This window comes from Pyrgilauda ruficollis, unplaced genomic scaffold, assembly GCF_017590135.1.
Source record: "Pyrgilauda ruficollis isolate IOZ18807 unplaced genomic scaffold, ASM1759013v1 scaffold6, whole genome shotgun sequence".
Taxonomy (NCBI): Eukaryota; Metazoa; Chordata; class Aves; order Passeriformes; family Passeridae; genus Pyrgilauda; species Pyrgilauda ruficollis.
Window position 1 is genome coordinate 15,458,422 of NW_024527710.1, and position 288,358 is coordinate 15,746,779.

A 288,358-nucleotide genomic window follows, 5' to 3' on the forward strand; every position below is an offset into this window, starting at 1 on the left:
TTGTGTGCTCAAAGCCAAGTGTTTGCTGTCAGTCAGAGCAGTTCTGGGTTCGGCGGCAGGTCCAGCACGGGCTGTGGTCCTCTGCTGGCCCTGGGGTGCACCTTTCCACATCCCTGCACAGCCAGCCCCAGTGCCTGAGTGAGCTCCGTGCTGCACGGAGAAGTTCAGCTGGGGATGAAAAGCAGATGTAATGAGGAGCAGAAGCGGTGCACAGAGGAGAAGCGTGGTGGCTGTGGCATTCACATTCTCTGGAAAAATTCCTTCGCCCAGGATTTTTCTCCTGGGAAGCTGAGAGGCCTCAGAGAAAAAGGAAAGCAATTCTTATCTCATTTGCTTCTCCTGTGTTTTGCTCATGTGGAATGTGTTTGGAGATTGTTTACCCGCGGGTGATTGTTTCATTGGGTTCTGCTGTGAGTTGTTTTCACTCTTGGGCCAATCAGGGCCAAATTGTGTCAGGACTCTGGAGAGAGTCACGAGTTTCATTATTATCTTTTTAACATTCTGTAAGTATCTTTTCTGTATTCTTTAGCATAGTATAGTATTCTTTAATATAATATAGTATCATAAAATGATAAATTAGCCTTCTGAGAACATGGAGTCAGATTCTTCATTCCTTCCTCCATCGGGGCACCCCGCAAACACAACAGTGGTGAGAGGGGGACAGCAGCGTTTGCTGTCCCCTCCCTGCCACCAGTGATGGGTCAGGCACAGCCTGCAGCAGCCTCTTCCTGCTCTCATGCAGCCTTCCAAACTGCAGGAACATCATCACAGCATCTGCTCTGCAGGATGAACTAGACCAGACGTCTTGTCCTTCCTCATGCTTTTACTCAGGTGTCTCCTACTTTTGCTCTACAGTGTAAAGCCATCTCTGAATCTGAATCCTTCTCTTGACGGCATCTGTGCTGGGATTCTGATTTGTGAAGTTCAGAGATGAAGACCTCTCTAGCCAGCTTGGCTTCCTTGGCAAAACAGGAGCTCTTTCACCAAGCTGCTGTGCAGAGAACGAGAGGATGAGCTGAGAGAAGCCCATGTGTGCTGCAAAAGCACGTGTGAAACAGCAAACTTTCCAGGGGCAGAGCTCCAACTGCAAGGCACAGCTTCTTGATCTTGCCACGGCTCTAAATAACCTCTGCACCTTGCAACCATCTCTATATTGCTCAAAAAAAAATCCCCACCACCCCCGAATAAAAGGCTGTCTGCTCTGCCCTTTTCCCTGGTGAGCCACCAGAGAGCAAACAGCACGTGGCAGTGTCAGTCACATCAACCTTTGTGGGCAGGATGGCACGAATAGAATAAAAAAAGAACAGGCCTCTCCCTGCCTTTAGATGTTCATGGTCTTCAAGCAGGAACAAAATTCAGATTTAAAGCATTGTGTGAATAATATACGACAAAAAATTTAAATAGAATATTGGAATAAAAAAAAAAGGATGAATTTTTAAACATAACTGTATCCCCTGCAGCAAAACCTCTGTGAATATACTGAAAATAAAAATCCAGATATGAAGAAGGAACAAATGCAAATTGCTGGATGACAATAACATTATGTTATACCCATTACAACTTCACCCTGGGGCTAGGCTTGTGCAGCCAGCCACATTACCCACAGGCTGCTCAGGTGATACCTGAAAGATCAATGAACTCTTCAGGCAGAAATTAATTCCCTTTGTTGGGCCAAACACACTTGAAGGGGAGACATTTTTGAAGTGGAACAAAATCCTGTGTTGCTATCAGGGAGTTTGTTTACACTGAGTTAATCTGCCCTGATTTTAGATATGATTTTGGAGTTGCGAGTGAGGAATTGTGTTTTAATTAAAGGGTTCTTCAGTGTCAGGGAAAGAGCTCTGTGGTGGGAGCAGCCACAAAGTGAGGATGTGAGCTCAGTGCCCATCCCAGCCTGCTCACAGCCCTTTTCCCATGCTCCTGAAGACCTCATGGCTCATCCTGCTGAAGGTGACTCCATCACCATGGACAGCACAGCCAGCACAGCAAGCCAGAGGTCCAGAGGCTTAATTCAGGTTTGGAGTGAAGGATCCAGCACAAACATTTCAGTCACGTTCAATACAAAACATTCTAAATAGAACCACTGCTTTTATATGTACATACATACACATATATATATAAAACTTTTGGAACATATCACCTCTGAGAAAGGTTCTTTAATTTCACCTCTAACATGGAGTGCCTTGCTGGCTGCTTAAATCTCTCCCCTAGACGACCTCACCTACCAGGGAGAAATTGGTGTTGTGCCTGATTGCACAAACCAGCCCAGCCCTTTACCTGGCAGATGTGCCACAAATAACTTCCATTATATATAGGGGGTGTTCCTGATGCTGCTATCAGAAAAAAAAAAAAAAAAAAAAAAAAAAGGAAGATATAATGCTTCGACAGCCTTGCTTAGATGCTGAGGAGGCACTTGGCTGTGCAAAACACCCATTTGTATCACAGGGCGGCCCAGGTTTGGATGGAAAACAGTGGGGTGCATCCCCACCAGATCTATAAGCACATCCAGAACCTTTTTATGTCCTTCTGTCTTACCAGCCACCTGCAGAGAGGCTGTGATGTGCAACGGGGAGGTGATGAGGGGGATCGCCTCAGGCCAGTTACATTTCCCTACTTCTTCTCCCAGGCGAAAGCAATTTAGGTTTAATAGTATATTAAAAAAATATTAAACCCCTTATTGGAGTTCTTGTTGCACAGGCAAAGAGAGGAGAAGGACTTTCTGAGCCCATCTGCAGTGCATTAGTAGGTAAAGGATTGCATTAAAGTACTCCCCAAGGTCACAGAAGGGCACTGCTCATTTCATTTCAATGCAGAGTTTACCCCTGAGCCCACATTTCTTAGTGTTTAGCAAAGACAAGCCCCAGGGTCACTCTGAACTTTAATTACATGAAAATAACTTGCTAAGAGGCCCTTTCATTTTGATAATTTACAACACCAGCCATTGAAATGAGCTTTGCAATTGATTTGGGAAATACACAAAATGACACTTCCAGCCCAGCCTTTTGTGGACACAGGACAATTCACTGTCTGTTTAACAGCTATAATAGCCCAAGACCAGACTTTCCTACAATAATTACACTTTCTCTTGAATTTATTGAGGTTCAAACTTCCAGCTGTCTGCTGGGAACACTTCATTTATACACAAAGCATCTCAGGCTGCTTATGCAGAAGAAAAAGCAGGGAGAAACAGGCACTTGTTTGAACACACAAGTACTCATGGATCTCTTACTCTTTTTTTAACTGATACCTAATGAAGATACAGATTCCTTGTGCATTTTTGTGCCTACCCAGGGCCCTTAGGGGCATTTTGGAGGCTGTGAAAGCTTTAAGAAACAGCTATAAGGCAACTTGAGCTGTGACCAAGTGTCTTTCCCATGGCCATTTTTATTTACTTCTAACACAACGGAACTAAATATTGTCATCTTGTGACCATTATCTTAAAAATAAATAGCCTGTGGTGTTCTGGCTTTCTGTGCTATTGCTTTCCTACTCTTGTGCACATCCACTAAGATTCCACCCAGCTAAAAGCATTAGAGCCACCACGAGCAGATGTGTTTGCACAAGGGACGGCCACAACAATTTCAGATGTAGGGGATGTCTTCCTCCCCCCAAATCACTTTAGAAAGAGAGGAATTTGATTTTCACGTTGCAGTGGCTGTGTAGGGCCATCCAACAGCCAGGTGATAACTCACATCAGCTTTAGAGGTGGGAAACTGCCTCGTGGGGCTGGCAAGGGGAGGAAGCTGAACTGACATTTCCTTCGTGTATCTGGGAGGTACACGCTCCCCATAACACAATTTTGTGCTAATCTTCAATTTGCTGCACTGGGAAGCTTTTCCCTGGTCAGCAACCAGACACATCAAAATTACAGGGAAGTCACTGTGGGAAATAACACGAGTTTCCCCCTCCTTCAAATTAAAAGGAGGGCACAGGTTGGGTGAGAAACACACTGCTGCAATAGGATTGATTGACTTTAATGTGGAAACAGTTGCACAGTTTAATATATTTCCTTGCCAGAAAACTGGGAATTTGTTTCCAAAAGGGCAAAGGCCTCTGGGATGTGTCCTGATTCTTTGTGATTGGATCTGTGCTGCTGTCAATGATTTACTGCAGCATTTCGGAGCCTGGTGGGCTCCATGCTCCTTCCAGCACTCCTGAAAACTTAAAAGCTTTGGTTTGCAGCTGATCTATAGCAAACATTTACATATGGCAGAGCAATGTGGTGGGGCCTGGCTCAGCTCTGTCCCTTGATCCTGTCTGTGTGCTCCCTGGCTTTGACACCAATCCAGGCGTGCAGAGAGCTCCAGGCATTGCCTTCCCACAGGTAAGTCTGTTCCCTTCCCCACTTTTCCATACAGGAATTACCAGCACATCAGTCAGCCCATCAGTTTTGTCCTGACTTGAGGCATGTGCACAAAGCTACTAGGAAAAAAAAAAAAAAAAAAAAAAAAAATTGGCAGCTGTCCAAAGCCCGAGCCAGGCATCATAATTCCTTCTTAAAGGAACTGTTTGCACAATGATTTTCCTTTTACAGATGACTATTAAGCCTTCTTAAACTTCCTTACCGAAATTAGCAGGCTGGGTTTGGGTACTTGAAATGAATTCTCTATACAGGATGATTTATGAGTTAATATTTTTCATATTCTTTTGCATTCTAATTATTTTACACTCGACAACACGAAGCTAACAAGTGCATGTGAATAACCCAGTTTTCAGTCCAAGCCAGATCCTCATTCCTCAGGTTTTTTTTTTCCCATGAACAATATTACTAACCTATCCAAGTGTCACTTGGGCTTTGAAGGAAAGGAATAAACAAGTTACATTTTTTTCTAAAGCTATAGTGTCATGATAGGGAAATGGGTGGAGGATTTTTTTCTACAGCTATTAATTTCAAGCTTGTTGTAAAGGCAAATATGATTTAGGAGGATCAAAAAAAGGTATCAGTGATAATTGGAACATGGAGACAAGGAGAAGGCAGAAAGGAAAAAAAAACTGTGGCAGTGATACACTTAATTATGGAGGCTTATTCCGATAATCCTTTTTGAAAATGAACAAAGACAAGATTTTTGATGTTTGATGAACTTATCAAACAAGGCAGAATAATGAAGAGGTAAATGTAAAATCCAATCGAAGGTGAGCCAATTAAGTACTTTGCCAAGTGCTGAAGGATGCAGCCCACAAATCCTCCTGTCAGAGCAGAAAGGCACCAATACCTGCATGTCCTCCAGCTCTGGGTTCACCTGCAGGCTCCTGGGTTTTCACCTTACACATGGATCTGCACCCACGGGCTCCCTTACTGAGCTGCTGTGGCTCTCCTTTAGTCAATCTCTCTTGCCCAGCCTCAGATGAATCCCCCATCAGCTACATACCTCTGCTAATTATCAATATTTCTCTTTGGACTGCAGTCTTGTAAGTAAAACAGACTGCTCATTAGTTAATCACCAAAATAATAATAAAAATAATAAGTGCTCTGATTCGGAATAAACCCTCGAAATGCTTCAAAGGCAAACGCAAGGTTGTATTTGCATGGCAGAGGTTGCTCCTCAAGACAAGGAAATGGCTCATACAAATGAAGGTTTTAGGAGTAGAGACAAAACTATAAATTGTAATGACTGGGCTGGGAGGCAGGAGAAGTATTTTCTGGCTGTTGTGTAGTGAAATTCAGAGTATGTGCAGAGAGTCCAACCCAAGAGCCACTACAATGCCATACCTTTGCCCTTTTCCCCTTTCATAATATTCCTTTAGTTACTTTCTTCTCCTCACAATTTGTGTATTTTCCTTTAGAAATACTCAACCAACAAATTCTTAGGAAGATCCTCTGTACCTTGCTCTCTCAGCACTGTTGGTGCAACCATTCCCACCCCTCCACAAAGCCCATGGAAACCAGGATGGTATTTCACATTGGCCAGGAAAGATCCTGACCATGAGTCCACAAGGGTGTAAAGAAAGTGACATCAAAACAGTCTCAGTGGTGATAAACATCCCTGCTCCTGGAGATTGTGATGTGCTTCTGAAAAGAAAGGCAAAAAATTAGCTTTTCTCTAAACCCTGCCTCTTCATGACATTGCTTCTGTTTACTCAGGATGGTTGGTCACATAAATATATCTATATAATTTTTTTTGTTTTAAATTGCAATCTACCTATTGGAAAGGGCAAAGATGTCTTGGGAGAGCAGGAATCCCAAGACAAAATCTCCAGGTGCTGCACCTGCAGGCCCTGCTCAATTCAGATGGTGAATACTTGGATGGGACATCCAACTATTCACCATCTGAATCTGAAATGCTTCCCATTTCCTACAAACCAGCTTCCTGGTGGAAAAAAACACAGGCACAGAGATAATTTTCCCCCTTCCAGCCTTCAGCCCCTCTCAAAACACAGCTTCAAAGACCTTAGACCACTCTTTCTTCCCCTCCCTAGAAGAAGCAGCAGAGATGTTAATTCTCCAGCTCCTGTTGACTGTCAGCTGAGCCAGTGGTCAGGATGGACTGATTGCTTCCCTTGCCAAGAGAAAAAAGTAAGGATCCACTGTAATGTATTCATTTATCTTCAGATGTGTCTGTGATGAGGATGTACACACATTAATTATATATATTATACATATTCATCATTCTGAAGCATCCAGTAAACTCATCCAAATATGATGGAAATGCTCCTCTGCTAGAGAGGCTCTTATTTACCCTGGTGTAAACTGGGGAATAAATTCATTGGAGACAGCAGAACAGGAAAAGCAAAATCAAGGCAAATGGTGGAAGAATCAGGCCAGAATACTTGCCCAAGACTTTCTTCCTTTTCTGTCTCAGATTTAATTAAGTATCCCCTGATTCTTAATGCAAATAGTCCAGTGAAAAGAAATTTGAAGCAGCCTTCATGCATCAGCTCGTGTTCTCATATTTTTATATCATTTCACATATGTCTTCATAGTTTGAGAATTTATTTTCACATACCTGACATAATTCTGCTTTCCACTGAGTTTATCTTATCCCTGCCTTTTTTGTTCCTGTGCTTATAGACAGTATATTATCAGTAAATAATATGGCTTTTCTCCCTTTCTTTTTTTCCCCCTTCCAAGTTTGAAGAGCAGCAATTCTCATTAATAATCCATCAGAAATGTTGCAGGATCAGTGCTGTAATTAGTGTCTGTGTCCATCTGAGCCTGGTGCATTGCAGGACAAAGCATATGCAGCTAGAAAAATGCCATATTTTTCCAAGGCATAAAACAGAGACAATTTTTAAACAGCCATTCCAGCCCCCTCTAAGTTCACATGTACGAGCTCCAGGCAAATCTGAGCTCCCAGCTCTGCTGACTCTCCTGCATTTATCACACACAAAATCTTCGAGCCCCCCACACACATAAAAATCGGGATAGCTATTAAAATGGTAGTTTTGCTTGCTGCCTGGCCTGTGGAGGGGATGTCTGTGGGGGACACACGTGGCTGTGTCTCTGTGCAGCACCGGTACCGGCGGCTGCTGCAGCCAGCACAGTTCGGAGGGCGACGCTGCGCCGGGCACCTCTGGGATGAGCAAGCCTGTGGAGCTGAGACAACCTGCTCGGGACCACCAGGGTGTGGGCAGGACTTCCAGTGCGAGGAAACAGGTGAGTGACCCAGGCACAAACCCCTGCCAAAAATGTTTTGGTCCTGGGGGTATCAGTCCCCTGCCCCGGGCAGCAGGAGGGTGAAGCGGTACAAGAGAAAGCAGGGAATTTCTCCTCTTCAGTGTTTCCCCCCTGCTTTTACAGAAATCCATCCATGCTGCAGTCAGATTTGGGTAGAAAAGAAGGGTGTGTGACATGGAGAATGTGAATTTTTCAGTGGAACAAAGAGAGTAGGAATATTCTGCTCTAACTGCTGCTCCCACAACACGCCACGTTCTCCCCTGCTAGAGACAGAGTTCAATCATCAATCCAACCAGCAATCATCAGTTCAACCAGCAATCTGTTGGGGTGATTTAGTTATTTTTAGCCACCTCCAGCTCTGAGGATTAGGATATAAAACGGCTGTTCTCTGAAACTTTGACTAGCCTTGACAGGTTTTTGTTTCTACACAAATGGCTCAAACTTCCTTCCTGAGCATTTAACGAAAATTCTATCAAAATTTGGAGCCACAGGCCAGCTCTGTGACCAGCTCATCAGCTGGAGCAGGTTTTCAACACTCCACTGGGGTAAACTAAACAGTGCCAGTTTCCTCCTCAAGGCTTTCTCCACGCTCCCAGAAGCAAAAGCCCTTCCACACTGCCTTTTCTGCAAATATCCATTCTTGCGATTAATTATTGCAATCAACTCCCCAAATGCCTCCTGCGATGGCAAGAGGAAACCTTGCACTTTAATGAGATGGAGTTGACTTCCTTAAGCCAAGGGGTGAAGCTATTCCTACAGCAACTTTCCAAGGGTGTGATTTTAGAAAATAAAGTCAGGGCAGCGAGGTGACCTCTCCTTGATTCCCACCTGACAGAAGCCCATGGGAGTGGCCAGCTTGGACTCTGTGCTGTGTTTAGGTCCCAGAAGCTTGGAAAAGCCAATTCCCCGTGGAATAATGCTGTGCTTAACACCCAGCATGACTTCTGGTGGCCTTGAGATGTGGGTGAAAAACAGCACAATCAATGCAAGCTGCCAGCCAGGATTCCTGGAGGGTGGATAAGCCACCGCCTGCATCTGTGCACTTTAGGGCGCTGCATTCAACGGCATCTCGTGTGCAACGGAGACAGAGACTGCAGAGATGGGTCTGATGAGGATAATTGTGAGGATGAAGACATTGAAAGCCCTTGTGAACATCTGTTCCCAATCCCAGGGGTGGAAAAAGTAGTCCAAGGGTGAGTAATTAATCAATAGCTGCTCCTCTTGCAATCAAAACAGGATTGTTTCTTGTATTGCTCTTCCTTAGTAATAGCAGTGGTCCATGAATTGATAGGGGGCTGTACAAAACCCAAAGGGGAGGTGCTGTCCCATGTGACCACGGGTAGCAATGAGGGATCATTCCACCTTTTATTTCAAATTCTGTCCTGGATCTATTACCTGACCACCACAGCACTTGTGATGCCCTTTTTATACTCCTGAAAAAACAGATCCCAGTTATCTCATGGCTTTCTCCAGTTGTTAAAGGTAAGAGACTAAAGCAAACAGCAGACTTTGGAGATGCAGCACTCTGCTGGCATTCATCCTTAAAGGGGATTTAACTCCAGGATTTAGGACTTCAGAGCACAGATTCAAGGCAGAGAGCCTGAGCTCCACACGAGTATATGTAAATACTCCTATCCATGGAAAGTGTCTCCCTGTTCAGTTTCAATCTTTGATTAGGTAATACAGACAAAAGAGAAATCTAGAATAAAATGAAACTGAAAGGCAAATTGTGACTGTGACACTCTCGTTGAAAACCTTGTATTTTAACCAAGCTCAGTTTCCCTTGGAGAACATGGCCCTGTCTGTGGCAGAGGGATTGGAATGAGATGATCTTTAAAGTCCCTCCCAGCCCAAACCACTCTAAGATTTTATGAACATGAGCTACAGGAGGAGAATGGAGCCAGCCATTGTGTAACTTTCCCATCAGCTCAATCCAACTCCCTCTGGGGTCCATGAGATAAATGTTTCCCTGGCCCAGGGACTGGGAGGGTCCATCAAAAGTTTTACAAGGCATGCATTAATTTCCACTGAGAACCCTGTTTAATTCTGCTTTCTGAAGTGCTTCTCCTGCAGAACACACAAAAGTAGTGGCATTTGCTATCTTAGTCCTAAAGATGGTTCCCTGTTGAGAAGAGCAGTGCTGCTGTCTAGTTTGAATAAAGCTTTCACTTTGGGCCATTGAATTACATGGAATACTAAGTAATAGGAGGGATTTCAGAGGGCAGCAGCTGTGAGGGCTGGAGAGCAGGAAGAAGGAGGAATAAGGAAATAATAAGTGACAGACTTGGCAAAGCACAGGCTTCATGTCTAGGGAGGGTGTTAACTACCCTGAGAAACGGGACCATTATTAAAAAGAAAGAGATTAAATTAAGACAGAAAATAATTGCAGAGAATGCCAGGAAGCACTTTGTGACAATGAGATGCATTAGGCTCAAGAGGAACCTGGAGGAATTCCAGGACTTTGGGACTTTCATAGCTGTGCTTGCTGGGAGGGGCTGGGCAACTTCACTGATTTCTTCCATTTCTCCCATGCGAGCCCAAACTAATGCCTTGGAAATAAAATGGCTGTTTGTCTCCTGGTAGCTTTGGGAAGGAGACAGCAACGAGACAACAAACCCAGCCCAGCCTTAAGCTCTATTCCAGTTCCTCAGGAGGCCTGAGCACAGACAACCTGGTGGTGGGGGTATCATCGTCAGGATAACCTGTGACAGAGAGAGGCAATAAAACCAGAGTGATGGATAAACTCCTGAACGCTACCTCTTTCCAAGGTACAACATCCTGACACAGGAAGGGAGGCAGAACATCTACGACCCGGGGTTTTTTGGAGGGCTCTGTGAGTACGTGTACAACGGGGAGTGGCGGGAGCTGCGCTACGACGCCGCCTGCGAGCGCCTGCACTACGGGGACGACGAGAAGTATTTCCGCAAGCCTTACAACCTCCACCTCTACCAGTTCCTGGTGAGTGCTGCAGGAGGCCAAATTCAGCAGCAATTCCCCAGCAAAAAAAGCCAAACTCCCCGCTAAGATATCGGGTACATTCTGTCTGTAGTGGTCTTTAAGGTACCTCAGCAGGCACTCGATGGTGTAAATGCTGTTTATGGTGCATCAAGGAACGCACGTGCTGCATCATCCAGGCATCCCCCATTCCTTCCTCTGGCCCAGGCAGAGCCAAGAGAAAGCTGTTTTCTCTAAATTCTGCTCTTAATGGGCTGTAGAGCTTGTGGAAGCCTTTTGCCTCTCTAGGGATGGAGCTGGCCATGTGTAAAATGGTAACAGTGCTGCTGGTTCAATCTTTGAAAGCATTTTAAGTCTATGGCATGGCCACAAGGAGCATAAATCTGAATTCTGAGTGAGACAGGGATCCTGCAACCCATCACCAGGGATCACAACACCTATAGTCCATAAGGTCATGTCTGATATGTTGGACACTGATCCAAGCAGAGCAAGGATTCAGTTTGGGTCTCCCACATCCTAAGTGGGTGCCTTGGCCACACTCTTAAACATTTATCATGTTTTTTGATACGAATGAATGAAAACACATGATTCCTGGGAAATATTACGCAATGCAAGCGGCTTTCATACCCTCCCAGCAGGCAGAGTCCCTTAGTCCCCAGTTTGAACACTGGGGCTGGCTTTTTACAGAGCTGGCAAACGACACAGCTCAGGCTCAGCTCGATTCCACGTGCCAGCAAAGTAGAGCTGTCAAGGAAAAGGTCACTTCTCTAAAACACAGGCAAAACAATGTTTGTTTTCTAGCCTTGCCATTGTAAATAGATGTTGAATTTCTCTTTTCCTAAATAAATTCATCCAGAAGCAGGCTGGAGAGAAAAAAAAATTCAGTCCAAATCATTAGGATTTGGCAGAGCTGTAAGGAACTGGAAGGAGGGTTTTATAATGGGAACTGTCAGGCTGTCTTAATAGGTACCATTACCAGCTTGGGCTTTGAGTGGCTAAACACAAAACCTTTCCCCTGCTTGGAGATGGAAGAAGCAAAATGCTTGGCTTCATCCACATTTCTCACATATTTCCAAATGAAATGGCACAGGACTTAGTTCCTTATTCCACATTCACTGAAGTCAGTGCTGGTGCTGTCAGGAGCATCATGGGCTTCAACAGTGGTATTCAAGAAATAGAGATTAAAAAGAAAGGGAAGCACCTGAAAAATTAATGTCTGCTCCTTTCATTTTAGGCTCATGCTGATTCTGGATTTTCTTTTGAGTTTTACGACGATTCAAAGGACCTGCTTGACGCCCTTAAAAGTGATAAATCCAAAACAATGGGCATCACCATTGGAATTGGGCCTGGAGGTGCAGATCCCATATTAAACCTGGGCCTCACGTTATCAGGTGGCAAAGGAACCCTGAAGAATTTCACACAATATGATGCAAAGGTAAAAAAAGAAAAAAGACCCAGCCCAATACGATGCAAAGGTAAAAAAAAAAAAAAAAAACAAAAAAGACCCAGCGAAATCAGTGATGCATCTGCTCCAGTGGCATCATCTGTGCCTCGCATGGTCTGGCTGTAACTTATGTCAGTTTATTCTCTCAACTGCATTTTTAAACACAGGGTAATTGTACCTTAATTTGTTCATGTAATTGCAAATGTATGATCGTTAGGGATCCTGTTTGCTGTTCTTGGTATGTTTCAGCAAACAGGGAGTGGGAATAAAATTGAATTACGGAGTGCCACGGCACATGTCATCTCAGCCCATCCTGTTTCATGGCTACATTAAGCACATAAATAAAAAAAATGCTTGAAAGTGACGATGAGGGAGGAGGGAATATCAAGATGCTGATCAAAACAATTATCCTCAAGGAATGATCTCTAGTAGCAAATACATCTTGCTCAAATTAATACGAGCTGCCTCGTGATGGAGAAATGGGCTACTTTTTACAGGAGGTTAAAATACCACGCTGAAAAAATAGCACCTGATAATAGGGTGTACTTCTCACAGAGGGCTTGCATCATGGACTGGCAGTGATGACCTCTTTCCAATCTAATAACATGAGTGCTGGTATTTCCCACATTTACCGTGCCCCATCTCCACTTCTCTCCGGGCTGCTGACAGAAAACAATAAAGAAGAATTACTTTGATGGTGTTCCGAGTTAAAATGCCCTTAAAAGCTGTTTGAAATGAGTACCATTATAGTATTTACTGTGCCCTTGTCCAGACTCACATGATGTTTGCAGCTAAATGATGATCAGTTATTGGAGGAATCATTTAAAGGGCTGCTCGTGTTGTAGGGGAGACTTGTGCAAAGCAATGGCAAATACAGAGGTGGAGCCTTGGAGCTGGCAGTATATCCAGGAAATTCCTCCTCAATCAGCATCTTTCTGGCCAAGGAATCTCCCCCTCTGCTGGGCTGGGCTCGACCCTTGTGCTTTGCTACTCACTGAGTTTGTGAAAAAAGCAAAAAGGGAATAAACAGTATGGAAAGGAAACCAAAAAAAGGAATTGGAGAAACGAGAGGAGAATGGAGGGGAAGCATGGGGAGACCAGCTCTGATCCTATTCACACATCAATAAAACCCCTGCAGTATCCAATCCCCCCAAGGCCCTCCACCTCCACAGCAAATCAGAAAGAGACTTTAAAAAAAGAATTACCATTATTTCTTTTAAAATCAGGCTTGCTCTCATACGCACACTGACAGTCAGAGACTCAGCCTTTCCCCTACAAGCCTAAAGAGTAGAAATTAATTTGTTTAAATGAATGTTGACTGCAGCTCCCCTTTCCTTTACCTGCAGGATGTTGGATTCATTAGAGCTGTGACCAAGGTGCAGACAGCCCGCTTCAAGATGAGAAGGGACAACATTGTTTTGGATGAGGATGTGCTGCTCTCTCTGCAGGACCTCCCAGACACCTACAACTATGGCATGTATGCCAAATTCATCAACGACTACGGCACCCACTTCATGACATCTGGCACCATGGGGGGTGTCTTTGAGTACATCCTTGTCATCAATAAGGAGGAAATGCGAAGAAAAGGTCAGAAAATCAAAATATATCCTCTGTTCTCAGCTTTCTGCTTTAAACCTGGTATTTCCAGCCTGGTGGCACTACTGGCCACGTGGCTTGGGATTAGCTTGAGTGTCACCAAATGTGGTTCCTGCTCTGATTTCAGAAGTGCCTGGGTGAGGGTTTGGTCATTAAGGAAGGAACCTGAGCATCATTTTCTCCATTTCTTCAATGTCACTTGCTAATCTTCTCCCATTTCTTGTCATCTTTGTACACCATGAATGCTTGAGGGCTGCAAAGCCACTCAGAGCTCAGCAAATCAGCCCTCTCACGTTCCAGCCTGCTCGCAGCGAGGGCCACAATTTTCTGTAAATGGAAATACTGCACTGCACTCAGCAATACCTCTGCCACTTCACTCTGCTTAGTGCCACATCTGGAGACTAACAGGCCCCTGTTAGCTCCAGTTCTCAACAAATTGGAGTGTATGAGGCTGGAGGGCCCTACCTCTAAATCTCAGTTAGACAAAACACCCACTGCAGACGCCAAGAGCCTGAGAATTGCCATTGCTAGCAATTTCTCCTAATCAAAAACATGGGATACAGAACAATAATATGGGATTTTAGCTCAATAAGCAGGTTGTCAACTCTTGTAAAGGCGTCAACAATGCAATAGATCCCATTTCCTCTAAGGGCCATCACTCTGCTGTGCTGAGGGTACCACTGCCTTGGTAACTCCAGGCCAGACACTGATGAAGAAGGAAATTGTGATCTTGGACAACAGGTGCAAATTGCTGTAATTTAAGTAATTTCAATAATTTTCATGGTTCTGCCCCAGATTCTGCCTCTGGTCTGAAATGGCTGGGTCCCATCAGCATTTGGATAACTATGCACTTCACAGTGCACATTAACCATGCCAATTTTTCCTCAAGAAATTACTGATTGAGAGAATTTTCATCAAGTTCCCGAAACTCTAGTGTTTGGAAACATGATGCCTCTTCAAATTACTCCTTCACTTTGAAGGGTGAGTGATATAGAAGTGAACAAGGTCTTGGCAAGCAAGTCTTTAGGAAGCAGACTGCCAATTTCAGAGGAAGAATTAATCAAGAGCATGTGGAGGGAGGCTATTATTTTGCTTTATCTTGTGCTTGCTGTGTATGTAAGGAGATTTTCTGCTACGAGATGCTTTATCTTAGGAAAGAAGGATGCTGAAGTCCAGCAAAGACAAAAATGTGCCCCAATAGAGATGTAATTTTCATCCTAATGCAGCACCATTCTGTAATTTTCATCTAATCCAGGCTCTGCCAGAAAGTCCACCCTTACAAAGCCAGCAGTGCTCCGTGTCACACAGTGCTGACCCAGAAGGACCCACCTGCAGTGTCTGATATGCCACTGTCTCAAAGCATTTAGATAAAAAAAAACCCTGATTTCTCTTAATGTTGATCACAGCCATGCTTGGAGGCTGTGTTTGCAAGAGGATTATCCTCCTTCCCTGAGGAATGATTAGGATCAGGATGTAAGTGCTCAAGTCTTAAAATTAGAGCTTCCTAAGATGAGTCTGAAGCTCTGCAGATGCATCACTGAGTCCCCACGGTGCTGCTTTAGGTCAACCCCTGCACCCACCCAGCCCATGAGGCTGTAAATTCTCTGGAACAGAGAATATTCATTTTTTTATAGACTAGTGACTAAAGCACAAACTCAGGAAAAAGATCCCTTGGCTGAGTCCTCCCTAAACGAGACACAGCTCAGGTGGTCACTGAGCATCTGGCTTGGACTTGGAGCATTTAGGAAACCTGAATTTTGAAAATGAATTCATCTCCTCTCTTTAGGTATCCACAGCTCACTGCAGAGCTTAGGGCTGCAGTTTTGCTGCCAGACCCATTCCCAGCTCTCAGGCTGCAAGGGCTTATATGGATGTGGTCACGAGTGAAATAAATACATATGTCAGAGCGAGGTCCCTCGTTGCTCTGCCATCAATATTTTTCATTACTTGTTTTTAAAATAGATTGTTATGGTTCTATTATTTAGCAGAAAACAGTATAATGTGTTCACACATTACAAGAACATTTATGGGAGGAACATTATGCGTGGAGTAAATTAGAAAGAGTCTTCATATATTCTGATTAATTCAAAATGCAGCAGTAAATCTTATCACTAGAGCACATTTAACTATCTCAAATTATATCATATAAAACAAAAAAAACCCGCCAACCCTATCAGGGCTCTCCCCCCAAGCACTGATATTTACTGAGGCCACCCTTTTGCAGTGATAACCACTTTTCATTTATCAAGACCCGATCTTGCCACGACCAATAGCGAATGGTATCGACAGCCCCTCACTGAACATAATTACTCAACGGGAACCATGGCAAATCAATTAATCAGGGTGTTCCTCAAGTTTAATTTTATGGCACTCCAGCACCAAGATAAGCAATCTCTCATGTTGCTTTGGGTGAGTGAACTTTACCCACTGTGTTTACAACTGTTGAACAGTTTAGTGCAGGTAATTGAGTGCCACGCGTTTAATCTTTCTCAAGGGCCCAGTTTTGCAGTGGGATGCAGTTCCCAGCTCAAGTCTGGAGCATGTTTCAGCTCTCACCACTTTGAAGCCAGGAGCTGCAGCCCCTTTCTCAGGATGCTGAGTACCTAAAGCAGGGTTTGGATCCACCAGGCTGAGGAGAAGATCTGTGCCCCAGCTGGCTCCTGGAGGGTGGGCAGAAGGGAACAAGTTTGCAGGTGACACCCCAGAGGGACCTGGACAAGCTCTGGGCCCTTGGGAGCCTCATGAGGTCCAGCAAGGCCACGTGCAGGTGATGGAAGGGGTTCTGCAGTGCTGCATCCAGCTCCAGGGTGCCCAGCACAGGAAAGACGTGGAACTGGTGGGGCAAGTCCAGAGGAGGCCACAAAGCTTAGACTAAAGCAGTAGAGAACCTCTCCTCTGAGAAAAGGCTGAGGGAATTCAGGTTATCCAGCCTGGACAAGAAAAGTCTCCAGTGAAACCTCGTTGCAGCCTTCCAGTTCTTAAAAGACATTATAAAGACAGGTTTTAATCAGGGCCTGTTGTGTTGGGACAAGGGGTGATGGATTTCAACCAAAAGAGGGCCAATGCAGATTAAAGAAGACATGTTTTACAATGGGGTTGGTGAAACGCTGTTGCCTGGAGAGGTGGTGGATGTCCCGTCCCTGGACACATTCAAGGCCAGGCTGGAGGGGGCTCTGAACAAACTCGTGTAGCTGAAGATGTCCCTGCCCATGAGGGAGAGAGGCAGGCCCTTAAAGGTCCCTTTTAACCCAAACCATTCCATAATCCCACAAAACCAGAGCCACGAGTGTCTGAGCAGTATTTTAAACACAAGCAAGGCAAGGCCCTGCTCCCCAGCGCTGAGGTGAGGCTCTTCAGCACTCCAGGGTGGGACTTGGACAGAGGTTTAAACTTCAGACCATTAAACACACAAACCCCACTGACCTCTGTGCCGCCTTTCAAAACCACGCTATGGATCACCAGGCTTCTTTGGAAAACACTTTAAGGTCCTCTTGACAAAAAAAGAGCAATATGAAAGTTACCCGTTCCTTACAATACCTGCATTTACTGAAATCAATGGACTTTTTAACTACTAAAGAGGACGGCCTTATATTTGCAGTACACTGAAGTGCTCACATAAAACCAGGCTGTATGAAATATGCACATTGCTTACCTTGGTGAAACCAGCTCATTAGTTCCCTTCTCCCCTCTGCAGAGGCTTCATGGCTCTCCAGTTACATATTTTCATGATGTATGTGGTGGTGCTGGCAGCAGCAGGCAGGAAAGCTCTGGCAGCTCTCAGCACACACACACACCTTTTCTAAGGTACTCCTCAAGGTGCTGCTTAAGCCATTAATGGGTGGGTCAGATCCTGAATTTAGGAAAATTAGTGAGGATCTATTGATTTCAGCTGCTGTTCTGGCTTTAGTTATGAGTTAGTGTGTGAAAAAACCAAAGCTTGTTGTTAAATATATAGATCAAACAGGGACATTTGTGCCTGAAGCCTTAAGATTTTTACTTTCTTCTAATATTTTCTAAGGAAACAATTTTTTACACCTATTATATGATAGGCCCAATAAACCCCAATAAAATATTGGGGTTTTCCACTGTCCTCTGCCCAGAATAGCTTTTGACTTCAACATACAAGCCACGAAAGTAACTGAATCTTTTCCTCAGTGACAGAAAAAAGAAGTAAGAAAATTAACACCACGAGTCACTGAATTTACCTGTCTACTTTCTGCTTTGCAGCCATCAGCACGGAGGAGATAAGTGCCTGTGTTGGCCTGTCCCTTGGCATTACAGCCAGCAAGGAGAACCTGCACCTGGGAGCAGCCCTGACACACTCTGACTGCAAACAGAAAGGACTCCTGAATACTGGTACAGCAGCAGGGCAGGGGTCTCCCGAGGCTCCTGGGGTCACCTGGGCACAGAGATGCTTGTAGGGTCACACAAAGTGTGAGGAAGGGAGCTCTGGTGCTCACCAGACGAGGTGGGACCACAGAAACTTTGGGTCCACGTCTCCAGGAGGACTGATGCCTCTTAAAAGAGCAGGAATTAATGTAGCAATATCTGGATTAGAAATAGAGGCTGTGGGGTGGCTAGGAGGCTGCAGCCCACAGCAGTGACAGACTGGGCGTGCATGGCAACTAAAAAAAAGTCAAAATTGACTTTAAAAGGTACTCAAAGAGTGTAGGAACCCCCAGATTTGTACATTTCATAATGAGCTACAGACAGTGTGACCTATTGCCCATGTCCTACCCAGAAACCAAGGCTGGAGGAGTGCAGGCTCTTCAGGTCTTACCAGCTTAGAGGATTTGGGATGCTCAAGTTGTCACCTTGTGATGAGGTGGCAGGGCTCACCCCAGAGGCAGGGAGCACTGAGCTCACATCGATCCTGGGAGGCAGCCCCCTGACAGCACCACTGATCTCACCTCCATTTAGCACTTTCTGGAGCCTGTGTGGAAACAGCAGCTGAATAATACCTGTGCAATTCAACCTTGCAGATGCTGAGAGCCACGGTGCCGTTGTGGAAGATATTATTCCCCGGATTAGAGGGGGAGATACCAGTTACAGTGGAGGGCTCCTGGAGAGTTGGGACGGCAAAATGTATCGTCACTGGGGCAGGTCATTAAAATATAATCCTGCTGTTATTGATTTCCAGGTAAGGCTTTTCTGCAGTTGAAGAAACTCTGCTGCTCTAAGGAATGAAAGTGTAGCCGAGCAGATCATTTCGTATTTTTATTGTGATCCCATCACAGAACAAGATTAAATGTAATGGGCCACTGATCTGGTAACCTCTTATTCATTTCACAATGGGGAGTACATCTCCCACAGACTGCATCCACAGGGAGACAGACAAGGAGCTTAATGCTGGATTAGTGCCAGGTTAAGTTTCTGATGTGCTCCCCAACAGCTTCACAATGAATTGCAGTTGTATTCATCCCTAATATTCTCCCTGATGCTGTCCATCCTCCTGCATAAGCAGGGGACTCACAGGGGGCTGGGGAAGGTGTTTTGTTACCCAGCAAAAGCTCTGCAAAGACAGCCCCCCTCCAGGGGTTCTCTGAGCAGGGAGCTCCTGGCTACTTTGTCAGGTGGGTCCTGTCTTTCTCCGCACTCCAAAAAGGTCTGTGGCCACGAAAATCAGAGAGGCTCTAGACTCCCTTTTGCTTCACTGGATACCCCATAAAATGGGAAGATCACTGAAGCATCTCACAGGGCTTCTGAGGGGGGAGGAGACTGATGCAAGCAGAGGGGAAAGGGACAGAGAAGGGCAATCCTACAAACAAATAATCCAGGGTTGAGCTGGCAGAGGCACGAGGGGGTGGCCACAATTCCTCAGCTGTGGTCAGCAGGACCACAAGCACCCCAAGATTACCAGTCTGCTCCAGGAGAAGCTGTAGAGTGTGGGGGAAGGATCTCTGTCGTGGCAGGGACATGCTGCCATTTCTATCCCTCTTGTCTTCATTTGAAAGCAGGTCTGAAAGCTCTGACAGAGAGTGGGAGAAGGGAAAATGGATTTGGGAATTACCTGTCTTATTGGCAGGGCAAGAAGGACTGTGCAAGCCTTCCTGGGCAGCAGCTGGTGGCAGAAAGATCTGATAACACAGAAGTACTTTCGGTTCCAGCTGCAGGTTATTCACCTTTTTGCACAAGTTCCCATTAATTCTGGCCAAGATTTCTTGCAGTTTTCCAGTAAACCATGCACTGACCTCTCTATTTTCCAGTAAACCATGCACTGACCTCTCTGCTCCAGAGCTGAGCAGTCACCCTGCAACCAGAGGGGCCACATAGCAGCTCTTATCTGCAGCCCCCTCAGTTTGTCAAACAGGCTTGTGCAAATTTGCCTAAGAGCTCTTCCCAAAACCCAGCTGATCCTGATCCTCCCCATGAATCACCCTCCCAGTGCCTTGCAGAGTGAGCTGACACCCAGCTCTTCCCTGGAACAAATTTCTGGCCTAGACAGGGAGCGTCTGCACAGGTGCATCGATGGACAAATGTAAATAAGTGTCCTCACACAGTCCCAAGTTTTTAGCTTTAATACTCATTGAATATTAATATTCCATTGGGCAAGTTATAATTGCTGCCCAGACTGGACTATTTTTGCTGACTGGTATAGAGGAACTGGATTTTGCTGCTGGAAAATATGATGAGCGAATTACACTCCTAAAGCTGTAGATGACAGTATTATTTCACTACATCAAAGGGCAAAAGATATATAGGCAAAATTCCTCATTCTCAGCATTTACTGGATATTTCACAATCTGGCCACTGCAAGGAACAGGATGGCAATACATTTTGATGATACCCTCTGTCCAAAGCTCTTACCAAAACATTTTCTTCAAAAAGGCAAAAAGCATGCAAGAATCACAAGGACTGTGACAGCACTAAGAAATCAGTCAAAAAAACGGGCTTACTGGGGTGTTTTAATTTATCATTCGAATCCCTACTAAAACTCCAAAGCATGTCCAGAAAAGCCAATCCCACACAAACCCCCAAGATGAGGAAGGTTTTGGAACGGTGGCTCCTCACTGGGGCAGCAACACATTTGCATGATGTACATGCAGCTGTCGAGGAAGACAAATGAGCTTTTCCCCGAGTCCTGAATTTCTCCAGCAATGTCACAGCATCCCAGTCCATGCCCGGCTGAAATTATTCCCATGCCATCCATCTCCATCCCCTGCAGCTGCAGCCCATCCACGAAATCCTCCGCAGGAGCAGCCTGGGCCGCGTGGAGAGCAAAAGGCAGCACCTGAGGAGGGCTCTGGGCGAGTTCCTGCTGGAATTCAGCCCCTGCCGCTGCGGGCCGTGCCACAACAACGGGGAGCCCGTGATGGTGGGGGACACCTGCTCCTGCCACTGCCGCCCTGGGTACAGAGGAGCTGCCTGCCAGCACGCCCAGCGCCCAGGTGAGAGCCCAGCCTGCAGCAAAGGGCAGGGATTTCCCTCTCCACGTGGCTAAACCAACATCTCCTGGCATCCACACACGTGGTAGTTCCTGGGGTCCCCAGGACGGAGCAGGAAGGAATGAATCTGAGTCCATGTTCTTAGAAGGCTAATTTATTGATATGATATGATATGATATGATATGATATGATATAACACTATACTAAAACTATACTAAACTATAGAGAAAGGATGCATCAGAAGGTTTAGCAAGAATGATAACGAAAACTCGTGACTGACTCCCCAGAGTCAGACACAGCTGGCGGCGATTGGCCATTAAATTAAAACAAGTCACATGTTGGATAAACAACCTCCAAAAGCACGTTCCCAAGCAGCAAAACACAGGAGAAGCTGAGGATCCTCAGCTTCCCAGGAGAAAATCCTGGGCAAGGGGATTTTTCCAGAAAATATGACAGTGCCACACACATCAATCCCTTCTGTGTTTTGTTGCTGGGTTGTGCTGAGCAGCCCTGCAAGAGACTGAGATGTGCAGCTCAGGAGATGGGGGAATGGGTTTAAATTGAAAAAGAGCAGGGTTGGGTTAGATATCAAGAAGAAAATCTTCCCTGTGTGGGTGGTGAGGCCCTGGCAGGTTTTCCCATCCCAGGCAGTGTCCAAGCTCAGGCTGGACAGGGTTTGGAGCAGCCTGGGATAGTGGAAGGTGCTGGAATGAACCCATGGCAAGAGGGGTTGGAATGAAATGTTCCCTTCCAACCCAAACCATTCTATAATTTATTATTACTATAAATAGAATACTGGAAATGAGGGTGTGTTTAATTGCTGGATTAAATCCAGGAAATCCTCTGGAGGGCTTGTGGAATCCCACTAAGGATGGCTGCTCCAAGGGGGAGAGCACAAACCTCAGCAGGCAGGGAGAGGAGGGAAGAGAAACGGCTCAGGTGAAGCAACTACTCATACAACTTGCCACCAAAAAAGCTGCTTTAGTAAAAAATTGCTACATTGCCAGATTTCCCACCCCCTCCTGGGATGCATTTTGACTAGAGTGTCTATTTTGGGGTAAAAAAAATATGTTTTTCCTAAGTGACAGGCTTGTATTTATGTTTTCTTTGTCACTTTCTATACTATCCTAAAAATGTTAAGTGGGTAGCAAAAAAAGCCAGGGTCGCAACAGGCTTTTTCATTTCCAAAAAAAGTTGCAGCTCTCTCTGGCTATTTTTGTCCTGATTCATGATGACAAAAAAACAAAAATCTAAATCTCAGCACATGAAGCTGGCAGAAAAATCCATCTTCAGAGCAGTTCCACCAGGCAGAGCTCCAGGCCTTCAACCATGGGCTCATCACTGGGGTCTCACCAGTGGGAAATCAAAGCTGTGATGAGACAAGGAGTTGGAGCAGAGCTGGGGAGATGGTTTGTGAGCCTCAATGCCAATGTTTTGCTTCAGTGAATGCAAAGTGGGTTTCTTTAAAAAGCTCAGGTTCTTTAAGTTGTCTCCAAATCTCAGGAATTTGCTTGGGAAGCCCAGGACCTGCCACCAAAGCAGAGCACTGGACCAGCCAGCCCTGTGCTCCTTGATTTTAGCAACAGTGGGGACAGGCACACTTCTAAACTCATGGGCAATTTTTAATTTAAATTTTTAGAAGCAAAACTAATTTAAGACCAAACTAAATTTTTTTTTTTTTTTAAAGCACAATGTTCCAGCAGATGGAAAATGCAGTTTCCCAGCCAGCACTAAGTGAGAGCGCACACATCCATTTGCACTGTCTGGATTAATAAAGTGCCCAAGCCAGGCATGAAGGCCAGATGAGTAAATAAAAAACGACAGTAAATGACAGCCATCAAGCATTCCCATCATTCAGGAGCACTGCCATAATCCATAGTATCGACCACTCCTGACAACTCAGTCTGTACTGTAATGAAAAAGCTTTGAAATGACCCATCCCCAAAAGGACTTTCCACAACATCCCCACAGCATCAGGGCACTTCTGTCTCTCTGTCTTGGTCAGAGGCAAGGAAGCTGCTGCAGAGAGAGCTGTGAGCTGCACTTTGGGAAGGGAAAACTGAGGCAGAGAGTTTCAGATGAGAGGGACAAGAAATTGCTGTTGGTGTTTGGGGTGATGCTGTTTCATCTCCCCTGGCTTCAAAGTGCCTTGATCTCAACAGCCTGGGCCTGGCTGGCATAGAGCAGGGAGTCCATATCCAGAGAAGTTTCAGCCAGACCTGAAATCCCTTTTTTTGTTTGTTTTTTTCCCTTTCTCTTCTGCGTGTCCCCAGGCGGTGAGACGGACGGGCGCTGGAGCTGCTGGTCGGGCTGGTCGCCGTGCCAGGCGGGGACGGCGCGGCGCAGCCGGAGCTGCTCCAACCCTGCCCCGCAGCACGGCGGGCAGCCCTGTGCTGGCAGAGACCTCCAGAGCAGAGCCTGCTGAAGGCACAAGGTGCCTGGGACCGGGTGCTTTGGAACCCGGGCTGGGCTATGAATACTCCGGGCGTGTGATGGAATGAACCCCTGGGAGGAATAATTGACCGGAGATGCGTTTCTGCGTGTGCTGGATTCACTGTGTGAAACCTGACCCAGTGCTCCAGTGGTTTTGCCCCACCAGATGAGATGGGAGCCCCACCAGATGAGATGGGAAACTGCTGCAGCACAGGAGATGGCACAGAACCCACCCAAAGGAGGTGGAGCTGCTGGGTGACCACGGGGCTACAGCGTGTCACGGAATAAAGTCACTGTGAGTGTTTGCACCACTGAGCTTGACTCCCAGGGAGTTTATATATTTTCCTTTGGGAAGCAGAGGAAGAGCTCACGATCCGTGCAGTTGGCATTGACATATGTGCCACGAAACTTTTGTAAGTTGGCACTGTCAGATCCGTAAGTCCAGCATATTGGCCAGGGCTGCCTTTGCAGCAAAGCCATATGCTGCTCTGCATGGAGAAGGCTTCAGCCTGAAGATGCTGAAGTATCCTTGCAGAATGCAAAGCCCAAGCTGATGAGGAATTTTAAATAAATAAATAAAGCGATAAATAGAGAGGCTCGAACGCAACCGTTGGGCAGAGGATGTTCCCACACAAGCAAAGGCTTTTCCTCTGTAAGATCAGTGATGAATTGACTATTAGCACGCAGGCATTTTATCTCCCAGGCACACAGAGCCTGAGAAGATGCTAACAGGCTGCTTGATTTAAGGGGCTTTTTTGAATGTGAGACGTAAATCTCAGCACAAGAATGCACACAGTATTGAACTGTGTCCAGAGACCACGGCGAGAGCCTGCAGCTCCCTGTTCTTAATGAACTGCCACAAAAACCTGGGATGGACGGGAGGCGAATGGCACTTCATTTTACTGAGCTTTTCATTGCAGGGGGAGAAGCGGGGGGGAAAAGCCCTGAGAAGGAATCAGGCATTATGAACAACAACAGCACCAAAACCTCAAAGCACAAAGCAGCCCTTCTGTAGGCATTTGAATGGAGAGGGGGAGCAGAAAGGAATGGTGGTTTAATGAAAGAAATTGCTCAGGTGCTTGGAAATGCTTGTTTTTCAACTGTGTGTCAGTGGGGATTTACAGGCTGACACCCAGCTGATGTAAATCAGTGTTGCCCCTTCACTGCAGCTGATTTATGGCACCTGAAGATCTGGCCCCATATTTTCTTTTGTGGGCATGTTTGCCAAAGGCCAATTTTTCCACCACTTTTTTTTTTTTTTTGCTTGTAAATGAAACCACAGGCTGGAAACAACAAACCATGTTGTCTCAACCCCTGAGATGGATTGTTCTGTGAAAAATCCCTTTGCTGGGGGGCAAAGCTGTGGCCCTTTGGGCCAACCTTGCTATTCCAGGTAAAGGAGCTGTTCCCCCAGAGAGGAATTTGCTCCCAGGGGATTGAATTTGGTGTCTTCTGTGTTAGGAAATGCAGCAGCATGAAGCACCCATGGACCAGTGTGACTTAGACACCCAAAGGCATGTGAAATGTAGGATCCCAACAGGTGATTCAATGAATTTTCTTTGGCATTGGGCTGCCTGGTTATGTGGAAACATGAGTCAGGGCTCTTACACCAAGGACTTACACCAAGTTTGGATCACAAGCAATTCTTACCTTTACTTCGACTTCTTAGGACTCAGGAAAATGCCTGCAAGTAAATGAGTACAAAGCCACCTCAGTCAGAAAACCAAGTACGCTTCTTTTCTGACCAGAGGGGAGAAATTAATGAACAGAAAGATCTGATGCCTTGGAGGCTGGAAAAAGATGGGGCCTGCAGGAAAACAACCTGCATCCTCAGCTTTTAGAGCTGTTTCTAAAAGGATAAATCAAAATAGAACCACTAAAAAAAAAAAAAATAAAAAAATTCCAAGTGATTAAAGAAACTGCATGAAAAATCCCACCATGAAACATATAAATAAAAGCAGAAAAGCTATGTTTTACCTGAAATTGCTCATTCTCATCACTCACCTCCCAGCCCAAGGCTTCCTCACAAACCCAAGGCTTCCTCCAAACACCAAAGGCAGGTGGGGAGTGCCCTTCTCCTCCCCCTCCACCCCAGGGCTCAAACATCCACATGCTGAAACCCAGGAGCAGCAAAGCTGAATTCAGAAGAAAGGAAGAAGCGCCTGTAAGGTCTAGGGAAAAAAAAAAAAAAAGATTATGAGCAATTACACATTTACAATGGCAGTGGAAGAAGCTAATATATCTCATGCTGAAGTGGGCAGCAGGAGAGTTGTGCAAGATGAGATAAGCAGCAAAAATGTACGTTTCTTAGTTAAACTAAAAGCTTAGAGGGTACAATAAAACACTGCAGTTCCACCCGGGTTTTAATGAATGGATTTTCCCCTCTCGCACACTGACATACATTTGATATAGTTATTTATCCTATACATTTCTGGAGGCATATTTCCCAGGAGACCTTGTTTATCTCGCTCATAAGCACATGATGGATGTGTGGCGCTTTGGATAAATGGTATCACAATCAGATATTTTTATGGATATAGGCAAACCGGGTTATTAACAAAGGAAGGGCAGAGAGGAACCAGCACGCAGAAGAAAATAGGGAATGATTGATGACAATACACCTGAGGTTGCAAGGTGTAGGCTCCAGATAACCAGCTAACAGAAGAGGAGATAAGGGCAGTGCTTGAGACAGAGCTGTTTTCCACCTCAGGGTCAATGTCACATCAGCTGCCCCAACGCCTGCGTCCCTCTGAGCCTGGCAGTTCAGAGCAGGCAAAAATTCCCTGGCAGGAACAGCTCAAAAATTGTTGCCTTGGCTTTTTATAAAGTGGAATGCACAGGAACAGGCAGATACAAAACACTTAATCCCACCAGAAAAACCTGAAATAAAAGAAATGTCCATGTTTTGGTGAGTTTGGGGAGGGACTGGTGCTGGTGGGGCTGCCCCGTTGTCCACCACAGTGGGACCTGTGGTGCTGTACTACAAATAAGTAAAAATATTGGTTTAAAATGGTAATAATTACTGTATTCAACGCTAGCTTTTTGATTTACAGAAACAGGAGGTATTAAAATGGGATCTAAAAGGAAGATAAATCTGCAGGCATGATTTGACCTAAAATCTGGCAGCTGTGCTGGGTGCTCACTGGGCTCTTCAGCCACCAGGGTAAAACCAGGAGTTTGAAGTCTGGGAACTGCTCTGCATGGCCTCTCTGGGTTGCTTTCAACAGAGCAGCTCCATGTGGGAGAGAACCTGGGCAGGAGCAACTACATCCATCTGGAAGTGGGAGGAACAGCAGCATGGCAAAGCCATTTAGCAATAGTGAGTTTGCAAATCCCCAGCTGCAGCCTGGACGATGTTCCAGCATTACAGGTGAAGGGTCTGTGTGATATGACACCACAGGGAGCACAAGAGTCCAGGCTGGAAAGCAGTCCAGCTTCCCACTGCTGATGGAGATGTTAGAGTGGCAAGATTCCAGCTGGTTTTGTCCTGGGAAAGCTGGATGAGGCAATCACAACTCACCTGGAATACCGTCCTGGGAGTTCCCACAGCCAATGTCTTCAAGCAGGGAGGTGCAAATAAACAACAGCCTCTCCATGTTTATCCTCTTCTTTTCCTCGTGAAAACTTGTGAAAACACAACATGGAATGCAGGAGAGGAGTATCTTAACCAGGGGAACAGGCTGGAGCAGCAGAAGCAGTGCTGAACACGAGCACAGCCTTCCCCAGCCCTCACACCAGGGTTATTAATCTGAACTTACACAGGGAGGGACAGTTAGGAACACCACTAAAAGACGGTACCAAAATTTAATGCCAACCAAAATGAAACAATAAAAGCTTCAGCATAGTATGTTTTATTACCCTCCAGGTTATAATAAATCATTAGTTAGGTGAATCAAAGCACAAAATCACAAGGACAAGATAAAGTTATGTCCTTTATGAGAGGTTTCTAAGCCTACAGGCTGAATATTCAGCCAGTGTTGCTCATACTTCAGTCAGACTATCCTGATGATCTTGATGACTGTCAATCCTCTCCTTTCTTCCATCAAAAAAAAACCCCAAAAAACCAAATATACAAACTCAGGTACTGTCACCACTTTAAAAATTCTGTTTTTCTGGTTTGGGAACAACAGCCCCAAGTCAGGTTACTGCACTTGGCTGTCCTTGCCACAGCAGTGGAGAGAGGCACCACTGCTGTGTGTTTAACCAGCTTGATGATCAGGAAAGGTGGTTAAATTTACAAAAGCCACTTGACTCATCTGAGAAATGCCCTTGATCAGATTACACCGGTGATTCTCAAGAAGGGCAGGCAATGACACTGCAGTTTGTGTCCTCAGAGGTGAGCCATGCTCAGGGTCCTCCCCTCCAGAGCTTCTACAGAGCCCCTAAAAAAAAACCTGGAGGAATACCCTCCTTCACACAAGCAGTGACCTCTTTGACCATGACCCAAAAAGGAAATCTCTTGGCAAGTTTCCACCACACAAAAGATATTGCAGCTACACAGTGGAAAAGGGAAATGTTTTGGGTTGGCAGCTAAATGATGAAGGCCATAATGAGCACAGAGCCCTCTTGTTTTACATTTGCAATGTGCTCTGCCTTTCTTAAAGCTGTCACAGGAGCCCTGTGGATGAGTGTGGAGGCGGCATGAGGGCTACAACTAAATGCATGTTCCATTGTTGAGATGTCAGGGAGCCTGAGCTGCTCTCACAGGAATTGCATTCAGACAACGTCAGTCTGAAAGGGAAGGAAGGGACGATACCAGCCCACCATCACCAGCCCTGCTAAAAATCCCTCAGAAGAAGAGTTTGACCTTGCAGATGCTAGAAGACTCACAGCACTCATGCACAACTTTGCACTGGTGGAGTTGCCTTTTGGAGCAAAGCTGTGGCTGGTTATTTCACTGCAGGTCCAACCAAATGCATTTGCAAAAATCATTTCCCAACAAAGCTGCAGGAAGCAAGCCCTGGAAGGATCCAGGCTCATCACACGGTGCATTGTTGTAAAACTCCTCTGCTGTTAGACCTGGACTGTGATGCACAGCCCCAGGGATGGTAATAAAAGGCAAATCAATTTGTCTCTTTTCATAGTGAACTCTCTCCAAGTCAGATGTCCCACCCTGGGTGGACCCAGCAGCAGCTGGAATACTGGATTTCATGGGATCAGACTTGTTAACCACAGCTTGTCTGGGGCAAACGCAGCTACTAAGGGCAGAAGACCTCAGGGGATGTGCAGACAGCTTTTTAAAAATGTTCCATTTGTCCCACAGAAGCCGTGGCTGCCCCTGGATCCCTGGAAGTGTCCAGGGCCAGGCTGGATAGAGCTGGGAGCAACTTGGGATAGTGGAAAGTGTCCCTGCCCATGGCAGGGGTGGGAACAGTAGAATAACTTGGGAAAGCAGGGCAGTGAGGCACAGTGGCTCTAAGTGTCACGTTAGATACTGCAGTGCTCATTGAGATTTAGGCTTTAATGTGCTGGATTTTGCTCCACACGACACAGCTGCCTTCACAGGAGCTGGGCATCAGTGCACATCCTGCTGCACGTGAGATCAAAGTGTCTCTTCTTATCTCAAAGGAACCTTCACCAACAAGACAGTACAATTTGAAATCATGCAGCTACCAAATGCAGACGGAGATAAAGCTTGTCTCATTTAGCCCACTGCAATAAAGACAGGGAAAAGGCAAAATATGGAGGTCAGTAAGCACATTCAATCCCACGGGATAACTGCACATCCAAAGGTGTGGTTCCTAACACCCTCCCAGCTCCCAGTGCCTCCTGAAATGTTTCTGATTGGGATGAGACCCATGAGCAGAGAGAGGCCAGCTCGGAAAGCCAGTGAGGTGATGTCTTCCCAAGCAGTCTGGCCATCAGGTTTGTGTGAGTCCCTGCTGACTCCTGCTAGCAAGGAACTGTCTCAGAGTCTGGCCCTGAGCACGAGGAGCCACCATTCTGTGGGGCAGGGTTGTTGCACTGTCGCCTTCTCGTCCTCTGACCTCCTGAACACGGGGACCAGCTGGCCCAGCACCCCCAGTTTCCATTGACAGCAGCATCTGGAAAAGAAACAACAACAAGGCTGGAAAGGAGCACCAGGAACAAGCAGCTCTTTCCATGGGAAGGGCTGTCAGCTCCCATGAATTGTGTTTGAATAGAAACAGCTCTGCCTCTGTCCACATCACTAACAATACACCGGAGTCATTAACAATGAGGGATTGTTTCAGAGGTGTTAATTCTCTGTTCAGCATTTCTGGTGTTTGTTCAAACTACACTTCAGGTAGACATGAAGGGAGGGGGGGGAAAAGGCAATTAGCTTTATATTTACTTGAAGGATGTTTCTCTCTTTGTCTTAGTCCAAGCCTAGATAGGAGACAGACCAACTAAACTTGTCTCAGCCACATTTCAAGGTAATAGGGGCAGTGTTAGCACTTCAGTGAACAACAGCTTGACTATTCAGCTTTCCCTCCATTGCTTTTCCTATTACACTGATTCTTCTGAACCTTGAGCATGTGAGTGACATAAATTCAAAATACTGAGAATCATGGAGGCAACACATAAAAGGAGGAAATGGGAGCAAGAAATGAAGTTACAGTGTTGACAAATGGATGGATGTGAGCTTTGGGAAGGCTGGATGTGACTATGAGTGTGAAAAACAGACTGAAGTAAGGTGTCAGTGACTCCACCATTCAAGGCTCCATGGACTGCCTTAGAAATACCCAAAAATTGCCCCCCTGTTCAGTGAAATTTTGGCTGAAAGTGCATTTCAGCCTGGCTCAGTTTGGACACAGCCATGCAGAATGAGTACTGGGTAAGGCTGTAAACAAAGCCAGTGATAAATGCAGTGCATCAAATTGTGGGTTGGTGCCAGAGCTCTGGGTGCCTGGAATCTGGTATTATTTAGCATCTAAATTAATGAGCTGGAAGAAGTAAACAAAATGATTAAATTCATAGATGATCCTAAACTAGAAGGAGTTAAGAACATCAGTCAGCAGACAGCAGAGACATAAAGTGACCAAGAAGCATTAATAAATGCTTCAAAACAGCATAATAAGATTTTAAGATTAAAATGTATGATAGCATATCTGGGGGAGAACAGTCTGCAACATGCTGGCTTTATCAAAGGGAAAAACTTAGAGAACAGAGCTGCTTCCTAAGGAGGAGACTGAGGCTTTCCAGGGATTGTGAACCAGGCAGGAATTCCTATTTTGATCCAATTGCAAGGCACATACATGCAAAAATAAACCCACTTCCTCAGGAGGGCACAGAAATACAGAAGAGGGCAGGGCAAATACATCTGTCCCCTTTGCAGGGGCCCAGCTGGGCAAACTGGGGACAGCCAGGGCTGGCATCAGCCCCCATCCATCAGCTGCCACCCCTGGACACCCCTAACACAGCTGGGATTGTCTCCTGGGTGCCTCTCACCTCTGCTCCTGCTGATCTCACAGGCGGTGCCGCTGTGGCCGAGGGGACACAAGCACTCACACTCTGCTCCTGAAAGCAAGCACAGCACAGATGGGGGGAATTACACACCTGGAGCCACATTTCCCAGCAGGCATGCACTTCTCCCCTGCACTTCATCTTCTGGGAGCAAGGGACAGTGGGTGAAATGTCATCATTTTTCTCCAGTGCTGAAGGGATCAATAGCAATAAACAGGGGAGCTGTGACTGCCCTGCACCCCCTCTCACCTCCCCAGACATTTGTTTCTGCCCTGCAGCTCAACCTCAGACTCACTGCTGCAATTCCACAAGCCAGGGGACCACAGAGTCCTCCTGCTCTTCTGCAAAAGAGATCACAGACTCCTGGAATGGTTTGGGTTGGGAGGGACCCTAAAGCTCATCTCATCCCGTCCCCTGCCCTGGGCAGGGACACCTTCCACTGTCCCAGGTGCTCCAAGCCCTGTCCAGCCTGGCCTTGGACACTTCCAGGGTTTCAGGGGCAGCCACAGCTTCTCTGGGCATCCTGTGCCAGGGCCTGCCCACCCTCACAGCCAGGAATTCCTCCCCAACATCTCATCTGACCCTGCCTTCCCTGTGGCCTCCTCTGGACTCACTCCAGCAGCTCCTTTTAGCATTTGGGGTTTCAGACCTGGACACAGCACTGCAGGTGCAGAGAGATCTTGGTAAAGCTGATAAAGAACAAACTGCAGCATCAAGAAAGAGCAACCAGGACAGGAATTTCCTAACTTGGCTTTGTGGCAGAGGAAAAGCCCAATATCCCTGCTCTGGCTGCCCAGGGATGTGCATTCCAAGTCAGGAAGCTGGAGAAGAGTTCCCACTTAGGAAAATACATGGTCATTTAAAACCTTTTGCTGAGGAGATCCTAAATGAAATACTAACCTGGACTCAGCTCCTGCAAAGTTATTTAAACAAAGGTCACCATAAGACAAATGCTTGAAGTGCTACAATCAGCTGCTGGTACCTGAAGTGATCGTTTCTGCATTAGATACAATTTGATGATAATTCTCATCAGGACTTTTGCAGATGCAGATTGGAATTAGGCACTTGACAAAATGGTCCCTTTGTTAGAAGCTCTCATCACATCATATATCTCTTGTTTAGGCAGAGCAGTTTTCATTCAATTCGTTTTTCCCCTTCATTTTTTAAATCACAGCCTGCTTACAGAGGAGGACAGCTTCTATCAGAAACAGGGGGAGGTGGTGATCACTGTGCTTGGCACTTATATGGGGCTTTTCATCTTCAAAACCCTTTTACAAATACTAATTAATGCTCAGACAGTAGTCACTTCTCCAGGAGGATGGAAGCAATCTTAAAAGGAGGAGACTTAAAGATGTCAAGGATTTTTTTTTTTTTAATGAATAACTGAAAAGTAATAAATTCTTCTGTAAAACTGATACAGATAATGGTCACTCCCATGACAAAGACACATCCCTTGACTTTACTGTCTTTACTTACCAGTAAGGACTCTACAAACACAGCAACTTTAAAAACACAGTAAATTCCCTGATAAAGAAATGACAGGAAAAACTGAAGAGCAACTTGCTTGCCACATGTTCTCCACAAATTCCCAACTAATTTCCTTATCACTCTCTGCAACATCTTAAAAGGTGGCTGTGCTCAGCTGGGGTTGGGCTCTTTCACCAGGCAGCACTGAAATAACCAGAGTCAAGAACAGTCTCAAGCTGTGCCAAGGGAAATTTAGGTTGCAATAAATTCTGAGATAAAGTTCTGGAATGGCTGCCCGGGGAGGTGGTGCAGTCACCATCCCTGGGTGTGTTTAACAAAGCCTGGATGTGGCACTGGGGGCCAGGGTTTAGTTGGGGTGCTGGGGCTGGGTTGGACTCAATGATCTTGAAGATCTCTTCCAGCCTTGTGAGCCTGTGAATTCAATCAAGAGGGGAGGAGGGAGGAGCAGGACCCCTGTACCTCTCAGGAAGGGGATGCCATTCCCGTGGCACGGAGCACAGCGACAGGAGCTGCTCTCCAGCTGGAACTCATCCAGAGCCCGGCGCAGATTCTCCTTTATTTTCATGGAATCAGCCACGTCAGAAGGAGCCACCAGCTCATACAGTGGCTCTGCCTAAAGGGAGGGGAGAAACTGCATTAATTCCCAGTTAATTCCCATGCATTAGTTCCCATGAATCCCAAGGCTCGGTGGTGGCGCAGCTGGAGGGGGAAATGGAGGCTGTGTGGCACAAACTCCAGGTTTCCCATTGCTATTTGCTAAAACCTTGTGAACAACGAGGCCACGACGTCAGGAATACTCCCAAGTATTCCTCCCCTTGGTTTCCAACACCAGAGGAGTAACAAAATATTTTGTGTAACAAAACAGAGCAGCCAACCTGTTGGATAAGAAACAGCCTAAGTTGCACAGGAGTTTCATTAAACCCTTTCTCATCCATTTTTCTGGTACAGACATTTTTAGATCAGATTTGCACAAACTTGTATTTTCTGAGTGAGCACTTACTCAGAAAGTAAAAAGGATGTTTAAAAACATCCCCTGAAACAACATCCACAAAAATCTCCTCCTCCAGCCCCCCAGCACGGCCAGAGGCACCAGTCACAGGGATTCCCATCAGCACTTCCACCTTCACCACTCCTGCACTTCAAGGCAGGTGTTTATCCTTATGGAGCCCAGATAAGGGTTTCATTGCCTTCCAGGAGGGAGAGGATTTGATCTCCACCTGCAGATGGGCTCAGGGAGAGAAGACAAGGGTGTGCACAGCACAGTGAACGTGCAGGACCAAGGAGACTTGGGCTCACTCATTTATTTTCCTCCTGAGAACAAGGGAAAGTTAAAGTGGGGTGTCAGTACTTCCAGTCACCCATTACTGCCTGTGGGATGATAATTCCACGTGCCATCAGAGGATCCATCCCAAATTCCCATCCTCACTGCAGGGATGCTGCCATGCAGCCCACACACAGGAAGCATCAAAGATCACCCTCCTGCCAACACAGGCTCAAACTACAACACCTAAAGAATGTTCCAATAAAAAAAAAAAAAATTAAAAATCCTCATTTCCTGCTGCCGTACATCCACTCTTCATCAATTATCTGTGATCCATACTTTGCTTTTTGGAATTCAGACCATACAAATGAGGAAATACACTAAGAGTGACCTGCCAAGTCCCTCCAGCAGATGATTTATGAACTGATTTGCTTTAGTTTTCCCTAACTAAGCATTCTTGGGCTGACATTTAGTCACACTCCGCTGGTACTTTTGATCTTCCAGCCCCACAGGGATATTGGTATGGAAATGAAGATACCAAATCCAAATTACATCCGCCTGAGGTTTTTCACTGGGCAGCCTGGTCAGTGATGCCAGGCAAGACAAAGAACACCTCAGTTCCTCATGGGAGGTTTTTCTGTGTGGGGGATTTGGTGCAGAGGGCTGCATTTCCCTTGTCTCCTGCCTTGAGACCTCCCAGTGAATTTCTGAGGGTCAATCCACAGCACAGCAGGGGCTGCAGCAAGTGCCAGATGGGCACTGGCTGTATTTCCAAATTACTCATTTTTGCTTGCTTCACTTTTTTAGAACCTACCTCTTTCTTGAGAAACAACCCCCTCTTACAAATGTAAAGATTTTTGTCTAAAATGAAATTTTACAATTAAAAATAACTATAAATCAACTTCCATCTCTACCAGTCCAAACCCCTGTTTAAAAGGATCTTCTGCACCTTTGTACTATTCACTCATTTTGACATTAAAGATGATGAGGCAGAACTGCTGCACACTTCTGCTTGCTTTTTTGCATTTCTTAAACTCTCCAGGGATCAAAAATCCTTGACTCTTCGAAGCCTAACTCCTGTTTTTAAGGTTCAGCTAAGCTACACAAACATCCAGGCATGCACAATGAACCACCTGAAAGAATGGTCACTGCTGCTCACAGAAATTGATAAACATCAAGGAAAATAGAAGTCTTGATAAAATACATGCTGCCAGATGCAATTTTTGGTAAGTTATCATCTGAATTGCCTGGCACACAGCAAGAAATGACATCTGCACAGCCAAGTTAAAGGGTTAAAGCAGTTTACTTTGTGTCTTTCCAACCACAGTCCCTTTAAAGCATCCCACCTTTGCATTTCTGAATACTCACTTAGAGGAGCTGCACAATAAAGTCTGTTATTCCTGTTTTGTTTTGGTTGTTTGATTTTTTTTTTTCCTCTAAATCCTGTTTATTTAAACACAGAGTTCTCCAAGGAGCTGGAGGAAGTGGAGGGTGCAGTACCTTCAGCTTTATGATCTCAGGGTTGTACTGCACAGCATCTCCCCACTGCTGCATGAGCTGGGCCGTGGGCAGGTCCTTGTGGGCCAGCGTGGTGACGTCTTCACTCGCTCCTCCACGGACCAGCACCAGGAAATCCTCCACAAACTGCTTCCTGGCAGTGCTGTCTGCAGAAATGCACTCAGGAAAGTGCCCAGCTCTGCCCACTGGGCTGCACTTACCAGCTGACACCAAAACCCCCCCATGCAGGACCCAGCCCACCCAGAGGGCAAAGGAAAAAGGCCACAAGTGCTGCTCACCTGGTTTCCTGCAAAGTGTGTCCATGTCCCTCCTGCTCCCCTGCAGGAATTCCCCATCCTGCAACCTGCATCCCTCCCCTAAATTCTGGTTTTAAGCTCACCAGTCCCTCCACAGCCCCATGCTCCTCACCACCAGGAATATTCCCTGTTCTCCCCCATGGATTTCCAGGTGCACCTTCCTCCCGTGCACACGGGAGCTCCCCAGGTCCCCAGAGGCTCCCACAACACCATCACCTCCCTGTTTTCCCCATCAGGATGCTGGGTGTCCCTGCTGAGAGGTGGGGGTTGATATTTAACACAGAGGGGGTGATGGCTGATCATCTCCTTGGGATGCTGAGCAGATATTTACTCTATACACAGAAAATCCTGGAAAAACCCAAGCTCTGAGGTATTTCCCCCTCCGTTAAGCCTGGCTGGGGCTAGCCCCCAGACTCAAAAGTGGCTGTGAGGGAGTGGGGAAATATTTCAGGCAGGCAGGATGACAAAACCTTCGTTTCACCATGACAAAGAAATGAAATGGCAGAAATGTTTCATGCTTACCTCCAATCTCTTTCAAAAGGGCTTTACAGCCAGCTGAATCTACTCCAAGCCCCACAGAGAATTTAACAAGATTCACAGCAATGTTAAAGCCCTTCTGTGCACATTTCTGGACATCACTCAGAGAATAACCTTAAATACACAAAAATTTTAAGGTTTTAATACAACTGTTTCATGGTTTATGTCCACGTACACAGAAAATGAGAGTTGATAAGTATTTTTGCTTTAGGAAAAGAAAAGAAAGATATGATGAAGAAGGTTATTTTTTGGATTTTTTTTTTTTTGATACTTAACAGAGCTATATGAAACGAAATCTCTACATTTTACAGAACTCAGAAGCTAAGTGGAAATGAGAGGTAAATGCTGGAAGAGGAGGATTTTAGTCACCCACCCAGCTGCACTGGGTTAAGCAGAGCTGCAGTGGGTGGGAACACAGGATGTCTAAGCACAGACCACCCACCACCCCTCCCCATCCCCAGAATTCCTTTAAGAGGAATAGATGAAACAGCTTTTCCTCCTTTTACCAGCTCACATCTCCAATCCTCTGCTGCCGGAAGAGCCTTAAGTGCTACACGGAAATTTAGACTGGATATCAGGTAACATTTATTCACCAAAAGGGTTATCAAGCCCTGGAAGAGGTTCCCCAGGGCAAGGTGGAGTCACCAACCCCAGAGGGCTTCATGGGACATGTGGATGTGGCACCTGGGGACATGGTTTGGTGGTGGCCTTGGCAGTGCTGGGGGAACAGTTGGACTCCCTGATCTCAGAGAGCTTTTCCAGCCTGAAGGATTCCCTGATTCTAAGATGTGGCAGACTGGATTCTGTGTGAGAGCAGAACAAGTACCAACCATGTCACACAGGGTGGAACACCAGATCTGCAAAAGAAAATTTCAGTTCCAGCACAGACAGTGCAAATATAATGGGGGATTTGAAGGGGAAAACCTGAATTCTCAGACTGGACCTACAAAACCCTGCTGAGAACTTACAGCCCAGTTCAGCACTTGTGTGAAAATGTTGTTCTTGCTGCAAGATCCTGACCTGGGTCAGCAGACACTGAGCATTTTGATGCAAACAATAATACACTTTAGTTCAAACAAACATGGCTTGTGATGGGCCCACAGCAACAGCTGAGAAATTGGGAAAGTCTGTTAGAATTTGAATACCTGAAATGTGAATCTAAATTCTGTCCCTCTCTCTGACTCCAGGGTAAGGAACTTCCCACACAGCAGAAGAACAAACAAGCAGAGTATTACACAAAGCAGAGCCCAGTAAATGCCTCTGCAAACAGACAGCAGAGCAGTTCCTCACTCCCCTGCCAATGAATAAATAATTGAGAGTGCAGCTATTGATTAATGTCACACTGCTCGCTCTGTCCTACACAACAATCATCATTTCTCACAACAAAGGGAGCCAGAGCCAAAGAGCAGGAGCAATGTCAGGCACAAGAGTCACCCAGCAAATTATTTACTGTTTCCTACATGCTGGAAAAGCTCTCGAGGCTAAAGGTGTTCCGAGACTGCCATTTGAAAGGCAGTAGAAAAAGAACTTGGGTGAAGCTTTTCAAAGCTAACAGAAGTGTTACAATCCACGATTCTCATTCATCTCAACATCTTGTCAGCCTCTAAAACGTGTTGTCTAAAATGCTTGCCACAGGGCTTTGTGAAGTAAATCCAGCCCATGACGCTGAGCACGCTCTGAAAACCTCTTTATTCACTGCCAAGGCGCACCTCTACTCCCACATTTCCTGCAGGATTTCTCTGAGGTGCTGTTGACCCCTTCTCCCGTCATCTCCCTCTCAGACCTGAGCCATCCCTGTGTGCCTCACAGAGGTTTTCCCACCCAAAACCTGACCCAAAGCTCCTTCCCCAAATCACCTGCACGTACCCGCCCTGCGGAGCTCGTCGCTGTTCATGACCAAGGTGTACTCGTAGATGCCTCCAACAGTGGCCTCCTGGATGAAGTGTGTCCCAAAATCCCTGAGGAGCTCGCGGTACTCCCCGTAGCTGTACTCCGCGGGGAGCCGCCGCAGCCGCCGCAGGAACTCGTGGTGCAGCATCAGGGCCCGGGGCTTCAGCTTGTAAACACCAACAGCCAGCTCAGAACGGGCGTGGAGGAACTTGCTGGACTGCAGGAAAGGCGGGAGAAGCCAGGAGGAGGGAGGGATGTCATTCTCATGGCAATGGGAATTTGTTGTTTGCAGTTAAACCATCAGTGCTGGGTGGGATTTATGGATTTCACAGTTTCCAACAAGAAATCTTATAACTGGAAATCTCCTAACTGTTTTTCATCTCCTAAAAAACCTCCAATTTTTTGCAAAAGCAAAACCTTCAGTAGTAAAAGTTCCTGAGAGTCAGGCCATGATTGGGACGCAGGAAAAGGCAGGGTCCAGGTTCTGCTGTGGCACATCCAGAATGCAAGGACACCTCAGCAATCCTGCAGGACTGTTTTATCCCTAATGAAACTTCATCTCTCACAAGCTCCCTCCTGAACAATTCTGACATCTGAAATCAGGATTTGTATGGGAAATGGTCACTCTGGCTAAGCCAGATTCATATTTCACAGACTATGCCCTTATCAAAATGGAAAGGAAAGAAAACATAAACACTTTCTCTCTCTCTCTCTCTCACACAAACACACACACATATTTATATGGCTCTGCATATTTCACAGACTATGCCCTTATCAAAATGGAAAGGAAAGAAAACATAAACACTTTCTCTCTCTCTCTCTCTCTCACACACACACACACATATTTATATGGCTCTATGTAGATATGTAAACATGGATAATTTTTTTTTCTCCCCTTTCTGGTATCAAAGTTGGGAACAGAAAATGTCTTCCATCGTGTTCAAAGGATTTAGTGTTCAGTTGTCTGGGCCAGCAGGGCAAGCACATCAGGCAGGGATCAGTATAGAACACTGCAGCTCAAATAATAAATTCAGGACTTAATATTTGGTTTCTTTATGGATATCTGTTGCAAATACTTCTCATCAACCTCTGATCCTGTTGTGAGAAATTCCACTTTGCAGGAAGCAAATGCAAGGAATACTTTGCCATTCCTGAGTACACTTTATACTGAAAGGAGACAGATTGGGACAGTATTACACCACTGATATGAGCTACCTTTGTTTATGGCAATAACAGATGAAAAAAAATAATTATGGCAGTAGTAGGAGTTACAGATTCAAGTTGAACAGGCTTTTCAGTTTCAATTTTTCACCACAAGCATTCAAAGGTGGATGCCCAGCAGGGCAGTGGACAGACCACACTGAGAATCAGAGAAAATCCACAGCTGGAAGGGACCCTCAAGCATCGCTGAGTCCTCTCAACAAGTTGTGACTGATTTCAAAGGCCAAGCAGCCCAGATCCTGGCTGAGAGCTGAATGGAAAAGCTCCTGGATGCTGCAAACACAAAGGAAGGCATTGTGGGGGTAGCAAAGACTTGAACAAATGGCAGAATCCAGTTGGGGAAAGGATTTGATTTATCCCAGTCCTGGCTGCTGACCTCAGGAGGAGCCTCCAACCAACACACACACACACACACACTTACAGGGAATTAAGTGGAGCAGTGCTTACACTTGAAGAAAATCTTTTAATCCTCTGCATGAACTTCTTGAACCTCATGTCATTTGAATTGTAACCAAGTTCAAACACTTTTGGTATTTTTATCCCCACGCTGAAGCTTGACTGCGTAGCTTTTGCCTTCAGGACACTGCTTTCATAATTTGAGTAGGAGTCATATTCAGTCATTGTAAATTCATATTTGCCTTTGGTCTAAACAGAAAGGAAAAACAACACGTCTCATTTCCTGCACAGTGATTGTACACCTGAAGCGTGGGGAAGGAATGCAGACACAAATATACTTGTGAATTAATGCTTGCACTTTGAAGATGAAAAGCCTTGTATAATTGCAAAGCACTATTATTATTAACACAGGTACTTCAAGAATACTTGATTTACAGCAGCAGGAAAGCTCCTATCTCCTCCATACTGCAAGATCCTCAGGCTTTCACTTAATATGTCAATCTTATGCAAAGAAGGTGAAATCTTAAACACAGGCATCAATTAAAGTACAAATTCTAGAAAGAAAAGGTTTCCTAGTGGGCAGCACTCAAAACCATCATACCATCAGAAGCACTAAGGTCAAATATATGATTTTTGAAATATAGCTTTGATGCATGACAGGAACAAATTTTCACACAAAGCCTGTGGTGTGTTCAACATTGAGGAGCGTGTGGGGAATGAGGATGTTCTAGAATAGGGTAAAAATCAGCCTGATCCTACTGGGTGTCAAGAATTTTGTTATTTCTTTTTTTACAAAATGACCCAGCAATGAAGCTTTGGACACTAAATCCAGTGGAATATGTGTGTGTGAGTTTCTTTGCAGGCACATCTGGCACGCACCTCTGGTGTGTAGCTTTCCACGTTGTAGGGCTTCCTGAACCTGGTGTCTGTGATGTAATGGGGAGAACATCCCCCAGCATAGTACCTGTGGTCAAGGACCAACCCCTCCAAGCTGTTTGTGAAGATATTCAACCTGGAGGTGAAGCAGAACAGCAATATTTTATGGTACCATCAATTCAGAGCTAAACACTGAGTGTCTTGGCTGAGAAAAGCAAAAGATGATTGTTTTATTTGGCCACAGGCTCTTTGTTTCACACTTCTTTATTCTGAAACCCCAAAAGAAAGCTTGGCCTCTTTCACTGTCCAACCAACCCAGGTGCTGCAGAAGGACCTGACTAATGAGAAAGCAAAAGACAGAGTTGAATTTTGACACTTGATGAATACAGATGGCAATTTTCATCCCCCAGCTGTGAATGACACCAGTGTTACTGCCACCAGCACTGGCAGAAAAAAACCCTGTGGCTTTTACTGGAACTCTCCAGGAAGAGCAGAACAAACTGGATCAGCCAAACCCTGAGCACCCCCAAATATCCACAGCACCCATCAGAACCTTCAAAGCCAGGTTTGCCAATCCATGCCATCAATCCAGACTGATCTTTAATTCCTTCTTCATTCTGGTTTATCAGCCAAAATCCTTGCCAGGTTGGCCCAGGGGCAACCAGAGGTCAGTAGATCACAGTAAAAATTGTTGGGGAACAAGAAAAGAGGTACTCAAGCAACAGCTCAAGTAATCCTTGAAAGCACAGGGAGTTTTCCTTGGATTTCAGTGGATGATGGACAGAAACCTTAACCTCTCTGCTCTAAGAAAGGATGCAGCACTGCAGTTTGTGAGATGAGGAGATTAAACCCCATCACTGGCTTTTCCCATTGCTGCTGGTGGGGTGAAACTTCATTTTAAAAACCCACAAAAAGCTATCAGTGCTCCAGGCCTCTGTTGGATCTGTCTCTCCTGATTTTGGGGAGAGAGGCTGGCATGATAATGACACTGAAGCTGTAAAAAAATTAAGTCTAATTTTAGAACAATCTGGAAAAAAAGAAAGTCCACTAAAAGCAAATTACTGAGCAATTGTAGCTTCAAAGAGATGAGAAGCATGTTCCTGTAATTGTCCAACATTATTTTTAATTTTGATTAAACTCAGAAGTACAAAGCATTAGCAATGACATGTGCAGAAGCCATATCTCCAGAGAATAATGAGAAAATTGTATTTTTTCTTGCAATATGATTTTCCTTTTTCTTTTTTTTTTAATGTAAAAAGCAATTTTTTCCCTGCAGAGTAAGAAAAAAAACCCCCTCTTTTCACACAGTCTGATCTTACAGAAAGTTGTCACAATCTTAGCCTGCAAAAGCAGAATCAATTCAGACTTAGATTTTAATCCCCACAGAGTTGCTAGTGTGCAGGTTTACCCTACCCCACTCATACAAAGCACAAAACTTCCACCACCTCTCAATGTCATGGAAGAAATCAAAAGAATCTGAAAACCTTTTGGTCCCCACCAAACCAATACAGGGTGTAAGAATACAAACCCAAGGATTAATGATTTGGGTTAGGAGGGACCTTTAAAGGTCCCACCCCCTGCCATGGCAGGGACACCTTACACCATCCCAAGTTGCTCCAAGCCCTGTCCAACCTGGCCTTGGACACTTCCAGGGATCCAGGGGCAGCCACAGCTGCTCTGGGCACCCTGTGCCAGGGCCTGCCCACCCTCACAGGAGTGAATTTATTCCCAATACCTAATCTAACCCTGTCCTCTGGCAATGGGAAGCCTTCCCCCCTTGTTCTGTCCCTCCAGGCCCTTGTAAATCACCTCTCTCCAACTTTTCTTGTTCACTCCTTCAGGTGAAAGGCTGCAGTGAGGTCACCCCAGAGCCTTCTCTTCTCCAGGCTGAACAACCCCAATTCCCTCAGCCTTTCCTCTTAGCAGAACTGCTCCACCTCTCTGACAAACTTAGTGAGCTCTGGACTTGCTCCAACAGGTCAATGTCCCCCAGGATTGGGGGACAATTGGATCAGATTCCTGGATCCCAGCTCACTCCTGGATACAGCAGCTGCTCCAGCTTTTCTCTGTTCAGTGTTTGTCTGAAGACACATCAGATCATGCTCAGCCTTAAGTAAGAGAGCATCTCACCAAAGTCATAGCCTTACCCTTTTGCCAGGTTCTCTATTCCCCAGTACTCTTCCATCTTCTGGTCACATTTCCTGAACACTTTTTTGCAGTTTTTCTCATCTGACTGGTCCCCACAGTCGTCATCCCCATTGCAGAGCAGCCTCCGTGCAATGCATCTCCCTAGGATGGAAGGGCAAAGTCACCCACAAAACAACCTGTGATCACACTCCCTGACATGGAGTCTAGGAGCAAAACAGAACATTCCTGGAATGAATGATTCAAATCTAGCTGGAAAGAAAATTTCTTCTCTATCTGCATGGATCCCCAAAGTTCATCTGCTCAGTTTCACTCAAAAGCTTCATAACCTTGCTCATCTTAGGAAAAACCCACAATAATTAAAAGTGTAAGAAAAGTATAGAAAGTTTTTGGTTTTTTTGAGAGAACAAACACGCTGTTTCAGCAGGTCTTGTATTACTTTCTTTCTCTCTCCCCATGTCCACAATTACTGAGTGTTTTCAGTCTCATGAAAACACTGGAAGGTGCAGAGCAGAGGCTTTTCCTTTGCCCCATCTCAGGTGCTGAGCCCCTGTTGCAGTCCCTTGTGCTACAGATTTTGCTGATATAACCAGGTTATAATTTCCTCTTTGGAGGTTCTAAAGGTGGCTAACAGACTCACTGACACAAACACAAGCACGGAAGGAGCCAGGTCAATTCCTGGCATCCCTCTGGCCGAGCAAACTCCTGCAGAAGCACAAAGTTCAGCACAGTGGCCTCAGAAGTGACACCTGACTACCTGAGCAGCACCAGTCCCAAAATCCTTACCTGTGACTGCACACACAAAGCCATCACAGCGAGCTCTGCTCCTGCAAGGACTGTTTGTGACACACTCCTCAGCTTCCCTGTCAGAGCCATCACAGGAATCTCCACCGAACTGAGAGGGCTGTTCCAGGCGGGCAAATCTGTACTGTGATGAAATAAAAAATATTGACTCAAGTGCACAGAAAATGGTGAATTTTACGCTTCTCTGGTTGAAAAACAAACTTTGTGTCGCCGAGATCTGATCTAAGCGCGCTCTGTCATATTAAAAGAGAAAAGTGTCAGCACAGAAGTGTGAAGTTGGTAATTTGCCTCGTTTCAAAGGTTTCTGATCTGCGACAGTTTTAATTTTACCGAGGAAGGGTTGAGGATTGGGAGGGATGAAGGAAAGTTTGCTTTTCTTTGACAGTTTGTTTAAATGAGCCTGACAGTGCAGTGCGGGACTTTGCAAGAGTAAGGAAGGATCCAGTTCCATTTCCTCTCTTTCAATTAGTGCTGGTAACGACATCCCTTGTTATTTTCTGTCAGTGTATTTACTTGCCCCTCTGTATCATTAGGGATTTTTTTCCGCCCACAACACTGCTGTGAAGCAGTCAATTACTCCATCCAATATGTTAGCCCTCCTTTTTTCCCCAGCTTCTGAGATTAACTCTTTGATATGAAGCTTCACTCTCCCCCAGATCTCATCACTGGTTATTTCTGCTTAAGCCTGGGAACAGCTTCTCCAACTTGTTAGCAGAGGTCTCTCTAGCAATGGGGATTTTGCTCTTCACGCTGTTGGGATCATTACTTTCATTTGATGGGGCTTCTCGGGTGGAAAATGCTGGCTGGCAGACAAGAAAAAGCATCTTAATCCTGAGAGGCACCGAGTGTCTCCAGGTCCCAGAGGGGACCATTAGCGGGGAAGGTGCCTTGCAGTGATGCTGGAAGGACAGGACTGTGTTAGAAAGTCCCTGCAAAGCCTGGCCTTACACCTTCTCAGTGAGGCACCCTGAAAAGCACTGGAATTACTGGGGGTGGTGAGCTGAAGAGCTAAAAGCCACCTGAGAGCAAAACCCACGGTCTCACCTGTAGAGAGCTTTCCTCAGCAGCCCCGCTCGCTTTGCCCAACCCCACAGACAAAAAGGACACGGCTCGAGGGAGGTCCCACCTCCTGGTTTCTCAGTGGTCCCCAGAGCACAGACACTCACCCTTTTCTTCTGGCAGGGGTCACACTTGCTCCAGGAGGACCAGGAGGAGAGGATGCAGTCGCGGGGCTGTGGTGGGGCACTCACGGAGCGGGCGTGCCTGCCCCTGGCCACGCTGCCACTGGGGCTTGGGGACTCCTGGCCACTGTGTCCAACAACACGAGAGCTTCAGGCTGTGGAGCTGTGAGCTCTGAGGACCTGCCCACTCAGCCTATGCCCGTGTGAAACCTCACACCAAGGAGAACTAACACTCATCATGCTTTGTATGTAACCTCTGGATTTCAGTCCTCATCCTGATGGCATTCATTCCACTGGTCCTGATTCTGTAAAAACCTGATCCACTCTCCAGTACCAACATGGGAAACTAAACCCATGGTCCACCAATCTGGGCTTCACCTCAAGCTGTGCAAGCAGTAAAACCTTCACCACCAGCTGCTGCCCTTGCTCCGTGGCTCCAAGGTCATATACCTCCATGGACTGGCATGCACCCAGCATTTCTTAAAACCAGGCTTAAGTGTCTCTCTTTGCCCAGCAGCCCATCTTCCCCCAAGCTGGCCAAAGGCACTGGGTTTAGAGTCTACTTTCAGTTCATGAGTCATTAACCCATTAATCCCCTCCAACCCAGTAACAAACCTGAACCCCAAGTGTGAGCCTTTACTGCCCACCCCAGCCACTCTCACTCCTTCATGTGACAGCTGTCTCCAAGGTTTCCACAATGCCACAGTTAAAATGCTGCCTCCTCTTTTGGTGGATTCAGGATTTCTGATTAAATCCTTGTCCCAGACAAATGCTCCCTTGTTGCACCTCTTTCAAGTGGGGAGCTTTAGTAAAATGTTGACAATTATTTTCTTTTCATACCCAGTCTGATAAGGAAACTAGCACAGCGATGTTCCCAATTCTTCCACCCCGACAAAGAACAGCATCAGCTGAAGCTTTAAGTATGATTTAGTGCCTGGCATGGGGCTTCCATTATAGCATATTAAAAATCAACGGAATAAAGGAATTACAAAACCTCATCAGCTTGCTGAGGCATGAAATCAAAGCTCAAAGTTCAGAGAACAGTGCGAAAATATAGTTAGATTGGAAAGATTACAAGATGTAGTTCTCTGAAACAGCAAAATCTATTACACCAGCAGAAAAAGGAACAGCTCTCAGCCACAATCTCAAAGAAACAACCCCCTGTGTGCCCAGCCCTCTGTGGGGCAGCCAGCATGGAAGGGGGCTGCATGTTCAACCAATTCCACGTTACAACACGAGCGTGGCAATTTGTCAGCTCCAATTTATCACCAGGATTGCTCCTCCGAAGGCGGAAACGCTGCTGCCCTACGCTCGCTTCCAAACGACGCCTTTTGCCATTCATTAGAGACGCAGAAATCACTCACGACAGCAATTACAGCCCCTACAGCACCAAAGCCTGTGCTGATGCTGATGGCTTCTCCTGTCATCCCCTGCATGTGGCTGCAGAAACTCTCACTCACCCAAAGCCACGAGCAGTGTGGGCGCCCAGCACAGCGCAGAGCAGCAGCAGCAGTTGGACGCTCATCGCTCCGAGGCGCTGCTGGCGGTCCCACACCACCAACACCCCCAGCCTGTCTGCTGTGGGGGCTTGAACAGGGCTCAAGCACAAAAACAGGAACTGCAGAGCTGCTCTGCCACCCTGTAAACAGCAGATGACCCAGCACCTGGCAGGCTCACAAGGTAAACGCTGCGGTGGTTAGCACACGGCTTCCCCAGGCCAGCAAAGCTCTGCCTAGGAGCAATTTGCACCTTCCTTTGTAATGCTCCTTTCAAGGGACTGGGAAAATGAATATTTCAACAAACGAAACATATTTGAGTCTTGGCAAGAAGGAAGTGATAAGTAAACTCAAGTCTGCTTTCTAGGAAGAGAGTGCAGAATCATTTATTTATTGCTGCTTTTCATGTCTGTCTTCCAGAGGAAGGTCAGACACGAGGCACAAGCACTTATTCCCATGCCTCAGGGAAAGCCTTTTCCCTCAGAGTGCCCTTCCCTGTCTGTCCTGCTGCTGGGGAGGACAAGAGCCCCAGCCCTGGCTGGGCCATGCCACAGAGATTCTCTGCTCCACATCCCCAAAGCAGGACCTGTCAGGTATCAAATGTAATGTCTTGGTGTTTTCTTGCTGCTACACGGAGTCATTCTCTCTCTTAAATGGTCCTGACTGGGCTCAGAACTTACCATGGGCTGGTGGCCATCAGTCCGTTCAGCTGGGCTTTCAAAGGCAGATCAGGCAGCACCTGGAAGAGTTTTTCTTTGGTTGCCTGTTGAGCTGTCACATCCTGCTGCTTCTCCCTCCAGGGACAGCTTTTTGATTCCTGAGACACGAGAGTCTTTCCTTTCATTTTCCTATTAGTCTTAGCCTACAGCAAGCATCTTAGCGAGAGTAAAGTTCTCTGAATCTGTGTTTCCCTGCACAAAATGAGGAATATCATTGTGTTTCCCCATCCTTCTCCTTGCTGGACAAGGTCTTTGAGAAGACTGAGCCTGACTTGTGCAACTCTGGCTTTTAGCAGCACAGTCTCTCACCCTGGGACACATCTCTGAGTGCTCTGGTGATACAAAGAGTAAATACATTTTAATTTGCTCATTATGGCAATGATGGGTGCCATACATAAAATTATTCATAGTCACTAATAACAAACAAATCCAACAACCTCAGTGCCATTACCTGGCCGAGTGATACGCCTTAATGTGTCACAGTTACCTTACAAATGAAATTATTCTGCCTGTGGAGCCACATCCCTGCAAAATAAGCAACTGGCTGAGACATCTTTCTGGTTTGGCAGCCTGATGATAACAATTTAACACAGAGAGGCACATTAACTGAATCCTTGTAGGAGTCTGCTCCAAATAAAAGATTGTATTTCAGGCAATCCTTTTTTAACCCAGAGCTACTGAGCATGGTGATAAACTGCCCTCTAGACATTGAGGACAAACTGTTAGGGGGGATGATTCAGGCTGTGCTAAGCTTTCCATTTGCCTTTTTTGCCTGATTTTTTTTCTTCCAAATGACTTTGCCCCAGCCTGAACCCAAGATGTGCCTGTGTGATACAGCTTGCTCAACCTCTGGCACAATTGATTCAGTTGTTAATCATTTGTCCATGACAAAAAAGAAAACAACAAAAAAAAACCCCACTTACAGAAAGACCTCTCCACCATGACAAAAAAGAAAACCAACAACAACAAAAAAAAAACAACCCAGTTACAGGAAGACCTCTCCGTACACAGGACCTTTGCTGGCTGGGAAATACAGCACACATCCAATATTTCAACATCAGTAAAAGATAAACCAAGATTATAAACACAGAGCACCCTCTAGATAGAACTTCAAACCATGACAGTGATCCCAGCATGTGGAATTTTCAAGCTTCTCTCTGCTGCTTGTCTTTGTTTTGCTGCCTCTCACCACGCACATCTCACTGGTGAATAAACAGAAGGAGTGGAGAATTACCAGAAGTGATTAAAAACAGGAGCAGGGACTCCGGAGACAGAACTTCCTACAGCTCAACACATTTTTCAGAGAGAACTGAAAAGCACCATCAGGCTTTACACATAATTTACAACCTGATTTAATTAGAGGTAGGTCTACCACATGAAATTTATGACAGCAGGCACAGGTGATTTTCTGCTTCCTTGGGTCCATGGATCAGGGGGAATGCTGCCTTGTTTCCAATGTTGTCTTCTTTACCATTGCTGCTCCTTCTCCATTGGTGACTGTGGCTTTCTGATGAGCTGAAGTCCCAAACCAACTCTCTACATTGCTGAATTAGGACTTCTCACACTTGAAAATCAAATGCTCACCATGAAAATGGAGCCTGCAAGTGCAACACATCCTTTGCAGAGTTCATAGCCCAAGTTTGGGAGCCTTTGCTCCCTCTAAATAATACATTTTCACCAAACATGACGGTTCTTTAAATGGCAGTTTCCTGCTAAAAGAAAAACTGAAACCCATCAGAGCTGGAAGGAAGATCAGACTGGAGCCAGCAAGCAGCTGTTTACAGCATTATCAGTGCACTTTTCAAAAAGTTGCTTTTTCTCCTCTGAGAAAACTCTTTTATTCCTTGCTTTAGAACTCAGAATGCATTTCCTTCTGTGGAAAAAACTCATTCAAAGGTAAAAGGAAGCTTCCCACCAGTTTTAATTGTGAAGAGCAAAAGGTGGCAAATTATGGTAAAATTTGCAACCAAAGAATACTTCCAGATTTTTACAACAAACCCAACTGCATCATCATTTTTGTTACTAACACTGTTATTTTCTGGTGTGAGGCTCGTCTCTGGAAGGCCCTGGTCATAAAAAATTCACCTTGCTGAACATAATTCTCCTCTTCTGGCTTTTGATCAACTAAAAATAGTATCTCATTGTGACTGAGGCCAAATCTGGCACAGGTTTACCTACTTTGAAAGCTCTAAAGTCCTGTGAAGAGGGTAAGACAAACAAAGAAAACCCCTCCACGTCCCATCCCTTGTCTCCATCTCCTCTCCATCAGACCTCAAGACAACACACACAAACTTGTTTTCAAACTAGAAACAGCATTTTTTAAAGAAAAAAAAATATATTCATCATCTGTGTGTCAAATGAACAGTACAAAATTTACAAAAAATGCAACATCTCACAGCAATGTGACTTCTGCTTATTTCAAATACAGACCACACCTGACATTAGAGCTGTTCTTACACCTCTAGTAACTGTTAGGGAAGACAAAGATGCCACAAAAGGGTTTTTTTGGGTTTTATTTTTTTAATTTTTTTTCCCCAGCTAGTACTTGGCAGTAATTCTTCCTAATCCTTTATTTTCACAAATGTCTGAGGCTGAATGGGCAGAGATTGCTGCCTGTTAACCTGATTTTCCTTTAATCTATTGTGATTTCCTTTCTTTGCTGGTGAGGAGTATTTATAGAAGTGGTGCTACAGGAGCTATGAAACAGGGTTGAAAAGCCAGCAAATAATATAAGATCTTAAAAGACCTTTTTTAAAAAAAACCCAAAAAACTCTGTATCTAAAAGCCCCTTGAATGGGCAACATCTGAGGCTATTCTTCTCAGTTGAGATTTTTTTCAGGTGCTGATAAAACATTTTAGGGTGATAGATGAGCCACAGGGCAAACACATCCATTGAGATAAGATTATTTAAAGCTGTAAAAACTAATAGCTGGAGAGCTGTTTCACTAATAGACCTGATATTTCCTGCCTCCAGTAGGATAATTTCAGAAATAGACAGGCCATGTTACAGCTACTCAGGAAATCCTATCAGGATATCTCCCCATATTCCTCACTGTCATGAGCTGAAATGTGTAATTCAGTTTCAGAGAGAAAGTAAAACGAGAAAAAAAAACACAAAATCCACCTCCCCATGCCAGTCTTACCTGGGGTATTTAAAAACAACATAATAAAGGTTTTTAATGGGGCTGATCCTAAAAAGCAAATCAGTGTGAGAGGAATTCATGGAAGACCCCAGCACAAGAGAGGAATACTCTTACAAATCATGGCTTTTGCAGCAGCAACATCAACCCAGAGCCAGGGGCAGGAGGCTGAGTCCCAGGATGGCACAGACAGGAGCAGAAGGAGAAGGCAGGAGCTGTGCCTGGCTCAGATGGACTTCCACTGTGCTCCTTCAGCACTGTGTGCATCCCACGTTGGCTCAGGGAGGGAATTGGAGAGAACAGATTCAAACCTCTGTGGAAAACTGCCAACAGATATCCCCTTTCATTTCTTTGACATGATATTCTTCCGACTGAGAACAGCATTTGCCAGAAAAGCAATAAATATGAACCTGACAGGACAAGGAGCTCTTCAAAAAGCAAAGAAATTAAAAAGGAAACAGTGCATGAAAATGTATTTCACAACCTCAAAAACAGCCAGAAAGAGGTTACCTTCTCTGTTGCAGCAACTGTCACTGGGTAGAGATTAAAGCAGAGAAAACACTGCCTTTAATCCAGTGTGAGGGAGTGAAAATTGCATATTCCCAGTCTATACAAGCAGCTCCTTTCCCAGAAGCCACTGACATGGAAAGGAGAGATCTGTCAGCATTCTCACTGCTGTAAAACCACAGGCTGATTCTGCAAACCAGAATTTGCTAATGAAATCCTCATTACTGCAGGAGACCATGGCCTTAATTAGCATTGGTTAAATTGGGACCATTTATTGAAGTGGGCATGTCTGAGCTGGGCACTCTCTTATACAATACAGAGACTCTACAGCAGTATTAATGTGATTTAGCACATAAACACAGCACAGTAAGAATACATTCTTATCCCTCCTGAACACACAGAACAGGTCCTTCCCTCCCTCCTTGGGATTCCTCTTCCTCACCATTGCCAGATTACACCTCAAACCTGCTCATTCTGAATTTTTAAACTGAGTTTACACAACAGCTGTACAACATGAACCAGTTTTTCTGATTTTTCCTCAACCAACCTCACCGTGAGAGTACCAGAAGAGGATCAACAAGACCAGATTTAGCCTTCATTGTAATGCATTTTAATTTAAATCCACTCTTAGCTGTGGCTTATTTAAGTTGGTGTTTTGTAGCTGGTTGAAAACCAGAGATCACATTCTTCCTTCCAAGGACACCTGGGTACAGTTACCTCCAAACAAATCAAAATGCCATTAACTCTGGAGAGCTTTCACCACAGCAGAATAACCTTTATTCTCATGTGGGATCCAAGTATTTCAGCAATGTTCATTGACAAAGGCAAGAAATGTTTCACCATGACCTACTGGGCATTTCAAGGAAGGCATGAGACATCTAAAAGTAGAAGAACAATAAAACATATGTGCACACATCCACACCTCTCACTTTCCCTGTACATAAAACATGTATTTCTTACACTTAAATTTTACTGCATTACTCTCTTGGCAGAGAATGGCAAAATTCCTTCTCAGCTGACCTTTATTATCTTATTATCAGTTCTGTGCACATTACTGGAAATTTTGGGGGGGGGGGGATTCTGCTTTCAAAACTGTCATGTTTAAATGCACATCTTTAATTTCAAATCCCACTTGAATGAAAAAAGTGAGCAAAATTAATCTCAGCTTTTCATGCCACAAGGATAATCCAGCTTTGGGAGCATCACAGCATGGGCTGTCCCAGGAATGTGGGATTTTGCAGGAGGTGATACAAATACCTGCTGGTTTGGGATGCTCATCCTAAAACACCCAAAAAGAGGCCAAAAAAGTGGAGGCAGCAATTAAAATCAGCAAGTTACACATTTGCAAGATAAGCAACACTTGGTGTTAAAGATTAGTTATTTCCCCAAACTGAGGATTTTTTTTCCCAGGTATTTCCACTGTTAAAAAATAAAGGCCATGGCAGACACAAACACTACACTTTTAAGTCTGGCAGAATTATCCCAGAGGAGCACAAGCTATGAAACAAACTTACTGAAATGACACCTTTTTTTAATGTTTTTATTCATAACAGTATTACATGGTGTGTTACAGAAATTAATGGAAAATCTCTAAAAATTGGTTGGTTTCTGTTGTTGTTGCTGAATGCATTACACATAAAGTTAAAAATAATGTGTCCGTATATGTTAACAAATGGTTGTTATCTGAGGTAAAGTTAAAGTAGGTTTAGAAATGTACTGCAACAGTCATTTTATCTTTCTCATCTTTATTAAAAAAATAAGTGTCAGAATGCAGAAATAAAAATGAATGAAAACCACGGAGTAAACATTTTTGCAAAGAAGGTGCCCAGTACGTTATTGAGATGAAAGGTTTCATCAGACACTTGGATGACTACGATCTATCAAAATATCTTTTCATGACAGGTAAAGATCAAGAACCTACGTGGTGGGGATGGTAACAGGATGGCTGGTGGGGTTCCCTGGTTTGTAAATTTAAAGTGACGAATTTAGTGCTAGTGAAGGATGAGGGATTAAACAATTGCACAAGCTGGATATTTGAGTTATCTACAATACTGGTACAGTGCAGAGGCCCTGCAGCCCTCTCAGCTCAGCATCCCAGCCACGACAAGGACGATCACAGGACGAGACAATCCAGAATCTGTTTTTATTCATGAGCAAAAGTAAGACAAAGGTCCGTGGTGGTGGCCCAGAGACACCAGAATTCCAGCCTCGTTCCCTCAGCACCCATTTGTGAGTGATCTGCTTGCTACAAATGTGATCCTCTGAGACATCAAGCTCTTCTCTCCTCTGTGTTTCACCCCGTAACTAGAAATGCACTGATGACACTAAACCTCCAATGTCTGTGATGAACCAAAACTGGGTTTGTGGTTCCATGTGCAGGACAAAACCCAAAAAAAAAAGCCGCTGAGGAAGAAAGTAGCACCACTGTGCAAATCAGGAAAATACTCTGATAGAAGTGTCCTCCAGAAACGCTTTTACCTCTGCTTTTAATCCTGAAACACTCGATCCACCAAGTTTTAAACTATCTCCTCTAGTTAGAAAACTTGATCTTCCAATGGGGAAACAAGATTTGCTACAAAGCTGCTTGCACATGACTAAGGAACAAGCATCAAATGACCATGGATGGGGGTAAAATTCTCCTCTCTGCAGGTTCATTAGGTCTATTCACAGCTAATTTCTCATTCACATACATTCTGCAACGCACATTTCTCTAATTTCTCTAATTCAAAATGAAAGAATGGATCATGTTGTGAGATTTGGATACCAACAATCACCACCCCAGTTATTCTGCCTTCTAAACCATTTTTAGCTTATAACAGAGATGAAAGAAAGTAAAACATTTATAACTCCAGGCCTATTTTAATCATGACAAAAATGTAAATCCTAATGTGTCAATTTAAAAACAAAATCCGCACAATAACCCTAAAAACTGATTAATCCTCTGATTTCTTTTACCTTTTTTTCTTTTTTTTTCTTCTTTTTTTTTTTCTTTTTAGTGTTAAACCACTAAATTCAATATACTGTAACTGCATAGGAACATCAGGAAAACACATTTGACCTGTATAACAATTCTCTGTAGGGCAAAAATATATAGATTCTTTATGAAAATCATGTGCTAAACATATGAACCCAAACACTGCACTTTTTGCTTCATAAATGTAAAAAAAGGAAGTTTTAAATTCTTTTTGTTCTGCGTGTAAACAGTTGGATGACTTCTATGCAGAGGTTCAAAGGAATGTCAATGGAAAGTGATCTGTTGTAAGTGGAATTATGTCCGTGTGATAATGCTGGACCATAAAATCATGTGTTCCCATTAATTTCACTAGTTGCTGACAAGCTGACTGCTTTTGGCAAATGCACTTGAGCTTCAGCCCATTATTGTTAAGCATGTGAAAAAACATATGTGATGTGAGAACCACAAACTGGGTTTGCCACACCTCCCAAGCACTGCAACTTGCTACCTTCCCTACTGTGTAATGGCATTAGTAAAAGAATTTTCATAACATTTATATTTACAAAAAAAAAATGGCAATTTTCATTCGAACTCCTTAAAGCCATTTCCCCTTAAACATTTAAAGAGTTTAACAGTAAGATTTTTTTTTCAAGTTATAAAATAAAAATCCCATTTGATTTTTTTCTGATGTACAAAAAGTGATAAAGATGAACAATTTTGATCACAGAGTCAGTTTGTTATTCCAAAATCCATGCCGTCCTTGTCCCATTTGTCAAGTCCGCTTCATCCAAACTCCTAAACCAGAAGCATACCAGTATTATTTGGCAAATGATTTTTTTTTTCATCAAGAATGGCACACAGAGAAGAAAACACTTGTCTGCATAGCATTACAGCAGCAAGATATTGAAGAAATAAAAATATTCCTTTTCTGCACTTTGTTTAGAGTTTCCTAGGAAATACTGACTCTTTTGTCTTTCCTCAGTGGGACTCAATGTCCTTTCTCTACCCACAACATGAGTATCCCAACAGAAAGCAGCATTTCTTCCTCATGATGTGCTAGAACTTAAAGGTCCATTTGGCAACATTTTCAGTCAAGGATGGATAAACAGCCGAGTTCCGTTCTGTGGTTTCAAGTTGGGAATCATTTCCACAGGAGGCGTTTTGCTGTTAGATCTGTCACTCATACAAAACTACAGAGTAAGAAATACATTAAAAAAAAAAAAAAAAGAAAAAGAAAAAAAAAAAAAAGACACCACCAGTATTTTGTTGTTGTTTAAATATGTCTACATAGGGAAAAAAAAAGGGTCAGGATCAGCCTGATGTAAATGAAGATGAAAAACATGTCACCGTGACATAAAAAGTGCCAATTCATGCCCCAAAGGCTGTTGAATGATAATGCACTGCTACATACAGACTCTGCTTTTTGCTGAAAAGAACAAAAAAAGGAATGTCTAACGCCCAATAAATTTCAGATGCTCGTTATTTATAGGTGGCACACAGAAATGTTTAAAAGAAGACCGAGGAGCAGGATTTCCTAGTCTGGATACCCACCACTTGTGGGGACGGCGCTGCACTCGTGGTATGAGAAGCAGGGAGAGTTTTTGTTTTGTGCTGCCATAGGAATCTGCCATTGGTTGCCAAAAAACCACATCAGGAACACTCGTAGAGCCAGTCCAGGAGGGCAAACTCTCTCCTTTGTCAGACAAAATCAATCGGAAAAAAGCATGAAAGCCAAAGGCCCGCCAGGTTGTTGGGTTTCGTTTGAGTCTTGGAGCACCACAAGCCTGTAACAATGCTATTTCTTAGGTCTGTTAATCTGCGCGTAGAGAGGCTCTGCTTCCTGGGGATAACAAAAATAAAATGAGCAGAGATGTCTCCAGACAGCATTTTCAGAACATTTTTACAACATCTGCTTGAGAGCAGCGATACCTTGTGAGTCAAAACCCACAGGAAGTGTTTGCTTTCTGTGCTGCCTTGAGCGATCGTGGCACCCCGGCTGAGTGGTGAAGAAAATGGGAATTATTTCAGAAAATGAGTGTTTTCTATCCATTTCCTCCTCCAGCATTGGCCACGCACTGACCCTCACTGCTGGGCACGGACATATGAAGGAATTACATGATAATTTATAGGGCTTTGGAAGTTCAGAACTGGAATTGCAGCCCGTGTACAAGGCTGAGTTTTCCCCCAGCAGCACAACAGCAGAACATAACTGTGGGTTTTGCACAGCTCAGGAGAAAACCACTTGCAAACAGAAACTGCCACGGAAAGCTGAGCTAATGAAGCTGTGATGGGATTTAAAACAACAACATGAGTGGCCCATGAAGAACGAGGAGCCCTGTGCAGTTCGATTAGGAGTCTGTGGAACCATTAGTACAATCATTAAAGCTGGGAGGAAAGCATGTCAACTGGTTAACAGATACTTTCTTGGGAATTTCCTGGATGTGGGAGGGGGAAAAGCTGCCATGTTCTTCAGCTGTTGCTTCATAGATGACACACCTTAAGCTTTCTTAACACTGTGTTCATCTTGGCCAAGTTGGGTAGCAAATCATCTGTGGACCCTGAAATCCACTCTACTTCATTTCCAGAAACTAATTTATTAAACTAAGAATGACATCTAAAAACAGAACAAGACAGGCAGAAAGGCTAATTAATGCCACACTGCATTAACTCTCCACAGCTTGATAAATATTCAAATACCACGCCACACGTTGAATTTAACCAAAGTAGAATGAACTTGTGTTACAGCAGCATTGGTACGAGGTGACTTTTGAGCAAAAAAAAACCCCAGAAGGTTGGCAAATCACTGGGCACTGAGCAGCACAGATAGACCTGTGCCAGGGGATGGCACAGGATTTTAATTACTGTTTGTCAAAGTGACGCTGGGGATGAGGAGAACAGCCCCAGTGTGGATGCACAGGGTGTTCTGTGCTCAGGGTGCCTGGCCAGTGCTCCAGCTCTGCCCTGTCCTGCCTTAGGGTGCAGGAACACACAACAAATCCAAAATACAACCTGTTTCCTCCATGCCAAGGAAAGTTGTCTCTTATTCCCCAAAACTGCTGCATTTCTGGAGCTTGCAGACACCCTGCTTCCCCACCCCCTGCCCACGAGGAGCCCTGAGTACACTATGAGCACTGTGAGTGAGAAAAACCCTCTGGAATGATTAAATAAATGCTGCTGAAATTATCCCCAGCAAGAAGCAAATATATTTTGTGACCTTGAAAAACTGAAGGTAATCAAAGGAGATGACTGAGAGTAAATAACTGCTTTTCACACACTGTGAGTTAAGTCTACCTATGCCAATTTTCACGTGCAGGCTTGAAGCTGGCAGAATGATCTATCACAGCTAGTTCAGAGAAAATCTGTACTAATTAATGTGTGAACCTGACACACACCAGGCCATTCTTCAGGCAGTTGCTGAACCTAAGGTCATTGCAAAGGGAAGTGAAAAGGAAGGAGAAGAAGAAAAGGAGAGGGAGGGAGGACATCCCTTTGGAACAAAAGATGTCAGTTTTTCAAACGCCTCCAGGGGAAAAAAGAGCTTTTCAAAATGTCAAGTCTGCTTGTTAGAGCTGTCCTCAAATATCCTTCAGATATGCAGAAGTGCTGAAGTAACAGGTGTCCTAAGGTGCCACTGGACTCCACACCCTTGGAAGAGGAGGAGGAGAAGCTCCTCATCGGCAGCAGCACTTCCAACAAGCATGAGACAGCCATTACAGTGAGAAACTTCTTTGATTCATACCCAACATTTATCTGTACAAACACTTGATGTGGCAAAGGCCTGCATTTCTCACTGATTTGAATAATTTCTCTTCCAGCAGACCAGAGCATTTTGCATGAAAAGTGCGCTCTTGCTTCTTCCTTTCTGTTGATTTCTCCCTTCAGATGCCTAAATGAGAAATTAATTGCAGTAATTGTGTGCAGTCTTCCCAGTCAAAGGGTTTTGGTCAATGCCTGAGATTTGTTTTCTAGTATTATTTTGAGCCAATTCAAGCATGCTTTTAGCCCAACAATGCAAATGGTGTCTGTAAAATATTGATACTCAAGAGGGCAAAAGACAGCAGAAAGGGACAGGAAAAAGGCAAAAGGAGAGTTGAGTGCTGTTGACTTCATGGACAGCTCCTCTCACAGTGACAGGCACTATTTTGGAGGGTCTTGAAAGCAGAAATAAGCCCCCTTTTTTACATAATCCACACAAAAGTCACAGGGCTTGTTATGAAAAGGCAGGTGAGCATTAACTCTTCTCACAGCATCTCACCAGCATTTTCTGCCTTCTACCACTGCATTAGGAACAGATGCAGAGGGAAGGAAAGGAAAGAATTGGTCTTTGTCAGAACAAAAAGAGAGGAACAAACAAAATAACAGACAAAGCTTCTAATTCATATAAACTCAAATCTTACAGTGTTCTCCTTGCTGTACTGGCCCAGAATCACTTCTGAGGTGCTTTCATCAACCCACAGGGAGAAACCAAGACAAGAACTGGAAGCACTTTTTTTTTGCTGCTGTATTCCAGAAATACTTCATGCTGCAAATCACTTTATCCTTCCCATTTTAAGAGGGACAAGACAGCAGCAAACACCATTTCTGATGCAGTCCACTACTGTGTGAGGCAACAAGGGTGCTAACGCTTTAGGAATAACATTATGCAAATGCTAGAAGTGAATTTGCATCCCATTTGAAGATATTAACACCTGCTCCCCAGCAGAACTAATCACTGGAGAGCATCTCCTGAAAGACTCAGCACCCACTCGGGCTTGCAGGGGTGAACTCACTCAGAAAACATAACTGTGGGTTAGGAAGAAACTATTTTTACCCTGGCAGCACTTTGATCACTGCGAGGCACCTGCTCTGTGCAGAGCTGCAGGCAAGATGCTCTCAATTGAGGAGGTGAGGCCCGCACAGATTTCCATACCCTTTACAGCCACTTTTATCCTGGCTGACTGATCAGAAAGGGCAGGCTCAAATGATAAAGAGTTTCATGAAATAAGTGTGCTGGAGAGCCACACAAAATGAGCATCTTGTGCTGGGGTTGCAAGTGAAGGGGGTGGGAGTGCAAAGCGCCTTCTCTGTTTTTTTGCATGCTGACCCGTAGGCAAAATAGGACAGAGTAAAGTTGGCAAGCAGGGTTGAAATTAAATATCTTTGGTGATAAGATAGCTCATTCCTACTGCCCCATTAACAGCCAGTTTTTATTTATTGCTTATTATTACTCATTAATATTTGGTTGTTTTTCTTACAGCCTCCATTAGCAGCATAAATACAGCGACCTTCTAGTTCAGGATTATGCCTGAAGAGTGCCTCTGTTCTTAACATAAACCTACCTAGGAATATCTCCTTGTCTTAAATATCCAGTTTAATTATTAGCATTCTAAAAATCTCTGTTGTTTTAGTAGCAAGATGGATGCTGTACATCCATGAAATGAAAATGCAGTGACAACTACTCAGAAAGATTAACCTGCTCCATATCTTAGTCCTGATATAAAAATGAACTGCAGCCAAGAAACACTGATTATTTCTGGGCCCCTCTCCCAAAACAGTAGCCACACAATTATTTCCATCTACAGATCTGTCATCCACACATCCTCCCATCTACATATCTGTCAATTCTCCTTCATAACAATCGAACTTAATGGCCAATTTGAAGCAAATTGTTCAGAAGTCTCAAAGATGCTAAATTTTCACAAGTAGATTTTTAGAATCAGTTGTCGTGCAGAAGACAGGCATGACCTCATCACAGAGGAAGTGAGGAGAGCTTGTCCCTAAATGAATTGTTGGGTTGCAAATCAACAAGAACACAGTTCTAGACAAGCTACAAAGAACACTGTCTCTTGTTTAGAGGAGGAAGTTGCAGAAATGGAAGAGTACAAGGTGACCTCAGGTGGGCTGGTGACACTGAAGAGCTGAGAGGCCCTTGTATGAGCTGGCACATGAAAATGGACAGCTTGAAGGAGACTGCAGCAGCAGAGATGAGGACAAACAGGATGCCCCTGCTCACAGAGCAGCCTGAATTTCTCTGCTCATGACCCTCCATATTTCTGGGAAATAGGAACAACCAACTGGGCACGAGACCTGAAATGTTAATTTTAAGATTTCTCTGGAGTGAAGCAGGATATCCCAATCTGTGATCACCTTCCAAAGACACAACACTACTTCTCTCAGGTTCCCAGCCCTGCTCAGTCTTCAGTTAGAAAATTACGGCTTTAGAGCCTACAGCAAGAACAGGTCACCTGTAATTAGGAATTTCTCTTTGGACTTTATCCAGTTCTGACTGAGACAGGTGAAAGACTGGAAGAGTCCTGCAAATACAGTCTTTAGTATTTTGGACCTATTTGGAGTCCTGGTGCAACAGAAAAGGGGCAGAAGTAAGAGGAGAATGCACAATCAGCTTGATGTTCCCTCCTGAGGCTCACTAAGCTCCCAGGTAACACAAGGCTTTGTCCATAAATTGCTTTCTCTCTCCAATTCCTAAAATCAGCCCAAATAAAAGAGTTACAGCAGCCCATCCCGGAGCTGACTAAGATTTTTAGGAACATTTATCACCGAGCACAGCACTTGCTCCAAGATGGATGATGGCAGTGGGCCACCAAAGCACCACCAAAAGCTGATAGACAAATATTCTAATGGACTGTTGCTCTCCTGACAGTGCTGATGGCATTGTGAAGGGTGTGACACGTTTTGAGGGCTCCTCATTGTCTGCACACATTTCTCAGAACAACTGAAGAATTTTTTTTCAGGGAGATATGCTCTAGCCACAAATGTTTTGAAGGTTTCTTGAGAATCTCTCATGAATGATTGCCAGTTCAAGTTTTGAGCTGGGCAGCAGCTCAATAGAGCTGTGTTTGTTCCTCTGTTCAGACTCCCTGCTTTAATGTAAAATGTCAACAATAAGAAATGTTTAAGACATTTGGTAGGCTCACAGCTAAGAAACAGTTCTTTCCCCCTCTCTCCTTTCACCACAATTACTCCCCACATAATCTGAAGACAGCAGTGGGGATTAAACATAAATAATCTGAAGGTGGCAGTCATTCTGTATTCTCTTCACCTCTTCTGCAAAATCATTATCTGTCCTCAACAGCATGCATGAACAAAGGGGAAACAACCAAATACAACAAACAGCTCTGCAAAGAGTTAATCTTATTTCGCCTGTGGAAGTTGGGCCTTTCTGCTTCTTATCTTTAACCATAAAGAGACAAAAATGTAATATATCCATAAAATGTCACATTTACCTACTAAGAGTTCACAGCTTTTTCTGGAAGGGTGACTTCTAGAAACAGCTGCTTCTGGAAGGATGAGGATTTTGAGAGCTGAAGTGGAAGATTGCAAAAGGAAGAGAGGAAAAATAGGAGAAAAGAAGATAGTAACTAGATGATAATTTAGAGTATCAGAAGGAATCAAGAAACCAAACTGATGTGGTACCTTGAAAGATCAGAGTACAAAAAACCAGGCAGGTGGATATTCTGAATACATCAAGATAAATAAAGATATGGTATGGGCAGAGCTGATTTCAGAGATCTGGGAACAGACAGATTTGATATTTCTGCACACAATGCTCTCCTGAGAGGTCCATTCAGCTGAGTTGTTACTGTGCAGTTCTTGGGGTAAGAACCACATTCTAAAGAGCCAAGTAATCTCCCATCTAAGCCACAAAAGTGGCTTTTATGCAGACTGTGATTCTTTTGCACAACATGTTTCTCCCCATTAAGTTTCTCTCCAAATGCAGAGCTCAATACACAACTCCACAGTAACTCCTGAATTGATAATTTTCCATGGAGATTAGACTTCCAGTTGCTCTGACGACACCAGGCTTCAGAATTAGCTGGGCTGGCCTTGGGAAGTGGATTTCCTACAGACTGCTGCTGAATGGCTCTGCACACAGGGACAATGATATTAGTGGAACTTCACTGGAGAGAGGCTTGCTTTTTTGTTCAGCTTCCTGTTCCTGCCTACAGCTCTCAGGAATTACTGTAATACGATAATCAGGAACATTAGTTAACATTTCCCAGCATATATTTCTGGGAATTATACATATTTGATGCGAGGCTGTACAGGGATTAACTAAAAATGCAGCAAAACCATATGTAAGCACTGGTAATACACTGTCCTGGTAGCTCTGAATTGCAGAACCACCCTGTGATAAACCATAATAAACAGATGTATGTGGGTTTCCAGAGTGTGGGACTCAGATAAAGGGCAAATTCTCTTTCATGATGTAGGGAAGAACTCTTGGAGTGGTCTGAAGCTGGGATAGCTGGGGATGTCAGTGCTGGCCAAGGTCAGGCAAAGGCACAGCCAAATTATCAAGTGGCACCATCCATCTGCAGCAGCAGCTCTCACTGGAGTAAATAATGAATGTTCTTGCTGGAGCAGCTCATCCCAGCTTGACTTTCTCCTCACACTGTCACTCCTGGACTCAAGGAGACACAAAGCTTAATGCTGCTCTTGCTGCAGCCCAGGAGCTGAGCATGGGTGAAGCTACAGAAGAGGGAGATGCCCTCTCACAGCACCACACGTTATTAAGAGAGAACCTCATTATTCCCAAGTGGATCAAAGCTAAGTTACTGTAAGGTTTTGTAAAATCATATTTAATGCACAAAGTAAACTGACTCCTAATGAAACTATTAATTTTGAGCTGAAACTAAACCGAGGATGGGTAAGTCACTGGCAAACCCAGAGGAATTTCTGTACAAAAATAGGAAGGGTTCTACCACTGCTCTGGATTTGCTCCAGGAGCTCTATGCTGGAGCACAGAAGCCGTATCAGATCATGTATTTGGGCAATACCAAACAGGAGTGGCAGACGGGGAGAAGATAATGAAACATATTCTTCAAACAGCAACACTAGAGAGTATTTGGATGGAATAACAACACTCAGCACTCATAAACTTTGTAGCCTCACTGTTTTTTTGGCAAAATATATTTACTGTATTGAAACAAATCACAGAACATTCACAGGCAGCCACATTTTCTACGTGTTCTGTAACACAAAAGATGAACAGATCATCTTTCCCGTCTGTCTGGGTTTAAATCACTTACATTGATGAATAATTTTTAAAACATCAGTATGCCAATGGTAATATGAATGATGATAATTTTCAGATGTTTTTAATTTGCAGTTGGAGATAAAAAATACACAAACCCATTTCAATATTTTTTACATGCAGATAATAAACGTGCTTCTTCTACTGATTATCCCATTGATTTAGGGTAGAGACATTCATGTATCATTACATAATTTTATTTAATGATTGTTATGTCTATGGGTAAGATGTCTTATTCCATTTAATATGTTACATCTGACTGAAGGCCAGGGTGGCTTTGATAAAAAAAAAATGCTCTGCCTATTATGTTGTTAATAATGGCTCAGTTTCCCTACTTGCCCTCAGAATGTGAACACAAAGTAAAATAAGTCTACATTTCTTTAAAGCATGCAGGCAGCTGAAACACACATATTTGCATAAGCTGCAACACTCAGTGAATGGCAAAAGCCATGCAAACCACCAAGCACAAGGAATACACTGCGGAGGATGGAGAGGTAAAACAGAAGAGATGAAAAGGAAAAAAGAAAAAATAAACCATGCATCCATGAAAGCAATGGCAGGCACTGGTGGAAGAGTAAGTGAACACCTCAAGGTGTAGAGAAAAAAAGGACAGATACCTACCCCAACCTGTGCTATCTAGCTACCGACCTGTGGACTTATAGTATCACCAGTTGGCTCACCAAAGGGATCACTGTTGGAGGAGGCCTGAGACCCATCAGGCTAGAATACAAGAACATAACACCTTTTTTTCTCAACAATAGAAAGTGAAAAGTCAACACGAGGTTATTTTCATGCTGTGGGCATAACAAGTACATCCTATCTCATGAAAACCAGAGAGTGAGGCCTCGCCGCTCTCCAAAGCTGTAGCGGTTTCCTACAGCTGCTGCAGGCACCAAAGGACCTCACCAGTTCCTGCTGGAGCCCAGGCAGGAGCTGCCACAGGCTTCAGAAGGTACTGGATCAGGCCAACCAGAACTGCAAAAGGCCCTGAAAGCCATGTGAAACAGAAAGAGTCCAAGCTTGGGTTATTTTGCACTTTTTGTTGCACCGACACCCTCTTGCCTTTGGCTCACTCGGGCTCCTCCCTCCCTAAGACACCTGGTGATTGACAGTCATTGCTTGGATAACATTTCTTGCTTTGGTCCATAAAGGTAAGGAAATCACAAACTGAGGGCCAGAACATTGAGGAACGTAGCTAGGCAAGCAACTGGGATGCAAGAATGTGCAAGACAACACCAACCATCATCTTTTAACACACAAACCTCACATCTTTCTCTGCTGCCTCAGCATGTTTGTTGTTTTACCCCAAACTTCCTTACCATGAGTAAAGTGACTGCTGGTGTGCTAAAGAGGGCATTGGATACATCTAACATGTACAGCTTTACATATGAACTGTGAGTTTGGTTCCTTGTATGTACTGTTAGTGCACATCAGCAGAAATGCTGTGCTATCAGCTGTCAAACCCAAAGCAGGACAGGAATTCTGGCTGCAGCTCCCCCACAAGCTCTACCACCCAGCCCTACTGGAAAAGTTGTTTCTGACACTACAGAACAACACTTTATCAGCTTTTCTCTTTTCTAGTTAAAAGGAGACAATGAAGATTTAGAAACCTTCTTGCTACTCACAGCCTCTGGCTCCTCACTTTTGCTTGGGCTTTCAAACCCCTCTTCAAAGAGGTCATCTGCAGCAGGGTCACTCGTATGAGATGCTGATGATTTTGATGGAGAACTCTGTCTGGGTGCAGGGGTTGGAGCTAAACAAGGATTAAGGCAACAGCAACAATTATTCTGCTGATTTCTTCAAAAAGACACTTCAGCACAAAATTTGCTCACACTTTTACATCCCTCAACTTTCACCACCCCTGAGAATCATTCTCTAACAAGGAGCTGCAGGAGTTAAATTTGGGCACAGTTGTCATTATCAATCCCCTGTGTTTGACGTCACTTGGCAACTTCCAAATTAAGTTTGGCTGCATCTGGCCTATGTCTTTATGAAGGTGGGAGACACCACTCCATTACAATAGGAATGTGTGAGTCACCTGCCCTGTGACAGGTAAGTGAAACGGGTCTCTGACTGACCTCTGGTGAATCTCATGAATTCCACTTTTCAGCAATCTGCTGAAAAGAGAAAATCCCCCACTGCCATGCTATGAACACCATAAGCTGATTTTACAGCTCTCCAATCAATTTCCCCATGTGTCCAATATGTCAAGCTACTAAAATAAATACCCATCCCCTAATTTCTGAGAAATATGGATGGGACATAAGTGAAACCAGTTGTAAGGTTGAATGCCGTGGGCTTCTGCCAAACAGCTTGCATGTTCACATCGCAAAACAAATATTGTAACATTTAATTTTAGAAATTAAATTTCAGACTGTAGCTGTCTGTGCTGTTCATTTCTATGACCTCTGAAATTCCTCTATGGTATTTTCCTTTATGGCTGGAACATATTTCTTAAGCCAGAGCATGCATGAAGGTTCTCAGTATCTGGGTTGGAATTTAAAAAGAGACAGAAGTGCTTTGAGGAGCAGTCATGTCTGAGGAAAGGGATGGCTGAAAGCACATAAATACTCACGTGAATTTGTAGATGGTGTTGTGGAAGTCACAGGAGTCAAATTTAACTGAGAGATGTCAAAGTCATCACAATCATCTGCTTCCTGTGCCATCCCAACTTTGTTAAAGTAACTTGAGAAGGCCTCTGAGGTACAACTGAGGGAAGGCTGATCTGGTTTTCTTGATGGCACTGGTGGAGGCTGAGCCATCTGGAAATCTTTAAACATTTCTTTTCCCATTTTCTGTCTGGGCCTGTCTGTCTGCGGACTCGATCTGTTGGAATCGCTCGTGGGTGGGACGGTGGCTATAGGAGCAATGGTACCTTGAAACATGGCTGCTTGTAAAGGCAAAACAGTTTGTGTTGGCATGAAGGCAGTGGGCTGGAACTGGCCAGCCACGGATGGCCACGGCTGCTGGGTGGGAGGAAAGATGCCGGGCTGGCCCCACGCGATGGGCTGTCCTCCCTGCATCACCTGAGCGACTGGAGGCTGGGCACCCATGGCCAACTGCTGTTGAACAAGTGGTTGCTGTCCCCAGAAGGAGGGCAGGACAGCTCCCATGGCAACATAACCTTTGGGGAACAAAGAGAGCAGGAGGGGGGAAACAAACGGGATGGAAGGTTTGAATTGCACGCGGGAAAAGCGACGCAGTAAATCAGAAACGTGCAGAGCTGCACCAGTGAACCTGGCTGCAGCACACTTGGAAAGAAAACTGAGAACACTGAATTTGCATCACTGCACAAGTACTCACAGACAGAACCACAGGCTGGTGGACTCTGCAAAGCAATCATCTCATGCTGCTACTACTACTAATAATAAAGAAATCCAACTCAGATGATTTCAGATTAAAATCCTCACACTTGGTTATTACCCAATTACTTGAGAACATCAAAAAGATCCTGAGCTTCTGCTGCACTAAATACCTATTAACAACAAACTGCTTCAAGTATTAGGCTAACATAACCCCCTCCAGCTGAGGAGGAAATTAGTGATTAAATCCAAAATTATAATTGCTTCCTGTCAGACCTGAAGCCTCCTTTAAAGCTACCAAGAGTTTGACTGGGTAGGAATTATAGGATCAGGTGCTTTTTTATTTACAACAACAACAAAGTGCTCTGAAACTAAAACTCCTGTAAAACATTTTACAAATTAAACTACCTAACATAATTATGTTCCACTGATACAAGTACTGTGCTTTACAGATATGCTGTTTCACATTTAAATTCAATACTTACCACTAATACTTTGCATAATGTAACTTCTCTCTCAATTTTAATAGTGTCATAGCTTTAAAACTCTTGTTTCCAACCTGAGTGTTTCCCCAATCCTCCTGTACCTTTTTCTCTAGGCTGTTTTGTAATCACAAACATAAGAGTGCCTGCTATATTGTATAGGGAAAAGCCCAAAACTCAATAAAATGCAAAAATAAGGAACTGAACTTTGAGAGACTCAGCTCCTGAGTGTTGGAAGGAGCAGCAGCTCAGATACATTTCTGTTCCAACAGATGTCCAGGATGGATTCTCCAGATGATCTCACCCCCATGGTGACCCCAACCCAGCAGAGAAGGTTTCCATCTGACATGCAGCAGCTCAGATACATTTCTGTTCCAACAGATGTCCAGGATGGATTTTCCAGATGATCTCACCCTCATGGTGACCCCAGAGAAGGTTTCCATCTGACAATATCCCCAAACACTTCACTGCCCCTGTAACCTGCCTGAGGTGCAGTGGCTAATCTGGTGCCATCAGAGGAGGCAACCAATTAGAAAGTCACTGCTGAATGATTCAAGGCACTCCTCCTCCTCCTCATCCTCCTTCCCTTTCCTAAGTGGGGCTGAGAGCACTGGGAGAGATCAGCCATCAAACCAGAGTGTCTGTGCAGAATGCACCCAGCTTTTGAATTCTGAGCACTCTGAGGAATCCAGGGAAGTCTAGAGGACATTCCAGGATTTGACAAAGTGGAATACATTTGAAGTGCAATCAAATTCTCAGCCTGTTTACTGGAGACAGCAGAGGATATTCACTGCTACCACAGAACCCCCAACACTTAAACTAAATGCTGTTTCCTCTCTTTCTCCTGTACCTAGAAGTTCTGTTATCCAGATGGCTGAACTATGCTTGAACTACCAGCGACTTTTTTGGCTTCTGCTTTAAAAAATGTAGGCAAATTCAAACGAATGTACTCCCTGCTTGCTTTGCCTTGCCCTGAAGCACTGATCTCAAAAGCCTTCCCCACTTCCACCCTGCTAAAATCAACGCCCTGAGTACTGAAATGCAAACCAGAGCTGGGCACTGATCCCCAGATCTGATTCCAGACTTTAATTCCAGAGCATTCCTTACCTGAGGGTACGGCAGCAGTGCTGAAAGGTACAGAGCCAAACATGTCTGTACTAGCAGGGAGTGACTGGGATGAAGATGGGATAAAGGCATCACCTGGAGTAGCAGGAGTCTGCAGGGAGACAGGCAGAAAACACAAGGGTGAGGTATCAGCTGCAGCTTCTGCTGCACTCTGCTGTCACATCACCTGGAGCTCTAAAAATCCAGCCTTGGAGTGAAGAACAAGAAAGAAGAAGAAAGAATGGGAAGATGTAGAAGGAAAGAAGCAATAGAAATAAAAGTATTGGAATTTGCTGGGGATGGGAGAAAAAGAAAGAAATGGAGCAATTTTCTATCAGAGGAAGAAAATAAAGGTGAAATTTGCCTGGAATATATCACAACCAAAATACTGACATAATTTCTTTCTCCAGAACATACAGACTTGTGGTTTTAGCTATTAGGTGACAAAAGGGAAAGGCAGTGACCAAGGCATTAACTTTTAAGTTATTATTAACAGTTAAGGTAAATGAAATACCTACAGGATTTAAGGAAAACTGAATAAATATTGCTTCTAATTAACCATTAGGACCAGAATCATAGGTCTACATTAAAGAAGAAGCCAAATCCAATTGAGTAAGCTGAGGATGAGCAGAAAGGGCTTTGAACATCTAGTCCCAGACATGATCCAGAATATACTGGAGATCTGAGGCTCCTGACCTCACAGCAGCACCTGAATTTTCTCAGTATATTCACACTTCCCTACAGCTTAATGCAAGGCTCTAAAGCTTTATATGAGAATTTTTTGTCATCTTATAATGCTGCAAAACATGTTGAGACATTATTTTTTGCCCTTAAAAGACATCCAGCCCTTTCTCTCTGTCTTTATTTTCCTCCTTTAACAGCAGTTCTGGGATCTCTGCTTGGTGGATCCAGAGACATAAAATATGAAGCTGTAAGTGGATCTTCTGCAGTGCAGTGAGAGTGCAGTGAAGCATTTCCCTCTGACAAACACCAGGGAAGCAGATCTGCAGCTCAGGTTGCATCCCTCTGTGACACTTAACACCAGAGCAGAAAAATAAAAATCAAAGGTATTTTTGCACATCACTGTGGAGCAGGGACTGCACGTTCAATTTACTTCACTTTTATTTTCCTGCAACCTAAAAACTATTTTGAAGTCTTCCCCACTGAACGGCTGAGGACACAAATTGTAAATGTGCTCAATAAATGTGCTGAAAATAGCACGCAGGAAAAACACAGTGCAGCTTCCCTGGGTACTCACTGGGGGAGAGGTTACATCAGGAGGAGTGGACATGTCCCCAAAAAGCTCTAGTTGGGTAACAGCCTGTAAAGAGAAAAAAAAAATCCATTTATCTTTTGAGGAGAAGAAACTATGAGTCAAGTAGTTACAACTTGTAAAGTTCTATGGTAACAGCAAACAAGATAAACCTCCCCAAAGTCCTGCAGGCTTCAACTGTGAAGTCCCACATGGAGGAAGCACACAGGCTCAAGCTGTGGGATTTTAATATTGCTAATGCACCCAAATAGCCAACAACTCACTATAAAACAATTCTGTAGGGAATGCTCCAAAGTGAAAAAGAATTAATAAAACATGAAACAACTATCCAGAACAGGATTGGATGCATTACTGCTCTGCCTTTAACATCAGTGAGCTCCAAGCATGATTTATGGCCAGTCCTTTTCCCTGGCTTCTCTTCTAAACCCTCACTCCAAGGTCTTACCGCATGGCAGCAGCACGTGGAGTGCCAGCAAGATACAGAAGGGAAGGGCTTTTAAAGTACTGCCTGATTTCCCCTTGCCCATGGGACAGGTGTGACCTGGATAAGTGGACTTGAAGGAGGATGCACAACTGGGTTATTGCAAGTTTGTGGCTGTACATTTAATTCTTGTTAGAAATGTTTCCTTGGGATGCCCTTCACTGGGAACTCAAAACAGGTCACCCATGCAGGCCTGGCTAACTGGACCAGAAAAGAAAACACATTTTATTATAAGAAGCAGCTTGAGTGGCTGCATAATCAAAGCTCCTTCACATGTTCTAGAGCAACTTTACTCCCTTCCACCCCCCTGCAAATGAGTTCAGCTGGAGTTCAGGGATGTTAAAGCACAGATCCCTAAGATTCCTCTGCAGGAAACCTAAACCCCATCCACCATCCTTATCAGGGTGGTTATACTGGAAAGCTTTGGTGAGAACCCAGAACTTTCTCTTCTCATTACCTTTCTTACTGGCTTTCCCACTATCACACCCACAAAAAGTGGGAAGGCACAATTCTCATTATGAACAAGATTTAACGCAAATCTTAGTTTAGCTCATTGAATCTCTTCCCCATCTTAGGCACATAAACCTTGGATCCTCCTGTCACACAGACAGGTTTGACATTCAGCTGAGTTTTGTCCTGCATAAGGAGCCCCTGAATGCTTTGGACAGCAACCAGACTGGCAGGTCAGGCTTTACAGCCTTCCAAGAGATCAAGATCACCCCAAGATATTTTCCTGCCTTTAACCTTCCATTAAAAATTATCTCTTAAGGAGCAAGATTACACATATCAAAAGTTTATATACTTTTTTTTTTTTTTTCAATCCAGTGTCTATTCTCACACATAAAAGCAAAACCACAATCAGTCAGAACTGGAATTTGTCTGAGCAGCTCTGTTGATTCTCAGCTTCACATCACAATGTACCCAGGGATGACTTATCTCACATTTTCTCACATCATATTTTATATTAAAAAGATCACATTGCTTTAGTGCTATGACAAAGCATTTTCTTCTTATGCATTTATAAATCCCTTTAAGTATCTACATGGAAATGCAGAAGGGAAAAAGAGGGAAAGCCCCATTTTCTTCAGGGTACACCAGTTCTAAATAGCTTTTGCAAAAAAAACCCAAACAAGCAACAAACCCAGCCTAAGTCCCTTCTGCAGTGTGCACAAATACATTAGGCAAGGGTTGTTAAAATGCTCAGGGAAGTGGGAATAATGACAACAGCAGCACTCATTTGGAAATCACTTCAAGCCTCCTGTAGGCACTACTGACTCAAGAGGTGTCAGGTGACACTGAAATACTCCAAGAGCCACTTTCTTCTCACCTCTCCAAACTGCTTGTTTAGCAGCACCCCAAACCTGCCCTTCCCCTGCCCCCCTCGGGAATTATTCACTGTTTGCTCCTAAGGAACCTAAATTTGTGGATTTGTGGCCTTTCCATGAGCAAAAGGGAGCAGACGAGCAAGCCAGGGAGGATGGGAAAGGGCAGGGTACACACAGCTGTGTGCAAAGCTATATATATATATATATATATATATATATATATATATATTTTGGTGGAAAAAATAGTATAGGTTTCCCAGGAATACTGGAAATTGATAGTCAGTATACTTTTGAACTCTGGATTATATGACATGCATCTGAAAGGTGGTAGCTCAGATGCCAGTGCCTCCATACTCCTGGATAATGGGAATAGTAATACTTTTCAGAGTGCTTCAAGGTGATGGATCTTTGGATATTCTTCACAGATATAATTCTGTTAAAGCTCTGCAGACACATTTCTAAACAGGCAGCTGGAGAGAGTGATAGGAAAGTCAACAGCACTTTGTTATAATAAACCCTCACTCACAATATTCCCCAGGAAAAAGAAATACATTTACAGGGGAATTATTTTTTTACAGAATATCAACCTCATATACAACAGGAGCTACAGAACCACATCAGAGAATGTAAACACAAATTTAGTGGGAACACAACACCTTCATTTACTGACTGGAGCTTTAAACAGCAACCCTTAGAGGTGCATTTTGAAGTCCCAAATGGTTCAGGAGTCTTTTTTCTACAACCCAGTTCTCAGTCTGAATAAATGAATGCACCTTCTCTGACACAGAGCTGCCTTTATCTACTTGCAGCACATGAAATCCTGGACACCAAGCACTTATCTTTTATTTCTGTGATTTCACTGTCACTGCAGAACTGATTTCACCCCTTATGCTTCATTAAGATTATTCACATCTGATATTAGCCACGTTCCAGTGAAGTTAATCCCAAGCTGAACATTTTCCAATTGCACTATTCCTATAGATGATTTCAACTATATTTCCTTAAAATATTTTTTAGTGTCACAACCTTACCTGAGTGACTGAAACAAGATTTTCATCAATGTCCAGCAATAAGTTTCCATTCTCCAGCTGTAAAGCATGATTTATGAAATGAGATGAATGATTTATGAAAATGACATGAATTTCTGAGCATGAAAATGATAACCTCCATAATTATTGACTTCAGCATTGAAATGAAAACCCTTTCCATCTTGCTGTGAGCACAGATCTGAAATCAGGCAGTCAAAACAGTGAGTCTGAATGCTGCTGGGATGTGGGGCAAACAAAACACTCCATTTGTGCTAAATCTCATCTTCTGGTGCATAAAGCAATTTTACCACTTGTGACACACCTATTTATTTTCCTAAATATTTATTAATTCAGCAGTAAGCATACCCAGTGAACTCTGATCCTGCTTATATAAATGGAACCTTTCCTGGCTTGGTGAAAGAAGGGATTTAACATCCTCAGGGGAAAAAAGAATGATTGAGTTTTGGATGACAAAAGCTCTAAAACCAAGTAAAAAACACACATTTCTCTAACTAGAGAAACTATAATATCAATGTAAACATAATTAGGATAATTATTTTCTTTCTGTAGCAATTTTTAAAATTATATGTCAATTCACATTTTATTTAGATCTATAGTTTGCATGTAAATATATGTGGGGATATACTGCCCTCACATCTGTACATATCTGTATCCATCCACACACTTAGCACATATTATCACTTCAGAAGGCTAAATTTCAGGTAACATTTATTGTAGTGCTGGAAACTTCATTTCTGCAGACATGAACAACAGCAGGCTGTGAAAATCAAGTCTAAGGTGACTGAGAAGCTTCATACAGGTTACCAGCCAGCAATTCCATGTCACTTAAAAAGCCCACAAACAGCCTAGAATGCTTTTCCCTCCCTCATCTCATCACAGAGCTGAAGGAAAGAGAAAATAAAAGAGTGGGAAAAGGCAAAGCCAAAGTAACATAATGTCACTGAGCACAATCAGGAACAGATACAGTCCTGCACCTTCCTGGAGCTGACCCTGAGTTCCCCCAGCCCCAGGTGAGGAAAGTGTGAGAAAAGCTGTGTCCGTTTACTCAAAGAACTCCAGAGACTTTGAGAACACTCATTAAGTGACAACAGAATGCTTTCAGAGGGCCCAGTTTTGGCCAGCACTTCATCACTTTGTGCTCTGACAGCCGCCTTTTTGCCCACCACCCTCCAGCACCAGAAGCCTGGAGAGATGCTCCAGCTCCTGGTCTTTCTCCAGGTGAGGATTCCTCCACACAGTGCTGCAAAAGCTTGGTTTAATCCTCCCAAAAGGCAGGTGTTGGATGTGACACCCCCTCCAGCTCAGCCAGCAGAACCTTGCCAGCCCCTCACGAGCAGGCTGGGGCGGAGGAGAGACAATTAATCCTTGTAGCCCAGTGACATTAAACCTGTCATGGATGCTCCATCTTCCTATACAGGCAGGTGAGATATCCTGTAAATCTGTCAAACACAAAATATGTAAATCTGGACCTTAAAGCAGCAGCACCACTGGAAGCCAGGAGCAGTTTGAAACCACACCAAGCTGGTAGCGGAATTCCTCGTGACACTTTTCATTATTCACTAAAAAATAACTTATTATCCAGGAGCTGGAGAAAACTCCAGGAGCTGGAGTGCACAAGCAATGGTAATCACAGAATCACAGAATTTCCTGAGCTGGAAGGCACCCATAAGGATAAGAGACAAGTGAGCTGCAGCTTTCATAAACCACATAAAACTGATCCACTCCAGTACTCCCTCTGATCACCAAGTCCTCTGAAAAACATCTTTTCTAAGCAATGCAGAAGCTCAGAATTTAAAAGGGAAATCTAAAAGAAGGCTCTTGTGCTCACATGAGTGTGAAGCACCTTCTTCTTTCACTTCCATACAAATACCAAGACAGAATACCCAACTTCTGCTACTCAGTCTGTTTTTCACCAGCAGCAAGGGATCCACACTGACATATGGCATGAGAAAACCTGCTTAATACTGCTGTACTTTTGCAAACAAGATGATAAAAGTAGCATCTCACAAAATGTGGTTTTGTCATCTCAGAGAATGGAGGAAAGATGGTGCTTGAAAGCATGAAAAAAACCTGTGGTAATTAACTTGTACTCTGCTACATAGCTCAACAAGAAAAAAGAGTATGAAGGATACTAAATATAGCAAATAAGCAGCAATTAGTAATTAACCTTTGTGCTGGGTATTAGCTATTCAACTCTTTTAAGGCAGCAGAGGGGTTTAAACTTGGTTTCTTGCACTCAGGGTGAGTGCTATACTACACAGACCAGCAAATAAAAGAGGAGTCACCCAACCACAGCCTCTCTGCATCTCCAATCCCCTTTTTCTGACACGGATTTTACATGGAAGTCTAATGACAAGTCAAACGGTTGGTCAAACTAAAGATTTTCTATCTTATTTCAGTTGAACATGTAAAGATTTGGCTATGACAAATAACTTTTCTGATGGCTCAAAATGGTAACTGCAGCTCAGCAAAGCCCCAGCTGTTTGCACCTTACACCACAACTGTTGATATTGCTACAAACTCCATGAGCTGCAAGCAGTTTGCTAATTAACCACAATTCATTCTAAAACAACAATTAGAACCACAGTGAAGGAGCATGTCAGCATCGTGACTAAATCCATCATCAAAACCATGTCTGGTAGGTTGAGACATCCTGAAAACATCCCACAGACATTGTCTTCCTGTAGAACTACTGCTGAATTAATGAAGTGGCATGGGAACTCAACAAAGAATTGCTCAATTACTTCCCAATTAAAAAGAACACACAGAAGAATGCGTGTCAGGAAAAAATTGTCAATGTCTTTGCAACCTCCAGCTTCCTGTAGATCCTGGAGATCCTCAAATGCCATGAACTTTCCCAGTTACAGACTGCTGTCACCATCCCAGATTTACAGAGGTACAGCTGAGCACAACCCTTTCATTTTAAGGCTGCTGTGAACATTTCATTGTGGAATCCAGAATGGTTTGGGGTGGAAGGGACCTTAAAGCTCATCCAGTTCCACCCCCTGCCATGAGCAGAGACACCTCCCACCAGATCAGGCTGCTCAGAGCCCCATCCAGCCTGGCCTTGAACACTTCCAGTGATGGAGGCAATTCCCAACCAGTGCAGGTCACGTCAGCAATGTGAGCTGCCGTAAAAGCACTGATGGATTTTTATCCAATCCAGGCATTTTGGGCATCTGATACTGCACAGGGTAAAAATCCAGTGCTCAGAATCCCACAGGACATGGGAATTCTCCTGTTTAAAGTTCCTCTTTTCAGTTTGACAGGGTAACTGATTTAGTCTTCATGACCATTCTCCTTCAGGGAATTCTCCTGAAGCCATAAACCCAAGTCCTGGGTGAATTACAGGGCAGCCCTGAGCTTCACTGCATTCCCAACTGTCCAGTTTCCTTTGTTTGGTGACTGGGAAGCCCTGGATGTGCTGGTTAAACATCCTGTTAGCCAATCCTGCACAGCTGAAGAATTGGGACTGTTGGATATAATTGACATCCCAGATTACTGAGGCATGTTGAGGGAATTGAATTGCTCTACTGTTACTCAATAGCTTCCCTTAAATTAAGGAACTCTTCATATGATCAAAACAGACGCTTACTCATCTGTTTATTTTCTCTTCATTTGCAGGGAACTTAATTCTGAATTCCCTGTGTACTTGGGGTATTTACTCTTATAGGAAATGGTATTTAAAATGCTTCAATTACCACTTTTCTCTGACAGACTCTAATAAATCAAGAGACCACCGGGGTGATTCCAGCTTGGAGCCAGGCCCACACTGCTCCCAGGCTACACATTCCCAAGATAATGAAATTCCCAGGCACAGAGGGTGCTGGTGCCAAGGTCCCAGCCACGTGGTCGGGACAGGGAAAGATGAGCCCTTGAATGTCAGCATCACAGCCTGGGGACAAGGGGTGGCTTCCTTCAGCTGCAGGTGGGAGACACAAGAGATGATGAGAACCCAGACTTCCATGGGACAGCTGTCCCAGTACAGCTGGCCAGAGACCAGGATTGTGCACTCCCTCTCTCCTCATCTCTGAGAATTTGGTCCTGGAAGCCTGACTGTGGAGGCTGAAGTCAGCATCACCAGTGTCCAAGTTTTCTTTGTTTCTGCAAAGCCACATCTGGGAGAAGCCAGATGTGGGAATGGCACTGCAATCCCAGCCAGAATCAAAGCTGAGCTTTCCCAAACACACCAGGACCACCAGGCAGGTCTCGTGTCTTCTAAACCTGAGTGTGCTCAGGTCCAGCTTTATCTACTCCTCCCACACCACACCCTAAGACAGTGGAATTTCTCCTTCTGTTCCAGCCTGGTTTGATATTCCCCACACAGCTGGCACCAGCCAAATGCCTGCCTGCACTGTGAGGCTCCACCTCTGATACCTTGGATCTTTACACAGCAGCGAGATGAGTTGTTTGAAAGCCTCCATGAAATTGTTAGGCAGATAGTTTAGACATTTTGAGGAGGAGAGAAGGTTTTATTGTGACGTGACTGACAGGTTCTGTGAAGGGTATTTTACAGTCTGACTCTTATTTCTAAAAACACCGTGACAGGTAGAACTTGATGTGGATGTTTAATGGGGAGACGAAGGGAAATTATGACAAAAAGAGATCATTAAACATTTTCCTTTTTTAGAACAGTTAATTTCACACACAGAACTAGAATTTCTAAGTGGAGCATGCACCACTTAACAGAAGAATTTAGGGTAAGCCTGCTTTCTTTGTCTTGATGTCTACTCTCAGTGAATGGGGAACGGGAGAATTGGTCCAAGGACAGAGCAGAGAGAAAATAAGAATGAATTCAAGAAATGTGAGTTAATACAGAGGAAGGGAGAGGTACTGGGAGGGAACTGAATTCCAGGGGAAGTGTGTCTGGAGCTCAGCTGCACACCCAGCAGAGGAAAACCATGGGAGAGCAGTATTTGCTGGGAAGGGATGCAGCAGAGAAGTGGGGAAACACAAGAATTCCATTGAGTAAGCAATCTTTCCATCCCAATGTCAGAGCAGTGACTTGGCAAGCAGCCACTGCTGATAATTGAGTTCAGTGGGTCCGTTCCAGTCCCGGGATGAGGCTCATTCCTTTCCGCCTCATTTGCTCCGTATTTACATTATTTGATATCAGAGATCATGAGGAGCCAGGCTATAAAGCACTTTGACACCTGCTGACAAACGGCCTCACACAATGGCACAGCATCGTTAAGTACATGAATACACAATTTTGAACTCTCCTGCTCCTCCCTGGCATCACCAGGGAGATGCTTTACACCTTCTGCCTCAGTGGGATCCCGTATCCATGGAGAAATATTTGCCCAAATGGTTCTGGTGCCTTAGGAAGTTGTATCTTACTGAAAATCAGTGTGAATCACACTGCCCAGGTTCAAAGCAGCCTCTGAAATGGGGATTCTGCCCTCAAGCCTCTACACTGTGGTGGATCTCACCCTACCTAAGCCTAACGTTTAGAAGCCATCATAGCTGCAGGTCATTTAAAATTCATCTGCAGCCACAAAAGAACCACGTGCAGTTGTACATTTATTTCCATCTGAGAGGGACACGTTGTGCACACGGGAGGAATTCCACAGAATCAGAGAATCCCTGAATGGTTTGGGTTGGAAGGGGCCTTAAAGATCATTTCATTCCAACCCCCTGCCATAGGCAGGGAATTCTCCCAAGCAAGGTTGTTCCAAGGCTAATCCAACCTCAGAAATGGCCAATTCTCTCCACTGGCTACAGAGAGGCTGGAGGACACCTGGATGACCACTTCAATATCCCTCACTTTTCTGTTCAGAGACTAAACCTGCCTGGGAACACACCAGAGGAAAACAATCCCAAGATGGAAACTCCATCTCTGTGCAGGGACTGTGGGCAATTCAGCCTGAATTCAACCAAAACTTGCTGCATTGTTGTTAAAAGCTGAATGTATTGTCAGCAGAGAGAATTCATGGTGCCTGAAACCTACCAGGAGCCACAAAAAAGTTCCTCACTTCATTCATCCATTATGAAATTACTGAAAGCAAGACCTCCTAATAAAGGAAGTGTCCTTACATGTTTAAACCAGGTACATGAGCATGATTATTTGCCCTCAGATTGAATTTTAGAGGTTTATATAATAATGACAGCTATAAATTGAAAACAAAATTATGGCAAGTGTCTCAATGACAGAGAGTCTCACATGTAGATGGGTGAGCAATAAATCAGATGGGCAGTGGAATATTAAATTGCTAATTTTAAGAGCTATTGCTCTTTTTTTTTTCTTTTAATACATACTAATATAAAAAGGTGAAACAGGATCTCAGCTACCTCTTTCTTCCTCTTCTCCTTTTCTTCATTAATTAATGTACAGAAGTTGATTAGAGAAAAAGCTTTAATCCCTTTAAATTTAACCACGAACTAGCGGAAAAAAAAAAAAGGTGCAACTAGCTTCATGGAGATGGCAGATTAAATGTATTTGATGATTACAGAGTAGGTTCCACGAGTCCTGTATCTTACATCTGCTATTTACAGGACAGGGTAGTACCAGAGTGTCTGCAGACATGATTGCAAGCACTGCACAACCAGCCACACAGCAACAACCTAAATTACACACTGTACCCTGGATGAAATTGAAGCACCACTGAAGGGATAATAAAAGAGTCACAGGAAAAGCACAGCAGAAAAATGGTACCACTGAACTATATGAAAAACTGCATGAAAAGTAAGTGGAAAATCAACTGCTACTCCATGCACACAAATACCTCAATCAGTGATGCAGTGTGAGTTATTCCACCAGATTTTTGCAGGCAACATGAAGATGCCTCCCTGCTCCTACCGGCTCATGGTGAAATATTTCTGGCAGGGTTTGTTTGTTTGGTTGTGCAAAGCCCAGAAGTCACAGTCCAGGTCCCCATCCAGCTCCTTCACAGCATTTTTCTTTTTTTATTCCACATCTTGGTCGCTGTGTAAACCACCATATCCAGGTGTAAAAAAGTCTCCTTCTCTTCAATACGGGCATCTTCCCCATGCTTCTCCCACTACAATTCTGAAATTCTTTTCCTTGGCTTTTCTCCACTCTCACACAGATCCTTAGAAATACTAATTTTTTGGGTAACCAAAGCAATCCAACAATTTCTTGAGGCATTTATAGCACAAATTTCTACTTAACAGCATAACCTACCCTTCAGCAAACACACACCTTGTTCTAAGGCATCTGTCACTTCTCTCAAACACTTGTTACCATTTTTACATATTTTGGGAATAAATGCTTCACCTTTTCAAAATGTCAATACACAGAATGGGAATGGTGTTTTTTGGCTACAACAGCATATTACCCTTATTTTTTAATATTTTCTTGCCCACACAAAGCACAGGATAGAAAAAATTGAACTGAATTAAGCTTTGTTTCTTGTATACTTGGAGCACTACAGAAATAATACACATTTGGGTACCAGAGGAACCCTTTTAAACCAGGCAGCATCTCAAGCATTAACAGGCAGAAGGCTTGCTGTCAACTTCTAACCACAAATAACACATTTACAAATGGTGACTTGCCTAAAAATGAGTGAGAAAAGACAGAAAGGAGACTCAAGCAATGAATGAGATGGATATAAGTGACATCACAGTCCACACCAACCCATAACGTATCACTGACAAGAGTCACACCATGAGGAATGTATCAAACATTACAGAAAATAACAAAAGCCACAGAAGCTAAAAACAACACTTCCTTTACTGTATATAAATAGGGGAGATACTTACACTTACAGGTTGACTTTTTGGCACATCATAAACACCTTCTTTCTTTTGGCTGGTAGGAACCTGCAACAGCAAAGGAAAACTGAGGTCACTACAAAAGCAGCTAGGATGAAAAACTACAAAGAGAACCTGCTATTTATGCACACGGTGTACCTAAATGAGTAGTTTATTTAATACTAATTTTTAGCATTAATGAAATCGAGGATGGTTTCCTTCTTATCCAAGTAGGGCCATTAATGGAGAAAATACTGAAGAAATAGAACACCTATCCGAATTTTCTACAGCCCAGGAGTGTTCAGAAAGGAAATCTCCATTCTCAGATAATTCTGGTTGCATGAAGTCCAGGTGTACTTGAAGCTCTTTTCTACTTAAATGGTTGTTTTTTCTTTAACTTGGGGGTTAGAGATGTGCAATGGAGGTTATGGTCAGGTGAGTTCATCATCTCCCCAGAGACACAGAGCAGAGCGACCAAGGTGAGGGTAAGAGATGTTTTTACCTTGTGTCAGATTTCTTCCTCACAATTAATTTAGCCATCTAAAAAGTGTCCTAATGGGGCCTTGTGGCTGCTCTATGAAATATTTGGTTATAATGCTGCAATTTTCCTAAGGAATTAAGGCCTCTTGAAGCCTGTCAAAGAAGAGATGGACAGGGGACAGTGCACGTAAAACTTTGTGTGAGCCTTTATTGAGCCACCAGTCATGATTTATATCCAGGGGATTTATAACCTGGCTCATGCAGACTCAGCTGCTTTGTAGTACTGGGCTGTGCTCACCCAAGGACCACTTGTTTGCATATTTATAATTTGTGATTATATTTCCTTCCCTCCCTGGAAGCACTGAGTGTCCATTGAAAATGACAAAAGCAAAAAGACCAGTAACCTGTTCTCATCAGTGGTGCTTTTCCACTAAACAAGGCATTGGGAGTACAAAAGTTACATTTCAGACAACCATGAAACCTCATAGGTCAATGAGATGATATTGCAAATATGATAAAATTATGACCTTTTTGTTTTCTAAGACAGTAAGTATCTTAAGGTTCTGATATAAACTCAGACTGGTCTAGGAGAAGCTGAAGAAATGTTACTTATTCATTGAGATATGCTGTAATTTATTATTCTGTATGATATTCTGTATAAAAACATCTCTGTACTGTTGTACAGCCTTCACAAGAAGCTCTGTGTTTTTAACTTGGTGCATATTGAAGAGTTTGTCAAGAACTCTCAAAGAAACTGAATGAACTTTGTGGAAGAGCTCTTCTATTCTTATCTTTGATTTTCTCTGGCCACTTCCACGTAAACCAGTATCACTTTAGGTATGTGAAACTGGTAAAAATTCAGTGCCATGGCAGTAAGAATCTGGAAAGAGAGAGAGCTGGAGGTGACAGTGTGAGAGCAGGAACCAGGAATGATTGATTTAGGAAGTCACTGGAAAGATGGATCTTCACAAAAGGAGGGGAGATAAGGAAAGATAAACTGTTTCTAAACTTTCATTAGTGTGCATTTTTTATGCATTTTTTTCTGTTTTCTCCAAAATCTTCCCCTTTCAGCCATTCTCCTCTTCCTCTTTCCAACCTTTCTGTGAAGACATCCCAATTTGCACCTACATCCAGAGCTCACTGTGGACTGAGCATTCCCCTGCACTATCAACCCCTCTTTTTCTACTCCAGTTTATACTCAGAGGAGAGCTCCTTGCATCTCATATGAAGACAGAGAAACTTTCCTGAAAGCCATTTCTCCCTCCCAACTCAGTGCTGCCTGACCTGCTGTCTTTTCTTGCTGTTCACCGCATTTGTTTGCATCTTTGCTTACTCTGGGGGCTGCAATGAATTGCTGTTTTCCCTTTGATTAGCAGCACCAGTAAGAGGTACCAGCTCTATTTCTGCTGTCAGCTCTGTCTCTGTGACAGGCTGTGAACCATCTGGATGTCTTTGCATCTTGCAGCAATAAAAGCACCACAGTCCTAAACCCCCAATCTCGGACTGTCAGCTCCTCACGGAGCAGAACTCGCCTCTCCACAGAGACCAGAGCTGCCACACAAACACCAAAACACCTCCCAAAATCCCATCTCCACCTCTCCAGAACGCCAGGCAGCAGAGGAGCTGCCATTAAGCAATCTGAGGGCTGGTATGTGCTCAGTGATTGAGTCCTTGCCTAACAAATTATAGCAACTTACATAGATAATATTAGAAGAGCAGACACAGACGCTCTTTGAGGTAATGTATCAAAGAAAGGTGACAGACAGAGAAAGAATGCTTAAAAAGAAAGTTGTGACCTCTATTATGCTAAAAAGAAATAGAAATTGTCACTTTCTGCACGTATCTTTCATCTGCAATTCCCCACGGGCTGGGAATCTCTTCCACCAAGGAAGAAGTGAATTTGTTGCATGCCAGGAAATGAAAAGCCAGAGCAGCACCAGCAGAAAGGTTTGGTGAGGCTGAAGCAATGCTGTGTGAGGTTATTGAGCAGATATATCTTTAGCAATGTCTGCTGTGGGGAAGGCTTCACAGTAAATAATAGAAGCTGCCACAAATATGCATCAAATTTAAAAGAAAAAAAAATGAAAAACCAACCAATCAACCAAAAGCACAAAAAAAAAAAAATATAAAAGAGGATCTTTCTCAATTTTGTTTTTACCAGTAGCCTGATGATTCTGAGATTACCAAGATCTTGTAAGAGAAACAATTCTGTCAGGATCTGAGTGTATAATCTGAGGTGTGGAGACCCGTATTTGTGGAAGCCAAGAGCTCAGGAAGCCCGTGGGAGCTGGGAAGCTCATGGCTACAGGCCAGTCTGCAGCTGGGACACCTCAGCATCCATCCATTACAGAGAGACCAAAAAATGACTCCTAACTCCCCAATTCAGCATTTGCTGTGCTCAGGTAGTATAGTGCCTGTAGTAAACACAGAGGACAATGCTAGGCTGTGAAGATCCAGAGTATATGGGACATTAATCACAGGTGTTTTCTGTGAGCACTGTGGGAGGAAACACTTCATCACATCCAGATGCTGTCAAATGAAGCCTTGAGCAATTCTCTGGTGACTTAGAGGACAGTAACAGCAGTACCTTGAGATGAGACAAGGCCTCGCTACCAGCTTTTCACCTTCTATTTCTATTTTATGGAAAAGAAACTGCCCAAGGAGTCCTAAAGTTCTCTGGGCTATTCCTCAAAACACAGTTCCAACTTCTTCCCTACCCACCATGATTGCTGGAAGATCTACAAACACTGGGAGCTACAGCCTCATTTTGCCTCCTTCCACCTGCTAATTCTTTGAAGTGTCACTAAAAGCTCCGCACTTTGATGAACAACCATCATCATTTTTTTTTCCCCTCAAATCTAGTCCTCATGGGATTTTTGTTTCTAGCACAAACCTGACAACTAGCCTAGCAATTTTTTAACATTTGCTGAGAATAGTCAAACTTTCAACACTGAAAATGTTCAGCCTTAGGCAGACTCTCACCTTGAGTGAGAGCTTTGCATGTCTTGGTGTGGAGATACAAAAAGCTGCATTTTTGAGTGTGCGTGGTGCCAGGGGAGCAGCAGGGAGAAAGTAAACGAATCTCATATTAATGACCCTCTGATGGCATCTATAAGATGTCATTTTCTAACATTTAACTTGTATTTCTCTTTCCCAATCAGCTTTTTATTTTAGCTTACAGCTACACTAGCATCTCATTTTTTCTATTATCTTCCTACACTTTCTCATTACTTAATGCTTTTCCTTTTTGTTCTATCCCTGCTCCTGCCTACCTTACAATCTTTTCTTATAAGCAGATCAACCTCTAGTCCAGCTGGATGAAATGCTTAATCACTGCCTGAAACTCCTTCCCCTGCACACTGAACAATTTCCTCGAATCACAATTTTCTCACAGCGCACAAGGATCTCTGTCTATCCTCAGATTTGCCTCTAGTATGTGATACAAAATGAATTACATTATATTTTAATAAACCTCGTACTGATCCCTTGAGGATAAATTGAACGACAAAAGATTATTTTATATTGCTTTCAACGCAGTTTTTTGTCAGTGTGAAGAATGTGAGCTTGGGCTTTAACATAACATATGCACTCTGAAAATAGTTTCCCTGGTCTGGGGGGATATCCCTTGAGAGCTCTGAGGTTTTGCTCAGTTATTTCCTTGGTTAGACAGAAACAAGAGCAGCACCACTGAAATTTCTAGGAACTGCTTGGATGGCCTGCCAACAAAACATCTTCAGCATGTTTCTCAGAATAGGTGTAAAAAATTTCAAAAAAATTAACAGAAAAAAAAAAAAAAGAGAATCTCCATTTATCACCTCATATGGTGTACTCAAAAGTTTGTGAGTTGACAAAGTTAATATCAATTCGCAGAAGCTGATATGACAAACAACAGAAAAATCACATTGTGACTGGGCAGATAATGTCACCAGAATGAAATGCCAAGACAGTTTTGGTGATGGATGAAAACTAAAAGCGAGCTATGTATGAAATGCACTTTCACCAAATGCTGGCGCTCGTTGCGATGGGAACAGCGAGGGGAGAGGTTTTATACCTGATAAATGTTTTCCTCCGTTTCAGGCTCACGGATGGGCTCGTGTCCAGCCTCAAACACAATGTACTATGGCAGCAGCGCCAGAGAGGGACAGTCAGAGATGAAACAGAAGGGAAAAAGGCCGTTTGGAATTCCAGGTCAAAACAAAGGCAGGCATTAAAGAAACAACTTCAAAGCACAGGCTGGCAGCAGGACAACTGGTTTGTTGGGAAGCACCAGGAAAGGTTGTTTCATATTTCATGAACAGGCCTAAATCTCCTCTTAATGATCATTAGAGCAACTCCCTAATTCTTCCTCGCCAGGGAGACTGCCTGTGGCCCAGTATTAATTTTCTGAAGGCAACGTGGATTTTGCCTCTTTTACATAATGGCAATTATTTCCACATATATTTATTATCTATGAATAAAAGTGCTAAATCCAAGCTGGGAGAACAGGCTGGTGTGCGTGGAACACGCCACATGGCAAAAGGCTGGCACAACACTTTTTCATTTTCAGGTTCTTGCTTTATTGTGAAGAGTACAGAACAAAACTCCTGACATTATAATAGCTGAACAGTAATTTAGGGCATCCTGACTCTTATCATCTTCCTTGCTGCACCTTAGGCACTGTTCAATATTCACTAATGGTTGAAATGGATCCTTTCAGCGTGACTCCCACTGATACGCCTAAGTGGAAGAACACAAAATCCCCAGGAAAAAAAAGTAAACTATCACATATTTTGTTTCAGCACAAAAACACGAGAATGAAATTACATCTTTTTCTTCTTCACACTCAGCAGGGTATTGGACATGAATATATTGACACATTTCTGATAATCATCTTTGCTCCCAGACATTTTTCTTGGATGGAGCAAGACTTAAATTTCAGATCTATTATTAAATCATAGCTCAAACACCAACAAGGAGTGTGTTACAACATCAATGCTACTGTTTGGTTTTTTTCCCCCAAATATTCACCCTCTGAATTAAATTCTGGCTCCACAGAAAACAAAAACAAAATGTCAACTTATTACTATGAGGACAAGATGCCACCTTCCCTAATTCTCAGAGTAGCTCCCTTTTCAGTTAAGAGTTTGTATTAAAAAATGATGACAAATCTCATTTTGAAACTTAAAATCTGGCTACACAAGCCACATTTAAAGCAGCATTTATGACACATTTCATCTAATATTTCTATACCTCAACTGAAACATTCCATTCTATACAGACATATTGTGCTATTACTTACAGCTTCATTTCTAAAAATGCTCCTTTCTGTGGAGGTTTTAAAGATTTCTCACAAGACCTCTCAGTAAATTTCAAAACATCTTGTTCAAGATTTTGGCTGTGTTTGAAGATAACATGTATCTAGTCATTTCTGAAACTCCAAGGCCATACAGCTTCAGAAATTACCTGGTATACAGGATCTTCTACATCTTCTTCCAAAATTGTCTACAGCAAAGTAAGAGGACAGGCAGTAAAAGCAAAGAACATAAACAGCAGAGATAAAAGAACTGTATTCAGAAATTAAAGGACAGCAAAGGAATAAGCAAAATGGGCAGGTAAGTTTATAGTTTTCTTTCTTTAGGATACAGATGAAGTCACATTATGGTACAAAGTAACTTTATTCAAGTTCCATCCAAGTTTGACAATCTGCACCTTGTTTGACTTGATTCAAACACACACATTCAGAAGTATATTGAATTTCTCCTAAAGCATGAGACACTTAAATTCTGGCTCACAACACTTAAAACCTGGCTTACAACACTGACCCTTCATTAAAATTTTCCTTCTGAACTAGAAGAAACACTAAGCAGGAAATGAGGGGATCATTTCAGCTGCTAACCAGGTTCACCACACCCCAGGGACAGCTTTGAGCTCAGTTTAATCCTAGGCTGGGCTCAGGCTGGCTGCTGGCTCACGCTGGTCCTTGGGAAGCCAGCACTGCTCAAACCCACTGCTGTCAGGAGTGCTGAGGATGCTCAGAGCCTCTCTGGAGCAATTCTGGGAGAAACTCCAAACCCAAATTTTCGTGGCAGTAGTCTAAGCTTATTGGTGTACCTGGTATACCGCCTGCTCACACTGTTTGTCCTTTTGTGCCTTTTTTTCCATTTCTTCCCTTTGTTTCAGTTCGTAGATGAGCTGAAACAGGTCTCGCAAGTCCAGGATTACAGGTTCAGCCTAAGGAAGCAAAAACAGGGTGGAGAATTTCTGTAGGGGAAAATAAACACCTCTTATCCCATCCTGCTGATAGAGCACCTCCACAATGAAACTCAATATAGAATTAATTTCTATCTCAGCACTCAGGCCTGGGTTAATTCCTGCTGAACTAACTATGCTTGAAAATTAATGATAATTATAGTTATGAATATAAAAAGCATTATGAATATAAAAGGCACATGGATGAAAGTAAAGGCATATTTATTAGTGGTTTCTCACCCACTGAAATTACAGTAGACTACACACAATGTGGTTTCCATGAGTATAGGAACATAAGCAAATTTATCTTCATTCAGTTTAGCTTAGCTAGAAAGGTAAACAATAACTAATTATAACAAAACACATCATAAAAAATTGGGAGCAATGAAACACACTCCCTTTTGCCCAAGCTGGTTCCATTAATTTGCTATTTAAGATCCACACAGACACTTGTGACCAGTTTAGCACAATCATAAACAACCCCAGACCAGCCTCTTGAACAGCTCCTCACAAATGGCTTTTCAGCTGAGTTACATGGCAGAAAATGACAGTGATTTGATACTTACTGCCTGGGCTGTTTTTATTGCCACAAATCTATGATTTCCCTCCTTTCCACACACGTATCCAAACGCTCGGTGGTCTGTGATATCCTTTGCAATGTAGGAAATTTCATGAACTGCATGGTGATGCTGGAGTAGCTAAAAAGAACCAAACAACAGTAGAGAATATCCATCAGAATATTTGATTAAAAAGCAGTATCATTTCTCCTTCACCACTTTATCTGGATCCCAACACATTCTGATATGAAAACCAATTAATATCTGAACTCTTTAAGCCTCTTTTTTGCTCAAAATCTAATCAGCTTTGACTTGCTTTTGTCAGTTGACTAAAAGCTTTCACTGATGATTTTTCTAGGTATCTTTAAGTGAAATACAATTAAATAAAAAATGCATAACCTAGCTACAACCTACTCAGCATCCCAGGCACAGAATCAGTATTTCTTGGTACACAAATAAGCAGGGGCTACAGAAACCTGTAGCTTCACACAGGGTGACTCCCAGGCCAGGCTGATCTGCAGACCTACAGCTGTGATCTCCAATACCTCAAGGAATCAGTACCAGACCTGCCTTATCTCCACAGAAATCAGCATCACCCAGTGTGAGAGATTTCACTTCAAGCAGTAACACAGCTCCAAATGCTTATTTTCCTCAGAAAATGAATGTAAATGTAATTATTCAACTGTAAATCAATGCTGAATGCAAAAGTCCACATTTTACTTAAAATCCCACTTTGGTGAATTGTAATAATAAAAAGACTTAATTTTAACTGTGTGAGCACAACTCTGTCCAGAGTCAGGACATTAATCTGAGGCTCTTCGAATCATCTCTCGTAGTGCCAGAATCTTTCTCACTTTGCACTAAACAGCATTTTATTATCCAAGTAACACAGAAGTATTTCCACTTAAAATAATCCCACTTTTTCCTTGGAAAGCTTTTCTAAAAAAATCTATTAGCTTCAATTTCTGTCTTCTGATACATTGACCTGCTCTTGTATCATCTAGGGATAAAGCTATTTCTGAGAGCAGGCAAAGCCTCACAGAGAATTCTTTGGAGGTCCAGATTCCTGCTGGCTTTGAGAAAAGCACATCTTGAAAACCAGCATGGTATCCAGGCAATCTCTAAACAAGCAGTTATTTTTGGAGTTAAAAAAGAGGAGTTAAAGTTTTAAAATTCAGAAGGAGGGAGGATGTCTGTGTGTGGCAGGAAAAAGGCAGAGGGTGTGCAGGGCGAGTGACGGGGCTGCTGCAGGGCAGGGAGTGGGATCTGGAAGGAGAGGCAGCCTGCAAGAGATGGATGGCTCCATATAAAACAAAAGACTGGACATGTTTCATTTTCATTTCACAGTAAATGGCTCTTAATGTCCCCATATCAAGATTGCTTGCTCGTGGCAGAGTTAAGCGTTGCCAGTGACTGCAGGCAGAACGTGGCTCAGCTGAAGGTGCACTTCAGACTCTCCTGACGTGTTGAGCGTTTAAAATTAATGATGGGATCTTACTTAGATAATACAGGAATATTGATTTATTAGGTTTTTTTGAAAAGCAAGTTACATGCTATCTGTTAGGATGAAATGAAATGTTCCCATCTCTCTATTCTGCATATGACAGGGAACGTTATCTCTGGCTCCTATTAAATCAAAGTTCTCTGACATTGCTTTATTGATTGCCAGGCAGCGTTTTGCACTGAAATTAAACTGTGATCAGATGCCTTCCTCATGGAATTAAATTTGAAGATTGTTCTACCATGGAAGAGTATCACCCACAAGGTAAGAGAGCAGATGGAGATGCTGCAATTTATTTGGGAATCCACATTCACTGTTCAAAAATCGTTATATTTCCAATGGTTATGATATTACACACTGTATCAATAGAAATAGAAATTAATTAAAGGTGACTGCAATTATCATTTTCTGTATTTTACTGGATGGAGTGTTCAGGGAGAGCTTTTCACTTGTTTGAGGGACACTGAGTTAGAACACACATGTGAAATGCAATGGTGCATGCTGTACCCAAATGTAGAAATAAACACATCTGTGTTTTCATGGCCCTCAGTTCACCTCATGTGTCCTTTCTACATATTCCAGTGATCCATTCTAAGCATTATATACTGAGTGTCTGACTTTTTGCTCCTGCACAGCAGAAATGGGGCTCCTGTTGCCGTCAGGAGAGATTCACCACCGTAAAATGCAAGATCAGAATCGTGTTACTGGCCACAAGCACATAAAATAATTATTTCTCAACTCAGGGATGTTTCTGACACCCCTGTATGCCAATACTGATGGATTCCATCACACACCATTTGAAGTTTTTACTCTGTCTGGACTGAGAGCTGCTACAAACCATTTACCAATCCTTAAGTGAGGTACCAAATTGTTTTGGAGCACTGCAACATGACAGAACAAATTATAGAGAAGACTTAATTTGTATTACCGTTCAACACAGTCAATTACATATTGCAGAGATTAGAAAGTAATTTAACATTTAAGTTTCAGTTGTTAACAAAATCCACATCCTCCAAATTATTTTAGGTCTCCTGTGACTTTAGTCACTGTTTCAAATGTTGGAGATTTCAAATGGAAGCACAGATAAAGTCTCAAACTGGGTAACAAGACATTCTTGTGATGCATGAGCTCTTTTTCTTAGGCTAAACATAATGGTATTATTGTATTTTATTCATATACTAAGACATTTCTGTCTGGTGTTAAACTCAAAAGTTCAAAATATCCATCTGCACCAAGCCTGCTGCCTTTCCTCTTCCCCTCAGGTTTACTCTGGTCTCTCCCACCAGCTACTGTTTCCTCTCCTTTTCTCCACTCCATCCCCTGCTTCTCTTCCCCCAGGTCGCTCCCTGTACATCACCCTGAATTGATTTAGCTGCCTCTGAGATCTGTAGCATTTCTAATTTCCCTCAGGCTGCTTGGCACCTATCATAAATTTTTTCACCCCTTATCCTCATCTTGCCCCTTTATTTCCATGCTGTAGCCTCCAGTGCCACTAAATCAATTAAGTCAATCAATTAAGTACTTGGAGGGTCCAGCAATCATGTCAAAAATGTGAGTTAGATGGCATGAGAAAGTCACTGCTTTACTATCGCTATTTCTCTTTTAATGAGGTTGTCTATTTAGTGGAGCCTGGGGCACAGTGTTAAGAGCCACAACAACAAAAAAAATATCCTGCAAGCTGCAAATCCTCCTGGAAAAGCTGCCCCATCACAAGCAGGAGGCTTGTTCCACACAGTATTACATCCACCAGGACAAGTCTCACAGGGATTGGGGCTGCACTGCCTCTCACCTGGACTAACTGCACACTGAGCCTGGCTTCAGAGAGCTGGGATCAACTGGGAGCTCCACTATGGATGCTGGGATGTGAGATGCACATGGGCCAAGCCTATTCCTGCCTATTCACACTGGAATAAGCAATAAAATATTTTTCCTGTATAAACTCCCTGAACACCTCAGTTACCCACCAAACTGCAAAGTCCTTAATGGATTCATAATAAAATAACTTCATGGACCATAGTTTCACCCATGCTGCAAGTCCCCTCTATTCCACCTGGGACTGCTTAGCAGCACATAAGGAAACCAGGCCCTATCTATTTAGGAAGACCATGGAAAAAAAAATTGAACCTAACAGGGAAAATGAATGGTAAAGCCTTACACCAAGAAGCTCAGCAAGCCCCAAGTGTGACAGGACAATGCCCATTACTTACTGCAACACATTCAGGGAAAACAGTGAATTGCAAGACACTTGAGTGGCTCTGAGGTGAATTTTATCTCCCTGCTGCAAGAAAACACTGGGTGGCACAGATGGTTCTCCTTCACTGCACCCAGGAGGCTGCTGTGCTCCTTAACAAGGCTCAACATGCAGCACCTGGTCCACTGCTCCTCATGACCATTCCTTACAATTCCTGTTTGTTTTAGCTGCTATTTGCAGAGATCAGGGGGACAACAACATGCCACAAGCATTTCCTTAATTGCTGTGTTTGTGCTGCAATGCTTCTCTGCTGTTCCCTTAAAATGCACCTAGCAGAGGTAGAGTGGAGCTGCTCATCCCCATCATACACATCCCACAGTCCTGTAGGTGCCCATGGCATCAGGGCTGGAATTAAATGATCTTTAAGGCCCCTTCCAACCCAAACCATTCCATGACATGAAACATCTGAATTCTCTACTGCAGATTCAAATCTAGTTTTGTAACTTCTGAAAGTTTTAAGAGATGGACAGCAGTCCCTGTATGTAGACAGCTAAAAAAACTCCATCCAAACCTCTTCCTGACATAGATTTTTCCCTGCTATCCATTAAGGTGCATGGATATCTCTCCAGCAGTTGTGAAGCCTTCCAATTCCTCTCCCTCTAGAGGAAAGTGCATTTCAGTGGGACTGTGTACACACAATTTGGAGGAAAAGTCAACAGTCTCAAATGTCAGAGTGAAATGAAAAACACATCAATAAATTGCATTTGCATCACAAACTTTCTCGTGTTGTTTTCTGGAACTTGGTATTTGGATGGCAGATGGGGTGGCAAGACATCAGTCTCATGAGATAAAGCAGGGGATGAGCAGATGGGGAAATGAAACAACCACTGCAAAAATTCTCAGTTTCATGTGAAATAGCAGAGAGGAGACAGCTCAGTGTTATTTCAGAGCTACAGCTGCCAACAACTTCAAACTCCCTGCAAATTACTACTGGACACAGCACAGGGTGACTGAGAAACATCTCATTTCCCATCTGACAGCCCTTCCCTACTGTCATGAACACTTCAGTCACATGCCCATGGTGAGGGGACAGAACAAACAATATATGACAGATCACGGTAATCTGCCTTAAATGTGAGAGTGCTTAGTGTGAGGAAACACTTGATAGCTCAAAAAAATCTGTTATATAAACATTTACTGCAACATGTGGAAAATTTTATCAGGTTTGATCTAGGAAAGGAAGAGAGCTGTAGAGTTTAGGCTCAGCAAATTATCACAATACTGAATTCCTACAAGAAGAGCAAGGAGTTTTGGAGCAAAGCGTCATTCCAAGTCAGCTTTCAAAAAGAAATGTCACATATGAAATCCTGAAAAGCAAAACCCACTGGAAACTTCTTGCAGTTATGGAGATCTCAGTACTGGGAGGCATTTCCCAGCACTGGCCAAGACCATCAGTTTTGGTCATAAAAGAGCATAAACTGAAAAAAACCATGGAGTGGGGGCTGAACCCTTCCCCCTGAAGGAGACTGCAAATGAAAAGTCCAGTCCTGAATCTGCTTGAGCCAGAGCCACTCATGGAATGTAGGCTGAATAACAGATTATGGACTTTCCTTCTGCAAAAATACTCCACCCCAAGAATAGGAGCAGAAAAGGAAAATGTAACCTCCAGAGTGTTCCCCAAGCCTGAAGGGCCCTCTCAGATGGCAGCCTGTAAGCGTGGCTTCACAATGAGAAGAAAATAAATCTGTCTAATCCCCGTGCTTCCTCCACACACACTGATTTTGCAGACAATAACCTGAGGAAAGACTTTTCCAAGTGCCAGCTACTAAAAGGCGTCTCAGTGCACAAGCTCTGCAATAAAAACACTTGGCACACAAAGCTCACTTTGAGATTATATGCAGATCAAAGCTTGGTCTGCGTAGCACAAAGGGGCACATGAAATATGGTGCTGATAAAGAGAAGAATCAAAACAGATTTAGCCCCAGCTCTTGCAGACTCAGTCCCTCCAGGGGGGCAGCCGTCTGGCTGTGACACAGCACAGCACCCAGAGAAGTGTAAATTTAATTTCCTTTTAATAACAATAACAAACTCGTAAGAGCCATTCTCTTCCTGCAGCCGAGGAGACTGAAGCAAAAAAAACCCAGATTATGTGACTTCCTGAGCTTAGCAGCTGAGTCAGGAGGGAGCAGAGTCAGTGAGCAAGATCCTGCGTGAGGATAAGAACCTGCTCAATTCCAGGGCTACACTAAGCTCTACCTGTACACTCTATCCTAAATAAAGGCAAGTACTTCCCAGGAGCACCCCAGGTAACAGCCTGTTTGGTTGGACTCAGGAAAAGAGCTTAAAAGGCTACTTGGGCCACAGCTAAAATCCAAATTAATCCTCACCATTCCCTTTGCTTGATGAAAAAAGCATCCTGCTGCTGCCTTTATCTCATCTGGGGAGCCAGAGTGGGAAATTCCAAAGAGAGCAAAGGCGAGTGTCCTTGTGGGTGCCTCTGTGGCAGACACACCCAGGGATGCTCTCAGCTGGTGTGACCCTGTCCCCAGCCCCAGAGTCAATTAGGGCAGCAGGACATGGCTCTGCCAGCACAGCAGCCTAATTGTGATGAATGGATCTCTGATATTGAGCTGGCTGGATGCTCCAAGAACCTAATTTGTGAAAGAGAACAGCACTAAGGTAATAAACTTCTGTCCAGCTCTCATAATTTGTAATAATGTCTGACAAAGACCAGATATGAATTTAGTTATTGGTCATTGTCTTCAGAAGCAAATGCTAAGTTGCTCATGCAGATGATCCATTTATTAGATATATGAATTTGGAAAGGGGCAAAACAAAACTGGAACATACATATGGCCAATTTCCCATCTTCACTTCAAAGGCTTTTCAATTTTTTATTGTATCAGGAGTGTAAGCAGCTAGTTAAACCAAAAACCCTTTTCCAATTACTATGAAGCCCAAGTTATCTTTTAAACATGCACTTGCAAATTTTGTTCCAGGACAAAGAAAATGCTAAAGGGCAAGGAAACATTTTCAGAGAGCTTTGGAAAGGCAGATGTGCTACACTGAAGCTGAGATGCTGGGCCTCCCATGAGTCTTGTACCATTTTCTTATTGTTCTGCACCTGACACAGCCATTGCTCTATCAGGGTGGTTAAAGCAAAGGATTTGCACAGAAAAATCAAGAAGCAGCAGACCTCATCCTTGATACTGAAGTCAATGGCCCTAATCAGCTCAGCAGTGCAACATGTCCCAAATTCCATCAGCCAGGAGCACCTCCAGGCTGCAGCATTGTTTTATGTTGCCATCTCACTGTTTCAGTGTGCTGTACAAGGAACAGCCCTTGCCTGTAAGCCATTGTTAGTCTTTGGGATGGCAGCTGCTCAGTGGTCACTGTGGGATTCCCAGGGCTGTAACACATCTGAGCGTATTCCCACTGAGCTCCCACCTCACCACCCTCTGCAAAATGGTCAGTGGATCAAGACAGCCATCAATATGCCAGTATTATTGCCCTCTACTCTCAAGCCAAAGCTTCCACACAGCTCAAGTGCAGCACCTTTGACCATACCTTGTATTTTTTCCTGATAGACTCTGCAAGACTCATTGATTAAATCCTGAATTTGAGGGAGCACAATATTCTGTAATGAGACAGTTTGCTGCAGCATCACTGAACCTCTCCGTATTTTTACTGTGTTCATCTTTAGAACTTGTGAATGTTCTTTGAGCAGCCCTTACTTTTTACAAGCTTCTTTTGTTTCTTTACACCAATATTCCTCACCCTCCTGAAATGCTTTTGATTTACATGAACAGCACAAGCAATTCCTTCATACAACTCCTGGGAGATTTGGAAGTAATTTTTTTGGCTTTAGCTGTCTCAGATCTTAACTGCTTCAGATTCAGCAAGCATTACCAGCCACCCTCTTCTTGCAGCCTGTGATTTGAAAAATTCCTCAGTGAGAGGCAGCCGCTGATTCTCTTGATTTCTCATGCAACCCCTATAAAGCAGAGCTTGAAAAGATCACAAAAACCATACTCAAATTTAAGTTGCACTGGATAGGCATCAAACAGAAACTTCCTTGGACCATAAATCCACTTGCACAATGTAAGAAACTTTACTGGAAAGAGGAAAAAGGACAAGAGGGAATTATTTTGTATTTCTCTATCTATCTCCCAGATACTCTCCCTAATTTAGTAAGACTTTAAAGGGGGCTGAGAGAAAGCACAGGTACAGGAAAGAACAAGAGCAGAAAAGGATTCTACGAATTCACAAGCTGTGTACAACCAGGATGTTGTGTTATGAGCCAATTGAAAATTATGCAAAACAGTTGAGAATTTCACATGACACAATCTTGGTATTGTTCAAATACAGAAGTGACTTCATAAGCAGAAATTAACCAAGGTACAGAAACAAGAAGCCCTGTGTTCCACAATGATAGACTGCTTTCAGTGGCTGGTGATGGACTTGGAATACCTGCATGTCACCAAAGATGACCCTGTAGTGATGAGCTTTACAATTCAGAAATAGCATCATGAACAACCAATTCTGGTCATAAAGACCAAACCATTTTGTTTTCAGTTTTCCTACAGAAAGAAAGAGAGGAAGCCTTTTCCTCTGAGTTACAATTGCACGTATAAGCAAGCTTCAGACAATCCCATAAATGGGATCATTCATCAATAAATCCTTCATTTGTTCAGGTCCCACAGCAGACACTTCACCTCGGATATAAACCATCCGTAGCAACATGACAAGTGTGTGTGCAGTACTTGAGCCCAAAGATAAGAATAAAATAAAATGTTAAAGACAAACCTCAAAGAGACTCTAAAGCAGAATAAAGAACTTGCAGGTAATATTTTGCTCTCTTTTTCTTTCCCCCATGCATTATCCCAAGGCAGGAATTCCTGAAGCTGCCCTAGGCAGGGCCTTGGCACATCATGTTCCAAGAGTTCTATATCTCAGTGGAGACTCTTTTTAAGCTCTGCCCTGGCACCTTCCAATAGCAATCCCTACAGCTCCCATTTGCACATTATAATGCCCAGAGTTGTTTCTTCCCTGCTCATTTTCATGTAAAGAAGGATGAATGTCTGGTTTTAGTCTCCTACTGCTAATTGAAGTCTCCAAAAGCAAACTTTGATTAACTCTCCACACGCAGACCTGGCCACACAGCTGAGAGCACAGATCAACTCTGTTGGCTTTTCTCTCTCCCTGCTTTGCTTTTCTGTCCTGGCCATGGGTGTCACACACAGTATCTGCCTTTCAGAAAAGCTCCCTGGCAGTGCTGCCCTCACCTTTACTGAAATGCAGGCAGCAAAGCCTTTCACAGCTGTGGATGCTGCCTTGTTTCCTAGTTATTCCTTTCACTATCCCCTCTCTGCAGCTCCTGCACACATCTTGTCTTCTCTCCTCATCAATGAGGAACTTACTCATTTCTGCACTCCCAGCACTGCTCAGCACTGAGCCTTGTGCATGCACAGGTTAGGCTCACGCATGCCTTACACTTTAAAGTACTTCCAAATTCCTGTGTCACCCACAGGAAAGCATTTGGCTAATTAAAGATCGCAGAAGGCTGCACATAAAACCTTTTACAAACCAACTCAGCCTTTTTAAAAGCAAGGACATAATCAAAAAAATGGATTCAAATCTGTATTTTGACTGTCTAAAAAGAAAAAATAAAATACTTTGAGCTATGCAGAGCCAGGGCTGGGAGCCATATGCAATATTTTTAGATACCCAGATTTCTTATTTGCTTTACATGTCAGGACACTCAAACTAATTAGTGTTCTGCCTCACCTATTCACAGTGCTGCCTTTAAAGCCAGCAGGAATGCTGCTGCCTGTTTCACTGGGAGTATGATGATGTGGAATGAGGATGGGAACCACTCAGGATTAGGCTACAATTTAAAGACACAAGAGGCACTGCTGTAATTCCACGATTGCCACCATGTGCTGGGAGCACCTTGGGAGATGCTGTTCCAGACCCTGGGCTCCCCTGACACATGGGCTGCCACATGCTGAGCACACAGAGCACCCACCAGAAAGGTCAGCAGTGCAGGGATCTCATCTGGGAAGACAACTTTTATGAGCAGTTATTTTTGCACTAAGCAACGATCTACTAGTATGTGAAATTTATGGCTTATTCAACTAAAAGAGAGGGATAAAAGCAGGTATTTGTGTTTGGCACCCAGTGGCAGTGGCCTTCCCTCTTTTCCTTCCACAGGGAACTCACTGCATAAACTAAGAGTGGATAAAAAAGGTGTTTATTCATCCCTGTGGACTATCAGAGTGAACAATGCTCTTGCTGACTTCCCTGTGTTCCTGAAGGCAGAACATCACCCAATGACTTTACTTCCAGTAAGTACCTAGTACTATCACCCTGCAAACTCCATGTACATTTAAAGGCAATCCTTTCCTGCAGTTTCCCCCTCTAATTACCCCTGACAGTGAAGGACACCTGCCCCCCTTTCATCTGCCCAAGAACAGGACAGCCCACGAGGCAGCACAGGAATTCAGGAGCAGTGACAGTGCTATTGCTCCTACCAGGGCAAACACGAAACTGCAGAGCAGCCCACCAGATAAAAATGCTCTGAATAGGAAGGAAAATCACCAGCACTCCTGGGGTGTAATGCTTCCCAGCTATCTCCAAGAAAAAAAGAGTGGATTTCAAAGGGGGATGTAACTTTCTGTTCTGGCACCTGCTGAATGTCCCCCACTGCTCTCCAGGGAGGTTTCAGAGCATCTCAGCTGCCTGTGCTATTATTATGTCAGCACTTCTCTCGCTAAATCCTTTCCCAAGCAGTCTGAAATCCTGCCATTGCAATTCCAGGTGTGCTGAAAATGGGCCTGAAATTTTCTTCTACTGTGTGATGCATTAACCTGGCTTAAAACCACCAGGACTTGCACGCAACTCTGTATTTTGGGTGCTCTTCTTGTAAGACAAAATTGCAGCTGGAGAAAAAGCAATGTGGCTCTGCTGGAGATTCATTTATCTGGATCACAAAAGGGTAGTGAATACAGGCAAAAAAAATCACAGTATAACTGTATACCTGGAGTTTTCTGCCATGGGACAACAGGGGAGACATGCTGTGCAGTTCCACTACATAACAGGATCCAGAACAACAAATACACTGACTTTCAACTTCTTAGCAAAATTCACCTCAAACTCCGGTTAAGCATATAAAATACTGAAATTAGTAAAAACCAGAAGTGTTGGCATAGGAATTTTTACTACAACAGCTCTAAAGACAGAGTACCCACCCCCATATGCAATGGAAGCCAAATGGTAATTTGGAATACATTAATATTCCTAATATTTACTGTTTGGAAGTGTTATTTATCACTATTATAACTACATAACAGTGAGATTCTCCATACCATAATGCATGTAAGCAGCACTTCCCTTTCTTGACTCAGTCCTGGGGTGCTTGGATTAAACATCAGGAGGCCAAATGAGACTATCACTAAACTCATAAAATCTTATTTTCTGCCTTTTTGAAAGCAATCAACTTTTTACCCTTTTCACACTGAAGAAAATACAGCTGCAACAAAATTGCACAAATTATTTCAGTTTAGATAATGCGTCTGAACTAGCTTTATTTTATCTTCATGCCCATTAGGGTCAGAATTCTCACAAGGCAGTTTCTGCATATCCTGACAGCAAACAGGCTGGACTCAGAGCTTTTCCCTTTTCCACGTGAAAGGAAGAGAAATTTCAGCCCTCAAATCAAACCTCTAGATCCCCAAGACTTCAAAATATGCACAATCACACCCACATTTTGCATTTTGGGTTCTTTTTTTCCACAGTAACAAAACTGCCATGATACCTAAGGCTTTTAAAACCCTCATACAACAAACTGAGCATCTGAGGAACAGAGCTCCAAGAGCTTGTGGCTATTAAAAATCCCTGTGGAGCACTGTGAACCATCCAAACTGCCCAGGGCCCAGTTTGGAAGGCCAATAATGAATGAATTACAATAGTCAATAAGGGATGTAATTAAGGAAGTAGGTTCTTCTGACATTTACATTTTGCTAGCTGCCACATGTCCATGAAATGTGTTATTGTTTCCCTTCTGAAGTACCAGGGTCTATAAATACCTTTTAAGAATCATACACAGATTTTAAAGTCCTCTCCTCTACCATATTCTAATTAGACACATTTATTGCATGTAGAACAGTAAATGCCATGTTTTACCGGTCATATTTACAAGCAGAAAGATGGAAAGTGTCAAGGAACAGGGCATGACTCCCAGTCAGCTCAGAGAAATCTTTTGCAGGCAGAAGCTGTGGACAATGCACAAAGAAAGGCCCCAAATGTCACCATTTTCAACTCCACATGCAAAATTTGAGTTTGTTGTTTTACAGTTATTGCTTTTTATTGTTAGTATGCAATATTTTTTTACACTGCAGCCCTTACAAGTCCTCAGCATGGTCCAAGACCTAACATTCCTTACAAAAGAAGTTCCTATAAATAGATAATACTGATTAAAAAATAAAGAAAGAAAGAATTAAAAGGTAATCACAGCAAGTTTAAATTGCATATATTTATACAATTTAAATAATATATATCTATATTTAAATTGCAACCTTTAAGAGCTAAAGGCCAGATGCCCTTGGGACATCTCTGGAATGCATGAATGCAGTAGCTCCTCAGCATCATCAGGTTTAAAACAAGTTTGAAGCATGGGAGTATTTTAAAGAAAAAAATAAGGGGGTACTGCATGAATACGTGCAAAGAATTCCTCCACAAGATGATAGGTAGGGTAGGAAGGGATTTGGGAGTCATTTATTAAGAAAACTGAATAAATGAATGGTGAAAGTTGGTGCTATGGATTGACTCCTGAAAAGCTGATGAAGAATAAAGGCAGCCATGAAGAGCCTGGAAAAACAACAATTCAGCATTGGGCTGATAAAAGAGAGAAGGCAGATCCTGCCCAGGAATGCAAAGGGAAGTGTGACATGATCAAAAGAATAAGCTGAGGCAGCAATCCTGGCAGTCACAATGGATTTCAAAAATAAAAGTCAAATTTGTCAAGGACAAAGAAAGGGATAACAATTGAGACACGAGATGAAGAGAGGCAGGACTGGGTTTTAACTCTCAGTGTGAGAGCAAATGCTGTATTTCAGAGCAGGTGAGAAGGATTCTGCAAGATCTGCAGTTACCCTGGGTGTGGCAATGCAAACACATCCCCAGTCAAACAGCCTGCTGAATTTACAGGGCTGAATAAGAGATGATGCTGATATTTTGCTCAGCTCTCCGAAAAGGAGGTCAGAGAGAGACCCCTGGGAGTCAGGATTAGAAGGCCTGGTTTTAGCCTCACTGAGCTTGAGCTGTTGGCTAAACATGCAAGGAGAGGGCTGGAGAGACACGTCAAGACTGGAACAGAAGACAGAGCTGGCATCACTTGGTTTGACACAATAACCAAATTTATGTTTGCAAATTAAATAACTCTGGTAAAAAGCACAGCAGGAAATAGATCAAGGACAGAGAGCACACAGATGAAAACTGCAGGAGAGGATCTAGGAAAACAGGTAGAATCCAGAGACAAGAGTCATGGAGATCAGCTGAGAGCACTTTGTGTGGGATCAGCTGATGGGGTAAGATGCTCACAGAGGGCTGCACCTGAGATGAGCCAGAGAGAGGAACTTCGGGAAGTTTCAAAGACATGAAAGGGACAAAACACACCGTGGGAGCCCCAGGCAGGGACCACCAGCATCCTCCTGGCCAATCCCACCCACTGGCAAACACAAAACTCAGTGAACTCCTCACCCCATCTCTCCTGCTCACTGCGGAGCGAGGAGAGAGCAGAATAAATTAATTCCTTCTTTTATTTCTATTTTTAAAGCCTCAGAGACGCTCAGTGAAAGAGACTCTGACAGTTTGACATTTCATCTGCTCCAGCACATGTGCTTCAAGGAATAACTGCAGATCCATGATCGTACCTCGATTTCTGGTCAGGGATGCCAGAACCAACAGATTTCCAGCAAAGTCAAGAAGAACCTTTGGTATATTTTAAATGAGGTCTCTTTTGCCAACAGTGAGAATTTTAATCTTGCTAAAATTCTCTTTCAGCCAAGTTGAGCTGTCCTGTTAGCAATCTATCAGCATAATTAACACCATCACTCACATTGCACAGGGAAGAGCAGCAAATCCAGGGGTTAGCACCACAAACCTGATAAAGCCTCAGAATATGTTAGAAAATGCTTTTAGAGAAGCAACTTGAGAAATCTTCACTGTAAGGTTGAGAGAGCTTAGAAGTTCAGCAAGATGGGCAAGATGCTGGCATCTAAAACATTGGTTGGAACATTTCAGAGCCATGACATGACCTCAGTTAAACAGAACACTCTGAGGACAACAGGACTATAACCTCTCACCACGTGTATTATTTATTTGGATGTCATTAAGATTTAAAGCAGAAGCACCATCACCAATTCTGTGGAAATTAGTTATTTTTTTTTATAGAATGCTACAGGTAAGGTCTGGTTGCCCTTACATGGAATAGGGCACTGAGTAACACCACTTCAGGCAGGTAAACCCTCAAAGATAATAAAATAAAATCCTCAGCAAAGACAATAAAGGTTGGAGGAGCTGATAGATAATAAGAACAGATAGTCAACATGAAATAAATGTATTCATACACATGGTTTTCCTTCCTGGGTTTTACACTGCCAGCCTGAAGAAAATGGCTGCAGATTAAATTAATGAAATATGAGTAACACACAGCAATACTTCTGTGCAGTAAATACCAAAACCCCACCAGAGCATTCCTAGAAATGTTACAACCCCACAGACTGAGCTTTATTTCAATAAGAACAGGGGTCAACATCTCTGAAAGAGAACAAGCAATGCAAATGAAACTCACTTTCAGGGTGCTACAAAATAGATAACAATTGGTGAGATGACCATCATCTTCATCAGCTGGGTTACAATCCAGCTGTTTAGGGTATTTCTCATAAATAAGCAAGATACTGACACTGATTTACCCTGCTTCTTGGCCAGTGGAGGAATCCAGATAAATAATTTAGCTATACAATACCTCATAGAGAGCTGTATTTTACAGCATATTCTGGCAATCTGCACATCCACAAGCTAATACAAAAAATTTACTTTAACAGAAATAATTCGCTGCTTAGAGCCAAATAGTAATTTCTTGCTTTTATCTCATTTCTTTTTCACAGTTTAGGGGCTTGCCATTGAATTAGAGAGAACAAGAGTTTTGCAATTAGAGAGAACAAGAGTTTAAAAGCACACCTCACTGCATGGAGGTGGAAGGAAATCTTTTCCCAAGCATTTCAGAGGATTTAATTATTAGTTTCAAATACATTTTTGGAAAGCAACCTGCAAGTAAACAGAGATTTATGGCCACATAAATAAACAATGAGACAATTACAGGCTCTTTACAGAGCCCAGATTAGTCACACACGTCTAATGAAGCATCACTGAGCTATCACAGGGAGATGGCCTGATGGGTGTGATTAACAAAACAACACTCAGCAACAGCTCAACAACAACGCTGGGCCTCCACAAAATCTGCATTTCCTTCCATATGCACAGTCATGGCTTTTGTTGCTTTCTTAGCAAATCACCAATCACTACATTCCACCCAGAAAGGGAGAATATTAAATAACATAATGTAATTAATTGTATTTTTGCCATCTGAAGATCATGCTTTTGAAAATATAAAGGAGCTCCCATAAAATAAATTAAGAATATATTGCAGTATTGAGGTCTAACCAAGATGGATGTGACAGAATAAATGGTAAAAAAAATTATTTTCATGTAATATGTAGCAAGGAAATCTTTCAAGTGGCATTGGGTAGAGAAAGTCTTGTGTTCAGCAATAATTATGGTAGGGTTTTTTTACAGTAAAACCTAAAAGAAAATGCATATCCCTCAGGTAAGGCATGTATTTAGCAAACATAATCTGGAGAAAGCAAATGGGATGGATGGAAAACATCTGACAGCTGAAAAAAAAGGTGCATTTATAAGACTAATAGGGTCAAACTCCATGTGTAATGGCAATTTTTGGCATACACACAACAGGAGTACATCCTGTTAGTCATATTAAATACAAATTTTTGCTATCATGTTCTAAATACACTGACAAGTACTTGGAAAGTGGAATGAAGGGACCTCTTTAGTGTAATCCCTGGCATGGAATGATGGAATATAATAAAGGATTGTTATTATTTCTATTGCAGTGCTGTAGATGAACCATATTGTACTGCATCTACAGGTCAAACTCGCAGCAAAATAATTCTTGTATTTTTCTTGGTGAGATATATTCTTTCCAAATGATATTCCACCTTCAACTCAATCTCCTTCATGGATAAATTTACTCAAAGGGCAGAATTCCTGATGGCTGGAATAATACCATTATTAAAATCAATACTTTTTGATGAATATTATGTCTGGAACATATTAAGGAGAGCTATAAAGTAGAGGAAGAAAAAAACCTGCTTATCATTTTCAGTAGTAACCCAACCAGAGCCCTTCATCTGTAACGAATTACGGAGCAATTCCCCTAAATCATCTGTATGAAGTCAGCTATGACACTGCCAATTTTAAAAAAAAATTTGCTAGTTTTGAGCTACAAATTGATTTTTTATTGTGATAAATTAAAATCCAATGGCAGCCTACAAGACACTCAACATGAAGAAGCCCACTTTTTTTTTCTGAATATTTTTATTCTTTTCTATCACATCGGACTGACGCTGGGGCAGACGTGACAGCAATAGACAATGGTAGAAGTCAAGAAAAGACACTCTACAGAGGTAAATAATCTTTCCAAAATACCCTTTTGGGAATTCCGAAATGATGGAAATACAACTAAGGGAAAAAGCATTGTGGGGGACAGGGAAGGTTGTTAAAGGAGGAGAAAGCAAATGCAAGATTATCCAGACTCTTCCCTATTAAGGGCTGCTTTTCTCCTTGCTGCATAGAAGTCAACATCAAACTCCAAACTTTATAAACTCTGAAGTTTAACATGGAAATTAGAAGATCAGTGTGAGTGAAATATAATCTTTTTCCAGCTCTTTACAGCTTCTTCCCATCCAAAAACCTGGGCTGAGCAACCGTACAACCCCCAGTTTTGCCAACTTTTGGGATTTTCCAGCAGGAATGGGAATGAGATGACAACTGCAGGCTGGCAAAGCAGAGACAGGCTGGATGAGAAAGACAAAGAATGAATGGGACAAGGGTGTGAAACTCTTGGACAAGGAGAGACCCAAGCTGGGAAAAAAGCCCAAGGGATGGTTGCTGTGAAGACCTGGCAGAGGATTTCGTGCACCTCTGCTCCAAACCCTTGGCATGGGAAGCACGACTCTCCTGTTCTGACAACAACATGTAAAAACTGCTGTGGAAAGCTCCCCACATGCCTCTGTGACAGCCCTGCTGCCAGAAGGACAACTCAATAGTCCTGTCCATCACTCGGGCAGCTCAGGGGCAGACATCTGCAAGGTGGATTTAAGGGTTTCATTCTAAGCCTCAGTGGGTGAGTGACAGGTTTACTGTAAGGATGATACAGTTATGTCAGATTTAGAGTGGGGGATGTCAGAGCTATGAAATGAAGGAGACTGTTCCCACGTCCCCACCTCACTTTCTGTCGGCACGGGAGTGTGCAGGATGCTGCAGGAGAGGCAGCTGGAATAAAGCACACCTTTGTTTCTAAAACACATCCCCTTTTCCCTCTTTATTCTTTATTAGGCAAAAAATTCCAGTGTTTGAGAAACATTCAGAGACAAGTGCAAAAGGAATAGACTTTCTCTTTCCCCTTTTTTATTTCCCCAATAAAAGGCTTTAATCTCAGGAAAACAACCGTGGTTGGGGTGCAATTTGCAGTGACAGCCCTAATTCTGACATTTCCCATTTTCTGTAACCCCAGCAATGCCCTCTGAAACACAGCTTTTGCATGGATACTTTACACAACACATCCCAAATGAGCTTTTCATTACTAACTACTCGTATTATGTATCAGTGAGCTCAATGACATTGATTTTCTAATAATATAAATTAACTGGCAAAGATAATTTCATCTATCATCAGTAGGGTTTTATTTCTGGCACCGTGTTAAATAGTTAATCTTCCAAAAGATTAAATCAAGAGCTTTTTAAAATTCAAGGCAGAGTTTAAACTGCTGTAAAAATCTTCTTAATTATGATTAAAACAGTTTGTGTGTTGTTGCTTTATATCCAAGTGGTGTAATGTTTTGCTTAGGTTTCTTCTTTTAGAGCAATTTAAAAAAATCAAACATGGTATTGCTGTGGCAGGAACTGTGTAAGGCACGAAAGTCTCTGCAAGTTCCTCCACCAGATGCTACTGGGGAAGTTGCTGCTTCACAGAGACAACTTAAATTTCCCAGTATCTTTTACCTCTCATTCCATACAAAATGTAATTTTTCTACCACTGACAATACAGAAGCTACACTCTACAAGTGATGTAAGGGACGATAACCCTCTATCAAATTCCTGAGATGCTTCATGTGTGTTTGCACCAGTGAGGAAATGCTTGTGAAGGAACCAGGGAAAGATTCAGCTCTGTCCCACCACACAACCAACTTTACTTACCCCTGTCTTTTCATCAAAGATTTTGATTCCCCCAAAGGAAACTGTTAAGAAGACTTTTTGTTTATGTTCTCCTTTCGATCGAGCCGCAGCAACAATTCCCTGTGCAAAAAAGAGCAGTTTTAGCTGGTTTTCTGACTCTCCCACACGCCACAGATTTACTTGTGGACAATTCACCACTTTTCTAGGAAAACTTAAAGGTTTTCCAGGAACAGCCCCCTCCTTGCTTCTGGCTTCCTCCCTTTTTTCAAGGTACCGCATCTCTTTATGCTACCCAGAGAGCATTTCAAATGTGCTCCCACTTCCAACCTCTGCACTAGCTAATCCTCCATGAAATTTGTTTTCATGGAAGCTGAAGGTCATTTCTAGCACACTTTTCCCAGCTATAAGCTGTTCTATTTATTTCTTTTTTTTTTTTTTTTTTAATAGGGAAAAATCCCAACAAGCAGCAGAGGACAGAAAATGCCAATTAATTCAGCTTGCTTCACACTCATCTAGTATAAGCAACTTGAGGGTTTTCTAGAAGAAAAATACTCTTCTAAAAATCAAACCACACCTGTGCTGTGACAAACTGGTATTGAGGATAATTTTTTTTTTCAGGATCTCAGACCTTTACTTTGTAAGAGAACTAGCTGATACCATCTCATGCATTATTCTCCCACAGCAGAATTAGAACAGTAACTTCTCTTTCCACCTTCTCAGGAGCCCGCCCTGACCAGTAACACTGAACTGAGATAAAATATAATCAGTTGTACTACTAAATGAAATGAAAATATTTAGACTTTATCTGGTTCTCTGCAATTCCAATGTTTCAAGAACAGCTAACTTAAGTTTTAAGACCTTCATTGCTGCCATTACAAGGATCTGATGTCAAAAGCCACCCCAAGACTTTGTGGGTGGCCTCAAAATTCATGTTATGGGACACTGAGTTTCCAGAGCCCATAAATTAATGCTCTGCCCTCAAAAATGAATTTCTAACACTCCCTTCCTTTAACAGTTTTTGTCATTTCCCAGTACTGTTTAGATCAATCTTGCCACCTGCAAACAGGTATTAGGCACCTGGGAGATGTGGAAATATTAATCCACGGAGGAGAGAGACAAAAAGGTTTGTGCAGCAGAACAGTGACAATTCTCCCCACAGTGCCAGGAGCTATGAAATGATGAAAACCCAGCACACATTTAAATCAGGCAGGAATATTGTGGCTGATGTGACACACCAACAGAGCAACTTTTGGAGCGGATTAATTTTTGCCTGCCATAAAAGTGATTTGTAAATTATCTCCCAGATCTTGCTTTTAGGTTGTTGAACCACAAGCTGAGTGTCACCCCATGCTGTTTCCCTAATGAGTAACTCATTCCTCCTGGATGGACTGGAACCCTGTGGGCTGGCAGTGCACCAGACATCATTTAGTGATTTCTCCTCCTGAAAAACCAGCAATGGAAAATCCATCAGCTCTCTAGGCTGGGGAGAGAGCTGGGAGGGAAATAAAAGGGAAAAAGCAGCAGAGGGTTTGCTGCTAGACCTGGTTTGTAACCCTGCAATGCAGAGGGGAGATGGGAAGTGAACAGCCAAAGGTGCACTCAGGAAAACACAATCTCTCCTTCCTTCCTTCCCAGTGACTCAAGCTCTTCCACATGTCCCAGGGTGCGGGTCAGAATGATTCCTACAGGAATTCTCATGCTCTGAGAGAGACTGGGCCATAGAGGGATGTCTGTCTGCTCCAGAGAGCCCACCCTCGACACCACTGGTACTTCAGACTGTCTACACTCCAACCGTACACCCAAATCTGCCTTTGCCACGGCTTCATTTCATCCCCAAAACTCCAGGGACTCCTTTACGTTCTCATGCCCCATCCTCTCAATGCACTGCCCCATTTTGCAACACATCAGCCCTTCCACTGATGGTGCAAGACATTTTCCTCCCAGGAGGACACCAGTTCCCCCTAAATCTGGCTGCCTACACCCGTCACTCACAGGAGGTAACAGCCAGAGGCAGTGCTGTAGTTGATTAGAAATGTCATAGAAAATGCTCTGATATCCCATTTTCCTCCACAGTCATTTACTTCCCCTTTTGCATAATAAAATTATTCAATTTGCAGTGTGTTGTTTGTAATTTGTGGACAAATTGCAGTGGTGTCAATCACAGAGTAACTACAGAACTCAGAGATAATGTATTAAAATTAAACCAGGATAAGCAATACCAGGCAGGAGTTCATACAAAATTGACTGATTTCGATACATAATTAACCAGACTAAGGCTCAGTGTCATGAAAGGAGAATGAGTGCAAGTTCAAGCCGAATTTTACTCCATTTGACTGTAACACTGAAAAGTTTCACTGCACCTTGAGCTTCATCATGGAGTCCTGGCATAACTTGTCCCCTCGGGCAGCAGAAACCTCATCGATCCCGATCAGCTTGGCCTTGTAGCGGACACCGTCACCTTTGAACCTCTTTATCAAAGTGGCTTCGCTGCGATCCTGACCTGCAAAGACAGCGTGGACATGAGGATACTCACAGGAGGGCAAAGAGAAACACCTGAAGGAACACAACCAAGTGGCAAATCAGGTCTAACTCCACACATTTCAGTGGAATTAGAAGGAAATGCTCCCTCGATAAAACCTTTTGGCCTCGCTACCCCAAAGGAATTCGCAGTGGAACTGCTGCCATACAAAACCTCCAGCACACAAACTAGGTTTTTACAGAAGTAAGAGATAAACCTGAATCACAGCTCATGGATCTGAAAGTCTCAAGCTGCATCAAGGGAAAGACAGGTTGGATATTAGGAAAAAGTGATAAAGGGTGATAAAGTTCTGGAATGGCTGCCCGGGGAGATGGTGAAATCACCATCCCTGGGTGTGTTTAACAAAGCCTGGATGTGGCACTGGATGCCAGGGTTTAGTTGAGGTGTTGGGGCTGGGTTGGACTCAATGATCTTGAAGATCTCTTCCAACCTGGTCATTCTCTGAATTCTGTGTGAATTCTGTGAAAACTTATGATCTGCACAAGTAGTTTTAATCCTGATACACAGGAGAATTCTATGTTTTGCAGACAAAACTCTAAGAGAAACATGCTACTATTTCCTTATTTACAAAATGACTCCTCTAAGCAATATTTACACTAGTAACACTTGAAAGGTGGAAAACCAAATACCAAATTGTATTGTTTGTCTATAGAATACTGATGCTTTAAAACTCCTGGTTCTATTCTTTTTGCATATAAACATACACAGAAACAACATAACTGACAAAGGCTGCTCTGGCAGGTTCACCCTGAGAAGCTTAAAAACAGGCAAAAATATGTTTCTTAATAAAAATGCTTGGGTTTTGGTTCTCTCGTTTTTCTGCTATTTTATTTCCATTACAACGGAAGTAATAGTAGTAGTATTTAAACTATTAAACTATTTTTATCTCAACCCACAAGTACTCTCACTTTTACCCTTCCAATTCTCTTCCCTGCATGGTGTTTTGTTATCAGCTGAGGTTCAACCATGACACCAACGTACCTAAATTACCAGAACCACATGACTATGACACCACAACAACCCACAAAAAAGACATCTTTGTCAGGAAAACTTCACCCCCCCCTTCCCTGAGTATCTGCAGAACAGTTTTTACTGTGTCTCAGCTGGAAGAAAAATGTTAGTTAGGGAATCAGTCTTCCTAAAATTGATTAAACATATATTTTGCAGCTGCCTGTGGAATTTTTTGCTAGGATCTCAAAAAAACCCAGGAGTGTGCTGTAAATAACTGCAACCAAACAAACAACAGCCAAAGCACAAAGAAGCAGGCAGAACAGTGAGATATTACACAATTTTCAGTTTCTTGGACCCAACAGATTTCTCAAAAGAAACCTTCCCTAAACGTGGACAGACATTGCTAAAATTTACACTATTGCTACCTAAGGACTCTGGTCAGATTCTTCCAGCTGATGTAAAAGAATGAACCAGAAACCACAGTCTAATATAAAGGAATCAAAAGTCAGGAACTAGTCTAAGTCTGCACTTGAGAATTCTGGCCCAAACTTTCTCCAGAGTTCATTCCTACTTTAAAGCACTAAAAAAATAGTATCATTGATATAATAATTTTATTAGTATATGGAGATTAATATAATCTGATACTGTACAGCTGTTTATTGGTAAGAGGAAGTACAGAAGCTTTGGGGAGAAAATTCTATTTTGTTTTGCATTTCTATTAAAAGCACCTTCATTAGCAGTCAGCACTTTGGCCAACTTTGCTAATTTACACACTTATCAAGTTGATCAACCAGTTGGGTTCTAAACTATGGTATTAAGTCTTTACAATACCATTATAAGCAAACATGACCAGCAAAGAGCACTTCCAAATGAAGATATTCATTTGGTTCCCTTCCCCTCAGAGTAAAGCACTGGGAACTAATGATGGATTAAATGCATGTTAAGAAAACAGAGCTATTTTAAGCATCTTGAGATCCTCAAGTATGTTTGAGCTCACAAATTCTATTTCTTTCAGTGAAAAACATCAGCTCAGAGCAATGTTTTAAAGCCTCATTTGCAGCTTTTCAAAAATAAGGAGGCTCTGAAGTGCTGCTGTAATAGTCCAGCAACCACCCAAGTGTTTCCCTTGATTTCTTATCACCCCTCAAAATAACTGAGCAGGGCTGAAACTTCATGCTCTGACATTATCTTGTATTTAAAAGGAAAAAAAAAAGTCAAATGAGACACAAGTGATGAATCTGAAACTCTCTCAGCAGTGCTGATATCATTCCCCAGGGAAACGTCAAGGCAGATGTTGGCACCATCAGCTAGAAACAATGAAAAACCATTTCCCACTTTCAGCCTCTGGAGCGGGGCAGGAGGGAAAACATCTGGAGACACAACAAAGTACAACAATAACAGTGGACTTTTCCATATGTCTTTTATAGCTGCAAAGACATCCTGTTGATTTGCAATAAACACGATCCAATTCCAACAGCTTCCTTACCCGAAATTTCCAACTTCACGCCTCTGCTAGAGCCAAAGGCAGCTGTGAGCTGACAGCAGGAGCATATCAAGTGTTCAAGAGTCTTTTCTGGGTCCAAGTCGTGACTGTGACCCTGCATTTATCTGATATTTTAACATTTATACTTATTTCAACCTCTGCTGTGTTTTACTGCACGTAACTAAATCCCTGCCATTAACAGCCCACTCAAACACAACTTACGGCCGTGTCTGCTTCAGCACAAGTCCCATGTCAATTATGACCCAGATTAAGCAGGACGAAGTGCTTTCGGGATAAATGACTGGGAAAAATCATCAGCCTGAAAATGATGTAGATATTTGAAACCAGGGTGGAAGCTGCAAATTGCTGGAGACTACAAATTCATCCGTGAAACCCCAGAGCATATGTCCCGTGCAGAGCACGCAGAGTGCACACGCATGCTGCCCTGTATTGTGGGTCAGCCATCTGCAAGCCACCACTCCTCAGCACACACCCACATCTCCTCTCATCTGTATTCACCCATATTCCCAAATTTTGGTGCTGAAAACTCCCTACCTGCTTGGGAAATTACCATGTGACATTGCCAGCGCAGTTGATTTTACAGTACCCATGAGGTGTGTGAGATTTATGGGAGTGGGATATTTCACTTGAACCCTGGACACTTTGGAAAGTAGATAGTCCAGACTGTCATAAACACTGAAACAAAAAAGGGTGGGGTGTTTTTTAATGACAGCTCTTGAATGAGGTTCTTTCTGTATTGGAAACTGCATAAATAAGAGCTGCCTGAATTACGAGGCTGTAATTCTTCCTAGGTTTCAGAGGAGGGAGAGTGAGAATATTAAACCACTAAACCACAGGCTGTGCCCATGCCAGGAACATGCCCAAGGAAGTGAATCTTTCCTTCCATGTAACAAGCAGAGTCAAGCTTTGCTCCTTTGCAGCTTCTGCTTTTACCAGCGGAGCTCTGCCATCAAGCCTGGCTCTCCAGCCATCCCTGCCACCACAGTGGATGGGTCTCATCCTCTGGGAAGGAAAATTTTTCTGAATACAGGAATGCACTTACTGCCAGAGCTGAGTTTTATTTCAGTACTTTGAAGCCACATCTTGGGGTTAGGTAACATCTCCATGGTTCAAAGAGGGACGGTCACCTGTGAAGGCTTTACGGCACACTGAGGTTTGAGATCAGAAATCATTATTAGGCCATGATCTGCAGCAAAATTAGAAGCCCATATTTAATGACAATCACTCCTGTCTCCACAACTCATTTCTGAAATCTTTTTAGCAATTCTTGACTGGAGAAGAGCACTCATGCCAAATCACTCTGGGTAAGCAGCTGATGTCCTTTGTAGCTGTTCACCTGCCCACTGCACAGGGAGGAATCTCCACAGAGTTCTTCTTCAGAAGATCAGTACCTTTACACCATTCTAAAATGATCCTAAATTAAATGTCTGTATCACAACTATTTGAAATCAATGGGTGCTTTCCAATGGTTTGCTCTAAAATGCTTTCATAGTGTTTTTCATAAGCATAAGGATTTTCCTAAGAAATAATCCGGGCATTTGTTCCCATGTCAACACAAGCAATTTACAATCCAAAATGGAACAAGATTATCAAAATTAAAATCAATTTGATTCTCCTGCCACAAACGGAGAAAAAATGCAGAAGCTAAAAGCCCACTAAAAAGTCATACAAATTCAGTTTAAAAAGGTGATCACGTTTAATTAGAAAATTTGCTGATCTTGATCCAGGGAAAATTTTGTTTGCAGTGTATAGATTTATAATCCTCAGAGGCCCTTAAAATGTAAATGAAAGAATAATTATTTCATTTTTATCTACTTTTGTGGATGTCACCACACACCCTGGAGCCATATATGTTCCAGCTGGACCCCCTGCTTCTTCGTGAGAAGGAAAACAGGACCTTTGCTGCAGAGCTGTGACACTGCACTTGGACCTTCAGTCTTTTAAGAGAACAATAAATGCCCAGAGCTGGGTGATACAATGTGCTCCCAAGCTCCCATCTGAAGTGGAGAGAGGCTGAGCAGCATGATCAGCATTAAGGTACTTTATCCATCTCACTAAAGCTACCGTAGCAGTCATAAACCAGGTCTGGAATGCAGTCAATAATTTTTATTCAAGGCACTACACCTTAATTAAACTGAGATTCCCTCAAGCAAGCTGGAGACAGCCCCAAACCCAAACCCCAAGTGCTCAACCCACGTGCAACCCCAAGTCCAGTCAGTCCCAAGGGGTGACTGGCAGGCAGCCCAAGAGGGAGAGGAGCCATTGTGGAAGACCCAGGATGGAGCAGCCCAAGCTGAATTCCAGAGGTGCTCCCGGGGCTGTACCCAGCAGCAGGCACTGAGGCTCCTTGGGAAGTTGCACCATTCCCTGCTTTTGCCACCAAGAGGGAGAGATGTGTTTGTGTCAGGTTATGTGGCTCTGACACTGCTCTGAAGTCACCCCAAGTTTGCTTCCCAGGCAGTGTGTATTTTAGCCAGTGTTCCCTCATTTATCCTCACTCATGGTCCAAGCCAAGGATTACACTTGATTTCAGCTCTCAGCCCCACAGAACACCAAGCTAACGCTGCATTAATATGCTAAAGTTTAGAGCAAACACTGTTCATCCTCCCAGGGGCTCTGTAAGTGAGTGTATTTCATAAACAGAAAAATAAAATAAAGCAAAGCCTTGCTGCAGTGAGAGCACTGTTGCTCTTTCTGTCCTGCCCACAACACACTCAGCATTCCTCGTAGCACCCGCTAATCTAAACCAATAACCCTGGAAATGGCTATATCCTTTATTTAAATGTGTGAAGCCCTCAGGGCATAATCTGAATTTCTTGATTTTACGACTGTAAAATATATAATGATATTATCACCAAAGTCAATAACATGCTCCTGGCAATCAATTCGCTGAAGAACGACACAGCGCTGTCTTTTCTTTTCTACTTCTTTTCTAACTAATAAACTGTCAAAGTTGTATCCATTCAAATTATGCACACATTCAAATTATAAACCTGAAATAACACCTCCTCCTGTATCACAGGGCTGAAAAACAATCCCATACACACTTATAAACAGCTTATATCTTCCTGGGGCAATTAGCATTTTTATGGGTTTTTATGGCATCAATGCAGCAGAAAATACAAAACACTGTAGTGCAGAATGACCTCTAAGATGCCACACAGACTGAAGACTCCTAAATTAATTGCTAAGTGAAAGGTATTTCCCATTAGCTGTGCATATATATGCACCTAAACACAGATATATACATGCATAATCTTATCTATTTGCACATATACACACACATGATGCACAGGTTCATTTGGTGTCAATTATCCCAAGAAAACTCACAGCAATTTTAATCAACTATAGATTTCCCTAGGAAAAAAAGCCCCTAAGTACATAAGCAGGTGTAAAAGAGAAAATACTCACATGCAATTAAATGTGCCTTTCAGTACAGCAGGAACTAAAAGGAATCATGAAGATAACTCTGATTACTCTCCTTGACAGCACATTTTCCTCAGTGCCTTCACAGAACCTCAAGACCAACACAGAGGGCTCAAAATGATCCATCACACAAAGGGATGGATCGTGATGCCACAAACACAGGAATTCTTTCTTCATAACCATCAAAAAGTTCAGTGCAGAATGTTGATTTGGGGTCATAAAGCCGAGAACCCCCCACAAGTTCTCAGATTCTCCTGGCATCTGTTAATCTAATTCTTGCAATTTTCTCCTAGAACTAGGAAACTTAAGAGTTGCTGGGCCATTCCTCACTGTCTTTAGGAGCACAGCTGCCCAATCCTCTTGTGGGTATCCACAAATCTGCCACAGAAAAAAAAAAAATCCTTTTCCTTTTTTAACGTAACACTTTAGAGAAGAAACCACATTGCACCTAGCAGTCTGTGTGCTCAAAATTGAACTTATGGTGTCAGCACTAGCATTCTCTTCCTCTACCAATACTTCTCAAATGAGTTTCTTGCAATTAGCCATTTTAAACTCTTTTTTTTTCTTTAAAAAGGACAGACACTTGAGAGTTTAATTTCAAAATCAATACTTCATCTCAAGTGACCAGAGCACAGTCGCAGCACGATTTGCTCATGACATCAAGCACTGCTGTCTTTTAAATGAAGACATTGGATTTCACACTTTATTTCAGTGATAAAGGCTAATCCCTAGCAGCTGAAGAAACCTACTGATGGAGTGAAATACAACCTACTTATGGGGACACCACCCTAAAAAGCAGGTTAAAATTTTGTGAGGAATAAATATCTCTTTCCATGTAAATGCCTGTGCAAAAGCTTGGTTAGAGTATACGGGCACAACCTGAGTGCAAACTGCTCCTTTCATCAATTGACAGGAAATCTTCTAAAAAAGTCTGCAAGGTGTTGTTCTGGGGTGCTTTTAATGCCCCATTTTTACAGCAATACAATTTGTCCTGAACAAAAAGATTGAGAATACTTCCACAGAAAATGATAAACCACGTAAAGAGGGGACAGAGAAACCACTCCAAAGGCTCAATGAACTTCTATTATGGTTTAATTTAAAAACATTACCTCCAATTTTAAGCACAGATAAAGGCTCTCCAGGAAAACTCAATCATCATTCAGGCTATCATCTCAGCAGTACTCCCCGATTGTTCAGCGCTGCTGTTCACAAAACCTCAAACTGAGAGATTTTATGGCTTCTGGCATTATTAGCCTGAGAATTACTGTACTCAAAGGCACCTACACAGCCCCACTCCTAGAACCAGGTGTCTTCTGCAAGGAAATAAGATGTTCCCATATTATTTGCTGTCCTTGATCAGCTTTATAAGCAGAGATGTTGTTCATCAGGTGACAGCAAATGCACTCGCCAGGTTTTTATCTTAACACTTAATGCAAGATGAACACAATGCACACTTTTACCATCTCCAAAGCAAGATGGTTGCATGGACTGGATTAAATTATCCATTTATACTACAATGAAGTCCACGTGAGTATGTCAAGGGAAGGGTTCTGCTATTTATAGAGGAGGCCTCAGTATAAAATAATGTTTGATTAAAACTTGGGACAAATCTCAGTGATGGAGAGTCCTGGCCGAGCACCCGGGAGAAGACAGTGATTGAGCACCCAGGCTCCAGGGGCAGATGACAAAGCACTCATTTTCCTTTTAGCCAGAAGGCTCACTGATCAATTTTATTTTCTTAGATGGTTTTTGAGATGACAGAATATGGGCACATCTTCAGACACAGAAATGACCAAAAGCTGAATGTAATTAAACTTCCTTTCAGCCTCGGTACCATGCAAGTCTTCATAAATCTTTGAAAGTCATTTTGTAAAGGAGCCTTTTGCAGCCTGTGTGTAGAAGCAGCAGAAATTCCAAATTCTACATTGATTTAAAGTGAAATGAGACCCTGCAAAAAAACTTCATTTTGGGATACTAACCTTGTTCAGCAAGCCCCAGAGAATGACCAGAAGTGAAACCAGGGAAACTTGGCAGTACAATTTCTGCAGTTAGAGAATTAAAATGATGTTTTCTGGACAACCAGAGGGGAAGGGCAAAGACAGGTATTTGTGGACTCTCCTCTTAGAAGACAGAAGATAGTCTAGCAATCTTTGTTCACCTAATGTTTTAAAGCTTGGGTAAATGTTTAAATCAAACAGACATCAAAATGTCAGGTACATAAAGCCCTTGGGAAAACAGGGTCATCAGCTGTTTCATTCCTTACCCACTTGCCTGGGAGTCAGTAGTTGTTTCTGAGCTAAAAGAAATCAGCAAGAAAAGGTAACTGATGTTACAGAGATCCTTAATTTGCATTAATATGTGCACTGCATTTGGATGGAGCATTGTAAAAGCCCAAGCACTCTGAAAACCAAAGGACCTGTTACAGCTGTACTCACATGAACAAGCAAAACAGTCCCAATGGGGCACTCAGCTGATACCATCTGCTGCCAAAAATCTCTGTACACGACTTCCAAAGCAGCAAGGAGAGCCCAGTCCATAGGGGCTGCTAAATAAAGTATCATTTCCCAACCAAATCTGAACTTGTTGGGGCAGAGAAAAGTCAGACGGAATTGCCTTTCCTTTCAAGCTCCACTACAGCACAGATCACCTTAAAGCAGATGAAAAATCAGCCAACACAAGGAATACTGATCATTTACAGATAAACATCTCATTAATTATTTTGGTATGTGAACATGCAACAAGATCCACAGAGTTGCTGAAACTCCCTGATTCCTCTTTAATCCTACAAAACTCTAAGAGCTCAGAACTCATGAAAAAAATAACCAAGTTGCTTTTATGTGTCTCTCTATATCTGGCTTTAAGTATACAGTTTTCAAGAACAATTTTAATGAGACTTTCACTAATCCAGGACACAGACATGCACACGTTTACATGTGGTGCCCCAAAGTCATGTGAGACACAAAATTCACAGTTTACACTTCAAAGTCTACAAAATATATTCTGTTGATGAGTCTACCAGAGTTTGGTTTTTGTTATGTATAAAGAAAGAGAAAGGGTGGAGAATCCATTCACTTCATACAAATACCAGTTTCCTGTGCTGCCCTAAGATAAATGTTAATTCCCCAGGACTATAAAAAGAGCAAGTTAAGAAAAGGTTATGCTCTGCTGATTAACATTCCCAAATTTCTCACACGTTCAATAAGAGAAAAAAATCTTTCCATTCAAGATAACTAATTACAGCCACTGAAGTCCCCTAAGACAAGAGCAATAGCCTGTAACAGCTAAAGCAGGAGGACAAAGCCATTCATTGATTTACACTTCACCCTCTCCTGTCACCACTGTGGTCCCCCCTGCACCAGTGCTGTGTGCAGGCACAGAAATGGTGCTTTGGACCACGCTGGATGGTGCCAGAGCCACCTCTCCCCTCCCAGCCATCCCCTTTGTCAATGCAGAAATTCATCCTGCTGAAGGCTGACTGTCAGTGCTCTGCAGAACGTGCATCACACCAGGCTGGGAACATCTGCAGACTGCACATCTGGGGGCTGTGCTTGTGTTCCTTCACTGATTTCCTTTGATGCCTCCGGTTTTAGCTTTTCTATTTTTCAGATTCTGTGCTGCTTTAGTGTGCAGTTCTGAGCTTCACATGAGGGGATGGTGAGCTCTCTGCACAGAGCAGGGAGACAAAACAATTCCTGCTCTAGCTGGGCACCAAGGAGAAATGATCCAAATCTCAGGCCCAAGAGCACAAACAACAGTGACTGAAAACAAGAAGGATGGGACTGCATAAACTAAAGCTGGAACTGGACAATTACCTCCAATATGAAAATGGACCAAAATTTATAAAAGTGAGAGACCTCATGACCAGTTGTCCATTTTGGGACCATTTTGGTTCATCTTGCGTGCAGCCCTGGCTCTTGTCCTGCCCAAGGTGGATCCACTGAGGCCTCCTAATAAATCCCTGCTTTATTCTTTAACTCTGTCCAGCCTCTGTTCTAGGTCAGCCTGCACAAGGCACCACCTTCCCCAGCACAAATAAAGTCTGCAGAACAATCCTCATCTTTCTTCCAATGGAATTAGCGGTCCTGGCAATTACATCTGGATTATTAGTAGTTCTGGTAACACTGGTGTAAAACACACCTCTGGAATGCGCAAACCTGCCTTAAGAAGCTGGTTCCAAGGGCATGGCACTAAAGGCAGCACGTGGCCTCAAAAGTGAACTATTCTCTCACCCTACAACCTATTATCATGCAGAAAAAGGAAAACAACTAAAGTGCCATGCTAAAAAAACCCCAAACAATAAATAGGTGTCTAGAAATGATCTTACGATCGCATTAACTCAATAAGAAAAGCAGCTGCTATTTATTTGCTGTACTCAAATGGAAATACCAGTATTCACCACATGGCAGTCAACAACAACAACAAAAAAAACAACAAACCACTCTTTCCCTGCTGAAATTGTTCACTTTTTGTTATCCAATGTTTCAGGAAGAAAATTATTTTCATTTTGGCTTCCCACTGCCTCTGCAACATCAGAGAATGTCTCTCCCTGCTGGAAAAACAATAGGAGGCAAAGAGAAAAGCAGCTTTTTTCCTGAGACTTTGGGCTAAAAAACGCCATCAATTTCAAAATTACAACAGTGGCAAAGTGCTTCTTTCAATCTGGTCCTTTCATTTTTGCCTCCTGCTGCCGTTCCTATTGTCAAAGTGGCAGCAGGAGGCAGGAATGAAAAGACTACTGCTGGCAGTCACCCTTGGGCAAACTGCTGACAAGAAGTAAAACACCCCTGTGCCAGAGAGGATTCCACAGGTAAGAAATTGGGGTTTGCACATCTCTGGTGCGTGCAAAGCCACGGAGATCAGCACATCAGGACAACTCCTCTGCTCCTGGAACCCATCAGGCATCAAGGGGCCAAAGTGGGCTGGAGCTCAGGAAACTGAGAGCGAATTGTTGGGAAAGTAAGGAAATACAATAAAAACAAATCAGCAAACCCCACCAGCTAACTCTGCGTCAAGTAAGAGGAAAGGAAACTTTCCCCAAACGCGAAAACTTGGAGACTTTTTCAGCTACTGAGTAGATGGTTTGATTTTTAAGGGCACAAGGATCCAAGTGACCATGTCTTAATCCAAAAATCCTATGGTATGTGAGAAGAAGCAGGACAAAATACCAAAGCTGAGCGCCAAAATTTTTACAACTTTTAACACCTTTGCTGAGCCACCTGCAGAGCCGTCCAGTGTTTCAGAGCTGGTCACTTGAAGAGCAACCAGAAAGAAATCACTATCAACCCTCCTCCAAAGACTGCAAGCCAGAGAGAAGCTCCTGAAGCAGTGACTGTGACCAAGCCAAGTAATCACCTCTGTCTCGTGCCCTTGGGTAAGGCTTCCAAAGAATCCAAATTCAGCTGCAAATCAGCGTCCTGCAAACAGGACTCTCTTTTAGAAGGATGCCTTTATTCCCTGGAAGGAGGAGCTCCATCCCCAGCTGAGCAGCACCTGAAGGAGTCTCTGCTTGCAGCCCACAACGCTGGGTCTGGCAGCTGGGCACTGCAAGGATGACTGAACTGCATCCTTTTTTGGAAGAAATATGGGTGCTAAAGGGACAGTTTAACCTAATTCTGAGAAGTTTTAAGCAGCTGGAGCAAATCAAGATAGAAGACAGGAGCTGTGTCTCAGCCTGGCCCTGCTTCAGGCTTGGAAGAGAACAGATCTGCCAATACTATACACGTGGTTTTACTACCTTTGTGCTAACAAGGGTTCATTACAAAAGAGCGAAACATTCCCCTGAAGACCCTGATGAAAAAAATCTGAACGAAGTCGACTTCATCTGCAGAGATTCTTTGAAAACAGAGAAAACAATCGGGAAGTGAATAAAGGGGCTACTAAAATGGAATATGCTATTATTTTTCATTGCATGGATTTTATAAAAGGAGGGTTATCTTTGCTGAAACTGAGTCATGAAAAAGGTACTTTTCCCCCCAGTAAAAATAAAAAGCATGATACTTTACAAATAAAATCACTATTATTACTTGTGCTAGAACTGAACAACAAAAACTTATGAGGCTTGAAAACTCTATTTTGTGCAATAAGCACCTAAAATGTTTCATCACCTGTGTTTGTTAAAATAATAAAGGAAGATTATTTTTTTACAAGAACCCATATAAACCTAAACTGAGAAGGCTCTTTTCCCAAGGTCAGAGTTCTCTGTTAACTTAACCTATAGAAAATCCTTGTCATATTAACTGAAAGGACACGCAGATAAAAATCAGTCTGCTGAAATCAACACTTGGCATAAGGAGCAGCTGCAGGGGGGAAAGTAGATTCTATTTACACCATCAAAATATTACCAGATTTTTATAACATTATTATTCCTCTTGCAGCTGTGCTTATCTTCCGAAAAGACCTGTCTATTTGGTGTAATACTCTCATTATTTGGCTGCTGATACCATCAAGATTTGCTGGCTATTTCTACCTCTAACAGATTTTTCGAGACCATGGTGAAAACACTGATCAAATGAGGCAGGAATCCTTCTCTGGACTGCACTCCAAGGTCTCCTCAATAACTTGCCTATAACTTACTCATTTACAAACAAAATTGACTGTGTCTAATCTCCGTGCAAAAAACCCAACAATCTAATAATTTAATGTCTGTATGCAGCTTAGAATATTGTAAGATCGGGCATTGCTGTGCCAGGTTAGTCTGCTATTAGCTGGGGGATTCTCAAGCATCTGTCATGCAAAGTAGGTCAATTTCTAGCCATATAATTCTGATTATGTCAAAATATTTATTCATGAGTTTTCTAATTCAACGTACTTCAAATAAGTCATATTTATGTGAAGAAAAAAAAACCAAAAAACAACCCACATCTAAATTATGGTTGTTAACAACTGGGTTATCACAGCTTCAAACATTCTGCTAATCCAGAGACGTGGAGAATGTTTTTTTCCTTGCAATGTACTATGTAGTAACAGAATTGTTTTCATTTCCTATTTGCTGTTATTTTTAGTCTGGTTTCTCAAGGAAACACAAGAGGAACACAGCCAGACACTCCCTGGGTGTTATGTGGGAATGTGCAGAGCAATGAAAACCCCCATCCTCCCTTCTCGTGCCTGGATTAACACATGAAGCTTCGGGCCAATTTCAATCAAGTCTCATCTCTATTATGATTTTTGCACTTTACCAGGCAGGGGGGAATAGATGGAGCAATGGAAGAGAACCATCTTAAGGATGGATGTGCTGAGGAGAGGCCTCACTTGAGCCTTGTCTTTCCTTAGAGCTTAGATCAACATGAAAACCAAAGAAACCAGGCTTCCCTGGTCCTTCAGTGCATGAGTCTTTCCACAAAAATGAAGAAATTACCAGGAGCAAAGAGGGATGAATTTACGATGGATGTCATTATCTACATGCTCCACAAGATCCAACTCCTCCCAGGGAGAGATCAGGAACAGCCCCAAGCTGCAGGCAACACTCCTGCAGCACCAGGGAGATGGAAAAGTTCACAGATTCATGGAATCAACCCATCTGCCATCTTCCACTATCCCAGGTTGCTCCAAGCCCTGCCCAACCTGACCTTGAATACTTCTAGGGATGGGGCAGCCACAGCTTCTCTGGGAATCACCTCAGGACCCTGCCAAGCCCACATCTGACCAGGTGGTCACGTAAATTCAAGAGCAAAAACAACTCCAAGGTTTTCAGCATTGCTGCAATCAAAGAAAAGGTCTTCAGGATCTCCAATTCCTTCATTGCACTGACCTGGCTGCAGCACTCAGGTTACCTGTGGATTTCTCGTGCTTTTACCAGTCCTTGCTTTTATCACCACCCACATGTCAGATTCCACACTGTACCCACCATATCCCTATTAAATATCCTTAAAAAGGCTTGGCAGAAATAAAAATCTTTTAACTTTCCTTCCCAACTAAATGCTGCCTAAGCCTACACTTCATTTTTTTTAATACGCTGTCAGGAGGTACAACAGAAATTGTATAGCACCATCATTCCTGAGGCAAAAAAATGATGAGCCTAATTCTTGTCTTTACTGTGTTTTCTTTCCTGCCATTCCAGCACCACACTAGGAAGCGAAAATGAAGAGACAGCACTCAGCAATGCCCACAGTGAGGTGCAAAGGACACAGAGCCCATGTGCACATCCTCCTCCTCAGTCACCTGCAGCAGCTTATCTGTGTCTGTCCCCAAGATTCCTTACTTCCAGGGCAGAGTGGAAGGAATGGCTTTACATTTCATCAGTTTAGAAGCTTTCCCCGAACAACAGAGAGAGTTTAAACCTTTTGGTGGTCACCTCTGTGCATGACCAAACCATCAAGTTGCCTTGGTACACCTGAGCTGGAAAGGCTGCACCTGAAAAAAATCATGAGAGGATGAAATTCACCAACCATGCAGCTCCTTTTCTAAGATTTTAAATAAAAGTATGTGTTTCTGGGGACCATTTTGAGAAGCTATGCAGTGCTCTTGATCCCTCTGACACCTGCAGGAGCTGCACAAAATCACTGCAGCCATCATTCCCACGTTGGCTGGAGTATGCACAGAGCTATGTTCTGTCAGTGACCTTTTTAATCAAAGGGAAGAAAAGGGGAGGCATTAACACTTTTAAATGCTTCCAATTGCCAGAGTCCTAATATTAATTTTCTAAACATTCTTCCACCCGGGTAATTAAGCCACGATCTGTGTTTCCTTTGTGTGGCTTTTTTCTCATGCAGGGATTTAAATGCTATGTTTTGTTTCATCTGTAATTGTTTTCCTTTAGACCTTTCTGGTGGAGTCTGTGGGCATTCAGTGTAATCTGATTGCTGATTACATCCACTGCATTTATTTCAAGGCCTGTTGGGCTGGTTTGAAGCAATCACAATGGTGGCTAACAAGTCTAATCTCAGAACTATCACTGAAGAAAAACTCTTTCAAGGTTTAAATGCCAGTTCTTTCTTCAGTCACCCTCCTACATGATGCCCCCCACAAAAACCCTATTTGATATTAAAAGCATCAACACTGAGCCTGAAATGGCTGAACAAAATATAAATTTAGGTGTTAAAAACCTATTTCTACTGTGTAGATTTTATAGTAAGGAGACTACTGTTATGTCAAAAACCCTTCACATTTTAGAAAAATTAACAATGCAAGACAAGGCAAGTTACAGCAGATGTTGTAAGATGAGGAAGACTTCATCCTTGGAATCATATTTTGACAAGCAGCAATTTAAAAATCATGCAGAACTTGGGCAAACTCTGACACTGCCTTTTGGTGGTGTGTGCTGCCCACCCTTCACTTGCACAAAGTTCCTTGCCCTACCACCTTCCTTAGGAAAATGTGTGGGTTTGATTTTGTCTCAGATTATTTGATTCCCAGCTCTGGGGCTGTTGTATCGTGCTTTTTGTTTTATCAGTGGGTCTATGGTTTGATTTGTGATTTAGTAGTTTTCCTTGGTGCTGGTCTCTCTTTTGTCTCCACCCTTTTCCCAGAAATGTCGTCAGCTGTTTCTAGTTTCTATTTCTCCAAATTTTACCCATTTCCTAAGACTGTTTTTCTTCCTTGGAAGTTTATTGGTTCGCTCCTGTTATTCCCCGCCTGGGTTTTTACTCCCAACTCTCCTGATTTGTTGGAAGTTGGGTCTGCCCCTGCCTTTCCCCTGAGATATAAGTCTTTGTCGGCCCCTGAATCGGGGCCCAGGAAGAAAGAGGGGAAGAAACACCATCAAATAAAGTTTCCCTGGGTCCCCTGTGCGCTGCCTGTGTTTTATTCTGCGCCGAAACAACTGACAACTGGGATTCAAGGAGCTCCAGGGGGAAAACTGCCGCCCCCCCTCACTCTCAACATCAGCTAGCTGGGGAAAGTAAAGCGGCAGATGGGGCCCTCAGCATGAGAAGGGCTTGGAGCCGGTCCAGGGGAGCTCAGAGAGATGCTCTGAGGGCTGGAGGATGCACAAAAAGGAACCCACACGTGCAGGACTGGCCTTGGTCGGGACTGAGCTGACTAAATATCCGTCTGAATGATGCCACTGCTCATCAAAGGAGTTAATAATTGCAGACAAAACAGGATTCATTTAATCAGCCATGTATTTCTCTGATTACCACAAACAAAGAAACAGGATTGTATGACAATTTGGAGAGCTTGGTAAACTTCAGCAGTGCCTTATAATGAAGCCTTGGCAAAGAAATAAGTGATATACAAAGATTTTTCACATTGAAGTGGTGTAAACACAGCTTCCACTTTTAGAAATGTCTCCTAGCAACTCATAGGAATGGTTTTAAAAGACAGCTGGACAAAACCGTAATTTGGAATAAAACCAGATGTAATTGCTAAACCAGCAAGTCTGGTGGTCCCAAGCTGGTGCTGCAGCACCAGCTCAACTGTGATTCAAGATGCTGAGGAAAGAAACACCAGGAAAAACAGATGTTTGAAAGCTAACATCTGCAGGATCCACCAAAAAAGATCAGAGTTGGTGGAAAGGATTCTGAATTTTGTATTCCTTTGTTACTGATGTAGAAAATCTCTTTGGCTTCCAGTAGCAAGGTCTGCTGGACATGTACCTCCTGTTTCACATCTGCATGACACTACACAGAGGTGCAGGATGCACAGCTGGATTTAATGTATCAGAAGTTCACTCAATTCCATTGCAAATTAAAAAAAAAAATTAGTCAGTTTTTCAGGACAAAGCTGAATGAAGGGACTTGTATAATAATGCACAGACCTTGATTAAATAACCATAACTCAATAGAGATATTCTGCTGACATCACCAGCAAGAAAAAAGGTTCAAAAATCAACCATGAATGCAAAAAGAAGATAAACTGTATTCCAGGTTAGTACTGAGACTCCACTGCATTATTGGCAGTGGAGATAAACCAGGCTTAGATACAGCAGGTCATGTTTTAAAGCCCTCCAAGAAGCTCAAACACAAGAGCAGAGCATCCCACTCTTGAGATGGAAACAGAATAGCTCCCAGGATATGCCCAATTCTGCTGTGGGGGATTGTTTACATGTGGACTACAGCACATGGCACACCGAGAATAATTAACTCTCAGGCTGTAAACTCAGATACTGTGGGGTTATTATCTTAGTCATAAATATTTGCAACTGCAGCCAAAAGTGGCTGTGACAGGCAGCAGCTCCACAGGTGAGCCCAGACTGGATCCTGATCTGGTGTTCAAGGACTGAGTAAGAGATTCTTGGGGGAGGGGGAAGAGTTGGGGCATTTTTAGGGGTTAAAGTTGATTTTTAACCAACACCTACCATACATCCCCCTGGGCAGCTTAGTTATCAAGGAGAAGGTGTGTTATACTGAACATCTAATGGGTAAGATTATTTTTAACCACCATAGATACATGTAACTTCCTCAAAATTTACATTTAAGAGTTTGCTAGAGGCTACTTTTCCATAAGTAACATTAGTTAATTTTCAGTCTCACATGGCATCCTGAATATTTGAAGAGAGCCTCAATTCTTTGATTTGTCATTTCTCCAAAGGTTGAGTTTTAACAATTCTGTTATAAAGTTTGTCAACAGATAAATTTTACCAAACCAGACACACAAAGACTGCAACATAACGCTCATTTCATTTTGTTTTGATTGATAAATATATTCCTCCAGATTGCATACAAGCGGTCAAATCAAGAAATCTGGTTTTGGTTCACTGAAAAGGAGTCATGTATTACTGGTTTTCCTCTATATAGATTGTTTTATGTTATCAACGTTGAACTAGATCTGTTTTTGTTGCCCAATTATTCAATATCATGCTACCTTTCATGTCTTCACTGTTAACTTTCAGTTCTACTGCTCTGGATCTTATTTTACTCTTAGTGAACATCCCTGCCCCTTTATCTGGCTAACGGTACTGCTTCAGGGTCACTGACTTCATCATTTTATTATCCCTTCCCCTCTTCCCCAATTCATGTATTTCTTCTGAACTTTAACACTTTTGCACTTCTCAAGAAAAGGGGAATAAAATAAGATGGAGATCAAACTGAAATTCAAATGGAGAGCAGCCTACACAACACTACATTTGGATTTATTTTGGGAAAAAACCTTAAGATCTTTTGTTCTAAATAGAGTTACTGACCTAGAAACATATATTCATTTCTGGAAATAAATCAAAATTCCTCCTATGTTAATCTAATTGCACCAGTGGAAGCTAAGTAGTCCCTTAAGTAATTTAAGTTTCCTTATTTGAGGGGGAAAAAATTAAATAAAAAAAATCAGACCTTTCCCATCGCTGAGAGTGTGTTTTGTAGAACAAGCCAGTTATGATTCATTTCTCTGTTTGCAGTAGCAAAGGCATTTTCCTTTAAAACTGGAATAGTGTGAGCAGGCAGTCTGGTTTTAGGGAGCACTGCATTAGCAAGTGAATAACATCGAAGTACATAACACAGTCTAGGTTTGATTGACTGCTTTTGTTTTACTGTCACTGCCATAAAAGTTCCCCACGAAATCTGCTGATTTCTGAAATACAGAACGCTCAAAAACAGGAACCTTTTTCTGGAGGCAGCTGCAATGAAAGAAAGTGAAAACCTGAAGGAATTAATGATCCTGCTGCGTTTCCTACCTCGTGCAATCATGAAGCTGTTTTATAAAAGGGCAGCGGCGCCAATCATCCAAATCATCCCTTTTCCTGCAGTGCTGGTGCTGGAAAAAAGGAGGAACACTTGCTCTGTGCTCAAGAAAGGGACACAGCCCAGGAGGGTTCAGGGGGCTGTGCCTGGAGCCAGGGACTGGAAATCGGAGCAGGAATTCCTGTCACAGAATTTATTCAGGCCTGTGATGTCTTGTGAACCCCTTTGCCTCACTCAAAATGTTCTCTACAAATATCTCTGGGTCTACAGTAATTACCTGGGGATTAGGAACAGCTAATAAAACCCCCTCTTGAAAGGCTGGATGAATCTGAGACGATAACAAGGTTGTGATGTGCCTAAGGGAGCAGAGGCATCCTTCTGATTGTAATTTAATCAACCTTGATTAAAAGAAAGAAACATTTACCTGAATCCTGTTCAATAAATTTTGATAAAAGTCTTTACTTCAGCAGGCAACCAATCAATCTCTCCCACCTCCCATGCTTCCCATAAACTCAGATCTCATCTACTTCCGCCCCAAGAATGCCAAAGGAAGTCACAATGGGGCAGTACATGGCTAAAACCCCTGAAGGATACTCCTAAAAACCAAAACCCACTCCAGCAGTGCTCCTGAGAGACACAGCCCTGACTTCCTCTTTCAATACACTCCAAGTCCCCGTGCTGGTATTTGGGATTAATGCTTCCTTCGAGTGGGGATTTTTAGCCAGCAGAGCAGTACTGATGCATTTGCAGCACGTTCAGCCCTCAGCACCATTGCAGGGATGTAAAATTAGATCTGTGACTCAAAGGATTCTCCTTCTCTGACCCTGCAGCACTAGAAACACCAAAAAGCTCTTGGCTTCCCACAGCACTTGCATGAAGTCTTCTGCAGCAGCAAACTACCCTTGATGAAGTGTTCCCCCAGTAACCATCTCCAAAGAAAGAGTAATTGAAATCAGCTCCTTTCTCTCGTATGCTGCAGCTGAGGAGACAACAGTAAACAGTAATTATCTGTACTCTTCCCAAAATATCGAGCCTCTGAAGTTCCAATTATTTGTTCTCAGATACACCAGAGCCCACCACCAGTGTGAAAAACTCTTCCCACCATTTCTTTCAGTCTTTGAAAGAAAAGCCCATTCAGTGAAAAATCTAAAGATGCAATGGATTGGATATGATGATTATTCCTTATTATTGAACATAATTAGCGTATTACTTCCGCAGAGTATCCTAATTATTGTAGGTGTTACTAATTCAGATAACTAGGGCTTGATTAGGTTAAAGTTATTTTTCCTGCTTTAGTCTAATAGTTCCTTTTATTTATATCAAGAGCCCTAAGCTGCAAACACTTTCAAAGAACCCAAAATAGTAAAAAACCCACTTATTTTCCAAGTGACTGAGTAGGGAAATAATGAGTCAGGGCTGTTTAATCAAAGTCCGAGCAATGGAGTGAATTGTTCATATTCTTCACACAAGCTCAAACAAGCCAATTCCTGTAAGGTTTTAGGCCCCAAGTTTAAATAGGTCAAAAAATAATAGCACCGAAAATCAAACAGGCTCTGCACACAATAAAAATTAACATATTGCAAAATCACCTTCACTAAATGCAAATGGGAGACGAGACTCTGAGATGCTTACTCCAGTATTAATTTGAGTGTGAGTGCTGATGAACTGAGGTGCTAATTAACTTGTAAAGCTATCAGTATTTGGCTTTAACTGATTGGCTGTGTTACAGAAATCCTAAGATGCTTAGAACATGTGAAAAAAAAAGAAAAATAAAGCTAAAAATATTTAAGTTCTCACTGTTTTGAGACATTGCTGGTTTTTAAAGTAACAGAAGGGAAATCCAACAGATAAGAACTACTTTGCAAAATAATGAAGTGAATTAAATTAAACTATAGCTTGATGAAAATTGGTGAAGAAAACAGCACTAATGATGCTAAGAATGGAATATAACATCTCTCTGCCTGCACCACACATTCCATAAGCACACTGTGCACATAAAGCAATTCAGTGAGTGCAATAAACATAAACCACAGTGAAGAAGAGAATGTGCACTTTATATTAGGCAGTATACAGAAACTCAGACCAATTATGTACATAAAATATTGGTATATGCTTCACACAGAGGTGAGTGAAAAAAGAAACACGAGGAAAGAGCAGGGCAGCAAGTGACATTTTCAAGATGAAGAAAGCCCAAACCAGCACAACAGGAACTAATTAAAGAGCACATGGCATAGCAGGCTATTCCCTCTCTCTTACCTTGCTCCAAAACCCTTGCAAAACAGATCAGGCAGCATCCAATGAGGCAGGAGATCATCCATTTTCACTCTCTGCCTCCTTAAATACCACCACAAACTGACTGCCCTGAAGCTCTTGCGTCAAACACTTTCCCCCTTTCCTCTTATCTCCTCAGTTGGATACAGAAGATTCCCAAAGAGGCACTTCCACATCTGGCACATAATAAAGTTTAACATCTGGGAGGCACCTGCTGGAAGTCTGGGGTGATGATTCTGGGTAGGAACAGTAGCCCCACAAGCTGGGATCTGTCTCAGAGCCTGGTAACTTCCCTGAAAACAGCACTCTGCAATTAGAACACAGCTAAAGGAAGGAACCCACCTGTTTCTTGATCATTTATGCACCATTTTGTGTTAATTAAGGATCATCTATACCAAATTTTAAACCTGAATGTCACATAGTTAATAATGAACAGAAAACAGTCACTAGCTCAGGAAAGAAATATATAGGGAAGCCAATTAGCAGGGGAAAAAAACCCTCAAAATTGTTAAATACAGATCCTTAAGTGTCTTATTACATAAATAGTTAATTAAGAATAATTTACAGAAACAATTATCATTACCACATTAACACTAATTGTTCTACCCAGGAAGACAGCATTGTATAAAGCAAGATTGCCTGCCTGTTACTTCAGCACATAAAAATGTCAAGGGACTTGCTTTGGTCTCCTTAATTCCCTTCCAGTCTTTTACCATCTCAAGACAGAAGGGCTGTAAAACAAATCCATAGAATGGGGGTTAACATATTAAACACACCACCTGCCTACTTTTATTGAAATAAGTCAAGTTTTCTATTCAAGATACTCCTCCCTTTTCCCCCCTTTTTCATATGAAAATATGTCACTGACAACCCTGCCCAGGAAAAAGTGTCATCACCAATATTGCACGGATAACAAGTAGCAAGACTAAGTAAATAGGAAGAGACATAATTATGTCTACACACAGTTTAAATCTTGAGATTTTAAATTCAATGGAAAAGTCTTCAAAGAAGGAAAAATCCAAACAACAGTGGATATAAAAGAGGGGGGGGGAAAACTGTCAGAAATTACACGCAGGAGGGATGAAAAGGCGGCTTTCTGCTCACATCTCTGATGCCAACATTGTTTTCTCCAAAGCTACAGACAGAAGTAGGAGCTCGGTGCACGTACCAGGCACAGGATCTGGCCCTTCAGCTCAGGGCTGCTGTCCCTGATTGAGTTTAATTTAAGCCTTCTTCCAATTGCCTCTCTTGCTGCCTCTCTGCCAGCAGCTTTCCCTGCACAGCACATCCTGCCTGTGGGGCAGGGAAGGAGAGCAGCTCCTGCTGCAGCCTGGCCACCACAGGGATTTCATCTCCACGGGTTCTCTCTCCCAAAAACCAGCCACCTTCTCACCCACGAGTACCCCAAAATCACCTGCCTTCCCTTACAGATCTGGTCCAGTGAAACAGCTGGGGATGTGAACACCTCCTCCTGGAACTCAGGTATCACTACAACTACATCAGTTCAAACTCCAAAACTTTTTCCTAGGACACTAGGCACGGCCTCGGAGATTGGAACATTTAATCATGTGTCCCACCAAACCAACCCAAAACCCCCATTAACAACAATCACTACAACAATGGCCCTAAATACAGCACCTTTTATTTGCTCATTTCAAAGGGAAACCACAGCACATCCTGCCTGTGGGGCAGGGAAGGAGAGCAGCTCCTGCTGCAGCCTGGCCACCACAGGGATTTCATCTCCACGGGTTCTCTCTCCCAAAAACCAGCCACCTTCTCACCCACGAGTACCCCAAAATCACCTGCCTTCCCTTACAGATCTGGTCCAGTGAAACAGCTGGGGATGTGAACACCTCCTCCTGGAACTCAGGTATCACTACAACTACATCAGTTCAAACTCCAAAACTTTTTCCTAGGACACTAGGCACGGCCTCGGAGATTGGAACATTTAATCATGTGTCCCACCAAACTAATCCAAAACCCCCATTAACAACAATCACTACAACAATGGCCCTAAATACAGCACCCTTTATTTGCTCATTTCAAAGGCAACCCTGGACATTTCAAGTAACACAAAGCTACAACCCAGCTGAGTTTTCCTCAACCTATGTGACAAAGATGCCAGACCCCTCCTGCCTGCCTCTTCCAGGAAGAGACAAAAATTAAAGACAGAACATTTATTTTCATTTAGACTCACTTTTCCTCAATTTCCATGCAAATTAGAGGCAGGTGTGGAAGGGAAACAGAGATCTTTTAAGATGCTAACTTCCCCCCTTCCACTGCAGTTACACACAAGCAGCACTAAGAGCTCTGTACACCTGCAGCAACCTGGAGAAACAGACTGGGATAAACAGTACATATACTATGCATAATTACCAGTGTGAGGGGCTAGACTCAAAGTTCTTCCCAATCCAATGATCTCGAGAAACAGAAAGTTGTAAGTTGCTGATGTGCAGGAAGACAAATCAGCTTCATTTAATAAATACAGCAGATCCTGATCCCTCTGTACATTTTGTGTCAATCACTCAAGTGATGATTTCCAAGCTTATAGAGGGACTGGGTAACTGACAGCCCCAAACTCAGCACTAGATGCACTGTTCAAGCTCAGGCTACAAAACAGCATTAACCCAGTTTTTCCTAATTATGGCTCAGAGAAATTCCAGGGTGGCAGCAACCTCAGCAGGCTGGCCTGTCACACGAGAATTACCCAATTTGGGGCTTTTGCTACAACAGCTTGTAGGGATTAAGCTTTTTCACCTTGAAGCTGAGTTAAATAAATGCACCATCTCATCAGAAGAACAAAGCAGACTTTAACACTGTTTATGTTAGTGCTGTCATTCCAAAATTCCTCAGCCTTAAGAAAGGCTGCAGAAACATGAGCTCATTTATACCACAGAACCTGCTTCTCAGCAAGGCCAGACAGGGCATTACCCTCTACAAGCTCATATTTTGAATAATACATCAAAATTGAAGACTGAACACTATAAAAGGACAATTTTACTGTTTCTTATGCCTCAAAGCTTTCTTGTGAACGCTAAAGCTGTACTTGTCCAGCTGCCCCACGAGTGAACAGCAGGAACCTCACAGGGCCCATTTACCCTTGCTGACAAACAGGATTTTCAGGCCAGCTTGTTACTAATGATTCTGGATTAAGATCAGACAAAGCTGGGGGGGCTACAGAATAACAAGGATAACTCCTGAAAGCCATTCCATGGCTCTGGTCCTGGTGCCAGGCTCCACGCGAGGCTCCCTCCGCCGCTCTCCTGCTTGTGCTGAAATCAGAGCTCAGCCTCTGAGAGCTCCCTCCAACAATGCTGCCTAATGAAAATGATGGCACAGGAGAAGAGCCTGGTAATGAGACATCTCAAAAAAAAAGTCACACGTGCTCGCTGGAAGGTGTGGGAGCGCTGAGGTGAACTCCCCTGGATTTTCAAACAGGTGGAATAATGACTTCGCTAACAACTGCAGAAGCTCCTATCCTGGAACTGGCATCTTTTGGTTTAAAACAAGTTGTAAGAGGGAAGTAGCACTTGTGAAACACAATCCCTGTGCTGCTGCTGGCTGCTCCTCTGCTCACACTGAGGCTTAGGAGTGCACAGGACAAGGATCCCACTTTAACCACAAGCTGAACTTTTATCCTGTGCTTCTCCCAGCTCCAGCACAGTGAACTTATGCACAGTGTGGGAAGGGAGAGGGCACCTTTTAATATTTAACACTCCAATGAAGCCCATGCGAACACTGACAGCTGCCCCATCTCTGACTCCCTGCCTGGCACACCTTTTGCTTTTCAATACAGTCAGGAGATGTGCAAAATTCCCACTCAGGAAGAAGGCTCCTCTGGATGGGACTGCACAGGATTTTGTACCTTGAAGAAAACCAAACCATACTAATAAGGTTATCCAGGTATTCAGAGTAAGTGTCCATTGTTAATAAGGAATTTTTCAGCACTTCTAGTTTGCAGCAGTGAGTTCCATGAGGCAGGTATCTCTCTTTTTTGTAACATAAATTTACTGCTCCTCAGGTTTCACTTCTTGTTTCATCTATTGGCAGAAAGCATCTGTTTTATCTTTCCAACTCTCTGCACTAACCACCCTAATTTTATCCTGCTTCTCTTGTGTATTTCCTATCTGCTATCTTTTTGACTCTAATCCCTTGCAGCAGGATGGCATTATAGAACTTTTGCAACTTTTTTTATTTATTCCATTCTCCAGTGGCGTGATCCTGTTGGCATTAAGGGATAGGCAATTAATTTTTCTCTGTATGGTGGGAAAAGATAAGAAGAAATCAGCTAAATTTACAGGTCAGAGATTAAAGAGAACTTTCAGTCCTGCACTTGGACCACAGGAACACCTACCCATTGCTAATATACAGCTTCACTGAAATGGTTGTAAGAGCATCTTAGTGAACCTCTGGGACTGCCCAAGGACTTTCAAGCCTATAATTCTATAAAATCATGTCAATTAATTTTCTACTTTTATAATTTAGTTTTTTAATTTTATCATTCTCATCACTTCTATGAAGAGGGGAAGCCAGAAAGTGGGGAAAGATTCAAGTGAAGGTTTCCACTGTGAGGAAAGTTGCAACAAAATTAGATGTTCACCATTAGTTGTTAAATAATACACATAAGAGATTAAAAGACTCAGTTAACACAAAATTGCTCATATCCTCTACTTGCTGTAATCCATGTCAGATCATAATTTGAACAACCAAATTTTCAAGATTTGCTTTGGGAATAAGTATTTCAAGGATAACTTTTACAGCATACTGGAAAGCAAAAGTAAAATCTGAAAGTGTACAGAATTATATCCTCATTCTCACAACATACACAAAATCAAAAGCACCGAAAAATAAAGATGAAGGCAAATTGAAGGTATAACTAATATTTGGTAATAACTTCATATTCACTTCCTTTTCCAAGTACTACACATTTATTAATTGCCATCACACCTGTGAGAAAGCTAAAACTCTGCTTTGCTTTATGGGCTGTCCTGGTTTCAGTTGGGATCATTTCTTTTTGTGCTTAGTTACCAGCTGGGCTTACACCATGATATGGGCCTTGTTTTATTTTTCCTAATCAAAGACATTTTAATTTAATTAGCCATTCTGTTATACTTTTTTCCTCTATTCTTTTTTTTTACAGTTACAACATTCGCCTTGCAGAGCAGCAGAGGGGAGGCAGCTTCCATCACTCCCATGTCCCACAGGCTGTCAGTGACATCCCGATCTCCCTCTGCACTGGTACTCACTGCTCAGTGCCACTGGCACCTCTTTCTCCATCAAGAAGAAAGATGAACAGCCCAGGTAGTCAGGTTCAATTTCACTCCATAGATCAGCTAACTAAGAGAGCTGCAGCAGAGCATAATTTACATCCCCCGTCAGAAGTCTGAGCGCAGCTGACAGCCAACTTCACACAGCTTTGTCTGATCTTAATCCATCCCTGCACTCTGAGTTCCAGCAGCAACCAGCTCAGCCCAACTGAAACCTTTTAATGCCTCCCTTACAACACAAACTGCTCCACTGCTTGGAAAAGCATGTTCTTTAGGGCAAGTAAAAAAAAAACAAAAAAAAAAAAAAAAAAAAAAAAAAAAAAAAAAAAAACAAAAAACAACACCTCAAAAAACCCAACCAAATCAGCATAGCACAGAAAAATACAGATTAAACATTCAGCTGTCACAAGCAAAGTGAAATCCAGGTAAATGTCCCCCAGGTGAGTTTACTAAAAAAGGGGCACATTTTCTTAATTCTGAGTAGTTTAATACAATTTTTGAGAAGCAAAAGTTTGTCTTTTTTAATTAGTGACTTCAGCTTCGAGCAAAGCACACTCAACTTTGCAGGCAGCACTGCTACAACAACACTCAGCTAGGCTGAGCCTTTCCACCAGCAGTGTCTAATGGCTCACCTAAAAATGGCTTTGCATTGAAATTGTGTATTAATTACAAATAATACTCTCATACTTGATAAAGAAAACTGCAGTTTCCCTCTGTGCCTGTTGAGTGACAGAACCCAATGTGGCACCGCTCAGAGCAGCAGCATCCTCCTGGAACTGTCACCCCACATCCAGCTCAGGATCCTTCACAGAAGTGAAGCTGAGTGACAGTGAGTTAAAATTCAGCTTTTAACTCATGTTGGAGATTGGAAAGTCAATGAAAACCTTGTTTCTTTCAGAGCCATTACCCGGTAGAACTGCTTGAAATGCTTCAAGCTCACCAACACCTGGGAGGGGAGCCTCTGCTGAGGAGAAAAGGCTTTACAGACAGGAGTTTGGCTGGTATCTTTTAACACAGATAACCAGCATTTTCTTTTGTAAAATCAGTGTAGTTTATCTGCCCTTCACTGATTCACAGGACAAGCCACAGAACTTTTTATCAGATCATCAGAGACACCACCTAACCACACTCACATGTGGGAAGGCTCATGCTCAGACACAACAATCCTTGCTCCTTCAACTGATGTTATTTAGTAGCTAAGAAGCACAAAAGCCTGACTCTGGGTGTTGAGTCCATAATTTTACATCGCTGGATTTCCAAGATTTACATCTGTCATAAATATCAGAAACATGAATCTTGGAAATCAAATATTAAAATGAGGGATGATACTGTGATGCACTGCAGCACAGGCAAATTGCTGTCATTTCCTGAGAGGTGGCAGCATTTCAGTGGTGGCTGATTGCTTTATTATTTTTACATTCATTGCCCATCACTGAAGTATGCAGGTTCATTTTCATTTTTAAAAAGTGGCTCTAACATAAAATTCCAAAATGCATCGTTCACAATGGGCAGAGGGCACATGTGATCTTTGTGAATTCCTCATCTTTATTTAGTTTTAAACTTTGTACAGTACTTTGAGATGTGGGATAAAAAAGACACACATCCACCTCCATAGGCAGAATTTATACATGCATACAGCATCTCTACTGATTTTGTGTTTCAGTATGTCCAAAATATGTCCAGCAATGGAAACCTTAGAAAGTATATTAGCATTACCAGTTTCTTATATAGCAGGTTCTCAAAAACACTTCTTAAATATACCTACTCATCTGCCCTTTCCATTGCAGAGGAAGAGAAGAAGGATATTTTCATTTTTGGTGAAATAAACTAATGGAAAAATACCTGCGCATATCCTTCAAAGGAAGCAGCTGTTAACAGACACTTCATTACCATCAATTGGAATGTTCTTTGCTTATCAAAATATTATCACAGTGTGTTGTTTTTCACAGGGATGTGAAACATCTGAATGTTAATCCCCCCTGTGTTTACTTGTTTACTGTTCACTATGTTTTCCTCCTTGTACACTAAAGATTTGCTGGAAAACTCCTTGCTTGAATCATGCTTTCTGTACAAAAATGCTATTTCTGTGTCCATCCCCACATGGGATTTTCCTATGAATTTTATTTACTGCAAGAAGGGGAACTAAATCAAAAAAACAGTTCCATGAGTACTACCCACACTGAGTGGGAAAACACCAACAGCACAAGTCATGGCTTTTAAATTGTGGCTTTAAGAGAGCTCAAAGTCCTCTGACATCGTTTTAAAAAAGTGAGATTCCCCATATATGCAATTTGCTTTGATATCCTTGTTATTTGCTCCAAATCTTCCCTTCTTCTGAAACTGCAATCTCATTGTTCTGTATTTGACTTCTCTAAGTGCAAAGGGAAGCAGGAAAAATGGTTTTCTATTCATCGTCAAAACACCTGATGGCAAAAAGTAACCCAGCATTGTGTCAGTAACAGGAGCACTTGGCACAGACAGTTCTCAACCCCCACCAGACCTTCACAGTCACTAATTCTCCTTTCTATATTGGATCCAAACCATTTGTGGATGCACTGGAACTCCACAACCAGACAAATACAGAGCCCAGCATTATTAAACACCTCCAAGCCTCCCTTTGGTTTCCTAGACAATGTGCAAAGGTGAGGGAAGAATAAAGCCACCCTTCAAGCTGCCATAAACCCTCTCTGATAAGCAATCACTGCCTGAAAATTATCCTCAGTCCAAGTTCAGTGAAGAGAAACCACAGTAAGGATCTTTCAGGTTATTTCCAATTCCATGGCAGCAAAAGGAGGTTTATTTTCCTAACAGGTTTATTCTAGAAACCTTCATGGGAAATCTGTTATGGAAGAATATGCACAGAGAAACTTTTTCTCAGGCAAATCTCAGACTACTGTGAGCAAGGATGGAAGTGTGAGTGGGATTGAGAGGGATTTAATAAAGGAAGGAATAACTGAGGCCATGGAGGGCAAGCCAGGCTTTTAGAAGGCCTCTCAGATGTAGTCAGAGAAGCAGTCCTTGCACTTTTCTAGCAACACCTCCCTAAACCAATTAGGGAGAAAATCCCAGCAAATGGAGGCCCAAAAAAATATAAGGACAAGGCAAATCAAAATAGATGCTGCAGTTCAGTGAGGCTCCTGACACTGTAGGAAAACAATATATTTCCATCCTTGAAACAAATATACTGACATGCCTGGTGACTGACCAGTGTGTATGTTGTGATTTCAAGAAATGTATGAGGCTTTGTTTCAAGAGTATAAAATGCTTCTTCCTGTAATTCATAGAAGTTAAGCTTTGGCTCTTTTTCATTAACTGCTCTGATCTGTCTCTCATCCTTGTGGCACTGCTTATGCACCATCACCTCTATTCTGCATTGCTGGAATTGCTCTTTACCTGCAGCCTCTGGAAAAGCATTGCAGAAACATTATATTTAGACAGAAATGGAAAAAAAAGACTGTAATGATGCCAAAGTGCAGTAATTAAAGTGAGACAAATTAAATTGGGAAGACACTGAAAGACAATTTGCTTGAAGTAACGTATTTCAGCCCACCTAAGGAAAAGAAAAATCTAAACAGTTTTCCATTTAGGGTTATGGTTAATTATTTATGAAGGTAAATCCATAAAGCCTAACAGCTGTATTAGAGAAATCTTCTGCCTGTGTATTTGCAAACACTGCAATTCCCACACTCCCAAGTTACTTCTGGGCTGTAAGTTTTGATGGGGAAGTGAGGAAGAACAAAGATTTTTCAGGAATATCCCACTAAATCCAATTTGGAAAGGAAAAATTTTGATTTAGATTGAGACTATAAAAGGACTTGAAGAAAACCCAAGTGTGGTGTGATTAGAGCTCCAATACTGATGAAAAAAAATTCCCATTTGGGTGTATTTAGACTATAAAGGATTCTCAACATGCAAGGGATGTTCACTATAAAGTGACAAATTTAAGCAGATATTTTCAAGGCAATCACTCAGTTTAGGAAAAATGCACCACTAAAAGTGCTTGATTTGCTGCAAGAATATTTGTAAATAATTTAAGGAAATACCTGAAATTACAGACCAGTTATTATGGCTAATTCGATTCAGCATCACAGCATTACTCAAAGGGAGACAAGTCAGAAATATGAAACTGTCAGAACTTCCTTAAAACTTAAGCATGATACAGCCTAAATCTGCCACACAGCTGAAAAAAAAAAGTGGAAGAAAAATTAAAAAGAAACCTAAAACAAGGATGACATGATTTGTGTGTGTGCCTTTTGGGACTTAAAGGCAAAAAAAAAAAAAGTCATTTTCTGCCAAAGTTATTTGACGGAAGTTGTTCAATCCCAAATTTCCTTTCTATCTGCCTTGGGCAGAATTCTCAATTTCCTACAAGCAGAGTCCAAAGTGGGTTTGGAGGCTCCCTGGCACCTCCGGAGCTGCGCAGATCCAACACCTGCCCCTGAAGCCGCCTGTCATTTTCCCCGATGCCACTGACACACTTTCCCTACTTTTCTCTCTTTGTTAACTCATAAAGGGAAAACTGGAAAGAGAGCAGCTTCTGCTGCAGGCTGGATTCATTAGGAATGTCCTGACAATGTGCTGCCAAACGAAGGGAGGCAAAACTGCTTCAGAAATACGGTGAATATTTTTGTGTTTTAATTGCGTCGCGCTGCGTATTTTACCTGTGGGAGATGGAAATATTTACAGCCTTTCACGTGTTTATAGAAAGATGTACAACTTTATCAGAGACTGAGGGGAAAATATGGGTCCAAAATGAGAGAAACAAAGGTTTCTCTCAGGTTTCAGGACAGTGAAGAACCTGCAGCAGCTCAGAGCAAGAAGGATTTACACAGCTCCAACTCCAACAGCAGTTGGATTTCTGAAGCAGCTTTTCCTTTCTCCTCAGTAGCAATTTCCTTCTATTTCTATGAAAATAAAAATGTTAGAGAAATTCCCATTTCCTCACATTCCACAGCCACTCTGCCTTTTTCACTAACAAAGAAAATCGTGTGCCTGTGTGCTCAGCAGCTACTTGGGTGTTAAATCCTTACCTGCCCCTCTTCCAAAGCCCTTCCAACACGGGGTTTGCCACATCTGTCTTACTGCCAGAAGATTTTCACAGCATTAAACTGCCATGTCTACAAACCACATTGTGTTGACCATTCTGAAAACTAGAGACACCTCACACTGAAAGGTGCATTTATTCACATTTAAAAGATAACCAGAGAAATCATTGACATTAATTTATTTCCCTCCAAGAATCCATCCTGACCCTGTAAGCAGCAGACCTGGAGTCACACATGTTTATTCTTACAGCCGGGGGACCAAAATCCCTTCACAATGACAAGATATTTAAAATCTCTCCTTCTTAGAGAGCCAGCTTTATTTCAGGCATCATAAAGAGAAAATCACATTCCCTCCAAAGAGTACTCTTTAAGAGTCTGGATGTGGCTGATGCACTGCCCAGACCCCAGCAGTAACTGGAATTTAAAGCTTTTAGACAATCTGCAGCTTTGTCTACACTGCAATATTTTGTGGGCTTCTTGACTAGCTGGAGTGGGGAAAAAACCCCCAAACCTTCATCTTGAGGATAGTGCTATTTTTTTCCTAATTTTGTTTATCTAAATGTTGTGCCATGGACAGGCAGCTGGGCCACCAATTCCCTGAACTCACTGCCATGTCCCCTGCCCTCAGCTATGTCATCAGACCACTCACACACTAATGAAAGTGTGTGAATACATCATTTCAAAGTGTAAATTCTAGGAAAAGACATTTCCATACTGGTTTCAGCTAACAACAACTGTAATTTGAAACACTGTCTTGGTTTAGTAACTTCCTGGAATTTGTCTGCACTGATTTCAGCAGATTTATTTTGACACAACTGAGAGCTGAGCCCACCCCATGGAACGTGGAGACCTTTTGCTTTATTACAAAGCAGAGTCCCCAGCAAATTTGCTTTAAGTGGGGCAGCCCTAGCAAACTAGAAAGTAATCCTCTCCTCCTAATTTCCCACAAGATTGTGAACATTTTGTGGTAGATTTCTGGCTTATGTGAGATCTCCCTGAATAATCTTCACCCTGGAGTTTAATGAATGACACCACACATCAGACAGAAGCCAGACAGAATATATCTGTAGTATCTGTAAACTGTCCTCTGATGAATCCACTTCCTCAAAAGTCAAATTAGAGATGTGATTTTATAGGAAGATGTTTATTCCCCACATCTTTCTTTACAGGAAACAGCTTCTTCCTTAAAGTCAAAATCCTTAATCACGAAGTGAGTCCCTGGTTGTGTGCCTAATTCCATAAAATCTCTAAGCTCAGAGAAACCCCAAGTGCAAGGCTGGTCTTGCCAGCATCTGGGATGCAGCAATTCAGCATCTGGAAAGGTAAAAAACACCCACTGGAGCCAGTGGTGACCCTGGCCAGTAAAAAGAGCAACCTGGACAGCAAGAAACCAAGGCCCACAGCCAAGATAACTTCAAGTTATTCGATATTGATTCAACATTAAAATCCTCTTTGTTCTACTAAAGTCAAAATGAAATATTTTTATGTATTTTGAGCCTTATTAAAACCTATTCTTCCTTTTTAAAACAAAACTTAATTGAAACCAGCTAGAAGAAGAAAGCTTCATTTATCACAAAGTGACATTTTGTAATTAAAATACAGTTCAGAACAAAATGTTTAGCTGCAAAGGCGTGAATTTTCCCTTCTTCACCGTTGCTGCCAACTTGCTATTATTATGAGTGCAGTTAGAACCAGAAAACTGGCTGTTGCTTCTTTTCATGAAAATTAACTGGAAGGAAAGCAGGGATTGTCAAGAAAGAAGATGCCAATTTGTTCTCTTTTTAAGGCATGGAGATGCAGTGCCATGACCACGCACTGAGTCCTGTGGGGCTGGTCCATAGCTAGTAAAAAGTAATTAAAAATGGCAACAATTCCTTCTCCTTTCTTACTCTTGCTTCCTTGAAGGCTCCATTTTCTGGTCAACATATCTTTTATTGGCACAGTTGCTCTGTGTGCCTTCCTCTAAACATACCCACAAGTTCACAAGGCTTTTCACAGACAGCAGTACCCCCAAAATCATTCTGGAAATCTGGAAGTTTCAGTTGGAGGAGGTTAAAAGCAGGAAAGAAGCACCAGGTCATGGACAGCTGGCAACTTAAATTTCTGTGCATGGGTCTGTAACAAAAGAATCAGGCTGGTTTTAGAATGGAATCCGTAAGAGTTTTCATTTCAGAATGGAAAAGATTGCATTGTAAAATTAAAATGAAAGATTCCATTCTAAAATTAACATTACACACAGTGCACATGAGCACTGCCTTTTACACTCACTTCTTGTGCCTAAAATGCTGAAAGGGCTCTGCTTGTAATAAGTATAAGCTGTTGTAAGCTGGAAACCCAAAGCTGACTGACAAATTACTTTGGGATGTATCAAGTCATTCATTACTTTTCCTAAAACAACAATCTGTGTGCCAGGAAAATCTCTGTGTCTATGCACAGCAGAAATAAATACAAACCTTCTCAAAGAGACACAGAAAATGTACAAGAAACTCTCATTCCTCAAAGCAGAATGAAGAGGGAACAATCATTTCCACTGCACCTTCCACTTTGAGACACAAATAACAGGAGCAGAATTTGCTTTCAAAGCCTGCCAGTGAACTCAGAGTGATGAAAACATTCTTGCTCTCCTCACCAAGTGAGCGTGCTCCCAGGGCTCTGAAGTAGGTTAATCCCACGATTACAGCATTTGCAGAGGTTGGCAATGCTGCTCCCATCTCCTGCTGTACTTAGACACCAAATGAATAAAAATGCCTCTGGTACAAAGGTTAAGTACATTAAAGAAGAGTCATACGAAGCTTTAGCCACACCTCTGTCAGACACAAGAAATAAAAACCTGCAGGATCCAATGGCTGGAGATACTCAGTGATTTTTGCACAATCTTCCCATCCCTAACGCTGCTTAGGAGGTTTTTTAGAAAGGGAGCACAAGGAGCACCTCCAATCATACAATGAGTGCTGGGATTAACTGCCCTGGAGGGATCCAGTTCCTTTTCCAAACCTGTGTGTGAAACACCATCCTCTGCAGGAATTCCACCACTGCCAATGCAAGCTCTGGCCCAGCTGTGCATTCAATGGGGCAAGGCTGTTCCAGCTGCCCTCCAGACTCTCGCATCTAATGGCTGAATTCCACACTCAAGAGCTGAAATTTTCATGGAAGAAAAGAGTTTCCCTCAACAATTCTGACTTAGCTTTCACTTAATACTACTAACTATTAGGCTTGAGATGAGTAAATGTATAAATTAATGTAACTAAATAGATGAAATTCTGATGAATAGGAACATACTGATTATGAAATCCCAGACCTCAAAGCCCACACAGCAGATCAAATGAAGACCTTGCTCCAAATGCTGGCAAAGGAACTTTCAGACATGATACACTTGGAATATTTTGCCTTGGTCATGAGCAGCATAAGCATATTAATGTTTTCTAGCCATGAGTCTGGCTGACTAAATACCCATATTCCAGGGATGTTTAGTTTACAGCACTGGCAAGAGGCAACTGCTTGTGCTATACACTTACTAATTAAGATAATTCACTTTTGAGTGTAAAAATACTAAAACTATTTTCTTGGGAGAAAACACCCAGTTCCTTCTTTCAAGTCTGTGGGGGTTTTTCTCCTCATAGACCCCCATTTTCAAATCTTTCTGCTTGTCAGTTCTGAATAACTTGGTAAAAAAAATGGTATCTAAAGGGTTTTGAGTTTAATGCAGGCCAATAACCTTGAATATTTTAAAGCAGCTAGAAAGAAGCTTAACCACACATTTCAGCAAGTCTAAAGAGACATCATTTGAAAGGTATTTATAGCTAGTGCCTCTTTATTTTCACGTCTCAGGCTTTTAGAACCTTTGCTCTAAACCTAAAGGGGAAATTTTCCCCCTTTGAACTGGGTTACTTCAAATGGAAACTTCATTACTAACCTTAGAGAATTCAGTCTCCTCCAAACATCTGCTTTGAGAGAAAAAAGTAAATCAGCTTGTGTTTGGATATAATTAGTGTGAAATGACAGAAACTACAAAATCTGGCCTGCAGAGGTTATGGGGCATTAACAAAAGATGATGTTGTAATAGTTTAGACTTATCTGCTAGAGATTGCCTGTGTGGAACAGAGCAAGAAGAAAGCACAGAAAATGTAAGGCTGCCTTCACAGAGTTCACCTGATGGTCAGTGAACTCACACAAGCTTCAAGTTACATTTCGGAAGATAACTTCACATTCCTGAAGAAACACATGAAGAGATGCACCTTTGGTGTCCTTTCCCCCAGCTCACTCTCTAACCAAAGCATTCCCCTGTGATCCAGCAGTGGAAAACAATCTCATATCCACTGCTCAAATTTAATAAAACAAAAGTCTTCTTTGATAACTTCACTCAAAGGTGTAGCTCTGACTTTCCCACTCTTGGTGTTGGCCAACAGTTCCAAATGAGCTTCCTCGTTATGAAATATTCTAAACCAGATTAAATGTCCAGAGAACCTCCCTGGAAGCTGAACTGTGAGTAAATGGTGAAAAACAAGTTAATTTTCACACAAGGCTTTCTATTTCCTCAGTTGTGAACATTTTACTACAAAACTGGACTCCAGCAGCAAATGTCAGGTTACTTGTTACAAGTGACATCCTTATTTGTCAATCTTAACAGGCAACAGGAAATACATTTTCCATAGTGTCTTTATAGAAGTGTTTACTGCCCCTTTAAATCTGCATTGATTACTTCATTACCAAACAGACATAAATCTCCCCTCAAAATTATTTTTTGTGATTATATTTTGTCTTAAAAACAGAGGAGTTTAATACAAAGACATGAAGTATTTCATATCAGCACACAATTTCACATACTGAAAATCCAATATCTGACTGCTCTATGGACATTTAACCCCAAATAATTGGTTCCACCACAAGACTAAAAAAACCCAAACCCAAACCTCCTCTTTATCTTTATAATCTTTTCAGTACACCAGCAGTTTATGCATTGAATAGAATATGAGGAATTACTGAGTTAAGAAATTACTGGAGAGAGTTTACTAGATTTTTAAATATATGAAATATATATTTACTTTACCTTTATTTGCTTAAATGACCATGTCCCTGAAAACGGTTGTGAGATAATTTAAAATGAATGAAGAGTGAAATTAAAATAAAATCCTAAAGGTTTTTAAACAGAATAAAATAAAGGTTCATTGCTTCCATGTGATCTGACCCCAGGAACCTTGTTGCTGTCTTTAAATATGTCTGCATAAAAAAACCCAGACATGACCCCTATAAATTATCATTAAAGTGAGCTTTCAGGCTGGTAGGATTCCTTTCAAGCTATTTTTGAACACCCAAGCTGTCTTTGTTTCACTGAAGTAAACATCTAGCACTGAGTGGGACCACTCTTGTAGGAAATTACTTGGCCTAAAAAGAGTTATTAACTAGCATTATCCTGGACCTCATTAACATACACACATGCAGATGAGCTTCAAAGTATGGGCCTTTCCATCATTTTAGAGTTAGATAATGTCTGATAAACCTCAGTGTCACTAAAGATTGTTCATCCCCCTCTGCTCTAACCCTGGGATCATGTTAAGCATCTGCATCTTAACCAACTCTCAGTCTCTTCTCATTTGTTCCTCTGCCAAATTAATCCCTCCCAAATCCTGCTCTGACTGCACTCCTCTGAGGGCCTGCACTGATGTCCAGTCATTGACACTATTCATTTTAAACTTTTTTCAGAGGTATGTATGAAAAGAATTTCTCAGAGATGTAAGGAATTTAGATTCAGATTCCATCAATAGCCACATATCCACATTCAGGCTTGGGTTTCCTGCAAACAAAGCATCAGCTCCATCCTGAGTGCCAAGCACAGACAGCAGCCCCGAGTGGAGCACATTCCCTGACCACTGTCCTTCCATTCTCTGAGCAGGACAAAGGTCTCCAGGAAACAGCAAGATGAGCTCAGCTCATTAAAAACTGTATGAAAATGTGTATCCTGAAGGGATGTTAAATGAGGCTTACACAGGCAACTTTGAGGCTCTGCTTCCTTAGAATTTTAGTGCTTAACCTTAGAGCCCCGGCATTTCTTTAATGCAATTAAACAGAGGCATAGATATAATGGATTGCTTTAGTTATAGTACAGCACAGGGAAGGAAAATAGGCAAGAGAGATAAAGAATTCTGTAGCTAGCTTTCATTTTGATCTCCGGTGTCTCTCAAGCACTGCCATCCTTCTGACACACTCACCACAGCAGAGGCTGTGTTCTTCCACATCCAATTTTACTGGCAAGGGCTGGTAACATGATTTTTAAAGAGACATTTCAGATAGGTGCACTTTTTAAAAAGGAACTATAAGCCATAAATATTCTACGCTAACAAACACAGCAAACACTGAACACAAGGTAACCACGTCAATATTAAACTTAAGCCATGCCTGAGTACAGAGTACACCCAATTTCCCTGGTGTATTTAATTCACTTTATGTGACTTTGGACATTTGAATTCAATTTAAAACTTACACAGGCAACACAAGGCTGCAAAAAAAAGAATGGTTCATCCAACTACTACTGGTGTTTTTGCCTTCCACCTAGTTATCAGCACATTATTGTGATGTGTGAATATTACCCTCTTATTACTTTCAAGGCAATTTTATATTTAAAATTAAATTAATAGTTAACCTCAAAAGACTGCACTTAATTTCATTTCAATCCCTGAATCATCCTTTTCACTACACAATTCTCCCTCTAACTAAACTAAGAGCATAAGAGGTGTAATTATAGATCACAGATTAGCTGTTCAGCAATTGCTGGTGGTTAAAGCAGGGTAGACTTTAAAGTTGGCTCCAGAGGAAGCTGCTGCCCCTGTCACTTGCAGAAGAATCTGCGGCGAAATGTTAATATTTAGAAATCAAGGCTGGAGCTGTCTGTGCTTTAGGACAACTTTGCAGGATATCCTATAGCCACTGAAACCACTGGGAGAGGAAAATGCCCCCAAATCCTGTAGCTCACCAGATTCAGTTACCTCCAATGGAAGATGCTGGAAACACAATCATGCCAATTTTTTTTTTTGTTCCAATCCCAATGACTTCTGTGTTGATGGAGCAAGAGCTTGTTTGCTTCCCTGACTGCCCCATCACAAAGAGAGACCACACATCCTTCCCACCTCTGCTTCAAACTTGATCTACTGGGAGCAAGGACAGGCAGTATTGGGACTCTGCTGCCAAATGACAATTCACCCTCCTTCTCCTGTTTTTAATGCTGTTTTGCAACAATGAGTAATGCTGTCTCTGGGAAATGGAAGTGAAAGCTACTCTGTTCTTGTCAGAATAATAATGGATATTGTGTTGGCAACTATTCTCCTGCACTGCACAACTGAATAAATAAAAGGAATTGGGAAATGCCAATACTGGAGTAAATAAAGGGGGTAAACTGCTGCTTGCAAATACGTGATAATTGGGTCTGGTGTTTCCGCCTGGGCAGTGAGAACAGGATGAACACAGTGTCTAAATCAGAAGTGATTTCAACCCCACAGATCCTCACCTGTGGAAAGAGGCTCTGGGGAAAGGCTCTGGCTGCTCAGGAGGCTCAAAGCTGAAACATTTTAAGAGGTTGAGCATCTCCACACGAGGTTTAAAGCCAGAACCAGACTGAAAAGGGCCTTTGGCAACTCTCAGGTTTAGCTCAATACTGGGATATCCCAGTACTGGGCTATCAGCTCCCCCCACACTCTTGCTGCAAGCAGAAGGAAAGATGCCAATGAGCATTCAAGTACATTCCTTTCTTTTTCATACAAAACACCCCCACAAACACATTACTTAGTTAAGCAAACTAAATATTGTCACATATGCAAAACCAAGCAAATGTAAAAGCAGAGAAATGCTCTTTTTCCTGTCCTCATACAAACACTAGCTATTATATATAATAATGTCTAGATAAAAATAATACAAATAGGATGTCATTATTTCTGAGGGCATGTTTATCTCTAATTCACTTTCAAGAGAAATGTTATGCTTCAACCCATTCCCAGAATCACAGAATAAACTGAGTTGGAAGGGAATCACAAGGAACATCCACTCTATCACTGGACAACCCAAATACATTTTATGTATACATATTACCTTTATTCTGGAGGACCAATAATGTCCATATTGCACCTATACAAAGAATCATGCATGATGATCACAGCCACATCTTTTCTTCATTTCTAAGGAGCACAGTGAATGTCTGCACTGACATATTAATCACAGGAAGTCTGAGCCTATTACTTGGCCAAATTCCATACATATTTCTTTGAGCTCTTTAAGAGGAATATACCACAAGGCATGAATGAAGGGCTTACAGTTTCTGTAACAGTATTTCAAAATGGCACCAATTCTGTGGGCGAGTTTTTCTTAACCAGAAGTGGTCAGATCTAAATAAACATTTCTAATTCAGGCTGTTTAAAGACACAAACCAAACCCTGCATGTGTCTGTTAACTTGTGTATTCCTCCACAGTTTTTTCTTCACAAGCTGATTAATGAAATTACTGTGATGTCAACAGTGAGAGAGTGAAATGTGCTGATTTAAAGCACAAAACAAGAAACAGGATCCTCAGATGACACACCAAGCTCTGCCCTGATTTGTGCTGTAATCTTTGGAAAGCAAATGAGAGATCAGCACTGGCCTTTGATGCAAGGATCTAACCATCTCTGAAATCAATCTGCATTTCCCCCATATGTACATACGTCAAGAAAGTTAATCACTTCCCATAAATTACATAAAATTATATAAGATTGGAGGAATTTTCTGTAGTAATGTGAAAAAGTATAATAAAAATAATGCGGACACCAACACTGTTACCTGTTTATTTCAGGGAAAATTAGTGAGCAATTTAATACTGGGATCAAACTAATATTCCAAATTTACTTGCATTTGATATCCCTTCAGCAAAATGGGAGCAGTTATCAACACAGCTGATACCTCTAATCTGTATTATACAAGTGAGAAAACACTTTATTGCATTTTAAGGGACATTCTGCAAGTAATAATAACGTTGATGAAAAAGACAAAATGTTTCAGAAAACTACAAATGTCCAAAAGCACATAATGCAACATCTGACAGAAATGTTATTCATTCATATTTATTAGGCAAGAAAATATCTTTGGATGAAGAATGCTGCAAAAATATTATCATCACCAACATACTTGTCCCTGTAGAATATTCTTCTGTGAGTCATATTAGGAAACTTCTACATATCCAAACCTCTGGAGGTATTTTAGCTACTAATCTGGATGAATTAGGTCACTCCTGCTCAGTTATTCATTACACAATAGAACTTTCTTCCCTGAACTCTCTAAACAAAAGTTTCCATTTACAAAAGTTCTAACATGAATTTTGCAATTTTGCTGAGAGACTTTTCAATGACTGCAAGCACAGAAAAAGTTCCTCTGAAAATTAATTGATTTGCCTGTTTAGAAGTTCTAGTTCCATATCAGCCCCAGCCTCACTTTCTCAGTATTTCAATCAAATCTCAGGGGTAGTTTTAGAGCATAAAGGATGCAGCCAGAAACAAGGTACAGCACAGGATGCACAGGAGAGGCTCACAGCCGGTCTCCCAGTGCAGAGCACTGGAGCACAGCTACACCCACCTGTATTTATGGACTGCTACATGACTCAAATCCTCTCTGGAATATGCACTGCATTGTTCTCCTGATTAGTACTTTAAACTGAAATGCTTTGATGACTGTTAAATCATTGAGAAATTGTAACAGAAGCTCGAGAAATGCTGTTCTTAATATTCAACAGATTATTGATTCCTCTGCTGAGGAGCAGCAAAGCAACAGCAGCCCCAACCTTAGTTTAGGCAGATTTCCCCCAATTAAATACAACAATAAACATCATATCTGCAATAACAGACAACATCCATCACCCCCAAAGAATCCTTCAATTAACAACCAGAGACCCCCTTTGGTACATGGTATTTAAAACAGAATTCATGAGCTCTCTAATTGATGATAGGTTATTGGATAACCCTTGTTAATTATAGCTACACAATGTCAAAATTAATGATTTTCCCACCCCCTTTCAACTTGAGAATGAATTCATAACTTATATCAACTCACAAAAGACGTGCAATTAATATTGTCAGTAATCATTTCACAAAAGAGATTTGTTAAAGGCAGGCATGTGGACACAATTAGTGTATCAATTAATGTTGCTGTTACTTGATCTATAAATTATTGAAAAACTCATAGCTACTCCAAGGAAACAAAGCAAATCCACTCCCAGTCAATGAAAGAAGCTCGTCTGTTCATTATTCTTTAGATCACATTTAAATTTTGCTGGATTCCATGAATCTTAGCTACATAATCAGAAAAATAAATGAACCTATACCAATGTGACATCTTGAAATGCCTCATTATAGTGATGATGCTTTAATTGTTGGTAGTTGATCACAAAGTTTTTAGAAAGAAGTAAATTCATTAAAAAAGTAATCCACCATCACAATCAAATTCATTAAAAAAGTAATCCACCATCATAGCAGTTACTAATTTAAACTGAAGTTCCAACCTGGAAACATAGCTGCAAAAACTGCACCAAGACTGCTGTGTGTCAGCAAAATTGTAACTTTTACATCCCTCAGAAACCTCCATTCCACTCTGGAGTTTAGCAATGATTAGTGCAAAGACTGGATTCAAATGAGGTCTTAGAAGCCCAAAAGAGGACTGAGGTAGCATCAGGCACCTCTGATGGAAACTGACAATGACAAAACATAACCTCGTTTAAAGGCTTCCTATCCCCAAAGGCTTTTAAACTAACTAGGTAGCTCCTGTTTGATCTTAGTCTGACAAGAGTTTTGCTCCTGGGGATGCAAAGGTTTTCCTTTAGATACTTAGACAGACCCCAGCCTCTCATTAGTGCTTAAAAGACCCAGGAAATAGATGTGACTCTGCCACAGGCCCAATCCGCACGCGAATGATCCTGCAGCCACTGCTTTCCTTTTAATCAGCACTCAGGAGAGATAAAATGGGACAATTAAGCTTTTTGCCATCGTGATCCCAAGAGGATCAGACTCACATCTCCCACCTCCAAACCAGCCCTGCCACGCAAACCCCCTGGTGTAAACTCCTCACCTGGCATGAACCTGCTCTCCCTCCTGGAGCATGGCTTGGGCACCTGGATGTCCATCCAGCCTGGACACAGTGTCCAGCTCCAGGCCAGGAGAAGACCTCCAGCTCCAGCAGAGCATGTCCCACCCTCCCTAAATGTCCCATTCCTACTGGCTGGGTGCAGCAATCCCCAGCTTGGCTCCCTGCCTGCTCTGAGCTGCTCCCAGATGCCACGTGCTTCCCACACGCTCTGGAAACCCAATAAACAAGGAAATCTCACCCAAGGGGACCCGAGCATCAACCACCATCATGCTGAGTGCCAACGTGCCCAAGCTCCTCTCTGAATGTGCTTCCATTCTTTACAAGTCCCTGTCATTTTGAAAATTGACTCAGGAATCATACAACGGGGATACGCTGAGAGATGGAATTGCAGAACAAGCCCTAAGCTTCAAATAGAAAAATTACAGAATTTAAGTGCAAGAGAAAGAGATTAAATCTCTAGGAAAGTCCCCTGGCCTACCCTAAGCAGACCCATATCTGTGCTAAAATTTGGTAGCCTGGCTCACTTCTTTACTGACCTCCTACTTCAATTTTCCTGTTCAGCTAATTTTGCAAGAAGGGATTTTCCCAGGCAGTTATGAGTGTGAATTCAACATCAATGCAACACATTTTCCCCAGAGAGGTTTATAATCAATTTTAATTCCGATAGGCTCAAGTAAATGTTTTCAATTTGATTCAATAATCTATACACACTTACAACAAGGCTTTTCCCCCATGTACTACAAGACAAACATGGTTTATGTTTCTAACAACTCTGGCTAATAAAAATACTTTAATTTCCTATCCTGAACAATACAAACACACAATTTTTATTCTCTTCTTAATGAACCAGATGACATAAACAAATAAAATAACATCAGCATTTAAGAGCATTAGTTATATCATTAATTCTCTAAACATTTATTAAAGAACACGACTTCTAGCAAACTCACCAAAAAAAGATTGTATCACCAAAAAATGTCCTCAAATTGAGCTTTCTAAATCTCCTGAGAATTTTTCACCATTTCCATTTAGAGAGCAACATGAAACCTCTCCAGGATATCTTTTAAAATGTGAGCAAAAAAGATAATTACAATGAAGTTACCAGCAGATATCAGCAAGAGTGGCATGAAGATTAGGGCTGGAGGTGGGGGACGGCAGAAATATAATCTCCTCTAATAACACCTAGTGCACTGTAAGCCTGTAAAATGGAACAAAGTGTAGGAAGGAGGGCTCTGGAGGTCAGGGTGAAACACTGGACCACAAGGGACAAGGAGCTTCTCAGCACAGGGAGGAAAAAGTGACAATCTGGAGAGGAAGGGAGGTGCCCTGTCACCCTGATTTTGTAAGACTTTGTTAAGCCTTCTGATGTTTACATTCTTTCAACAAACTTTCTCACACACAGTTCTGTAAATAACCTATGTTTTGCATTCTTTCATGGAGGTAGAAAGAATTGATGAACCCTTGGTCTGTCCAGTGGCATTGGAGAGGTGGCACTGTCACCCTCCAATCCACTGTCACCTTTGGAAAACTATAAATGTTGGAGTCAGAAAATAAAGGTGCTTCTTTTTGTTCCCCTCGAGAGCAGCAGTGTCTGTGTCATCATTTCGTGCCTTATCACAACAGTGCCCGACTCACTTCTGCTCCCATAATGGTATTTCCAGGTCAGTTAAAATTCCACACCCCTTGCCAGGAGTGTGACCAGGAAGCACTTCTAGAGCTCACCCAGCCCTGGATCCATCAGATCAATATGGGCTGAATGAAAGGAAAATGTGTACCTGATTTTTCAATAGCCTGCTTTTAAGGTTATCCAGGGTGATAATGTTAACATACAAAATTACAGTCTGATATGATCGTGTAAATATTGAACTTACCCGCAGAACATCAGAGCCCCTCAGCTGTGATTCTGTGCAAACAGCAGCTTCTGAGAGGGTTTTGTGTTTAAGTTCTTGACACTGCCTCACAAACCAGCTCAGATGAACAGTGGAGACACTGCAGAGCTGGCTATGAGCACAAAGCTCATGGCTGTAGAAACACCATGCCTAAGAGAAGTGTTCCAAAGGGAACTGCTCTGCATGTGACTACAGAAAGAGTTTTCTGTGTGTTCCCAGCACATCAAAGAAATATTTGGCAAAATCTTTGCACCGGCATTGTCATTTGCCCCATCTGCAGCACAAATCAAACTATTTCCCTGTCACCCAAAAGTCAGCAGTCTATGCAACAGAGCCCAAAAGAAGCTATACGAAATCCTAGAGAAACTTCAACCACACATTCCACCATTCTGGCATGGAGTTACTTAGACTTTGCATTTGCACTCACTAAATATCATTAAACTCCTCCTGGACTTTTTTCCTAACCTATCCAGGTTATTAAATTTTTAACTATTGACATCACAGTGGCTTTAACTCAAGGTAGGCACTATTACCACAAATGTACAAGTCACTGCTTTCTTTTTGGACATTGTACCTCAGTAAGAAGAGCTGCTCACATTTATCTGACACTTTATACTGCTTTATATCCACACACCTTACAAATCCTAGGAATTAAGCTTTGTTTTATTTCAACACTCCAAATAAGAAACACCATCTTACTGGATGTTTACACAGATGAAGAGAACTAAAGATTTAGCTGACTCTACACAGAAGATTTAGGCTGAGACCAGGAAAGAACCCAGTCCCATGCTCCATCTCCGCACTAATCCTCATCCCCTTAGAGTCACCCCAGACCTCCAGAGTGGGATACAAATGTGGGACAGACATTCCATGCAGTGCTGCGAGCTGCAGAAGGCAGGAGAACTACCAAAACAATGGATAATACAGCAAAGGAGGTCTGCCCTGCTCTGGATGGGGAGGGATGCATGGCTCTTCCAGAAGAGCAACAAAACACTGAGCTGAGAAAATAAGAAACACCAGAGCTGAAAAAATAAAAAACACCAGAGTTGAAATTTCTGTTTATACAGCAAAGACTGATTTCTTGGGAATACTCAGTTTCATTGCATAATCAAACTCATTGATTAACAACATAAAAAACTTCATGTTAGCACTTGCTACCTGCCACTGCTTGCAGTTAATGAACTTGGGAAAAAAAAGGAAAAAAAAATCCCTGTTTTTCACGTGTCCATCACTCCCACTATACAGAGGAGAGCTCCTTTGTTGGAACACAGGGAAGTGCATACAACTCAATGACAAGTAAATGAGCACACCAAGTTTCTTTTGACTCTGGTTCTGCGGGATTTGAATAGCACACAGTGTGTGCATTGTGCACCTTGTCTGCGTGAAGCATTCACTGCCCCAGCCCTGGGCTGGCTGATGGGATGGATGCACTCACTGCACAGACAGCACCGAGCCACAGTAACCCTGGGGACGTGCCACTGCCATTCCCTGTCCCTTCCAGCTCTCCAGACACTCACATCACTGCCACACAACATATTTTATACTCCCCCCCAGCACTGAAGGTAATTTTCAGAATTTCCATTTGGGTGATAGAATCAGATTTTGGGCAGAGAAGTGCTCAGCTATTGGGATTTATGAAATGTCTTTACAAGTAGAATGCTGAATATTTTATTAACATAAACATCAAGTTCCTAAAAAGAGTTGTTTGCTGTTTCAAAAGTTTCAGCCTCCAGCAGAAGAAATAACATAGGAGACACACATCAAAAAGATGTTATCCATACTGCAAAGAAATGACATTTTTTAATTTCCTGCCTGCCCCCAAAAACGGAATGATCATACAACCAAACCACTTTATTTGCCTTAAACATCTTAGATCACATTCTCATTTACATCAAAGTTCTCCTTTTCTTGCCTTTCCAGACTGGAGCTTTTTTATCTTAAATGAATCATTTTTGAATTGTGAGTGTAGGCCTAGAGCAGTCATAAGGTTTTTAAACTGTCTTCCTGAACAAACACTTGAAATTTTTTAATTGCTGTGTTTTCTACAAACTCTAGGATAAAGATTTCTGATACAAAAGCCAAAGGGAACACAAGGCCTTAGTAAATGTTTTGGTAGAATTGCTGCAGTAAATGGTATTGCTGCCCAGCAGTTCAAGTTAACTGAGTAAATGAGTAAAATTTACATTATACATTATAAAGTTGCATTATACATGAGTAAAATTGCATTATACATAGATAAGCAAAGATGAGATTTCTTTTTTGTCTTAGAAAAATGGAAAAAACCCTCGAAGTAAATGGCTAAATTACACATCCACAGAAAGGAAGAGAATGACAAACTCTACAGCTCACAGGAAAGTTCAAATCTTGCTGTGTTGAGTATTAAAACTATTAAGTATTATTATTTTCTGTTTTATTTTTTTTATTTGAGTAATTCATATTAAATCTGTTTTCAATCTCACTTTCATGTGTACATTTAAAAAATAACCAAATATGGCTACACAGAGCAATAAGAACCACTATGAGAATTCAAGGTCTTGGACTCCAAGTTCCTCAGTACTTAAAACCATAAGCAATAAAAATACTAATAAAAATGCAAGGAGAAAAATCCCTACTAAAAATCTTAAGCAAGGATAAGCACCAAATTCATACGGTCCCATTTCACACACTTATCACTCCAAGGAACTGCTCTGCAGTCTGAGGCAAAATTGTAAATACAAATATGAACTAATCAACCATCATTTCTCCACAGCTTCTCCTTAATTTTGCATTTTCTTACTCCTCATTTATATTTCCATATACCAGATTAACAGATTAATTAATCTTTCCACAGATTGCCACTGAGTTGTCTAACTTCACATAGTGTCAGTAAAATTCAAACTCCAGGAACAGAAAGTGCATTTGTGTTCTGGTTAGTTCAAAAGAAAGCAGAAAAAAAGGCATTAGAAGAAAATGTGTTTATCAGCAGAGAAAAAGAAAAGTGATCTTTTGTTGAGTAATTTTAAAAACAGTATTTCTCTTTGTGAACCATAAATAATATGCAAAGTTTTTCTCATATTTCAAAAGGATATATTTCTTATGTCAGAGAATCAAACCCCATATTTCTCTACCAGACTTCCACTGAGCTTAACAAATCCCACTTTCACTGAGCACACAGATAACAGAAGAGCCACAGACGTGCCGAAGGTGGCTGATGTAGGAGCTGATTAAAGTACAAAACACACACAAATAAAGAGAAATGAGCCACTACCTTTCTTTTTGGAGTCTTTCTTTGTGCTGGTTTTAACAGCCACTTGAAGTTCTGTCTCAGTTGACATCCTATATCCTTAGTCCTCTTCACACAGATCCAGGATCTCGGTCAGGCTCATTTAGAACGTCTCTCCCAGAAAATAATTTAGCCTTTCAGATACTATAACCCAAACAGTTCATCTCATTCACTCCTTTCGAGTGCTGTAAAGGAAGGAAACAAAAAAGAACAGTCATTTTCTGGGTTTAAAACATGAAAGGAAAATAAAAAAGCCAAAGCACTGCAAGGGAGGAACATATTAAGTTCTCCATCTACTGAGCCAGTTGTCCATGATTTTAGATGCTTAAGCATAGTTATCTGTGACTACCTCAAACATCTGTATTTGAGGTGTTTTGGCATATCCAAGATGCCTTCACAGCCCAGAGACACTGCTCAGGGTGTAGAGAAGACCAGCACTTCTGGACCAGCAGCTGGAGGACAGAGACCACAATGCAGGAAGCAGCTGGAAATGTCACCAAAAGCAATAAAATCTGCCAGGACACAATTCTTAAATGAACCAATTCCATATTGCCAGAGAGCATGTACAGACTTTTACTCCTCTAATTCTTTTTCAGTGCTTTCATTCTCCTGCTTGAACAAAGACAAATGAAAAATGTATTCATTGCTCATGCTGAGAACATCATACTTTGCCACTCCTCTTGTTTATGATAATGTTTCCAGTATAAAAGACTCTGTCTCCACACAAACAAAACTGTAATTTTAACACCCATCTAGTAATCCTTCTTGCAAAGACCTCTGAAAATAGTTAACTAAACCCATGAAATATAAATGGATAGGTGCAAAAAGGTAACTTCTAGAGAGATAACATTCAGGGAGAAAGCTGTGTATTTGTTGGGGACAAAAATGCACCAGGTGTGAACCCACAGCAGGAATGTGCTGGAGCAGGACAAGGGAGGCAGGACTGGGGATATCAGGGCTCTGGAGGCAAAGAACACACAAAGAATAAACATCTAAGCCAAAAAGAACCCATTGCTCCAATTCTCACTGCTGGTCCTTCCTGCTTTGAGGGATGAACCACTTACTGAGCCAGTCTGTCGAGGGCAGAGGACCAGACTGTCCTGAAGCCATTTGTCAGGATGTTCCCTCACCAAATGCATCTTCTTACTGCCCTTTCTTTTTGTGAGAAAGTTCTCATTATTAGCACAATTACAGAGAAGTCCATCTGGCCTGTTGGAACAGCTGCCCACTTATTAAATAAGCATTTAATAAAGAGAGTAACCCAGCATATCAGCTGGTTAGATGGCCAGAGATTAACTGCAGTTAGAGTTATTTACTAATGTCCCTTCTTTGTCATGTAAGAAAGTAACAGACTGTAAACACTGGAATAATTTTGACACTTTAAATCACTTTTCACAGTAAGGGCTGTGAAGCCACCAGTACTTTCAAATTCAGGCTCTTTTAACATTTTAAAATGCTTCAGTAACATTACACTGCCATGCACCGTCTGAAGTGATTTAATATTGCTGAAGTGTGTCAGGGGCTTTCTTTAATAAGCTCTTCAAATCTGTCTGTGTATTATAGAATATTCAAAGATAGCTTTTCAAAATCTGCTGAACTGATTTTGAAATACAAAATTCCCTGTTCCCCCCTCTGTGGAATCTGAATAAGCACCGCATGGCAAAAAAAAAGGAGGGAAAAAAATAAAGCAAGGCGCAAATTGAAGTTGCAGCGCTTGCTGAACACACCTGCTTGGTGTAACCTGAATAAACCAACAGCATCTCGATGAATCTTCCCAGCTGAGAAAAGAGTAGGAAAGGACAAAGCAAATGAAGGCTGGTCAGGGAGGGAACAGCTCCCAAAGTGAGGCTTCCAGGGGTTCTCTGGCCAGGTCCATGGACAGGGAGATGCCTCTCCCCAAGCACAGCTGCTGGAGCAGTGCTGGGGGGAATGCCCTCACCCTCCTCACTCACGCTTCAAATCCCGCCACGAGCAGGGAGAGGAGCTCTGAGCAGAACAGATGTCCCTCACAACCCCCATCTCCTTCCCCTCCCCCTGCCTGCAACCCAATTTAATAATATTTAGTTTTACAGCACAGTAGGGATGCATCAGCCTTTACAGCTCAATGGCACTTACTTAAAGCATCTCTCGAGTCACAGCTGGATTGACAGTTTATTTTTTCAGAATTTGGATTTATATTTACCCAAAGGTTAACTGCGTAACTCTACAAGGAGCACTAACATGAGCCACTTCACAAAAGGGAAATATTTATAATAGGCCCACTTATTAAAAAAATAAATTAAAAATAAATACCAAATATCCCTGGGGTCCATAGTTAAGCAAGTTTTAATGTCTTAGAAGGCCATTGTGACTACAAAGCATCAGGAATGTCATCTCCTGTTGTCAGCTATTTCCAACAGGACAGCTGAAATAGTAGCATCTGAATGGCACTGAATATTTTAAAGTAACAACATATGACTGCTATCTCATCTGAAACTCTCCAGAAAAGCTATATCCCCTCGAGGCTATCCCACTGAGTAATATTTTTTAAAATAAATGCATGTCTGTTTTTGGACAGGTTCACATATTGATTTACTTTCAAACCTAATCAGGTCATACTCTCGCAGGCTCATAGATTCTTGAATAAAGTAGTAGGTATCTTTGTAAAGGAGCACATAAACATCTGTCAGGCACCAGCTATAGCTCAAACTGAATTTGCTACAGAGACAATTCCTCCAAAAGTGCAGGTCTTTACGTAAGCCACATTAGTAAACTTTCATGCACTGTCCATATTTCAGCCGTTTATTACCCAGATGAGAATGGCAGTCAATCTGCTCCTCACCGCAACAGCTTTCATTGTCTCCTCCAATCTAGGTCACCGTTGTTAAATACCACAGCCTCCCAACTGTGGGAAGTACTGCAGCATGTGTTTTATCAATGAGATGCTATTTGCTTTGATCAGTTCTGCCACATTTCTCTCCCTGCTCTAAAGACAAAATTTTGTTAGCTGTGTTTCCAAAAAAACCCCAAAACTTTAAAAAAATCCATCGTCTTGCACGTATCCATCCACTCTAACAATCTCCTTGTGTGCCTTGCTACTGCTCCAGCTATTGCAATGTCATGTGCATGCCTCAGCTTTTCTTAAAGAGGATTCTGAGCTCTTCGTTTTAACAAAATACTGACATTTTCTGTGGCCTTATTAAGTGGCTACAGCAGGAACACAATCAGCGCATTCTGGAATTAACTGGCTCTTAATTCCAGGAGAAGTTCTTAAGCCTGTGTTCTCTATTACTCCTACGCCAGCAAAAAACCTAAAGCCTTAGCACAGAAGTATTTCTGTAAATTCACTTTGCAGTTAGGATTAACACAGGTTGGACCCTTTATGCACGGGGAAATTAGTCCCAAGCTCCACTCGCCTCCCCCACATGCGTGTGAAACAACAATTTCTGTCAAATCATTTGTCTTTTCAACCACGCTTCAGTGAGCTCGTGTAGGGGTTATTAGGAGACTTCCCTTGGCCCAAGTTATGAAGGAGGTCAGACAAGATGATCATAATACTTCCCCTCTGGCTTTCAAATACATGAATTAATTAATTTTCTTCGGGACTTCAAAACTTAAGAAGTTCCCTCCCCTGAAACCAGTTTCCATCTGCTTATATAAAAGAAAAGCAGTCTTAGAAAGGATTTGTAACTAAGCCCTGGCATTCCCTAGATATTTAAGTTCTCCACAGCCACAAAGAGGGATTTGACAACAGGATGGTACCTCCCAAACATTGGTTTGGCAAAACAAAAGCTGTGCTCCCATCCTTAGCTCCTGCCTCTGGAGTCCTGCAATTAATTTTTTCTCCTCCACAGCACCCAACATTATTATGTTGATGCCCGTGGTTTTACAAGCATTAAGCAAAGCCCAAACATACCAAAAGGGTAAAATGTAAGTGAAAATAGAACTGAAAAGCGCTGTGATCCTGGAAAACTAAAAGTGTAAGGGTGTGGAATCCAGGGACAATATGTTACTCCTCCACTTCCCACCCGCCCTCGAAGCCTAACAGAGAACAGCAGTGGGACCACACACAAACAGACGATGGAAAACCCATCCTTGCCACCAGTGCTCTTTGTACCCTCCAGGGAGAGGGGCCAGGAAATCCTCTGGTGTTGCTCACAGTTTTGTACTCATCAGCTCATTTCCCCAATGGTCAGGGCTGGTGAACATCAGAGGATTCATCTGTCACAGCAGGCACTGCACTAATTCCAAACGGGAACCCAAGGGACTGATCCAAAACCCACTGATACACTGCAGCTAACAAGGCCTGCAAGTGAGAACCAGAAAAGGAGCAAGCTGAGGTAAAAGAGAGATTAAGACACTGACAGAGAGGAGAAAATGAGGAGGAAACAAAAGCAAACAGGAGAGCTGTCGGTGACACTTCATTACAGCAAACTCTGTAAAGGGTTTAACAGGACTGTGCACTGAAATTCTGGCTGCCCTGCCAGAGAAAACAGCCTCTGTTGGATTGTTCATGGGTCTGTCCCTCTCTTCCAGTTCTGCCATTTGCCCCAGAACAGCAGCACTGCTTCCAGTGACAAAGCCAAGGAGTCTCTTTCATGGCACTCCATGCTGAGCACTGCCTTTTCCTGCCACTTCTTTACTGGTATTTCTGCAGCCTGTAAAGGTGAAAGGAATTTTACCGTTGACAGGCACAAACTGAAATACTACACAAACATTTATTCCCCTACAAACCCTCCCCTGGAACGCAGCGCCCTTCACCTCCCACTCACTCCCTAAATTACATGGCTTTTTAAGACTCACAGCTGCCTCCAGATCTCACACTTAGTTTTGTTTGCTCTAAAATGAGCACATTCCACTCCTGATTTTCTACATATTATGATAAAGGAAGGAGTTTTATGTCCTTTATGCAGTTTTCTGTACTATGTCTGTAGTGTCTTCCAGAACAACACTTGCCAAATAACCCTTTTTAATTCATCCAGCATCAGAAAAATACCTAGTACTCCAGCCACAGCATTTAATTTCCCTTTGTATTTAATTGCTGTAGTTAACTGTATTCATAAAATACTTCTCTTATCTCCTGGAAACAAGAAGCACTTTTTTTTAACAAAATCCTACATGTAACTTAGGATAATAACACATTTTATTAAGATTATTGTGGTTTAAACTATGCTTCATTTCTCTGTCTCTAGGGCACCTTTCAGGCATGTTACCCAGTTCCTCAGATGGGGTAAATAGCACCACTGAAGCTGATTCACCACTGAAGAGCATCTTGGCAAAAAACTGACCTATAAAATATTTCTAAAGTAAGATTTTTATTAGTATTCCAATGACGGCAGGAATAATTACTGAAATTCCTCCTGGAAATCACTCCATGTCGTGGTGAATACTGCACTCCACTCCACCAATTATTCACCAGAAGTGCTGTGAATTTTCTACTCACAGAAAATGCTGACTGGATTAAAAAGAAGCTTTTCAAAAGAATGAATTGATTTCATCAACATTTTTAATGGCAAATTACTAACATTTCATTTTAATATTCCAGTTTCTATTTTCTATTATACAGGGCAGCACTCATGCAACAAAGGCAAAATAGCAGACATGGACTTGCTTTAAAGGATTTTTGAAATATTAAAGGTATGGCATTTGAATTCAGGAAAAACTACATCTCCTCTGCCCATGGAGCAGGGAATGCAACTCCAGCCCAGAGAGCTGAAAACCAGGAACAATCCCAGTGTGCTGGGGGTATAGATACAGCACTCATCATTCCTTTAAGTGCACTTTCTGACTCAAAACTCCACTCAGAGTGCTTTTGTAAGCTTTACCAGGTATCACATCAAAAAGGAGCAGGCTTAAAAACCCCACATCATTCCACTGATACCACGTTAGCAGATAACAGAGGAAATCATTCAGATGGGAGTAGAGATTGCTCAGTGAAACTGAATTACCTAATGCTTTTCCCCTAGGAACTGCTCTTCTCCAAGACTTCACTACTCCCAGACTCCCACACTGCTGACCCTGGAGCAGAAAAGAGAAGGAATTTCTGATCACGCTGTGCAAGAACAAACAAGAAACCAAAGTCACAGCTACTCCAAGCACAGGCACAGCCTGGCTGAGACCCGAGCCCCACCAGCAGAAACTGCCTCACCTCCACTCCAGTCAATAAAGTCACAGCAGCACAAAATCAATGGCCTTGCATTTGACTCGTATTGGCTAACTCCATTGATTTTAATGGAGTTGGAGTTACACCAATTTCATGCTGGTGTATCTGCATTAGTGTCAGAGAAGTTATGCCAGCATGACTGATGTAAACAACAGCAGACAAACCAACCCCTCTATGGCTAAAATTCAGCGTCATTAACTCCAAAGCCACAAGAAAATGCAGATCTGTACATTACCCAAGCAGGGCCTTTGGAATTTATTTTTGCAAAGCAGAAGAACGGCTCTTTTGTGATCCTCTCGACACCAAAGAAACAGGGACTAAGAAGGCAAAGAGGACAAAGTACACAGTTGGGATCACAGTATTCTGTAATTAGAGCTGTTAAATGATTACTAAAGTGCAGTGGTGCAATCATCACACTGAAGGGAGAAGTGTGCAGTCAGGAGCATCACCAGGGAGAAGGTAAAAGCAATGTCAGACACCACGTTTCATATTGAAATGCAAATTCCTCACAATCAGAATCTGTGTCTTCTAATTGGAAGAAAAGGTTATGGAATGAAACATCTCACATCCTGGACAATTCAGCATGTTTTGAAGCGGCACAGTAAGTTGAAGGAATCTTGTTCATCTCCTGTCCTTCACAGAAATATCTTGATTCAGCTCTGTTTTTTGTTTAATTTCAGGATCATTTTTTTAATATTTCAAGTGAAACTGAACTGAAACTCTCCTTCTCGTTCCTTTTAAATAAAATAACAACACTTTACCTAACTTAAGCTATACTTTGAAGTAAAGTTTGGAGTGATGCCTTTGATTGACCTCCTTAAAGGATGTGAATTTTGCACCAACTTTTCCAAGTCCCTTTGAGATTTTTTCAGTCACAAGAATTGACCTGTACATTGTGCCCTCCCATTATGTGAAGCTTCCTGACACTACAGCAAAGCAAAGCAAACCTTCCTAAGGTCAACAATAACAAAAAGCCCCTTTGCCAGGATCTTTGTTCACTGTTATTTTTCAACACTCAGCCCTTGTTCCCTTGACTGTTAAGTATTAGGAAAACTGATCAAAGGAATTCACCTTGCTGGAAATGGACTTTTGCTTTATTACATCAAACTCAACCACCTGACTTCTACCAAAGTTCATTGTCTAGCACAGAAAGGGAAAAAGCAAGAAGCTTCTGGGACTGTATGAATTCACACAAACAGGCAATAATCACTTTTACATTCGTGTTCACAACACAAATATCAGTATTTTGAACTGCCAAGAGACCTAAGTGTGGCCTTCCAGTACCTGAAAGAAAACCACAAGGAAGACTTTTCACAAGGACATTTAGTGACAGGACAAGGGGAACAGCTTCAAACTGACAGAGAGTAGGTTTAGAGCAGAGATTAGGAATAAATTCTCTCCTGTGAGGGTGGTGAGGCCCTGGCTCAGGATGCCCAGAGAAGCTGTGGCTGCCCCATCCCTGAAAGTGTCCCAGTCCAGGCTGGACAGGGCTTGGAGCAGCCTGGGATGGTGAGAGGTGTCCCTGCCCATGGCAGAGGGGTTGAAACTCAATGAGCTTTAAAGTCCCTTCCAAACCAGGCCATGCTGTGATTCTCTGATGAGTTTTGGCTGCAGAATTACTTTTGACCATTCCATTTGAATAGTTCAGTCTTCAAAGCACTCCTGAAAGCAATCCCACAGGATGGCTGGGATGAACAGCAGGCAGGCTCCTGCATGACACCAAAGAGAAGTATTTGAGGACACTTGCTAGATTTTACTAGAGAAATTTCAAATAAATAATTTTCTTGGAATCACTTATCTGTTCTCATCTCGTTTGTATCTGATTAGGTTATACACTGCTCCACAAATGCCTCTGCTTTCTATCAGTAGGAGTATTAACCATTTTCAAAGGGAAGAAGCATCTTCCCTAAAAAGTTTCCATGCATTTTCTGGTTAGAGGTAAGATTCAGCAGCATTTCTGAATAGTAACAGACAGTGCTCTTCCCACAACTGGAAAATATACTAAAAGAAAAAAAAAAAAGCCACACAACTGTCTAACCCTTGGAACTGTGTGGGCCAGGTGTTGTTTGCTGTATCATAATTCCATATAGAGACACATCCATAGAGGGTCCACACTGTGACACAGCCAGGTGTGCATGACCACCTCACACCCTTACAGGATGAAAGCCCAGGGACCCTGCAAAAGGAATCACTTCCAGGAAAAGGAATCACCAAACCACTGCCAGGCTAACATGTCACGGGGATAAAAAAAAGGGGTTTGATTATTCAGATGGGGAACTCTAAAGCAGTTAAACGAGTACAAGGATCTGCATGAGTAGTAACACATCAGAAAATAATGCTTCTTTTTGAAATATTTTTAAAAATCCCCAAGCAGCATGCAGTGAGGAACCATTCACCTTCTACTGTCATGCTACAGTTTATTCTCTCTTGGAAGCAATTACAGGACAAATGCCAAGCTACAGAAGGTATTTTTCCAGCAGCAGCATCTGGCTTCTTGGCAGACTCCTCAGGCAATTTTATTGGAAGCTTTAGAGATGCTGTTGGGTCAGTCCTGGTTATATTGCTTCGGAACTGTCTGGCAGATTCCTCTTCCTAGATGTCATAATCCTTCTGATTTACCTTGAAGGAATTAGCACACTTTTATCCATTTCAAAAACAGTTGACCTGCAAGGCATTTCGGGGCTGCCTACAGAGACACAGTAAAAGTCACTGGTGTAAATCTGTGTGCCTTGGAACCAGCAGAATTTCAGCACTCAGTGCCTGGTGCATCATCAAGGAAACAAGGAAGCCATGCAAACATTCTGTGTGTGTGTGTTACCAGTAAATCGAGTGCATTCTTTATGATTAAAGGAAAAAAAACCCACAAGATGCATGAAAAATTAACTAGTCAAAAAAAAAAAAAAAAAGAAAAAGGTAGAAATCTGCTCCTTCCAGCTCCTCCATAAAGAGCAGGAGGGGGTGGTGGGAGGGAAGACAGAGATGTCCTCTGCTCCCCCCACACCCATCCCTTCCCCCTCGCCAGCCCCAGCTAAGATCTGCATTATTCTGCAGCTGTGATCATGATTAATCCTCACCCAGAAGGATGAAAGACAGGATGCTGGTTTTGCCCGCCCTCTCTGCCTACCAACAAAATCAAGTCCACAACAGAAAGGCTTTCTGTCAGTTTGGGGCTGTCCTCTGGAATTCATACAGAGAAAAGGGACAGGATGCTATACAAAGTGAATTTATAGTCCATAACAAAGGTGGGACCTTCCTAGTTATAAAGATTTTTGTGCAATCATTTACGTGAAATATACTATATTTAAAAAATGCAGATGTGCTCATTACTACTACTTGGTTTTTTTAAGGGATCCCCAGATGTGCTTGAATGGTTTTTGTTCTTTCAGAGAGGTTTCAGAAGCTCCCACAAAACCCTGTACCAGGTTATTTTCTAGGAAGAAGAGTCCTAATGCCCAAAGGTAAATACTGAAGGAGCAAGTAATGCACTCTATAATTTAATAAAGGACTACAGATCTTGGATTTTCAGTAACAGGAGTATTCAGTGAGCAGCCTAAGAACAGACTGACAGCACTAAGGAAGATACACATATCCAGGTCAAACAAAAAGCCAAACAGAGCTCTGTCATCAGCCCAGTGCAAATAAATCCAACCAGACAGACTTCAGACTTGGCTAATGTGAATTGACTAACAGAATTTCATTTTATGCCGGGAAAAACATGTTCTGATTGTGAGCCAGCCGTGCTCACAAGTTGTAAGTGTAGGTATCACTAGGGCCAGGTGAACCATGAGGTGAACTAATCTGAATTTTATCCATATCAAAGATTTGTCCTGTCCAGAAATTACCTTCCCAGATTTAAACCAAGTATTCACTCTCATTACTGCCTACACCTTTTGGACACCCCTATTCATTAATTAAAATCTTTGCAGAATCACAGTACTCGTCGACAAGGCAGCCTGGGCTTTAAAATGCTGTGCTGTGGCACACACTGAAAAAATCAATTATTTAGGCTCCAGTACATGAACAGAAGTTACTGGCACAGTAGAAACCAAGCCATATTTTAGGAGAGTTGTAGCACAGATTCCCTTGTTTACCAGCTGGTTCCTGTGAAGTGCTGAGCAGTCTCCATGATCAGGTGAACATTTGGATACACAGTAAAAACTGAATTTCCAGTGATGCCCTAGATTTCACTGACTACACAAAGGAGATGAAAGCTGCACATAGAGGCAAACAGAAGGTTTCCTGGATGCAACAAAGATCTAAAATATTTTCATGAATTGCCTTTGATTCTACAGTCTCAACAAGGCCTGTAAACCAAGAGAGCGAACAGGAATAACCATCAAATGGGTGCACTTCAGTACAGCAAAGAAAATCAATTAAAAATAGAAGTAAAATGTTGCTCTCCCTTGTACACTGCTCTCCCGAAACACCTGGCACACTTAAAGCAATGAACATTACATGCAAGGTTAATATACCCTGATCTGAATAAAGCCCCTGCTGTAATGAGAAACAGTTGTTTTGCCAGGCGAGTTTAAAGCCAAAAGGTGAAGAATTCCAAATCCAATTAAAATGAGAGGGAATTCAGGAATGCAGAATTTAATTACTCCACTTGGAAGGTAGCCAGGACCATGAGTTAAGCACCCATGGCCTTGTGAAAGGGCCAGGGGAACTGAAAGGAATTCCAGTGGTTAGGCCCCAGGCTCCTTTCTCCTTTGAGCAGGGCACCCTTGGCAGCCACTGCCCTGGAGTGAAGAACCAGCTCCTGAATTCCAGCCTTTCCAGCAGCTCCTGCCTCCCAAAGCCCAGCATCAGGCAGGCCTGGCCTTGCCCAGCTTGTGAAAGCAGGCAGGCTCTCAGTACATGGCGGGGCTGCTGCTGATGCCCAATTAAAGCCATTCGGATAAATACACGCTCAATGAAGTTATTGCCTATGCACCACTTTAACATTTTGGTTTGGGCTTTTTTTCAGATCAACAGACTAAATGGCAGGCAGTAATAACATTAATTTTGGAAGAAGTGTGATGTTTGTGTTACCCACTCAAGTTAATTAATGAAAATAATGACAGAGTTACAAAATCAGGGATGATTAAGAACTTGAAGACCATCCGACCCATTCCTCTGCCAAGAAGGATTTGTTCTTAGCAGCACATTAATTCTGTTCTTCAGCAAACCTCTCCAAATCACAGGAGCAGCAAGGGTCCCATCAGAGGTGTTCACACCTTCAGGCTGATTCAAAGGAAGACGCAAAACCTGGGAAGAGAAATTCTACCAACTCCCTGTCATTATCCTGAGTTAACTGCTCAGAGATTATCTTGAGCAATTACTCTCATCCCTTACTGCACACACATTCCAAATACCTGTAATCCTCACTCTGCCAGTGCTAAACCAATCCATCCCCTTCAGGTAAGATCTAATGGTAAAATCACATTCCACTGGGTTTACATCCCACACTATTACAGTCTCCATTATTAAATGCTGCTTATTAGTTTGTACTTACAAAGTCAGGGAGGTGTGATTTTATTGCTTGCAAATCATCCTTACATGAGTCTTACACTGTACTTACACTTCACTCTGCTCTTCCAGATAAGCTTTTTGCTTTCTGCATATTTAAACAGTAACTCTAATTATCCCTACTTGATTGCCCTCCTCTTGCAAAGCCTTTCCACAGGATCATATGCAGTGAATTCTTCATCCTACTTAGATTTTAAGAAGCCTAAGATACATTACATTCTTTAATTTTAATAAGAGCATAGAGATGTTTCTTTTAAAAAAAAACGATGCATAATGGGTTTCTTCCTCAGATATACTTTTATCAAACACAGCAAGAATAGCAGAATGATTCATATTACACTGGGCATAGTAACATGACAAAACAGTGCCTAGCAGTAAAGTAAATTAAAAATTAAAAAACAAAAACCAACCAACAAGAGACTGACATGGTACCACATTAGCAAAGCAAAGTTCACTTGATTTTCTAAAAATATTGCTTCTTTTGCAAACAATGCTTAGAAGAATTTTCTAGATTTATTTCAAATCACAGTTGTGAAAACACTTTACACTTGGAACTCACAGGTACACAGAAGCTACAGGCACCTACACTGCAGCTGAAATTAATCGTACTTGATGCACTAGCTCAGGTAGTCCAACCAAGGAAATACACATTACAGTAGCCCAAAACACGTCAATAAAATTTGAGTTAAACCTAATACTTTTGACAAGAAATTTATTAGTCTTTCTGACCATTTTTAAAGATATTTGGTTACTGATGATGTTTGGTTTAATTATAAGGGTGTCTGGTAACCACCATGTGTGAAAGCTGTGTGATATTTCCCTTTCTGAGTTCCATGTTTAGCTCCTTGTAACTTTACCAGAGTGAAGTGCCAGGGCTGACTTCTCGCAGGACACGCACAGGAGCAATGGCACACAGAGTTCAACCTCCAGGACCTTGTCCTGCTGCCCCAAGGCACGAGATCATCCCTCCTCCTCCTCCTCCTGCCCTGCTCACCAAGCAATGACCACAGTGTCTGCCTTTAGCACACAGCCCTGCCTTTGATCCTCCAGCAGGGACTGGCTGTACCCAAAGGTGTCACATGAGAAGTTACTCTGTGACTGCACACGCAACTGTTCATTCCACCTGGACAATGATAAATTCAGCCTCTCTTTACTGGTGTGCTTGGCTCTGGAACAGTAATTTACTTCTTTTTTTTTTGTGAGTATTCCATGCAAGAAAAAACAGCAGCACAGGTGTACAACAACCACACTGCAGCACCTTCCAGAATTCAGCTCCAAAGCTGCATTCCTTCAGCACCTATTACTGCAAAAGTGACATCAGCAATAGGGGATTTGGGTCTGGCCGCAGGGACTCTCTTTCAAACATGACTTGGGAAAAACAGGATAGGGAAGGAAAGCAGGATGTTCAGTTCTGTGACTCAGGTCTCTGTGTCAAAGGGGTGTCAGAAAGTGCTTGGAAAGACAAAACACAGTCCTGAGCTGTGAATGCTCAGAGCATTCACTACTTCACTAAATACTAAATTATTGAGCACTATTTTAGTAAATAAAACCAACCAACCACACAGAGACTTCATGGTGCATCTTTAAACCAAACACGTCATTTGGGAAACGTGACATTCAACAAGAAAAAAAGTCTTTCTCTCATCTCCTCTGGTCCTCCCCATGAATTACATCCACCTCTGGAACACAACAAATACCAGGCTCAGCCCTGAGCCAGCTGATTTCAGGTGCAACACTGAGGAGAGCAGCGTTCCCCATAAGGAGGCCCAGCTCAAAGTCTTGTGCTGCCCGAGATGCTAACAGAGAGGTTGATAAAGTTACACTGATAACTGATGTTGAACATCTCAAGGCAAATACTTCATATTGTAACAGCCATTAAAATATTGCTTTTTTTCACCAGACTGGCATTCCCATCAGGACTCAAGTCAGGAAGGACAACCAGGTTATCAGCAATCACCTGTGAGGAAGCCCAGCCTTCAGCAGCACAGTAACCTTCCAGCACTCTATTCATGAAAATTCAGAATATTATTGGAAGAATAATTCTGCCTGAAGCTCAGTAAATAAGTCCCAGATTTTTTTTTTTTGCATGAAGTAATTTGATTCTATTTTTAGCCATTAAAAAACATTTGGATTAACAGATTGAAAAAAGTTTATTCACAGCTTTAAACATACATATATATGACTGTTACAAACTCTCTCCCCTGCTGCCCATAAAACTAGCAAAATCAAGGCAGAAATTACATTTACATAGTCCTGAAAATATTTTAAAATCATCATTAACATGTGGGATTTCATATTATTTCACTTATGAGCCCAAAGTTGTATCCTGAATGCCATTTCTATAGAAATTGAGTGCCAAGTATTACCAAGTTGCAATTTAACTGTCTATGTAAAAATACCCTGGCAGCATTCAGGCAAATTAAATTTAAAATTAAACTTCAAGCCTTTGCATGCCACCATAATATTTCAGGCAACAATTTCAAGAAAGGGAAAGCAGAAAACAGACTGTGCATATACTATAGTTCAAAATAGATTTCTCATGTCAAATGGCACAGTTTTTCCTTTTTTTTCCATTAAAGAGTTATTTCAAATCTTCTGCTGAATACATTTACATGCCTAATGAAACCTCCTCAGTGATTTTTCTTGAATTACTCTATATGCTATAACACTGCATACACTGATAGTGTACACATACATACAAATGCACACATAAATGCATGCACTCATGCACACAATATTCATGCAAAAAGAATTAATGGATTTTTTTGACTGGATGCTACCCCCTGTAAATATGTTAAATGTGAACAGTGCTCATGGCTGGGTTCATTAACTAAAAATGCTGCTGTTGTCTGCACAATTCATGTTGCTCATGTGAGAAGGGATGACATGTAAAATGCTAATTTACAGACTCGGTTCTTTTCAATTTACCATCAGGACTCTCTCTCCATGAGGAAAGTCGGGGTCACTCACAATTCTCAGGGAATAACTTGGGCTAAGACCTCACTCAGCACCTGGAGGTAAAACTCTGCAGGGAGTCTTCTCCAAGAAAAAGTGCAGAGAAAAGAGAAAAAGCAATGTTCTGAATGAGCTCCAAACACATTTTCTGACATGTTCTCATGGAAAAATAATATCCCAAAAGCTACAGTCCACTGACTAGCAAACATCCCACCTTCCAAGGGAAGAGTCATTATATTTTAGATTTGCAGCTGATGTTGTAGATAACTCTTCTCACAACTTCAGCTGTTCACCACCTATTTCTCCTCCAGCCTTTTTCCTGAACTCCCTGTCTCTTGAGCACCTGCAGTCACCTCACATCCTGTCTGAAAGTTACTCTGGACACACAGAACCAAGCATGGAACTTCACCTCGTCCATTAAGTTTGGACCCCATGTCCCCATTACAGGTCGATGCAGCATTTGATGAACAGATACAATTAAGAGGTGAACTTCAAAACCCCATTATTTCCCCAACCTAGAACAGCAGCAGTGCCACCATTCCCTGAAACATTCCAAAATTTCACTCCACCACAGCTGTACCAGCTGCCTCTTCTACAAATCCTTTGACACCCAACTACTTCAGAGACCACAAATGCTAACTTGCTGCTTAACAATTAACAAATACTTAAATAATTGATGTATTTACAGTTTCTGAGCAGCTTCATCAGTGGTTTTGTTTCCCTCTCCTGGATGCACCTCTGTGCTGTATTTAACTTTCCACAGGGTCTCACCACCTCCCTGCCCCTTGGTGGAGGAACTATTTTGGTTTCCAAGACCTCTCCTCTACAGGGCAAGTTTTCAGCAGGACTTTAACGCCTTTAAATTCTATCCTGTAACCTCTGTGTTAGTTTATCAGAGCAGTCATTAAGGCTGAGCACTTTGAGGCTGATGGGTTTATCTAGGCTAGCCCAACTCCAGCTAATTGCATTCAATTTGACATTCTCCAAGCACTGACAGTCCTCATTCAAGCCGAGTGTGAAAGTTTTTAAATTAGCTTTCACAGTTTGATTCACAGACAGCAAATGCAAAATGGCACAGGATTAATTTTTTTTCCCCAACAACACAGTGTAACAAAATAGCCCAAAGGCTATTTTACTTCATTTGCTTTAACTATTAGGGAAGATTCACAGCACAATGTTCCAACAGAGACAAAAGCTCCAGAGGACTTTCAAAGCTCAGTATTGCCCCCATTAATTAAAGTACCATACATTTGTACAGCCTTTCCACTTTGTCACTGGATGTTAAAATGAAGTCTAGGCCATTTCAGCCATTACTGCTTAAAAAATGAACGTACCAATACATTATTTTCAATTTTATTACAGATCACATTTTTAATACCTAATAAAATATGGCACTGGACTTAAAACGGGATATGAGGAAAACCATATTTTCTTGGGGAAGTAAAATCCTGACTTCCCATGTAATCTGACAATGTACCTTTCGATCAGTCTGCCTTCATTTGCCAGACACAAGTTAAAAAGAAAACCAGAATACTGAATTACCTACTGCAACAGTGACTTGGTCAGTCCCAGCAAAGAGTGGCAGAGCAGGATGGAAATTCAGCTTTCTTGGCACTCTTTGTTATTGGGTGTGTTTGAGCAGCTCCATCAACAAACTGAAAGATTCATTACAGGCAAACCATCACAAAATACTCTGCACTCAGTATTTAGGAGAAAAATATTTCTCCAATTTCAGAGGAAAACTAAAATCTCCACTAACAGTTTAAGTTTATCTCGCCAAAATACATATCACAATATTTTACATAAGATCCAAAACTCATAAACAATCTTTAATTCAAATAGTTCTAATACTCTAGTAACTAATAATTCCAATATAATCCAATAACTGTACCAACTGCAACACACATTACAGATGGGGAGCTCTCTTGAGGTATGAAAATTATTTATAGTGAAATTTAAAAGCAAACATTTGCATGCACAGATAGATTCCAGCTTCATCCTCCACATTCCAGGTATTTACAGCCAAGGATACATAGGTGACGTCTGACAAACTGTAAAGTCAAAGGCCCATCTGTAAATGTCAAAGTGTTAGTCACTGTGGTGATGGAATTTAGGTACCTCTTGCCAGGATTCAGAGTAGTAATCTCAAATTTCAACCCAGTTTTATGAGTATTTTCTATTAAGAAGCTACTTACTTGAATTATAGTGATTGTATATATAGTGAATAGTATATTTATGATATTTATGATGAATATAGTAAATATTTTGTAAATAAGAAGCCTTTTTTTCACAAGCAAAAGACGTGAGGAAATGTGAACATTTTACAAAACAATCCACTCTGTCTGTTACACCTAAAATAGGAACCCTGGTGTGTGAATAGAACTAAACCAGAGCCCAAAGCAGGCAGGAGGGCTGTGAAAAGGGAGCACTGACAGTGCTGGGCAGGCTTGGACAGCGGCCTTGGAAGCAGAGCTGTCACAGTTGGCACACGAGCACCACTCCTGCTGCCTGGATTAAAGTGCATTTGGGTACAGCTACAAAGGCCAGAAATGCAGCTCTCCATGGTAATAGAGAGCAATTTGGATATGCCTCTATAGCCATTTAATGAAATATTTTCTGATGTAATGAAAGGTGAAATTCACTGAATTAAACAGATCAGAAAAGCTAAGTTAACACTGACAAAATACAGAACAGAAAAATATATTGTTTTAAAAAATAAAACAACTTTTCTCATGCCTTTAGACCATTAGATCTTGTGTGTAACTACAGACAGTATAAATCCTTACACAATAATGAAGATTTACACCCTTTGAAATAAAACGCAGCCCACCCTAAATGGAACTTCTTCAATGGCAAGTACAACTCAAATGCACCCTGAATTAACCTCCAAAACTTATGAAGCTTCATCAACTCAGAGGGCAAATAACCACAGGTTACTGGAGAGCTAAACTCGTCATAAACTCCATAAACAGAGAGACAATCCAACTGTCACAGGAAGCAATGAATACATTCCTCAGGTCACTTCATGCCAGGTGCTAACAGACCTCAGAACACATTCACCTCACACACCAATGTTTGCCAATATTTGCGCTTAAGAAACTTTGAATTCTATCCAACTGTAAAAATGCCAGAGTACAACTGATCAGGGCTGATCATGAAAGTCTCACAGAGTATTCTCGTTTCTAAAGCAAAGTAAGATTGGGAAAAATTCTGGTTTTGATAGAAGTGAATTTTCAATGGATTTCTGGCAATTCCAGAGCAGGGACAGAGCATTCTCAAGCATCTGCTAAATAAAGTTTTTCCCTCCAGCACAGACACTGGCATCAGTTGGAGGCAAAGACATGAAATTTCAGCACGATTTTGGCTGCTCTTTGAAGATTTTAGTGGATAAAAACAATTCCTGATAATAACAACTAAGGGCCAAAGCAACTTGTAGGAAAGCCATTGCGAAGTGCATTAAAGGCATCAAGCACAATATACTGTGCATTTCCTGAAACACCTCATCTGTTTTGACAGTTTTATACTTATTATACTAATTTTATATTTGGATCCTTAAGCTCTTCAGACATTTTGGTTTTTTCTTTCCTCTGGGCACAGTAAGACAGGGATCTGATAGGAACCAGCAGAAACCTTGTTCTGACAAGTATTTCTGCAGAAAAAAAATGGACATGTGCATTCAGATCTATCTTCAGACAGCCAAAACGGCTTCTAGAATTTTTACTTTCTATTCAGTGAACTTAAACTGCAATCCACAAATAAAATACTGCCTTTAAGTTCCACAACCACTGTCCCAAATAATTATAATGATTATAATTTCTCTCAAATAATAAGGGAAAAATCTAGAATCATCAAGTGTGTCTAACAGAGAATAGGGAGCACTGTTGAAGATGAGGAAGATCAGATATGAGGAGATGCTACAGACCAGCTGTTCCCAGAATGCCTGAAAATAGCAGCTGGCAGACAATTGTTGGGGTTTCCCACATAACATGTCAACTTAAAACATTCCCATGTAAAAGCTTATAGTGCTAGTGACAAATAAAACATCTCCTTTCAAATTTCGTTTCGTTTGTTTCAAAATAACATGACACTGACACTTAGGATTTTTTTTCCCCCTGCTGAACTCCTGTTCTGAAAAAAGTACAGCCCACACCCCTTCTGTGGCTGTTTTTCTCCATTTCCAACTGGAAAGCTCAGTTTTGGCCTCACTGGGACACAGTTCCTTGAAATAATGGAGCTTACTGCTAGGATGGGCACTATTTTATCTTCTTTGATTTGGCAGGAGTAGATTTCACTAAAGGCTATCAGGGGCTGTTTTTAGCCTGAAATTACCTTACAGTGCTTAACTAAATCAGTTTATTACCAAACAATATGCTTTACATTTAACTGTCCTAGTGCAAAACAAAGTCATTGCTCAAGTGGCAAATCCTCAAAATGAAAAAACATGCTGAGTTTCAGAAATGTTTGGTTTTCTTTCAAGGTAGTATCAAGCTACTTCTGTTTTCTCACTAAGTTCAGTGCCATTTTATTTTGATTCTGAAAGAATCACCAGGTAGAAACCCTTCAGCTCTGCTTTGAGTTACTCCTACTTCCAGGACAATCAGCACGAAACAGGAGCACAAATCCAAGAAGTGCAATTTCCATGAGATGTTACACTTGCCTGAGTAGCTGTTAATGCCAGCTGCAGCAGGCAGAATATGAATTTTCCCACTGCTAAAATTGTAGAAAGCAAAACATAAAAGTGAAGGCAGCTTTATCATTACCTGCCTGTTCTCATTTCAGAAAGCTGGTTCCCCTTACCTTCTTTAAGTATCTACTAACAATTTTTTTCATTGCAGTTCATCTTGAAAATTAATCATCATAAATTTAAAACCGTTTTCTTGCACATCTGTCAGGTTGGTAGTGCTATTTCATTTATTACAAGACCACATGACGCATCAGAGCTCAGTATTTGAACATGACATATTTTCACTTTGTTGTGATACCACATTCGAAAATTGTTCCTATCAATCTTTCACTGGAGCCAAAACTTAACTGTCTTGTTCACTGAAACATTAAATGCCAAGTCACACAGATGAATAAAAGCATTTGCAAGATGCAAACATTTGCAAAAGTTTCCTCTTGAAAGGGTCTGTAGAAGAGAATCCACCAAAGTGAACTGAGCCCACTCAGTATCCAAATAACGATAATTTGTAATCATCTTGGCCATTAGATCTCACTGAAACTTAAACGATTTCATTAACAGGCTGAACTTTAAGTAGAATTTTGGGAGTGTTTACAGCCCTGATTTCCAAACAGTACTACAGCTGCTGTGCACTTGCCAGACTCAGCTCATGCACTGCTCCACACCCCTGCTTTTCTGCATCGTTCCCAGCGAGGAGCCAAACCCCAAACAAACAGGCCAGGTACTTACAGTCCCCATAATGCCTCATTTTCCCTCTACACAGTGGCAGCAAACAGGCACCTCCAACACTGTATTACTTTCTTCTCTCATTCATGACGATGTCACACACAGGTTCTTTGATTCTGAAAGAGAAGCATTTCCCAGGTTCTGAGGACAGAGGTACCCCGGCCAATCCATCATGCTTTGTGTGCTAATGATAGACTCATGCAGACGAGGCACCAGGAGCAGTCAGAGGCAGCAGGCATGAAAAGGAGTGAATCAACTGTCAGGGGTTGTGATCTGAAGGACTGCAAGGCTGTGATTAGAATTTTCAATCAGGACTTCCACAATCCATCACGCTACAAGGGAAAGGGGAGGGGGGGACACATATATTTCTTCATCAGCCCTTCCTGCTATGGGCAAAGCGAGTTCTGAGGCATTAAAAAAAGGGAATCTGAAAGTCTTATGCTCATAAGCAGGTGCTCTTCAGGGAGTGGAGAGTAAAGGATTTTCTGCAACTGCACAGCTACTGTTTTTTGTCTGCACACTCAAGATTATGTGCAGCACAGCCTTTGAGATTATGAGAATAAAACACAGCTCTTCCTCGCTCTCCTCTTACAGGCGCACTCACAGCTACCTGAGCAAAAAGTAACCCTGGAAACCTTTGTGTGTTGTCTTTAGGGATGTGAAAAGGAATAAAACCCTTCAGGAATCCTTCATCAGAATTTGCTAACACGCTCGGTGAAACTTTAGAACACAAAAAGGCAGAACTCTTTATAAGGAAAGGATTTTCATAACCTGTACAAAAATCACCTGCAGCACTTGCCAGGAGGCATTCAGTCACATCCTCCAAATGTAAAAAGGACCAGCAAGTTTACTTAATGCAGAAGATCACAGTCACCAACCACATGAGCTAACCTTGCTTTCCTTGTGGTATTTGTTTGCCTTGGTACTGCTGCCTCTGACTCAGTGAAAAATTCAATTCCACCACTCCACTTGGAGTTGGGCTCATCCTGCAGCCTCCCTTCTGAAACCATGAGAAAATCACAAAAGACCTCCAAGCATTTTGCTGCTTCTTTCCTCTCCTTCCTCACCCATGAAATGCAGCCACTCTTTCTCTCCAGACAAGAATTTTGCAAGAACTCATTCCCAAAGGGCATTTCCTGCCTCAGAGAGCCTGTCCCCAAAAAATGCCAGCCCAGCAATAAGGAACTGGGTGTTGGAGGCTCAAAGGAAGCGTCTCAAGGTCTGTACTGATGTCACTGCAGTTTCTGACTCAAAATCTAGATCCAAGTGACAAGCTAGGCAGACTAGGCATTTATTGAAATATATGAATGAAGCATTCTTTTAAAAGGCAATTTTCATGTTAAATGATGAATAATGAACAGTAAAGGCAGATCTTATTTACATAATTAATGTTTCAGTTATTGATATTCCTTCAGAGGGTCACTAGACATTTTTCTCCAAGTTAATTAATTAATAAAGCAACTCCTTTTATCTAGGTAATTGTAATCACTTCAATACTCAAAGGCATGTAAAATATCTGGCTTTTTTTCTTTAATGTTGCAACCTGAGTGACACAACAATCATTTGCATAAATATAAACACTGAATGGGTCCATTTAACTCCTCACTAGAAATAAAACCTTTGAAACCAACAGGAAAGAAATACATTAATTAGGGGCAAACATGGGAATCTGGGCAAGACTACCTTTTGTCCTTGCACCACATCATATTTTCCCTAACACAAATCTCAGCTTCAAGACATTGAACTGCTCATGGTGCAAACCTGTCCTCACTTTTAGCTGAAGATTGCTCTGAGGAGACAGAATAATTTGGGAAAGAACAGACTTTATGGAGGAACAAAGAGAAACTAGAAAGCTGTTAGACAGCAGAAAGCTCTAAATGTTCAACATTTCAAAGGCAACAGAAATTAAGAAATGCATTACCAAATCCTGCAAACAGGAGCCTGATGCTGCAAAAAATCTGTTACAGAAAGTCCAAGTGCCTGTGTAAGTCAGGTGAGAGGGTTACTTTGCTCAGCAGCCAAAGTTTATTTACTCTTGCATCAGATCAGGTCTCAGGAAAAACAGCCTGGAAATGACCACTGAGAAAGGTGGGACAGCTGAGAGGTTGTAATTTTATTCCACATAATATTCTTAAACCACTAATAACTTGTACTCATCCCATTTCTAGCTGTATCACCACACACTGCTGCCAAAAAAAGGGGCAGGTCCCAGTGACCTCCCAAACCCAGGCTACACAGACTCCTCCAAAGCCAATTATTTGTTGTTAAAATTTCACCTTGGATATGTCATTTGTTGTGTGATTTAATGAATGAGAGAGAAATGGGTAGAAGGTGTTGATATTTGACCAATGACACCACCGACTAGCTCATAATCAGAGTCACATCATTCTGCTATTTCCTCATCAGAAAACTGCAAGTGTCTCCACTACCAAGCATTCTGAAACATAATTTGGGATTTTTTTTCCTGTTTGGAAAAGTGCCTAGGACCATGGGGGAAAATGAAGGCAAGGAGGGCTCCAATCCACCTCCGCAGTTCTGGGGAATGGGATAGCAATAGAGATAATAAATGTTATTATTTGTATTATCTGCTCCATATCAGCTGCTAAAACCTTGCAAATATTCCTGACACCATCAAGAACCATTTCAACCTGTTTTCAGACTGTAAATCATATCTGATCTCCATCCAAGAGATTATAACAAAATGTGAAATAACCTAAATATTGAAAGCCATTTCACAGAAAATGGAAATGGATACTGTAGGGAAAAACACATTCCAGGCTTGCAAATTCCCTCTTTCACGTAATCCTTCTCCTTATCCTTCCAGGGGACTATTTGACATCTCTCTCTCACTGTTTTTAACCATTGGATCTTTTCAGCCAGTGGCTGGTTGTGTTTCCAACTGGTGGCTCCCACTCCAACCATGCAGGAGTCAGGAAAGCAGGCACTGAGCAGGTTGTGAATAAACCACTCATGTTTTCTTTTCTGTGTGTCTCAGTAATTACTCACAGCCACGGAGCACAACAGAGATCTGCTCCTTCAGGGCTTCACTTCCAAGGGATCGATGTGCTGCAAACAGAGGCACTACAGGACTTAAGAGCAAGTTTTAAGTGCTTCTCACAAGACAAGAGTCTCCTGGACAGCCTTCTTTTGCAGGTATCCAGGAACTGAAGAGCTGCTCTTAGTATAAATTTGTGTCTTTTGGCCAAAATCACACTGTCCTAAACACAAAGAAGAGACAAAGGACACATCCAAGACAAGATATAAATGAAATTCCAGATTAACAAAGCTCCATTAAATCAACTTAGCAATTCCACCTCCACGGATAACAATTTGGCTTGCAGTGGTGGGCTAAATAATGCAGTTGAACACATTAAGAATAGATCTGTATTCAGGCTGAATGGACTGTTAGCTCAGGAAAAAAAGACAGGAGGGAAAAGAAATGCTGAAGTAGCTGTTTCCTGCCCACAGCACATTTTCTCTTCTCCTTCATCTTCCAAAACTATCATGATCATACATCTATCAACATATCATACACTTTTCCTGTGAAAGAGACAAAATAGGCCACAAAATCTATGTCTTAATGGGCACCATCAAAAGAAATACCAATTCATCTGGATGCATAAACCATCCAGAAATCAGTGTAATCAAAAAGTGGGGCTTCTCCTTTGCCATCCAGTCTCTGCAACAGCAAGGGCTGCTTTTATATTTGATTATTTTGTACTGCAGATACCTTCACTTCCCCTGAGTGCATTTAGCAGCAAACCCAGAGATTTCTCCTCTGACCAAGAGGCAAGTCTCCCTCTCTCTCTCTCCCTGCAGTCAGAGTTTCAGTTTTTCATGAGACAGTAAAAAGTTTCCCTATTGTCAGCACTAAAAGCTTCTCCTAAAGTAGCTCTTTCTCTACGTAGCCATATTTTTTCCTCAAATTTTAGTGCATACATTTTAAGAAAGTGTCTGATAACCTCAGGATTTAGGTTAGAAAAAGAAGATTAAATGTAGGCTAGGCTACAGGGGGCTTTCTAGGGAATACTCCACTAAAGCAGTCTCCTGATAGCTAAGGTATCTTCTCTGCTACAAAAGCAATGATTGTTGAGCACAGATTTTCAGTGGGCTCTGGAGGTTTAAAATCTTAGAAAGACCTAATTTCTTTCAAAACTATCTGCTGGTTTCTTCTAGATTTTATACCTGTATAGATTCAGATGGAATACAGAAGGAATGATACACCATTAGCAAAAAACTTAAGTTGAATTTTCTATCTATCTCCTGTAAACATCATCTAATGCTGTCAGGTTTGCTATAGAATATTCACTGTTTTGACTACCTAAAAAGAATTATTTTTTCCCAGACTAAAACCAGCACTTCAAGGAGGACAAAAAATTACATTATTTCTATTGCTTCAAAGTAGGCAATGAAAACTTTACTGTATCTGATCCTATCTCAGGCATACCTATGAATATTTTTAAAGCACAGATATAATATTCCAGCAATGTTTTTACTCCTATTTTTGCTCAAGTTAAATTATATTTTTAACTCCAAAAGGGATCCATTTGCACAGATGTTTACACCACCTGCCCTATTCCAATTCTTTGGGTCCAGTTTAAGCATTCTGCAATGCCAGAATCCTGAATACAGTTAAAATCTTCACAGGTGTGTATAGTAAATAGACAACAAAGAATTCCTAACACCCTGGCTTTCAATACTTCATATCCCTTCTTTTGTGAGGAAAACCCTGTAAGTGAAAGGATTCCAGACTCATCCTTTGTGCTGCCTTTTCAGGACATGCTGATCATCACACACTTCCCAAAGCCTGCCTGCAGTGAGGGTGACAAGACACACTCCAGGTTTTTTTTTTTCCTTTCTCAAGATTTCAGTGTTTATGTGTGACCTCCAGTGTTTAACTGATGACTATTCAGCACATCACTTACAAAAAACAGCCATTCTCATTTCCTTTACACTCCTCCTCACAGAAATAAATCAGTATCCTGACTGATGGAAACACTTAGCTGCCAGTCACTCTGCTTTGTACCCTCGCTCACACCAGCCTGGGAGAACTGCTGAGACGCAGGGAAGTGATTAAATTGTAACACGGAGCCCTGAGAGCAATAACTAAGTGAGCAGTTATAAACAAATAACACAGTTCTTCATAATTCAGTAAAATGCATTATCTGATTTTGTGTGTGGTTCTGAAAGCCAGTCAAAGCAGCAGTGCTTTTTTTTACTAATGCAATAATGTTACTGCTTAATGGTGGAAAGCACAGGAGAGCAATACACGGCCTACAAATAAGAGTAAAATGTGCAAGCTTAACAATACAAGTTTATCTTCCTTATGAATTACCTAGGCAGTGCTTTTATCATATGAGATCCATTGTTTCCCGATCTGCAAATTACTTCCTGAATCTATTAACTATAACAGGAGAAATGTATTTTTCAGTCTTGCCCTCAGAAGAAAAAAGAAAATCACAATAAATCAGTGTAAGCAGGTGAGACTGAACTGGCAAGAAGTCCAAGGTATTTCAAGTGTGCAATCCCTGGCTCCCCATGACACTGAAGGATTTTTTTTAAAGTGGGAGCACAGAGATGAAAGGATTTAAGTGTAAATTATCCAATGACAGTACAATTCTGGAGCATTACCATGTGTATGAAGGATTATTAAAGATCAGGTAGGATTTTTCCAGCCTTACTCCAGTCACCTCCAGGGAAACAAATTCTGCAATGCTCCATAGGAAATAAAGAACAACCTGAGTATATTAAAAGATCCGTGTATATAATTCCATGAACTACAAGCTTTGTTTGTAACTCAGATACCTCAAAATGCACAACACTTTTATCACAGTCCTTGCATTTCATGTGTCTTTGAAGGATGATGACATTTCCACTCCCTGACCTAGCATCTGCATTGAACTCATACAGATATGGGATTCTCTACTAAAGGCCCAAGAAGATTAATACTGGTTGTATTTACACATCTTCCTCCCCCTAAATTCCAAAACCACATCCCAAACTCATTTACCTAAAGAAAATCCTTCAGACATGTACAGCCATTAAGCACACCATGATTATCATGAGAAAGATAGGAAGGCAAACACCAGTGCAGTTTAAATTCTTCTCTTCCCCCTCAACAAGAGTCAAGAGAACTCTTGGTATCAGTGACCCTCATGCTCTGTCTCACAGGAGTCATCAGATAAAGCACATTTTATATTGACTAAACCAACCAGTCCCAGAGTACCTCAGTGAGTACATAAACTGCACAAAATCTACACAAAAAACTACACAAAAAATGTAAGGGGCACTTTTCCAGTTGCCCCTTACATCTTTGATCTCAGGGTCTAAAATTTCACCAAAAATTCTGAGCAGTTTATTTATGGTGTAGCTACAACAGTAACATTGCTAAATCATTCCCTTTAAATAAATTACCTATTTGCATTTTCTCTACTCAAACCCAGGGTAGGAAGCACCACTGTGGGTAAGGTTGGCTGACACTTCTCACTCCCTTTAATCACTTGGCAGATTTTTAACTGTTCAGGCTACAATTCTACATTGTCAAGTGTATCTGCTTTGGGATGATTTTCAGGATGTGAGGGATGAATGGGTTGAATAGCTTCCAAAATTTAGGCTGTAGGGAAATACTGTGTTTTGACCATGTTAAATAATCATTACAAACTTATATTTGAAAAGTTTGCTGAGTTTTGAAATTGGGAGTAGGATTTGGTCTTCATATCACAGATCTGGTTTTCTTGCAAACCCTAAAAAAAACCAACAACAGCAATACCCCCCCCAAAAAAAAAAACCAAACCCAACAAAAAACAAGCTAACAAACAGACCAAACAAAAGCCACAAACTAAAAATCCCAAGCCCAAAACTACTTAAAAAATGAGATTATACATTTGTCCAGGATGACCTCTTTATTTAAAATCCCTCTATGCTATCACCCCTCCTGCACCCTCCAGAAGGAACTAAAATGTGCATTCACATTCCTATAAACACCCTCCTGGAAAATGGACTATTTCTTTAATTACTGCTTTGAACTGAAATTACACAGAACAGTGGAAGTGACAGCAAGAGGTTCATCTTTCCATCAAGGCACCCAGCAAGCTGCTGAGTTTGAATGCACAAAACAGAAGAGTCAGAGCAGAGAAAAAAGGGATTGACTCTGACACGAAGTCTTGTATCACAAGAAGCAGAAGAGAAGAATTTGTGAGAGCTGTTTAATAATGAAGGACTTGGGAGGTTCAGGCTGGGAGCCAAGATGTAAAAACAGCTTCGTGGGAGGGGGAGCTTAAGAGTGGATGGAGACAATCATTTATGAGAAAGGAGCTGCAGCCAGATAAGGAGCAGTGAGGAAAGGAGAGGGACCAGGAAACTGGGATTTAGAACTCACACGAAGAGCTGGCACCTCATTTGCCTCTATTTCAGGTCACAAAGAGCACAGCAGAAGCTGCTGTCACAGCTACTCAACTGAACAGAATAGTGTAGGTCCACAGGAAAAGAAAACGTGGTCTTGATGATGCACCTGGATCTCAACACACTAGGATTTGATGTTCCTCCCCAGAAAAAAGGAGTTGTATCTTCCTTACTATAGCAAAAGCAAGATCATCCTACCATTACTGCTGTACTCCTTGTTGAATATCATATGCTGAATTATTCCAAATACTTAATTTCATTAGATGGATTTTCTAAGAAGACATAAATTAGGGCATATGGTTCATAATATTTTCACTTCCTTTCCCTGTAACCCATTTCACTAGTTTTACACTTCATCAATTTAAGCATTATGGTTAATAGGTAACATTTAATTCTGTCAAAGGAGGAAAAAAATCCAAGTGTCTCATTAGGAAGCTCTGATGGCCATTTCAGAAAGTAATGCTACATTTTCTACCTACGTCCAACAGAGATGAAGATGGAAGCATGTGCAGAACTTACAGGTTTCTGTGCAGGGCAAAAGCTTTTTTACTGCTCACTTGGGCACGAGGACAAGTGGATCCCTGGGGGACAGAATTCCTGTGAGATTTACAGCTACACAACAGCAGTGCAAAGCATTAAACCAGAGCTCAAAAACATCTGGTTTACCACAGCTAAAATCTAAAGGCAAGCAACTATTTATTTACGTTCAGCACAACACATTCCTACATGCATATCAACAGTAATATGTGAAGATTATCTAATGGCAGGAACAGCACCTCTGAGTAACTCCACGAAAAACATCAGTAAAGCCATTTTCTACTCAATACTGTGCTCTGAAATGTGGCAGTAATCTTTTAAACATCAACAGGTGCCAGAATATCACACAAGAACAAGAAACACGTGGAAAAGCTTTCACAAAATATAAAGAAGGGTGAATTCTCCATTACACACAGTCTGAATAACAGTCATTGCAAAAATTCACAAGGAGCTGTTTTACTAATCTTTGTGAGCATCTGTGAACTCCACTTCTCCAAAACAAGCAAGACACATTCTGTCACATGCTAAGAATTCTTCTACAGGTGGTGTTAGTGCCTTAAAAGCCTCAGTGATCAATCAGAATTATCACAGGAGGGGATTCAGAGTCATGTCAGGTTTTTGAATGACAGAAACACGCGAGGCTTTGTACTACAAAAAGAGTGTTCAAAAATAGAATGCATAACCTAATCATCTACTCACACTCCTGAAGAAGTAGTCCAGCAGATAAAAAACCTTTGAAAAAACTGACAATTAAAATGTGTCCCACTCCAGTTTATTAACACATCATTAGACTGTTTCACAAGTTGCTGTTAAATATAAAATTATTCAGCGGATAAAAGGGAGGTTGTGGGTAGTAACACATTGTACCTGTAACAGCAGCTGTTTCTTTTCTGCACCCTGACTTCTCCCCAAGCTGCTTTTCCCATTGTAATTTTTAAATTTTGGACATACTGTAACACAGCCCCTAAGGCTATAAACACAAAATGTAATAGGTCTTTAAAAAGGCAACCTTTGGAATGTGAGATTTGAGGTGAGAGGGTTATAACAGTCTTTTACAGGTGCCAAAACTCAGGATTTCTCTTTCCAAGTGTGATCCACAGCACAGGAAGGACATGGTGCTGTAGGAGTGAGCCCACAGGAAGCACCAGGGTGATGAGAGGGATGGAGCTCTGCTGGGAGGAAAGGCTGAGAGAGTTGGGATTGAGAAGAGAACCTTGGTTCAGAAGTTTCCCTCTCACATTACTGCACAGAGATGCATTTAGAAATTTTACAAGTTATTACCACTACCTCACCAAAAGGTTACAGCAGCATTCTTCATTTAAAGGATAATTCGTTTAAAAAAGCACTTTGTGAACTCTACCAGAAGTTGCAAGGCATTTCAGTCTCCCTTGTCTACTCCTCAACCTTTTATTACAACAATAAATAATATATGCAGTAGATTAATATTTAGAAGAACTTTATTCTCCTACTTGCATCATCCTTATAAATTATTCTCCTATTAATGAGTTATTTGATCTCAACATATTAGCACAAAAATTACATTGTTCTCTGCACTAATCTGTAACCTATGTGCTCGCCTTCTGCTAAAAGCTTCTCTTCAAAGTGCTATTATTAATTGTCAAGCATTGGAACTGTTCCTCAAGACATTATCCCCTTTACTTTCAAGACAGGCAGACAAGATTTTCTCCACTTTTTGCAAGTACAATCTAAAGTACATCTGAATACACAATTCATTCTGTTTAGCACTGTGCTCTCCCCTAATGTACCCAGTGTGGCCAACTCCTTACAGGAAGCAATTGCTGGAACAATTAGGACTCAGCAAGATTAAGACACAAGATGTTGTCATGTCTGCATTTTATCTCATGAAGTGATACTGGAATGACAAAGATGCAGCCCAACAGAAGTGTGCCAGCAGTGACCAAACCTCTTCAACCATCTGCTGGAACTGTAGGCTGAACTTTTTCATGCTGTATTAATGTTAGAGCTACAGAGCTATTATAAACTACCTCTGTCCCTGCTGATTATAACCTTGTCTTAAGTAGAAAATTTTCACCTAAGACCTGCAATGCCCCAAGTGGGAAGGAATCCTCCAGACATCCTTGTTTCAGTTCTTTTGGCTTTTTCCAGTATTGTCTGAATACACAGCAGTAAACCTATACTGTTCTCCAGAATGTGGAGGTTTTTTGGAGAAGAAACCAGACATACTCTAAATCAGCACAATTCCTGGTGGTTTCTGGATGCCTGTTTCTTGTGACAAATCAAACCTTTGTCTTGGAAAAACCCAGCATCAGTCTTTCTCAAGAAAATATATGCACACCTATGAAAATAATATATACACTATCATTCAACCTCAAAATAAGTCTCCTTAATAAATTAATTAATAAATAATCATGGTGAAGCAGCCAAAGATAATCCTAGTCCACCAGAATGAGAAAAAGTCTTAGAGGTAATTCAATACAGACATTAAAATTGGTGTTATACCTGCTTTACTCATTGGCTACATTGCAAATTATGTACACACTTTCAGCCACAAAGAAGAAAATCAACGCTGTCTTCATCAGGAAAATTTATTCTTGTGCTCCCAGATCCATGAGACCAATTACTCTAGCTGTGCTATTTCCCTTCTCAGCACTGTCCTTCTTCTCATCTCCACCAAAAAGCTCCATCTAAAAACAGTGATTAGCAGAACCAGCCACCCACAATGTGCACGGGTCACTTGCAGTCTGTTCTCTGAACTAGAGATGATCTTTGCAATAAAGAACTGAGTTACTTCTCTGCACAGCCTGAGCAATATTTTGAAGCTTGATGTGCATGATCTGCTCCCCTGGACTTCTGCTCCCTGGAAAAAAGGCAGCTGAGTCCAGTGACTGAGGACAGGATTCTTCTCACCTCAATTTCAGCTCTCAGGTCTGGGCATCGTGTCTAAGTTAACAAACTCAGCTGCTTCTACAGGACTGCCGAGGCACAGAAGCATCCCTTGGAGAACCCTCCCTCTGCCATCTCCTCACCTCACCTGAGAATCCAACAGAACAAATCATGCAGGAATGAAACATGAGAAACTCTACATTCAAAAGGGACAATCACATAGAGACAGTTTGTTGGACCAACAGTTCTGCCATGAAGAAAACAAAGAGCTGCAACCAGAGCTCCCTTATGAAAATCACTTGCTGTTCTTTTTCAAGCCCAAACTCAGCAGTGCTGAAGTCTCAGATCTGTTTTGAGGCTGCAGCAGAGTTATTTTGCTGGTGTTGTTTGACAGCATAAAGAAGATTTCATGTTTTCTCTGGGAGCATCCCGCACTGAAATCCAGAAACTGAAGCCCGGCACAGCGGGATTCACTCAGTAACAATTCTCACTTTTCTCTGAGGATCCCTACGCAGCAAATTCAATTAGCATTTACTACAAATGTAACATAGCAACAGGGGACAAGCCCTCATGTGCTGGAAATCAGTGTAGTTGCTCTGATTTGAAAGAACTTTACCAAATTTCATCAGCTGCAACTCTCACGCAGTGCTGGTGAATAGCTCACTCCATCACTAGGGAGGTAAGGACCATAAAATTTGAGTGCCAGGAACAGTAAGTGGTCAATTCAATTTGTTATCCTCTTTAGGACTTCTCAAACATTTTATTTCTCTTGTTTTCAGAAAGAAGAAAACTGGGTCAGAATATATAAAAACTATCACACAGGGATGGTGGGTGGAAAACTGTCCTGAAGCCATAATGTGAGATTTGATTACTTCAGCAGCCACAAAGAAAAACCCCATTCATAAAATAATCTTTGTTAAACTCACTGATGGGGTTTTTTTTACTGTTTTTAAACTTGAACTAAATGTTAACATGCTGTGTGAAGTAGCACTTCCTGTTGATTTGTTTTTTATTAATTATAGTGCAATTAAAAAGTGGAGTCTATTGCAAGCAACTACTAGGAGTTTTAAAACCACAAACAGGGGCCACAACATTTCCAAGTGACATTGTCAATGTTACTGTGGCACAACAAACACATTTCCAAATGCATGCACATTCACAGAAATTAAAATCCTAGAATGGGAAAACCTTCATTATATTTAAAAAGCAGGGGGGAAATCCACCTGCTGGGAAGACCCTGATATTTGTGGAATAGCTGCTAAAATGTAAGACATGAACACCTAACAGGTCATCTAATCTTGCCATTAAAAGATTTGAATTTGCTGATCAGCCTCAGGGCTAGGAAAAAACTGACATATAAGGCAGTAACAATAAAACTAAATTAAGTGTGTATTTTTTTACATAAAAGAATGAAAGGGAAAATTGAAATATTAATAAAATATTTGCTGCATTGACTGTTGATGAACTGAAGAGCATTAAAATTTCCGGAATATCAGCTGTGCTACATTAAAGTTTAGAAGTATTTTGCTTTTTTTCCTCATTACTTTAATTCTTGGCTTAACTATGTAACTACTTGGAAATTCCTAAGCCTGGTATCCTCTAGAGCAACAAGTTATCAGTGTGCCCATCATCACCAACCTCAAAACCAAGGGAGCAGTCCCCTACCCCAGCACAGCCACAAGCAGAACATGAGAAGTTAAGAAGTATTTGGTTTGTAAAGGTTACACAAGGAAATAAAAAAGGTAAAACAAATTCTTCATGCTAACTGTTTGTTTAAAATATCCCAAATACAGGAGAAGTTTTTCTTTCCCCCATCAATCCTGACAGATACTGTGAGAGAGGATTAAAGGAAAGGTATGAACACAATGAGGGGAGAATTCAAGTGACCTAATCCATGTTAATCTGGCAAAAAGCACATGCCAATAGAGGTGTTCTGGCCAGTCTCGGGCAGAGACTGACAGGTCCTGGAAAGGTTAAACAAGCTGAAGTGTTCTTCTTCTTTGCTGTTTTAGCATAGTTTATTGAGCTGCAGCTCAAGGAACAGAAATTCAGCTTTTTTTTTTTTTTTTTTTTTTTTTTAATGGCGTAAAAAAAGATCACTCACAATTTTCCCCTCAGTTACTTCAATTATTGAAAAAAGAAATTATAATCCTTTAGGTTAAGAAACAACCAATATTGATGCCTGCTGTTCTCTAAGTAACTGCTCTGTCAGTAGGGTAGAAGACATTTCTGTAAAAGGGAAACAATGAAATGGGTACTGCATCAACTGGATTCCCAGTAATCCAAGTTCCTCAAGAAATTCAAGAGCAAAGAATTGTTTTCAGGTAAATCTTGGTATGATCTTGAAATTCTGCAGACTCACAACTTTCCTAAGCTTCCCAAAAATGAACCTGTGCAGATTTAGACAGTTCTTTCCCAAACCATGAACACAGACAGATGGATTGACAAGCTTTGGAGTATATCTGGGGACAGACAGACTGAAGGGTGCCACTCTCTACAGAATAACATAAAAAGGGTTTTGCACACCTGGAATTGCTTTACGAGGCTACAACTGCAGTGCCTGGATGCTGTTCAGCTCCCAATGAGTTTCAACACATTCTGGCCCCAACAAACACCCTCAGCAACCCTAAAATCACCCACATCAAACCCCACCAGAATCCCTATCACAGAGATATGTGATGACAGACATTTATACTGCATTTTGGGGAGATTACAGCTCCATCTTTAGTAATAATACGGAGACTTTGTATTAGAGGACTCTTGATTATCCTCAGTACTAAACAACAGTACATTCACATTCAGGTATGAATTATTCTAGCAGCCTTAGCCTGTCTTGATTGTTTTCCTCTTCACAAGTATCCTCTAAATGAAATTTTCAGTAAGTACTCACCAAGGGAAAGCACCTCCCAAAGCCACAGGGACATTGCCTAACATCTAAATCTAAAGTTTCTGCAAGACAGCAATATGCCTGCTAAAGGAAAACAAAACAGCAAGCACACATGCATGATAGGATTATTTGTTCCAATACAATATAAATTAGGTCAGACTCCTCTTTGGAGAATTTTGAGTCAAGAACTAGGTGGTCCACTAAATTTCTATTCATTTGCGTTCAGGCTCAGGGAATTGCAAAGACTCTTAAGAAACTGATGCTCCTCTACCCACAAGAGCAATCACTGTTTGGGGATGGGAGGGGTGGGGAATCTCTCAGTGTAACTGCTTGGCAATACCTGAAGACCTGAGAAATCCTTATGTAGTAAAAAGGGCAGCTAATTAATCTTTGCATATATACATATGTGTGTGTATATATATATATATATATATATATATGCACAGAGACATACAAAATTCAATACAGAAAAATACCCAGCAACTGCCCCATTTTTTATGTGGTAGATATCACAAAATTACAGAATGGTTTGAGCTGAGAGGGACCTGAAAGCTCATCCAGTTTTACGCCCTGCCATGGGCATGGACACCTTCGACTAGCCCAGGCTGCTCCAAGCTCTGTCCAACCCGGCCTTGGACACTTCCAGGGATGGGGCAGCCACAGCTTCTCTTTTTCCCTGTGCCATCCTCACAGAGAGGAATTTCTTCTGTATATCTAAAACCTAAGAAAATATTCTTATCCTTAAGATAAAAATATAAAACATAAGACAGAAAATAAAGAGATAAGATAAAATACCCTCAAGAAAAGTAACCTCTGCATCCTCATTAAACCAAGAGAAATGGAATGACTGTCTGTAGAAAGTGCAAAGGATCACGGGCTGGAAAGTGCCTGGAGCCTGCTCCCCCAGCAGGCTTCTGCTCAGAACACTGCATTTTCAAAAGCTCACCCACAGCCATCCTCTCCCTGATCCCATGAGTAACTGAAGGAAATCTTGACGCCTCCAAGGGCCATAAGTTCATGTCAACAGCTTCACATATCTCAGGAGAGGACTGAGGCAGAGCAAGATGTGACAAGCAGCCCTTGAGCAAGGCTGCTGCTCCGCTGTGGATGGAGCTGGCCAGGACATGCAGCTGTCTGAAGGGCTGGGGCTCGGGCAGCTGCTTCCCCCACAGCTGGGGACACAGCAGCCTCTGCACCTGCAGCAGCACATGGGTCATCCCAGGGAATGAGCTTCGCTCTCACTCCACAAAAAGCAATATATTGATTAAGAGACAAAAGCTGACAGCTCTTGCTGTGGTCTGGTTCTCCATCATGGCAGATCCACCACGGACCCCACTTCACCAGCAAGGCTCACACTGGTGGGTTCTGGCAGAGGATTTGTGCATGTGGCTGAACCACTTAAATAAACACAGTTAAGAATCTAGAACACTCCTTACACCTGGAACACTTTAAAATCTGTTTGACAGCGGTGTAAGATTAAATACACAGATACTGGTACCTTTCCTGGAGCTCACAGTGCTGGGTTTAGTCACCTTCTCTAAGCTGTGACAATTCTGCTGCCTTGAAACAGAAATGGAAGACTGATTCACAGATGAAATTCTTAAACCAACACCATGAAATGTCATTTGGCTGCAGTTAGACTGGGCAAAAACTAGTGTTAAGAGAAAAATATAGAGCTGCAACCTTTCTTTGTGTATGAAAATGAAAATGTTTCAATCTGATTAATTACTTGTTTTAGAATATATGCTTTTCATTCTACTGTATCAAAATACTCATAATAAAACAGTGCAGCTGATGAAGTCAAGCACTGCCTTACAAAGGCTGGCAAATTTGCAGAACAGCACTTGAGGTTCAGATTAGTAAAATCCTAATGAATATCTACTCTAATACCCATGTAATTGCAGAGAATGCATTTGCAAGTGGTACAATTAAAACAAAACAAAACAAAAACAAAACAAAAAAAGAAAGAAAGAAAGAAAGAAAGAAAGAAAGAAAGAAAGAAAGAAAGAAAGAAAGAAAGAAAGACTGGTAAAATGGAAGTCCAGACTGTGATTCTAATGTCAGTTTAAGAGACTGAAGTGCCATCCTGGAAGAATGAAGATCCCATTTAAAGGAATGCCAAGAAATGAAGAATCACAATAAAGATTTCCAGTTCTTTCCCAGATCACAACATGCTTCCATCTTTCACTGTAAGTACCAATGCCAACAATTCTCAATTTCATCACTTTTGTCCCAGACACCAAAATGGTTCTCATACATTGTTAATGATTGCTTTATCCCAAGTGTTCATCTCTTCCTGAGCCCTGCACAAGGAGCTGCTCAGCACAAGCTACTGAAGGCTCTCTTGGACATAAATAAATGTTGTTTTTGCACTATATGTTGCACTTCCTTCTGGGAGCCTGCACCTGGCATCTCCACACCTCATCTTCCTACCCATAAAAACAGGTTAGTGCAGGATTTCCCTTACCTCCCAAAACCACGAGGCAAATAAATGCCTTAAAGACAGAGCTGGTGCTGTAAGAATGAAGCCACAGAAGGGCTGAAAGCAAGCACTGCTGAAATAACACCAAACAGAACAGGATATATGAGAAACCAAGTAATAACATAGCTTTATTCCTAAGTAATTGGCTGAGCAAGCAAATCTGATTAATTCTGCAAGAATGCTTGGGTAGTGTTTATAAAAACCAAGTCATTACCTTGACTAAACATTGACTTGGACAGTTAACTTTAACCATCAAGACCTTGACTAAATATTGACTGGGAAAGTTAATTTGAACTATAACATCTAGAAAATCGTGTTCCTCTTTGCTATTATTTGCTATCACTTTAAAATGCAAACAGGGTTGTAAAAAACAGAGGTTCTCCCACCTCACTGCTATTTAGTTGCTGAGCTTGGCTGTTCCTAAATTCAACACAAATACCTTGCAAAAATTTGAAATATAAAATACTTGAGAGACAAAGGCCTGTTATGGATGAGAGGGAATGGTCGATCTTCCTTTGCCTGAGCAAGGACCCATCAAAAGTATGGAAAAAAAGTATCATAATGCTCATGTTTTAAATTTATTTTGTTACATACATGCAGCAGCTTTACAAATTTTGCAAATTTTAAAAATTGTGCCCTGCCCAAAGAATCACACAGGCTGATCAGGACAAGGGGTTCATTCTGATGCCTCTACTTTTTAGTAGCAGCTACTTCAAGTCTATATCCTCCACTCCTGGTTTCACTTCATCATGTGAGGCCATGGGTCAAAGGACATACACAGGGTCTTTCGCTGGCTGAGATAAAAAAAAAAAGAAAAAAAAAAAAGAAAAAAAAGAAAATCAATTTCAATCCTCCTAAGATGAAATCACTGATGTGTGCAGTCACTAAGGTCCCAAAGGTAATCCTACAAGAAAACATGATGGTGTCCTCCATCACTGTGTTGAGATACTGTTAAAGTGCAGCAAAATCACCTATGAGGTACAGTCCAAGATCAAAACACTCTAAAAAATAATCTGTATTTCTAGACCAGTGTGAATAGTGCATTTTAGCTGTGTAATGACAAAGGGGCAAAGAACTTTATGCTTCAGGAAGGTGCTATGTATGTGGATAAACAAATAATGCTGTGGATTCAGCACAAATTCCATGCACAGTTTCAGCTCAGGAGTTTGAAAGTCCCTTTTAGCTTTATGCCTTGATTCCTTTTTTTAATACATCAGCAGCCTTTAGCACACTGGATGAAAAACAGCTTAAGAGCAAATATAAAAGACATAAATCTCAGCTACGAGTGAAAATACCAAACTGGTGAAAACTTGCTCCTCTATTATTTTTGAGTAGAGCAGTAAGGAACAGATTGATACTGGTGTTACGGGGGTGAGGGTGGGGAATGAAAGAACAATAAACAATACAGTCATCAGTAGTTTAACACAGCGCTGTGTCTTGCAATAGAAACATACTGTGAAACAGCTTGCGAGATAAGCTTCGTCAACGATAAGTAATTTTTATTCCGTTTGAGTGGCTGAAAACAATAAACATGATTAAATGCTTCAGACATGCATTCAGAATGTAGACAAATGGCAAAGAGTTCCAAGGACTTTGCTTTTTAAAACTACTTCGGGGGAAAGACCTGGAAATTGACTTAACCGGTTTGAAATGTACAATGAAGGAGAAGTTCGTCGGGAAATTAAAAACTTCCCATTCGTCTGCAAGCTCCAGGACTCTCCAGCCCAGAAACCAGCTTTGTTATCTACTGTTCGTTACTACGATTACTAGTCCCAGTATCCCACTTCACCATTCATAGAGGCATTTCAAATGTGCCGGTCATGAACCTGAGCTCCCAGCGTGTGAAACACCCTGGAAAACACCAAAGGAAGAGCTGGCTCTGGGGAATTCACAGTCCCGTGCTCGTCCTGCCGGCCCCTGTGGGCTCTGTCACCGCTGTCCTGATCCAGCCTGGCAGCAGCTCCTGCGCCCACCTTCCTCCCACCGCAGCGCTCTCAACTTTCATTCCCGGCTCCCTGCTCCTGGCGACTCGGCGGCCGTGCACAACCCCGAGAGGAAAGCACTCCAAAACCCTCAGATCACAGGGGGGCTGTCGGGTTTTCCCCTGAAGCAGGGGCTGTAAAGGAGAGCCGCATGAACCCGCAGCACCCCTAACGCGAGCGGTCACTCTGCACCCGCTCCCCTGGACGGGCGCCGGGGGCTGCCGGCCTGGGCTGCCGGCCGGGGACCAGCGGGCGGTCCCCAGAGGGTCCCCGGCTGGGGAGGGCGAGCTCGCCCCGCTCCCCGCGCGTCCAGCGGCCCCTCCGCCCCGCTCCGGGCGCCATTTCCCCGCCGCTCCTCAGCGCGGCGTCCCCCGGCCCTGCCGCACCTTCCCGGGCAGGGCAGCGCCGGCGCAGCCGAGCTGCATCCCAGCCCTCGGCAGGCTCCCAGCCCTCGGCAGCGGGGGGCGCTTCCCGCGGCAAGCGGCACTACCGCGACCGATCGGCGCTTCCAGCTGCGGGGCGGCAGCGGCCGAGGCTCCCGAGAGCGGCGCATCCCAGGGACCCCCGGCACGGCGGGGGTGGCCGGGGGGAATCCCGCAGTCCCATCGCGCCTGTGGGTCCCTCCTCGATTTTTTTTTTTTTTTAACTTGCCCCGCTGCGGGGGATGGCGAAATCGCCCTCAGCCCTTTGCCCCAGAGCTCGGCTGGGTGTGGGGCAGCCTCGCACGACGCTCCCCCCGCAGCCGGCAACTTCCCGCGACTCGCAGGGGATTGCAGCCCTTTGCCCGCATCGGGGAGACGGGAGCGAGCGGGAGGGGGTAAGGACGGGCAAAAAATAAACTTCCTTCGGAGAAAAGCTGCCCTTCCATGCTGCTGCGGGGAGCGGGTCCCCGCTGGCAGGAGGAGCAGCGCGCCCCGCTGAGCCCCCAAACCCGCACCTGCCGCCGCGCCGCCCTCAGGACCGGCCGCGCAGGGGAGCAGGGACCGGCTCTCTCACCTGCCCCAGCGAGCCCTCTTCTCCTCGCATTCCTCTGCTCCCCATCGTGGGCGCAGCAGCTGCTGTTATTCCTTAGGATACACATGGCCCGTCCATGCTGGGAGAGCCGCCTTCCCGCGCCGCCTGCCCTCTCCGGCCCCGCCAGCGCGGCGCTGAGGCCAGAGGGAGGGGAAAAGGGAGGTGTGCGGTGGAGGAACGCGGCTGATGAGGGGTCGGTCTCCTCCTCCTCCTCCTTCTCCTCCTCTCCCAGGGCTGGGGGTCTCAGCGCCGCTGTGCAGCTGGGCAGGGAGAGGGGGACGGGCGAGGAGGGGGCTGGCGGGGCTGTCCCCGCTCGGGGCGGGGGGGCTCGGCGCGTCGGCTCGTCCCGAGCACTGTCATCGCCTCCGGGGCACCCTGTGGGCGAGCGGAGCGGAGCGCATGGAGACCCCCCCGCCCCGCCCGCAGCACCGCGCTCAAGCACGGCCGGGGGGCAGTCGGTACCGGGGGCTCCCCGGGGGGCTCCAGGGCTTCCCCGGAGCGCAGGGAGGGCGGGCAGCGGGGCAGCCTGGCGGGGGTGGCCGCTGCCCACGCGTGGAGCCCGGTCACGGCCCCGCCATCGCGGCTCCCCCCTCACGGCCGAGGGGCGGGGGCCGGGCCGGGGGCTCCGTCGCCACCAGTGTGCTGCTTTTCTCATGGCTTCTCGCAGTCACCCATGAAAATTTAATGAGGCATTTAGGGCTGTTACCTTCAGAGTCAATGGAGGAAGCATATTTAGCCTAATGCACTCGCTGCCGAGCCAATAGGTCTGTTGCAGGCGGATCAGAAGTCATGGAGAGACTCTCCTTTCAACACAAAATTCACGACCCATTAAACTTATTCTGTGATAACAGCTTCTTTACAAACGGAGACCCATAGAAAACAGAGGCTGTCATGCACTTCCCGAAAGGATTTACATACAGAGAGAAGTCCATTTGCCAGGTTATTGCCATTTCACCAGTATTATCTCCAATCAATGCATAAAAGCAGCGCTACCGAGGTAAATGACTAAAATAAAAGCTTTTTGCAGCCTGTAGATAGATCTGATTCACCCCCCGGGGCTGAGTGGCCACGTCTCCCTGGGCTGACAGGGAAGAGGGCTCAGACCTTTAGAGAGGATTGGATCTGATCGGGAATTACGAGCGCGATGTTCTGCGGGACACGCGGGTTCCCAGCTGCTGATGTGCGCTCCCCGGGATGACAGCCGGGCAGGGATCGCCAGGATGCTCACAAGGTAGAAAGATGTCTACAGGTTATTTTACCTCCACCTGACAGGCAGGAGAACTGAACCGATGTGGCAACACACTTAACAGGGCAGGGAGCAGAGGGGAAGGCTGAGCGAACAGATTGATTGGAAGTACATGCACAGATCTGGTAACGTTCTCAAATATTATCAGTTTCATCTCCCTCAATCATTCTTTCTTCAGCACATTAGGTATTAAGCATAAAAGATAACGTCATGTAATAACATTTAAACATAAAAAATTCAGAATTCAAGCCACATTTATAGAAGTAGTTGATGCAATGGAGCTTTTCGCTATAGACCTGTTTTCTGCGTTTCAATTTATTACAGAAATGAAAGGTCAGATTCTCAGTTGAACCCACTTATTCTAATGTGAATTAAAATAAGTAAGTAGTCAACTTCATTGCAGCAAAATTTTCTATTGATGAGAATTTCACCATCTAGGAAGACAAAGAACTAAAGGAGAAATAAAGTAATTTTTTTTCCATTAGGAAATAGTAGACAGCATCCTTGAGGAGACGTGCTTGTCTATACTTATTAGGTCCAATAAAATATTGGTGGCCCTTAGTTCTCAAAAGGCAATTTTTTTGGGCAAAACATTAATTGAGCTGTTCTTACCCTCTGACCAGTGCACAATAAAATGAAGTTGCATTTATTGTGTTGCTGGCCTCACTGAGGTCCTGGAGTTTACAGGACAGGTGCTGGCAGCTGACTAAGTAGAGAGGGAACTTTGAGTAGCATAAAACTTCATTCCCATTAATTTCTGAAATGTATGGATGCAAGTCACACTTGCTAATAATACTTTTTAAATATAAAAGACTACTAGTTCACAGCTTGTAATATGAATGCAAATGAACTTGTAATTATACTATGCAATTTTCTACTTTAAAAAAAAAACAACTATGAAAATAGAACAGACCTGAAGAGCAATATGCACTGCAGTTCTTCATTGTGTTCCTTCATTATGCAGGAGTTGCCATAAGCAATCTGCTCTGGTTTAATGTAAAATATTTTTTAGGCCATAACTTTGCAACACAAACTCTCACATGAGAACATGTATTTGGTCACAGTTCCTTCTCTCTACTGAAAAACATGATCAAGAAGCAAAGGAGCAAGAAGTTTGGTGTGAAGACTGACAGCTTTCATTTGTGTTTATCTGCAAGGCTTAAACTCATAATTCCTATATTCTCCTTTCTGATGATGCACTATGCCATCACCAGTTATGTGATAAACCATTAAGAGTTATATATTAAGACCTGTAGGCCAAAAATGTCATTTCCAGCTGGAAGAGCTGAAGATCAAAACCTAAAAGTGTAGTTCTCAACTATTTTTGCAGTAGTCACTTGTGCAGCTCTCAGTCACTTATTACTTGCTAAAACAACTAAAGGGAAAGCAGGATCAGCTGAGCTCCCGAATAGATTTGTACTAACAGGACAATGATCAGAATATTTTTAAGTGTTTCTGTATGCATCAGTGGAGAGAAGGATGAATTCAATCTTACAACCAAGAGCACTTTACAAATTTTTTTAAAGAATTGCCTTGAAACGACATTAAAATATCCACCACTGATACCTGTAGACCTGGATTCAAAGTAATTTGTTGTACTACCCAATTTCAATAAGCACTGCAGCTGCTAGTAAACCACTACACCCTGCAGAGAAAAAATGTTTACCTGCAAATAAGAGATAATTTGCAGGATAATTGTTGACAGTGAATTTGCTGATAATTCACAGTCAAAGTTTCTGACTCCCTAGGAGAAGAGTAATCAAAAAACTTCCCAGTTTCACCTCAGAGGCAAGTTAATCAGCATCAGTGCTGCCCAGCTGTATGTTTCTCACATGAAATGCTCAGGCAGAATGCACACTGTAAAGCCAGCACCATCCTGCAGAAATGGCAAACCACTGGCCAAAATCCCTGTAGGGTTCTTGTGAGTGCACATGTGTGACAGCCACTGGCATTAATGAGAACTGGACATTTCCTGAGATGGAATATAGGCTTTACCTTCATGAAACTAATTAAGGTATCTCAAGCTGTGCTGATTACAAAGGGCTACCAAATAATGGTACAGAGAAATTTTGAGGAATGTCTGAGAATGAGTTTTTGTTGGTGCTTTGAAAGGATCTGGAAGTGAAAGATACACAGTGTTCCACTTTGCTGGATTCAAGCGGGATTTTTGGAGGGGGACTTTAATATCTGAAAAGAGAGCCATTATTTCTGCTATTAACACCTTACTAAAATGCAGCACAACATGCAGACCCATCCCTTGCCAAGTGAGCTCTCAAAATGTCAGCCTTCTCACAAAACCCCTTTTCACATTTACTGATCTATATTGTAGCCCACAGCAGGATCATCGTGATCACTCTGGAGATCCTCTACGTGAATAGCTCCTCACACAATAGTGATTTCAGTTTAATAAGTTCCTCTAAGGCAATTAGGCACTGACTGAAAATAGTATCTGCTGCATTATCAGTAACTATGGTAGCCCATCTCTTACTGCTGTAGCCACACAGTGAGCTCCTTTTGCCATTCAGCAGGAGAATTAATCATGATTTGGTTTCATCCTCAGTTTTCTCAAATGCAAAGCAACTCAGCTCTCTTATTCCACTAAAGATCTCTTGGGATACTTCCTCAGACATACCTCAGGTGACTGAGCAGAATATGTTGCTGAACACTGCTCTTGCCCACCAAAAAAAGATCTGTGTAGAAAAATTTTGGTATCTCTTAATGAAAAATAGAAAGCTGCTCTATTTTCTGGCAGTGACATATCAGGAAGAAGTTATGATAATTCCTGCACCTACAGTGCAATCTGGTGGAAAATGCATTATCCCAAAAAATACCACTGACATCTCTCTATTAAAAGCCAGCATGTGGAAATGCTAAAAAAGGAATTAAGTCTTGAATGTTCCAGAGATTTCTGAAAGGTAGTTTCTGAAGGCAGATCCTCCACCTTCAGACAGGTCACAGGGGGAACCTTCCTTTCATGCATCTCAACAAAGATTGCAAAATCTCATAGTTACACATGCAGAAAGGGATTCAGGAGCTTGGTTCAGACCTCAGCTTTGTCACTAACTAGTCTGTGATCTTGGATAAGTCAACCTATACTCGTTTTATGTCCATCTCTACCACATGTCAAAAGTCTCCTATCAGAATTTCTCCAGGAACGCTTGGGAGGACCCCAGAGACAGGAAAGGACGTATAAAAATGCTAATTATTGTTATATACATGGCCATTCATTCAATTTTGAGTCTTGGGAGCAAAATTAGAAACAAGATCTTGTTATTCTGTCTGGTAGCCCCTATTATTCTCCTTTACATACTCAAAATATTACCAAACTAACCCTGCTGCAAACACTTTCCTCAGCTGCAAATGAGCAGCTCCAACAAACAGTCCAAGACTGCCCCTCCAAAATCAATTTATCTTCTAATAGATGGCAGCAAGTAGATGCCTGTCTTGCCAAATAATGGAATTTGTGAAAGCACTGGAGATTATGAACCACATTATTTCCCAGATGCCCATGAAAGAGTCTGTGATTCTCCAAGAACAGTGATCAACTCCTTCACAAATCCAAACTGCTTCATATTTCAAATCCTTTTTGGCAAGGTGTGTTTCCTTTCACAGCCAATTAACTGCAAACTAATTTAGAGAGGGTTTGCTTTTGCAAACATAAGTGTCAGGTTCCAACAGAGAACATGTTGCTAAGAGCATGATTTATGCACACATTCTGAGTTCTGTTGTTCTCTCATTCCCCCCAGACACCACTGATGATCCACACAGAGACACCTCGGAATTTAATAAAATCCTTTCTAGGAGAACTTCACAGGTAAAAAAAATGTTCAGCACCCCTTACATCCTGAAAGCCCACATGGTTCTGCATTACCTTGCAGGGTGCTCACACTGTTTAAATACACATAAACTGAAGCAAAGGGTACCTACTAAGGAAAATGTATTTCTACTCTGAAAATAAAGATGATCTGTTTCACAAAGAATTCCAAAATTTGGCTTTACTCTGCATTAGAGAATAAAAGAGGGTTTTAAAACTTTAAACTCTCCACTTCTGCAGTAAAAAAACTTATTATACTTTGTTCTTAAGATTTCGTCTACTTTAACAAGCCACTGACACGTTTAAGCTCTCTGATTTGGACAATACTGCAGCTTCTTTCACTAAGTACATATTTATCTTCATTATTTCTTCATTTTTAGATGTAGATTTTACAACTGGAAACTTCAGTCTCAGAGGTTCCTAAAGATCTTGGCTGTTGTCATATTCCATGATTTTGACAGCAAAAGATCCACTTGCCATTGTAAAAATAATTTTTTGTTAAGAAGAGACAGATGAACACGATATTAGAGCTGCATTCCCCTCAATTTCTGCCAAAATAACAGGTATTCAGGAGACAGCAATTGTGTGTAGTGAATGTCCTCAACAAGTAAGGTTGTTTTTCATTTCTTCTTATGTCACATTACATTTTCCTCTTTATATTTCCTTTTAAATATTTAGACAGAGCAGAGAGTTTTAAACGTGTCATTGACACAAATAAATGTTTAGGCAGTCAGTCTACCTTGGGTTCAGCTCTTGTCAGATCTGATAAGTTAAATATCACTGGATCTGGCCAATAATTGGATGGAAGACCTCTGAGGAAAACTCAAGTGCTGAATCAAGTGCCACTGGTTACTCAGTAGGTGTTTTTTTTAACCTCAGACTCATCCTGAAATATGCCCTCAGCATGGTATTATAAGCACTAGCTGGAAAAGGCATTTTCAAGTAAGATTTAATGTGTTATTTCTGTTAGGCACTAGAAAGGATTCCTGACACTTTCCTTTGGAAGTTGCTTAGCCCACTTTCAAGTTAGCTGAGCCCACTGCCACATAAAGCTAGATCTGAAAGTATGAAATCAATTTTTCATCATTTTCCTTTTACTAATAATACATTTTTAAACCCTCTTGTTTAAATAGTAACTTGTACATTTCTTTGCCTTTAACGCTTCACTCCTGACCTTTCCTTTAGTCTCTCATATTGTCTCTGAGTCCAGCTCATGGACATCCCTGCCCACGGCAGCAGAGTTGGAATGAAGTGATCTTTAAGGTCCCTTCCAACCCAAGCCATTCTCTGGATACCACAGCATCTGTTCCCTTTTGCTGTTTCAGAACCAACATCAGCATCCAAGGATGGATATAATCCCTCTTTTAACAGCTGCTGATTATTGACTCTTTTGCCACTGCTGCTTGGTGATTTTATGAGTGCACATGGCGGCAGGATAAGGAGGAAAGGCTTCAAACTGCCAGAGGGCAGAGTTGGATGGGATATTAGGAAAAAATCCTTTCCTGTGAGGGTGGTAAGGCCCCGGCACAGGTTCCCAGAGAAGCTGGGGCTGCCCCTGGATCCCTGGAAGTGTCCCAGGCCAGGCTGGGCAGGGCTTGGAGCAGCCTGGGATGGTGGAAGGTGTCCCTGCCATGGCAGTGGGTAGAACTGGAAATAATCTTTAAAATCGCTCCCAACCCAAACCATTCCATGGTTCTATGACAAAGTGGAGCTGACACTGACAGGAGCACCCCACCCTTCAGGCTGTGGGATACATTTGGGCCAAGGACTGAGGAATTCCGTGGGGCTGCTTCACTTGCTGCTGAACTCAGGACCTGCACACACACATCTCAGCAGTAACGAGTGCCTGTTTCAATGCAAGATCTCAGCACTTCTGGGACCCCTGAAAAGCACCATGAAATTAATGTCCAGGTAAAGCCACTCCTGGAATGTCCATTTTCCCCTTGTCCAGCAGGGAGGCTGGACCTTGGAGCTCCCAATCCCCAGGCACTCCACACAGCAAGGCTCTGCACGAGTCTGGAAGCCTCAGCTCCAGGCAGCATGCCAGAGTTCAGCCAAACATATTTGCCTAAGTTGATATTTCTGTAATACATTTCAAAACATGACAAATCATTACTTTTGGATGTTTGCTATTCATATTTTTTTTTTCTCTCTTTACGCTTTCCAGGCAGGAATGGAAATTGCAAGTGCCACCATAGCAACTCAATGCAATAATATAAATCTTCAAATAACAATTTAAATGAAGGATGTTTGAAGTATTTTTATTTTGTAATAAATTTATAGGTGTCAACTAGATCAGGGCTTCCTTTCTAAAGAGGTTTTGCTGTTTATCTAAAAAGACAATCCTTCACTTGAAAGAGTTTATAACGTTAGCCTGAGACAAAACACTGAGGTTTAAAAGAATATCTCAAATACATTCTATTTATTTATATTAGAAAACTACTCACTGGCACTCACTGGAGTTTAAGTTCCTAAATGTCTATGTCTTTTTTCATTCCTGGCATTCTTATTCACATTTAATAAGAAATTATGACAGAACCAAGACAAAATCTATACCACCTGATTATGGAGTCCTCATCCACTGCCACAAAACCAGGATAATTCCAAAGAACATTAACAAATGGGATTTTTAAAAGACTGGCAGTTGTCATATGCTTAAGGCCCAGCTTAGAGAATACACAGCGTATACACAGAAGAAATTATAGTTTTTCAGATATGTGGTTCCTGTGGCTAAGGTGGTATTTCTCCAAATCAGGATAACACTCAACAAATTGGGGGATACACTGGCACCCCTTCATCCCAACGTGAGGGCCAAATTCCAGTTTTAGATGCTAAACACACATCAGGGCAACTTTTGGAAGGCTCTCACATGTACTGTGCATTAAAGACTGAGTCTCTATGCCAACCTCTAACAAAACTGCCCAAACCAGCAGCATCAGGATCCAGAGAAGTTCCATGGAATCAAGGTTACACACAGAATAAAAAGAAATCTGAGGTATTGTTAAGCCAAATAGCTCCTTCCCTTCTGACTCCTTCATTTCTCATCAACGTCTGCCTATGCATATCTCCTTTACAATGAGCTTGTTTCCTCAACAGAAAAATAAATTTTAAGAACACCACGATGTTTGTCAGCTTTCAGAGCAGGGAAAATCCATATTGTTTAAAAAACAAAGCTTTTGATATTAAATATTTTCACTCGGGACTTGAATAAATCATAGACATGGTCTTTAGGAAGGAAAAAAAAGGTAAAAAATTTGATTAAATAGCTAATGAGTTACAAAAGACCTATAGCAGCCAACTGGACACTTCTGCTCAAATACAAGTCCTTGGGAGTGACAAATGTCAATAAACAGCACAGCTCAGGAGTGGGTGGTAGGCAAGACTAGATCCATCTGGCCTGTTGATGAGGAAGGAGGAGAGCTGTAAAACGCACGGCTCCGGAATGTGACCAGGAGCACATATGCCAGGATGAGAAAATGGGATTGTGCAGCAGCTCCCCCAGCCCCGTGCCCCCGTGGCAACCCCAAATCTGTGGGAACGTATGCTCCAGCCCTGCCTGGCGCTGTCCATATTTGTGCTGGGGACACACAATTCCCCTGCGTCCAGCTGGGATGGGAGAATGTGCAAATCCTGGGGAAATCTGCTGAAACTAAACACAAGTTGCTGGTATTTGTAGCCAGGTAGCCATAAATCCACCCTCCCACTTTTGCTGCTCCTCCTTTCTGGGTCCAACAGGGGGTTTTGCAGTGTGCCTGACACACCTGCTCCCTGCTTTGCCTCTGCCACAGTCTGGGAACTGAATGCTCCTGCTACAGAGCCCTGATTTGCTACACCTCTCGAAGCTGAGCTCGGGAAGCATGGCTTTTATGTGTGTTTTGATGAGCCATCAGCTATTTTAGATACTATTCATGCTCACCAACAGATTCTGAAATGAAACAAAATCTGCCTCTCATCACATGCACAACAGGATGTAACAGATGTCACAGAGACACCAAGTAATAGCAGTTTTCATGGTTGGATCCAACAATTACTTCTGCGCTCCACTCTGTGGCCTCTGCCTTGAAGCCCAATAGAAATGAAACACCTGCCCCCAGGAGTCCACTGTAAACCTATATAAACAAAGTCTGGCAAGGCTCAAGCCAGAAAAGCATCCAGATTCACATTTTTCACACTAAAACCCACCCAAGAGTTAGGTTATACCTTATTTTGAATGTTCTGTGTCCCGTTGGAGCAAAGAAGGATGTACACTGCTGAGAAAGGAGAAAACTGATGTCTCTTCTGGGGAGAACTACGAATATCGTGCTCATGTTTGCACTACGGTCTCACTCTCCTCAGTTAATATTTGCTGGCAGGAGTGGTATCCTCTTGGGAATTCCACCACTGACCACTTGCAGCCACTGTGAATCACTGCAACCCCCACCTTTTACAAAACAACAGCATTTGGCAGCTCCTTGCCAAACCCCCTCTAGATGGAAAGCCCAATGAAGATCCTTTTCTTCGGCTCATTGCACAGGAGTTGTACATGGCTTTTCTGTCCCTGTGCAATTTTCTCCTGCAGTGTGTACTCAAGGTTAAAATGCTGTCCTTTCTCCTTGGTGAGATCTGTCACTGAACTATCAAAGTGTGCATGTCAGAGAGCCTGCCTAGTGGAGGGCTGAGTGATGCAAAGACAGACCTTTGATGCACGTTGTGACCTTAGTGCATTCCCTTTAAAATGAAAAAAAAAAAGGAAAAAAGCCTCTTCTCTTTCCCATTTGGGGGCAGAAGGACATTAAGGAGCACTTTGGGTGCAGTAGCCCTCACATTTATTGCAATTATTACAGCACTGAGAGGCTCCAGCCGAGACCACAATCCCTTTATGATGAGCAGTGTAAGACATAAAGCAAGGGAAAAGCCTTATCTCAGAAATGCATGAACTAAACACAGCCAAAAAGGCTACTAAGAAAAAAAATTCCTCGCCCCTTTTTTCATCATAAAGAATAGGCATAAATGAGCTTTTCTCCAAAATCCCAGTTAGATCTGTGGCAGTCAGGGGGAAGGACCCGGGCCTCTGCTAGGCTGACACCTCCATTTCCCAAAGACACCTATGACAATTCCTCACCTCCCAGGCTCTGCAGCTCTTTCACATCCTGCACAGCCTTTGAGGAGACTTTTAAAGCAGTAAATCAACATTTACAAAGCTAAGTGCACACACAGGCCTTCTGAGGATAATGGCATTGGGTTAGTTTGTGTCTGCCACCAAACAAGGACAGAGAAGAAAACCACAGGTTTTAGACAGCACCACTATTACCTGCAGGAAATGGTCAGGCTGTGTATCTGGCACCATTTCCAACTTCCCATTTTGCATATCCAGCTGGGAATGTCCATTTTATTATCTGTTCACCTGGCCCAGTGTTTGAATACACATTGTGATTTAACCATCGCCACAAAAAAGAGCATTAAAGCTCAAACATGACTTAGAGCATGGATTAACAACAATCATATGGGAACTATCTCATTTTAGCTAAAAGAGAGTAGGATTAAATGCAATTAAGAGCTCCCAATGATGTAATAAAGACAACTAAAAAAAATCAAGGCAAATGGGCAAGAAGCAATCACTTTTCTGTCTAGAAACAGTAAAATAATGACAGTCTGATTGTTCATAGGGTCACCAAGGCCAAAATGTGCAGAATGACCTTCATTAAGTCATACTTTGTACTTCTGCTGGGGGACTGTTGCATCTGCTCCTTTCGATTTGGCTTGTCTCAGTAACAAAGCTCCCAGCGATCATCTAAACCTCATTTGGAGCACCTGTGAACAATTCATTATATTAATATAACAGCAGGGGAGGAGTGCAGATACTAATAAATAGGTTGTTGAGCAGCTTTTGCTGCCAAGGTTGCTTTGCCCAGCGAGGAAATGTCCCCTCCACCCAAAAGCTGCGCTGAGACGCTGGGCTCAGTTGTACCACGACATGTCAGAACACACATCTGGTGTTGGAGAAGCATGTAAATTAATTTTGCCTTTCAGAACAGTTGATAAATGTGTGTCTAATACTTCTGAGGGACTGCAGCATGATTTGAAACAGTTTGTTCTCAGTTAACGTAGAACAAATGTTCTCTGGCTAAAGGTGGCTACGAAAGGCATTTGGTAACGATTTGTACCAGCTGGGCTTCTCATTACTTTGAATAGATTTGTGTAAATCAGCACATAAAAATAAGCAAGTGGTCAATGCCTTTAATTGCATTTGGATGTGCTGTAGTAATGGCAAATATTAGAACTTTTGCATTTGTCCTCGCATTCTGCAGTTCTAGAAAATAGATTTATTTTTTAATAGAAAGAGCAGCAAAAAGATTTTGCTGTTAACATCTATTTAGTCTGGTTTCAACTTAGTCACATTTTGCAAATGTCAGTGAAAAGCAAAGGTCAAATGGGAAAAAAACAGTATGCTATGGATCAGTACAATTACAGAGAGGAGAGTAGCACAGGGTTATGGAATCAGCTTGGGAGGAAAACATATCTGCAGTGTAGGACAGACACAGGGCAAAATCCTGCCCATGGACCAGCACAGATATCATCATAAAGTAGTAGAAAAATAGATTATGTTAGTGTACTTTAAGATATTTTCCCACAGAAACAGGGAATGTCAGGGTTTCAATTCATTGCCTCTTTGTTATTCTTAAGACTTGGGCAGTTTTGGAACTGCCTTGGTTTGGAGAAGTTTGCAGGCCTGAGCATCCTCACTGCAAGTGGAAGTTGTCTCACTCAGTCTGCATTAAGTACTTAAAAACCTTTATATCTCTTTCTTGTATTGTCTTTTGTCACTGTTATACTGCTGGGTATAGCACAGAGCAGCTGTGGCTGCCCCTGGATCCCTGGAAGTGCCCTGGACAGGGCTTGGAGCACCCTGGGAGAGTAGAAGGAGTCCCTGCCATGGCAGGGGATGGAACTGGGTGAGCTTTAAAATCCCTCCCAACTCAGACCAGTCTGGGATTTTGTGATGATACTAAAGCACACCTGAATCACCTGAAAGGAATGTGAGGTGAATAATTATGAAGTATTCTGCCATTGCAGACCAGGTAGAATGTTTGTAACTCTTGCTCTGGAAGGCACACAAAATCCACCCCGTGGTGTCTCCAGACCAGCTGAACTGAAACAGACACTGCCCCATTTTCATCCCTTTATATAAAGAAGTGAAAATTAGAAAAGGAAGGATGCTGCACATATCAACAGCCAGGAAGGAGAACATCTTAAATCTAGAATTTAATAGAATCAATAAACTTTATATCAGTATAACAGAGTCAACAACATAACTCTCATAACATCACAACCTCACATTTTCTATGTCACCATTGACATGCATTAAAGATTACTTCTTTCAGCCAACTTTCTCTTCATAGCACAATCTTTTTATCCTGTAAATACATTAGTTGGTTTCTCAAGATCCAATTAAACATGTAAAGAAAAGTCATAAAGATATCCAATTTATATATTTTAATTTCAATGAATTATTTTAAACTTAGCAGCCATAAAGTATCTACTATTACCTCTTTGCTGGCATTGATTTAGCAAAAATTGGTAATTGTCATGCTGCTTGTGGGGTATCAAATATAAACATTTTCACATTTACTATGAAATCCTCTCCAGCAACATGATATTGAAGGATAGACAAAACTGCTTTTATAGAAAACCAAGCTAATTTTTATCATTTTTTTTTTCTGTAAGGGATGATAATTTGAAACCTTTGAGCTGAAAGGAATCACAGGCCACAAGCAAGCTGAGGGATTTTCAGTAATTGTATCTTTCACATTTATCTTCTGCATAGATAGCTATGAAATAAATACTGCATGTGAGCAAGTGCAAAAATGTACTTGAGGTACTTCTGTTAGATGGAATCTCATCCTCCTGAAATTGCCTTTCCCATGAAAGATGCCCAGTGACAACCAGCAGTTTAACCAGCTGGGGATATACACAGTCAGTTAGCCCTCAGCCTTAAACTGTTATCTGATTTGTCCCATAAAGCAAAATATATGAGCTACATGATCCAGCGTGGGGATAATGCACAATAAACATAACTTACACTGCAGGAAAATGAGCTCCTGTTGGACCATCTCACAACAGAATCAGCTGTGGAAGAATCCACCCAATCTGTCCATAATGTTTTCTTGTTTTTATTCCTTTTCCCCGTAAGCATAATTAAACCCAGTGGTTTTGGTCAGATAGCTCTGAGATAGCTTTTAAATTACTTATTCTAGTGGAGCCTGCCAAAACTTCTATTTTCTCCCCCTTTGAAAGTACAATGTGCATTATTTGCTGCAGTGGCAAGGCAGTACAATCATGCTGTTCTTTTCTCAGGCCTTCCCTCTCCATTTTTACAGAGCATTCATTCACCACTGGCTTTTTTGGTTTCTTCTCAGAACAAGAGAAGCTATGATTGATGAAGAGTGGAATGTATTCAAATTACTTTCAAAAATCATGACGTTAAAAGCCATCAGGACTTCTGAATAATAGTTCCTAAATATGTTTACATTTTAACAGGGATTATTAATTTACATCTTGATTAGAAGATAAAAGGAAAAATATTTCTTTATAGTTATTTATTTTCTCAGTGAACACAGACACTGTCAAGTCTTAGCCATATTCTGGAGTTATGTAATTTTGTACATATTAATCATCACTTTAGATGTTCTGCATCCCTTTAAAGCTACAAGTATTTGGAAAGAACATCTTCATGTTGCTTGCATTCTCAAAAAATGGCTCTAAATTAAAAAACAGAGGTTCTGGGGTGATTTTCTTCACCTAAACCTATGCTTGCATTGAGGAATTTTGGATATGTTACCCAGACACTGTGAAAAAGTAAAGAAGTTGTGGCTTTGAGACCCAGAGGCTCACTCTGAGTTTGTCCCAATAAATACTGAATAAAATAGGTCAGGAGACCTGTGCCCTGAGGAATCACCATCCAAACAGTTGGTAGTCCTTGGCTGGAAGGGAGCCTGGAACATGTGTTTTGACAGCAACAAGCATATTTTTCTAATCTCTGACTTGTGAATGAAGAAAAAGAGCATTATGAGGTGATGAGATGAGAAGAAAAGGAGATGAGGGAGGGAAGCCTGGCAGGGAACAGCACGCAGAGGAAAAGCTGCAGTGGGGATGCAGTGCTGGAGGGACAGACAGAGCCAGAGCCAGGACAGGTCCCCACCAGCTGCTGCGGGTGGGCAAACATCACCAACTCCAGCAGCAGCTTCTGCACAGGCAGGTCTGTGCACAACAAATTCATTATTGTTCTAAAAACCCAGCAATCAAACCCAGCTTTTGATTGCGACCACAGTCGTGATTTACACCATTCAAGGGTCTCTAAGCTCTATGGTTTGTTAGCATTATGCAGGCTTTACTTGAAGAGCACCAAAAAAAAAAAAAAAAAAAAAAAAAATCACCATAGGAAATGGGAAGAATTGGCCATAAATAGGTTTGTAGGAAAAGTAACTCCCCTAAGTTTCCCAAGCTTCCCTTTATTGTTGTAAGTTCACTGCAAACACTCTCGGAAATTTCATCTATTCTCATTGACCATTTCCCTCTGGCTTTCTTGTGTTGTGTTTATTTTTATTATTTCTTAATTAGATTACAAACACTCACTACAGAAACAGTAAAACACTGCCTCTGGTTCCTGGTAACAGTGCATTTTAGATGTATATTAACTCAATGTTTTAATTTCAAGCAGAATACAAATTAAATTAATCTTTCAACACAAACAGTAACTTGTCATTTTCCTCAGTGCTTTGTCTCGTGCAAAATTTGTTCAATGTTTAAAAAGCCATTTTAAAACAAAAATTGGTCACTGACTTCAGAACAAGCCTTGTTGTCTTATGTTATTCCAGGCCTGTAGTTGGTGGAGGGACATCACCAAGACAATTTCATCATTTTCCAGTCACTGCTCTTGCCACAACCTCACATAAAGTCTTGCAAGCAGCTGGACAGAGTATTTCTGGCTGGGGGAGAGTATTTCTTCTGGCTGGGATCACTGCCTTGTCATCAAGATACTGACAAACATTTTTACTGATTTCCCTTCGTTAAAAAGCTTTAACCACAAAAATTTGTTTCCTAACAAAGAGCTGTGGGGTGACTACTTTGGGCAATTAATTCTTTCTCACACTGCAGAAAAAAAATGGTGGAGGAGGAAGGGAGAAAGGGAGCACAGGGATGCTGATCTCCTGCTCTTTGGCCAGTGACCTCTCTGTGCCCAGGGAGGTGTCCCTGATCCCCGTGGGGCTCTGCACTTCCCAGGCCTGGAAAAGGGCAATCAGTGCCGATTGCTCATTAACCTTCCCCACTCTGGAAATCCACTGGCAGTGAAAACATCTTTATGAGAGCAGAGCCAGGGAAATGGAGGTGGCAGGGAGTGGTGGGAAGGGTCACGCATCTTCATCATCAAGAAGCTAAATGAAAGGAAGGGTGGATGTTACAGGATTTTAGTTTTCAATAGCGTCACAAAATTAACCTATTCAGCACAAAAATAACACATTTTCCACAGGAACTCTTTAGTCTTAAGACCAGAGTCCCTTTCTCCTGACAGCTAAATTATGGAGAAATTTCTCTTTCCTATCTTTTATTTTAAGCCATTAGTTGTTTGCTTTTCAGGACAGCTCTGAACAATTTCAGCCAGCACTGCCTGGAAAGGTTTGCTGTGACATCTGATTCTCAGTGTCAGCTCTGTGGGGAGAGCACAGAAGCAACCAGTTTTTCTCAGAGGTTTTCTGTGTCCTGAGTCCTTAAAAATAATGTTAACTGTGAAGCTTAAATCAGCACTGTCGGGGGCACCCAGTGTTCCTCCTAACAGAGCAGCCCAAGGCTGCCAGAGGTATTACACTGCTCTATTGAAGCCTGCTGTGAGGTGGAAATACTGCCCTGGAGTTCATGACTTTGTAGCTGTAAAAAAAGAGATATGACTATCAGATCTTATTATACCACCTCGTGCACAGCTCAGTGGAAAGGGAAAATCCAATCCAAATGTAGGGCTCTGTGCACCGAGAAATCCTGGCAAAAATATTTGTGGAGGGGAAAAAAAAAAACCCAAAAGCAAAACCTGAACAAGGGGGGAAGAGCAGGTTTCACTTTCCATGTGCACAGTACAGACAGTCCCAGTGACAACTGAAGAGTTTACATCCCTATGATCCTTTGTGACTGACACAATAACTAATTTCCATCAGACTTGCCCTCCCTACAGATTTTTATCTGTGCATGTTTACCTGCACAACGTGCTTCATTAAAAACAATGCACTTATTGGAGGCTGTGCAGAAATCAGTTTGCCCAAAACATTTTCTGCAAAGATTTCATAGATCCACATTAAAAATTTTCTGATCAAAATATATGAAAGAGACCGAGATAAGAGAACCCCAGGTTTAAGCTCATGCCCTCACTAATTCCATCTCTCATTCCCCTGCCCTTCAGCTCAATGAATATTTATTGTTGGGAAGTGGAAGGGCTTTAAACAGGAGAGATGAGAAGTGGCAGAACAACCCCCAGCCTCGTGGCTGAGTACCCTTCCACAGGTGCTGCAGGGGGACAGGTCAAAACCCCTCTCCCAGCTTCCCCAGGGCTGCTGCTCTCCACTGGCCTTTGGAGAGCTGGGAACTGAAAAGAGCTTCTGACTCATGGTCATTACACCTGCAATTACTCCAGTTTTGTGCTGTTATTAACCAACATTTCCATTTCTGGATCTGCACGCCTGCCCTTGGTGCTCACCTCCCCGTGCTACCAGCATTGGAATGAACATTTCAAGGATTCCCTCTCCTTTCCCTTGATGGTGTTTCCCATCGAAGAGGATCTTTCAGATGTGCTCACTGTAAATATTATCTCAGGTTATTTTTATGTTTGCTCTGAGTGCTAGTGTTACCAGGAAAGCCATCAAGCAGGATTTCACACATAATTTTGGCCCAGGAATGAAGGTTGATGACGGGGAGAAAATATCAGGAGATTCATCTGCTACAGAAGAAATAAGGCCTGGTTCTAAAAACTGTTAGAAATGAAACTAAGCATTCATTTCCCAGGACACATTTGATTTAATTTTAACACAGACCTATGAATGATGCTATAAACACTGCATTAAAAAATATATTAATACAAATATCTATGCAAAAGGGAGAAATAACTGGGTGGTGACTTTACCTTCTGATAGAGGAAAAAAGCTCATTTAAAATAATTCTATTACTTCCCCCAGACAGGCCTTGTAGGTTAGTTACAAGGAACTCACAGGTCACACAAAAGTGCAATGATAAAAAATGCAGGTGCTGTGAAACATTTATAAAGAGAAAGTATGAGGGAGTATGTAGTTTAGAATCTGAAATGACATTTTGGCATGGAACAGATCTCCCACAGGGCAGTTTTGAAACTTGCAGAAATTCTTAAAATGACATCTTTCAAAATGAGCAAACATCAAACACGCTGAAGTTGTTACCTCAAAGTGCTTCACTGATAAGTCAGGCTGGGGATATGCTAAAAATAAAGTTGCCCAGTTGTACAGCTGGCAGGAGCTGTGACCCCGGTGAGTCCTGCCCTCACCATCCCTGCTCCAGCTGGGATTAACTCGGGTTTATTTGGACAGACAGGAGCAGCACGACAGGGAAATGCATCCATAGAGGAGAGGGAAAGGCAGGGATACACCATGGATACACCATGGAGAGGGACAGGCACTGACAGGAGCCAGCACAAGGCATCCACAGGTGAGCCCTGACCCAAAACAGCTCCCAGAAGGTGACAAGAGTAGCATCTCTGCCCTCGACTGCCAGGACAGCACACACTTGTTTTGTGTGCTTCATGACACAAAAAGCTCTCTCAAAATGCCAAATTTATATTATTGAACCTCTTTTGTTTAAAAAGAAAACAAGAAGATGAATGGTACAATGCAGGCATTTATACATTCATTTAATAAGTTCTGTGGAATTAGGAAAAAACCCAACTGTTAAAAGGAAATTCCTTTTTTTGTGCAAAGCATAATTAACCCATGGCCCCCTCTTCCCCAGCCCTTGTTGTACATTAAAGCATAGCAGGACAATATGGATTTGCTGCTGTTCTTAGGTTTGCTGGGGTTTTCTTTCCTCAAAATGGCAAACCTGGGGTTCCAGCCATAATGTGACAGGAGTCTGCCACTTACAGGTACAGTACCTCACAGTGAGTTCCTCTAGCTGAGTGAGAGTTCCTAGCCATTAACCAAAACAGAAGAAACGAAAAAAACGTTCCTTTGCTTTCACCCACCACTGATCTTCCTTTAAATGCATGGATGTTTTTGCATTCATTTCCTTAACTACTAAAGATACAAGCAGAATTCTTGTATCTGCCCCCAATTGGAAGGTTTAATGAAAACAAGACCTCTAAACTCCAGCAGACTGGAGTAGTGCTTTGCATGAGATTCACAATTATAACCTTGTAGAAACACTTTGTCATTGTTGCACCTGATTCTGAGTACAGCTGCATCCACATCTGTCACCATCATATTTTCTGGAAAAATCCCTTTGCCCAGGATTCTTCTCCTGGGAAGCTCAGAAGCCTCAGAGAACAAGGAAAACAATATTATCTCATTTGCTTCTCCTGTGTTTTGCTGCTCTGGAATGCGGTTGGAGATTGTTTATCCAATAGGTTGTTGTTTCATTGGCTTCATGTGAATTGTTTTTGACTTATTGGCCAATTACAGCCAAGCTGTGTCGGACTCTGGAGAGAGGGTCATGAGTTTCTTTAGTATCTTTTTAGCCTTCAGTAAGTATCCTTTCTGTATTCTTTAGTATAGTTTAGTATTCTTTAATATAATATAATATCATAAACGTCTAAGAACATGGAGTTAGATTCATCATTCCTTTCTTTGTCTGGGAACCCCACAAAAACAATACACATCAATCCCTTCTCCATCACTAGGGGTGAGACCCATCCTGATCTGTTTGCCCAGTGATCATTTAATTATTCCATTTGGTTCTCCTACAGGAATTTGGGTTGTTTAGATGTGTGTAAGTAGTAGCTGAGGGGTTTTTTCCCTCCTCTGTGCACTTCCATAAATCCAGGTTAGTAAACAACCCTGCACTCCTCCCTTTGTGCTTTAGCAAAGGAAAAGGAACCGAAACCTCACACAAAAACCTGAAATAGTCTCTTGGCCACAGAGGAGCCAGAAGACAGAAGGGAAAAGAGGTCCAGACTTTTGGAAACATTTTTCCCCACAGAATTTCCACTCAGCCCAGCTGGCAGGGATTTTCATGCCACGGTTGCAGGCTGGTTACACACGCAAGGGCTGTTCCTGACCAAACACAGATTTGCAGGAGCATTTCCCCTGCAATCCCTGCTTTCACTGCCGGCCATCCAAGACTGTCTCTGAAGGAAGAGATTGCTCATTCCCTCACAGACTGTTCCAGGCACTCAGCATTATGGAATACAAGCTTTCCACAAGGGTTTATTAACCTCTGCACAAGAGAACACGTTATTCCATTTTGTAGACAAGAAGCCAATAAAAAGGCTGATTTAGGCATTCAAAACCAGTGCCTAGCTCTTAAGTGTGTAATCCAAAGCACAAAGGGCTGGAGCCTACAAAGAAAAGGTCATAAATATTTTAGGGGACGTCTTACTACAAAAACAAACAAACAATTTTCCTCGCTTCACCTCATTTTCAAAAGCCAAACCGTGCTGCAGGAAAATTTTTCCCACTCCCCAAAGTCAGCTGGAGGCAGACACTCACTGCAGATAGATCAGTCTGGCAGGTGAAAGACAGGCTATATAAAGATTTTGTTTTCAGTTGCTTGTATCATTGGAGATACAGAGGAAAAATCAACCTTTTGCACAACAGCAGGACTGGGGTGCTCATGTCCCAGTGAGTAAATGTTTGGTTTTTGCAATTACTTAATCCATCTTTATACCAATAAGGAAACTTCATAGAAAAAAAAGAGAATCAGTGCCCATGCGACACCTTAATTCAGAGGGACAGATGAGAACTACATCAGGTGTTACTTTAGATATTTGTGGGCTTTTAGCATGCCCCAATGTGTAAATATTCAGCTGGAGAAATAGTGGTGTAGCTTCACAGGAGTCAGAGAAGCTGTAACAGTCCAGCTAAGGATGATGGAGGGAGCTGTATACATATTTTCCTTTTTCTTGCTTGCTTTCATAATTTCAGCTTTAATTCAGGTTTTGGAACTTGGGCCCTTGAACAAAGGAGTGCAAGAATAGATAGCAACAAGCAGCCCCTTTTTGCTTATCAACTTGTCCCTCTACTAATTGCCTGATTTTGCCTTAAGCAAACAGTAAAAATGAGGCTTTTCACATTTTCTCTGCATTCTTAACCACAGATGGAAAACATCTGTAATGCACTGCTTATAAGAAATGAGCTCCCAGTCCACGGTGGATCTTGGGCAGCTCCACAGGATTTGCTGTGGTGAGAGACAGAGCAGAAGTGATTCCACAACTGAAATGCTGCTGTCACCACAACACAACAAAGTGCAGATGAAAGGCTTTGAGCTATTTCAGCCTAGACAGCGCTACACACAAATCACACATAACTGGGCTGACTTAACTTGGCTCTAAATTCAATGATGGCAATGAATTTTTACATCTTCTCTGCTATTAGTGACTTGCATGTAATAATCCCAATAACATTATCACAAATTCCTATGATGCTACAATATTCATGGAAATGTAAAACTAAACTGCTAAAACTTAAAACCGATTAATAAAATATCCCGTCAAATAGATTCATTTCACTTCCTAAAGCAAAGAACTTCACTTGATCTCAGAGCATTAGCTATTTGAAATGCTAAAACATTTTTCTTTCAGTTGTAAAAGATTTTTCCACAGGCAAGAACTTGTTTGTCACTACTCACAGCCTTCCCACAAAAAACAAGAATCCTGCTCTGTTTCCCTGCTTAGGCACTGGGGTGTCTAACAAGAAGAGTTAGAGATTATTCCAGTGAGTTAATTGGGTTTCAGAAATGGTTTGTAAAAAGAGGCTCTCTCTGGTTTTTGCCTCTGTTTGGGGAAATCTGACTTGCCAGTCAAAATTAGGATCTCTGATGCAAAGGCAGCATGAAGCAGATATTCGCTCCCTTCTGCTTAGTTTGCAGACAAGAGCAAAAAAGCCAAATTGAAAAGAGTTCTACAGTGAAGCCCCAGATGTGAAACTTCTTGGATCTGAATATCTCAGTTCAGTCTAAATTTGTACAGTCATCATTGCAGGTAACTTGTTATGGAGAGTGAAATCTGAATTTAACAGAAAAGCCAGTTTGAAGCAGCGGAGCATCCAGCACATCCTCATGAATTCCAGAGAAAAATACAAACATACTTCTCCTGCTTCTTCTATGGTTTCAAACAAATTGAGCACTTGGCACCTTCCCTGGGGAAGAGAATTCCTAAAAGACTGGGAATTGTGATCGTGGTTGAGGCATATCCATGCTGGGTGCACTGGGGACCAGCACAGCGCTCTGCTCAGACTGTGGAGGAGCACACAGAGCTGTGGGATGTGCATGGCAGTGACAGACATCTCTTATCTCTCAGGCAGAAGTGTGATTCCCAAATGGGAGAGCAGCAGCGAGAGCTTGGGGTGAAGATGCTGTGAGTGCACCCAAAATTTCCCTCATTGTGTTGATCCTATTGGAATCACAGCTCTGTGCTTGTGGGGATGATGCCTTGAGAAGGCTGACCTAGAACAGAGGCAGGACAGAGCTAAAGAATAAAGCTGGGATTTATTCAAAGGATTTCCTCAATGGATCCACCATGGGCAGCACAAGCTGGGCGCCAGGACTGCACCCAAGATGAACCAAAATGGTCATAAAATTGACAACTGTCACAAGGTCTCACATTTTTAGAAGTTTTGGTCTATTAGCATATTGGAGTTAATTGTCCAATTGCAGCTTTAGGTTATGAAGTCCCATCCTGCTTGTTTTTCTCTCTTCAGCCCACGGTGTCTGTGCTCTTGGGCCTGAGGTTTGGATCATTTGTCCTTGGTGCCCAGCTGGAGCAGGAATTGTTTTGTCTCCCCACACTGTGAAGAGAGCTCACCATCCCCTACTATGAAGCTCAGAAGTACACACTAAAGCAGCACAGAATCTGAAAAATACAGAAGCTAAAACTTAAGACATCAGGAACACTCAGAAAATACCAACCTTTGTCTGTGGAAGTGGAGAGAACTGAGACACCTCCAACTCCACCACAGCACTGCCACCCCCAGAATAGGTGGAGATGCACTCAGGCCACCCAGACCCAAATAAACCCTCAGCTTTCAGCACCCTCAGCAGAGACACCCCTGCCCTCACTGATCTGCCACCCTGCAGATCCTCGTGAGCAGTCTGGACTTTGTCAAGGTCACTTCAGGCTTTTTCTGACACCCACCTGGCCATTTTTGGCCACTGAGGTGCATTTTAGTTTCCCGGGCTTTACAACAGAGAGGAGAAAGAGCTGCTCACACCTCCACCAAGCACAGTTTGCATTTAAAGATATCTAACATAAAATTGCCCACGGGGATTTCTGTGCTTTCACCAGAAGCTGCTTTGTTTTATAAGCTCCATTATTACGGTGCTATTAAAAGGTTTAATGATTTAAATAGCACTCTTGAGTTAAGTCAGATGCTTTCACTCTCCAAGTATCAGGTCTATAGGTTACCAACACAAACAAGAGAAATCTTTTTTGAAATCTTCTAAGGCTGATAGTACTCAATTTAGTATTTTTATTGTAGCCAGAAAATCCTCTGGAAACATTCCGACTTTCACAATATTAAAAAATAACCCACTTAGTGAGTTCTAAATAATATTTATTTTAGCTAACGGCAGTATTTTAAAAATCCTTGGCTCTCTAAGCCTATTAACTTCTAATACTACCAAGTTGAGCTGCAGAAAAAAAATAAATAAAAGCTTCCTCTTGCTGCCTATTGACACTGGGTGTCATCTAAATGGCTAAACTGCAGTTCTGTTCCCAGAATTAATACTGCAGGAGAGAAAGATGATGAAAAGGGACTCGGAGCCACGCTCACAGCCCAGGCAGCACAAAGCGAAGCCATGTGGGCAAACACCTCCTCTAATTTCATTGTATTTATAGGTCAGCTGGTTTTATGCTGAAGCACAAGAGATTTACTAGGAAAATTCATTACTGCCACTTGCTCTGATTTTCTTTCTCAATATAATTAAGCTTTGCTAATTGTCTATCGTGATTAAAATCATGCCAATAACAACCTTGTTTCCCCATTTGGCTGCGCTCCAGGCTCTTCAGAGCTCTTGTTTATGGGCAGTTCTTCCTGTAGCAGTTATGGAAAGGTCTTTCACCAAACACGTGAGGTCAGCCCTTGGCCTGGCTGCCAATAAATTCATAGAAGTCAGGATTCTGCCCATGGATTTTCTGAGGTAAAGAAGGTAGTCAAAAGGGAAACACACAACAGAGATTCTGTAAAGATTCAGAATCCATTCTTGCAGGCTGGGAAATGAATTCAAACTAGACACACAGATAGGAAGGTGTTGAAATGAGTGATTACTTCAGGGCTGTATTATCCCCCCAGCAATACAAAAGCTGAAGTAAGACATGGAAATTCAGCCAGGACACAGAAAAGGGAGAAAAGGGGAGAGAAAAGAGGTTGGGTGTGGATGAGAAAGAAAAAAAGAACAGAAAGAAAGAATCTGTGTTGTTGTTCTAGCACACATTGCTAATTTTTAGCTTCATCCCCTCAGTGGAAGGCATTTCAGGGGTGCAGAGGGCAGGACCAGGAAGCTCTGCTTTGCTTTGGGGACCCAGACAGATCCCTGGCAAGGGGGACAGGACATAGGGAGGAGGCTAAAGCCATCCTTGCCTTCTTCCCACCTTCCCTTTACTGCCTGCCTGCTGGCAGCTTCCCTTGGTAACAGTCAGAGCTTGCTTTGTAACAATGCTCATCAGCAAATTTCTGACAAAACAGATTTTCAGGGAAAAAAAAATATTGATTCATTGAAGCCAAGATGTTTTAACCTCTAATTGCTCTTGTTTCCCAACAGCTCACGTGCTTGGGCATCAGGATTCCCACTGTCCACTGTCGTGGGCAGCTCCAAGGGACACATAATTCTGTCTGTGCCAGGGATAGTAGTGCAGGGGTCCCATGAGCAAAGGCCTCGAGGTTCTGGGGCTCTGTGCTTTCCTGTAAGGAGACAGAAAAGCAGTGCAGGTCTGCTTTAATCTGTTTAAATGTTTTGCAAATGCTGCAGCCAGGTAGAAACCCAAGCAACTCCCAAATGAGGGTGTGTGCATCCACATCACTCAGGTATGCCAGAGTCCCAACTGCAGGAGTAAAATAACCAGACCACTGTGTGCATCTCCTTTTGGCAGTATAAGACAGGTATCTGGGCTTGTGTAGCTCATTCTCAGTTACTCTGTGCACTTCTGCAGTGTAACACACTCTGTGCCTCATTTCCCCACAGGAAATGAATGAAAGGCACTGCCTTTCTCTCCACTTCTGTCTAATTTACACTGTAACCTCTTTGGGCCAGGACCTATTTCTTGTTACTTGTTCATACAGTGCCTAACACAAAGGCAACCTAATCTCAGACCCTTTTTTAATGCAAATGTAATAGAGAACTGGGCTGTTTTAACAGAAAGGGTAATTTTGGTTCCCCCTCGGTAATGGACTCTGGGAACAGATAATTGGGCTGTTCTGTCATTATTCTTTTTAAGTGAGGTTAAGGTCCTATTGGTGGCAAAGTGAAATATGTATTGCAGGCTAATCAGCAGCCCAAATCCAAATGTGCCAGGGCAGAGCTCACCCTGCATTTAGTGCACTCAATAGATGGGTTGTACTAACACAATTAAAGGAAGAATTTGGCTGTGTACACATGTAGATCATTGTACTCACGCATCTTCTTTTACTGCAGATCATGCAGAGAAGGGTTTGAAGACTAGAACATAACAATTATGGGTCTAGACAGAGCCTGCCTAAAGACATGAGCTGCAGCTAGAGCAGTTCAAGTGACTGCCTCCTCCAGAGGAAGCAATCCGAGAGGCAGTGGCACTTGCACTCCTCATCTAGCACAAAACCAGACTTCAGCCCCGTGGCAGGGTGAGCTGGGCTGCTGCACTGGGCTTTGCAGAGGACTGGGAGGACACACACAACCAGGCAGTGCTCCTCAGCTGGGGGCAGGAGCTTCGGAAGCCACAGAAGGGAGCTGCTGGCAGCTGGTTGTGTCCTCTCGCTCCAGAGTCAACAAGGTCAGAGAAGATGCAGCCTGGTAAATCCAGCCCAAAGGACAGAAGATTTGATTCTGTGTCCTCACATGCCACTGGTTATCAAGCAGCTGCTTCTCCTCACACAGGAAAACGTGTTTTTCATGGTGCCAGGGTACAGAACTAAAAAAAAAAAAATGTCATCGCTTCTTCATCAGCTTAGTTTTCAAATATATTTCAAATGCAGCAGCTTTTATCTTGTGCTATTTGTTTCAGTCCAAGAGAAAGCAAAGGACTGCCAATATTCCATCATTTCTGAGCATGAAGGGCAGCTTATCAGAAAATAACATCAGTGGCAGACACTTAAGCACCTTTATCCCAAGGTTTCTCCCCTGCTTTCCCATGGATAGCACATTTAAACCACTGCTAGATAGTCCAAACCAATAACAGGCTATTCTGGTCACTCTTTTAATAAATCCATCTTTTGTTACAGTGAAGCCCATTTGCTTTTGAGTGCAAGTCAGGGTGTTGATACAAATCACAAAGCCAGGTATGAAATACACTTTGGATCTATTAGAAACTTTCTTTCCCTGCAACACCCATGTAACCATGACTTAAATCAAACAGGTCTTCTCCACTGGCATGCAGAAAGAAAAATCCTTAGCCCCAGGATTTATACCTTTAGTCAGATGGATCCTATTTCTGACAATGTCCTACAGACACTGCAAAGAAAACCTGCTCATTCCAGCTGTTACCTGAGTCTCAGAATTCCTTTTACACTTAGATTTTAATCCCCTAATTACATGACTTGTAAGCCACTGAATTCTCTGTTCATGAGAAATTGTCTAGGATATCTTGCAGCAAGAAAACAGTGTACGTTTCTGTAATGCTTAATTCTCACCTAATGAAGAAATATTGGACCAAACCTACAAAAGCCAATCTGAAGGAGAAAATAATCAGCATCCTCTCATTTCTTTAAATGCCATGAAAAAATCATCCAATGTATTTGAAATTTCAATGCCTTTTACCCCCCAACACCTTAGGCATTAATGGCTTTTTAACAGGACACAGTCTGTAATTTGCTTGAGGCAATTTTCCATGTTTTTTCACCTTCAGAGAAAAAAAACCATACTGGGTTAATCTGTCCCCGCTGACATCATAAGGATGATTTCTGCAGTTAAAAAGGTCTTCAAACAAAAGGAATAAAAACAAAGGAGTTAATTTACAGCTCCTTTGCTGAGCAGACAAACCATACTGGAGGATTGCTCAATGACAGCCAGTGGGACAATTGTCCATTCCAACGATAATCATATTGCAATGTGCATCCCGGCAGCCCCTGCATAAATCCTTGCATGAGAGCCCAGACTCTGCTGTGCACAGACTTTAACCACATCTCATTTGTGACTCAGGAGACCTGGCTTGTGCTCCTGGATTTGCCACTGCCCTTTGGTATGCTCCCCTGCAAAAATCTCTGCCTGTCTCTCTCTGTTTCTCCACCTCTGAGATGGGGATCAGGGTATCCTTATAAAACCCCCTCCTGCAGAGGGATCAATGGGAATTGTTATGTTTCACCTTTTTGAATGGCTGTCTTGGAAAGCAGAGAATTTCAGTCTTCATTTAAAGCACAAAAGCTGGTGTGTCTGTGGTGTTTTGAAAGGCACTTTCACATCAAGCTCTGAGAACTAGTAAACGAAAACACCTCCAAAACAAATTCTCTTTGTTTTTCATCCATTGTCTGTACACACTGACATGCAGTTCATCTTCTCTTCAAGGGAAAAAAAAAAAAAAAGTTAGCACTTAAGCACTTATTTCTGCTGCAAAACCATTCATATAAATAAAAGAGAGACAGAGAGAGACAAAGTGCTCTGTGTGGATACTTTAAGCTGACAGAGAAAATGCTCCTTCCACAACAAACTGGAGCACACACCGGGAGGACAGCACTGCTCCTGATTCTCATCTCTGAGAGAAAATGAAGAAGAATGAATAGCTATGCCTCACTTACTCTTGAAGCAAATCAAAAGGAATATTCTGGTATCTATTTTTTATTCTCCTGTTCTGGTTAATGAAAACAAAATACCTAAATATTTGATTACTTCCCCTCTGTGTCAAAAATAATAGTTCACGTCCTTTCTAGTTTGACAGAATGGAGACTTTTTAGATCTCAGTCCTTTCATCTGAAACAGCATCACACAGGTTTGCACCAGCCTAACCTATTAAAATAAAGTTGAGCTCTGAAAAGCTGGTTTGTTTTTCTTTTACCCCTTTTTTCCCCCCTTGCAACTGCACTGCAAGCAATGATTAGATTGCATTTGCCAATAAATCTATAGGGATAAGCGAACCAAAATAGCTTCTCCCTCTCCAACCTATCAGTTAACAGGCTTCCTTTGTAAATGATGTTACCATTTCATGATTTACCTTAAAAATTACTCAGCTCTGTCCTGTGCCCTTCAGAGTAAATGTGACCCATGCTAAAGACTGTGCAACATGCATTCAGGAAATTCATATTTGTGAATTAATATTTTAGTGATTTCAGCAGCATTCACAAGTTTGACTATGTAGAATCTAACATATGCAAGATCCTTCAAAAATCTTCAGTTCAGGTGGAAGCACCCTGTGTTAGTACAGAAAAAAATCAAAGTGATCAGAAACTGATTTGAACTAATGGAGACATAAAATGGTAAGGGAGCATAATTTTAAGACCTATGTGTGTTGTGGTAAGGAGCTGTATTTCAGAAAACTCCACGTAGCATACAAAGAATCATGGAAGTCACAGGAAGAGTGACCTGACTGCACACTGAGGTCTTTCAAATTCCTTTAACAGCAGCTCCTGCTTGTCAGGATTCGCCAGAAATATGGGTGGTTTGACTTGTTAGTGGTATGGTTTTTCCCTGATGTACTGAATAGTACATTTTGCTACAACACAGCTTCCATTTCATTCCCACAATTTTCCCTCCAACTGCATTTCCAGTTCAGTTGTTCAGACCCCAAGAACTCAGTTTCTGCAATATCTGTACCCCAGTTCTGCCACTGCCCCAGTCTGCCCCCTCATTTCTCCATTTACAATGGATTTGCTTCACATATTGAAAATGAGTGCTTGCTATGATACAGGAGTTTAAACAGGACTTTTATTTCCAGTAATCTCTGGTGCAGCAGTGTTTTTCTGGCTGATGTTTTAAGTAACCTGAAGAGAATGAGAGAGAGGAGGAGATAAAAGAGCAGTTTAAAGGACTCCGACCTTTCAGCAGAGTTGTGCCAGTCTGAAGCTGAATGGATCATTTGGGGTGTTCTTTCCAAATGATTGTGTAACCAAAAAGAAAGGGGAGTAAATCAGGGCATGATTGGTTTCTGTAGCAAGAACTAGGCAAGAGAACAAATCAAATTTAACACTAGGAAAGCAATAATGGAAAATGCCTGTCTCCCCAACAGTTCCCTTGAGACAAACAATCTGACAGCACCGAGCTGAGCCAGGCTGGGCTTCTCACAGAAACCACAAAAGCTCCTTGTCCATGCTGAGAACTTGGTAGAGCAAAATCCCAGCTGTAGCCTGTCCCTTGTTAGCATAATGGATCTCTATGTTTGGCAAAGATGAGCAATTCAACAACATATAGTAGACCAGAAATTTATTAGTCACCCTCTGAGATACTCAATTACATTTTTCTAACTCCAAGAAAAGGAGACAAAAAGTCTCAGGTATCTTTGAAACAGTTCACATTTACATAAAGATCACAGTATTTTTTTTCCTCACTATTTTACCTTTCTAACCTCAACTTGTAACTGTCTCACTAATATTTCCAGGCCCCCACTCTGATCATCTCTACATCAAATATTTCCTACCACACTGCAAACAGAAAGCACTGACAGGGCAGGTGCCCTGAATGCAGACAGAATTGGTGATGTATGGAAACCACAAAAGCTTTTGTTCCCTGTGATGAAAGCCAACACCAGTGTGGATTACAGCACTCCAGGAGCAGCTAATGGAGCCCTCACACATCTTAATTCTCCCATTTTGCTCTCAGAATTCATCTCCTATTAATTTTGGAAGAGTAACAGGGCCCTGCCTCAGGCAGTGCCAGGTACTCCAGATAACCCAGGCAGACACTGCATCGCTCACAGATTATCAGCTGCTGATGTGAAATCAGAATGAACGATGGAGCAAAGTGACCATGGAACCTCATCGTGCATTTAGCAAGCCAAGCTCCCTTGAATGACCATTCCAGGGGCTCCTAATTCCCACTCCCAGTGGAAGTCCCAGTCTCGCTGGCTCAGCCCCACAAGCCAGGCTTAGTATGGACCCAAACACCCACAGCTTGAGAGCTCCCAAAATGGGAGGGAAATTGAGGAACTGGGAAATCTCCATCAGGCTAGCTGACACAAATTACATATTCCTGACTCACAGTTTAAGGGGCAGATATGCCCTGTGCTGTGGGCTGTGAGTGCAGCTCTCCTCATCACCTTAGCGCCTATCAGAATGGTATTTAATCCCTGACTTCCACCAGCCAGGGAAAATGAGATGGTGAGAAATTTATTAGGCTTTATAATCATGCATAACAATCTGCTGTACATCACGACTTAAACTGGAAAATATGCCTGACAGTAGAATTTCACCCTTGTTAGATAAAATGAGGAAAGGTGATTGTGTGTGATCCTTGCCCCTTGCCTCCACTGGGAGAGAGAGGAGGCAACTGGCAACAGCATTTCTTAATAATTACACATTATCTCTTTGAAGAGACAGGGGTATAGAGACCTGTTTTCTTCTCACTCTCTTCACTGGTGCAATATAAAGAAACACTTTGATTAATTGGGCAACAATCCTTTGGGCTGTGAGGTGCTTGAACTCCTAAACCCACAGACAAATCCAGAGATAAGAATGAGGAATTTCACTTCTCCATACAGACCAAGGCGAACCAACAGTGAATTTGAACATAACTGAAATTATTAAGGGGGAAGAAACCACTCAGCACAACCAGCAAGGAGACCCTTGTGCCTCGTGTCTGAGCTCTGTCCTGCACAAGAGGCTCAGCCCCTTGTGATGTGCCCTGCCTTGAGCCCCTGCCCACAGAATTCTTAACAAAAATGGATAAGAAAGGAGAGGTGACTGTATTGTTTCAGAACCAGCTAAAGAAAGTGCCCTCTCCGTGTTGCTTGGCAGCCAAAGCATTTTGGGTGTCAGAAACACAAATTCTACCTAGGGCACCCACCCCACCTTGTGCAAGAGATGCTGCCTACCACAAACTCCAGAGGAACTGAGCACAGACATCCTCTGCACATTCCCCCACCCTGACAAGGTTCTAGTCACTCCTGGAGGCACCCAGCAGTTTCCAGACAAGCCATTTCCCTGAGACAAAGGCAATCCATGGCTCCCTCCAACCTTTTCTCAGCCCCTCTCAGAATGGTTTTAAATCATGGATTTTAAAACAAATGCATTTGAGTGTTTATATTTATACTTCTGTTTTGCAGTGAGGGCTTTGAGTATTTCAAGTCCACATTTTGAAAGTTTCTCTCCAACAACTCTAAGCACTAGAAACTTAAAAGCAGAACAAGGTGAGAGAGCAAGACCTGCTGCCCTGAGAAAAAGACCAGACACCTGAGAGCTGACAAAACTCATTTAAACACTGACATGATGCTGTTGCACTTAACATGTCCAGAAGTGACTGGGGTTTTTCAAGTGCTTACACCGTGCTATCACAGGGTTTCAGAAACCTAAAGCAGCAGAGATTAGTGCTTTAAAAGTGCTTTAAACCCTAACCTGACCTAAAGCCAAAGGGCTGGGTGCCAAGGAGCAGCTGCTGATCGTTTGTCAGGGATGTGGTTTGCCTCTCTCTGCACTGCTGGGTGATGCCAGGGTAACTCCCAGGGTGGGTCAGGCAGGGTGCTCTGCATGTCAATTGGCTGCACTCATTTGTAATGTTTTCCTTCCTCTGTTGCACTGCTTCTTGATTAATTAGTGCCATTAAAGCACCTGCCCAGTGTGCGCACACAACTTGCCTTGCTCTAACAGTGGGAAGAGAGAGCAAGCCCTTCTGAATACAGGGAAAAGTCTCTGAAGTGTAAATAGAAAAAGTTAATCAAATTCAGACGAGATTAAAATTAACAGACTATCAACCAAGTGACACTATTAATAAATGTCCACAACAAGCAGGGACAGAAAGGACTCTGGAAAGACCAAATGTAATTTAATTAAACAAATGAGAACACACAAAAGAAACCATAGCAGATAACTGCGTGGGAAGACAAATAAAGATTTCAGCAATAATTGCTGTTATATTATTCACTGTATAAAATGAACCATACTGGTGTTCCTCTCTATTTACATAGTGAGGTGGAAAACCTTGGGATTTTACCTGTAACCTTGTGCACTGCAGAAACTTGTCCTTCACATGAATAAATGAAGTTTTGCTCTCACATTATTAGGCCATGCAAGTGCAGAATATACATATGTACTTACAGCAATCTTGTGATGCAGGGGAATACTATTATTCTGATTTTATGGATAGAGTTTTACAACCTCATTAGTCTTGAGGCAACAAAGCTTTCTTGGTAGGGTTTGCCTTGATATTAGAGAGCGTGAAAAATCACATCCCATAATCTACACCACTGAAATAGGCAAAGTTTCTGATGTAAATGCAATAAGGTTGACAAGACCCTGCCCATCAGCTGTGCTTGTTTATGATTTATGAAATCTCTTGTTTCCACATTAACACTCAAAGGAAGTGTCGCCCTGTTACCCAAAATTCAAGAGCCACCGACCTGCACGTGCTGAACTTCCCCTGAGATTCCTGATTCATGGAATGCTCAGAAACCTGCATTTCTAGCAAGGTGTCTCCCCATCCTCAGGCACCACACTTGAAGGACAGCACAAACTAGTACAGAGACAGGAGGCATCAGACCAGAATGCCCCAGCTCTTTGAGGAACCCTCCCATTGCTGGTACAGCTCTGGCCATGAGGGGGAATGGTTATTCCCTCAAGGGAAAAAAAAGCCAAAAAGAAAAGAAACTGCAATGAACCCTTTAAAAATCACAGCACTGTTGATACTGAAGCTTCATCCAATATAAAAACTCAGCCTTAAAAAGTCACAGCCCAGAACAACTGAATAACCCAGAGGTTATTTTCTCTCTCTGAGTTTGTAAAAATTGTTTTACAAAACAATGCACTGTGTGGTTTACATTGAATTCCACCAGCACAGCACTCTTTAATGTGGCAGTTCCCTAATTGTCACAGTTTCCTATACCGCTTCACTAATCAATTCATTTGATTTTACTGTGTTTCAGTCACTCCACAGAGGAATCTCAGAGTGGTGGGTGTTTCTAATGAGATCCTGCAAGCACCCTGAGTAATTGACCCTCAGCTATACAACATTTTTATCAACAAGCTGGAAGAAAATACGAAAACATTATTTGATAAAAATGTCAAATGACTGACAAAGATTAGGAGAATGGTAAATAATGAAGTTGAGAAAGTATTGATTCAAAGCAACCTGATAAGATCAACACAAGCAAGCATTATGTGCTCCACAGTACTGCTACTGAATGAGTGCTAAATCCTAATTAGGAAATAGGACAAACTGAATCCTAGGAACAAAGCAAGTACAGCACTTTTACAGGCTGGAAGGGTCTATTTGGGGAAGAAAGGGTCTAAAATACAGAAAAAACTTGGAAATCAAGACCAGCATTGCCATGGTAGTAAAGGGTCTAATGCATTCCCTGACAGTGTCAGCAGAATAAAGCCCCATGGGAACAGAAAGATTATATCACACTGTTAATGTGAATTGGTACAACCACAACAGCAACCAGCAGTGTTGTCCCCACGTTTGGTTTTGCTCCAAACAGCCACAAGAATGAGCAAAGGAATATAAATGTGTGGTCAGTGAAAAAAAATTCAGGAGCTCGATCTGTTCAGATTATCAGAAGAAAGGAGAGGGCACAAGTTGATGACAGCTGATTAATCCCTACACAGGACACTGAAGTTCCATAATTGCAGCCTCTTTGTGAAATAAATGGAGCTATGATACGATCCAGGAGCTGGGAATTGAGCTAGGCAAGCTTTGACTTGAAATGAGATGCTGCATTTTAATAGCCAGAGTAAATAACAGCTGGAAATGATTTATTGAGAGTTGAAGTGCATTCCTCAACACTGGAAACCTGCACTTCACAAGTGGATGTTTCCTGAGGTTCGCCCAGCCCAGCTGGATTAATTCAGGGTGGCCTTCAGGAGGTCAGAGGAGGTCACTGCACTGGTCCCTTCTGGCTTTGCAAACCGCAGGTCCCCAGATCAATCCCCCACTCCTGCACCTTGAGGGTTTCCTTCAGGTCATTAAGTTTAACATCCACTCTCCCTTCATTTAGAATGTGCAATTTAAAGCTATAACTGCTGCCTTAATTTAATGGTAATTAAACCTGAGCCAGCCCCAGTGCTTTCTGCAACCAGCTCACTGCTGCAAAGGGAGAGTTGGGAGAATCTTCTGGAGCCACCATCAGCCCAGGCTGCCAGGAGGGGACAGGGACAAGAGCAGGGATCACTCTCCCCCACAGCTCAGCCACAGCCTGGAAGTTAATTAAAGAATTGTGTCATTAGAAAGCTTCTTTGGCATGCAGGACCACAGGAACAGGGTGGCAGCTCAGGAGCAAAGGTACAGGAAGCCAGCACAGAGTCCTGACAAAGGACAAAGATGATTCTGCACTGAGATAAGCTTCCTTCAGCCTGAGTCCTGTGGTAATGCAGGAATCGCCCTTCTCTCCATCCAGTTTTCCACCACTGACAGCATTTGGACAGCATTCCTCTTCCTGAAAACCTTTTTCCCAGTGTTCCTCCTCCTCCTGTCCCTCAGCCCAAGCCTCCACAGGCTCAGTTAAGCGCCACACAAAAATAAACCAGTCCCAAAATTCAGCCCACACCACATCTGGACTGGCACTCTATGGAAAGAGACAGGCTCTTATTTAAAGTTGATTTTGAAAGGTTTTCACTGACAGCTCGTTCAGTTTTTTCAGTTTTGATATAAATGTAACTGTGCTCAAGAATAAAAACTGATGCTTGTGACCAATTTCTTGGTCAAGAAACTGTGCAACTTTGTGGGAATTATTTCCAGCCAAAGTGCAGGGCACAACATATCCTGCTGAAAAACTCACTCCAAGTGCCCATCAGTGATGGTGATTATGCACCAGAGCACCTCCTTAAGGCTCTGACTCTCTGGTATCCAGCTAATCAGGACAACTGTGAGCCATTGCCATGTTTGTCAACTATGACCCGACTTGCCAGGCTAGAAAAGGGGCAAAATCTGAGACTGCAAGCCAATAACACAGTGAAGAACGGGAAAAATGCAGCTTGGAGAGGGAATGTTTAAAAACAGACTCCAAATATGCCAGTCCTGACAGGCTGATGCTTCCTCTGAAGGAACCACACACACAAAACTCCATCAGGAGTGCTGGAACACAAGCAAAGTCTATTTGAAAGTGCAAAAGGCAGAAAGGAATTTGCTTATAGTATATCATCATGCACATTGCTAATAAAGAACCTGAGAAATTGTTAGGGGGAATGGGATTTATTTAACTCCATTGTTTAGCAGAGGTGGCACAGTCTATGGTCTCATCACTGAAATAAGTAAGAAGGCTTTAAAGCAATATATGGATTGCTGCCACCACCACCACCACGTGCCACTTCAGATGACAACATATATAAACAAAATATTTTTAGATATTCTCAGATGAAGAATATTGCATTGCCATCTTTGAATTTTGGTCTGGCCTTAAAATACAATTCAGTTTTGCTATAGATGTAACTGCACTTAAGAATAAAAACTGATGCTGGTGTACCAATCTATTTGCAGTGCTGCGGATCTGAGAACGAGCCCCAGACACACCCTGGGATTTGGTTTCACTCCTGTTATTAGTGGAGGTAATTTATTCAATGTTGCAAACAAATGCAGCTCTTGGAGACTCTGGGAATGGGCAGGACTTTGGTGAAGGCAGCTTTGCTTTCACTGAACTATCAGCAGGGAGGTCAGCACTAAAAAATTTAATGTCTTATCTCAAGGGGAATGCTTCAAACCTCCTGAAATGAATTCCATTCTCCTGGTGCCCACATGGGAATTTACATGGAGATGCAGAAGGGAAGAGCAGAGATGCTGAACAGGTTTTAGCTGCAGAAGTGAGAACCTCCTCGTGGCTTCTCCAGCATGCCAGCATCTCTCCTGCTGATCCACAGCAGAGATGCTGGGATCACGTTGGTTTCTCTCTTGAGGGGAGGCTGATGGCACAGCAGGACTGTCTCAGAAGTTTCAGTAACACAATAAAAGTCTCTGTGCTCTGAAATAAAAATTAGGAGACTAATGGGACTCGGGGTTTCTCAACAGACCAGAGCCTTGTTGGTTTATTGCACACAATTTAGTGATAGTCATACCTTTCACAGGGTGCAAAAGTGCCTTTTTTTTTTTTTTAATAACAGCTACAGAAAATCAATAGATTTCATGAGTTCAATTAATCCCTGCAGCTGCTGTGCCACAGTCAGAAGGAAACAAAGAAATTTTCCATTTCTGAGCTGTTGGACCAAGCTGTTGTCTGTGGAGGAGAATGGTCCTTGAGTACCTTAAATTGTGGTTGCCATTAAAGCAGGTTTTCCTGCAATTTGTGACATTTTAGGGTAAGCCTCTGTAATTATAAAGGTAAGCCGGTGCTAGACTATGTTCTGAACTAACAGAGTCATGCAGTTATTTGTATTTAAATGTGTTGGACCTCCCTTAGATCCAAAGCCACCAGGATTTAGGTTTGGATAACGGATCAAGGTCCTCAGGCCAGCCCATTCTTGCTGCATTATATGAAGGTTCATGCTAGAAGACTTCTTCCCTACTGCTGGTACTGATTCTGAAGTAATTAGAAGAACACTGACTACCTGAAAATCCATTATTAGATCATTTTCCCTGAGGTGCTGTCTTTTGTGGATACTCAGCAGGGCTTGGAGAACCTTTGCAGGCAACTTCCCAGCTGCACATCGTGCCTTCTGCAGGGACAGCTGTGTCTGTTGTGTGGTTCCACATTAACCCCTGTCACCTGCATGACTGAAACCTGCACGAAACCTCTTGTTTATGGGATGTTTCCATGCCCAAACTCTGACCCAGCTTGGTCAACCAAGTGTTTAACAGGGGCTGGGCAACTCTGGCACTGACCTGTGCACACCGGGGACCTCACTAAAATGTGTGACACTCTACCTGCATCTTCCCCAAGAAAAAGGTTAATGTCCCATTTCCCTTCTGAACAGCCAGTTTGGGTCCTGCAAAGGGCCCATAAAGCTGGGCTTGCCTAATTACTTGGTGGGAACATCAGTGACCTCAAGTAGCTCATTGTCCTTTATTGCTGCCAGATTTTATTCCAGGACAGTTATCCTGGTGTAAATAGTCACCTTTTCACATCACAGGCAAAGTAACATACTCTGCATTTCCGATTCTCATGTGGGATTTTTTTTTTTTTTTTTTTTTTTTTGCCACTGGCAAATCTGAGCTAAATTTGGAATGTTTATTGAGTGATTCACCTTCTGCACAGCCCAGAGCAGCTGCCTGGTGACAATGTCACTTCTCAAAAAAAAAGCAATTTCTACAAAGGCACGACATGGTGACAAAGTGAGGACAAGGGACACACCAGGGAGCAGAGGAGCAGTGATGAGCCTCAGTTCAGTGTTCAGTGAACAGGAGATTGGAGCCCTCAAGGCAGAGGGAACATCCTTTTAACAAACTCAGGTGAGGGATTTTTCAGCAATAGAATGGTTTGAGTTGGGAGGGACCTAAAGATCGTCTTGTTCTACCTCTCTGCCATGGGCAGGGACACCTTCTGCTATCCCAGGTTGCTCCAAGTCTGGCCTTGGACACTTCCAGGGACCAGGGGCAGCCACAGCTTCTCTGGGCAAGCTATGCCAGAGCCTCACCACCTTCATATAGCTATTATATCTCTTCCATATATTTAACCTAAATTTCCTCCCCAAGCTATGCCAGAACCTCACCACCTTCATATAGCTATTATATATCTTCCATATATTTAACCTAAATTTCTTCTATTTTAGTTTGCTCCTTATCTTGTCACTCCAACTCCTGATGCAAAGTCCCTCTCCAACTTCCCTGTGTCCCCTCCAGAAGCTGCAAGGTGCTGTGAGATCTCCACACAACCTCCTCTTCTCCAGCCTGACCAGCCCCAAACATTCCCAGCCTGAAGGAAAACCACTCCACTCTTCTCCAGCCATCAAAACAGGGCAGGAAAGGGCAGTACTGAGATCTTTGAACTGCTGGCATGTGAGCAGCTGCTTCCCTGCCCTGTGTTATCAGTGGGCACATGGCACAGCCTCGCAGCCCCGGGAGCTGTTGGTTCCTCCTTGTTGGGAGTGCGGATCAGTTTGTATTTTTCAACACGAGGATTGTGGCTGCCAAAGCTGATAATGAAAAATTGAAAGTCAAATAACCCCTATTAGTCTGTCAAAGGTTGATGGAGCTGGTATTCTATTTTCCCATTGTGAACGACTCCCATTGTTAGGAGCTGACAGGCGAATCTCTGCAGAAATATGGACTCTTTGTGAGAGCTATTTATAGCAACATATGACAATGCAGGGCTGGAATATGCATGCTGAGGCATTGCCTGGGGTGTGCAAGAGCCCCCTGGTACAATTCCTGGGTTGCAAGGAAAAATTCCATTAAGATAAGAACGTCTGAGGGACCTAGAGACAGGTGAGATATGGAGAAGTGGGGAGGAATAATTTGGGCACAACAGCCTGACTATGTACAACAGCCTTTAAGGGATGAGGAAAAACCCATTTATCAACAGTATATGAGCAAGAAATGACAAGTTCGTGTTTATTTTGCTCTGATTTTTTTTTTTTTGGTGGTTTTTCGTTTGTTTCATTTTGTGGCCAGTTAAAAAGCAAACCAGATCTGTGCGTGGATGCCAGAGGAGGAGGATGATGAATAGAAACAGCAGCAGGATGGATGGCGAGGAGGGAGTCAGAGGCTCTCTGACAAATATTGAATATTAGCTGGGACTGGATGCCCACTGTGCCCCATGTACACACAGACACATCCAGGCTTTGCAGCAGAGTCAATGTGATGAGGATCAAAGAAATTATTTCAGCAAGGACCGGATGGCACTTTGGGAAGACAGAGTGCAAAGACAGGATGAAAGAGCCAGCTCAGCTGAGCATGCACTGCAACAATTAAACCTCATGCAAATGGCCTTTCCCCTCCTCATTGGATGCCAGCATTAATTTGGGAGAGTGAGTCCTCAGTGTCACCAATCCCCTCCACATCACCCCTTTCTCTGCGGGCAGCTGGTCCTCTCCAAAACCTAAGAGCAGCTCCTGCTGCTTTTACCAGATGTGTTCTGATGCACATGGCTTTGAAAAAAGGGGAAAAGGAATGGGCAAAGAAGGGGAAGTGAAGGGGAAGGATAAGAAAAAGCAGTACCAGGACGGTGCTTTTTGTGATAGTGTTTGCTCCACATACTGGAAGCTTGTGCATATTGAAATCCTCGGCTCTGTCCTGTCTGCATTAGCCACAGATAAAGAGGCAAAGCAAGCTAGCAGTTCTCCTGGCAGTTGGGTAACCAGATTTCTGAATTTTCACTCTTCCTTCTCATTTTTAACTGTGAAACACTTCAGGAGCTGGTGAACAGCAGCATTTTGAGTTGTTGGCAGGAGGTACAAGCACCACACACTGCTTTGCACATTGCCCACCCTGCAGCTCGCTGCTGCTCTGGTGGCTCTGGAGGATTCTCACTCCTGCCTGGGCTGCTGCCATAGAGCCTTGATGCTTTTGAACCCTTTGGTGGGTCAATTAAAAGAGTAAAAATCAGAGTTCACAGGACAAGGACTCGTCAGAGATGACTCAGTATGTGGTAGCAGTGTAGGCAGTGGAAATGCAACCAAGTTCCTTCTTCCCCCAGCCCAGCATCAATTTTACAAAGCTCCTGCAGTTTCCATTCACTTCCCTGATAGAAAACTTCTGAGCATACAGATAACACATTTATAGGCATCAAATAGTTACCTAGCCTGCTAGATACTATTATTGTGTACAGATAAGATAGAACAGACACCCATGTAAAGGAAAGAGGATAAGACTGATAAAACTCCTTGAGCACAAAAAGCAGCTTAACACTCACCAACCCCTTAGGCTCTTGTTACCAATTCTTTTAACTAAAAAAGAAACACCAAAAAATGGAGGAAACCTTTAAAATCCTTGAACAGTTACAACAAGGTCACCAAATTCCACCTAAACCACCAGGGCCTCCCTCACTTCTAGCCATCAGACACACAAGTTTGGGTTTCTTCTCATCTCACCAGTTTGGTATTTTCTTCCCTTTCTGGCCTAATTTTCCAGTTATCAAAAGAGTAGTGTGTATAGGAGGCAGTCTGTATGTACAACTATTTTTATATGATTTAAAATAATTAAAACCTTAAACAGTGTGATTTCAGGGGCAAAGCTACCAAGGATTTCAGTTCCAATCCTGGATGAATAATTAGCTGATTCAGACATGTATTTATGGGGACAATAGAGTTCCACTGGGCAGAAAGACACCAACATAATGGCAAGTGAATTAAGGTGTGTCCTCCTTGACATCCCAAATGTTGTGGGGTGTCCCCCAGCTCTCCACAGGCACAGGAGAGCCCCCTGGACCAGTAACCCCACTGCAGGTGCAAAGACACTGCTCAGAGAAAAAAAGTCAACATTTGGTTCTAAAACCATTTCTCAAAGGTTCAGAAAATACAAACACAGTAAAATTCTGGTTGATTCAGGGGTAGACCTGCCAAAGTAGCAAGCCACAAGGAGGAGAGCACACTGTGTGGAACAAGAATTACTGGTTTAGTTCCTTAAGTACATTAAATAAGAGAGTTTTGACTTGGAATCAATGGGGAAGTGCAGAAACTTAAATACAGAACACAACAGATTATGAAGAAAATGATCCTTGAAAGTTTTTGCACTTATGCAATACTGGAAGATTTTATCTTCTCTATGACTGGACCTCTTAGCTCATTAAATGTCAGTATTTTGGTCTATTACTGCATTTTATACAGCAGTGCTGAGCCCATAAATGTGACAGGGGGTCTGCACTGGGGTGGGTGGCAATAAAAAATACACAGCAGGGCACTGTGTCTTCAGTAAGGAGGAAAGTTGTTGTTCTTTACACAAATCCCAGGAGATTAAGCAATGGAAAAGTGTGTCAGACAGCAGGATTTCACGGTCCAGAAACTCAAAAATAAGATAAAACTCCAAAATCGAATTACCACTCCTGCCAATAAGCTATTACTGTGCAGTTATTAAATACACACAGACATTCCCATGACCACGTTGCACTGTAAATCACACTTGCAGACAGTTCATTTAATGAACAGTGTTTGAGTAGACAATCTGTTTGGTATTATATTAAATATATAACTCCACTTGCTAAGAAATGCATTCATAGCTAAACTTTCTTGCAATCCTCCCTTTAGAAGATGAGGAGAGGAGAAGAACAAATCATTGCCAAGTGGCAATTTTAACTTTACAAAAAGCAGCAAGTGGGAACCAAAGATTAATTTAATTTAATAACAATAATAATAATTTACCTTTAAAGAATTTGTCCTGTAAAGCTGGATGATAGCCCAGAAGAAAAATACACAGAATTTTGCCTGAAGTTTTTAGTAATTAAAATATCACACTGTTGTTTTAATGTACTTGTGTTGCAGGAAATGCTCTTTGAGGATGCAAACATGACATACAGTGTCCTCCTGAGCTGCTGCTGTGTCACAGACATTCCCATTGCCTGGAGCTGGCAATCGGATGGGTCCTGCCTCATCCCCTAGCATCCTTCTGGCTTTTTCCCAGGGGGCCAGAACCTTCCTGGGGGATTCCCCTCCCCTGCTGCAGTCCAAGGCTTTGGGGTTGCATCTCACCATGTGCCCAGCAGTGATTGGTGATGATGCCTGACCCAAATAGGCTGCATTCCCAATTCCTTGGTTTATGGGAGAGCTTGGCCACCCTCTGCCAGGGGTGCCTGGATTGATGCAAAACCAGCAGCAGAAGGTGGGAAAAGTGACTTCCCCAGGGACTGAGCTGTGCTGGAGGTGGTACCCAAAGGAAACAGGGATAACAGTGTGGATCCTGGAGCTGTAATGTGTGTTTTAGCAGCAGAGGGGATTTAAAGGCAGAGCACAATCTCACACTGCAGGGGTTTAGCCAGACTCCATCAGGATTTAGGTGCAGATTCTGCTGGAGAAAACAAAGGTGTCTTACCAGGGATCTGCTGCCTGGGGGCTTTGCATTCTCCTTGGAACCACCTGGTGGCCCCTCAGCCCTCATCTGCAACAGGAATTTTTAAATCCAGAGTGGAATCAGGCTTTCCTGGCAGAGAGGTGTGATGGCACCAGCCCTGCTCCTGCCAGGAGCTGAAGGTCACCAGGAGTGTCCCTGCAGAGTGGGTACACAGACAGTCCCACACTGGCCCAGAAGTTTCAAGGACACCACTTCTGGGCCAGATAAATGAAGTTAAGGAGCATCTCCAAATGCTCAGCCAGATGGATCACTTGAATGACTAAACACCCTAATACATCTTTTTGAGAAAAGATATTGGCTTGTGCAATGAAACAGATAATTGACTATTCCATGGAAACTGTTAGGGCTTTACCTCTGGGATCAGCAGGAACCTTTCTCTCGGGCTACAGAGGAAAGCCAGCAAGTCTTTGGGGTTGATTTTATTCTCCTTTTTTTTTTTTTTTTCCAGAGGAATATTTGGAACAGAAACCAAGCCCAGGCTGCTCTTCCCACATCAATCCCCCCAATGTACCACAATAATCTGGGACTGAGTGTGAGGGCAGCAGCCCCATCAGGCAATGCAAATAATATAAACCTCCAAAAAGAACATGGGTACAGGGTAGCCTGTCCTCCATCCAGGCAGCTCATTTGGAAAGCAGCTTTTCAAACTCCCCCAAATCTCAGCAAACCTCCCCTCACCCCATCAACAACCTGATTCCAGTGTTTTCTCTCTGACCAGCTGCTACACTGATGGATATGGAAAATGCCTGGTATTTCCTGGGCTGTGGTAGAAGGAGGTGAGAGGAAATCACGCCACCCCCACCCTCCTATGGCTCTTCCTTTTTCCAAATACAACACCACCTCCACAATTTAGAAAATTGTTAAATTTTTTTTTTTTCTTTTTTTTTTTTTTCCTTTTTTTTTTTTTTTTGGTTAATAATACAAAAAATGAATCAAATCCAGGTTATGGAGCTGTAATTCCAGCAGAGCTCCACCAAACCCATGGGCCTCTTAACAGTTTATTCCTGTGGTTTCTCAGGACACGAGCTCCTTGATGGAATTACAGTGCTGTCATTCAAGCTGCTTGTTATTTGTTCTGTATGTAAATAAAGGGAATGCATTTAAAGGGCTGCACTAATGTATTCAAATATTTGTAGATAATCCACTGTAAATCTCCAGACTGGAGGATTTTGCATAAATGCTTGAATCTGTAACAGCTAGGAGGGAATTCCAACTCCCTGATCGAGTAAATTACACAAAAAAATAGCAGGATGATTAGAGCAAGCACATTAATATTCACAATAAGTTTTGTCTGTCAGCATTCAGGACTGAATTCAAGGGTTGCACCCCTCTCAGTATTTGTGTGGCAGGAGGAGAAGCCAGCCACAATCAGGGTGTAACAATACCACCAATACATATAATTTCATTGTCACAGAGCACCCTTAAACATAAGGAACTGGGCTGATTATTGTATTTACAAATATTTTTCATGCAGGTTTTAACAGCTGATCAGCTGAGACTTTTTGCTATCTAAATATCCCTTCTCTTCACATTTTGGAAAGTCAGAGAGAGGTTCTGACAGCCCTGAGCCACTCAGCTCTCCCACAAATTGCTCCTACATTTATCTACCAGGAAAAGGCCCCTCTCCATCAGTAAAGGTGTTAATAATATATACACGTATTATTAACTGCACTTATTTTCATTTCTTGCCCTGGAGTCATCATTAGTGAAGATTAAACATGCATAAATGAGTCTCTCCTAAATTAGTGAACATCAGCAAATGTCACCTTGTTGAAACGAAAAGTTATTTATTTATTTGCCTATTCATTTATTTATTTATTTCCCAAAAACTGGATGGTGTTGAAAGACATACAATTGTATCCCACCACTTTTTTTAGCCGGGCCACTGGGCTGCATCCCATAAGTCTCCCATTCTAAAAGAGGGGAAATCAAGGTCAGGTCTGGAATTTTTTGGCCACATGTCTTATGCACCTTAATTTTCTTAAAAACTCCTGTGTGGTTTGAAATCTTACATGGAGAGGACCAAATTGTATCTTCAGCTACTTCTGTACTGTACTATGTCAGTCACTGGAAGTTGTACAGGTAAAATAGAGACAAGAGATAAGCTGTTAATATTGCAAATAAAAACTAATTAAGAGCAAATGGTTTAATGATAGAGGCTCATATTTCAACATTGCCAGTTCCTGCTATTTTATCACGAGTCTCTTGGAGTTTATTTGAAAGTCTTTCTCCTGAAATAAGGTGATTACCTGAGTATCTCACCATCATTAACCAGGAGTAATTTCCCAGCCTTTCAGTGCTGAGGAAGATGTTAGCTAAGTACACCTCCAAGGCTCAGAAATGAAAACATTCAACGTTTATTAATCTCACTAATTTTTGAGGGCCTGCTCATGTTATTAAATGTTCAAATGAGATAGCAAAGTACCAAAAAGGACATCCCAAATACCAGAAGGCTCTTTGTCCTTTCAAGAAGGGGAATGCTGGTGCTGTTTATTCATCACTGCTAAGTTTAGCACAGCTCCAGGCACGAAGTATTAAAAAATGTTCTTGTGTTGATTTGCATTTCTGATAATTATTTCCACAGAGCTGTCACCTCCAACACTGCCAGACAGAATTAGCTCCCGCAAAGGGCACTGGACAGACAGGCATGGAGGGGTCAGATCTCAGATCAGGCCAACAGAATGGCTCTAAACACCCTACCTTGGGAAAAAACATGGGAATTCAATGTCATTCCAGGTTACAGCTGCCCAAATGAGTTATGCAGATGTTGAGATAATCTAGGGATAGAAGTGCACACATCTGTTCCCTGCATTGCATCTGCAGCATCTTGCCTCGTCTTGTCTACATTTTCTTGCTGATCCAGCTTTTTCCTACACTCAGATAATTAATTGGGGTTAGGTTCTGAAAGAACTTTAGCTGTTGGACAGCTCAGACTCTGGAACGTCCATTTTTAAGGGAATATTGGAAAGTCCATTTTTAAGGGAATATTTCCCCACCTGCAGCCACCTGGGGACCCTGTAACTCCGACTTTCTCTGTGAGATCCTTTGGCTATCAGCAATCCCCTTTTCCCTTTAAGGACTTTGGCTGTTTTTTTATGGGAACTGCCTGGACCCACAAAAAAAAAAAAAACAGTGGCACCAACAGGGTCACCCTGTTCCCTTCCAGCAGTGAGAGGGTGGCACCTCTCAGGGAAGTCTGGAGTGGTTTTGGCTAAAGTGGCCCTGTGTCACCAAGAGCCTGGGCTTGCTGTTATCCCAGCAGTATAATTTGGGACTGTCCATGTAATGGAGACGAGCTCTGAAATCTCTGGATCCCCTCCCTTCACACTGATGATAAAACTCAGCACATTCAGTGCTGTGCTGACACAGGGCATTAATCTTGACACCCTCACTGGCTTCGTGGTGTTGATGCAGAACAACAGGAATATTGCAAAATTCACCAACAGCAAAAACAAAATGTTACCGTTTAAATAATGCTTTAAAAGTTAATTTGAAATATTTCTATCAAGTTTGAGAGAGGCACCTTTGGATACAACACTGAATCGCCTCAGAACTGGAGCTAAAGGCAGTTTTGCTTTTGAATGGATCATTCCTCTTTACCAGTCAGCACGGCCAGAAACATTTGCTGTGGACCTAGGAAATACTGTTCCCATTAACAGCCTGACAGTATCCTGTGAATGTGTGCACATGAGCAGATTTTTTGTGCACTATTACCCTTGAGCATCAGCTGGGAGAACAAATACATACCAGGTAGGCTCAGGTAAACAAACACAGGGTGGAATACAGAATATAAACAATGGGAGGAGTTTAGTTTACATTGTTCCCCCATTCCATGCTGGGATTTAGGGCTGGGATAAGGCAGCCTGCTCTTAGTCCCATCCACCAGAGCCCTTCTATCCACAGAAATGATTAAAAATTAACTAGGCGAGGAAGACAGATCGACTTTATCGGGTACTGCTGAGATCAGATTAACATTCCACTGACACAGGGGAGTTCAAAGTTCAGGTTCCTGCATTACTGGAAGTTTAATTTTTAATCTTTCTTTAATAGTTAAGGTCTAGAGGAGTGCCCTAGATAGGTCCTGCCCTGACATGAAGGAACCTCAGGCCATAAACTTCAAAAGCATGGATGATGGGCATCTGATGTTCCCCAAAAGAAGAGAGAGCTCTTGCCTGCTGAACTAGAGGTACTCCTGGAATCAATGATGTCTCCATTGCTCTTGTTTTGACTGAACACATCAACCTGCCCCAAAGGATAAATGCAAAGGGTGAGAGACAAGGAGAGAGGCCTCAAGACACTGCTGGGACTCTTCTGTTCATACCTGGTGGCCATTGCCACCAGGAAGGGCCAGCTCTCAAAGCACCTGCACCTTCCCCAGCTCCACAACCACAGGAGCACAGCCCCTGTGCAGCCAGGCTGGGACAGCTGGGGGTGCTCAGCCTGGGAAACAGAAGGCTCTGGAAACACCTTCCCGTGCCCAAAGGGGCTGCAAGAGAGCTGGAGAGGAACTTTGGACAAGGGAATGGTTTCAAAGTGACAGAGGGCAGGGTTAGATGGGATTTTGGGAAGAAATTGTTCCCTGTGAGGGTGGGGAGACCCTGGCACAGGTTCCCAGAGAAGCTGGGGCTGCCCCATCCCTGACAGTGTCCAAGGCCAGGCTGGACAGGGCTTGGAGCAACCTGGGATGGTGGAAGGTGTCCCTGCCCATGGCAGGGGTAAAACTGGATGAGCTTTAAGGTTCCTTCCAATCCAAACCATTCCATGATTCCATGACAAATTCAGCAAGTATTTGTGACCTAAACTCACTTTTACCAACACTGTTGTGTCCGGCCCCTCACTTCACAAAGACAGTCCCAGTCACCAGCAGAGATAATCTCTTAAAAACTTGGGATGTTCCACATTTCTGCCACTACTTTATTGTCTGCCTTTACTTTACTTCTAACAGTTGCTAAGAATTACTTAACATCAGCAAATACTAAGCAACAAATGTTTTACACATGACAAATCCTTTGCCTCTGGCATTTTCAGAGGTTCACATTTTTTCTCACACAGCAGAGCCCGGGCTAGACTCTCACATCAGCTGCTGCAAAGGTTACAGGAGAAATAAGGGACCCTGTCTCCCCCTCAGCCTCACTCTCCTTTCAAAACCAAATTGATTGCTCTTGGATGGAGATGGGGGACACTCCCTGCCTTCCCATATGGAGAGCAGATTCTATGTGTTGAACATGCCTGTGAGGTAATATTTCAGCTGAATCTACTGTCTGTCACATCTGGTATTTTGAATAATCGCTTAAGTGAACCATAAATTAAATTAAGCCAAGCCAGTGTCATAAACCTAAAGTGCATTTCCAAAGGTTCTCCCATATGAAGAGGGAGCTGGCTTTAGAAGGCTTTAACATCCTGACTCTGAGATCCTTAACTGCAAATAAATCAACAGCCTGTGTGCTTATACCTGTGCAACAGCCCCCCAGAGTGGATTAAAATTAAATACTTGTGAGAAAGTGACAACACAGATGGATTTTCCTTCCTAGACACCTGCCATGAATGAAGGGCTTCTGATGGTGACGACTGGAGTAAGATACTAATCTGGAAGTAAGAGACTAAACAGGAGTAAGAGACTAAACTGGAAATACCAGGGGAGACCTGGTATTATATATAATATAATTGATATTATAATACCAGGATCCTGGTGGTGCTGCCCTGGGCCTGCCAGGTTGGCTCTGCAGGAGCAGCAGACACTGGCTGCCCTCTCCAGCTCTGGTGGAGAGCAGGATCTGTTCCCTGGATCTGCAGGAAAGGTGATGTTGTTTTATCTGCCTGACACTGGCATGAGTGACTGGTGTCCAGAGCAGCTGCTCCCCAGAGGGCTTTTGGATGTGCCCCAAACTTTCCTCCCATCTCCTGGAGCTGAATCAATTCACTTTCAACGAAAAATAAAAATAAATTAAAAAAGAAAACAACAAAAACAACCTTACAGTCAGGGAACAAAAAGCAGCAGCTCATTTGTAAGCTTGTCCTTGGGAATGCTCTCCACAGCCTCATGAATGCAATGATTTCAGCCAAAGGATTGTCTTTCCCTGCACCTCTCTCAGCCCTGAGCACCACGTTTTACCAATAAAGGGCTAATGAACCACAACAGTTGTTCATATGTTTTCTTACTCCTTCTCCAAAATGTCACAATAAATCTATATTGCTGGATAACAGCAAGCAGATGGATACTGTAGCTCCTAATTTGACATAGGTGTTCTCAATCAAGGCAGAGATTAATTCTCCCCAATGATAACCAGCTCTCCAGTTTGTTAGGACCCCATTATCATTTTCTGAAAGGTTTTTCTCAGGACAAGGGTAAAAACCTGCTCTCTTTGTCCTATTGCTTTATCCATTACAATGAGAATGAGGGATGGATTTCTGGAGACAAGGTGAGTTAACCACAGAAAATGACATGGAAAATAAGCACAGAAACAATAGCAAAAAGTTCCCAGAAACACTCTATGATGGAGTACATGGATTCATGGAATGTATCTCCTGTTGCTTTGTGGGCAGCTCAGGAATAATTTTGTTAGGATTATTTCCTCAGTGATACTGAAAAGTATTTTGAAAAACAGATTAAAACAAATGAAAGAGCTATTTTTTGAGGTATTTTTTGAGGTAGGTCTTGCATAGCAAAAGGAATGCATCTTTTTTTTCTAAAACCTTCAAACTAAATAACAGAATAGAAAACAAATGTGGATTTTACTAGCTGGGAAAAATAAAATGGAGACACAGTGCCATTTCTCATGACATGGAAAAGAACTAAAATTTGTAAGTGAATGTAAAATCTGTCAAATCCAGTGAGCTTTAGTCCTGACTTCCAGACCCTGCCTTGTCCCTGGTCCTGCAGGAGGTGTGTAGCATCTCTAGGAATTTACATTTCCTTACTGATCTTACTCTGATCTCCTGATTTCATTAAATACTCCTAAAAACATCCCCTTAAGGTATTTGTTACCCTTGAATTTTGTTTGCTAATGAGCTACTAATTGTAGCATAGCAAGTTCATCAACTATTGCACTTTTATAAAACAAAGAGGTACTGCAGCTAATTATTTGTAAAACTCATTATGAGAGCTCTGCAACTGCAAAATTTCGTAGGTGTTGAATTTTCCAGCTGCAGGGATGAGGGCTTGAGCAGAGCTCTTGAAGTGATAAAACAGCAGTGAGAGGGGTTTTAGTGTTCCTGCTTTTCCTGCATCTCTCACCACCTCCAATGGGGCATTCCAGGGCACCCCCAGAAGTCCAGGGAAACCTCTGCACTGACCCTCGTGGGCACTGGGTAGGGTCAGCACAGGTAATTGATGAGTTTCCACTCCCTGCACACTAAAGAAGAATGTATTAGTAGAAAATGAATAGCTCAGTTGGTTATTGATTAACAGAAATGCTACAGCGCTCTTACGATTTCAAATTGCTGCTGATTAATGGGAGAGGGAAGGGAATGTGAAGAGTGATCTCACTGTGTTGGGAACATCACAGAGCAGGGGACTGCAGCACTGACTGCAGTGTCCTACACCTTGCCCTGGAAATGGGGAGCACCCAAGCCTGAATCAACAGGGAACCTGAACTGCAAAATGTATTTCTGTATCAATCCTGGGGCTAAGACACTGCAGGGTTCTGCCCCAACAGATAATTGTAATTCTTTGATCTGTTGGGTGAATGTTTCTTTCCCTTTCCTGCCTCAGGTGTCTGGTGTGAGCCTCTCTAACTGAGGACGATTCATCACAAAACCATAATTTTATCCACTGTGGTGGATAAAAGTCACTCCTGTCCATCCCCACCTTTTCTTTCTACTCCCTGCTCCAGTGTATCAAGGTTAAGAAATAATGAATAATCAATAAGGCCACGTCTCCACCAGAGAAAAATGTTTCAGCCTGAACATGAGAGCTGAAGAAAATTTAAATACAGTTTGTGCCATCCACTCCAGCTCTGCTAATGTGAGCTGTGAGTCAGCATCCTCTTCTAAATCACTGCAATTGCCATGTCCTCCAAGAACAAGCCCTGCAGCCCGTGGGAACTCAGGCTTCTGGGAAGAGGCAGAAGGCAGGGCTGAAGGAAAAGAATTCCTGACACTGCTCAAGCACTCACCCAGCAATGGCACCCCTTAAAATTGTGCAGGTTGAATCAGCAAGTCCCTTCCAAGGAATGCCTGCATGCGGAGAAGAAAAGCAGAGCACCTTCCAACACTGGCACTAGTGTTATATATGTGTATTTATTCTATATATAGACCTGATAAACCACTCAAACTGTCTCTTTGGAAAATGGGAGAATTAGCTTTCCAAAACTGCACATTGTACTTTAGACTAATGTTTTGGAAAGAGGGACTGTGTTTCTGCCACTGACCAGCTCTGGAAGTGAGCAGGGTTTTTGCTCCCTGAGCAACACGTAACAAATCTCTCCTTCAGTGAGGCAAAGAGACTGAAAAAAACTTGAGAATCTCCAAGGTAAAACTATTCTATTACAAAATCACATTGCTATGCAGCACTCATTCCTCTGCTATTTAAACTGAATGTGAATGCAGGCTGCTATAATCTTGTATTATAAAGAAAACACTAAAAAAACCTCCCAAAAAGACATACCAACTTCTACTACAGATACAATCAAAACAGGTTTTAATTATTTGCAGGCAGTACTTTGCCATGTACCACAGTTATTCATTTATACTTAAAAAAATGATAACCCTACTCTATTTGATAGCTGGTGATACTGAATTAATAATTTGAGCAAGTCAGGAGGAAGTTAATGTAATCCTCAATTTGCTTTACATCTTCAGAGTCACCTAGGGCACTTTACAAGGCAGGTAATATTATCACAGCTGGACACCTTGGTAATCTTCTGAGCCCTTTTTCCTTTTCAAAATAAATGTTACAGATATACCGTGATACTGCTAAAATAGCTGTTAATTTACTTCAAAAGATGAAAGAAAACAGGTGAATTAACAGAACTCCACCACACTGAACAGAAATTCCAGCAGGGCACAACACAAATGGGAGATCCAAGGCTGTGGATGGACCAGCCATGAAAATCCCCAGCCACGCCCCCCTTTTTAAAGGGAGGTTTGGATCCAACTCCTCCACCCTGGCTTATTGTTCTCACTGTGATCCAAAGCTGTGGGATTCGGAGAAGATGGCAGATGCTCCATAAGAGCACATTTGCTATTTGGAAACCTCAGCTTACCTCTTTGAGGCTGAACCTGAAAAGAGAGGTGACAAGGACCCCAAAATTAAACTATGCCTCTCTTCAGTCTGGTGTCCACACTCTGGAACCCACTCGGGAAGCTTCATGGATCCTAAGTACCAAGACTGCAGGAGATCACTGCCAGCTTTTTGTGTCCAGGGAGCCAAATGCTTGATTTAAACCAGTAAAAATTATGCTTTTTCTACAGAGGACAGGTGGAGATTTGCTGTTTGCTGGGAGAAGTCCTGAAGACACCAAGAGCCTGAGCAACACCCACTGCACCTGCCCAGGTGGAGCTGCTCATCACCTGCAGCTCCCCAGGATCCCAGCAGTGCTTCCTTATGGGCACCAGGTAAAAAAATTCCTAATGAAACCCACAGAAAACCACTACTGAAATAAATCTCAAGGCATTTGGTGATCCTGTTTATCCCTATGTTACCTCCCAGCACCATTCAGGACGTCTCAAAGTCAGTCCCACAGGAACATTCCTCTCAGACTCACTCTTTAATTTCTATGGGATACTGATGCCTGCTGTATAAATAGAACTTTTTTTAAAAATTGAAATATATATAAAACTCATTTACACACATTTGCATATCAGAAAAGCCTAATCAAAACCTCCCTGATTTCCATGTCAGCTGTCATAGATGTTTTAGCAATCAGCAAGCTTATATAAAAAGTGAAACCAAAATATATTTGTCTTCTTACATAAACTGTTCTAGCAATACAATGGAAAAAGTTAGATATCTAAATGACAGTGTAAAAGCTGGAATGATTGATTTCATAATGTTTCCAGGAATTATAAATAACCTTTAAGTGCCTCCACTGCTTTGATTTGCATAAGCAATTGAGAATTCATTAAGTAGGGATTAAAACAAAGCTGAGGCAGTGCTGGGGACTTGGTCTGAGCAAGGACCTGGGTCAGTCAGTGCTGCTCCAACCTCAGCTGTCCCAAAAAGCTGCTGCAGATCAGGTGGTGAGGTTTTGGTAGTGGGAAGCCAGTGCCAGCCTAGATGAACCCAGCACAGATTCCCCAGGATCAGCTCTGGGGTTACTCTGAGCTGTGGAAAAGCTGTGAAAATGATGTATAAACCAGGGTGTGTCAGCTTCAAACAGTGTGGATGGGAACTTTACAGGACCTCCAATGGAACTTGGAATCATGGAATATAGTCACTAAAGCTGGAAAAGTCCTCCAGGACCATTGAGTCTGACCTCCAAAATCACTGAGTCCAACTGCTAAAACTTCACAGCACCTTCACAGGAAACTCACAGGACTTCCACAGAGAATTCCCCAAAACATTCCAAGCATTTTCCACCACTGCCAAGGCTGGAATTTCCCCTTGGTGAGCACCCATACATCATCACAAACACACACAAGATTTTGTGGCCTTTCCTGCCTGTTTAAGGAATGAGAGGCTTTTGCACCTTTGGCTCTGAGCTGCAGCTTCAGGTAGTGGCTATGGGGCATGAAAAGGGAGGATGGGAGCACAGGGGAAGGAATGAAGACAAGGGAAGATAATTGAAGGTACCAGTGCACTAGTTATGTTGCATATATCTCATATAATTAGTATTAATAAGCTGTCAGTCAGAAGATGTAGTTGTTAAAAGGCAGTTTCAATGGGGGAAAATGATAATTGAACTCCTCCATGTATTTGTCTGTATTATTTATTCTCTTGTTTTTTCAGTTCACTGCCACAGGTTTGTGTTTAGCAGAAGTGAAATTGAAGAAGTAAATGAGGTGGTTTTGTTTATTAATTAGGAAAAAAAAAATTAACCTCTATTGCTCTGAGTAGGGACAGCCATAGGAGGGAGGCTCAGGGAATGTCAGTGGTTCAGTTCTGCCCTTGGTTCTCACTCAAAACACAGTGTTTTCAAGCCACAACTTTACATTAATTCTGTTTTGATATGTACACTTGTTCCTGTGGTACCTGGCATGGTACTGCTGCTCCTTTATTCTCTACTCACTCCAGATGCTCTGCCTCATGATTTAACACTGCAGTTCCTAAAGCTGGTCAAATCATGTGCACTGAATAACATATTCAATAATTCCCTTCCTTTTTTTTTAATTTTTCAATTGTCTGCAAGCAGTTTACAGTATTTCCCAAAGCATCTGTAATGAGGAATTAGTCCCTAAATATTTTATACAAATAGTTATTTAGGCTGTATCTTGATCAGAAGCACTTTGCTGCGGATTCAGCTGGGATAGAAGGATTTGGATTGGATTTGTACTTCTGACTGTAAATTGGCCACATGGATACATCTCTCTTTCCCTACTTTGCAAAGCAGCCCTCATAACAACATTGTGGTATTCCAGGCTCCAGCATTCCAAGTTAAAGTTACATTAGCTGTGATTGCTCTGGAATATCCCCAGTACATCACCTGCACTGGAAATATCCTTAAAGCTCAGAGCTACATAAAAATATCTCATCCCTATTTTACAGAGTCTGATGTGACTCGGCTGCATGGAGGAGATCTTGACCCATTGAATTTTATCCCCAGTGTCAAAAAACCTGGACAGAGAGCCTCACTCAGGCCAATTTATAGATGAGGACGTTTTGGTGACACTTCCACAGAGAGGTGGAAGCCCCATCCCCAGAAACATTCACAGTCTGGATGAGGCTCTGAGTGACCTGATCCAGTTGGAGATGTCCCTGCTCATGGCAAGGGGTTGGACTAGAAGGCCTTTAGATGTTCCTTCCAACCCATTCTGTGATTCCACATGCATGGTTCCTCTCTCAGGAGCTCCTCCAGCACAGTTCCCTGCCTCCCATCACTCCTCACATCCCAATGGAGCACTGGGAATTACTGTAAAAACCAGGAATTTCTCTTCTGTGTGTCACATAAATAAGAAATGCTGCTTTTTTTTGCTCACCTGCTGAATTAAAGGAATCTGTAAGTCATAAACCTTTGGCAACTTGGCACAAAGGCTGCTCTGACTACTGCAACCCATTTTCAATTCTGACTTTGTACAATCCCAGAAGAAGTAACTGAAGGCCTCGTTGGGCTGGAATAACTCCCATCAGCTCCTGGTATCAAAATGAAACATTCCTGAACTGCTACCTTTCCAAACGAGGGACAGGAGACATTTTGTGACTCAGCTACTAAAGGGAAAAATAGATCTTAGAAAAAAATGGGAACTGGAACACTTCCAGAGCCCTGCTCCTGTGTCCAACACCCTGCCCTGTGTGGTAGCCACGGTGGGGCTGCAGAGAGGCCAAAGCTCTGGCCTGGCCATATCCCATCTCTCCAGTGGCCTGATGTGACTGATTTGGATTGCTGTGGCTGGAGGTTTGTTTGGAGAATGCTGATTGTTTCCTAACTCTAATTAATTGGGGTCGTTTGTTGCAGTAGGCCGCGCTAGGCCCCGCGCGAGGCCCAGCGCTGCGCTCTGCAGAACGGGAGGATCAGAGAGGCTCAATCCATCTGCCCCTTCCCGAAATGCCTGAGACCCCCTCAGTCCCAAAGCCACACACTGAAAAAGGGTTACTGGAGCTATCTGGGACCTCCCTCTGGTGACTCCTGCCTTTCCTCCTCCTCCTGCCAGGCTCTGAGGGTAAAACACATGGTTCTGGTGTTTTAAAGGACAGGGAGGATGGAATAGGAATCAATGTCCTTTCAAGGCTTTTCACCTCTTCAGGATGGAATATTTGCCAGGAGCTTTGGATAGGGGGAGTTTATGGTCATTAAATAGCTTGTCCCAAAGTTACAAAAAAGGATCCAGCTGAGGCACAGCTCGTCTCCTTTTCAGGACACATGGATGCTCCTCATCCTCTCCATCCCTGGGGGAAACCACTCACCACCCCCCGATAGAGCAAGAGACTCCCAGAGACTCCCCAAAAACTGCTGAGGTTCCTCTCAAGCCACTGCTGATACAGGAACTGACCCCACCTCTGGAGCCACAAATCCAACCCATTTTGCAAGCTGCTTATTTACATAGGGACAAAAATTATTTTCTCCCAACCAGGTTTTTTTTGTGTCAGTCGTTCAACATGTTCCTGTGGTTTTGTTCCTCCCTTTCTTATTACCTTTTCTGATAGTAAAGACGTTGCAGATGGGCATCAAACTGTGCAAAATGTAAATTATGATTGGGTAGAGTCAGAACATAAAAAATAAGTTATTTGGATATATATTTTTTTTCCTAAGGACCACAGCACATATGGCATGCTAAAAAAATGTCTCGTGTTCATTAAGGCTAAATGAGACAGGTTAGAGAATCATGGGCACCAAATGGAAAACTTGGGGAAAAAAATGCTGGCTGGCAACTCATTCTGCTGATAATATTTTTTGGATGTTTCCCTCCTGCCCTCTCTCCCTCTTTTTTTTTAAACTGCAAGGACATTTTTGCAAATATTTCACAAATATCTGATGGCTGTTGCTTAGGAATCTGTCCTCCCCGCTGTGCCTTCCTCATTTGAAGGTCATAATCTTCAGTTTGTGAAATCATAATTATCTCGCTAGCCAGTAACTCTGATGTCACAAATGGAGGATTATGATGACTTCAATGAAAAAAGCAGCAGCGGGAGAAAATGAACTCAGCCACCGAGAGCTTGTTTTCCTCCCCACCTCTCCAGAAAAAAAAAAAAAGGATATAGCTGAGAAAAATATCAGCAGAATGATCTCCAAATAGAGTATTTTCTGCATGGCATCAGTGCCTCTTTCAGAATATGAGGTTAATTTCTGCCTTGTGCCAGTTTAAAGCAGACTTCCACTTTATTTTAACACATAGCAGGTCTTATATTTAATGCAATAGCAGAATCTTGCTACTTCTTGTGGAGCTCATACAGAGACCTCAGAGCTCTTCCATAAAAATGAAACAAGCCTCCCTGTAGCACTCAGGAAAATAAAATGGCCAAGATTCACCACAAGGTCACCTAAACCCAGGGCTTTACTACTGCCAGATAATTTGCCACTGTATCAAAAAATATGACAAATAAACATTGTCCGTCAGATTAATAAAGTATTTAATGGCCAACTCTCCTTATTGCTTTTCATTAAGCATCCTGCCAACCTAATGCTAAAAATTCACCGACTTATTCAGTGACAACTTCTCTCCCCAAAAAATCACAGAATCCAGAATGGGTTGGGTTGGAGGGGACCTTAAAGATGTTTTAGTTTTGAGTCCTCCTGCCATGTGCAAGGAAACTTTCACCAGAAAGGGAGTGAATCTGCCACTAAAAATGGGGGAGAAGAGAGACCACAGCAGAGCTGGGACCATCCTGATACATTTCCCAGACCAGAAGACACATAAACCCCAGACATTATTTAGTTGTTGGAAACAGGACAGGGATGGCAGCACTGATTTTCCTCCAGGACAGATGCTCTGGGAACATGATTCAGCAATTCTGAGTGTCATTGTTTTGAATAAAGCTATCAATGTTTCTCCTGAGGAGTTTGGAATACAAGAAGATTTCTACTGTCACTATAAATGCTAGTGTCTGTCTCCTGGGCTTCAAATAATGTACATTTCAATGTTCCTGCCTGCTTGAATGAGACATTAAAAGAGCTATACTCTGAATTCCTCATGTTTTATAAAAATATGAACTAATAGTGCAATGACAGGATTCTACTGTCCCTTCCCATTGCTGTTCTCCACATGCCAAAGCAGCACTGGGACCAACCACAAATCTGGATGGATTCTGCCACAGGGATGAGAACAAAAATACTGAATGCTGGAGGTTTGGGGGGAAAAAAATGCAATTCCCTGATCATAACCATGTTCCCTGGCACTGGGCTGTGTAACTCAGAGGGGAGTAAGTGGCAGCAATTGCATCCTCACAGAGGAGGTGCCTTCCAAAGGTGTCTCACAGCAACAGCATCCTCAGCTTCCTGGCTGCAGAACTCGGTGGTGAAGGGAAGAGGACTGGGGGAAATAAAAGCACAACAGCTGTAGTGCCACAGGCCCCTGGCCCATGGAATATGTTAGCAGAGCACTGTGCGCACCCACCATTCTCAATCATTAGGAACAACATATGGTGGGTTGGTGTTCGTGCTGCCTTTCTCTGCCTGCCCTGCTCCTGCTCAAGGTGTAAGAAAATGAGGAGAGAGGAATGCTGCACACGTGAGCAGGGAACTGCAGGGGGAACAGCCATATGGGGTCAGGAGGATGTGTAAATTCTTTGCTGCTGCATCTTCATCAATTCTAAAAGCTCCAAAGGCACCAGAAATTATTCCATTTGTGTCTGCATGGTCAAAACCTTCCTGTGCTTTTTTCTGTTCTCACAGCAGCTGAGACACCCCATCATTGGTCACAAACTCCCAAAGCTCACGGCACAACACCACAACATTTACAAACAAGGTGACAACTGGGATGGTTCATCCAACCCTGAGGGCACCCCACAACCTCTCTCTGTGTATTCACTGCACAGAGGTCTGTGAAATCAGCCAAAATCCAAATTGCTGTTTTTGAGACAGCCACAACAGAGTCAGACAAACACCCTGGACTGTGCAGGGTGGCCCAGGGGTGCCCAGAAGTGGGAGGTGGGTCCTGAGAACACCTTTCATGTGGGCAGCTCAGCTGTGGCTGCCACTGAGGATGGCAGGCAAGGATCAGTGTTAGAGCAGCAGGAAAAAACACAGGGATGGAATAGGACAGGAGTCCAGACAGAGGCACAGGCTCAGAGCACTGCACAGACATCAGCTGAGGCAGGTGTGGTGCCAGGAGCTGGGAAACAGCAGGACCAGGATCCATGGGGGCACTGGGAATTCATGAGATGTACACAGGAAAAAAGAGCAAAGCCTTCCCTTCACCTCCATCCAAAGCAGGAGTGTGGATTTCTCCTAACATTTAGACTGCTTTTGATGCTGTGAAAGGTGGCATGAGAAATGGCAGTGCTGCCAGAGGATCTGGGGATGGTGACAGGCACTGCTGCAAGAGCGATTCACAGTGAGGGCTCAGGAGAAGTGACACAGGGTTTGGTGTCACAAGTGTGGAGTTAACCTTTGTAACCTCTTGTTCAGCCTACTTCCCCCTTTAATGAAGCAGCTTGATCTATGTATGAGTCATTTGCCTTCATAAGAAATGTATTAAATTATCCTCTCTTTTTGCCCCCTCCAGATTTGTCACTTGGAAGGTGGTAATTGGTGTTTGAACCCACGGTGGTGTGCCACCAAAGGAGTTCCAACAACCCCACGTGTTCCCTGCTCTCCCACCAGAAGGGAGAACTCCCAGCACAAGGAAAAGTCCTGGTGCAGCCTCTGATGCTGATGGCCTGGGAATTGCAGATTATTTTCACTCCCTGGATGACACAAGGCTTAACAAGAGCTGGGGAGCAGCAGAGCCCTGGTGACTGAAATGGGGTCTGGCTCCAAAGCTCCATCTCAGTTCAGCAAACAAGAAATCCAAGGAATTCAGTGAGGGCCAACTCCATGGCTAATGTCAGACATGTTTCAGCACACTGCTGAATCAGATCCTAAATCTCCCACTCCCGTGGCATCCCAAAACATGAAAACAATACAACCACGCCAAGAATATGCTATAAAAATAATTGCTTTTTGTTTAAAAAACTAAGTTGTAAAACACCCATAGAGTTGCAATTGGTCCTAATCTCCCTGCAAGTGTCATTTTACATTAGATTCTTGTTTTTCATTCACAATTTGAATCTAAAAAGTACTTCTGTTTTAATTAGTTTTATAAATTTGCTGAGCTAAATGAATACGGCAGTAAAATCAAAACTGCAGAAAATGTGTGTAATCTCAGCAAACTCCATTACTTCTGGAACAAATTGTAAACCTAAAAATTAATTAATTAAATTCATTAAAATAATTTGAATTTAATTATTTGATTAAAATTATTTGAAATGCCAAGATGTGAAAACTGTGAATTAAGCTGCCACAGAAAATCTCCAGCTCATTTTAATAAACTGCAATAGCCCCAGCTACAAAATTCCCTGCTCCAGAGAAATCAGCTGGGTGTGTGGAGACAAGCAGTTTCCACATGGCCAAAGAGAGTGGAAGAGCTTTAAATTCATTCTGTGACACCAACTGGAGACTTTTGTTCTAGGTGATAATCTTAGTTTTCTCAAAACCCATTACAGTCAAAGCACAACTTAAACGACACTTCCTTCCTTGTGATGGCTTGGTGTCAAAGCACTGTGAGTGATGGATTAGCAATGTTTGATTTCAGCTTCCAGGGCATTAATAATCATGGGAAATTGCTCTTATAAGCAGGGTTTCCTTGCCCACTAGCTGCTCTGCAGATTGCTAGGACAAAAACCAACCTATAAATGCAGAAATTGTATTTCAGTACAGCTCTGCCAGCTGGCCACTCCATTATGCATGTAATTCCTTCTACTTGGGCTTCTCAGTAGGACAAAAACCAAATTCCTAAATTGAATACACCTTAGGAATATCAATTTAATTAAGAGGATGACAAGAGGAGATAAAGGCAGGAGGGTGTTTATTACCCGAATAAATTACTACCTGCACTGCACCAATACACCTGCGTCCATGTGTTGATGTTTTCTAGTGGGAAAAACCTGTGCAATGTTGTGGACACCAGCACCACAGGTACCTGTGTGAGCTGAGCAAAGGGGACAAAAAATCTCACTCTGAGCTGCAGGAAAGGGAACAGATGGTGCAAACACACACACACACACACACAAATTCACACTTTATCACAACACAAGGTTACTTCCATGCTTAAGCTTAAAAGGGTTATGGCTGGAGTTAGTCCCTCTGGATTCTGCACTAAAATTGCCTGGGAAAGGACTGCAGCAGGTGAGGAGCTGAGGTGGAACAGGGGATGGATGAGCCACGGGTGGGGCTCACAGGGAGCCACACACAAACTCTCCACACCAGTGCTTCTCTCCAGTTCACTGAGCACTTCCATGCACGTCTCCAGAGCTCCTACAGACCCCATGGAGCTGCCTGTTGGCACCAGCATGGCCCCACACACACAAACAACAGCCCAGCACCCTCAGATGCTTTGTGTAAGAACATGCATGCAGACGGTTCTCTAGAAAGCACACTCTATAAATAAAACATGTTTAATAACCCAAGAAAACCAAACAAAATAAATAAACCATGCTACTGACTGGCAACCTCCTCTGCAGAAGAATCTGTAAAACGCTTTCCAGGGTTTGCAAAGTGCCTGCATGCAAAATATTTTGCATGATACAGTGCTATTCCTTAAACAGCTGTGATGGGCCACATGGTGCAGCAGCTGACAAACTCCCTGCTGGACAGCTCTCCTGCCCTCCAACCAAACCTGCTCCAATTCAGCTGGAGTCAGTGCTCCATTTCATAACTGCAAGGTATGATTTATTAGAAAAAATATAATGATGACTGTGTTTTCCCACTGCTGGGAGTCAGTGTGGTCCTTGTGAGGTCAGGAATGCCCGGCCAACCTGTGCCAGCTCACTGCCCAGCCTGACAGATTCCCTACAAACCATTAAGGGAAGCAGGGAAGCCTGAAGTGCTGAGTGATGTTCTCACAGCTTTATATTTTACTTCTGGATGCTCTTCTCACCTACAGAATGGAGTGACACGAGTCACACTGAGGTCTCAGCTTATTCTGGGTTTATTTTCAGCTCTGGGTGATGGGCTGAAGCCACCCCGACCTGTGCTGATGCTGGAGGTGGTCAGGCAGCACTCCTGCTCTCTCTCCTGCTGTGAGGAAAAGGGTGGGAGATGGGGAAGGGGGGAAATGTCTGGTCCCAGCAGGAGGGAGATGTGCCCCTGGGATGCAGCCCGAGTGCAGTCTGCTGAAAACCCCCCTGAAACTGCTCTAACAAGGCTCTGCAGCTGCCTCTGGAAAGGGGCTTCTCCACTTCAACTGCTCTGTGTGGGTGGGAGGCTCATTCCTACAGAAAGGCCTGGCAGGATTGAAGCCAAGTTTGTAGGAGGTGATTTCCAGAGTCAATTTGCTCTTCTCTGCCCTTTTTTATTCTCTGTATAAAGCTGAGCACACAGGAGAAGAACCAAATCCAATTGAGCAACCACTAATTTTTCTCAGAACAGAAGCTCCCTTTCATTTAAAAAGAAAAAAAATCCCTTGTAATTCCATCCATGCTGCAATCTGGTGAATTACCAGAGTGGATTCGGGACAGAAAGCTCCTGCTCTGGGGTGAGCCCTCATTGTTGGCTTCCTTGCTATGCACTGCACAGAGCTTGCCTTGTTTCACAGCCAGAAGTGCTGCTGGATCTTTTTGTCCTGCTCTCCCCATATCCCAGCCACTCTTGTGTTGGATCTGTAAGTGCCAACAGGTGGGAAGGGGCATGGGGAGGGAGAGACTGCCAGGGTGCTCCAAAGGACCATCTGTGTGGGCAGGGAATGCACGATCCCAGCCAACGACACGGGAACATCTGTCTGCCTCCAGCTCTTCACCTACTGCAAAGGTTACGCACCATCGCCGTGCCAGCTGTGCCAGGCACCAGTTTAACACAAAACACCCCAGAAGCAGCCTGTGGGGACATATTTTTGTTGTCTTTAGCCATTTTAAAAACAGAAATTTCTGCTTAATTGAAAGCTGGCGTGCCCTCCCACTTCTCCCTGCACAGGAGGATTTACTGGGGTAACAACAATTTCCCCCACGCTCCTCATGGATTTTGCTACGAAAAAACAAAAGTTTCCCACTCTGAACTTTCCCCTTCCAAGACTGCTGCCAGCTCTGACATTTTTTATATTCCTCCAAGTACCTAGTGCCAAAATTTTTCCTATCTTTACCAGCAACAAAAGCAGCAGCCTTGGAGGACTCCTGCAATCCTCAACATTGTGAGCACAGTCAGAGGTATTTCCCATGTGGTCTTCAAGAGAAAGATGGAAAGCTGTTCAGTTACCTCTCTGGTCAAACATAACCTGGAAGGTTTGGGTCCTTTTTTATGTTTGAACATGTTCAAACATAAAAACATGCTCTGTTAATACTTTCTGGCCTTTTTTAGGGAATACTTGTTGGAGGTACCACCTAAGGAATTCAGAGAATTCAGAGAATGACCAGGTTGGAAGAGACCTTGAAGATCACTGAGTCCAACCCATGCCCTAACACCTCAAGTAAACCCTGGCACCCAGTGCCACATCCAGGCTTTGTTAAACACACCACCTCCCCGGGCAGCCATTCCAGAACTTTATCACCCTTTCTGGAAAAAACTTTTTCTTATTATCCAACCTGTATTTCCCTTGGTGCAGCTTGAGATTGTGTCCTCTGGTTCTGTCAGTGCTGCCACCTAATCATAATAATCTTTCAGGAAGGAACGGGACCTTCATCTCAGAGTCAGCCTTGAAATGTTCCCCCTCTCCACGTGACATTTTTTATCTCCCAAAAGAAGCACTTACTGTCATTTTTATGAGGCTTTTTGATGCCTATTTGTAACTTTCTGCCTTCCCAGGTTCCCTCCCTATCCCTCATCCCCAACGAGCTGCTCGCCGAGCGGCACCACCGCGGTTGGCGCGGCCGCGCTCCCGTCCTGCCAGGCTCTGCTTTCCAGGGTTTGTTTTCTACACCAGCCACTGGTAAATGAGGCTGGTGTGACAGGCCACTGGCTGGATAATGAGTTCATTCTCCAGACCCACCGAGAGCAAGGTACTTCCATGGCCCATCTGTTCTCACGGCACGGCTCCGGGAACGCCGTTTGTAGAGAGAGCAGCAAACACCTGGCGGAGCTGCTCATGTGCAATAGACCCCGGGTGGATGGCCCCTGCAACACACACTGCAAAGCCTCCTCAGCCAAAAAATGGGAAGATACAGAGCTCTGGGATTACTTCAGAGCCAATGCTGGAAATGCTTAAACTGGGGGAAAAAAAGATTAAAATAAAATAAAAAATCAGGAGGAAGAAAGCCTCCAGTGGGTTGAAGCAACTCTTGTAGCGCACACATGGCACAGGCACAGTGCTGTCCTTGGCCACTTCTATTTCCTCCAGGTTTTCTAAGAGAAATAAAAGCTCCAGGAAAGTCACAGGTCTGTAAACAGAAGTAGTCAAAAGCAAAGATCTAGAGAAACCAGAACAAGAAATTATGCTTTAAAAGTTTATCCAGCCTTGACCGAAACTGGCACACCTGACCTCAAAAAGGAAAAAGGAACAAACCAGATAAAAAGTCTGGGTTCCATCTGCAAATATTTTTAGAGGCAAGGAAAACTGGTACCATCTCCAATTGGAGAAGGGATGAATAAAAAGTGATGGGGCATTGGTCTATTTGAATAATGAGTAATTTAATGAAGATAACATGGGCTCTGTAGTGTCCCACCTCCTCAGTACAAAAGTGTGGCAGCAGATGACTGACAACACCATATTTCAAGTTGCCTTTAAAAGAACAATTCCCTTTGTTTTTAAACACATTGTCCCACAGAACGTGCTGCTGGTTGACATGAACAAGGGGTAGATGTGAGTGATTCATAAATGCCTTGAGGCTGCTGAAGGTCAGGAGAACATCCTCCCTCACATCCAACAGGACACTGTAACAATGAACTCTCACGGTTAGGTTGGGATATGAGCCAGCTATTAGCAGCAGAGCTTGCTCCAGGTAAAGCCTTCCACAGCTGCCTATTATCCCCATCACATTATTCCTCCTGACAGAGGCAGCACTGTCCATATAGATCACAGGTGCAATCCAGTATGGAAATCCTATTTAGATATGCAATACATTACTGTCTTCTCCCTGGCTGTACTAATGTCTGAATTAAACTGTAATATCTCATGGCTGGAACCTTTCTTTAATTCATACTCCAGACCCCTCACACAATCTATGTGCTGAACAAAGTAGTAAATTCACCTTAACATCTTTATGCTTTCCCATAGTCTTTAAATCATTCATATCCAGACTTCCTGTGTGTTCTGGATTGGGTGGAAATGCTTCTAGCACATAACTTTTCCATTAATGGTTTTGGGGAATGAACTCTTTGAAGAGGAAGCTCTGTCCTTTAATCATTGGGAGAAAGAGCAATGCCCACACTCCACTGCTGCAGGATGAGCTGGAGAAGCCCCTGGGCTCTGAGCCATGCTGCAGTGAGGTCCCTCTGAAGAGTGGCTGGGATCAGACCCTGAATCCATCCCTGGGGAACAGCACACACTGCAGATTGGTGGCTGGTAGGATGGCATCTCCCTCCCTTCACCTGTGTGCTTCCCCTGTATGGGCAAAGAAGCCTGGAAAACTCCCATTTCTGTCACAAGGTGTGCTTCTGTGAGTGCAACCCTCCAGATGGGCTTCCCTCTAACAACAAATGCAATTATTCACCAAGACTTGATAAAACCTTGAAAGCTAGTTCAGAACAGGCTCCACTGCATCATCTGCAGGAGTAAAGAGGGATGAACAACAGAGCTACATGTAGGAAACCAAACACTCACTGCACTGTACCTAATTTGTGATACCTCTTCCAAAATCAGCTTCACTGAGACACAGCAGGTAAAAACCACTACTAAGTACAGCAAAACACATTAAAACCACATTAAAGGATTTGGCAGAATTCTCTAAAATTCAGAGAAAGAATCTTCCTTTGCAAGGACCCTGCACACCAAGACACTGCAGCCTTGAGGGCATTGGTGACACTGACTGTCCCTCTCTTCTGACAGCTGCACTTTTCTCCATCAACTCATTTCTAACCCAGAGCTAGAAGGACCCACAATCACTGCTGCAGAGGCTGGAGGAGAGAGGGGGTTGTTACACTGTGAAATCCCTCAAGCTGATCTTTATCAAATGTCTTAATCCAGGACAGAAAGCCCCCCTGTGGGGAAAAGCCTCTCTGCCTTTTTGGGAGTCTGCATGAGCAGCTCTGGAGCCACCTGCCACCACGGACCAGGAACTGCCACACCAAGAGCTGGCAGAAACTGGGTCTGCAAGCCAAACTTCTCCTTTAAAGACTCCAGGTCTCTGCGTGCCTGGAAGAAGGGACTGTACCAGCAGCTGACTGAAAACTTATCCAAAATTCTCATGGTTTCTTTCACCCAAAAATTGCTTCCAGTCTTGTAGGGCCAAGGAACATTTTGTTGGAAGCACAAAAACGTGATTTTGAAATAGGAGAATAATGCAGGCAAATGTCAGCATGGTGCAACAGCACAATGCCACTCTGTGTGTTGCTTCCTTAGGTACTCCAAATTTCTGGCCTGAGTCCAGCCTCTCAAACACAACGGGTTCTCCCCAGTGCCATGTGTTAGCACAGGTCTCTCCCTAATTCTGAACCTGCTCTGAGAGGGTTTGTCCTCCTGCAGTGCTCTCCAGCTGCTGCCTCCAGCCTCTGACCTTTTGAAAGCTACCTGGGAAATCCCACATTTGGTAAGAGACTTTTTAAAGCAAACAGTTTACATATGATTAATTCTTCCTGTAGACCTCAAAAAAACCTCCTTCCTGATTAACAAAGGTCACTGAATCTCAAAAGTTAATGGCAGACACTTCAAATATATTACAGCCCTTCTCTAAAAAAAAAAAAAAAAAAACTAAGTAAAACAGCTGGGTTTGTCTGGAGAAAATATATGTAGCAGAAGAAAAGGCAAGAAGCTGGGGAGGTACAAACTGGAAAACTGATAGAGGAGCAGCTGTGGGTTAATCTCAAGAACTGGAGAGGAATAGGGCAGGAGCTCTTGCCAGAGCAGACCCAGATTTAGAAATATAAATATATATCCTAACAGTGAGCACTGCTGGAGCTCCTGTTGGAGTCACTGGGTAGTGGGATATTCCCTGAGTGCACTTTCCCTATGAAAAACCCTATGAAAATGTGAAGAGGGAATCCTCAATCATCTTCCTGCACATTCCCATCATATCTTTCTCTATAAGGCAGCCATGACTTTACTACCCTGACTAATCCATAAAAAATTTATAACTTATCCATGCTCAATAATTGCAGCATTAATATTTGGGTAATTTAGAAGTACCTTTCTCCAGCAGAGTTCAGCCTGGGCCACTGAAAAATGCACAATTTAAGTGTTTATGACTAAAACTGTTCTCTCCTCTTTCTTTTCCTTCTCCATTCATACCTCCAAAATGTTTTCAAAATGTTAGTGAAAAGAGGAATTTGAAGAGGGAATCTCATTACTTCAAGGCAAAATTAAAAAATTATGAAATGCATAATGCCCAATTTATCAATCAAAGCAAACTCCACAGTACAGACACACTGAAAGCCCTTCACTCTCTAATCACTAATAGGTAACACTATCAAATTCAGCCCTGCACTCTATTAGAATTGCAGTAGAAAAGCACTTAGTGTAATGCCCAAAGACAGCTCACCAAATACTGCTCACTTGGCTCAAAGACAAGGCAGAAGATGTTAATAATTTGAAAGCTTCCTTAACCAGTGTGCTTTATCAATATGCCCAGAAAATGAAATAAAGTACCTACACACAATTTCTGTAGATTAAAAAAAATAAAATCTGACTTGTATTCAGCCCAAGAACTGTGAGTTTTTTTCCCAGATTTGTGAGTTACCCGTGGATGCCTTGCTGCAGAGCCCATCATCTCCCCGTTGCAAACTGCAGGAATCATTTCCATTCCTTCTTTCTGACCACATTAATTTCAGGCTTGCTTGTAGCAGGATTTTTTTTCTATGTCCTCACTTTCCCATCAGTCTCCCGAACACCAAAGACATACAGTGTTGGCAGAGCAGTGATGAACTTCATCCAATCTTCTCTCTCAGTTGTGCCTTCTTTCCTTGACCTCCTCCAAGAGAAGAGGCAAAGACACCAAACCTCTGTGACCAGGTCCAGTGCTCATGTCCTTTCTTTTCATGTTCTTTTCAACCTCAAACTTCAGATTTCCTAAGGTTTTCTTACTCTCCAGAGTGAATATCACCAACAGAGCATCACTGTAAAGCACCCAGAGCCAGAGCAGAACTACCCAGCTGCAGGCAGCAGCACAGTTGTGACAGGGGGATGTAGCAAACACCGAGTTTACACACAGACAGAGACACTGTGAGCTGGTGACAAGCAGTACAAAGACTTATTTGAAGCAAAGACAGAATGACTGCATTGCTTATGTCAAAAAAAGATCAGTGGAAGCATAACAACAGAGCATTCTGCATGCTACACACACCGCATAAAGCACAAAAAATACTCTTTATGTTTCCTGCGCTTTTCTAGCCTGGTTTCTCAGGAAAAAAACAAGAGCTGTGCAATTGTTCTGTCACTCATTGCTTCCCCAAATAACTTTTGAACCTGTTGGCTGGTCTCAGGTTTGACAGATAGGCTGAGGTCTCAAAGGGATCACATTCCTATCAGATGCGTGAAAATAATAGAGACTCAAACCGGTGCCTTTGCCGAGCTGCCCCCCGCGCCGTGCCTGCCTCTGCTCTGAACCTCAGGGGTACCAATTAGCCCACGAGCCAGAGCAGCTCTGAGGAGCAGGGAACAGCTGGGGGAACGCTGGAATGCTTGCTTACATCTTCTGACAACGCTCCCAGCAAAAACATCGGTGCGCGCGCTCCGGCCGCAGAATGCACCAAGAGGAGGGATCAGCTCTCCAACCATGGGACACGGTGAGGTGAGAGCTCAGATGCAACCTCCTCCAAGCACAGAAATGCAGAACAGAATCCCAGAATGCCAGTGCTCCCAGCCCGAGCTGGCCTTGGTGTGTTTGGTGCTTACTTTGTCCTCAAACCCCAAGTCACTGATGGTGCCAACGCCCCAAGGATTGCCCTGACCTCCCAAGGCTCACCAATAAATGGCAATTTCTTCCTCGCCCTCCCCTGCCTGCTCCTCAGCAGCAATTCAGCCTCCAAGCTCCCAAAACACCCATGCATTTTCTTTCTGGCATCACCAAAAAAATAAGAGAAACGTTGCCTGGCAAAGAGTAAGATTTCTGCTCAATTTTAAGGGGATGTGTATGACAGGGAAGTTACAGGACTCTCATTCTAATAGCCAATGCTGCTAATTAAAACTGTTTTGGAAGATCTGCAGCCAGCATATAAATCACCCCTCTATATGCTATAAATAAGAGGCAGATACAGAATTGAATAGCTCCCATTTGTCAACGGAATGAAGAGATTTGATTGTGTCTTTTTGAATAATAAATCCAGACATACCTAGCAGGGCACGGAGAGTTGCTCCAAGTGTCTCTTTTATCAAACAACAATGATTATATTATAGGGTTTGCATTATGGACCATCATCCATTTCTCTTGTTTTCTCATTTATCGCTGACATCCTCCCTCCCAGATGAAACATTTTGCTCTGCACAGAATGTGTTCATGCAAAGATCTCAGGAGCCAGGCAGGAGCAAACACTACTGAGTCTCCTGATGCAGGGTGCACCTACCAGGATGTATCACAGAGCAGAAGGGAGTTTTGTACGGAATCTGGGCTGTGGAAGCCTAAATACACAGATTTTTCACCCTAAGTACACAGGTTTTTCACCCCATCCCTTTTTCCACAGCGCTTCTAGAGGACACTCAAAATGCACTGGGTATCAGACAGAGGAGAATCAAATCATTCTCACTGGCAATGGATGCCCATTTATGCAAAACAATGCAGAGAATCAAAGATAAAGTCCTGAAGATCATCTTAAAACATCACTGAACAATGGAAACTCCAAAGGTATCCACACACAAGAAGCAGATTCTTAAAAATAATAATAATAATAACAATACCTCCTCTCCTGTGTGGAAATCTCTTTACAACCATGAACACTACATTCCATTCACAGCCACCATGTCTTTCTCACTGGAAAAGAAAACAAACATACAAATGGGCACCAATTAGAAAAGGGCATTTATTAATGCTAAGTTCAGAGTAGCTTCAAATTTTGCACATGCACTCATAAAACAGAAGATTTAGGATTCCCTGTCACACGGGAGGCTGCAGAAGGTTAATTGAGTTCACTGTAGAAGTATCATTACCTCCATAACACACCTAAGGAAAAAAGCACAGCAGTCAGGTTATGAAGATAGATTTATTTTAAGCCTTTAAAACTGTTTGTCAAATTTGTGCCCTCTAACAGGGTGAGGATTCCTCTCGCTTTGTCCCTAAATTCCAGTGCAGCTGAGCAGCAACTTCCACAGCATTTCCTCGGCTGTGGATTTCACAGATTTCCCTCAGAGATGCCCTTATCCCACCCACTGATAGACTGAGACAGAGAAGTCATGACCTCTGGCATCTATTCTCATGGTCCCAAAGGAAAAGCATTCTCTGGGGTGGACCACAGGATTTCCTCTCCCCTGCTGAAAGAGCAGCTGCTGGATGGAAGACAGTGAAACCAGCTCAAGGGGCTGCAGAGAAATTCCTGTGGGCTGTGCCTTTATCTTTGCTTCTGCTGGGGCTTAAAGTGGGGAGAAACAAGGAGGAAATCTTCCCATCTGGGATTCCTCATCCCCCCTTCCAAAAAGGGCAGCAGCTGCCTGTGGTCCCCTCAATGCCACTGGGATAAACAGCCTGCTCCTCACCTGCTCAGACTGCTGAAGCTCTGACCTAGGTGTCATTTTACCAACAGTAACTGCAAATCCAGATGATTTTATTATTTTGGGGTTATCTTTGTTAATAACAAGGAAAAGACAGCACGGGCTGAAAGAATTTGATGGCTACACAATTATTTTGAGATCCCAGCCTGCATCCAGAGGTGCTCACCTGGCTGTCCATCCTCCCCTCGCTCCCTGGAGTTTCTGAGCCTAAATAATGTCCTAGGCACCACAAGGCAGGCCATGGCTCCCATGTCACCAACTCTGCAAGGACTTTGCAGTCACTGTTTTGTGCCTGACGATGACACAAAAGCCACTGCAGAGCAATTCACAACGCAGGCACACACAGAGCGCGGAACAGGCGGATGGGACTCAGAGCACAAAGAGGATAAAACATCATTTTAACAAAATCCATTTGTTCAGATGACCCCGACTTGAAATTAAGGTGTTAAAATCCAAGACAAAGCGGATTTCTGATTGGCAGCCAGTGATGTCAGCCCTGTGCCAATTATAGAGGGAATTCATGTGGCTGCCTTTAAAAAGAAATAATTCCCTCTCTGATACAGCAATAAGACATTGTAGACAGCCCATTTGCAGGGGATTACGCGGCACTTCTCAGGTAGTTAAAGTCACTGAGCCTTTTGACCTTGTGCCTCCTAACACTACAGGAGGCACAATCACCCAGGGACACGCTGCTTATCATGTGTGTCTTATTGCTTAAACAAAACCCAGCCACCCAGCAACCTGAGCCCGCCACCCCGGGCTCTTCGGCTGTGAATTATTACGCCGAAACAACACGAACATAATAAACAGCACTATTTATTAGCTTATTCTGTGATTTCAGAGATGACTACACAGGCTGAGAAAGTAGAGGAGAAAGTGCCAGGCTGGAGTGAAAGCATTTCTCAGGTCACTGCCTTAAACACAGATTTTTCGTGCTACCACGATGCTTGCACAAGGCGAGTAAATCTTTGCAGGCTGCAGTCCTGAAGTGGCTGGAATTAATCGTCCCTCCAGATGGGATCCGAGCTCACTCACTGCCATAACGTTCAGCATGTAATGAACACCAGGCAAGGTGAAAATTGATATCAAGAGCACTTCTAAGAGCTAAAAAGTTAACACCTAAATTGGAAATCAATAGATGCTGTAAGTATTGATCAGCAGAACAGAAACCCTCGGGTTTTTGCCTCTGCTGAGTGGATGCTGTTGGAGGTTGTGCTGAAGTTCCACTGAAACACCCTACTTTAACAGTTATTAAAAAAAAAAGAAAAACAAACCACAAAGCAACCCAACCTTATGGAGCGATTATCTAACTTTATGGAGTGATTGTCTAACCTTTCCGCAAGTGCATCCATGCAGAACGATTAGGAACGTGCCAAGCCAGGTGTCAGCAGCGACTTTTTTAGTGTCCCTTAGCTTTTGAAGCCATGCTTTTGTCCTCAAAACAAACAGAAGAAGCCAGAGCTGAGGAGCAGCACCTTTGAGGAGGATGGATGGCCTTTGTGGATCTGTGCCTGATGATGGAGCAGAGATTTTGAGCTTGCTGAGCACACTGAAGCCCAGGTCTGACCTCTGCAATGCAGGTCACAGCTCCCCTTACTGTGCTGGCACAAAGGCACCTCTGCTGCCTTGGGAAGGGATCTCTGCACAGTGCCCTGCTCTGGTGGGGACACAGCTCCTCGGGTCAGTAGTAGGGGAAGGGCAGCTGCAGAATGTGTCATCCTATGCTGTGTATCTGCTCAAAGCAAGCTTTTCAGACACTCTGATGAATGAAAGAGCTGTGAAAAACAAATGTCTCATTGTTTGAGTCCTCCAGCCTGCAAGGAAGCAGGAATTTTCTGTGCTCTACATCAAAGAAACACTTGACCTTATGTGATCAATTCCTCCTCCTAATTATTACACACTGAAAGACCTGAACTTCTGCGAAGTCTCCCAGGTGAAAGGGGCAAGAATATCTCAGAAAAGGTTAGAAAATCCGTACATTTCTATAAATATTTGTTGGTCTGCATTCCTTTAACTTTGCATGATTAAATACAGCCTGCTTCTGTTCTTCCACTTTATCCTCCGGGGAAATTTATCATCAAAATTATTGTACAGCATTCATTACTCTAGCCTCATTTAAAACCTTGCCCTACTTATTATTTAGGCTGCAAAAAAAAAATGTTGCTTTGTATAGTATTTCCTATAATAGTCTCAATCATTACATTTAAAAGATTGCTGTAAGGCAGCTCAGCCTGCATTAGAGGAAAATAAAGTGGGATGCCATAGTTAAGTGTTACAGTTCTAATTCAGCTTTTGTTTCCCAAATCATAACAATGCAATGTTTCAGTTCCTTAAAAGGCTCTCGCTGCTCATTAGCAGCATCCAGGACTTCAGCCCCTGGAATTCAAAGGGACATCCAGTGGTTCTTCTTCCTTAAAAATGGTGGGGAAAGGCAGAGGAATGGGAAGGAATGGAAGGGAGGCAGGAGGCTTCATCAATTAAGAGGTGGGGCTGTCTTTTAAATCAGTGGTGCAGGGAACACACTCAGCTGTGGCAGAGCAGCAGGGAATGCAAACAAATTATGTTTGTTTAACCCTTACTCAAAATCTCTCTTTAGGACAGAGACAGACACGTTGAAAAGAAACAAATGCAGAGTTTAAATGGAAGGAAAAAAATTAACTTAAATCCCAGTAATGCTACATGAAGCCTCTTAATTTGGGCTTCTTCAATAATGAGACTGCTCTGACGCTGAGTTCCATTGCTGGCCTTTTAGATAACACTGTGTTCGTGTTTGTCCAACCCTTCTGTGCTCCTGAAAAAGCACAGCAGACCCTGCTAGGGAGGTGATCAGGGAAAAAACACCTCCTCCCCATCAGCAGCCCCACCAAGATCTCCTCCTACATGGGCTGCAGAACCAAAGACTTTGGCTTCTGGTTTGACCACATCGAACTCAGACTGAAACCACAGCGTGGGCAAAAGCCACTCATTAACAAAGCACATTTTTTGGAGATTATATCATGTATTTACTGTTTAGGTTGTTCTGTCCTCCCTCACTGCCTTCTCTAGAGCTGACTGACCTCAGAGGCTTTTTGCTACCCTAGATCTGGCTGTCCTTCCCTCTCTTCTCCATCCCAAACCAAAGACCTACGGGACTTAGGAACACACAAGGAACCCCTGGTTTAACCTCTGCCATGGTGAAAATTCCCCAGTTACTCCTAATCTTCACTTCAGGTTTTGATTCCTGACTCTACCTTTTCCCTTTCACCCACCCACCTTGTCTTTCTGACTGTTTTCTACAAGGGGCCTTGCAAAGACCTTTCAGCATCGTAAATAAATGAGATAAGGCAGTTCCTCTCTCTTCCTTTCCTATTGACAAGTTCAAAGACTTCGAAGAGATTAAGAGAGAAAGACTGTAAGTGACCTGCTGGGTCATCAAGCCTAGGCTTTCCCTATCACTTCCAGCCACATCCTACACTACCTTTCTACTGGATAAGCCTGATCTTATCAGCGTCTCCCAAATGTTTTCTTTTTTTCTTATCGTTTGAACCAGTTTACGAGGTACAAATGAAAGGCTTAGTGGTCTGTAACTCCCAGGATCATTTTCTTCCTGGTGTCACTAGAAGGCACTTTGTCCTTTCTATCCATCGAGCACACACATTCCTCATCACCCACGGGAAGGGAAAAAAAGAGGTGAGTTTTGGTGGAAGGAAGGGAAGAGAACAGGATGGTGGAGTTAATGTTCATACAAAATGTACTGTCAACTCTGGTACATGCAACCTGGTGGAAAAATGAAAATTTCTCTTTTATCACAGAATCACAGAATGGTTTATGTTGGAAGGAACTTCAAAAATAATTCAGTTCCAACCCCCCTCTTCCACACCTTTCACTGGAGAGAGTGGTCAAGGGAGGGATCAATACTTTCCTTGGCTATTATTTTATCATTAGACTTCACAGATAAATAAATATTATTTTCTTTTCTACCACTAATTGTATGGATTCAGAGCTAATAATGAAAAATATGCAACACCCTGCTATTTGTCATGCACCAGACAGAGCTTTCCCATAATTCTGGTCAGCAGAGGTTGTTCCTGGTCGGTTCTGATGAGCTGCTGATGCTGGAGGGACTGTGCTCGTTAGCTGGGCTGTGCAAATCACTCTCCACCAACCCCACAGCCACCCCAACACCCAGCTCTGGGTGCCAGCAGCTGCTCAGCACACCCAGATGCATGTTGGCAATCCTGCTGGCTTTCAATAAAATCTGGTTTTGGAAAATCCATAATGCTAGAACACCCCTATTGCCGTAAAAGGGGTTTTCCCAGGAGGGGAGAATTTTGTGAAGTCTCTCCCCAGTCATTTAGATGCAGAAAAAGCTTTAGGTCTGTAGCTGGCTGCAAAGAGCAGCAGAGAGCTCACCCAAAGGGGACACCCTTAGGTTCAGGACCAGGAGAGGTCAAACCTCACTGCAGTTCTTTGGTCATGGGCGATTTCCAGGCAAGCAGAGCCACAGCCCATTCACCCACGTGTGCACAAACCCTCCAGGTTACAGTGCTCACACACAGGGAACAGCCTGGCACCTCCTCTGGGTCCCCAGTTCTCTTCTAACACACAGCAAACATGTCAGCAGGACACAACGGGACACGGTTTCACTCCTGAAGGTGATGTCTGAAACACTTTGGTGGAACCAAAATGTCCCCCCAAACCAGGTTCCTGGAGCAACCTCCAGGGCACACAGGGTGTGCAGGGCTTGAACTGCAGAGCACCCACTAAAGCAGCAAAAATGAGGTCTGGGGTGAAGATCCTCAACACTGAGAGAGGAAGGGGAGGAAGAAATTTCGAATTTTTTTTTTTTCAGTGATGCATTAATTCTATAAGTTGCCATTTAACCTTCTTATCTTCAGAAAAAAAAAATAAGGGCACTGTTTGTTTTCTGTAATAAATCGGCACTGTCCTCTCTTTTATGAAAAAAATCTATTTGTACTTGGATATTCTGAAAAACAGCAAAACTCTTACATAAGCATTTAGACAAAAAAATATTAACAAAACCACTTTCAACCAAACATGACTCCCATGGAGAGCCAGCCTCCTATGGCCTGACCACAATCCCCCATTCCCAAACATCCTGCATTGCTGGGCAGGGAGGAGGCAGGGGAGTTGGGCATGAAAAACTGGTCTTGGGTCTGAGAAGAAGTGGAAGGAGGAGTATTAGTTTTTGTCTTTGTTTCTCACTATCCTACTCTGTTTTTAAGTGGAAATAAATCAAAATCATTTTCCTCAAGTCCAGCCTGACTGAATCCCCCCATTTCCATGTGAGAGCCTTAACAATGCCATTCACAAAGTAGTGTTCAGGACTGAAATGTTTAGTTTTCAGATATGATTTTTGCTGGTGGTGTTTCTGTAATATAAAGATTTTAATCTTGGTTTCAAGCGCCAGATTTTTCAGTTTTTTCCCAACAAATATGAATTTTATTTTTTTTTATTGACACAAATGTAGCTGTAAATAACCAAAAAGTAGTGTTCAGGACTGAAATGTTTACTTTTCAGATATGATTTTTGCTGGTGGTGTCTCTGTAATATAAAGATTTTAATCTTGATTTCAAGTGCCAAATTTTTCAGTTTTTTCCCAATAAATATGAAATATTTTTTTATTGACACACTCTAAAAAGCCAGGGCTTTTTTGACCCTTTCTGTCAAAGCCTAAGGGAGATCTTGTTTACGAAAAGTGCAACATGCAGATAAAAAAAAAGAAGTGAGAAATAAAAGGCCAAGTTTGGATAAAATTCAAGCAACGCCAGTCTTGCAAATTGTAACTCAGGCAGCTCGGAGTGCTGCAAGACAGGGATCTGTAACCTAATTGAAGTGAATAGCTTGAAGTGCTCTGCTATTAGGGAATCAAAGCTCTGGCATATCTGCTGCAGTGTCTGTGAAACAGCAATAACAGTGTTTGCCCACCTTACAGAGATAATAGAAGTGGTTAGGTTTGTGCAGAAATTTGATCATGTAAAAAGCACTGTGGTATAAAAGTGCTAAATATTATTATTAGTTGTATGTTTTGGTACTCCAAAAAATACAATTTATTCAAACTCTATTTCTTTGACACTTGTAACAGGCTTCCAATGTGGCTTAAAACCCTTGCTAAAAAATAAACATCAGAATAATGAGCTTTCCTTATTTAATTCACCAAATAGGCACAATAAGCTCATGTTTAAACAAAAAATGAAAAGGAAACTTGCTGCTGTGCCAGAACAGCAGCACAATCAATTTTAATTAGCATTGCTCATTGTGGGAAATGATAAGGTATCAGTCATAGTAATTGGTGGTGTTGACAATTAGTCAAAGTTATTAACATCTCAAGACCCAGGACAAAAAAAGCTTGCTGAATTTTAAATATCTGGAGAAGGCTTGCCTCGAAATCCTTGATTTTCACTCAGTCTGGAAACATTGCTCAGATTTATTATTTGTCAGCTTCCCATCAGAGCAGAAGCACTGGGATAACACCACCAACCTGACTTGGCTGGTGCTTGATCAACCCAAATCCAAAACTCCTGCTGGGAATGGGGCTCCTCCTCTCCTCTCCTCCCACAGCCCTGCTCCCTCCCTGCTTCCCACCTCTCTCCCTTTGTTTCCCTTTTCTGCTCCCAATGCTCATCCCAGACCCTCTCCCAGACTGAATGGATCAGGGAATGCTCCCAAGCAAGGGAAAGGCCTTGGAGTGGAGCATCTCCAGCAAGGTCCCACGCAGGAACTGGAGCCTTTGGGTGCCCAGAGCTCAGGTGGGTGCTGCCACACCAGCTGCTCCTTGCAGGAATTGCCTGGAGCACCTCATTTAATGGCCAGTATGAGCAAGTCCTCAGCCTTCTGAGAAGCTCAGGTGTGAAGCAAAGCCTATGACAAGACACGATATAAGGCACTTCAGGGTTCTGTCCTGGTCTCTCTTACCCTACAAATGTCCTGCCTGTGTTTGCTCTCTGACTTCTGCTGGGAGAGAATCTGGCAAAAAGGTCAGTGATGACATGGACCAGGTGAGCAAACCCACCTGTGTGGTTCATACCAGAACTGACACAAGGATTTCTGATCTTTCAGTAAAGTTTGTAGGTTAATATCAGGTTATTTTTCTGGCCACCAAGACCATAAATTCTCCAAGGTTTAGCACTTGGCTACTTGCACCTTCATGTTCTAGTGGGGAATTCCTGAGACACCCAGCATGCAGCTGCAGAGAGCAGCAAGTAACTCACCTCAATGAGTTGCATAAGGATCACTTATGGACACAGCTGATGTACACAAAAAAGGCAGAAAAACATTGTTTAAAAAACATTTATTTAATCTGACAGACCCCTGACCACCTGCCCTACAAGACAAAGATCACAGAAATACTCTGTCAATTGTTTTCTGCTAGAGTTTCAGTGAAAACTCAATATATTCCACCTCCCACATCCTGCTGTCCCCTCACTGTAAATAAGATGTGTATAATACTGCAATAGCCATACTTCTGCTGTAAGTGGGTGTTACAGTTTAAAATAGCAGAGGTGACATGCATTACTCATTTGTCCTTTCGCTCGCTTTAATGAGTTTATTTGTATGGAAATTAAAAGCCAGGTAAAAATACCATCTCTGTCCTTAACATATGTATCTGTTACACAACCACAGTGATTCTCCTGACCCTTCTCCTACAACCACCACTCCCAAACTGGTGCAGCCTTTCAAGCAACAGAGCAAAATACCAGGCTGCCACAAAGGAACAAATCCTGCCTGGCAGATGCTGCTGAGCTGCACCACTGGCACAACTGTCAGAAAGCACAGTCCTGAAAGAAACTCCCCCAAAACCCAACTGAGATTCAAAGCAAAGAAACTGTGATTTAAATTCCCTCTCAGCCCACAGCAGCAGCGGGGCTCTGCCACTGCGGCCGCCAGATAAACACCATTTTCAAGGTCAATTTCCTATGACCAGTTGCTTCATTTCTCATCATTTTCTGTCCAACTTCATAGATTACCACTTAAAATTGATTTATTCTTTCCCTTCCCAGCATTAGTTTGCACTTCATTTAAAAGGGAGGTCGGGGGGGATTTTTCTCTATGCTCCCCACAACGCCGCCGTCATACGACGATGGGCTCAGCTGGGTTTCAATTGACTGAAACGGCTGCTCAGTAAAGCAGTGTAAAAAGTTTATAAAAGCCAAACCAAACCAAGAGGCACCTCCCAACCATTTCCCCCGCTCTGCCTCACTGCTAGAAATATTGTTTTTTAGAGACAGTGACTCGGGTTTCTACATATGGAGCTTTGTTGTAAAGCAATGTTTTCATAGCCCCTAACAGAACACTGGAGTTGTGTCGAGGTCTGGTTTGAGGTTCCTCCTGCAGGCCAGTAGCAGTGGCACTCGAGATCAGATTAAAGCTGACAGAGATGAAACTGTGCTGGCCCACATCCTTGGGCTTGCTCCAGGGCCTCTCATCTGCATTTCATCGTGATGTGAGCACATGTTCCCATCATTGGTACACTCATCTGCATCACTCTGAATGTTAATCACAGGCTAACCCAATTTCTTCAGCAAATTTATTACATACTGTTCATTAAAGTTCATAAAACCTAACGTGAGGCTGAAAGAAGCAGAACACCCTCACCGAGGATCCCTCAGCAATTCAGAGGTGGCAACGTCAGCCCGAGGAGCTCCTCCTTCCAAGGTGAGTGCCAGAATCTTTCATCCAGGGGATGAGAGGGGAGGGGAAGGAAGCAATGAGGTACAAAGAGCTGTCACAGCCCTACAGAAAGCCCTGAAACTGCTGTCCCTGTCAGAACTCAACAAAACAAACCTGGATTTCTTTCCAGAGTCATTGAAAAATATTTTCTTTTCAATGAACAAGGAAGAAGAATCAAGGCTTGCCAGCAACGTGGGGATGTGAGGGGAAGGAAACCGAGCTGAGAGGAGGGAATCACAGGACAGTGCTCACGGGGAGAAACTCAGCAGCACACACTGAAAATGTTACAGGTTTTCCTGGAGTTGGGAATTGTGGGCTGTCCTCATGATGTCCCCAGCAGCTGGATCTGAGAAGTGACACTTTACTGCCCTTTGGATTTACTTGCCCTTTGAATGCATGGCAGGAACACACTTGGACACCGCTCACCTGCTTAAACCGAAGCATGTGCTTATGTGCTTTGCTGATCAGGGCTCAGAGAAGCTGTGTTTGTGTTTTTTTAGAAAGGGATGATTTACTGTATTCCAGTTAACAGCCAAACATTACCATCAACCTCCCCAATGAACTCTGTGCATCTGAAATTATCTCAATTTCCTACACCAGTTCCTCAAAACCTCAGGAACACACACAAACCCAAGCCTCTGACATCCCGAGTGGAAACTGCTAAAATTCTCCAAAGGACATTATGATTGAAATATTCAATCAGATGATGCTACCATCAGAATAATGAAGCCTTTGGAGGATTTGCTTCATTGAGTATAAAATAATTCTGAGAGACACTTAAAAGGAAGAAACCATGTTTGTGGGAAGAAACAGGACTGATTTTTTGCCAGAAGGAGGATTATTCTGCAAGCCAGGAAATGACACCTCTTGGTAACCCAACATCAGATCTGCTCCAAGGCTAAAATTAGGTGTCACAAAATATATAAATATAATTTTTGCACAGCTGTGTAAATGAAAATACATCTGTCAAGAAAAGAAAAATTACAGATGCTTACTCTCTCCCTTCCCCAAAATTTCCATAACCATAGAATGATCCAGCCTGAAATTAGAAATTTGCTCTCTCCTTTAATTAAATCAATTTGCATTTTTCTTCTCCTCAGCTGATTAAATAACAGAAAAGCACAAAGGTGAAGGCACGTTTTGTGATTAAAGCACTGGACAAAGATCCCAGAAAAGGCAATTCAGTTCCTGGCCCTGTCACAGGACTTCCTCTGTGACCTTGTGCTCAATCTCTTTGCACCTCTTTTCCCCACGTGCAAAGATGGATGTGGTTACACTCTCCATCACAGTACCCATCTTTTCTATTGGATCACGAGCTCTGCAGGGACAGGACTGTCTGTTAAAGCTGTTAGGGACAACACCCCAGCAGCAGGGAGGGCATTGCAGAGGGGTGTTCTGACCTGTTCTCCCCTCAGACCCACAGCAAGGCTGTGACTTCTCCCTGCTGTCACCATGTGGGACAGGCCTGGGTACAAGGAACACAAAAGGGGTCCAAAGGAACTTGCAGGGTTTCTCAGTGCTCATTTTTCCACAAGGTAGCTCCAAAGCGTGGGCCTGTGAGCTGCACAGAGCAGTGCAGGGTGGAACAGCAGCTGGCCAGGGCGAGGTTTGCACCAAAGCACAAAGCAAGACAGGGCCAAATCCTTTATACCATTCTGTTTTCCAGGTCCTAATCCCATTTCACAGAGCATGGCATCATACAGCACTGCATTTTTTTGCAAGCAAGGCTAAGTATCCCTTAAAGAGGGTGTAAAACCTGACCTTAGTAAGGCCAAACCATCCCGCAGCTGTCCATAGGGATGGAGCTCTGGCTGAGCCTTGCAGCTGCATGATTGCAAACACAGCCAAGAGAAAACAGGAATTCATCTGGGGAAAGAGAGAAACTGGACCCTAACAGAATTATTTTAGAGCACAATAACACACCAAGCTGTCTTCATCAGCTCTATTACTCTTGCCTGGCTTGACTGCGAGCACACTGTGTCAAATCAGTGGCAGGAAAATTAATATCTTCAAAAGGAAACAGTTCACCACATCACACAGAGTCCAGCTCCCATAATGATAAGTTCCCTGATAGAGATCATCTTCAAAACCCAGTGGTTATAAGAGACTCTATGGAATTCATCATTTTTGATGGCTGGTTTGTTGGGGTTTTTTTGTGTTTTTGTTGTTTTGTTTTTTTTTTTTAATTGAACCAAAATACAGTTTTGAAGGAATATTCCTAGCCATGCTGTTTTAGGGGATTAACAAGCCATTATGTACTAGAGCATACATACATAATGGAATCAGCAAACAGGAATCAGCAAGTAATCTTCTGCCTCCACAAAGACTAATGTGTAATTGCCAGAAGCACCAGGGGAATTTCTGCCTTTTGTTAAAGCTTCAGGAGGTGACTGTCATCAAATCTGACGGAAATACAGAATGCAACAATCTTATAGACATGAAAGTTACTGTTTCACACAAAACCAAACTTTCATTACAGTTAGGAGCAGGAGCCTGAGTATTGATTTGCAGATGTAAGTGCTAACTGTTATTATTTGGTGGTTTATGGGAACAGTGAGCTTCTAAACACTACACACAAGGAGAGGCATGATATGCAAGATGAATTTTATGAAGCAAATCTTCTTCGTGGAGCCTTTACACTGACACAGCCTCAGTTTAATTCCATTTATGGGGAGCTGTGATGAGACAGCTGATAGGCACCACATTTCCCTGAGCAACTGCTTTCCCATTAAGACCTTGCATCAAACCAAAACACCATGGGGGAGAGCAGGGCACGAAGAACAAATATCAGAGAGAAACCCAGAAATGTGGCAATGTTACAGAGCTAAAGCAAAGCCTGTGGCTTTACAGAACAAACACATTCACTGTGTGACAGTGAGAGAGCAGCCAAAGTGAGGTACACAAAAATCCTTCCTCTGTGACCATCTGCAGGTTCCAGCTGTGGGGATCTGCGAAGTTCCCTCCTGGGGTGATGGTTCTGCAGAAACCATCCTCTCATCCTTAGGAATACAGAAGGCAAACAATGTCTAGTAGAATTCTCACTATAGATTAAGAGATTTCTTTTATATTTCTTTATTGGAAAGGCTGGAATGTCCTAACATGTCCTGTGGGAAATGGGAGGACCCTCTGGGAACACTCCTGCAAATCTGAAAGAGTGACAGTAAGAAATGTGTCTGCCCAAATCATTGTGACAGAACTAACTCACTTGCATTTCTTGGAAAAAGTCTATTTTCTCTGCTGTTACCCTCTCTGTACTTTTACTTGTTGAAGTTTTTCATTCCAAAGAGCCATTAAGAGTTTTTGGTACTGGTACCAAACAGTACAGGTGACAGCAGACCCTTTCTTGAAAGCTCATGCAAGGGAGGGACGCCAAGAAGACATCATCCTTTTTTTTTTTTAGATTTCTACAACCCAAGATTTCTACAACCCCATTCCACAATACACAATTTCTGCATGCAAACAGTAGTTGCAGGTTCTTATCTGGTATCTGTTTGTCCACAGAAAGACACACGATGAGAAATAAATTAGCTTTAAAAGTTGAGATCAGATGGTTGTGTCAAGGCAGCAGAGAAGCCCCTGTACTCATGAAACCCCTCAGGTGAGAAGCTGATCCCAGCAGCTGAGTTTTGAATGGAGCTGCAGGATCATGAAGCAGGAAACGAGGTCTCTTAGTCTCTTATTTTTACCCATTGACTGCATAAGCTGCTGTAATCAATCATAACCTCTCTAGGAACAGCTGCACAGTGCTGGAGTGGGGACAGTCTGTGCAGGGACTGCTTATTCCTTTCTGCTCCAGATGGAAAGATTCTCCCTGAAAGAGCAGAAGTTTTGTGTCCCACCAGCCCAATGCCACTGCACCAGGTTTTAACCCTGTTATCCCTTTGCATTAATCCATCACAGGATAACTGCATAACTTTCCCCCTCTCTATTTTCTGAGCAAATCACACACAAACAGCTGCTGGCCAAGCCAGAAAAATTGCATAAAGGTGTTTAAAAGCAATACTAAAAATAAAAAACAATAATAGACTGTAAAACACACAGAATTCCTTTCACATTTCCATCAGGGCTGAGGAATCAGGTGCAGGAGAGAAAGCAGTGCTATGGATAACATACACACTCCCTCAAAACCTCATTATGCTGTAGCACATCAGTATTCCAGCAACATCTTGGGTGGGAAGTTGTAGCAATATCGATAAATTATATTCTGTCCACATCACTTGGGTGCCAGTAATGTTTCAAAAAGCCTGGTGGATCAGTGGGTGACTCTTACAATGTATATATAAAGAGAAATCTTGTTTTGTCTCCCTAGAGACAATTTCTCTTCTAATGGAGTGTGGTCAGAGGGGTTCTGCTTAATTCATGCATTTAACTCTAGATCTCCATCACTTCACAGTGGTTTTGTGCTAACTACAACGTATAGAGGCCATTAGGAAGCACGACTAAGATTGACTTTTCTTCCTTCATGGATTATACAGAAGGAATGGGAGCCAGTCAGGCTCATTAGCATATGTTTAAAGAGTTCACGGGGTTGGCAGTAGCAGAAAGTACCCAGCAACCAGCAGAGACGTTTAATTCTAAACCTTACACATCAACAATAAAAGGAATATCTCTCCTTCTCACTGTTATATCATTAAATGAACCAGAAGGAGCTAAACCAGGACCTCTGGAGGTGCTGACAACAGAGAATTGTCTGAGCTTGGTGGAGGATAACATGAATTTTAATTATCCCAGCGAACTGCTAGAGTGCTTATTCCCTTTCAGAGGAAGGAATTAGTGCTGAGGTGTGTGCCTGCAGCCCTGTGGAGCAGGGCTGTGTGCCCTGGAAGTCCCTGGGCAGAGTCTCTGGAGCCTGGGGAGCCGTGGCCCAGCCCAGCAACACCACAGCCTCTTACTGGACACATCACAGTGATTTTTGGCCACCAAGCTGGGCTGCTGCCTGCAAACCCCACACTCCACGTGGGGCTGCACCTGGGAACCCCAGAGGAGATGCTGAAGCCCTCCAGCACGCCCAGCTGCCTCAGCCAGGGAAACCAAGCAGTGCTGCCTGGCAAACAGGGGATGCAAGCTGGGTGAATCCAGGCTGTTTTTCCACGGGGAGCATCCCTGCAGTGAAGTGGCCAAACAGAACAGCACCCACTCCTCCTCTCCCCAGTTTGCAGCTGGGCCCATTAGGGCTGATGTGAAAACACCGCCGTGCCCAGCATCAGCCCTGCAGGTACTCCAGGGATGCCTCAGCTGAGAGCAGACAGGCAGGACAGCCAGGTGAGAGCAGGAGGAATTTCAGCTATTTCTGCCTGTTCTGCTTACAGAGCAGTGACCTGAGCCACTGAATGGCCTTCGAGTATCACTGCACAAGCAGAGACTGAGAAATCTCACCATGAGCAGCAAGGAGCACATGGAGGTCCGGAAAATGTGGGGTTTGGTGTGGAAAGGGGCAGCAAAAGGTTCTCCTGTACCCATCCTGCTCCCCAGCCCCTTCCCCAGGGCTCTCTTGGCCCCAACCTGAGGCTGAGAGCAGCATCAGGTTCACCCCTCTGGTTCACCAACCCAGGGAGAGCCACGCTCTGCAGAGACAATTTAAAACAGAGATAAGTAACGCAATTTTCACACAAACCTCCTGCACAAGAGACTTTGCTGTAACTGAGTCTTTGGGACTAGGGTAGGGCTGTGCTGCTTAACTCACAGACACCCTGCATCCTGCTGCTTGTCCCCCATCCCAAAAGAAACCCTTTCCCTCACAGATGTGAAGCTGCTCTCACACAGGACCAGCAGCACAACAGGCCATGCTGCAAACAGCCTCCCTTGCTTGGAATTCTGAAAAATGTCAGATATCAAGGAGCATATGTTCCAAGTGCCCCTGAGCAGTCACAGAACACTACATTTACAAACAGAGAAAACCAATTTGAATCACTCAGTACATTTGCATGCAGCGTCTGCAGGATGGTTTAGAATCAAGATTAATGTGCAGATTGGAGCAGGGGCCTGTGGTGACAGGCAGGGAGAGCCAGGGAATGATGGCAGAGGATGCTCAGGGATGCAGGAACCCCTCACAGGACCTCCCCAGGGACAGCAGCAGCTTTTGGGTGCAAATGCCAATGCAAAGGCTGTTTATTGCTTTTGCAAGTTACTGCTGCTCACAATGGGGTTGGTAAAAGCCATCTGAAATTAGATCTTAATCTCGTGTCCCAGTGGCTGGCAGAGATCAGCAGCTCTCAGGGATGGGTTGTGCATCCTCTCCAACACTCCCCAAAACACAGACCCTCACATTTAAGCTTCTCCATCACCTTCACCCACAAAAAAATCAAGTTCAGAGGGCAGAATTAGGGAAGCAAAATCTCCCTGCACACCAAGCAGTTCCTGCTTTTATTAAAACTGAGAATTTGCAGGGGTATTTTTGAAGTGCAGATTGCAGCAAAAGGCCTTGGTGAGGTCCTGCTTGCCAGCACCATCAGAGTGGGCTCATCCTCACTCAGAGGTGGCTACCACGCTGGGACTGAGCAGCTGGGGCTTTTGAAGCATAAGGCTCTGGTTTATCAGGTAAATAAGCTGGGGAGGTGATAAGCCACTCTCTGAAAACCCTTCAATAATCACACTGATATGTGCCTTGAACTCACACTCCTTTCAGACTTCCCTGGCTTTTTAATGACAGAAAAGAAGATCTCGGTTTCAGAAATAGTCAGTGTTCTCCATTGTCAGTCTCTAGCTTAAAAAATAATTAAGTTTACTCTCCTGCTAGCCTGTTATCAGGTCAGTGCAAGATGCTAAGAGATCAGTATACCACAGTAAGAAATATTTCTGTCTATTTAACCCACTAATTCAATCTCAGTAGAGAATGAAGCCCATGAAGTATCTATTTATAAAGTAAACACAGCAAGTAGAAATCAAATATTGGTCCTGTTTCAGGCCATTAGCTGAGAGGATGCTGGGAAGGTAATAGCAACAATTTTTATAGTGCTGAAAAGAAGGGGTTTGTTCCAACCAGCCTTTGTTTTTGTTTTTTTTTCATGTCAATAAGTGTAAGCCGGAAATGTTGTGGGGAGAACTGGACAAGATGCACCTCAGCTATCATCTCAGAAAACACTCCCAGCTTTTTTTGTGCTCTTTCCCACATCCTAAGGTGGATGCACAGAGCCTTCAAGAAATTATTGCCCACTCTCAAAAGCTCATGTCAACATTTCCTTCTGCAAATGCAGCTTTGTGGACAGGCAGCATCCATAAAGTTATTCATTCTGCTTGGAATCTTGCAAGAATTTGCAACAAAAGCCAGGGCCTCCTAAATGAAAGTGTTTCCACTCAGCCATCCTCCCTTGGTGCCTCTGAGGGGGTTAATTAGATTACTTCATGGAGATTATTTCCAGAACAGTCTAGATGTAAATATATTGGGATGTAGCACCTCTCATCCCACTGATGGGGAACTCCAGAAGCCAAGGGAGAAGAGTTTTGGCAGGTGGAATGAAAGTAATGCGGACACCATGGTGCTCATGAAGCATCACCAAGGCACCAACCAAAATTTTCAGGGAGAAGAATTAAAAAATGCCCAACTTTTATAATTTAGCCTGTATTTTTTAATTATTATTTCCTTACTTTTTGAGGTAAAGCAGTCCTTTTTGTCCCCCTTCGTCCCCTAGCACACAGTGTTGAGCTGACTTCAGTCCTACTTTTCCATTCTGCAAATCCTGCAGAGACTGTCTATCCTGCGTTCTCCACATCCATTCATCACACAAATTAATGCAGAAGTTTCAAATGCTACTGTAGAGTGCAATTAAAAATGCATTTAATTCCACTAATATTTCACAAAAACATTTTCACAAATAGCAACACCTTAAAAAAAATTACACAGTAAACATCATCAGAGCCTTAAATAAAGGGAATTGCTATTGATCTCTGGGTATCCTAAATTCAGTAAAATACTGTGGCAAAGTTGTGTTGTAATGAAACAGTAATTTAAATGTCATTAATTTCATATTTGCCATTCCCTTTCTACTACACTGATCCCTAAATTAAGGGCATTAATGTCTTCTACGTCATTTAGGGATTTAATGATTTTGATCCAGATTTAAAGGTTTAGAAGTGTTTTGTTTGGAATTTCCTATATACTCTCTTAGGAACCATTCAACCTTTTCCAGAACCAGGACAGGAGCTAATGTCAATTCCAAATAAATCTGTATTTTTAAATTTGGGAAGAAACCTCAGGGTTTTCCATTTCAAACCAACTCCCATTTCAAATCCCTTTCCATGGCAGAGCTGTGCAGCTGAGGAAGCTTCTCACGAGATGATTTCTGACCCCAAACACCTTTCAGTGTGGCATTCTTGCTACTTCATAAAACCAGGCATGAAAAACAGAGCATGTTAAACACCACAAAACCCGGCCTGTACAGTTTGTGTCACAATCAAAGACCTCCTCACTCTCCACAAGTCCCTGACAGGAGGCTGTAGCTCAGTAGGGGTTTGTCTCTTCTCCCAGGTAAAAGTGACAGGATGAGAGGAAACAGCCTCAACTCTCACCAGGGGAGGTTTATATTCGATATTAGGGGAAAATTATTCACTGAAAAGGTGGTCAGGCATTGGAACAGGCTGCCCAGGAAAGCAGTGGAGTCACCATCTCTGGAAGTCTTGAAAAACCTGGAAGTGGCACTCGGGGACATGGTTTAGTGGAGAATGTGACAGTGCTGGGTTGCGGTTGGAATTTCCTAAACTAAATGATTCCATAAAAACTTCAGTGAGCTGGAGTTACAGTTGCTTCCCCACACACAAGGATCTTCCCTTAACTGTCTGCACAGAGAATTTAAATAGTTCAAGGTGGAGCTGAATTCTTCATTTAAGTGGTTTGTTCTTTACTGGGTGATCTCGTACATGTGTTTCATTATATCAATAACAGTAGGAAATTATTGATTTCTCTGGAGCCATTAAGTTCAATTAACTTTTCAATTCAAATGGAAAAATGGTAAATTACCTTCATTTGATGGTAAAAACAGTAAAGAGGGGGAAAAAGAAAGGATAATACCCTAATTTGTGAAGTATGTGAGCAAAGTGGTAAAGGTAAAGCAAACAAATGAATATTTGTGTAATAGCTCTAATCAGCACTGCTCAGCATTTAAAGCTGGCATCATTATGCTCACTGGACTGTGCAGCTAGAAGTAGTTGTGATGTTGTTTACCCACTTAATCTTGTGAATAAATTATAGCAGAATAAATAATAAACAATAGGAAAAAGAGTGGAAAATCATTTGGAACAAATTAAGCTTCTGCTGATCCTCAGCCTAAGGCACACCCAGCACGCCCCAAAACTTGTTGAATATTGAAGTGTGGAGAAATTGGAAACATGGGCCCAAAACTCTCCAAGGTCTTGGGACACAAACCTGGGCAACAGGTGGGGAAGATCCCTGGATGTGTGAGCCCTGCCAATAAAACTCAGGGATATGCAGATCCACAAATTCTGAACTAAAACCCGGTTTAAAAATCCATTAAATGATATGCTAGTGATCAAGGAATATGCAATAAGTCACCTGATTTGGACTGGGTTTTACTTAGTAATATTAAATGAATATTACATTTTTGCTGCTGTTCACAAACACCAGATCAAACTCCAAGTAGAGATCAATGAAATAATAAAATAAAACCAAGTATGTAGTTATTGACATAGCTTTTTAAAATATGTAGATCCGAATTAGTATTTAAAAAGTTTACTAAAAAAACACAGCAAAAATTTTATTTCATTTATTCAAAGCTTTTAGTTGCCTTTTCCCCCCAGCAGTTGTAATAATTGGTTCTTTCTCTGCTCACTACAGCACCAGGAAGAACTTTGCAGCAAGCTTTGGGCTGAAGATTCTCCGAGGAGCTCTTCCCTCCACCCAGCTGGATTTGCACACACTTCAGACCAAGTCCAGGGAGGAATTCCAGTGCTGTGATGAAACTTTTGGGATTCTGACATGAGAATATACAAAGAAATAAAAACTGCCTGCCTGCTCAGGCAACACTGAGAGCTTTACAGCTTCTCTATTCAGTCCCTGCAGAAGACCTTGTGCACCTGGGAAGGCTGGGGCTGGGATTTGGGAAGCCTCCAAGAAAGCTCTTGTGCTTCTGCCTCCCCCATTTCAGTGCCCAGCCATGGCCAGACTATTGATTTCTGCAGTGACTGCAATCAGTCATAACGAGGAAACAAGAAAGAAACCATCCATCCTGACACAAACCCACATCAGATATTATCTGGGGCTCGCTGCTGATTTAATTTCTACTGACCCAGTCGTTTGGGTTGGCTGGAGCTTTTGTGCCTGAGTGAGAGTTCACTTTGTGCCCAGCAGTAATCTTAGTGTTATTACTATGTTCATCATCTTCAAGCAGTCTAGAAACTGCAAGAAAACATTTTTTACAACTTATTTCTTTTGTTTTCACATCTCAGAGTTTGTACTTTTTATTTTACCTTTATGGAGTGATTTTACTAATAAGAGGAAAGCATCTAGTAATTTCCTGATCAAGTATCATGCTAACTAACTGGGATTTTTGCTGGATAATTCACATTTGATGTTCTTTTCTTTTTCCCCTACGTGAAATCCTCCTCTCCACTTCATATTGAGCAGCAATGAACTTTACTGCTTAATCCTATAAAACCCAGATACATTCATTTTTTCTGGATGAGCAATATAAACTTTGAAATTAAGTATTCCCAAGGCTTTCCACCGCTGGCAGCCTTCCTATGAGCCAAGGAGGATGTGCTTAGATTCTCCTCCACCTTTCCTTTCTTTCTGTCCTCTGCCCTTTCCAGTTTCTGTGTCTGGATACCTCTCCAGTAGTTTCCTTTTAGCACCACAGCACTTCAAATTTTTTGTGATGCTGTTCCCTTTGACCACGGCTCCACAGCACAGAAAGATGTATACATGAAAGATCTATCAACAGTGGTATATATGTATATAAAAAAATCAGTTTTTAGATAGATAAACAGAGGTATGGAGATGTTGTAGCTGGATCTAGACCAAGCTCTAGAGAATAAACCATCACAGAGAAATAAATCAGCTATTCCCACACCCAGGGCTCAGTGGCTGTTCCTGACAAAAAATGTCAGGAACTTGGTCTCTTGTGGCCACAGGCTCTCACATTTCTGTGGGAAAAGCTTCCCTCCAGCTGCTCTTTTAGGACACTAATGTGAGATGATGACCAGACCAAAGATACTAATGGTTTTGTCATCTTTTGACAGCTTTGTCCCTGCCTATCACAACAGGCCATGAGCTTGGCCCAGGGTATTTAAGAGACTGCCCTCAAGTCTGGGATGAAGGCAAAATGCTGGGCTGGTGGCTGCCTACCAAATGTCACTCTAGGACATGAAATAGGAAGATGTGGACACTGGAATCTCGAAGGTAAAAAAGAGAGCGAGTTTAATTCTGACTCCAGCATTTATAGATTTCCAAAAGTGACAGTGGATTGGAGGATGACCACCTCTCCAATGACTGACAAACCAACAGTCCATCAAATTTCTTCTCCTCCAGAAAAGAATGCAAAACAATAATTGTTTAGAGAAAATCGCGTGAGAAAGTTCGTTACAAGAATGTAAACATCAGAAGGCTTAGAAGAACTCAGAAGAACAAGGTTGACACCAAAATCCATCTGTGACTCAGTATCTCCCTGGGAAAAGCCTTTCTATGAGCTCTCCAGGATGACTGTGCAGACTGCACATGCCACGAGCCATCCTCCAGGAGCTCGCTGCACCATGAGCCAAAGCTCACCCAAGCAGAAGGCAGATGTTCTCCAAGGCAAGCATAAGGCTGTGGAATCAACTGCAAAGCTTAGGAGGAAATTCACACCCACCCACTCCAGATGCAGCATCCAAACCTCGATTCTCCCTGCCTCAACTTCGGGACACAGCAACCGAAGCGTTAAAAACCAAAAAACAACTCGCTCTGCCTCGGGAGGGACTTCCACGACAACACCATCAACCAAACAACAATGCTATTAAAATAAAACACCCCATTGCTCACACTTCTCTTCCTGGGGAGAGATGACAGGATAAACTCCACATGATGGATGCCAGTCCTGCTATTTAATGCGCTCCAGGACGGTGCTCTCAGGTGAGAGGCATGAAAACAAACTAGGGCAGCAAGCAAGAAGCATCCCAGCCTGAAGTTTTCTGGCCCAGGGCTGCTTCTCATTAAAACTATGCAAAAATTGTCACTTCAACATAAAGCTAAATGCAATTCAGCACTATTGAACCAGTCTGGGAGTTTTTTTGCTAAGCCTGACACTGGAGGGGAACCTTCAAGTGCTCCCAAGGATGAGCTGAGCTAGGGCTGCAGAAAGCCCCCAGCTGGGGAATTCTGCAGTGTCATCATGCAAACACTTTGTTTGCTCTTTGCTTCTTGTGCAAAGGATCTTTGCAGGTTCTTGTACTGTGAAGTTTTTTTGCCAACCATTCTGTCATTTTATTCCACTTCCTCAGTATGGCCCCCAGATCGATTTCTTTCTTTCCTGACGCAATCATTAGTAACAGAAGAGTAACAAAGCATCCATCCCAGATCTCAAACCTGCAAACAGATCTGTTCTCTAGACTTCACCATTGATTTAATTCCTAGTAAACATTTCCAATCTTTACTGCTGAAAGTGTGGCTCTCATAGATGTCAGATAAATATTTTCCATTTAGCATTTTAAAAGAGGTTGTGTTTAAGAATTGATTTTCAGGTGTTAAGTTGTAACATTTAAACCAAATGTTTCTCTCTACCAAGCCCAAAGTGAAATTCTAATATCCAGTTAGGAAAATAGCCCAACACTATAGATATTTGCCTACCACTGTACTTATTTCTCATTTAACTGATATCTGCATCTATGATTGATTCCTGGCTGTGCTCTCTTCATCTTTGACACCTTCAACCACATTTTCAAACACAACCTTTTTTTCTTAAGTAACCAACATTCACATGAAGTTCGTTATTTGCCATACAATTACTATAGCTCTACACACACTAGGAGGTAAGGGAGAATTTGTGGTTGAAAACACTGAATCAGGATTTAATGTCTTTGGAGACCTTTTCCCCATACAAAGGACTCATCCTCTTAGAGGATCACCTGCAACTGGGATTCTACAGATGCTTTTTCTTTAGGGTTTCTATGATTTTTGACCAGAGAACAAGAAAAGTTTTTTTTAAAAAGCAAGTTACCCTTATGCTGAAGAGCTGAAATAGACTGAAGAAGAAATACCTACTCTTTAGCCACTATTCATTAACTACCTAAAACATGGTGTAAGTGTTCAACTACTTTGTAAGTATGCACAGGGGGGCTGAACTTTTAAGAACATGGTTCTGTGAAAGCAGAGGGTGATTGGAGCAGAAACATCAAGAACAGAGAAGTATCACACAAACAGAGTTCTCTGCTTAGCAGGCCCAGAGGGAGCTGGGAAAGAAAAAGAATTAACAAGCAGAGGTACCAAAATGTGAGCAGATTCTTAAGCAGCTGTGATGAGAGATCCTGTGAAATACCTCAGCAGCTAAAAGCAAGTGAGGACCAATCTCTGCACAGGGATCAAAGTTCACCTGCTCTGAATTTCACTTATGTGGATCCCTTTCAGCATCACATCTTGTGATCAGATCACAGAATGGTTTGGATTGGAAGGACTTATAGAAATCTAGCTCCAGCCCACCTGCATGGGCAGGGACACCACCCACTAGACCCAATGTCACAGTAGGAGCTCCCATCTGGGACAAAAAGCAGGTTTTGTCCCTGATTTTTATTTTTGATAGGCAGGACCAGCTGGATTCCCCATCAATTCACAGAAGCCTGGGTGTATTTCTGCAAGGAGTGCTCTGGTTCAAGCACAAAGGATTGAGCCTGCTGAAAAGGCTGCTGAGTGACATCCTCTGGCCCAGGCTGTGCAGGAGGCAGGACTGGATGCTGATCATGGTATAACCTCAGCTGGCTTTTACCATCTGGGAGCTGCAAAGCAGAGCCTGAAAGAACCAGAGGTCCTGAACATTCCTAAGGTCTAATTGGATCTGTATCAAACGTTGACTGGCAGCTGCATGATCTGGAAAGGAATTGCCAGATCTAAAATAAAATGTGCTTCTCATGGCACTCTCCCAAAGGCCATTATTTGAAGGGCAGTGCCCCTGTAAATACACACAGGCTCGTGGCTTGGTTTCAGACTCAGCCTACACCAGCCTGTTTTATATAAACAAAGAGAGGCCACTTAGGATCCTAAGGTGGCACTTCCATTGAATCCACCACAATCCCAGCCAGCCAAATGCCTTTTAACATCACAGATGATGCAATTCCACTGGGATGCACTTAAAACAAGTCCCAACTCACTTTCCCTAGAGGAATGTCATTTATCTGGGCTTACAGCTGTTGCATCCACAGGATAAGATTATGAAATAATCCTTTCAGGAGCATTAGGAGATACGGGTGGCCAAAGCAATGGAGCCCTGCTGATGTCCCAGAAAAGGCTCTGGCTGTGAAGGGGATTTGGGGAAACAAGCTCATGTCCTGCAGGAGCTCTGTGGATTTCAACCTGCCTGCTGGGAAGGCTTGGCTTCTCCAAACACTGGGAACTGGGAAGGGAGCCCACTGCACCACCAAGCATTTCATGGGAATCAAGAGGAAAACAAGCAGAGGAAGAATTTAACAGGATCATGACACGGACTCAGTAGGGTGGAATTAGATCCCCGAGATGCTCCTCTGCAAATACAACAGTTCCACAGAGTTGGTGCAGACCCTTACACCTATACAGTCCATGAGCACACTGAGGATTCCCAGCAGGTATGGAATTACTGCCTATTACTCATTCCTCCTTAGTAATAATATCAATTTAGCTGTTAGTTTTTGTTTTGACTCAGTGCTTAGGAATCAGCAGGGCGATAAAGCTATTTAAATGGAAATACTATTCAAATACACAATCACCTGATTGGAACACGAATCGCTCCTGCTCCTGAACATTTCTCATATAATAGCTGCTTTTTCCCTCATTAAATGCAGAAGTCTGATTAACATTTAGATCACACGTGCTTTACTTACAGCAATTAGGACCAGATACCAGAGTTTTGTTAAACTATGTAGGATTTTTGTGCTTTATCACGAAGGGGAGAACAAAGAAGCTCCATAGCACTACATCTGGTCCTTTCTACTGCTTCTGTTCTATGCACACTCTCAAGGACAAGTGTTAAATTTAAAGAGAAGTCCTTAGGGACAAACTTAGTGAGGAAAAAAATTGGACACTCTGATGAACTCTGCTTTGTAACATAGCACAGCGATTGGTAATGCAGTAATTCCATGCACTCCCTGGCAACACCCAATTAAACAGTCCAAGGGGTTACAACAGCTAGAGATTAGGAAATAGCTGCTAAAATAACACGTACGAGGCCTGAAAATGAAAACCTTTTCTGTTCTGATCAAAAAATAATAGTAATCTGCAATTCATAAGGTTCAACTCAAGTTAGAAAGGATCAAATCTCAGTTGTTCAAAAAGCTTCAGAAATATAACTGAAGTGGTAATTTAGGATGTCCACTGCATTTTGCTCAAGCTACGTTGTCACATACTTCACAGGCTGTCATGTTGTTCAGCAAATGCAAATTGTGGAGCTCGGCCCTTTCAAGTAAGGAGCACAACCAGAATTAAACAGTAAAACAAAACAAATTGAAACTCTGTCTGAAGAAGTCCCAAGTATATTAACATTTCCTGCAACATTCTGCTCTGACTGGTCCCAGAATAGACTCAAGTAGTTTTAATGAAGCATTTTCCAAGATTAAACTCCACACAAATGAATAGGATGGAAATGTGTTTCCCAAGCAGACAGGTCAAGCCCTGCTGGGGCTATTCCCATTTTTCTGAGGTGTTCCACCCTCAACATCATGGCAAACGTGACCTAATGGTTTAGCCCTTCTGGATCATCAAAACCACAGGTTGTGTCAGGCTCTTGCACTGCCCAGGCTGAGAGTTTCTCTCATCCCACTTCCATCTGATGCACTGCCCAAGCCCCCCGCATCATCAGGAACCACAAAATGCCATTTTCCACACATTCCTAAGGGAGAGAGCTGGCACGTGTGCGCAGTGGGAAAAAAATCTCCTCTCCAACAACACAGAAACCCAAGTTTAAAACAATGCAAATCCAGTTTCTCTCTTTGTGGGTCACCTTTAATCTTTTATACAAGCACTGACTCAGGTCAAGGTTGAACCGACTTAAGGAAAGGACTCGGAGTCCTTTGAAAGAGCCTGCGAGTACAATCTTGTGTTTGCATTTAATTAATCAGCTGAAGCTTTCAAATCTGCACTATTATCTCTTTAATAGAGTGGCCCCCTGAAGGCTTTAGCAGCGAGCTCACAGCTCCTGGGGCTCTCTGATGCAAACCACAGCCAGCCACAGCTCCCGGATTCCGGGCAGCTCCGCGAGGCACGCCAACAAAAGAGCTCCAAATTTGGGAGACTAAATATTAATTGATGGTAAACAGAGTGAAAGTTAGTGGCAGTGATCAGCTCCCCCAGTTGCTTCCCGGGTAATGTTGTTGGTGGTTAATGAACTGTGTCTTTTCCTTTCTCTTTTATTTTTTTTTAATCCTGCAGATGTCCGGCGTGCAGGAGCTGTTCCTCAGACGGCTCCCAGATGAACAGCCTGGTGAATGTCTAACTTCCCACGCAGTCTGTATTCCTCAGACACTAATTAGTGATATTTCAGGAGCTGTAAATGATGGAAGAGTCTCTTTTCCCCCCCCGCCCCCTTTTGTTCAAGACATGTTAATAATCTAAACCAGGCTGCTCCTGCCATCGTTTCCCACCCCACTAAGCTGATGCCCACCAAAATGCCTCGAAGGTCAGAAGGGCAGACAGGAGGTGCCTCACAGTGGCCTCCTGCCCAGGGGTGAGCTTCCTTAACAAGAAAGTGAAGAAAACCAGGAAGCATTTAGAAGCATGTCAGAAAGATGCAGCCTTGTTGATGTATTTGTGCTCTTTGTCACTCACACCCCAAAGGAAGCAGCAGCTCCTGGCCCTGGTGACAAGTGCCAGTGAGTCACTGTGCTTTCCACTCTTACAGGTTCTGATTTACAAGGGAACCACAGCATTCCCATCAGCAACTCTTTCATCATGACGCAGCTGAGACTGCCTAACAAGAGCAGAGGTTACATTTTTTTGTTTTTTTTTCTAATAACTCCACTAACTCTGGGAGAAATTCTGGGTTGGTAAGGCAGTAACATTTCCTCTGCCACACCTGAAATTGTGTAGGTGATAAAACTTGAACTGGAACATCTC

General features: G+C 42.6%; 3 protein-coding genes across 7 annotated transcripts; 1 reads left to right on the forward strand and 2 right to left on the reverse strand.

The window, feature by feature from the left end:
- The first annotated feature begins 4,217 nt into the window (after positions 1-4,217).
- Positions 4,218-23,602, forward strand: C8A (complement C8 alpha chain). 2 transcript variants are annotated; one of them, XM_041483343.1, is made up of 11 exons: positions 4,218-4,324; positions 6,418-6,514; positions 7,450-7,594; positions 8,664-8,808; positions 10,384-10,573; positions 11,805-12,005; positions 13,361-13,601; positions 17,838-17,966; positions 18,581-18,750; positions 20,776-20,998; positions 23,269-23,602. In XM_041483343.1, the coding sequence occupies exons 1-11, from the start codon at positions 4,218-4,220 to the stop codon at positions 23,418-23,420; spliced, it is 1,800 nt and encodes a 599-aa protein (XP_041339277.1). In that variant the 3' UTR covers positions 23,421-23,602. The 2 variants fall into 2 exon arrangements, with proteins under 2 accessions (XP_041339277.1, XP_041339276.1); XM_041483342.1 differs by having other exon boundaries at positions 18,593-18,750.
- Positions 23,603-29,320: 5,718 nt separating this feature from the next.
- On the reverse strand, positions 29,321-45,991 carry C8B (complement C8 beta chain). Its single transcript, XM_041483192.1, has 12 exons — positions 45,927-45,991; positions 44,452-44,593; positions 43,268-43,409; positions 42,484-42,625; positions 40,340-40,472; positions 39,512-39,709; positions 37,820-38,060; positions 35,939-36,067; positions 35,103-35,266; positions 32,801-32,954; positions 30,839-30,907; positions 29,321-29,472 (listed from the first exon to the last, which is right to left on the reverse strand). The coding sequence occupies exons 1-12, from the start codon at positions 45,989-45,991 to the stop codon at positions 29,321-29,323; spliced, it is 1,731 nt and encodes a 576-aa protein (XP_041339126.1).
- Positions 45,992-55,076: 9,085 nt separating this feature from the next.
- On the reverse strand, positions 55,077-154,429 carry DAB1 (DAB adaptor protein 1). 4 transcript variants are annotated; one of them, XM_041483285.1, is made up of 15 exons: positions 154,316-154,429; positions 106,899-107,038; positions 104,560-104,658; positions 86,322-86,453; positions 85,618-85,737; positions 84,970-85,008; positions 83,579-83,644; positions 79,057-79,116; positions 71,314-71,370; positions 68,462-68,524; positions 67,207-67,315; positions 64,891-65,439; positions 63,941-64,068; positions 62,964-63,035; positions 55,077-55,121 (listed from the first exon to the last, which is right to left on the reverse strand). In XM_041483285.1, the coding sequence occupies exons 1-15, from the start codon at positions 154,380-154,382 to the stop codon at positions 55,077-55,079; spliced, it is 1,746 nt and encodes a 581-aa protein (XP_041339219.1). In that variant the 5' UTR covers positions 154,383-154,429. The 4 variants fall into 4 exon arrangements, with proteins under 4 accessions (XP_041339219.1, XP_041339222.1, XP_041339221.1 ...); XM_041483288.1 differs by lacking the exons at positions 55,077-55,121; positions 71,314-71,370 and having other exon boundaries at positions 62,952-63,035; positions 79,063-79,116; XM_041483287.1 differs by lacking the exons at positions 55,077-55,121; positions 71,314-71,370 and having other exon boundaries at positions 62,952-63,035.
- Positions 154,430-288,358: the final 133,929 nt, after the last annotated feature.

Bases quoted from the DNA above. Each gene is read 5' to 3' on its own strand.
- C8A (XM_041483343.1), top strand. From the start codon at position 4,218: ATGTGGTGGGGCCTGGCTCAGCTCTGTCCCTTGATCCTGTCTGTGTGC. The intron at 8,809-10,383 runs GTGAGTAATTAA...CCTCTTTCCAAG, and splicing joins GTGGAAAAAGTAGTCCAAGG to GTACAACATCCTGACACAGG. The intron at 12,006-13,360 runs GTAAAAAAAGAA...CTTTACCTGCAG, and splicing joins TCACACAATATGATGCAAAG to GATGTTGGATTCATTAGAGC.
- C8B (XM_041483192.1), bottom strand. From the start codon at position 45,991: ATGAGCGTCCAACTGCTGCTGCTGCTCTGCGCTGTGCTGGGCGCCCAC. The intron at 38,061-39,511 runs GTAAGCACTGCT...CCTTTCCTGCAG, and splicing joins TTAAAAGATTTTCTTCAAGT to TCCAGCAAGTTCCTCCACGC. The intron at 35,267-35,938 runs GTAAGCATGAAA...GCATTTCTGCAG, and splicing joins CCTTTTGAAAGAGATTGGAG to ACAGCACTGCCAGGAAGCAG.
- DAB1 (XM_041483285.1), bottom strand. From the start codon at position 154,382: ATGTCAACTGAGACAGAACTTCAAGTGGCTGTTAAAACCAGCACAAAG. The intron at 85,009-85,617 runs GTACACCAATAA...ACTTTGCTGTAG, and splicing joins GTGAGCAGGCGGTATACCAG to ACAATTTTGGAAGAAGATGT. The intron at 65,440-67,206 runs GTAAGGAATGCT...TGTTCCCCAAAG, and splicing joins CACTGCTGCCGTACCCTCAG to GTTATGTTGCCATGGGAGCT.